The sequence below is a fragment of the Diadema setosum genome, chromosome 15, assembly GCF_964275005.1.
Source record: "Diadema setosum chromosome 15, eeDiaSeto1, whole genome shotgun sequence".
Taxonomy (NCBI): domain Eukaryota; kingdom Metazoa; phylum Echinodermata; class Echinoidea; order Diadematoida; family Diadematidae; genus Diadema; species Diadema setosum.
Genome location: NC_092699.1, coordinates 17,244,361 through 17,532,718, shown reverse-complemented (window position 1 = coordinate 17,532,718; position 288,358 = coordinate 17,244,361). Strand labels below are relative to the sequence as shown.

General features: G+C 37.7%; 7 protein-coding genes across 7 annotated transcripts in view; all 7 read right to left on the bottom strand.

Moving 5' to 3' along the window:
* Positions 1-5,379, bottom strand: part of LOC140238569 (ileal sodium/bile acid cotransporter-like) — a 6,467-nt gene extending 1,088 nt beyond the window's left edge. The window contains exons 1-4 of the mRNA XM_072318470.1: positions 5,056-5,379; positions 2,454-2,647; positions 1,311-1,515; positions 135-490 (exon numbers count right to left, since the gene is read on the bottom strand). Coding sequence (XP_072174571.1) covers positions 135-490; positions 1,311-1,515; positions 2,454-2,647; positions 5,056-5,379 — 1,079 coding nt within the window. The remainder of the gene's footprint in view (positions 1-134; positions 491-1,310; positions 1,516-2,453; positions 2,648-5,055) is intronic.
* A 22,123-nt stretch (positions 5,380-27,502) lies between these two features.
* On the bottom strand, positions 27,503-38,216 carry LOC140239250 (ileal sodium/bile acid cotransporter-like). The gene is made up of 4 exons (XM_072319127.1): positions 38,040-38,216; positions 37,015-37,208; positions 35,683-35,887; positions 27,503-28,015 (listed from the first exon to the last, which is right to left on the bottom strand). Exons 1-4 carry the CDS (start codon positions 38,214-38,216, stop codon positions 27,590-27,592), a joined length of 1,002 nt encoding a protein of 333 aa, XP_072175228.1. The 3' UTR covers positions 27,503-27,589.
* Positions 38,217-57,415: 19,199 nt separating this feature from the next.
* Positions 57,416-200,922, bottom strand: LOC140238794 (histone-lysine N-methyltransferase MECOM-like). The gene is made up of 6 exons (XM_072318691.1): positions 200,766-200,922; positions 157,937-158,499; positions 71,060-71,194; positions 63,398-63,500; positions 61,585-61,713; positions 57,416-60,249 (listed from the first exon to the last, which is right to left on the bottom strand). The coding sequence occupies exons 1-6, from the start codon at positions 200,920-200,922 to the stop codon at positions 57,416-57,418; spliced, it is 3,921 nt and encodes a 1,306-aa protein (XP_072174792.1).
* A 33,466-nt stretch (positions 200,923-234,388) lies between these two features.
* LOC140238568 (polyunsaturated fatty acid 5-lipoxygenase-like) lies at positions 234,389-249,649 on the bottom strand. The gene is made up of 11 exons (XM_072318469.1): positions 249,155-249,649; positions 245,147-245,275; positions 242,185-242,282; positions 241,371-241,503; positions 240,782-240,877; positions 239,530-239,744; positions 239,016-239,275; positions 238,033-238,133; positions 237,146-237,319; positions 235,747-235,910; positions 234,389-234,503 (listed from the first exon to the last, which is right to left on the bottom strand). The coding sequence occupies exons 1-11, from the start codon at positions 249,647-249,649 to the stop codon at positions 234,389-234,391; spliced, it is 1,980 nt and encodes a 659-aa protein (XP_072174570.1).
* Positions 249,650-256,242: 6,593 nt separating this feature from the next.
* LOC140238999 (methyltransferase-like protein 27) lies at positions 256,243-262,368 on the bottom strand. Its single transcript, XM_072318895.1, has 5 exons — positions 262,244-262,368; positions 260,479-260,601; positions 257,746-257,884; positions 256,969-257,061; positions 256,243-256,437 (listed from the first exon to the last, which is right to left on the bottom strand). The coding sequence occupies exons 1-5, from the start codon at positions 262,349-262,351 to the stop codon at positions 256,247-256,249; spliced, it is 654 nt and encodes a 217-aa protein (XP_072174996.1). The 5' UTR covers positions 262,352-262,368; the 3' UTR covers positions 256,243-256,246.
* Positions 262,369-271,372: 9,004 nt separating this feature from the next.
* LOC140239137 (methyltransferase-like protein 27) lies at positions 271,373-274,559 on the bottom strand. Its single transcript, XM_072319022.1, has 4 exons — positions 274,357-274,559; positions 272,505-272,643; positions 272,021-272,113; positions 271,373-271,574 (listed from the first exon to the last, which is right to left on the bottom strand). Exons 1-4 carry the CDS (start codon positions 274,483-274,485, stop codon positions 271,378-271,380), a joined length of 558 nt encoding a protein of 185 aa, XP_072175123.1. The 5' UTR covers positions 274,486-274,559; the 3' UTR covers positions 271,373-271,377.
* Positions 274,560-279,260: 4,701 nt separating this feature from the next.
* LOC140239018 (methyltransferase-like protein 27) lies at positions 279,261-284,067 on the bottom strand. The gene is made up of 5 exons (XM_072318916.1): positions 283,905-284,067; positions 282,331-282,453; positions 281,797-281,935; positions 280,483-280,575; positions 279,261-279,953 (listed from the first exon to the last, which is right to left on the bottom strand). Exons 1-5 carry the CDS (start codon positions 284,010-284,012, stop codon positions 279,763-279,765), a joined length of 654 nt encoding a protein of 217 aa, XP_072175017.1. The 5' UTR covers positions 284,013-284,067; the 3' UTR covers positions 279,261-279,762.
* Between the last annotated feature and the right edge of the window lie 4,291 nt (positions 284,068-288,358).

The following is a 288,358-nucleotide window of genomic DNA, read 5'->3' as shown; positions in this document are numbered from 1 at the left end:
AGGGTTAGGATTACGTTCAGGATGAGGATTAGGGTTTGGGTCAGGGAAAGGGTCTGGGATAATTGCCCAGATGGCAATTGCCCTAGACCCAAATACATTATATGCGAGACAACTAAAGGGAAATTCAGTCTTACCTGTACACCCTAAAGGCCACTGTCCAGCTAGTGAAGAAGATGATACTGAAGGGACCGAATATCATAGGGTAGATGATCATGCGGAGGAACAGCGGGAAGTTGTCCTCGTAGGAAAAGGCAATCAGGGCCAGGGCGAGCCCGACGTGCTGGGCGCCCGTCTCGAAGGCGATGGTGCGGCTCTGCTTGTGCGGTTGCTTGCACATGCGCGCGATTCCGTAGCCGAGACCCCAGCCGATCCAGAGGTGGGCGAAGGCGGCGAGGTAGAGCTTGGGTGACGACGACCAGATGCGGGGGTTGATGTAGCTGATGATGAAGATGCTAACGATGATACCGAGCATGCCGATCAGGCCAAATGGCTGAGATGACGAGATAAGAAAACGAAAGAAAATAGTATACTGTATGCCGTGCAAATTTAAGGCTTTGTTCCTACAGAGACAAAAACAAACAAACAAACAAACAAACAAAAGGAGGCAGGATAGTGAAACAACAACGTCACAAAGGCAATACTAGAGAGCTATAGATCTGCAACGCGAACGCTATGACGACGCAGCCTCCCGAGTTGTAAAATGGAAACGGCTGCCTAAAGCATGTGTAGAACACCGTTCTGGTCTGATATAACGTCGCCTTAGGAGATCTGAAGCTCATTAATGTTAGAAACGTATACGTACTAGTGAAATTTCATGAAGAGAACTACATGTATAAAAAAAACAATAACTAAAATGACCAAAAGGAAAAACCAAAGGAGTAGAAGGAAAGAGGAAGCAGCAGTCCTAGTTGTGCTAGAAGATGCTAACGTGACCCCCTCCCCCCCCCCCCAAAAAAAAGAGTAGGAAATAAGAAGTAGAAAGAGAAGATGGGGAAGACGAAAGGAAGAAGAAAAGGATGAAGCAAGGAAGTGCGGTAAGAGGAGTGAGGTGGTGTTTGCAGTGGTGTGAGTGGCAGTCGTGGTAGAAAGAAGAAGATGGAGAAAGCCAAAGAAGAGGGGAAGAAAACCATCAAGAGAGGAAACAGAATTAATGGGAGAAGAACAGAATAATAATGATAAAAGTAATGATAATGATAATACGAAGAAGAAGAAGATGATGATGATGATGATGATGATGAAGAAATAGGAGGAGACATGAAGAGAGGCATGTCAAAGGTCACGGGATCAGCCAGCCCTTATCTTCGCCCTACCTTGCCGATGAGCGTGGCCCATTTCTTCGACTTCCATCTCACCAGCATCCCGATGGCGACGGGACCAATGATGCAAATGAGGGCGACGATGATGTCCGTGTACGGAACTACGGCAGCCCCGTCCGTCCAGCGTCGACTGTAGATGAAGAGGTTGAGCGGCATCGAGACCATCGCAAAGAGCGTCGAGATCGTCGTCATGATTACACTACGTGAAAAACAATGAAAATTGATTGAATTATTTATCGTATTAACGGAGTTCTACAGTTTAGAGGTTAACTGGAAGTGTGATGCAAAGCCATAAGTTTGAAGCATGCTGTTCTCATAATATTACAAAACAACAGCAACTAACAGTACCACCATTTGAATTCAATGTTACTTGAAAATTAACCAAAATTACAAGAAATATTTAAACAAAATAAAATGCGCTCTTATCGAATATTTCAAATTATTTGCCAATTTCTATTAAGTGGCTTTGTAATTGTACATACCTGGCCGAGAAACCTAAGAATATAGAATCTTATATTGGGATATTTATGATGTAAAACTGTAACTGTTGAGACAGGAAATGTACATAGGTACATTATTGTCCGAACTTGACTCGTGAGCATCAAAAATCAGTTCTTGTCAACTGGCTGTAAGACTGTTCTGGCAATATCATTATTATGATCTGCGGGAAAATAATTTAACCTACTATTATACTAATAAAAGAAATAGATCCGTGTTGATGCTGAGTCTTCTAGTAGTGAAGCTTAAAGTACCATTTGCAAACATTGGGATTATTCAAAAAGCACAACGAGCAAAGAGCGCTGGACAAACCAAAAATGTCCACGGTTTCACATGTCTCACTTTAATTGTATATATGGGACTGGATTGCTCATGTGTTATTTCACGCACAAGTACTTCATAAAATTTAGTGATAGATGATTTCGAATCCCTTGTGGTACGAGAGGGGTCATGAGATCGAGTCCTACCAGGTACCATGTCTCTAGACGAAACAAAATGTTTACCGAACATGTCAACGCACCATCTTTGTTAATACAGCTGCTGCTGCCTGGTTTGAGCAACCTGCAGTGACCTGAGTAAGTGGACCCACATCATTTAAATCCACTATTTGACTTTCGCTACAACTAGCCACCAACGCACCTGAGGCAGATATCGCCATCCGTCCAGAAGGTGTAAATGTTGGACGTCGTCCCACCGGGGCACGAGGCCGTGATCAGGTTGCCGATGGCGTACGGCATCTCCATGTCGAGTATCAGGGCCATGATGAAGCCGATCAGAGGCATGAGCACGACTTGGCACAGGAGACCGACCCCGATGCCGATAGGTCGCCTCATCTGAACGGAGAGGAAGAGGTGTAAAGGTGGAGTATGACACTGATGTCGACAATACAACAACATCACGGACAGGTTCCCAACTATGGTAACTGGTGACTGACTGGTAATACATTTTACACGCCTTTGAGGCATATTCCATTTTCTACCAAACGGTTATCGGAAACCCCTACAAGATGATTCCAAAACAATGAAGGTAGGTACAGTGTGCTCTATAAATCGCCTGCTGAGACCGAAGATCCCGGGAGTCCGGAACTTCGTCAACTTTGATTTTTATATTAGACTTGGTAGATTGTCTTGTTAAGTGGTCGTCATCGCAAATTTGTGTCATTATTTTTGAGCGTCATCATTACTAGCGTAATTGTCGAAATCAATTCATTATCATCGTTATCTATTCTATTGTCATTACCATCATCGTCATCGCATAACATTCTCGTTGCTATTGTTATTTTGTCATCATTACTGTTATCATTGTGATTATCATCATCAACATCATAAGCGTCTCATCATTATTGCCAGCACCATGCTAAAATAATTTATATCATATTTTTGTACCGTATAATTGCAATACAAATAATTTCCGTTCTAGCCAGTTAAATTGAGCTATAAATGGAAAAAAAGGGGAACTGAGGGGAAAGAAGCAGGAAAAGAGATAGGCGAGAATACAATTATCGGCAGTTATGCAGAGTCAAGACTAATTATATTGGTATTGGTATATCAAAATCTAACCAGTGATAGCAGATATGGTTTGAGTGCTAGAATCAGTCCGGCGTATGAGAAGTGTGAGGGCCCAAAGAGGTTCTTTGTAAGGGGCCCGACCGGGGGCGTGCACGAGGATTCTCTGATCGCGTGTAGAGAAAATGTGCCTGTGTTCCTATGTGGTTTACCACTTGTCATTAAAAGTGCAATCAACTGTGATGTCTTCTAGGTGTTGGTGCTTTGGGGCTATATTTAGCAAAATTTTCTCAACATCAGGGTCCCCGTGACCTTGTAAGCCCCTATAAGATGTTTGGGCTGTAAGTTTTTAGCATTATCATGAAACCTTGTCGCACGATTAAATCTGCGAAGATATCAAGGCAAGTCTGCTGTTGTTGGAAGACGTGACTTGATGAAGCATGTAATGGTAATTTCTATATTAATGCACGAAAACAAGAAGAAGAATGAAGATTAAAACGGGGAGGCGATTAAAAAGGAGATGAAGAGAAATTGTATCATAAGTTACTTACTAGTATCGGACAATTAAGCTATTGAATTCGCCTGTACGGTACTTTCTAGCTAGTGAGATAGTTTGAGTTTATTAATTTGCTTTGCTTATTGTTTGTTGGTCAGTCTATTTGTGATATCATTTGCAGGCAAGCAAGTCGAACTTTAAAGGCCCTCCGTGAGGCTTCTACACGTCATCTAAAGAACGTAAAACCCCATAGAAGATAATGACTTCAAGAACTACCACAAGCTGCATGTATAGAATCTAATACATTTACTCTGTGGTTCACCAGCATCGCATCCATTAACCTCTCAAAGTCTAGATTAATCATTGTTACTATCTTGATGTCCTTCGTGGCCTAAAATTGTTCAGCGTTGTGCTCGTGGTTTCCTTTTGTGTGTGTGTGTGTGTGTGTGTGTGTGTTAGTATTCCTTCCTCAGCCATCGACTATCCTAGATGACCTAGCATTACTGTAGTTGGTGCGCACCTGGTGGTAATTCTACGTGCCATTAAAGTGAGTGACAGTCAGTATGTCCTAGTAAGTATTATGTGCCATTCCCACGAGGACGGAAGTGATTTATCCGAAACAAGGTTGTACGTGTGCTTCCCAGAAAGAATAGATGAATCTCCCTCATATATATGAAGAGTTTGTTTGCAAAAACCGATAAGTCCATTTTTGAAGATTTTGAAGTACGGTCTCTGTCATAAAGTACAAAATAATACCTTGTAAATGATATATTGGTCACTACATATAAAGGTACATTTTTGAAGTTATGGTCAAAAGAAGCAACAATTTTCTTATTATTCTCTTTATTTTTCTTGACCTTTAATCGCAAATATCTCCATTTAGCAAATATGGACTTATCGGTTTTTGCGAACAAACTCTTCATATATATATATATATATATAATATATTCCCCCCTCTGGTTACCTCTGGTTACACTGAAATCTTTGAATTTTAAATTTAGGTGGCTCGAAAAAAAAAAAAACCAACTAATAATAAATATTCCCATTAAAGTTTGGCTGCCAGATCGGGTCACAAAAAGATAGTCTTCTTGGAATTTTGGTGGTCCGACATTAATTTCTAGTGGACCCGGGCCACCAGGCCACCGCTAATATCGAGCTTTGCATACTTTATTATAGTAATACATATAGAAATGGTCCTGGCTTAATGGATGAAATATCATTACTAGTTCATTGTACTCACGATGACTTTAAAGTCCTTCAGTTCAATGGCCGCCCCCATGGCCACCATGGTTAGCCCCAGCGTGATACCAAGGATGCACTTGTTAGCCAGTTTCAGCTCCTCGATGTTTCTGTGCCCTCCTCCTCCTCCTCCTCCGTGATCAGAGTCGTTCCTCCCTGCTGCGTCGCCATGGTGATCTTCGTCGTGACTGTGGGTGTGGCAGTTGCTGGGATCCGCTCCGGCCCCGGCCGCGTCCGTTGCCATCTGTTTCGTGGCCATCATCAAGGTAGTGGCGGCCAGCTCTGTAGCCGCAGCTACCGCGGTTGCTAACGTCGCGTTCGGCATTGTCCTCTCGGTTGGTCCGTGAACGTCAGATTTTGATCACCTGATTTGCCTGGTGCTACAAGGAGATATTTACAAAGAAAATTCTTAGATAGTTCTAGATTCTGTCTAGATTCGATTCTCATTTTAAAACTGTTCAACATCATTCGATAAAATATATTTTGTAAGATAGCACAATATTCCATGACTACCAGAATGAAACCTTGTCGCATGAGACATAATTATCGTACACCCCTTGGAAGAAACCGATTGAATTTGAGTCATCTACATTTTATCAAATTTGAATACAAAGTGAATTATTTCTAATGGCAACCAACCATTGAGTGTTTGAAGACCAGGAAAAAAGGGGGAGACATTGGAATGATGTATCTCAACGTTCAATCTACATGAACAGCAAGAATAGAAGGTTTGTGTTCCACCCTGGTGCATGACAAGAGGTTATTTTAGGTAAATCATAATCATCACACGAGGTTACATTTGAAGATCAAAACTTCACCGCACAAAAGAGAGATTACACAAACAAGAAAACAAAGCAAAAAAAAAAAAAGAGACACAGGCTTCCTATCTTCAGGTATAGCAAACAATTCAATTCAATTGAAAAAGATTTGGCATTTCTCCAAGGGCATTATACTTAAGTTCATTAAAATATCGGAAATAAATTGTCAGAAATAATGTATTTCTCATGATCTTCCCCTCCCTCCCCCCATCAGCTACATAATGGTTTGAAAGAAAAGCAAAATTGAAATTGAAAATAGAATAAATGACGTCATAAAGGTAAATAGAATGTTGCGTATGATTTATATTTCAGGATCTCCCCTTCCCCCAATCAGCTACGTGATGGTTTGAAATAAAAGCAAAATTGCAATTGAAAATAAAATAAATGACGTCATAAAGGTAAATTGAATGTTGCGTATGAATCTATCTGATTCACAAGCATATAAATCGAATCCAATCCGCTCTCCTGTCTCTTTTTCCTTAAGCCCTTCGTCTCCAAGATAGGATACCTATTTAAACTAGGTTTTACCAAAAAAAAAAAAACAAGCAAACAAACAAACAAACAAACATTTCCCGCTTTTGATCCTTAAAGGGGATGGCTAGTAACTGATCAGTGGGAATGCTGGGGAATGATTGTTCCAATTCTTGTGGGATTCATTTAAGAGTACATTATATATCTATTGTTGTGTGAAAATTATTTGCTTCAGAACGGTCTCATATTCAAGTAATGTGCAGTTTTATGCCCCGTCACTGTACAGGCATGCTTACCTGGAAACATTAAACTGCACATTACCTGACTATGAGACCATTCTGAAGCAAACAATTTTCACACAACAATAGATGTATAATGTACTCTTAAATGAATCCCACAAGGATTGGAACAATCATCCCCCAGCATTCCCACTGATTCCCACTCATCAGTTACTTGCCATCCCCTTTAATAGTTCAAAAACTATATATCAAATAAAAATGCCATTGAATAGTGTTGAAGAGTGTACAATTTAGTTGGAGGTGTTTTGAATATGAAAGCCTATACCAGTTTCATGAAATCCATGATTGATTTCAAAGTTAGGTTCCAGATTTTGGTCAAATTTGAACCCTCTGTACAAAACTTTTGAACTTTACACAGGAACTAATGATGTGTGAGTGTGTACTTACAATGGCAGTGAACAATGGACCTGGATACCACCTTTTCAGAGCTCTGCTCCAAGGCACATGAGTGCTTTATTAATTATTTATGATGAATTGCCCTGGGCACTGCCAGTCTGAATTCATGGCAAAGGGTGAAATAAAATGCATGCACACGAAAAAAGCAAGCACATGCTTCCATGTGCTTGCATACACTGCATTTCAGAATGAAAAAAGACGGCTTTGATGGTGGAATTCCTCATAAATAAATAACAGAGCATTCCCTCCTGGCCATTGTCTGGATGTTAACCACACACTCCATGTACACACACCAATTGACCCCTGTCGTGCCTGTGCAAAGTTAAGTTTTGTACAGAGGGTTGAAAATAGAGCAAAATCTAAAACCTATATAACTGAAAAATTAATGCTGAATTTAATGAAACCAAATTATGATTTCATTTTAAAATTGCTTCTGTGTGAACAAAATTGTACACTATTCATCTATTGCTCGTGTCAATGCCAGTGTTATCTGATGTATAGTTTTTGAACTATTAAGGATCAAAAGTGGGAAATGTTTTTTTTTTTTGTAACACGTAATATGTACGTTGTATACAGTCTGAATACATAGCCAAACCGATTCCAGTAACTTGTTGGTTAATCTCTTTCCCCACAAAAATCACATCCTCTCACTGTTAAACGGATGCGAGTTAAACGATACAATCAATCACGTTTTCAGCTATAAATCTGCGTGACAGGGAGTTAGGTTGACCGTACTAATTCTTCCCGGGGACCTTCGCTGCTGATGTTGTTTTAACAACCTTATTTTTTTTTTTCATTGTCTATAAAGACCATGCAAATGAAATCAACTGTTAAGGCTATCTGATTATCGCCACAGAAGGAAGTTCATGTCAGATCCTAAACATATCATACTGACGAAAGGACCCTTGGATGTTGCGCTGATGTACATTAACCCTTTATCTGCCGATGAGTCAAGTATGCACAAATTTCATGTAATTATGCACAAACTTAAGTTAAGAGGAAGTTAATTAATGTGTCACGCAGATGGTTCATGGGGTACGGAAACTGATTTCTCACCGAACGGGTACAACTTTTCCATTGTTTCCTTTGTTTTCGTTATTTTTTTCCACCCAAATTAAGCCCTATATGATCACAAGCGGTGTCTATGATTCAGAGGGTTTGTGGAAAGATAAAGCGACACGCTCCATCAATAGACACTAAACGAATCCCTTTCAATCTCGAAAAAAAAGCAGAGGCCTCACCCTTGATAACATGAATCAACACGAGATTTCTTAAAGGTAGACGAACTCCTCTACATGATTCGATACAAGTTCAAAGTACTTTCGTTGAAATCATTAATCATTTCAAGCCGCCAACCCCTGGTCACTGTGAAAAGAAGGATCAAGCCTTTTCTTTGCTTACTTCACGTAACATATTTTGTAAGACGGACTTTTTTTTTATCATCTACAGATAATAGATAATCAAACTTTAAGTTGATTTCCCCAAGTCCGTTGCAAACGTTGCGAGAAACCTAAAAAGGCGCAAACCTAAAAAATCTAATTGTGCAGTTTCACGCTATATGGGCTTTAGACACTGATCGTGTCAATTAATTAATGTACGTAGAATCTATATACGGAAGTAATAAGGAATAATTGTGCGGTCAGCGCAACCTGGCAGCAATCAAATTCTTAGGTCACTTCCCCCAGACAATTATTGCTAGATGGAATGTCCCTTAATGATCTCGCGTGTGGGAGTTTGTCATCGTCCTACGTTTACTTTGTCGACTGTTGCGTGTTTGGTCACAGATTGCTATGACAGTTTATTAGTATAACGGCAAGAGGAACTAAAAAGAAAGAAAAAAAAAGCTGTGAAGATATTACAGTATTTCATCGAATTCCTCGTTCCCCGCGTGACCGGAAAGTTTCCGTGACGTGAGTACGTGTGCATAACTTTCACTCTTCATGCTGTTGATAAAACGAGTTTCCATGACTGTGGCGCCTCTGACCCATTTTACCAGAACAGGGCCCTGTTTCATAAAGAGTTGCGATTGATCTTACGCTAGATTTATTGAGTGTAACTCGTTGAATCGAGCGCAAGTTCAATATTGAGCCTAAGTCCCGTTTCATAAAGACACTTACGGTTGATTTCAAGAAAAACTGTCAGTAGATTGAGCGTACGTTGCTTGCGATCAATCTCAAAGCTGTTTATGAAACATAATTTTCTCCAAGCATGCATTCACCATACGCATGCGCGCATGGGACACCGTAGATGACGGATTTCACTGACAGGTCGGATCGTTCTATTAAAAGACAATCTCAATTGAGAATTCCCCGGCTGATCAAAGGTACCTTGTCGGCTACGAAACATAAGCGGTCATCATCGGTGTAGAATTAATTAAAAAAATAAAGATTCAGGGCGCCCCGCCGTATCGAAAACATGTTGATATCACACGCAGAGGCTTGAATTTCAGATTGGCACATACCAGCAGCCGTTCTAGTTGCCTAAAGAGTGGATGTATTATTATAGAAAAGAAAAGAAAAGAAAAGCACGGTGGTATATAGATCCGGATTCTGCAAGTACGCTGAAACTGAAGTCGCTGAATATAAACCATTTTAGCATGCTAAAAAGTATTGATTACAGTTGTTTACCCATTTTTATTTTTTTGGTGAAGACCAGGTCAATCCAGTCTATTATTATTATTATTGTTATTTGTGTTATTGTTGTTATTGTTATTATTATTATTATTATTATTATTATTATTATTATTATTATCATTATTATTATTGCTCATACTTTCATACTGTCCCTATGCCATACTATATGAAACAAAATTTAATCTGTGTCTGCGTAGTCTCTTCCCACCCCCCTGATCTTTCCCACAATTTTCGAAAGGTATTTCAACAGAAGTTGTGTCCTACGTCCAAAGAAACAAGTAGTCAGAATGACGGAAGTATGTAGATTGGTTCTTATTTTCAAACAGAGTTACACCAGAAATATAAGCTTGTGTTCCCCTGTCAAATTTCGATTGCAGTGGCTCCATAAAATTTTTCTGGAGCCTTTTTGTTTTTGTTTTTGTTTTTGTTTTTGTTTTTGTTTATCTTGTTAGCCGATTAAACCCGGAATTGGCACGAGAAACGGCACGGGAGCCTTTTTTGTGCTTGTCAGCGGATTAAACCCGGAACCCCTCTATGAAATTCCTGGATCCGCCCCTGTCAATGTTATTTCATGAACCCGTTGCAGGAGTTAACTACCATGGACAATGAGACACAATGGTCAAGACGAACGCGTCGCAGGTTAATACGTTTTGACGGCTCGATCGGATCTGTAAGGATCGTTTCTGTCAAGTTAAATCTGGACAGTAATACAGCTGCTAAATTTTGCAATGCTCTCCTCAGTTCTAGCATGTCTGTAGGCAATTATGGAATATAAAACAAAAGGAGACCGCGGAAGAGCTCATCATGAATAGACGTTTAACGGTGATGTAAAAATTTATCACGGTCGTCTGGCTAGCTGGCAAAGATATAAACTATAATCTTTCGTTGTAATTCAGGAGGTGCATATTCGTCGTTAGACGGAACAAGTTGAATTTCAAAGCCAAATTACTTGTATTTGCATTTGTATTTGTATTCATTTATTCGTCACTCATGGGATGGATAAACCTTTTCTAATCCTTAGCAAATTGCAGTTTATCGAAAGTGATCCAACCAAAGTAGAACAAAAACAAAAACAAAGCACAAACATGCAGTAGGGCGTAGAAAACACAAAATCAAATAATACATTTGTTTAGCAGATTAAATCGTATTTCTAAAAATTATTATTTTATGCAACTATTGACGTAAAAGACTGAGCTCAAATTAACTGAGATTGTTACATGTAACTATATAAAGATAATGTTAACTACATCAGTCACTGTGGCGATGACAAAAACACCAATGAAGACAGTTGGGCTGAATGCATAAAACAAGCAATTGCTTGTAAGCAATTGCTTCAAGCAAAAGCACAAGCTCGTCTAGCAAAAGGTCTAGCTCAAGCAATTGCTTAAATCCATATGCATAACCTTTTGCTTGCGCCCATACCTTTTGCTTGTCCTGCACAAGCAATTGCTGGCGTTTTTAACAAAAGGGACGTCACGTCTGTGCGAACACAAGAACAAAGGCAAATGTGACAGCATGTACAAGTATATTTGAAAGGGCATGTGTGTGCGGAAACATTTCCTGACATAGCAGAAGAGCTAGGAAATGACAGTCATAATGCACACACAGACGCACACACACATCTATACACACACACGTACTGGCTGATTCCCATCACTGCTTATAGTAGCCCGGATCTACCAGATCTCACCTGGAGAGAGGTCTCCTTGCTCTCCACCAAAGTCAGACATCCTACCTGTTTTTCATCACATTTTGCGTGCTAACCACTGGACATTCTCGTTGTTGAAACGAAAAAGTTTCTTACACTGCTAAAGAGTAATTTCTTGTAGATTTATACCACTACTGCACAAGTGTGGTCTTTGTTTTATGAATGTGAAAATGATACTTAAAAAGGAACGTCCCAGTTAAGCAAAAGCTCAAGCTCATTTTACAGATCTTGGAAAATCATAAGCAATTGCTTGCAAGAACAAGCAAAAGGTATGTTTTATGCATACGTTTTTAAGCAATTGTTTGGTTTCTAAGCAATTGCTTGCGGCCAGCAAGCAATTGATTGTGGCTTGCCAGCAAAAGCCTCTGTCATTGCTTGTCTTTATGCATACGGATTCAAGTGAAAGGCTTGCACAAGCAATTACTAGCGTTTATGCATCCGGCCCAATATAGATGCAGTAATGATACCTTCAAGTGAGTAATCCTAACACAAACATCTTACGTAGAGGCTATTAGGCAACAACAAAATTATCATTGCATGTTTTCTGGGCTCACCGAGGCATTCGGCTCATGGCTTTGCTCTTTGGCAAAGTTTAGAAGAACTTCGCTCTTATACCAAAAGGTTCCGCAGAAAGTTCGTCCTCTCATACCTTGGAAAAATATTGAATGATAATCGCTCCAAGCTTCATGGGATACTCTGTTTAGCATCTTATAGTTTGGAATAAAGAGTGGTACCCATGTTCGTTCATCTTACATCACGCAGAACAATCATCACACCTTTGAAAAAAAAAAACAGGAGAAGGAAGAAATAAAACTTCGACTAATTAATCACGGAAATTCATGCTATTGCAAGTATACACTATTTAGCAAGTTAAAAGAAAATCTTAAACTACTCACTTCAACTGCAAAACACACTGTCCACTCTTTTCTGAAACAAATCCTTGAAAGATATTCAGCCAGATCGAAACGAAGTCATCCAGACACTCCGGGAGGCTAATTACGAGTGCGCTGAATGAGAAGAACTTCACCTCTACGAAAAGTTTGCCGAGGGGTTGTGTGTCATTAGCATAACTCTCCAAGGTCAGCCGCGCGGTTTGTACCCACAACCCGACCAAACTGCGCACAATGGAACTAAACTTGAACCCACTGCGCATGACTAGATTGGTAAATGGGCGGGTGGGCTGATTAAAGAAAACGACATTCTACATGTGGAAATATCCAAAAACAAAACGAAGACAATTCCTACTTGCTGCTGACAGAACTCTGCGTTGTAGCCACGGTTTCTACGTCTTGGAGTAAGGCACTCATGTAGTAAGATTGTATGGCACGTGTAGTTATTACTGTTCTTTGGGAGAAAAATTGTGGAAAACTAGCTTGCTCTCTTTTATCTAAGCCACACCCACCACAAACATTTCGACAATGTTCCACCGTAAATTGCAAGGATACATACAGTTCCAGACTTAATAGCAGTATGAAAAGTGCGTGTGGAACTGATACCTTCTCTATACCTCATTTGATTAAAAGCGTCTTGCCGTCGTTAAAATAGATGCGGTAAAAATAATTATGATCTATTGTCTTCGTTTAACACGGCGATCATATCGGAAATTTGAATATTGCTTGAGACGCAACGATCCAACGTTTGTTCAGCAGCCTTACATTGTTTTCAAAATAAAGACAACGAAATATGACGGTTTCTTGGATAAGAGAAAAAGACCCCTTTCCAAGCCTTTAATTCCTCCACAAAGTGAGCTTGTAGAGGACTCTGTGAAAGTAGAGTATGGACCCAATAACTTGAGTAATAGGTTAACCGCGTTCAAGATCATTGATATTTCGTACTATTTATAGGGTAACGAGCTGTCAAGTTCGTGTATTTCTATCCAATAAATGCGTGGAGTGATGTCAGATGTGTTCTTCTCGATTCTAAGACCCCAGAAGTCGAGAAGACTTCAGTCTAGAATATTGCATATTCTCATGTAATACCGTTGTACTCACTTTTGAGGTGCCATTGTGTATTATACTTCACATCCTTGCTGTAAACTAACTGCTTCGCTGCAGAGAGCAGACTTTTCACCATGGATAAATAAACACAAACAAACAAACAAATAAATAAACAAACAAACAAATAAAGAAAGAAAGAAACAAACGAACAAAAAACAAAAGAAAAACAACAACAAGAGCTCACCTTTACGGGGCCAAAAAGGTGAGGATTTTTTTTCATCTTCTCGGTAGCCCTTACGAGCTTCCGCACGCGTCACGCCATACTGTGGTTTCCCAGTCATTTTCTGCTCACTGTATTATGAATGATGTGGACACCAATTCGACTCATCAATGTCATTTCCTGCCCGACTTCTACGATATTCTGTGAGTTGACTCATGGACAGGCTTTTCTCTCATGTGTGTCGCATTTATACTCACCTTCTTCGTCCTTCCTTCACTCTGTGTATCCTTTCATCTCTTTATCTACCAATCTGACTACCGATCTATCTACAGTTATGTTTCTCCACCACCTATAAAACCGCATAGGCCTACATAATGACTTAATGTCTATCATTTCTTCCTTCTCCTGTGGGTACATCCGGGGTTTTTTTTAAATTCTATTATGCATTGTAATAAATCTATTATTTAGTTGCGGAAGCCAATCCACACATCTGTGTATCTTTTCATATCTCCATCTGTCCGTTTTCATTCAGTCAAGATGTTTTCATCTACAAATGTAATTATTCATAAGTTAACACATACATCCACTGCAATAAACATACAAACAAACAAACAAACAAACAAACAATTAAAGCACCACCGACATACACACATTTGACCAAGGAGTTACCAGTTATAGCTTCCTGTATCGCATGCACTTTGCGGTGTATAAGCAATTCTCGTGGAACTTATAAAAGCGCCATAAATGATCAACCGCTCCGGTAATGCCCAACCCCCTGATAACCACTCGGACAACAGTGATTTTGATCCCATTAGTATAACTATCCGAGGTATCCCCCCCCCCCCCCTTCTCTCGGGCTAATATGCGTTGGCACAATTATTCTACCGCAGAAATTGCGACCTGTGCATGGTTTTCGTATATGGCCAGTACAGGAAAAGGGCCGAAGGGATATAATAACTATGTATAGTTTTGACTCCCTCAGGATTTACTATTATTATTTTTTTTTTGTGGGGGGGGGGGGTTATAATGATAATCCTAGATGGGCAGAATACTAATTCATGACGACGTGGTTTGTTGGTTTCAATTGCAGATATTTCATCAATCTTTTTCAGAGTTGCAAGACCCTCAGTGTCTTGAATGTATAAGGCATCTAAGACAAGTTACTTTGATACAGTGAAACACATGTCTTCTCTCTCTGTGTGTTGTGGCTTGACATGAGTGTTCATGCAATAAATAATGACAACACGCCTAGTTCGGGAGCACAGTGTTTCAGTCGATTGATGAATCACATCTTTAGCAACTTGAACATTGTTGCCTGAAATTATATTTTCTGTACTTCAAAATGATAGCTGTTTATAACGATGATGTACTGTCTATTCATTCATTTTGTTTTCAGTGATCCATGTATTACAAGCCTTGCTCTTTAGTAGACCACTCTGTTTCCATAACTACTATTTTGTTATCCTTCAAAACATGCATAGGTGTTGCGTTATGTATTTCTTTTTTCCTTGGTTGAAATAAATCAAGCAATGTGATTGCTTTACGCATGTTTTATATTATGTTTTGTTTCACTCCTTGTTGGATGGAAAATATAAACTGAACTGAAATGAATTGAACTAAAAAATGATTGATTGCATTGAATTGAATTGAATTGAATTGAATTGAATTGAATTGAATTGAATTGAATTGAATTGAATTGAATTGAATTGGGTTGAATTGGGTTGAATTGAATTGAATTGAATTGAATTGAATTGAATTGAATTGAATTGAATTGAATTGAATTAGTCTCCTGACAGACATCATTGTCATAAATTACTAATATACAGAAATGAAAAAAGACCATCTAACACAATGAAGCATATCTTCTTGACCACACGAAAGCTTTTCTTCTTTGAGCTATCGAAATCTTTGGTGTATTGGAATCCGAAAAGCGACTTAAAACAAACAATTCTCCAGCATATGGACCTAAGTGCAAAATCAGACGGCTTGAAAAAGAGGGGCATGCACTGTCTCGCAAATGCCCGAAACATTAAGGATTGAGTTGCTTCTAGAAACAAGAGCAATGATGAACGAAAAATGCTAAAGAAATCATGATCTTTCAATCATAATAAAGCAAATTAACCAGCATCAGATTGAGCAAAAGTGGCACTATTCATGATGTATTCTACTATTCTCTTCGTTCAGGCAAATTACAGACGACAGACCATGCAAGATCATGATTTTTCTTTCTGAACAAGAAAGTCCTAACCATGCTAATCTCTTCCATCCTTTGATTAAGTCATAAATTGAAAAAAAAGCACACATTTCAGAGATTTTAATGCTCCATCTTTTCATGTGATTCTTATCATTCAAGCTATTTCATAAAGTAGAATACAAACCTCTCTATTTGAGCCCGGTTTGGGGCAACAGAATGTGCAAAACACAAAGGAATAAAAAAGAAAAGGAATAGGTGGGACGATACAGTTGTAAATGTTGAATTCCTTGTAGTTATTAAGTTGAGGCAAAATTTAAAAAATGGTGTGCCAGTATTAATACTATTCAGAGGTTATGCATAGTGTACATGAAGAAGGAGAAGCAGAAGAAGAATAACAAGATGATAGAGATGGAAGAGGAGAGGAAATATCAGAAGAAAAAAAAGAAAAAGAAGAAGAAGAAGAAAGAGGAAAAGAAGATGAAGAGGGGGAAGAGGAGGAGTCAAGGTTCAATTATTTGTTGCCATGGTTGCCGAAGACCTTCCCTTTTTCTGTGGCCTGGGAAGACCACGAATCTAGCTGACATCATGAGCACTCATCACTGCCAGCAAACGCCGGGCATGAAACCGCGGATTAGAAGCATCGCGGGTGAGTCAGTGAATCTACTGGAGGCATAATACCCTGGGGAACTTGAATTTTTCCTGACCATCTACATGTGTTCGGACAGTAAAAGACGTCTCTAGAGAAATAAGCATCAGACAAAGAGAGACTTGACCATGTCCCCGTCTCCTGATAAGCCGAGTGGACAACAATGCAGACGAGTGTATAGTCACGCATGTCCGAATGCTACACAGAAAGGACAGGAGGTACAGGTATGGGCATGAAGCTAACTCTATGGTATAGAGACAAAACTCAGAACAGAGTGGGAAAAGAGGATTGATGGTATGGTATTTGCTGAGATGAAAATTCAGCTTTTAACTTTTTGCGAGATACTTAAAAACCACTTTATGAAATGTTAAAGGGCATACAATTTTGTGAGGAATTCTAAGTTTATTTGATGAAAATCCGTTTTGAAATGGCTGAGATATCCAAAAACAAAGTAAAACCAAGTGATCCCGGTAAAAGGTGGGTCCCATCTTTTATTAGAATAGCTTTGTTTTCGATATCTCAGCCATTTCAAAACCGATTTTCATCGAACAAACGTTGAATTCATCTTAGAATTACATGCTTTTTTATATACATAAGAGGTTTCTAATGACAAAAAAAAAAAAAAAACATTATCGAAAAGCACTGGAAACCTGAAGCCCCATCTAAACCGAAACTATACCATCCCTTTAAAGGTGATATAAGGATACGGAGAAGATGAATAGGACAATAACTCGATACATAAGAAAGATGTAAGCACGAGGCAGACAGGACGGGAAGAACAAAAACTTTGGGGTAAATGGAAAGAAATATGATACAAGACGTGAAAAAAATGTGATGATACAGAAGAAAATCAATTTGTCAAAGAATATCATCTACAAACATTTCTCTTTCACAAAATGAAGACGTGTATGTTGTTTACTTCCGTGAGTATCTTTGTCTTTTTTATTTATTTCGTCCTGTTGCTTCCACTAGATTGCGACTCTCCGTAAACATTGATGTCAATACATGACGAACTTTAAAAAAACAATAATTACTCAAAGTGAGTAACGTGATAAATGTTGAATAAACCTGTAACCCTTTCGATTTAAATGGAATGATTACTTTGAGTTATTAGAGACATTAAAACAGGAGATAAAGTGCGGGAATTAGCAGAAGAAAAAAAATGAAAATAACGCGAGAGAAAAATACGAAAGGTTTCCATCTATATGTCACAATTTCAGGGCTGGGAAGATTAACATACCAGCATTCCTGTCTAACCACATCTTAACCCCTAAAACTCTCATTTAAGAAGATCTATGACAAAGACAGGAACAACTACAGCGAAAGAGGGCAAAGTTCGTCATGAATGATGTAGACTCATCCTTACTCCCCTACTTACTCGCGTTTCCTGCCCGACGAATAACTGTCAGAACCAATATCTCATCCTGCCAATGATGCGTCGGAGCTCAGTTTCAGCCCTAGATAAGTTCTACAACTCTGGTTCCCCCAGGCGAACGGAAATGGTAAGGTGACCAATTTCACACTTAGTGGAAACATCAGTTTGTTTCGTCAGATAATCGTCTCAACTTCTCAAACGTCTGAAGAACCTTGTATGATCAAGGAAACAGTGCTTTTTGTTTTTTTCTGAGACCACCTTTTTTTTTTTTCCGAACGCCAATCTTTTTTCTAAAACTCTACCATCACAAACGACGAACCGTTGTGCGAAATATGTCGATGGCGTGTTTAAAAGATGGTCTTGAGATGGTTAACCAAAAAAAAAAAAAAAAAAAAATGGCGTCTTAATTAAATTGCAGGGTTAGGTCTGCAAGTTCAAGCATAGAAGAGTTACAAAGTTAACTTTGCTCAGTTATGACGTTCTTTGAGTACTACAGATGCAAAATTTTCCCCCTAAGTCTTGAGATAAAGAAATAAAAGTTCATCTGAATAAAAAGAATAAGTGATGATATTGAATCGGTGAGCTCGAGTTCTTTTGTGTGTTATAAGAGCTGTATTTATATTTTAATCATCTGCATGAAAATCATTGCAATTCTAGGAAAATGGCATAGAGCTATTTCGTGGTATCACAAAGAGTCAGCAGGTTGCGTAACTGGTAACTACGGGGTAAAAGACATTTACATGGAAACTTTATTAACTTTTGTGGTGTTTGGGTAATTGTAATCGAAAAATTTTCATGTTCAATCATTTTCTTTATTTTCAAGTAACTACATTTTCGATTCGCTAGAGTTGCCTTGAACGCCAAATAGGACAGAAAAAATTCAAAAATATTAGAAACATTTCAAAAGACACAGCACAGTGGACTTCCGTTATAACGAAGTCCTCATGGCCCGCAGTTTTCTTTCGTTATATGGAAATTTCATTATAACCTAACAAATAAACAATAAAGATACATAGAGTGGACAATGTTGTGGCCTGAATTTTGACTTCGCTGTAACCGGAATTTTGTTATAACCGTGTTCGTTATAACGGGAGTGCACTGTACAAGAAGAAGCAGAAGACAAAGAAGAAAAAGAAGAAGATGATGAAGAAGAAGAAGAAAAAGAAGAAGAAGAAGAAGAAGAAAGAAAGAAAGAAAGAAAGAAGAAGAAAGAACCCCTGTAATTACTCGACTATTATGATGTGACTCTCCGTTTCTCTTTTCGTACTCTTTCGTTTGGTTCGTCTATAACACATGTTTGCAATTCAATCAATGTCAGTTCCATTCTTAAAAATAAAAAGTTGGCACTGAGGGCGAAAATTGACTGTTCCGTTCTCAGGAACCCTCGAAATAGCAGTGGATTATATGCATCATTCAAGCACACGTTGCTTCTCCGGCCAATAACATGGTTTGCAACTAAAATCAAAATTTCAACTAAAACTGCATCGTCAACGTCTCTGCCCACGGCTGAATAGCCGTCATCCTTGAACCCGGTGACTCAACCATTTAATCATCATCATTACTGCTACTATGATTATAACTATCATTGTTATTTTTCTGAGTGACTCCAGACTACATCAAGGCCTGGAACAGCGTGATTGATGCATAGACTCAAACAAACTTTCGTTAATTTATGCGCAGAAAGTAGATAGTAAGCATTGTGCCATGAGCTACGGAAAACCGGTTTTCGCTACCTGCATGCCTTTTCATCGATTTCATTACTTCAGGCAGGACGCCATCGAAACATCAAGTCTGACGGATTCCTGCAAGTTATCGGAAATTATCGCAATGGCCCTGACCTATGGAATGCCACCTGTTGATGCTATACTCGACGGTTCCTGAAGGCGGTATCGGGATGATCATTGCTATCTGTTGGATTGGGTAGCAACTGCCACAGCGATGGTTTAAATACCACATCAGGTGTCATCTGCTGTGTCTGTACAGGTGACATCCAGAACCAAAACCGGGAAAAATCAAGGGGTTCACTTCCTACCCCCTTTCTTTTTCCTCCTTTTACCACCCATTTCCATACTGTTGACTAATGTAAGTGTCCTTCAGAACCTTGAAGTATTTCCCCCTTCTATTTCGTCTTCTGTTTTCGTCTCTGACATTGTCTGAAAGGTGTAGGCCGAACATAGATTTGGAAATACGGCTGGTAGGTATACATCATGACGTTCAATAATAATTTCTCTTATAGTGGCTGGTAGAGATAGTGTTTAGAAGCAACATTTTCTTGTTGCTATTAACTTTGAATAAGGGGAGAAGGAAGAGAGATGTGGAAAGAGACATTGAGAGTCGAAGAAAGAAACACTCAAAGAAGGTTCATTATAAAACTAAAATGGAAACTCTATAGAGACCTTCCCATATAGCTTTATTTCTGTTCAAGTCCGTTCGGGCATGATGCTGGCGAATTGAAAATCAGTGTGCAATTAAAGTACGGATATTTGAGAAGCATATGACTCAAAAGCTACCATAAATCTTCGAAGTCGGAAGAAGAAGAAAAAACAGCTGTATGATAGTGAGAAAGACCAGGGAGGTGGGAAGAGACCTGTCATTTCGCGGTCGGTCGATACTATACGTGACATCTGGCTATACTGTGATGTCTCATTGGGCTGTTGTAGTGTGTTCCATTGGCCGTGACTTTTACGACATTGCCAGTCGACTTGACCTTACGTGACCGGAATTTGTCAATTTGTGAATCATGCACTTCCAAATGTGAAATGCAAATGAATAGATGAATCAAAACAGCATTGGAGTCTGGTGGACACCATTAAATGAAGCCGAAAATATGGCATTGTACAACCGCCGACAGAGGCAGCGTAATTTTGAGTCGTATATGTACGAAGGCATGAAAAAAGTCTTGGGCCCATATCGGCCCCTGAAATCAACCATATAGGAAAAATCATCGCCGATCGTGAAGAGCAAATGGAGGGGTGGCATGAACATTGCAAAGAGCTATATTGGAGGGAGACCATTGTTACAGACTCAGTGGTGGAAAAACACGAGCCCCTTGTCAGCCATGGAAGATCTCGATGACCAATTCATCATCTATTATGAAGGAGCTCGGCAAGCTCCAGGAAAAGATGGCATCCCCTTTGCTCCTCCTCGTCATCAAAGCAGGTAGGGAGGAATGAGCTGTACCTCAGGACATGCGTGATGCCAATATCACTACGCTCTACAAGACCAAAGGCGATTACAGCAACTGCTTGGCCACATTCCTGTAAGCAAGATGGCCGGATCAATATCCAAAGACATCTAATTTGTATTGCGAGCTTGCCAGTGGCTCCATACAAACGGAAAGGCCCCAAACCCGAGGAGAGATGTGTGTTAAGTGGTTCCTCAAGGCGGGTGGCATTGCACCAGGGGGGCTTTGAAGCCGTAGCAACAGACCTCAGTGCCTCAGCTTGTAACTTGCCGTCAAGTCACTCATTAAAAGACATCAGGGCAGAGGAGAGAGGAACAGTGGGAAGAAAGAAGGCACTGAGACTGAGGAGAGGAGGCTCAGCGCCGTCTTCACGTGCGGCAAATGGAACAATCAACCCGTTCCTCACTGGAACCTGGTGTACCAGGTTTCCAAGATGTAGACTGGAGTGCCTGCATTCGTTTCCTGAATTCATATCATTTTATGTTATGCTACCCAGAAAAATGGCTTTAATAGAAAGATTGGGGTTTCTTTGATCAATATCGGTTATCTTTCTGAATAAAAGCTGCGTGTATTCCAGTATTATTTGCCGTTCGAGGATCGGGCTCGACAGTCAAAGCAGACGCTGCAGTTCCACAACAGATCAGGGAGGTGCAAATACCCCTTGAAATTTTGGTTTTCCTGTGAGATTAATGTTTTTAACCAGTGTCACATTCGCCTTTGTCATAATTGATAATAGCAACAGCAGTACTATATCCAGCTCGATCTATATTAACCTGATCATTCCCATCCACATAATTCCATCCTCAATCAACAACAACAACAACAACAACAACAACAACAACAACAACAACAACAACAACAACAAAAACAACAACAACAACAAAGACAAACAATCAACACACAATAAAGAAATTGCGATTAGAAACTTGCATAGTATCGCAAATAAAATTGTTGCTGTATTCTTCTTTTTTTTTTTCTCTCTCTCTCTCCGTATATCAGCTTCGAAATCTAACAATGGAAAGCGTCATCACTTCGATTTTATCTATTTTTCTCACACATCCAACGGTAACCACCTTCCCTGTCCCGGTGAATTGCATTAACAGACTCTAAATCTCTGCATAACCTTAGACCACGAAGAAATGAAATGCATGCCTGTTTATCTGACATACCTGTATACAAATCGGTAATGATTATCTTAGGAATTTCAAACCTTTATCCGATTTTCCTCGAAACTTTACCGATGTGCCCGACTAATACTGCTACATTTACTCCATTCACATTATACATTTGGGGAAACTTTCGATTTGATGTCTTAATAGGTACATGGGATCTCTTCTTTGACACTTTCCTATGTATTATATATTCCTATGTATTTTATATTCTATATTCCTATATATTATCGGTTCCAGACTGAATTTGGTCCACGAGGCCGAAGAACATGTACTTCAAGCAGAAGAAACAAAACATAACAACAACAACAACAACAACAACAACAACAACAACAACAACAACAACAACGCAAAAATCATACAACGGATTGGCTTAATCACACTGGCGTGTTCGTAACAGTGGCGTGACTTTGAACTCGGTTGACACAGAGTTTGCTTATTCATCGAACGCTTGTTCCTGCGTATCGGGAGGAGAAAAAAAAAATCTCGTGGGGGGAAACAGAAACGCAAGTGATAACAGCAACAACGGCAATTAGTATGATTACTGAGCGGTTTGTTAAAGAGCGGAGCAGCTGGCTTTGATAGACAGGAGATGAATGGAAGACAAGAACATTGTCACGTGACCGCTTTGTGTAAAACAAAAACTACTTGACAACTTTTTTTTTTTAATATAAAAGTTTATGAGCGAAGATATTGTGGTATTGTGGTCTTTGTGTTAAAATACTTATCTGGGCACGACGTCAATTCGTTAAAGAGGAATTCCGGACCAGTCAGAAATTAGTCTGAAAACAAGGAGTACAAATTCAGAAGCACAACAGTGGAAATATGATCAAAATTGAATCAAGGTAAAGGAAGTTATGAAATTGTGAAGTTTCGCTAATTTTCACAAAATATAAGTCAGCATAAATATACAAATTAGTGAGTTGATGATGTCATCTCCTCACAACTTGTCATATAGTTTGTACACAAAAACTGGAAATTTCCAGCTTTTTGTTCGAATCCAATTATGTGTCAGTCTCAAATCTGAATACCTTTGACTTATCATTATTTTCAAGGTAGTCATCCAGGAATATAACATGTAACTGTAAGAGAACAGTATTGCAGAAGATAGCGAGACTTTGTATCTAACTTCCCTAATTTTTATTCGGTTTTGGGCAGACTTTATTCTTTCCTATCAAATTAACTCATAACTTGCCTGACATTCAGTTTTGAAATATCCAGTCTATTTTATATGAAAGTAACCTTGTACGAGACGTTAAGTCTGTGAGAGTGGATAACAAAGAGATTGTAAAATACGTCCTGTATCAGATAAGACATTGTATCTCTGAAAACAAGGACCAGGCTGATGTGTGCATCCCTACGCTGAGATGGAATTAAAGGAGAGATATTTTATTCATAGCCAAATTTGACTTTCATAATGTAGACAGATTGTGTTCATCACAGGAAATGGAAACAACACGTACACGCATGCGTGCACGTATTAAATTACGACTGCACCAATTACTCCACCGTTAACGTCTGTCCATTATGAGTATACATGTATTTTTATTACAGAAAACTTGACACAGTATAGATACGGCTAAAGATATGGGTAGACCCACCTCAGGACTTTTCAAAAAGCTTTCAAGATACAGGGTATGTACTATAGTATCTGGACTGAAGATGCGGAGGTTCATTGTATACATTCATCCAACGGTATTTTTATAACTCATCACGTGATCTCAGTCGAGATGGCTGCACACAATGGAAGTGACGTCAGAACCAATGATTGCATTTATCACAGGAGAAAAAACACCAGCAATCATGAATACATTTGTCATTGTTCATTAGAAGAGGAAACTGCCAAATAGGAATGAATGTACTCCTCACACGGCATTTGACCAACATTTGCACACATTTACACCCAGACGTATCCACACATTAACTTAATATGCAACTCTCTCCTGGTTTAAACCATTTTCTCAAAATCTCCCCCTCTCCCTATCTTAATTTGAATTTCTCCCACCCTAGCTGTGTGTCTCCAGATTTAGATTTATTTCATCATCTATTTCATGTTCATTATTTCATTATTATCTATTTCAAGTTTGCGCAATCAAAGTCTCCAGTTTGCTAGGGGTTCTAGGAGGGAGAGTCTTTTACCTCAAGAGGATAAGAAGATGTTGGAGTTGGAGTCTGTGAAGGAATTAATGCAAACATTCGTCAGAGGACATTGACTGAAGATGTATCAACAGATATGGGATGTATTTGCAAAGGAATTGTCTTTTTTTTAAGTAGAAGAAAATGCACCGCTTTATCCTGTCTGAAATGGACACAAAATGTATTTGTCTTAATTGTTCTGTCCGCCTTCATTCTTCTTTTTTTTCCTTTTCTTTTTCTTCTTCCACTTTCTTTTCTTTTTTTCTCTTTTTTTTTGGGGGGGGGGGGTGGGGAGAAGGTGAATGTTAATGACTAGACGATGCCTTTCATAGCTGTCCATAGCACCTGCTATCATAATGGGTACGTGTCACGCGACAGCATGCGGTATTGATCACATGTCATCGTCGTTCAGTTGATTGTTCATGATTGTTCCCTTGACACCCCCGGATGAAAGTGTTCCACGGAGCTGCGCTTGGTATGCCTTCTCCCTTCGCTTTGTGTACGCATAGTAGGTCATTACTCATTGCCGAGTCATTACTATGACGACAAATTTGAGAACACACGAAAACAAAGCACTTCATTATTAGATTTTATTCGACTGGATATTGAAGTATTTTACATTAATTTTATGTCCTCACTATCTTTCCGTCTCTTATTATTCCCTTTCTTTATTTCAATAAGTCTATGTCTTTATTATGATAAAAGGACTATCTCTTTATTCGTTTTATTCGTCACAAGTGACAAAACATTATAATTGATATCAAAGCATAATCAGCAGGGGTGAATATTTATCTGTAATTGTAATGTCTGCTATTTCTATGTTGAACTCCGTCTGAGAAGTCTGACAATATACATATATACTGTATTATATATATATATATATATATATATATATATATATATATATATACGTATACATACATGTATATATAAAATTATTAAAACCCTGAGAAATTATTAGTTCTGAGCAAATTTCTTACAAGTGAAGGATGGAGTGATGGTGATGTGGGTGTTAACTTTTTACTCTTATTTGTCCTCTATAAATTGACATTAATCCCAGTTTCAACTCATTTGCATAACAATAGAAATGTTGAGATATAACACCCAGTCACCATCACTCCATCCTTTACTTGTAAGAAATCTGCTCAAAACTAAAAATTCCCCAGGGGTATGAATAATTTTGTTGTTAACTGTATATATATATATCCCATGAAAATAAATGCATACTTCTTTCACACACGTCTGTACACCCGATGTAGTTCACCTGCTCCTGTCACCAAATTTTATCTTGTAGCTGATACCACACTGCATCGCTGCATGGGTCTTCTTTACTTGCAGTTTGCCAAGTCATTACATAACTTTATAACAAAACCAATCAAAGATAATTGAAATAGTACTATCAGAGCTTTAAAATACAATGCATTGAATCATCTTATCCATAATGTCTGGTCGGCAAACATCATCTGTTGTTTTGTTTTGAGCTTTTTGATGGAAAATCTCTTTCTGATTATCAAACAAAGACTTACAGTCTATTCTAACTGTCATATCGTTGACTTAAGGACATCACCCTCTATTAATAACTTCATTTGGCAACTCTGCACTGCTGAAAATAAATTGTGGTTCCAATACAGAATATTTGTCAAACGAGTATCGAATTATAACATTTTCGACACAATCGAAATACCCTCTAGCGAATCACTAGTGGAAGAAATCTCAGCAAGCCTTCTCCAAAATACATCAGAAAGTAAAAATCTTCAACAGAAATAAAAGTAAAAGAAAGATGATCCTTGAAGAAGAAGAAGAAGAAGAAGGAGGAGGAGGAGGAGGAGGAGGAGGGGAGAAAGAGGAGGATGAGGAAGAGGAGATGAAGAAGAAGAAGAAGTAGAGAAGGAGGAGGAGGAGGAGGAGGATAATGAATACGGATACAAATATGTATATAACCATGTTTTGATACATAGATATTACGCTATATATAATGTGATAACAAATATCATCATACGATCTACATTACAGTTATGAAACCTGTTACTCGACCGGGTTCATGACCGTTGATGGCAGCATTCAAGAATCACTGGGCAGTACCATTGATCTCTCTCCAGCATGTAAAAAAAAAGAGAGACTTGACCCGATCCTCGCCGACAGCCACTTCAGAAGCACAGCATGCACAACTGGCACTTAGACAATGAAAATGTTAAGCTGTTTCCAAGACAGTAGTCATTTCTGTCTCTTGGAGTACATTGAATACATCATGAACCGAGCGTAATACCTAAACGTGTAGTTTGGAGTTTCGCTTATCAAATTGAACATTTAAGATACGCTTTGCAGCATCTGAGAGTTTGGGACAAGAATGTAACATCGTCGTGGCAACCCTGACCTGGTCCGTGCACCGCCAAGACTGCTCCCCTCGAACACAAGCGACGATTAATCAGCCTTTCCGCCTCCTTCCAAGTTCAAATTCAAATTTTGTCACTTCGAGATAGACAGTTTCACCATGTTTTAAAATTTATAAGAGCGTTTTTTTTTTCTTTTTTTTTTAACCAGCAAAGAGAAGCAAACGCTTCCCACTGGAGAAGTTAGAATGCATTCCATTTCTTTTAGGAGATGGGACCAAATTGAATATTGTTATCTATTCTTTCATTTTTTTTTTTCGATCGTTGCCACACAAACTTACAGCGAAGCTTATCGAAAGCGTACCAGAGGTTGTGACGGGAGGCGTTTGCAAAAGTTAGTTCATGTTCAAAATTTGAATACACTATAATAGGAAAACGTCACTAATGTCGCTGTGTGGATATCAGCAGTGATGTTTAGGCCAAGGTTTTGACAGTGTTTAAGATCATTATTGTATTAGAAATGTAAGGACAAAAATAACTCCGGCAAAAAAACATTTACGATTCTTTCGGAACACGTAAACGGAGACTGTGTCTTAAAGGGGAAAGTCGAAACACATATGCACGTACATTACTGAATCTATTCGCACAGAACCCAAGCACAATCACACTTTGAGACACACAAGGTTTTACACCTTTTAGGCCAAAGGTACGATAATGCAAAGTTTCATAAAATAGATTGATCTTAAGATTATTGGACGTCTTCCGTCACAAAAACAATTGCCCAATATTACATTATGTTACATTCTTTGTCACCATGTACACGATCAATGGCAAGTAATCATCACTGGGCTAACAGTTGTGTGTTGTTGTTGTTTTTTCGTCTTTGCTGAAATTCAGCTCAATCATCCTCTCTACATTACATGACCCGGAAATATTCATGTGGTATACAAAGAGGAAGATGCAAAAAGCTAAAGAAAGAAACCAGAAGTAGCGCAACGGTCCTTTCCAATGTACTTTATCTACACGGCTTCCTCGTCGGATGCAATTTTCTCATCCTTCTCCTCCTTTTCGTTGTCATGGGGATGACAGCACACGTACAGTTTGTAGATGGCCGTAATGCCGAATCCCATGAAGATACTGAGCGGACCGAACAGGGCGGGAAAGGTCAACATGCGGATGAAAAGGGGCGTGCCCTGGAAGGCAAAGGAGATGATGGCGTAGCAGAGTCCGACGTTCTGGACGCCGGTCTCGAAGCCGACAGTGCGGCACTGCGAGTGGCTCTGGCGGCAGAGGAGGGTGAGGAGGTAGCCGGCAGCGAAGCCGCACCACGAGAGGGCCATGGCGCCGATCCAGATGGTCCAGTGGGAGCTGTAGAGGCGCGGGTTCATCACGCTGATGATTGCGATGCTGCAGACAATGCCGATGAACCCGACAAGACTGCACGGCTGTCGGGAATCAGAGCAGTAGGAGGAGTACAGTAAAATAACTAGTTTTGATTTTGATTCGATTTTATTCTATTGTTCCACATCTCAAACACAAACAACATGATACAATCGATTGGACATAAGACTAGACGTAGCGTCGTAATTAAAAAGGAGACAGTAGAAGACAATTTTATGAACATGAAAATGATGTGGGGGACCTACTAAAAAGCAGAGCTTTTGATGTATAGGTCCCTTAATGAAAATGTTAGTCTTGCTACACAAGTCTTAGTAAACAAAGTCTTGTTAATTGTGATGAAAGCTGACGTCGTGTTAACTGACTTACCATTCATCAAGTGGCCAAAAACTCCTTTCATTGTACATACTTGTCCTTTCTTTCCTTCTATAGCTGAATATCCTGACCTACAATTTCCTTCGGTCTGTTTGTTTTATTCATTTGCCATAAGTGTCCCTTTGAAGGGCATATATTATGCTCCTTAATGACAAAAGCTATGACACGGTACAAAAAAAAAAGAAAAAAAGAAGATATCAGCTGTTCTTGGATTCTGCTTTAAAGACACCCAGTCGCGAGGATACATGGACATATTTCAGCCGCGGGCGGCAGCACGTAAACTCGCTTCCGAAGTTGCTACGAAGCGAAATGTGTGTGTGCGCAAGACATCCCTAAAGCAATGTATCGCGCTATAGTATCTCGTTTGCTCGCTTGATTGATCTGAGCGCGGGGAGTACGTTTTGTGTAATGTGAATTGAATGTATGGTACGGTACTGTGTGATGCAATGTTCGCATGAGCTATAGTAGCTAGCTGCCTATACTTGTACGACTACAATGTACGCCTTCTCTTCATCGCACCGTCGATCGTCGTCAGTCGTTAACTACACTGTAATCGTCAGATCAGATTATATATAGGTAGGGTGGCCATCATGGACGATGACACATCGTCATGGGTAGCGGATATTACCGCCGAGTTGTCCATTCTGAACGCGGACGATTGGGTCGGAGACCCTGTGTCTTGTGTAGCCCTACTACATATCGACCACCCTTATTGAAACCGACCGCGTATAATTCGCGCACTGAACACTTAGTACGCACTTCTCTGCGCGCAAAGCACATAAAAATGGATTGGCTTTGAATGTAGATGAGGATGGTGTGGGAAAACGCGATAATTCATTGTTCATTAATGGTTTTAATCAAGGACAAAATTTCGAATGAATATTTTCACCGCAATAGCACAATAGCACAATGTAACGTCTATGGAAGTTTCTAAAAGGCTTCTAAAAAGCTTCGTACAACACGGTGTTCAATACAACTCGGTTTGCGTGCATTGTCAATGCAAAAACAGCGGTCGATCCTATTAACGCGATATACCGCGGGGAGCTGAAACGAGGCCACGCAAGTTCGTCGGCGATATTTTTGCACTGAAACTTCGAATCGAAAACGGAACAACGGCATTTGATAGAGCTGGATTTTCTCAATCACGTAGGTCAAGTTTTTTTTACGTGAATTTCAGTGTTACATATTCTTATCAAGCAGATAAACATTAGGCGGTCGATTAGAAGTAGGTCCAACCATACTTGCCCTGGCGTGTGTAAATTCAGGACGGGGACCGGAAGCGACTGTGCCCGTGCAGGGCCAACGGCCACAGTTGCACTGCACAGTGTAACTGTGGCCGTGATAACTATACACAGCCCAGTCGCTGTACATGGTACGTCGAGTTTCCGCATAGCGTAACAGTGTCTGGTCGGGCTATGGCCGTGATAGAAGGGACCGTGCACCAACCGACATACCTTCAAGTCGAAGTAGGGCCTAAACTAGAATCTATTAGATCTATCATCTTTGAACCTTTAGTTCCCCTGTTTAAACGTTAGAGTTCTACCAGATCTATTGGGTTAGACTACATGTATGATGGAGCTTGCGATAGATCTATTCATTTTTTTTTAATTTATTTGCAAATCCTAAATCATATTCTTGGGGAATTTGCATAACATGATTGATATGAAAAACTTCTCATTTAATGGGACTAATGACATTAAACTGACCCAGCAAATGTCATTTCAATTACGGCATTATCATAATTTGACATAAATGAGAACGCGGAATTATACATAGAAAAATAGGCCTACTTGTCGATCAAACGCAAATGCCCTAAAGTTACTGATACTAGATTAGAAAAAGTCATTCCACTTCAATCGCTGATTCATGTGTAGACTTCTACTTACACATCATCTGGATCTGGATTCCTTGAAGTTGTTGACTTGGCCAGCTGGGGTTGCTTGATTGGCGTAAGCCGTGGCAACACAATTCCACCGTGCATGTCGTAACACGAATTTGCACATTCTAAATAAAAATTCCTGCAAAACTGTTCATGCAACTCCAGCAAGTGGAAAGCAAAATTTTCATCGGCACGCTGACGCTGAAGCCTCCCCCTCTGGTCTCTTACTTGTCCTCCAGCTAAGAACACGTCTCTCTGCGTTCTCCATGCACTCGTCGATAGCGTCAAACAAGTAGATACGTTGCCTCGAGTTGGACGGCTGTTTGATCTCCATTGTGAGGTTTCATTACTAAACCAAAGCCAAGGCTAAGCCGAAACAGTACAGCACTTTTTATTGCAAACAGTACTCGCATACCACACACAATATTGATACTGACATACCGGTACCGACGACTTTCTATCAACTTTGTTATGTTACGATCCGGCCCAACGTACTGTAAGCTGTACGTATAACACATGCAGCTGACGCAGCAGACAACATTGCACGATGAGATCATAACAACCTGCCATATGGCCATATGCATTGCAACTTGCTATACATGAAGCTTAGAGTTTTAATATTTCCTCATCAAAGCATATTTATAAATACCAAATATTAAACAACGTAATATATGAATAATTTATGATATCGTTATATAATATTTTCAGACATTTTTAAATATTATTGCCTAGATTGCTGAAATTGGCACCATAGTGCATATAAACAGAGACTGGAGCCAGATACGTACGTACGTACACCCTACAGCTCTCACTACTTGTTGTGTCGCGGACCGGGAGAGATTTTCATGCGCATGGCTGCTGTGCGGTTTTGTGCATGCACCCATTCGGCCCCATTCGGTAGGTATTCGGGCGTCCATGTTGAAATTACAGTGGACAGCTCGCGCGGCGCTCGTGCCCCATCAGGTTTTCGCTGGTGCGCTGCGTAGCGTCGTGTTCGGTATTCGGTACGTACGGGGGTACAATAACGGGAGGAGCAGCTTGTCGTGCTTTTCTACTGAGCTGCGAATCGCCTGCGACGACCGGCTGCCTTTAATACATATTTTGCTTGGTGTTTGTTTGTTTATCTGTTTGTTTTTTTTTTTTTTTTTTTTTTCAATTAAAAAACTTCCTTTATTCTGCATATGCGTCCTTCCTTTTTCAACGAACTTTCTGTATCGGTCCCATTAGTTTGCAATATGACGGCATTGAGAATGAAATGAAACAACATGAGAGGGCATTTTGGAATGATATGTAGTTTTAAGAGCCAGGAATAATAAGGCAAAATATTCAAAAGTTTAGCACAGAATGTACATGAAATATGGCGTCAGGAGCATGATTTCGATGGTGTCATTTAGCATCGTGTCATAAACTAGTTCTGAGTTAGCTTATGTGTACAATGGTACAAATTACCTTTTTTCCTCAGGTGGTAGGGAACTTCACCCGTTTTCAAAGCGGCAAAATGCATAAGCTTGCCCAACGTATAGCAGTTTATGGAGTTCATTAATCATGTTTAAACAAAGAGATCAGATGACTAGAATGGTCCGTCAATTAACACTTGGGGAGCACTCTTGGTATTATTTTGCATTGAATGTATATTAGCATACTCTTTCTATTGCCAAATACCAGGTTTGTCGTTAGGTGGATGTGCTGGCACGTAAACCATTTATAAGGATACCAGGAGTAATCATTATAATATCACAGTTGTGATATAATGCCCAGTTGGTACAAATAGCCTTCAATCTGCTCATGCGCAAAGTGGAACTCCGAACTGGTTTATTGTTGGACCCTAAGGCTGCGTTCACATAGAAGTATTCGGTATTCGGTATTTGGTATTCGCTATTCGCTATTCGGTATTCGGGCACCGAATACACCGCCACCCGCACCGTCAACTCACCATCCCATGCAGTGAGGATTTCTTCCTCCTACATCCCAGCAAATCTTATTAACAATTTCTAAACTGCATCAGAATGTCAGTCTACATGCTTATTTTTGCTAAAGGGCAAATCCAGACCAAAAGTGTCATTATTTCATAAACGAGAGACGGTATACGCTGCAAGAAAATCGAAGAAGCTCGATTCCCACTTTGCTATACTTTTCGCAGCTATTCGTACTTTCGAATAGTGCCCTCTTATGTGAACCGGTGTGAGGAAATCCTATCGTTCAATTCAAGCTATTCGCGTGCCCTCTAAAAACGAGCCCGAATATCCGAATAGTATACTTCTATGTGAACGCAGCCTAACTGTAGGCCTACCATCCGTATGGATCTCGTATGGCTGAACCTTGCATCTATATTATTTATGTGTCCGTTACTTCTTCGTCTTCATTCATTTAATCATTTGTATATTCATTCTATCCACCAATACATTCATTTATATCGAGACATGTCTGGCAATCGCCTATAAGTTCTAAACTTTGTTGCTGGTATCAAAATGTATACGCTTTTCAGATTCATGTACTCGTCCTTGTGTGTATCATTATGATTATACATGTTCATGTCAAGCTATGTCAGCAGTATCATTTTCCATTTCAAACTAGGAATTATAACCATAGCTAAGGCATAGTCAAAGTTCGACATCAACCCAGTGTTTTGTACGTTCATTCATTTCACTCCACGTATCTGCATCTACACACGGCCTTTGCAAGGGAATGCAGAATGATGATTTTATGTTGTATTATTGAAGACACAAGAAATGCTCCGTAAATCGACGATCAGTTAGATCCTTTTAGAATCTACGTTTTATTTTCAATTAAAAGTGAATGGGGGTGTGGTTGCAGGGATGGTGACGCCAAACTTACAACGTCTTGAAGTAACCTACATTGTATGGTGATTCCTTTTCTCTCTCTTTTTTTTTTTACCGTTTTGATTAAAAAGGTCACTAAAACGTTATCTCGCAAATTTTGATTTCGGTTTATTGTTCATTACCAAAGATCACGCGATGGTTGGGAGAGACTATAGCAAGACAACAAAATGACAGAAGGAAAGACAGGAAGGAAAAAATAAAGAGCGGGAAAATGTGCTGGTATTAACTCTTGCTGGTACAGTGAAGACACGCTTTCGACATATCGACAATCAACGATGTCGAGAGTGGTGGCAATATCAAGCGTACAGGCTGCATCTTCTATAGTGTGCATGTGCTTCGCATGATGATCAGCGTTATTGACTTTAAGAATAAGAATTATGAATACACCAGTATCACAGCAACGCTCGTTATAGTTCTCATGACAGTGCTAAATACCGGACCCGAACCAGTTTTACGAAAAAATGGTAACAGTCACGACAGTGACGCCCGATGATTATTATACGCAGACGACCAAGAATAAACTCAAGTTATGCCTCAGCATGAGTGATACTTCAGTAAACGGTGAAGGAAAATGAAACAAAGGAGAAAATACGAAGAGAAGAAGGGAAGAAACAATGAGTAACAACAACAACAACAACAACAATAGCAAGAAGGAAGATTACAATGAACACACAATATTTCATCATTTGAAGCCTTCATTCTAAAGCGGCATAATGAAGATATGCATTTCCTTCACGTTGTCACCATAATATGACGCTTTTCCCCAAAATATTTGTCTGCCGTCCTTTTGTTTCTACAAAGAATGAACGGTCTATTATTTACGCCAGGGATTATAGCCAGCTGCATAGAAGGCGTGGTTCACAAAAGGGACAGCTATTACGAATAGATGAATTCTTGCATGTTTCGTCATTTTTGACATTGACATAATGTACTGAAAGCCTATACCTTTGGAACCTATATCCTACAAGCGTTGCTTTTTAGTAGGTTCCTCATATTACATGTCACTCATATTATGTTCTTATACATTTGTGCAATTTTGTTTCAAATTGACTGTTGTGTTAAACACTTATCTTTCTGAAATCAAATGGAATATAAAACTTGTGTCAAATATGGAATATGGAATATGAATAGAAAAAAAAGATGATGTTATTTTTCGCGATCGGAATATGGCTTTGTGAGTACAGGTAGACCTACTTTATCGTGACTGTAACGTGAAAACATGAACACGAACAAATAATTGCACATTAACTAACTAAACAGTAAACATAACAAGCATGCACAACCATGCGCGCATTGTTATCATACGGGACTTTGCCCATAACGACGTGTAATTCAATTTAATTCACTTAAACTCAATTCAAAGTTTCTTTCATTTTCGGTAACAGAGAATAAGGTTTCCTAAACAAAACAAAGCAAACTGAGAAGAGTATACAATAGTTGTGGAACAATATACTGCCCTACTTTGGCAAAAGGAAGCAAGCGACATACCATCCGAATTTGAGTTATTGATGTTTTCATAATTCTCATAATGAGCTCTTCTTCCAGGCCAAATTTCATGCAGAAACACTCATCCTAAGAGATATGTTAGATAAGACATCATGATAGTCCATTGACGTCAGTGTAAATGAGAGACATATTTTGCTCTTTTACGAGAAATGTCACTTTTGTCACTTGCTTCCTTTTGCCAAAGTATTGCAGTATAGTAATTATACATTGTCATGAAAACTGAAATGATGGAAATGAAATAACAATACGCAAACTGTGAGAAATGAAGTAATATGCAGTGTCTGCTCAAAATACTTCACACACATGACAAAAGAGAAAGTTGGTTAAGCGTGTCGAAATCTACCCGTTTTTGTGTCGAACTCGCCCGTTGTGTCGCCAGACCCACTTATTTTCACACCGACCGTAATGTTTATAGACGACCGGTGCTCACTTCAAGTCATTTCTGCTCAATTTGAGACGATTTAAACCAAGACACAAGTACACACACGCACACACGCACACATACACAAATCATAATAAAAAATATCATAATGTTGATAAAGTTTGAAAAAATAAAAAATGCGCAAATTCTGTGGCTTAGAAAATTTCGTAGGAGTGTGTCCATGGAAAACAGCCACGCCACTAGCATTCTTCTCCCCCCCCCCCTCTCTCTCTCCTTCTCTCCCATCTACTCATTATTTATTTATTAAGTTTTATTTATTCTATACCGCAGGGTAGGCCTCGGTTCAGGTTTGTAAAACTGCTTTCCAAAGGCGCCCTGCAGTAATAACAAACATCATTCTACTTGAAAATTCCAACTACAATATGTAACTTTATTCACTACAAACATCGAGAGTGGATTGATGACAAATATGTATAAGAAGTAAATACAGATTATACGTGTATATATATATATATATATATATATATATATATATATATATACCATAGCACTGTTACAAATCGGTTGAATCGTAGATCTTTACACCCTTCCCTTTCCACTTCTAACTCTTCTCTTCTTCGCTTTTTTTTTTTTTTTGGTGTCATTATAAGAGTATTAGTTGCCAGCATGGACAGCACATGCTCTATTCGGAGCACAGTAGTAATCATGACAAAATCTCCGCGTCATCTTTACCTTGATGATGACCATGGCCCAGCGCTCCTTCAGTCGTCGAAGAACCATTCCGATGCCGACGGGGATGACGATCAGCACGAGGGAGATGAAGATGTCGAGGTAAGGGATGGGTGTTCCAGCGTCCGTCCACCGGCGAGAGTAGATGAGCAGGTTAAGCGGCATCATCCCAATGGCGAGAAGAGTGGACAGCGTTGTCATGGTAATACTAAAGGTAGTAAAATGTAGAATTAACAAGAACGGAGATTTGTGGTGCGTTGAATTCCTAGATACAATTTTGCCTTGAAATTGACGTCTATTCAAGTGTAAGTACAGACTGTACGCAATGTTGTTGTTTTTTTTTTCAAGTTATAGCAATGATTAACGTGATACTGTATGATAACAACGGTAAAAACACATTACTTATGCAGTGTATATTAAACATGCCACTTTCAAGTATAATCAAGGTTATGTATGAATAGAAATCATAACATACAGTGCATATGCGTCCCTTCAAACATATACGCTGATCACTGCCTACAATCTGAGAATTTATGCTGAATAGCATGAGTATTAAAAAGAAAATGTTTGCATATATAGTTTGTAGGCAATTTCACAGCCGAGGTGGTCTTAATTTTGTGTTTAATATTCAAATACATAATGCGATGTAGGAGGGTTTTGGTGGAAAGTTATGGGAACTTGGATATGGATGCATAAAATTCAGGTTTTAGATTTTCCGGGGCGGTCAAACACTTCGAAAGTTTTGCAATAAGATTCAGATGTCAACATCATTTCCATTTGACTTTACTTCGACTTAATTGAGCATCAAAATTAAAAGCAGTATTCGTAGGTACATTGCTATGTTGAGGACACGATGCAACAATGTAAGGAAACTTTCCTTAATTATTTTTCTTAGAAATATGGCAAAGTGGCTTGCTTGCTCGTTACTATATAGATCTTAGGAAAATTGTTTCGGAATCTTGAATATATAGGTAAACGACCTTATTGAATCAAATCAAAGCAAATAAAACTTCACTGAAAATGTGTTTGTATGAGCTAACCCTTTGATTAGGGGAGTCGTATCGATCTGGAATGATTTGTTGATCCTTTCCACCTGGAACTGGATTGACTTGAATTGTTCCAGCCTTCGATTTAGAACTGGATTTATCCGACCTGATTTCAACTGAATTATTTTACCCTCCAGCCGACCCGTGGAATAAAATCAAACTAAATCTATTTTACTTGATTTTTTATTCTCCTCCTTGATGGAACTGAGTTGAAGTGAAATAATTGAATCAAATTGGTGTCTAACTCTTGCTTGCTAATTGTTAAACTCTTCAATTTTAGCCGCCTGACCTGAGGCACACGTCTCCGTTCGTCCAGAAGGTGTAGAGGTTGGACAGACTGCCCCCAGGGCTACAGGCTAGGATGAGACAGCCCAGAGCGATCGGGGCATCGAGGTTAGTTACCCTGGCGTAGCCGTAGGCGATGAGGGGTAGGATGACAAACTGTGAGACGAACCCGACAACTACCCCGACGGGACGGCGGAGCTAGGCCAAAGGGTTATCGATGAAGTATAAGTCTCAGTCACACATCTATCATACCTTATTTTAAGTTCTAACGAGAAATTGAATACGTTAACTGAATTATTGTACATGGAAAGCCATTCTTCAATATTTGTAAATACATTTCAAATATCAGCAGTATACTATTATGAATGGTGCTCTCTTTTTCAATGAATCTGTTTGAAATGGACGGGACTGCAGTGATTGTAAAATAGCAAAGCCACATGTTGGTCATTTTATGTTCTATATTTTATGTTCTATAGCTTTTTACCTCTTATTTATTCACCCTCCCTTTTTTTTTTTCTTTTTAATCCTGGTTGTTGTGTATACCAGTAGTTCAAATGCATCATATTCATAATCTTTCTGTACAATCATTGTGATCACTCTGCAAAAAGGTAATGAATTTATTAAAAAAAAGATATATATCGATTAAATTGTCCCGTACCTGACAATGAAAAATCTGTAGATTTCGTACAACACTTCTCGCTAATTCAGCTTCAATTCTAATGTTCTTTGGCTTTACTTTCTTATGTGTAAATTACGGATTGTCTCTTTTGTTGTTAAAAAAAAAAATCTATACCAATTTATCTGTCTGAAAATAACCAGTTAATGTTTGCTATTTTAGAACTATATCTGAAGTATTTAGATAAATGAGTTAGGCCCTTAATTTGTAAATTTTGGCGGCGTAAAGCATCAAGTGCTTTTTTATCAAACAAGAAATAATTGGAAGGAAAATGAATAATAATAAAAAAAAAACAACCCGCAGGATGTGAGCGAGAAGAAGATCAGTACATATCTTAAAGTTCATAAACCTACCACAATCTTAAAGTCTTTCAGCACGACCGACGCTCCCATTGCAATCAGCACGATGAAGAAGGTGATGCCTAGAACGACCTGGTTGGCCAGCTTCAGTCGCTGTACATACGCCGATGGTTTCGGCGGGCCTCTGGCCGCCTGTGTGGTGGCGTTCATGAAGTCCGTCACCATATCCATGTATGGCGAAGGTTCGTATTCCGTAGTTTCCATTGTGTATTGCCTCTTGCCTCCCCTCCCTATAGAAATGAAATTCAGAGGATGTTATTTATGCCGTGATGCCGGCCTTTATATTGTTTCAAAATCATCCCTGTACATAGAAATATGACTTCCACTTTCGATTTGACAAGTGTCTTTCACTTTCTTTCTTTCCTTTTTTTTTTTTTTTTTTTTGGGGGGGGGGGTGTTACCATTCATGATAAAGGTGTTGTACTTTGCCCCGATAGGTTTAGAAATATACGAAATTGCGACACTCGATATCTGACATAATATAAGTAGCGTACATTATAGAACACTCTTTCTGTATAAGAAAAACAGACGGTACTTTTTTAATTTTATGAGGGGACAGTCCTACAGATACGAGCAATCAGAATATCAAGGTGTCTATGTATTTTCTTTGCATCTCTGATGCTAAAATTTGAAGAGTCTCTATACTTGCGTTGCAAATACTATCGTTGCAATGAGCGATTACGAATGACGTAAGAGAGTGGTATATGTATAAATCGATAGATCAATCAATCAATCAAAAATCAATCAACCAATCAATCAATCGATCAATCGTTCAATCAATCATCCAATCAATAATTACTTACTTACTTGCTTACTTACTTACTTACTTACTTAATTAAGTAATTAATCAATCAATCAGTCAATAGATATCTATATTATTCCTTAATCGTCCAAATGTTTCACAGACTATTAAACCACGTCATGTCCTGACGAAATCCTATACAATGTAGAAAAACGCTGGGAAACCCAAGCTGGTCGCTCTACCGAGAAGCTAAACCGTTAACCAGAATAGTCGATACGCCAACCACAAGCGGGAATGACCCACAATTCAACCAAACAAGCATCCACTAATGATTATAATGAAAATAATACGAGTAAGAATTTAAAAAAGAATACATAATGACAACAGAAGTTAGGAAAGAGAAACGGAAGGAATAATCAAATGAAGGAATAATAATGACGAGAAGAGTAGTTACAACCAGAGCAAATGAAAGAAGAGTCATCAAGGAAAGGTAGAACATGAATCACAACAGTCAGAATTGTACAAAGAAAAGAATACATTTACATCAACATTTTATATGTTTTTGTACGTATAAAACCCTTATTTTTCAGGGTCGATAACATGGAAAAAATCGAGTAGATCAGTCTTTGATTGGATGAACAATTGAGATGTGGTAATAAATAGAAAATCAACACTCTGAACAGACATATGGATAGATAAAATAAACAAATGGTAATCAATTAAGAATAGAATGATGATTTGAAAAGAATAGAGAGGTAATCTTCTGAATAAATATATAAACAAAATTATGATAAATAGATGTGAGGATTCGATCTTCACATGTTGATGTAACTTACGCCGACGGGAAAAGCAAGAAGGCTTGAGAAGCAAGTGCGCGTATCAGACTGAGCAGTCGCCGTTACTTAAATTATTCAATCGAGCTTGCAAATGAAGAGTTGCATAGAAGAACTCGGCGCCGGCCAGCCAGAGAGAGAGAGGGACATCGAGTGCAGCGAAACAACACTGATGGCACAGCTCATCAGCGAGGAAATTCGTTAGGATGTAATATGCTTCCGATTGCCACTGAATTTGACCGAGACCTGGCAGTATACGAAAAACCGGTAAAATCGTGAACCAGCTACATGGAAGAGCCCCCCAATCCCGGTGGTGGGTATAGAGAAATAATGTCTGTTTCTCAGCACTCTGTAATTATACCTACCCTTATTTTGACCCTGAGTAGATCATTAAAACAGTCTCTCTAATGCGTTCCCTGTATGCCGCTACTTTCATTTTAAACCCGCATAATATCGGGCAGTTTTTTCGTGCAGCAAGCACGCATAACCTTCATGGCTCTCAGAATAACCCCTATAGATACCATAAATCGAGACATTCCTAAATCTGACTTATATAAGGGTACGGTTTCACTTGCATTATAGATATTTCGATTAAAGTAGTACAGTAAAAGCGTGAAAGTGTCATCGGAGCAGGCAACTCCTTTTGCTTTCTTTCTTTCTTTCTTTCTTTTTGTTTTTAAAGGATATCAGACATGCCTTCCTTCTTCAATCATTGGTCAGATCTGGTCATGTGACTTTGCTTTGATCGCAACCCATGCAGATGAACGATGATACTTCCATAGATATTTTTATATTTCCATAGATATTTTTACACGATATCAAATTTTACATGCTTAAATTACTATCTGCCTTGTATGTGTTTTAGTAGGCTTAACTTGTAACATCATGACGGGCAATGCTGGATGCGACAAAACAGTATCGATGAGATACCATGACATTAAAACCATTTAGGGCATGGTGCAAACGAAAATCAGGCCTGAATTATTAAGTGTTCTCATTTGCTACGAGTGCCTAACAGGATTTTAACAGCTTGGGACTAGGTAATACGTTATTATTATTTTTTTTTTTAAATATTGTTCCTCTAACTAAAAATGTGTCATGCAAGGTTGTTGTTTCTGCTGTTGTTATCGATATCGATTGTAGGCTATTAATTTGAAGGTCAGGGAAACTGCTAACATAATAAATTTTGTGGTATGCTGTTAACAATTATACGACCATGAACGTCTGAACCTTTTAATTGTCTACGAGTGTACAATCATGAGTCAGCTCCGTTGTTTTTCCTGCCTGTATTTATCTCTCTCTTTCTGTGTGTGTGTGTGTGTGTGTGTGTGTGTGTGTGTGTGTGTGTGTGTGTGTGTGTGTGTATCAAAGAGTATACGCGCGCTCTTCTTCTTCTCGATGTATACGAATGTAACGACTTTTCCTGTAACGTGCCTTCAAGCACTTGAACTCTGTTCAATGCAGACTGCTATGTAATATCATGACGTGCATGTTGTATTAACTAAAGTAATAGCAGATGTAATAAATTGTATCATTAAAAAATATATATCATCACAAAAATATATATTTTTCGGATGTTATACTCCCTTGAAATACATTATACGATATCGTAAACACATCATCATGTGACTCTGTATCATATTACGAACAATGAATTTTATATGATAATATAGTACATTACGTTTTTATTCGTTTCTGGCTGCATGGGTCAATGTTTTAATGGGACCAAGAAAAGGGGTAATTTGGAAAACAAAAAACATATTACTTTCTTGAGAAAATCGCGTGAATATCTGCAGCTGAGTAGAATGCATTCATAAATCTTCCTTCTGCGTGTGTGTGTAAGTATGATTACTGCTAGCAACAACCGGCATGCAACACAATCGAAACGGCACTGGATTAGTCCGCCTTGAAATGGCAAAGGTGCGCCATCCACACAGGCAAAATGTAGGGTCCAGGCCGTATGATTCTAACGATAGACCGGCATCATACTACACAACTACGTGTAGTACAATGTATCTCACCACATGATTTGTGCAGTCAGATATCGCGTTTATTCATGTACATCAACACATTCAAAAGATGGTGACTCTTCTTTGTGGAAAAATGATTTGTGAATGAAAGCACGAAAAGTGAAGCAAGTACAACATAAGAAGGTCCTATGCGATTTAAAAATTCGGTTTCTGGGTCGTCGTCATCAATTATAAGAATGAGTTGATACAAACTATACACAGTAGCAGAGAATAAAAGTCTTACGTGTGATATAATGAGCAAAACATAAAGAAAAGAAAATGAAGCGACATATAAAGCAATCAGGAAAACTATACAGCTTAAAAACGGCTTGTTGCGCCTGTACGTGGCCCCGCAGGAAATAAATTAATTTATGCAAGGGAGAGAGAGAGAGAAAAAAAAAAAGGAAGAAGAGTTAATAATCATGTACTTATTTCGTTCAATAAAGATGAAATTAAAGGAAGGTATGTATGTATGTATGCATTACCTGCATTGTCCACTATTAAAAGCAGCATCTGATTATATGCAGTTGAAGTGTTTTAAGAGCTCTGAACAAAGACGTTGCCCGTTAACGACTTTGAAGCCAGTTTAGGACAAGTAACACATTTACACATTATTATTACATGCATAAGACCAGAGTTACTCGCTATAACAGGTCACAATTACATGTGTTCACAACAGCTGTACTGGAGTATTTTCCTACTGGACAAGTTATATTTTAACCATTGCGATGTAATGCCCCTCGGCCTGTATGTTTATAGTTTATGTACAAGATGCTCAAGTAACGTTTCATTAGAATTTTTGAAAGTATTAAGAAAGTTGTGGAATTTCAAAGATTTGCAAAAGATTTGCAAAAGAATGATAACAACTAAAAAATCATGTCAGGTTATCAAAACAGTGTGACAACTTTCTGTTAAGAATATACATTTGATTTGAGTAAATCTCAAAAAAAGTATTATGTAGTGAGCATTTCTGGTGAAGGTCAAAGGAAGTTTGTTAGCTTATGACTGCACAATTTCTTCCTCTAGTTTGCTCATACAGATTTGTTTTGTACCCACAAGCGAACATTCAAAACTCTTTATATACACAATACTTGCTTTGATCTCACGTTTAATGAGACTTCCGCCGTTCTGTTCCAAGAAGAATGAAACAAAACCTCGCACTCTGATATATGATGACAGATCATAAGACAGTTATGAAATTCTGCATTCTGACATTTTATTTTTCTTGGCGAAACTTTAACAATGGTTCCAATCGCGTAGGGAGAGGCATGATAGGCTACACCTCTCACACAGGTATACGATGTATCTAAGCATATCAAGAAATTAAAAAGAAATAAATCATTTTAGCTTCTATGATCTCCAAAAAATTATGGTTATCAACATTTCAAAATCGTTGCTACTCAAAGGATATGTCTTTACCTTTTAAATTCATGTCAAAAACAGCACTTCCTGAAATAAGTTTTGTTACAATTTTTGTTACAACTTGTGATAAAAACAAATTGAACTGAAATGAAAAAAAAAAAAGGTTTGTGTGTAAGCTCGTCTTGAGATGACATGAACTACAATCTTCTCCTCGTAATCATGTAGAACAAATGATATGATTATTTATAAATGATTATAAATCTCCATAACACTATCATAATTATTTAGTCTGATGTTGAAGAAAACTTCACTGTTCTATTCATTTGATCGTATTCTACTCGTCAAACATGGAGTGGAGTTTTGTTTTAACCCCCCTTTAAGCAAGATTGGTATGAGGGGGAGGGGAGGGGTTCACTTTTGACCCATAAGGCTTTGAAGACTGGAAGGAAGGCTAGTGAGACACGTGATATTCAGCCATCATTGGAAGCGTGAGTGACACTCCACAGGTACGGAGAGCGTGTTACCTGATCAGACGAAGGGACACAAGTTTTGGGTTTTTTTTTTGCCTTGTTTTGTTTCTTTATATGAACTATATCGATAGATTAATCTCACTTGTGGATGAACTGACTCGGGTCTAAATTAATAAAATCCTTCCGCTCCGGGGGGGGGGGGTATTTCACATTTAATTCTTTCACAACCTCACTGGATTCTAAACTCGGTCATTTTATTTCGAGATGTTGAGTGGCTTTTTAGTACCTCCTCGTTCTGAGCTTGTTCTTCCCTTCCTTAAACATTCAAGCCCCCCCCCCCCACTCCCCCCAAAAAACAAACAAAGCAAAACAAAAACAAAAACAAAACAAAACAAAGCAAAAAAAAAACCGGGGCGAGGGGGGAGGAAAGGTTTTATTTTGTCGCTTTATTCGAGATAGCAATCACCAGGCCAGTCGTTCACCTGTAGAATTTTGGCTACATCCTCGCAATCTCGACAGCACGATTCGAAATAAATTCGTCACGGGCGTCTCGTGTTCCTCCTGTCGTTTCCGCGGTCGGATTCTGCTGAGAGCTGTGACGTCACATCCGGCAGTTTCTAGGTTTCCTGGGAAGGATGATGAAGACAAGCTCAATAAGTCCACAATAGACATTAAGAATGCAAGCAACAACAACAACAACAGCAAATCTTCCTAATATTGCTCCTAATCAACAATCAGGTGAGATGTCTGATTAAAAGAGGAAGATTTCAAATACACATTCAATTCAAATTCATATCAAATCGTATTTCCAAAAATAACAAATTCTTTCCAATCCTAGAATTACAACAAATTAACTTCATAAGAAATAGCAATATCATGAACATACATTTAAAGCGGAAAAGAGATATAGATGTAGAGACATAGGCCACAATTGGAATACAAAAGAAAAAAAAAACATGAAGAATGTAAGTTCACAGAATATCACACGCACACACACACACACACACACACACACACACAAACAAACACAAGTACACAAACTATCGAGGAAAAAGAAGAGGAAGAGGAGGAGGAAGAAGAAAACAGAAGAATATGATAGTATACTTACATAGTATTTACGCTTCAGTGTCAGTTTCATTATTAGCTTCAGATTGCTTTTTTTGTCCACTTGTACAAATTAAAAAAAAAAGTAATAGATGGAAGACAATTTTAGTATGATGTGTCAAAACAGTGATAATTAAACTTACTCGTAACATGGTACATGAAAAATAATAACATATATATATATATATATATATATATATATATATATATACATACATATATATATATTTATATACATATATATATATACATATATATAATATATATATATATATATATATATATATATATATATATATATATATATATGTTGATAAGGTAGTCCACGTGTTGGTAAGATAAAAAGATAAGTAACAAAGCTGCAACAAAGTTCATGCTGTATTCACCAACGGTTTATTTCTTCACACATTTCTTTGTGTGAAGAAATAAACCGTTGGTGAATACAGCATGAACTTTGTTGCAGCTTTGTTACTTATCTTTATATCTATATATGTATATATATATATATATATATATATATATATATATATATATATATATATACATATATATAATAGGCCTACGTGAATTATAATTATTATTTGCATATTTTGTGGCGCCAATGGAGGAGACGGTAATCAATAAGCAGTGTGCTTGACTGGAATGATGTACTTTTCAGTCCTTTCTAATGGATATATCCAGGAAGGTGAGACTAACAAATTTCTCTCACCTCCCTGATATATCCAAAAGAAAGGAAATACGTCAGCTTGAAAGCTGTATGAGAGATATTAAGAAATGATATTCAACGAGGAAGTTGAATTTGGTTAAATCTGATGTTATGAATATTAAAGTCTAGTTTTAAGGGTGAGTACCCGATATAGGTGTACTAAGTATATGCTCCGATATACCAGATATAGTTGTAGCCTGCTATACAGTTCTAATTCTTTTTTAGCTCTTTAGAGAAGACGATAATTGTTATTATTTTTTTAAAGTCGGAAACTTTATGTTTCTATAAGATGTTTTTCTTCTTTTAAGATGTTATGTTAAAGATGTTGTCTATAAGAGTGGTTACATATGAAGAGTTTGTTTGCAAAAACCGATAAGTCCATATTCGCCAAATGGAGATATTTGCGATTAAAGGTCAAGAAAAATAAAGAGAATAATAAGAAAATTTTTGCTTTTTTTGACCATAACATCAAAAATGTACCGTTGCATGCAGTGACCAATATATCATTTAAAAGGTATTATTTTGTACTTTATGACAGAGACCGTACTTCAAAATCTTCAAAAATGGACTTATCGGTTTTTGCAAACAAACTCTTCATATATATATATATGTATATATATATATATATATATATATATATATATATATATATATATACTAGTATAATAATGATATTTATATATGTATGTGTGTGTGTGCGTGTGTGTGCGTGTGCATTATGTGTATTAATTTGATGAAATCCCAAACATTAAGTTTTGCTTACTCGAGACCCTCCATGCACTGTAAAATGATTTCCTTTGTATTTCTCTGCATTTTGTCACAATGATCTACAATTCTTTCATGCAGCAAATTGGCCGTGATGAAGGGTGAATTAGTTACGTACGTTTTATCGAGTAATTTGTTGAATTGTACCATGCAGAGACGATAGAATAAATGCAATGAAAATATTCACATGCATACATTTTTTTTTTATAGGCAAACAAGGGAAAAATTTGTTCTTGTTATTACAAATAACATACTTTTATTCAAACGTTTTGGTGTTTGGAGCTACGTATGGTCACTAATTTACAAATCACAACATACAAACTCCAACTATAAATGATATAGGGTTCGTAAAATGTTCATACGTATTTCCCAACTTGCTTGACCTCTACTGGTTACCAGTTTGGTCCCAGATACTTATGCCGATGTGCGAGTGTCTAAACAAGTTATCATATGTCATTAGTCTCCTTTCAACGACTAATTTACCATCATCCAACAAATGGGAACCTTATGTGCAATCAATTAAACAAATTTGTCGGCTCAAGTGCGTGTTATTTTTGAAACTCGTAGAGAGGGAACGAATATATATTTTAAAAAAATGCAATCTGTGGAATTCCCATATCATGAGCCCTCAGGAACGTGGTGATCAGACCAGGTTAAAGTCAATGTCAAAGACTTATCTGTTTGTATGTGCTTAAGAAATTGCTTAATCATTTCCTGCTGTGCATGGAATTCATTCAGGACATTTTATTTTTTTCATGATTTCAGGTTCATGGGCAACACGAAGAGAGACTGTACGCTGAAATACACAGAGACAAATTACCATCACTATCATTGTAATCATCGTCATTAACACATTAACTGAAATGCCACCTTGTGTTCAAGATGATTTGAATAAAATTAAATAGAATTAGAAAAGCAGTTATTGAGTTACAGATTCTCACGTGTTCTGTTTTTAACAATGATATAAGTCATATTCACATTAGGGTTGTTTAAGGATAAGAATCCTTCATTGCTCATTTTGTGATAAAAGTATTTTTATTTATTTATTTATCTATTTATTTATTTATTGATTGATTGATTTATTTATTTATTTATTTATTTATTTGTTCATTCACTTATATATTTTTACAAGCCAATATTCAGAAACGTTAATCCATAACCCATCGTCTCATCAAATTTTGCTTGGAAACGTAAAATTTAACGTCAATTTTGAGGTTAAACTTAAAGGGAAGGTAAACCCAAAGAGCAATGTGGATTGAGTGAAAGCAGCAACATTAGTAGAACACATCAGTGAAAGTTTGAGAAAAATCGGACAATCGATGCAAAAGTTATGAATTTTTAAAGTTTTGGTGTTGGAACCGCTGGATGAGGAGACTACTAGAGGATATGACGTATGAGTGGACAATAATACAAAGAAAATATAAAGGATATTCAACAAAAATTCACTTTTCTAGAATTATGAAAGAGCAGTGGATCAACTGCTTTCAGAAAGCAGGGGGAATAATTGCTACCCTTAACATATGTCAATATCAAGTTGATGGAATTTGTAATTTTCATGAAAAATGGATTTTTGTAGTATTTTCTTTATATTTTCTTGATATTGTAGTCCACTCATACGTCATAACCTCTAGTAGTCTCCTCATCCAGCGGTTCCAACACCAAAACTTTAAAAAGTCATAACTTTTGCATCGATTGTCCGATTTTCTTCAAACTTTCACTGATGTGTTCTACTAATGTTGCTGCTTTCACTCAATCCACATTGTTCTTGGGGTTTATCTTCCCTTTAAATTTTGATAGTCCAAGACTGTAATATTTCAAGTCTGATTTCAATCTAACTTCCATGATTTTGTTTGTTAAATTTTACTCTGTTTACGAAGGTTAAAGTAATCATTGAACATTACCATTTTACTTTAATTCTGCAGTTTTATACCGTGTCTACACGGTGAACTACATTTCAGGTAAACTCCCTGTCACTGCGGTCTGCCATCCGGCGTACAGCGTTTCCCTACTCGACGTGTCTTACAGCAACAAGAATTTCCGCTTTGTATTTTGTTGACTGTGTTTATCGTATAGTGACTTTCACTTTTGATTGGATGAACGGTTAAATGGAACGAGGTGGAACCCAGAGTGTTATGGAGACTTGTATTATGGGATTATAATACAGGAAATTATTTTCCCTAAAACAATGCCCAACACTATATTGTGTTCAAATGATTTATTTTAGGATTATAATCTATGATGGGCCGATATATAACTTATTCATGCATACCTCAAAATTGATCATCGAAACATGAAGGGAAGAAAAATCTTGTTTTCAGTATATTTGTGAATACCTGAGCCATCCACTATGAACAATTCCAATTCCGTCCTCATAACTGATCTAGCAGTAGTATGTAGGTACTCGGTGGAATTACCGGTATATATACATAATTATACTTTGCTCCGCCGCAAACTTTACAGAAAATTGCGCGATATAAATCACAAGTACCATAAAGATAGTGAGAGAGAAGGTGTTCAGCTTAAAATAATGTATTTGAGAAAAGTAAAACTGCACTGGGTTACCTTCCGTTGCTTTTGGAATGGAAGGCGGAATTAGATCTACATTGAAAATGAAGAACCAACTTGAGGCATCTGTAAAGGGGGTCGAAAATTCTTATTTTATGCTTCCAACTTTGGATTGAGATCGGAATTCGGAAATGCCGTATTTCTGTCAGGAAACACAGAGGGCACCTCAAATTAGACAACTCAGGGGTCAAGTGAAATGTCCTGAGGTAATTTCATATGTTTTTGTCTGTATCTTGCTCATGTACAACGATTAATCATATCCAAATGTCGTCAGCAACTATGGTTATGGCTGTATTGTAAACGAGTTGTGATGACCACTAATGTTATTTGCCGCCCTCTCTCGTAAAAGACCATACATTGCTGCAGCGTTTTATCATGACACCACTTTTTATCTCTTATACTCCGTCTCCTACGAACCCCGGGGACGTCTACAAAGATTCCTATCCTTTCCTCAATTCCACCTTTTTTTGGCTGAATTTTATCTTTTAATCACCATTACGAGGCATTTTTACAGCATTGCATTCGTTCGACAATTGAAAATTGCCTTGTCTGAATTCGATGTTAAAGAGACAAAAATAATGATAGCTGAGAAATCTGCGGGACAACTGTGTGCCTGCTTGACAAAGCTGCAGACATGATATAGATAGCTTGTTATATGGCGGAAGGAACAGAAAAAAAAAAGAAGCTTTTAGTGATTTAAGAAATTAAGATATGATTGTATCTCTTTAAGGGTTGAAGCAAACTGCCAATCTTGTGTAAATACATTTCTTTATAATGCATCTTTAACGTTCAATTCATTTCAAGTTTATTTGATTTTTTCGGCCAAGAACATACACGTATTATAAACATCACCTTTTTGGCAACAGAAAAAAAAAAAACCCAAAAGAAAACAAACGTTGTCTTGTATATAAAGATTTGAATGGAAAACAGATTAACGCTATTTATTAATTATTTTTGAAAGACCACCATTAAATAGAGAAATATTTAATCTTTTCAATGATACTGCACTAACCTTGTTACGCAACAATAAGATAACATTAAGATTACCATATGTTTATTTTTCCTTGTTTTTCAGCAGCTTTTTTTTTTATATCAAATTGACAAAAATGGATACAGTGTATATGTTTTTGCATTTGAACATTAAATTTTCATATACATTTACTGGAATAATACATTTTCAAAACAATAAGGAGAAATTTAGGATGTCTTGCCTGTTGATGATAGACAATAATTCGACTCAATCATAGAGGCTAAGAATGGATGGTCGGTGATAAAATCTCTGCTTTCCAGTGCTCCGTCTTCTATCCATTTATTAAAAATGAAAAATAAGATATCGAGGCGAGGAGGGTCGACTTGAAGACTGAAAAGCTGAAGAGTAGTGTTTTTTTTTTAATGTCTTTTAATGTTGTTTCAGTCACAATCTTATTTGAAGTGAAATGTGTTGCATAATTATTGTATTGTATATTACGTAATTGACTGCTTATACATGTATTAAAAAAAGATTGTAAACAAAAATCAATGTTAAGATTTTACTATCATTGGTCCAATGTCTAAACATTAGCCTTCCGCTAAGAGGTTGTCAATTATATAAAATCTTGAAACCACACACACACACACACACACATTTTTTTTTTGTTTTATGATTACTCTTTAATTGAATTTCATTCGATATTAGGTCAATGTTAACAATTACATTAATATGAACAAAAACAAGCAGCTGTATTCTTTTTTGTGAACATACAGTACAATATGATTATTGTACACACACACACACACACACACACACACACACACACACACACACACACACACACACACACACATATATATATATATATATATATATATATATATATATATATATATATATATATATATATATGTATGTATTCCACTTTCTTATTTTTAATAGTAAACCATCTTCTGTGGGTTTACATCATAATCGAAGTCAGTGGACGCCATTTCTGCCCTATCTTTAAACTTTCTCCTGCAAATTCAAAACATATTGCGGTCTTATCCGCCCCCTCCAGGGAGAGATCGCAAGGTACTGTAACTACAGGGACAGGGAAGAAAAAGGGGGAAAAGGAAAGCGCCCGCTCCCTTAACAAACAAACAAACAAACAAACAAACAAACAAACAAACGGGGAGTTTCTTTTGTGTTTATATGTTTATGTGTACTACGTAAAACACAGAAGACACACACACACAAACACACACACACACACACACACACACACTTTTTTTTAATGTATTCAATACTCAATTCATTACCGTTCAAGCAATGCAAAGTATACTGCTGCATGCGCGAGTGGAATCTCCCGTGTAATAACGATCGGAGAGATATGAAATAAACCAACATAATTTGGACGCAAGGTACAAAATAACACACACACACACAGACAGACAGACACACAGACACACACAACCAACCACACACACACACACGCCCAAGAAGGAATGCAAAATGCATGACACAGGATAATACGAGGAAAAGGGAGAGTCACAGTCTGAGAGAAAAGGTGAGAGAGATAGATAAATAGACAGAAGAGGACAAAGAGTTAAAGGGCTGGGGAAGTTTTGGTTCAGATGGGGAATTCATAATTTTACTTTTTGCAAAAATTAGAAATCTGAGGTGTGAATTATCTTCATTTGTCTCCCTCTAACAAATGAAATTTGCTCGCAAAGCATAAGAAGACAGGCCGAGTCTCGTGATTCCTTTTTCCCACATGTTTGTTAAATTACAGATCAGCAGTTGCGATCTTACATTTCGTTTGTTAGAGGGAGACAAATTGAAGAAAATTCACACCTCAACCGTTCAACCCTCGACTTAAATATTCCCTTGCTTTAATAAGAGACCTCTTATGAATATGAAAGAGCATTCAATTCAGTTTATTTGATGAAAATCGGTTTTGAAATGGCTGATATAAAAAAAAAACCCATATAAACAAAGCAAAACAAAGTGGTCCTAATAAAATGGGACCCACCTTTTATTGGGACCTCTTTGATTTTGGATATCTAAGCCATTTCAAAACCATTTTTCATCAAATAAAGTTCAAATCCCTCTAAGAATATTGTATGATCTTTAATGTTTCATGTAAATGATTTTTAATTATCTCGCAGAAAAGTTAAAACCTGAATCCCCAGCTCAACCACAACTATATCATCCCTTTAAAAACATGAGAGGAGATAGAAAGAGAGAAAGAGAGGGAATGTGAAAGATAATGCGTTACAAAGAGAATGAGAGTGACAAAGAATATAAGAAAATATTCCGCGCGAGAGGTGTCAGCGGAATAAAATAGAAAGTGACATGTGACACATACAAACATCTCTAAAATCGCTCTCATCGTTTGATCACGCTCACATAACAACACGAGAGAGAAATTTCTTTACGGAACTTTGAAAGGCGAAAAGAAATTCGTGTGTCGCCCGGGAAAAGAATGGCAAAATCCTCGTGAGGACTGAATCTGTGTGGAAGGCGAAAGAAAAGCATCGTGAAATAAGATTGGGGAAGCGTGGCGAGGAAATCGGGAAAGAATAGCCGGAGAGACACATAGGATGAAAGAGAAAAGGAGCCAGAGATGGCTCGCGCCAGCGATTACAATAATAATATTAATAACTATGGGCAGAATAATGATAGAACGTGTTAGTAGAGACGGCGGAGTGATAAACGCGCCATTCAAATGACGCTCACGATTTACCGCCTGCCGACATTCAAACTTACGCACGCATCACACTTCACGGCGAAATCTGCGATTGTTCACTTTTAACGACACATGAAAAATATCACTGACGGCTCGGCAATTTATAAAGAAAAAAAAAAAAGACTGAAGAAAAAAAATCATGAAAGCATCAGCCTACAATATTCGTAAAGTTAGGTATACACTGTAGTCATTTCCCAGGTGATATTTACGTGGTTTCCTTCCTCATTCATATCAAATTTTCATTGCTCATAATATACTCATAGTAAACACAGTGAGGACAATTTTTCTTCTTTCTACCATCAGACTTTTAATCGAATGATTGTCAGAACGATCTCTTTCACAATACATAAGATCGTGTTTGGAGCAGGATCGTGGCATGACAACTGGACATCATAGGACATAACACAATCAGGCAGACAACATTATGATAAATGTAACTTTCAATACGACGACCGCACTTGGCAGCAAGAAATTCGTGCTTGATTACGATACACATGCTAACATACGTGTGATGATAGTGTGGATCTATTCGTATATACTACGGATGCTAGTTCATCAGCCATTCATCTTGTGATGAAAACGTCACCACTTCTCTTTGTTATTGTTCTCTCTTCCCATCTCATATCGGAGACAACTAAGCAGTGTAATGTCACATGTGTCATCCCACATGAATGGAGCATTTTCGTGGCATACTTTTTTTTTTGGGGGGGGGGGGGATGGGTCTATTTGTCCAAACTACTGACAAAATAGCTGTACGCGGAGAAGGGTGGATAGTGTGCGAAGGTATCAACCACATTCCAGATTTCATCTTCTTAGGGTAACGTACAATTCGTATTTCAACACCTCGTCAGAGACGGGCTTGAAGTTCCAGAACCAAAAATTTAAGTGCATGTGAAAAAAAACCCAATGACAACTACATTCACTGAGTTGTTGATGTTAAAATACAACAACAAACAAACCACAAAACAAAAACAAAAACCCTTTGAAATATGCATCTATATGTTTTTACCGTCAACTTTGGTCACAATGAATCAATGGCAAACAGACTGCCTGGAATAATGGTAATGTCAAAATGACAAAACCAAATAAAATGTTTCCTTGTATTTTTTTTTTAAACAAGCATTGTATTTTCTAGTATTTTCATGAATATATAATGATTTAGCTTGTGGCTTGGATGTTGTTATTCACCCGGGATGTGGTATGGATTCCCATCTCCATGATTCCACACTATTGACATTCAGTTTCTCACTGATTAATGACGAAATCTCTTTTCAAAATTTCCATCCAACAATGTCATACCTGTTATGAAGATTAAGCTGTTGCCATTTTATAAATTGAAGTTCCTTCAACCATGCCAACTGTTTTGTACAGTTACCTAGTCTCACATGCGATGGCAAACAGGGGAAAATAAGTTTGTGATTTGATGACGTAAAGTATTCATACTGGTTACGAATGTCTCGACTTTCTCTTAAAACTTTGAACTACGGCAAAATGTACACAAATATATACACAAAGGCATCAAGAAATAAATTTGTACATCTATATTAAAATCGATAAGGAAAGGCAACATTTTACACTGATGAAATAATCTTCTATATCTCAATATATTCTCCAGGTAGCCGAGTTGATGAAGTACATCCTAATAGACATCATTTTTTTTTTTTTAATTTTTGGAATGCTGTAACAGAATACTATGATGCATAAAACTGACCGACCCAGCCACCTCGCAATGCTGTCAAAGAAGAACCTGACTTAGCCTCAATAGTGCCAAACTAAATCGAGCAAACCTGTTCTTTCACTCACATTTCCCAATGAGCACAGAGTTGTCACCAAATCAAGGTGCATTATGCATCTAAAGATCAGAAGACATGCCTCGCCCCTTCAATTACTCTTCCTTCTCATTGGTCACATGGATAACTTAACTTTGCATTGGGCGGCAGTTGGTCATACAGGGAGGGGGCAAGAGCTATTTACATAAACGACTGAAAATAAAACTGGGAGGTAATTATTCATAAAATGAAAAGAAATGCATATAAATACTGTCCTACAAATATTTGTTAATCCTAGAATATGAATACTACTTCACATGATATACACATCTATAACATACAAAATACTGACCGTACATTCTACAAGAATGGGGAAAATAAAGGTGATGGAACAAAATTTTTTACATGACTTGTTCTCTCTTGGCATTATGATCTGACAAACCTACATAAAATCTTTGGATACTTTTGTCCACAATTCCACTAAAATTGGAAAATTGTATAAAAGCGTTGATAGTCTTATTTTTCCCCTCAAAGATGCCGTAGAAGGGTTATGGTGATTGTCACATAAAAACTGTATTCATAAATCTCTGAATTGATATTGTCAACAATGGCAAAATTCCACAGAATAATAAAAAACACAGGAAGAACACAAATCTCTCCGATTGCAAACAAAACTCTGGGACACAAACCTCATTCAAAGTGAGCTACAACTTCTCTTACTTATCAAAGCAGGCCTACATAGGTTTGGCAATGGCAAGGACGTTGGAAAATTTATCAGTATCAATGAGGAGATAACTTTTGCCATCAAGCACATGAGATACAATACATGGTGCTAAAGGAGAACAGATTTCTTTTTCTCTTCTACAACTATAATGACGCAACTACACAATCTGCTAAAGCAAGGCAAAGTAAATGCTATCTATCAATACCCTAGAAATCTGGAATGTTAAAGCAATCTAAAAACCTTGAGTTGTCCAATAGTAAGAACACAATAAGAGTATTTCAAGTCATTTAGTTTCGTCTGAATTTGTACAAAGCACATCATGTAGAAACCTTGTTTTAAGCAAAGCACAAAAGTTGGTTTTCTCTTTTTTTATACATTTTCTCTAATGTGTTTCTAAAATTGCTAAATGTCTACTAGATATGTACAGACTTTTATGGCAAAAACAGTAAGAGCAACCACGAAAATGACGAAGCACAAAAAAATGACATGTCACCGACAAGGCTTATGAAAATGAAAAATAAATATGAGCAAATGCGACATAAAAATATCATTATCATCAGTAACGGTACATTAAATAAGTATATTCTCGCACAAAACAATCTTCCTCAACTTATATTACACATTATCTTGAATATACAGTTTTTTTCTTTCTTTACTGTGGAATAGTTAGCATGTGACCCTTTTTAAAAGTCGGCATCCCTCAATATGTCCTATACATGCCACACTTTGGAAATAAGTTAAATTTTGTTACCTCGATCAAGAGCATGAAACACAAAGTCTCAGTATCATGATGAACTGAATACAAGAGGAAAGCCTTATCTATTTCTATGTATTCCCCCAAATCAGGGATAGGATACATACAATATGATTCATGCATCCATGGAATTCACAAACAATTTAATTTTGTCCAATAAATGTAAGCATGAATTCATTATGAATACAACTATACTCCTGTCTTCCTAAGAGGTTATTTCATTTGATATCACAATTCAGATGTCATCTGAGCAAATATATATTTCCACACAGGGTAACAAATTCCACTGTTTCAAATATCTCCACAACTACAATTTCGTTAGATGGTAAATGGATACCATGGAAACAGCAACATGCTTTTGCAAAATAAAAACATCCTGTGGTAGTGTTCCAACTGTGTATGCAAAAGAACAATCCCCAATTACATTAGGCAATTCACCCTAATGTGCTTCTGTCACTTTCAAGGAAAATGTCCCATCACTCTCCTTCAGTGATCCCACAATGACAAGAATGGCAAGAAGTAGAACGACAGGCTTCAAAACCACTCTCTACGACGCCTCCAAAGACAACCACACCCATAAAGTTAAAGTTGGGCATCCCAAGAAAATAACACGTACATCTCCTCTTTACACTTTTATCTGTGTTTAGAATTCACATTCTTGTCCATTGGCATATAATGAATAGATCTGCTGCTATTTTCAAATTACAAGGCACTTTTTGAGCTAATCTACACAAGAGCACTTCTGAATACAACATTTCTCATTACTTTAATTCTCCAGCTTGTACCAGTTGTCAAAAACATTCAGCAACAGTGACAAAACCTTGAAAATGTCTGAATTCTTCAACCATGGCTGACCAAGGAAACAAAATGTAGTGAATACACATTGAAAGTTATTTAAAACAAGTATGCTCACATCAGGTGGGTATTTGGACAAATTTCTGAATTTGGCACTAAGTTCATTTCAGTCATTTATAATAATAATCTCATTTGAATACACCGTATTTAATCTGGCCCAAACATGCTGGCCATGTAAATGTCCACTTAATAAATAGTAAAAAGACAAATACATACATACGATTTATCATCACAAACATTGTTAAAATATTATGCTACACATATTATTTATATATTACACATAATATTGAAGGAAATCTATCTTTTCTCGATTAATGATTGATGATTGACAGATTGTGTCAAATATCTAAGCCAAGATAATCTTTTTCAATCTGGTAAATCTTTCTTTTAAAGATTGTCACTTGCAACATTAGTACAGGGTGATCAGTTTCAAATATACAAATATTTCCTTTTCCGATCCGGTATTTCATGAGCTTGTTCAGCCTACCAGGGTTATCTCATGTTGAGTATTGCTTTTGAAATTTCAGTGTTTCATTCAGCCCAAAATGGAAAGAAAATATTTCACATATTTTGAACATGTTTCCCCTGAATATCAACAATAAGAAAGTAAAATGATGCCAATGATAATGAACAGACACAATCACCACCAGTCTTTGTGATGTGACTGATCCATTTACTGGCAGTAGATAGAAAAAAGTGAATGAAAACATTCCACATATCACATCTGTGGTGATTAAAAAATATACTGAAACAACATATGAGCAAAGGATTGAAGAAAATATGAAGAATGAAGTACCCCTAAACTCAAAACTAAATAAAAAGAAAAATGTGTTCACCTTTTCAGTCTTGTAATAGATATTCTACTTATCTAATATGTGACTGTCCCCACATGAATTGCATGACTAATGTCTTAAAGAGTTAATCCCTATATGCTCAGAATAAGAAAGAGTAAAATATCGCAGTGTTATGGCATGCAGATATGGATTGGCTTTGTGACGTAGCTGTCCCGCCTCAAACAACTGTAGTTGTGTGCTGTGTTGTTCTCATCAGAGGCTGACCTTTTGATAACACACTCTTGTTGTGGTCTTCCTCGGAGAGTGTCATCATGATGGAGTATGCCTGGAGTTTTGGGTGACGTCCGTTGAGTCGGGTGTGGTCGACATCCCCAGTGTCCTCGTCCCCTCCCAAGCTGTCGGGATGGGCGGTGGAAGAGGCATCGTCATCCTTGTCATCCTCTTCCTGGTACTCCGAGACAGACATGGCATCCTCCGAATGCATGTCACCCTCAGAGTCCGGGGTGTCCAGGAGGCTGCCAGCATCCTGGTAGTGGTCCATCTCCATGATGGACTTTGGCACCTCGGTCAGTTTCTCTGTCTCTACCTCCATGAGGTTGGCCTCCTTGGAGAGAGGGAGCTTCAGCTTGAAATTCATCCCCCCTGCCAGAGCCTCCTCCATTCGGGCCCCATCATCACGGTTGGCATCCTTATCCATCTCGTTGGCCATTTCCTCTTTCTCCCCATCCTCCTTCATCCTATCAATGGACATTCGCTCTTCCTCCCTCAGAAGCAGATCCCTCCTGGCTTGCATCTCTGCACCTCCGATAAAGTTCTTTATCTCTGCAAAGTATGCCTCATCTTTTTCGCTGAGGTCATCAGACCAATCATCCATCTTCTTCAGTGGCAATGGTTTTTCAACTCCATTGACTTTCTCTGGAGTCTCTGCATCCCCGGAGTAGTCTTCGTTCTCATGCTTCTTCAGGTGGCGGTCGAGGTTGGTTTGCTGTCCAAAACAGCGGTCACACAGTGGGCACTTAAAGGGCTTCTCCTTGTTGTGGATGTTGCGCACGTGGCGCTGCAGATTGGATGATATACTGAAGGACCTGTCACAGTACTTGCAGGAGTAAGGCTGCTCCCCTGTGTGTGTTCTCAGATGCCTGGTGAGGTTGGCAGACCGAGGGAAGAGCTTCCCACAAAACTTGCACGTGTAGCGGTCCTTGCTGCGAATCACCATCTTGTCGGAAGGACTCGAGCCAGAATACATCATAGTGCTGTTAAGGGCGTAGGCCTGTTGGCCGGGAAGGCCACGGAACTTCATCAGACTTTTGTTGGCAGCATAGAAATCCATTTTGGGTAGAGGTGGAAAGTGAGGTAGAGGGACTGGAACAGGTATCTTATCTCCATTCTCCATACGCTGGTACTTGTCTGCAGGAGGACCACTTCCGGGATGTACCCTGTACATGGGATCCATCGTCACAGGTATCCCTCCTGGATAGGAAAAGGCCATGCTGACTGGAATCTCTCCTGTCTTGCCAAGCAAGGTGGTAGGTATGCCAAAGATGTGTGGTCTCTTTGTTTGTATGTCTTCTTTGCTGATGGGATCACTTGCTTTCTTGGGTCTAGGCAGACTCAGGTCTAGGGGTTGATCATCTCCTTTTCTTCGTTCTTCCCTTTCTTGCAGTTTCTGTGACACATCAAAGGGGTTTTCCACTTTCTTCACAGGACTTTCAACACCTTTGAATGTTGGCGGTGAATGACTACTGCCAAGTCTTACCAGTGGATCAATCTTGAGCAGTCCATACCCAGCTGAATTGCTGCTGAAATATCTGTCTGCAATGGAGGCAATGGCTTTGATGGGTTCATTGCTTCCATTCCGAACACTGTGCATCCCATGGGGTCTGGGAGACACTCTTCCACTCCTTCTAAAGGTGTCTTCATCTGGTTTCTCTTTCTTTATGTGATCTGAAAACTTCCTCGCTTTGCTAACTTCCATGTCAGCTTCGCTTTCAACATCGCTGTATGAGCTGCAGTCAAGTTCACTTCCACTTGGTGTGCTGACAGATGCCTCACTCCCTTCACTGTCTTCCCTCTCAACCTTGATGCGCCTGGATGATTCTTTGCCTTCTGCACCACTACCAACTCCAAGGGTATAGTGCTTAAGCCATTCTTCTGTTGATATTGCCTTGCCATTCTTGTTGGACCCATCTGTAGATGATGAAAGAGCTGCAGGGTTCAGATTACCAGCTAAAAGGGAGGGGTGAGCTGCCAGTGGTGGGTACCCCAAGGGGTAGGGACCTCTGATGACACCGTTGGAATTTCCAGAACCAGGTAGGAGGTTGTTCTGCATCATGGCCTGTTGAGACAACTGTAGGTTGGCATTCCACATCTGGGCCAGTCCAGCTTGATAGAGAGAGCTACTAGCAGGCATACCAAGGAGAGGTGCATTACCCCGTAGCAGCACTCCAGAATTGGGTACATTGTGGGGGGCATTGACTGGGGTGTTGAGCTGGCTGTTGAATACTTGGGCATTATGGCAGAATCGGCGGTGTTTGTTCAGGGAAGTCACTGTCGAGAACGTCTGACCACATGTTGCACATTTGAGCTGTGTCCTGCAGTTGGCGTGCATGCGCTTGTGCCGGCACAGGTTGGAGAATTGCGTGTAGGACTTGAGGCAGACTTCGCATGTGAATGGCTTGATGCTGCTGTGGATATGGGTGTGTTGCTTCAGGCCACTCGACGTTGCGAAGGTCTTCCCACACTCGGGGCAGGGGTGACTGCGGGCACCTTCGTGCTGCGAGCGAATATGGCGATGGAGGTTGCTGGGGTCCGAGAAGCACTTGCCGCAGTTCTCGCAGGGGTACATTCTGTCGCCATAGTGCAGTGTCTGGTGCTTGATCAGGTCGGACTTCCAGTGGAAAGTACGACTGCACTCATTACAGCTGAACTCCTCGCTCTTGCTGTACTCACTGCCAATATCTTTGTTTTGTCCATCAGACTCCGAAGCCCCTGGATTACTTTGAGTATCGTCACTTCCAGCCTTGTTGTCCATGATGGGATTTGCACCTTGAACTGTGAAGGAAGAAGAATGTCATACAGAACATTGGAGCAATTTCATCAGCTAAAAGTTTGTGTTTTAGTTTGGAAAGACAATTACCAAATCCTTCCATTACAAATATCGTAAGATCCTCTGATATGCATGGCATGAATAAAGGGAGGCAAAGGGAGCTCTTAATTTCTAACCAGCATTTAACTCATATTTAAGCAGAGCAAACATTTGTTTGATTTTTTGTCTGCGAGGCATGTATGCAGGGCAAGGAAATGAGAAGGTGCAGCACGTGTCCTGGGTCTACAAGAAAATATGGACATGCTCACAATATCCTTCCCACTGCTCGGCCTTTCTTTGTTTTACGGAAAACGCGCCGTCAAGATTTTCTGCTGCAAACGTGATAAACTGGGGGGCTTGGTCCGCTGTGTCAACACATTGTGTAAGCCTTGACACCTCCTCTCAGTCAAGGAGCTCATATCTGTTTGCTCTGAGGAGTGTGTTTGTTCTAGAAATACAATATTTGGAATGGTAGGCAGATGATTCGCGTTCTGTGCAGACAGGGAACAGGAAATGCAGATCGGTCGTTGGGACCCAGGGAGAACCTTCTAAAATAGGCATGATTGTCATCACTTTATTCATCCATATTCACGTATGAAATCATGAATGGACTAAGACTTGGTGACAATGAAGCAGAAAGATATACTTGTAAAAATATCCACAGACACGGGTCAGCATTGCTATTACTGTTTTACAATGTTGGAAGCCATTTTTAAGAAGATATGACACTTAATATGGACTTGTTAACTTTATAACTTCAGTGCATATTTCAAGAAAAGATCTTAACCCGTTGAGGATGAGTCCCAAGTATACTCGGGCAAGTGTCTAGGGTAAATGCATGTTGTAGTAAAATCAGCCCATCCTCAATGTGTTAAAGGGACTGTACAGTACTGGTTGAGGTGGGGATTCATGTTTTGAACATTCCTAAGTGAGAAAATGAGAAACCTCTTGTGAAATATTAAAGAGCATGTAATTTTAAGAAGGATTCAACATTTATTTGATGAAAATTGGTTTTCAAATGGCTGAGATATTCAAAAAAGTGATAATAATAAAAAACGACAGGCCACACCTTTTATTAGGATCTCTTTGTTTCACATTGTTTTTGGATATCTCAGCCATTCCAAAACCGATTTTCATCAAATAAACTTTTGATACCCCTTAGAACATCTCATAGAGCGGTTTCTGAATATCTTTCAAAACGTTAAATGTTAAATCCTCACCTCGACCAGAACTGTATACACCCTTTAATGGTTCAATCACAGCAGAACTGGTCTGAAACGTAGGTCAGAACTTGGACTCACCTTTGAACTCTTGGTTGAGCGTGGAGAAAATGGCATTGACGTTGTTGCAAGCATACTTCTGGTGTCTTCTGAGGGCAACTTTGGACCGGAACGAATTGTGACATTCTTCACAATCGTACTGCTTTTCTTCTGGACATTGAGAAAAACAAGCAATAAATTGTAATGATGCCAAAAGGCCTGTATCTTCTACACATTTGAACCTGTAGGAACAAACCTGTTAATTGCTCAATTATATGCTTCAACTGTTAAACTTTCACCAGGTATTGCAGTATAGCTCTTGTTTCAATAAGAAATGCAACACGTGAACAGCTACTTTAAAGCAAGATATTTTTGTGGCATGAAATTTTCTCGAAGTGGAGCCAATGGCCTTTTTAGCAGCATGAAATTTTTGCGAATTGCCCCTGGCATTCAATAAATATAGTGTGGACAAGAACTGTCACATGCATTTGAATTTTGTGAATCTTAGCTCTTGCAACGTTCGTGAAATTAAAATGTGCTTGAACATTTCTGTTTTTTAAGTATATGGTATGTAAAAATTCATATAAATATGAGACAACTGTAATACCTCCTTCATTCAAGGTGATTAGGTTGTCTCACCAGCCACGTGAGAAAGCCCTTTGAACTTTGGATAAAGTCCCCCCCCCCCCTTTTAGGGTAACAAAAAAATCACAGATCAAAACTTTATGCTTGAACATTAAAGCCCATGTCTGCTTATGATAATATTATGATATGTGCTCAAGAGCAAAGTACTCATGGCTAGTCAAACAAATTTAAAAACAGTATCAACATATCCACTGCTTATCATTTAAGTGTTTGTAACAAATATAGCACAGCTTCCACTGACAGAAATTCTCTCTACCCAAACTATTTCATTTCTGTTGTTTTCCTATGTCTCTATTTGAGTTCCTTCAAATGATGCAACAAATCAATCATAAAACCCAGCCAATTGATATAATTCCTAGTACAGTATAATGTCATGTCATTGCATTTTCTACAATATAATTTCATAGTAGCTGCTCACTGCAACTGGATTTTCTAGAGTATAATTTCATAACACAAATAATAAAAAGCAAAACAAAACATGAAACATACCTTCTGTACAAACAAGAAAAAAACCCACAATTATTTTTAAACCCTCCCCCAATCACTGAGAAACACACACACCCTCATTCACTTTCTATACCAAAACACACACTTCTACCTAACACTCCCCAGCCTCACCGATAAAGCTTTGATGTTTGTTTTCCAAACTATTCTACAGTAACTGTTTTTTGTTTTATTTTTGTTTGTTTCTTTTTGCTTTGGTTTGGCTTTCTATTTCTGTATTCTTTATCTCCAAGTACAGTGACAAATCAATACAAATTGATACAAAGTATGCAAAAAAAAAAGAAAAAAAAGAGAGAGGTAAAACATACAAATCAATATAGGTACTGCCAATCTCATAACAACTCTGTCCCTGATATCACATATGAAAATAGGAACATTACAATGGATACTGTAATTGCAAGCAAGGGAGAAATCAACATTACAGACAGTCACCATAGGCAGATCCTTGACATGGATAAGGCCCTACATGTATCATATACATTTACATTACTATACAATTGAACCTACAAATATATGGTTACCAGTTTTACAATACATGTTGTCCTAAAGAAAAGTGACAGAATGGTTGAATGACAATTTCTTGCCTAGGTGGGTACATTTTTTTTTTTTTTTTTTGGCTGTGTGCTTAAAAAGAAATCACTGTAGAAATCACTGTATCAAATATCATTAACTACATAAGAGTGTATGTGTGTCTTTTAAGACTTACCAACAATCTGTATGGGGTTTCCATCTTGGTCCGGAAAGGCTGCATCCTTCAAAACCAGTAGCTCCTCCCCCGCCCCAATGTTATGGATGGCTTTGTAAAACACCTGGATAATACAGGTAACCAAGTGAAACAAATAGATATAAACTTACATATATTTGTTCATTCATTCATTCATTTGTTCATTCATTCATTATTCTTTTTTTTTCCTTTTCCAACAGAAAAATATGATACAAGTAGACAGATTTTTTTTTTTCAGAAAATAAGGGCATACATCAACATCAAATGAACAACGAGATATGAAACTCGTCAGACTGACGAGTTAGGTGATACGCTTGGGGTTATCAGATGTCGGTCATCTGTGATCGACAAAGAAAAGAATGTGATATAGGCACCTTGAAGTTATAATTGAGTTTGCATGCAAAACCGTTTCCCTAACCTCTCGGCCACGGGACATCCACGGAAATGGTAAGGCAAGAAAGAAATGTATAGATATTACAGGGAGAAAAGTCAATGCCCACTCAACCAACGTGGCCGCGTGAACATGTATTGCATTGCTAGACGGAAATGCGGCCTTGTAACTACTGATGTCGCTATGCCATTTCTGGCAACTTGGGAAAAATACGTGCCGTAAACATAAAACCTATAATCGGTTGGTTTTGATACCTTGCCTTTAATCACAATTTTCAGTGTGATGACGTCATCAAAGTACAAAACAATGATGTGGTCTTGAAAGACAATTGTTCAAAGTACAACACCTTCGTCGTCGTCATTACATATTATGATCAGTTTGACAAAGTCAGCCTGCAAAATTTTGCAGCAGTCGAAGCAATATGGTCTCCAACACAAAAAAGAGGGATATGGTGTGTGTGTGTGTCTGTGTGTGTGTATAGGTGCGTTTATACTAGTATACGAATGTGATTTCTACATGGACGAATATGTAATACAAAATTGAAGAAAAAAAGTAAAATAGCTAAGTATTTTGTTTCGTGATCTTGTGGGGTTCGAACCCGCACGTGTGCAACCTCACGTCTCTGAGACGTCGCCTTTAACCACTCGGCCATACGTCTCGACGAGAAAAAAAGAGGAACGTAAACTTATGTATGTGAAAGATGAATCAGGAATCGTTTTGTCCACATTCCATTCTCATTTTCAGTTTTAAACTGCAAAATTGTCAAACTAATGAGGAGATTTCAAAGAATAACATGCATGATTACTGCAGCTTATTGTCTCAGTTACCACATACTTAAGTTACAGAGGAAATGGAGCAAAATCCGCTGAGATAAAGGTGCTTAAACGTTGTCAAGTCAATGCACATTAAAGATGGTTTGAAAAAAAAAATCACCTCCCATAGACATAACACGTAAACTTGTCTGATTTTGAGTCTTTACCTTTAATAACAATTTGAAGTATGATGGTAAGTCTTCTCGAACCAAGAGTGTGGAACGTAAGCTTCTTCGTGAAAGATGAATCATGACGATCACCCGTGACCGACACATCTTCAAAGGGATCAGTTATTAGAAGTGGAAGCCCTCGTGCCAAGCATATTGTCTCAGCAATTCCAAAGCAATGATACCCTTACATTTATGCATACCATAATTTCCCTCTGAAATCAATGGTAGGTATATTCATGTACAATTGCTTGCCTTGTCCATAAACTTTGCTTTACAAACTTTCAGTGAAACGTGTCATAACATAATTCTGTAACTCCATTAGCAGGGATTGACTTCATAAAGAAAGATATATCAAATTGAACGCTTAGCGCGTATAACTAAGGGGGATTTTAGCCTGATGCTCTGTTCTTCACTGCTCAGATACCAACAACACTCATTACCTACGGCTACGTGTAGAGAAACAGCCATGACGAAAATAAGTTATTCCTTTTCTTTGGCAGATAGACACACAACCCCTTTAAACCACACTATAATTGACATGGAGGGACATGAAAAAGTTCATTACTACTACTAAACAGTGATGCCTTCTACTCATGTGGCACAAGATACCTCTATAGCAACATAAAACCTGTCTACAACTCCGTTATTGCGTCAAACAATAACATCCTGGAATTTCAAAGAGATGAGCGAGACGCCATACACCTGGCCTAGAATTAATTCATTCAGTTGCCATTCCTGCTCCAGTTGAGTTATGCAAATTATTTTCCGACCTGTCTTGTGACAATATAACAGCAACAAACGTAGAGAAAAGGAAAGGGAAAAGGAAAGGTGGCAAGCGGGGCACTGTACCAAGGGCAATTTTAACAATACGTATGATAAATGAAGCAAATCCAACCTCCAGCCTCCGACAAAAAAAAAAAAGGAACTTGAGCGACTGTGTGTCGTGGGGTAGTATAATTGATAAGATAATACGATAAATGACATCGATCGGAATAAAGCTGAACTGCCAAAAGAAACACAAAGAAAGAGAGAGAAAAAAAAATGATAGCGTCCTGCGGGTCTCGAACATCTCGTCCTAAGGTAGTGCATAATGACCATGCAGCGCGCTAAGTGACTATAAAGCCACACGGCTGTACCGAAGATTGGATGTGAAATTTATCTTTAATCTTTATATATATATATATATATATATATATATAATATATATATATTTATCTTAAATATTTATACCATATACAACATGAAAAGTTCATTACTACTACTAAACAGTGATGCTTTCCATTCATGTGGCACAAGATACCTCTATAGCAACATATAACCTGTCTACAACTCCGTTATTGGGTCAAACAATAACAACCTGGAATTTCAAAGAGATGAGCGAGACGCCATACACCTGGACTAGAGTTAATCAATTCAGCTCCCATTCCTGCAAGTTATTTAAACGTACATGTTCCTACCTATCCTGTTACAGTATAACAATAACCAATGAAGAGAAAAGGAAAGAGCAAACGAAAGGTGGCAAGCGGGATACTGTAACAAGGGGCAATTTACAACATTAAGTGTGACAAAATTAATGAAGCAAACCCAATCTCCAAACTCCAATACAAAACAAGGGAAATAGAGCAGCCGTGTTCACGGGTTACGTACACTTGATAAAATAATACAATAAATGACATCGGAGTAAAGCTGAACTGCCGAAAAAAAAAGAGAAAAAAAGAAAGAATGGATAAAAGTCCTGCGGGAGTCGAACCTCTCGCCTTCCGGTATGGCGTTATGAACAACCAGCGCGCTAACCGATTATGCCACATGGCTGTCCTGAAGATCGAGTGCGAAACTTAAATCTAAATACTATCGTGACAGTGTTGACTTGTGATGGCGCTATTCAACTTCCCACAAGTGGCAGCGTGGATTCGATCAATATACAGTTGCAAAGAAAAATTGGGAACCGTTCCGTACAGATTGCATTCTCATTTTCAGTTTTAAATTGCAAAATTGTCAACCTGATGAGGAGATTTGAAAACATAAAATGCATGATTACTAAAGCTTATTGTCTCAGCTACAACATATTTATGTTTCAGAGGAAATGGAGTAAAATCAGATGAGGTAAAGGTGCTTAAACGTTGTCAAGTCAATGCATGGTTTAAAAAAAAATCACCTCCCATAGACATAACACGTAAACTTGTCTGATTTTGAGCCTTTACCTTTAATCACAATTTCTAGTATGATGACGTGATCATATTTCAAAACCATCACATGGACTTGAAAGGCAAATGTTCAAAGTGCAACATATCTGAATTTGGGGTAATATTGAGCTTAAACAACAGAGATACGAGCAAATGAATGTCAGAAACAGTACCTCAAAAAAATCAATTCCACTTTTTTGATTTAAAATGACGATATGATGACGTCATCGTGTTTTCCTGGCAATACTGATACTTGGAATGTTATTTACAATTCATATACTTTTGTAATATGAAATAGAAATATAGGGTCAACGGACGATTTAAAGAGCTATGGTGAAATAAACAAAGACATGTTTTTTCACTATATTTGCAGAAAGACGCGCACGCGGAATTTCAACTTTGACGCCAGTGCATTCCTTTGTTATAGGTCGAAATCGATCAGAAATCAATGGATATTATTACTCAAAGTATCAGGAATCCAAATCAGTCAAAAAAATTGCATTTTCATGTTGCTTACGGGCTCTGCGCGCGAAATTGCGCGGACGGACGCGCACGCGAGAAAATGTTTGAAACGCTTAAAATTGTCTGAAACTTCGAGATTTCCCATTGGGAAGTCGTTTTGAGCCTTTTAAAATTTTGACGCGCGCTTACGCGCGCGTAATGATGACCTGTGTAACTAGCGTTAAAAAGTAAGATAGAGCGTGACCTGAACTTCATGTCCACCGAAAATGATACAGAAATGACATCTAGTTATGAAGTTATGGTCGATCATGTGACAAGGTCCGAAAATCACAAAATGGCGCCTAGATGACGTCATAGATATGTTACTGTCATGAAAACCTTATTGTGGCTAGATTTTGTCATGAGACATGTTGACTGAAAATGTCATGTTATTTCGTAATGTCATTCTTGAGATATTGACGACACAAAATTGTCCAGAAAGAAAGAAGAATAAAAAAAAATAAAGAGAGATTTTGACAATCACAACAGGTGATACGCTGATAGCGTATCACCTAATAACCAAAATTTATAAAGTTTGCAGATCATTTTGAGTATATGAAAATGCTGGAAATCAGGAGCAATGCTAAAAAGACAGTGCCTGTATGGTGCATTCCCCCAAACATGATACAAATTACATGATATACTATCATAAAAAGCGGAATCACAAAATTACATTGACTAAGAATAAAACGCTTACAAGCTCTAAACTAACACTCTCGACAAATCCCAACACTACATATTATACATACGTAATATATATATTCAAACAAAATTACAAAATTACCATATGCCTCAGATTATTGATCAGCATTGTCAGATACTTGGGAATGGGATAGATATTCACAATTGCTACAAAACCACTTGACTTGTCAATTCTAATCTATTATTATGCAGGGGTCAGACTGAACATAACGATATACTCCTTTTAACCTTATAGCTAATATTCAACTGCCTTGCAGAAACTGCACAGTTTCCAATGTGACTATTGCTGAGAATCCTACCGAAATGTTCGCTGATGAATATAAAAGTTGTTTCAAGTTTGTCAATTGAAAGGCTCTCACATATTTGAGTGCGGACATGTGTAATCAATACATTTGGATAGGTAATTGTAAGACGAACATAAATTTCATATACAAATAGGGGGCCTATCTATCTAAGAAAAAGATATACAGTGCACTCCCGTTACAACGAACACGGTTATAACGAAATTTCGTTATAACGAAGTAAATCTTCTGGTCCCAAAATTATCACCATTAAAGTCTATGGTACAAAATTTGCTTATAACGAACACGGTTATAGCGAAATTTCCGTTATAACGAAGTCTTTTCCGAGCACCACAGACAAAGAAAAACAAAAGAAATGTGCTCCGTTATAACGAAATGCGAATTGCTTTCGAAAATACTGTACGTAGCAGAACAAGCATTTACAGCGTCTCTGCATGGGTGAACGCTTCACACCACTGTGTGTTTGCTCCTTGTGTCACACACAGTTTCTGAGGGGAACTTGCGTTTATTATTGTCATACAGTTATCCTATCACATTTCCACATAGCTTTGCAGTGTATGATGAGTATTCAGCAAACATAATATACGTGGTTCCTTGTTTTCGTTATATATTGTATTTGTTCGGTTATAACGAAATTTCGTTATAACGAAAGAAAACTGCTGGTCCTGAGCATTTCGTTATAACGGGAGTGCACTGTATACCAAAAATATGAATGTCAACACAGTGAAATTATAATTCAGGATGTATAAAAAAACAACGACAACATACATACATATAATGTAGAATAGAGAGAGATTTTTTTTTTTTTTGCCAAAGATAAAGAGAAACATCTTGTAGAAATACAACAAGTCGCAAAAATATATCAGTCCTTATGATATCTTGTTATTCTATTATTTCCCCTTTAATCTATGCTCCATATCACACTATGTATCTATTTGCCTAAGTATTTCACACACACACAAAAAAAAAAAATTCTGGAATAAGGATAAGATACACCATTGGAATTGTAAATTCTACCCAAGACTTATAATTTTGGATGAGTAATATTGTATTCATCACTCTCCAATTCTACTTTTTTTTTTTTTGCTGCCATGCATTAGAGGAAGTCTTCTCATCCATTTCTTGCATGCTTGATTTTTATGAGCATTAAATTGATTTGATTAGAGAAGACACGAGAAGAATGGGCTTCATGTGATGAGCCTTATAGATGCCTCGTAATACTGGCTGCATACACAGCAATCAAGTGCTCACTTTGCACAATCCATTATTTCTTCTGAGGGGTTTGAACAATGAAGAATCTATTCTATTCTCAAAATGAATTATCTCCAGGGGGGAAGAGAGAGAATGGCAAATCCATTTATTGGTATCAACCATCCGCCGAGCAATAAAATGCATTTCAGGCACAAATCAAATTTTTGACTCGCACAAGTCAAACGTCACGATTACGACACTACTCATTCTTGTGATGTCTGAAAGAGAGAGCTTGTAATATCATTAGATGGTATCATTGGATTTATAGCTTTTATGGTCTTTGCGACACACAGCTGTTGTATTGAAGGGCACTGTTGCACTGTAATAGGACAGAGTTTTATTTTCCTCCCCCCCCCCCCACAACTGAATTGATCGCAGAGAAGTAGATGAACCTACAGTTGGACGTTGCAACCAAATCCTCCGTAACAGCAGTCGATTTATCAAAACCTTCACACATTGATTTTGCTTCCTTCAAAATGCCTTCAAAGTGACCTGCAAACTAGCATTGTACTATCCACTTGCAATTCATATACATCAACAGGTTATCACATCTTGAATTTGTGCATCAAATTTTCATTAGTTGTGGTACTTTCACATCAAACACCTGCACATGGATTCTTTAATTTTTTTCCTCAGAAAGAATCACAAACGTATATTAAAACTACTCCTACACAGAACATAGCTTTTTAAAGGTAGGGGATACCTTTTACAGACCTCCCAAAATGCAGCAAAACATTAAATATGAACCTCAGGGGACTTGTTTAGGCCACTGCTGAGAAATTTGGAAGTCAACAGTTATCTACAATTTGAATAATGCACAAAACTCAATTACTCAAAAGTTCTGTGTGTCAGCCACACTTAAGCCTTTTTGTTGCAGTCTTCTGTATTTTTTTTTTTTATCTATAAACACAAATCTAAAAGTATAAGAGCTGATGTAATTTTTATAGAGTGTGTGGCAAGAATGGGATTCCCTACCTTTAAAGTGAGACTATTGAAATTTTTTTCGCTCACAAAGGAATGAAATAAACAGCATCTAGATACACAAAAATAGATATAACTGTAGGCCTAATAAATGTACAAATGAAAGAAAAAACAAATGATACATTGTATATGAATGCCTTCAAATAAAAAGATCATACTTTCATGTGTATGCGTGTGTGTGTGTGTGTGTGTGAGTGTGTGTGTGTGTGTGTATTCATATACAAAGAGTGTGAAGACTAATGAATTAACCCATTGAGGATGGGCTGACTTTGCTAAAACACACATTTCCCATAGACCCCTGCCTGAGCATACTTGGGACTCGTCCTCAACGGGTTAATTAAGAGAACTCACCTTGCCATCAACTTGAACTGGCACCATGTTCTGGTTCTCCAGCTTGGGGGCGCTGCGCACGTACTTCATCCAGTTTCCTGACCCCGGCTCACTGGCATCGATCCAGCACTTGACCTTCCCAAACTCATCAACAATCTGAAAGCAAACAGAAGAGAACAAGAAGGAAAAACATAAGTCCTTAGTATAATCAACAGTAAACTTCTATTATCAGGACAACCTGGCTTTAAACTAGACAGCAGCCACCTGAAAAAAAAAAACAATACAAAACAAAAACAAAACAAAAGCAAAACAATACCTATAAGACAAGTCAGAATAACAACGCAGAAGTATACTATGGCAATGGTTGTTGCCATGATTGAAATACTTTTAATGTGCATTTATTTGCTTGTATAAAATTCTCTTTGATCAGATGAGAAGAAAATTGGTATATCTATAATCAATGCAGAAGATTCTTCATTGACTTGTCAGAAATAAGTGTCATAAAAGGGTTTGATGGGAGAAAATATGCAGCATCAAAAAAGGAGTCAGCTGCCTCATGAATATCTCAAGTCGGCAAAGTCGGCACAGCACATAGCTGGAGAAATTATGACATTCAGCCACAAATTATTCCCCAAATTGGCAGCCAGTGACCAAACGACGACAAAGAGGTATGACAAAACAGAAACGGCTCCTTAGAATCTGTGTTAATATTTGTGTTATCTCATTGAGCAAAAATATTTGCGCTAAATATTTTCTTGGTCTGGGAACACATCCTCCCACCTTTCTCCCTCCTGTCCCCTGATCAGACCAGATAAGCCCTAGGTCTCCCCCTGACTGGCGATAACTTCCTCCCCTGGGTCCCCTGTTCGACATGCCCCACCCTCCCTCGGGTCTCGTAAGATGCTTTCCTGTCATAGCAGTCCCATGGGTGAACTTGATGGTGGGGCATGGGGGGGGGGGGAGGGGGAAGAAGTGAGGGGGCTATCATTACCCTTCAACAGACCTCACTTAAGTTTTAAATCGATCAAAGAAGAGATCACGGCACCAATAAGTTTTCTTTAATCATTAAACAAGTTCCCCCCACTCTGACTTCTCATACTGAAACAAAGCAACAAAACACAAAGAAATAATCCTAATATCAATAGCTCTCAATTTCAGGTATGGTTATCTTCCCCCCCCCCCCCCCCCCCCGCCCTCTCTCTCTCTCTCTCTCTACCAAAAAGCTCATGCTTGTAACCTTGAATAATTCAATTAATATTTCTACTTGTTTTACCAATACATGCATTATACACTGAAGTATGACATGACTAAGCTATGGTGGTTTAATCTCATAAAAGATGTAACATTTGGTAACAGTTACAGATCATACATAGCTTGCGTGCATTGCTCCATATCGGTGTACTTGTTAACATTTACAATTGTTATCTTTGTCAACCCCTACATAAAAGCATACACAAAGACATGTTTTTCTCATCCCTACATTGTTAACAATTTAGTGAAACACAATCTTCCAATATTATGACACTGACACATGATACTAGAGTTGCATTACAAGCAATTTCCTTCTCTTTTTGAATATTAATCAGAGAGAAAACCTCCCCCGGTGTAACATCGTGAGGCAAATCTTACGGTGTTTGATCTTGCAATAACTCTTTTGTATGCCTACAGAATAGCATGATGCATGTAGCAGCACCGAAAAAAAAGAAAAAGAGAGAGAAAGAAAAAATATTGGTAAAACACGTGAAACATGTGAAAGGACTGCCCCAATTAAATGGCTCTGTTTCACCCGATGCTGCTCTTGCCCGTATCACATCCCGCTACGTCAGTTTATTACATTTAATCGTGAGAACATGGGGCAGGATCGCTGTCAAGTGATATCAGTAATTGTCACGGTACTTTGCGAGTGGGGGGAGGAAAAAAAAAAAGCGCGCGAGGAAATATCTGCAGGGAATTAAGCCCAGTTTGCACACTTGGCGTATAAAGTGTCGCTCTGTGTGTTCAAGGCGTGAAGCACTCTTCTCAATTTGAGTCTATGGGCACGTCTGCTTTTGTTGCTTAAACACACCAACTCTTCCATAAGCAAACTCAGTGATAGTTTACCAATTGCATCTCTCCCCTCACCCCCACGCCACCAGGTAAGTTTTTTTTTCTCTCCCCCCACATGGCACAAGCCAAAAGAAAAACAAAAGACATCCCAAAAAAAGGTAAAAAGGCTAACATACATTCAGTAATGTCAATTCTGAAATTGAGCATTATTAAACTTCTTCTCCTGACGTGAAGAGCTGAGATGAACAACATTGCTTCCATACCAACTTAGACATTTCTCTGATTATACATTCATTTAAGAATAATGTCGTACATGCATTTGAAATAGGATCATTTGCATCTTGCTTGATGCCTCGACACACGTAAAATAGTGTGAGTTTTGTGATTTTTTTAAAAAACATGAACATGATTGACACTTTGATAATCAAATAATGATCAAATCAAATAATAATACCTCTTTTAATCACATACAATAAGAAATAATCTTATCAACCTATATAGTTACATTCTCATTCTCTTTTTGAAAGTGTGTGTGTGCATATGTGCCAAAACATTTTTGTTTCACTGGTGTTCCGGAGCCTTTTTATTCTGTTCTACATAGCATATCTAGGAAAGAATTTTCATTAATAAAGAATTCAGAATTCCACATCATATTTTGGACATACTAACCAAAGTAAAATTTCAGATATACTTTCTCATACTGTCATACTACCATGATTTACTATGAGAATGGATAACACAACAGGAAAGGTAAGAAATGGCAAGTAATCAACTTGTAGGACCATCCAAGTTAACATTCTTGACTATTGTATTTCTCTTTCTGAGAATAAGATATCATGATAGTTTTTAGCCATGATCAAATGCCTGCTAGCTGGATTGTCAATATTTGTGTGATAAGCGTGAGTTCGGGTGTCATCAGCAACATCTGCCGTCCAATTCACCCAAGTCAAGATGGTGCAATATTCTGCGGCGGCGACAATCGTGCGCCACGGTGGCGAGCGTTTACTTAGAGCGCTCGCGACAGCCCATTAGTTGCTCGATGCCAGGACCGTTGCAGCAGGGGAAGAGAGAGAGGGAGAAGAGTGGGGGAAGGGAGACAGCCCCTTCGTGGCCAGTTTGCCCCTAGCAGATGCCCTCCATTGGAGCAGCGTCAAGTGTAGAGCAAATACCCACAGAAAGAGGAGGGGGGGGGGGGAGAAAAAAGAGAGAGAGGGGCAGAGACAGAGAAAGGGACGATTATAAAATTGCAAATACACTTGGCCCAGTAACATTTTTATTGCTCATCACAGCTGCACAATACGTATTGAGCTCTCCGCTTCTCTCATAACACGGCGAGGGGAGACAGGGAGAAAAAAATGCTAAAACACACACACACACACTCGCTTAACAAAATGTTCACAGAAAAATTAAAGCAAACAAATGGTCCAAAGAGAGATGGTACAGGCTTGGCATTTGTGGAGAGAAGAGAGATGAGGAATGAGAGGGGCTAGGAAAGGAAAATGCAGAACGAAGAGTAAATTTCTAAAGGTTAAGAAAACATTTATTCAAAAGATATGACAATGATCCTGTTATCACAATATCCACAAGTTTTGTTCACGGAAAATTGGCAAACGTCTCTTTCGCAGATTATCAACAGATCAAGAAATCGCCAGAGCCGCGCACTTGAAATGTGTATGCATATTTGAACTAAAAAATGCAACATGGCAAGAGCATTAAAAAAAAAATGAATGGACCAAGCTGGAATTTCTGATAGACACAAATGACATACCATTGATGCGACGCAAGAAGAAGCTCTTTGGAAGAAGTCACCACGTATGCCGAGATGTTACTTCAAGATTCTCTGAACATCAGACGATGATGTAGTCATTAATAGGGGGAACAGCCTTATTCAATCAAGCAAACACTAGCTAATAACCTTTTTTCAAACCTCTAGTGAGTCTGCTGGAAGAACAAAAAAAAAAATTCACACACCTCAACTGAGCCACAATGCGAATGACCCCGAGCGAGTGGAACCTAACACCGAAATGAAATCATATTTTTCACACAGACTGATATGCACACGCCTCAAGTCCAGAACCATAGTAAAACTGCCCCCCAAAAATCTCCTGTCTGTAATTATAATTACTTCCTGCTCTGCCTTCCCTTGCTGTGGACGAAAAAAAAAATTGCTCTAGCCTGCCATACTTTTTTTCACCCTTTTCTTTGGCTGCTGCTTTGGCCGTGTCCAGCTGATCACCGGTGACCTGGCTCTCTCTCTCTCCCTCTCTCTCTCTCTATCCCCCTCATTCTTTCTTTATTTCTCCATCTTTCTCTCTATTTCCCAAAGCTTTTCTCTGTCACTTCTTTTTTTTTTTTCAGCTCTTTCTCTGCGGACCAACCACCAATCACTCTGACTGGCCGAGCAGCCAATGAAACGCCAGCGTGTGACCACAAAAATGCCTTCCATGCACACTGGGTCCATTCTCTGTACAATCAGATGTAACAAAAAGCACAAAAAAGTTCCAAGTAACAAGCTATCATATGTTTGTGATTACCTCTGCAGACCAGACCTCATGTAAATCATCACTGTTAGTATCACCATATGATATTTCCATGCTACTTTATACCTCATTCCCCATGTTTCACACTGTGGAATGATAAAATAACATTTTGAGTTCCTGTGATTGAACTATGTCAGACTCTTACCATGACCTAGCTAACTGGCTTTTATAGATTCTAAAACAAAAATGTCTCCCCCCATTCACTGATTGTCATTGTTTACTATCTATCACACACTGGTCAAAAACATTCTTTTCTGATCAGGACTTTTCTTGGTCTTAGTCCAAGGCTTCTCATTGTTAATTTTCAAAAAAGTGATGACGGTCCAAAACCAGCAATGGAAGGTTTGAATCCAAGACACCATCAACATATCACAACATCACAATCGGGTAATCAACATCTTTTGTCAGATATCTGAGGTTTACACCTATTAAATATATTTCATACAGAAGGGAAGAAAATGGTGAAAAAATTTGAATTGATAGTAAGAGCTATTAGAAAAAGAAAAGGTTGATGCCATCACTTGATGTCATAAGTGGCTGATGTGATTGATTCGCTGTACCAAGATATCCTGAAAAGTTAAACTGTTCAAAAGATAGCGAGCCTCATTATACTGCAATATTACAGCCCACGTTGAATAGTCAGGACAAGAAGATAATTATAAGTTTTTCATTTTGATGTAATTCACTTCCATGGCCTCACAAGGATGGATCGATTAAACTAGATAAAAAAAGGGAATAAAAGAATAAAAAGAGGTGTATTAAATGGTGTATCTGGGGCACTGGTTATTGACGACACAAAAGGAGTATATCAGTTTCCTAGAGCGTTAGAACGAGTTCACTCTGGCAGCAGTTTTCTCTTTTGTGCTTTCTCCTTATTTTTTCTTCATTGCCTTTGGTGGTCTCTGTCAAAGGATTAGCACCTGCATTGTCAGTGAAGATTAGGGCTAATTTACCCATCTTTTGATGAGTGTGGAAAAGGTGGGGGGAAGAAGGGTGAGGGAAGGTCAAAACAGCGGCATAAGTTCAACTCGGGTTAAATATTGACCAAAATCGCTGCACTTTCCTCAGAATCATCACACTGAGAGTCTTTTGTGTGTCAGTAGTTTGATTAATCTGTTTAAGATAGGAGATGTAGTTTACTCCCATTATCAAATCATCTTACAGTATAGTCAGTCATATGCAATGATGCCACAAACTAGTCATTTAACACGTTCAGTTACACTTTGAAAAAGACCACGCGCATTTCACGCAGAAACCACAGAGCACTTGATGATTACTGAGCAGGCATAATAGAGAAAAGAGTGCATCAGGCAAGCAAACACAGTGTAATATCATTCAAATATAGTTGGTTTAGATATGAGCCTCTATCACACTCACAAAGGAGAACAATTCTATTTGGCCAAAATAGAGACATATTTATATCAACTCATGATCAGATGATATAATATCATACTTTTGCTCATTGTTTTCAATTAAGGTTTAACTGAGTGCCTTCAGTATTCATCACATATGTCTAGTATATTTGAAGTGTATATTCCTATATATTCCTAGTGCAAATAATGACATTTTAAGGAAAATTCATCTCCAATCTTACTCTTTATGATTTTTTTTTTTTTTAATTCTACCTGATTCTACTGAATTTGTCACTGGTCAGTTTGTTTGATGTTCTTTCATGACAAGCAATGTAAACATGGATTGGAGTTTCTTATTTAACTCATTAAGGATGAGCTGCTTTTGCTATAACAGGCATTTCCCATTGACACCTGCCCAAGTATACTTCGGACTAGTCTTCAATGGGTTAATTTTCATTTCAGGAGACATAAAAAGCAAGGTGGTGATTTGTTTCACCAAGAGAAAGACAAAATGATAGAAAGAGGAAAAATAAAAGCCTTTTATTGAGAGCTTGCACTTAATCTACTCATCTAATGTCTGGATTCAGGTGTGTAATATGGTAAAGTGAGGAGTCGTTTTGCACGAGTGCAAAATTCTTTGCTGAAAACCTAATCTAGTATATTTGAATTGAGACATATTTGGTGATACTGATATGGATCTCAAAAACCACAACCATATATAAAGATATCTTATCAAGATATATATTCATGAGACAGAGAAATATATATCATAAATACACAAGAAAGAACAGTAACAAGGATATACATGATTATTCATCTCCTTATTTTTTTTTTTCTCTCTCTCTCTTTCATACACATACATACACACAATTTTCCTTGCCTCTTTCCTGATGGTTTCAAGAGAGGTTTGTGGTGGAATTTGAAGGAAAGTAAGGGGTTCCTGAAACAAAAGGCGTACAACCGTGAGGTTGCAAGATTTTGGTATCCCAAGGGTCGTAGGAGCATAGAAAGAACATCCCCCTCTCTTGCCTCAGAACTCCTACCTCTTTCCTTCTCTCTTAATCTCAGTCCCCTTGCACACTGAAAATTTAATGGATGATTTGATTGCCTTAGAATACCTAATCTCTAAATCACTGCTATGTTACTTTTCTTCCTGCATTTCATTTCTATTTTCCACAACCTCTCTTATTTTTATCAAAATCCTACTATATATGCACTGTCGTTATACAATATAGTGGTGTGTCATCGCATTACCTGTATAAAGTCAGGGATCATAACTAAGAAGAAAATGCATGTAAAGCTGGCTTTGGCAATAGAATCTATACAGTTTTGTAACTTTTGATTTAGGTGTTTTTTTTTTAAATATATTTTCTGCAACAAAGTAGGCCAATTATATATCGACTTAAAGCTCAGCATATGGAAAATGCACATTTGCCGAAAACCAAAATATCATTTTCCCAACATTACTTGGTTTAGTGGTGACACATCACATATATATCATAAACACATGTGCACGATTACTAACAAATCTAATCATGAAATCAATGAGATCAAAAGAGAAAACCATCACTGCATTCTGAATCTTTCTGCAGACATCCAACTAAGTTACTTTTCTAACAAACAAACGAAAAAATGACGGCATGCAGTGATTTGTTTGACTGTTTGTCATGCCTCTATTGCATATTGTATCTCCGTAATTTACAATTTTCTACTTGGCACCAATACAAATCTATATAATGTTACGGGCTTATCAGGTGTTGTCAATTCTATTCCTAGATCTTTCCTGCAACCCGCAGAAAGAACAAGGGAGCCGCCGTTTGAGAGATCCGCGGTAAAAAGCAATTAATTCCAATGCTGTGAACGCTTCCGGGAACAAATAAGAGCTAAAACGCTTCATCAAACAGAAAAGGAAACAAAGCATATGAGGCGATACTCAAGTGGTGTCACATAAATCAAACACCACCATGAGCCGCTGGTTAAATAGTTTCTTTTCATAATTTAAAGGTTAGATGTTAAGTGGGTATATCTCCTCAGCCCCTGATTCATTTAATCCAAATTTGCACAGCCAATATCAACAGAGTGAAGAAGATATTTTTCTAGGTTAGGTATGTCTGTGTCTACAATCACTGCCAGGATATGATAAATCATCGCAATGCAAGCCATGAACAATCAATACAGACAATGTTTGTCGGAAAAAAAAAATCAGACAAAAATTAATAAACATTCCTCAAATTGGAGTCAAGATTCTGTGGGTTGGTTAAATAATAGGACTCCTCAAGATCAAAAGCAATTTTGGTCCATCAACACACAGTTGTTTGAAGAAGTCCTAACTTCAGAGTCATAGTAAATATTAAGCACAGATTATTCACAGATATGCCCTTGGATGAGGTTTAATTCCCTTTTTTGAGGATACAAATTGTACAAACAGAAAAATTCTGTTTACAGAAGCTAGCATTATAGTTGACATCACGGGTATACAAGTACAAGTTACTGAACACACAAGGATGTATCAAACCATCTGCCGAAGATTTTCAAATTCGAAAAATATTTGCCCTCCCCTAAATTCCAATCTCCCATGGACTTAAGATGTGCATAGATCAACTGGAAGATTACACATCATACACTGCAGATGCATCATAGCCAGTATCTGAGCAAACTCAAAATAAATGTACTTTTAAATTGGTGTCTGTCATCTTAGGTCAAGCTAGTGCTTTAGTTACTATTTTTTTTTTTTTTTTTTTTGGGGGGGGGAGGTTCTTATCCAACTATCTCTGTCATGAAAAAAGAAAGAAACAGATACTACAATCTATTATGCAATTACAGGGCCTACCTTGTACACAGAGTAACTTTCTCTGCTAATCTCCAAATTGATATTGTGCCTCATATCTTCATTAGAAATTAGCACTTACATTAAACTCCTCATTCCAATTTAGCAACCTGCACAAGGAATAACATTTTTTTTTGTCCGAAGAAATATCAAACTGGTGTGTTTATTACCAATTAATATTAACTAATTTATAATTATAATATATAATTATAATATATCTGTACAAGAACAAATGGATGTTGGGTAACACCTGTGAGAAAAAAAGCACATTGCTAATCCAGCAATTTGCTGCCCACTGTAGATACTAAAATGAACACTTCTTTTGAAAGACAGCAAAATAAAGAGAACAACAAGTACACCATAGACATTTGTAGAACATTTAACACACACACATACACACAGACAGACAGACAGACAGACAGACAGAAGGACTTATCACATCTGCAAATTAGGACTTTCATTAAAAGTGATGGATGACAAGAAAAAAAAAATCTTAACAAGAGAATTACTACTTTCCCTGTTACAATGCAATATTTTCAAACAAGAAGAGCCTGTCGTTTTAATTCTTATGCTACACATGTCTTCACACAGCGCCCAGCTGCTCCTGAATTAGTAAGTCATAAAGTTTTGTTTTATTTTCTTCTTTTCTGCAAAAAAAAAAAAAATAAAAAATCCATAATCATAATCAGAGTTTCATCTGTCAAAACTTTACTGAATTTTTCTACTTACTGTTGCAGGAAATGCCAAAAAGGAAGACGCATGATCGTGATACATGCCGTATGACAAGCTGTTTAGCAAGTTCAGAATGACTTCGGCTCCACCATCAAACTTTGAGCTCCGCTTCACGATGAAGAGGCAGTGCATCTACTGCCACAGATGTCTGACCTATTCCTAAGTAGAGTATACATGCAAATTTGAATTTCTACTTCCGCACGGATGTGGGAGGGATTCTCGTGCAGAGGAAGAAATGAGCAGAAGCAAAAAAAAGAAATAAGGGCACCACTGAGTATCGATGACACCCCACATGCATTCTGCTTGATGTGAATCACTGAAACAATTAGTGCATCCAGTCGCGTAACTCTCACTTTACACCCAGCGCCAATTGATTTTTTGTTTCATGTTTGACTGGCTGGATTCGCTCTCGTTTTTTACTCCATCATCCATGGATGATTTTAGGTGTGAGATTGGGATGGTTCCCAACACGGGAGCGTTATTTTTAATTACAAAAAGACAAGCTTACTAGACCTTTTCTCCCTTCCCGCTTGGTGCTCCTTGTGCAACAGCTGACGCCAACTTGTAGCTAACGAGCTTTTTCCCCTCTAGTTTTGTGCTCTTACAGACATACAAGTGTTTTAAAATGGTGGTGAGCACACAGCTTTTGTCACAAACTGGAATATAGGAGTAAAGAGCCAGAGGTTTGACACAAAAACAGAGTACTCTGTGGATGATTGTTTTTTAAAGGTACAGTTTACCTTTGGGAACAGTGATTTTAAAAATTTTCAAATTATCACACTTGATGCATATATGTAAGTCAGCTGTATCACAAAACATCCTATCATATAAAAATTTTGCAATAAAACCTAAAATATAGGGAGATATCCCTGTGTTTTTCATTAAACCATAACTGTAGACGGTTTAGTCTAGAAACAATTTTATTATAACTATTGATCACATTTCGTATATTTAACAAGACTTAACATTGATTATACTGCTTCAAATTTTTACATTGGTTGTTTCTTTCCCTACTGCACATTTAAGAACTATTTTGAAGCAGCAAAGCTGGGTTTTTGTTTCATCTGCAAAAGGTAAATTATGCCTTTAATGTATCAAAAAGACACCACGTAACTACACATATTGACCTACAAATTTGCCCATGTTAAGCATCTTATAATTCTCAGTGAATGAGCTGGAAAATTGGTGTGCACTTTCTTTTAGTGAGCAAAGTTGTTGGCTATCTGCATTACTGGACTGCAAATATTCTTACATCAGTATAAAAAAAAAAAAGAAAGGAAAAGAAATGAGTTCCTTGACAGACAGCTGCACTGGTTAATAGAATAAAAAGACTTTACACAACTCAAGATCTTGCATTCAGGTGCTTGGAGGTAGCATAATATACGTATGTATATTACTTTTCACTGCTTGATTTCAGAGACATGACGGTGGTATTCAAGTATTTGGAATTGGAATTCTATTTTGAAAATGAAACATGATACAGAAAATTAAGCAGTTATCAATCCACATCCTACAAACCTTTGACAATTATCCAGCATGTTTGTTTTTGTATTGTATTGTATTGTATTGTATTGTATTGTATTGTATTGTATCGTTATATTTCAGCCATTACTGTTTCCTGTTGTCTATAATAAATGTATTGTTATTCCTATAGTCCTCTGAATTTAGTTCTATTCTAAGGTACATTTTGACATGTTTTATTCAAAACCGTGATTTTAAACTGCATTGTAAAAGAAATCTCCCATTTCAAGCCCCAGGCTTTTGCATGATTTCCTCCTTTGACTAACACATCTCTGTCAATATTTTGAATGTGATTTTATGAAACGAATAGAATTAAATTGAATTGAATTGAAAATTGCTATGAACATAGTTCCTGGTTGAGATGTCCCCCCCCCCAAAAAAAAAAAAAAAATAAAAATAAAAAATAAAAAATAGACATCTCTGTCAGATCAAGGAGAGATATGATAGGTCGGATGTACAGAAAAAAGAGAGAGGAACACAAAAATCCTGAGAGGCATACTGGCAGACAGACAGACAGACAGACAGAGAGATACACTCCCATGCTAATGATAGCACGGGAGGAGACACAGACATTGATCTGTGACCACCCCACCCCTCCCCGCCACCGCTCCGCGCCATCTGTGTACCTCGACTAAGTGCCGGTGACATGTGCGGGGCAAAACGGCTCTTTTACCGCCCCCCGATCAATAGGGCAGTCATATCGACGACGATGATGATGGAATCGGTTTTGCCGCCTCTGGGTGATAGCACTTGTCGCGAGTGGTGTTGATGGGTTGTGATACCCCGGATCAATCGAAGCCACTCTGGGTTCACAAGCTCACAGGCTTTGCACGTACTCTACACATCCAGTGAACTTGAGGAGTGGGGGGAAATTGGAGGGGAAATTGGAGGGGATAGCAAAATGGATTAATGATAGTGGAGTGCTTATCTTTTTTAACGAGGGGGGTGGGATGACATTTTCATCTCAGATAAGCATAGCTACGGGAAGATAGACAGATGAAGAGTCCAATGAGCTCATCAAAAAAACAGTTGTTCTATCTGAAACTGTATTAAAGTAAATATCATTTTTCTGACTTATCACAACCTATTGATCTTAACTCAATGAATTTCTTAAGGATTACTTAGAAAGCTCAGTTTATTACACTTTGACATAATGACCTCTTTAATGAATTTACTTACGTCTTCGATTTCTTTAAAAAAAAAAGAATCATGCCATAAATTTTATGTATATCTCCTGAAAATTGGATAAGTATGGACAAGTATAAGGAGAAAAGCCCTAAGAAATGGATGATAAAACTATGATAGAATTATGGCAAATTTTCATCACAATTCTGACACAGCTGTAGAGGTAATTAAAACCTTCTCAAGAAAACAAAAGTAAAATGTGAATTTAGAAACAAAATAAAATAACCAGAAATTCTGTCTGTTCATCCACCTCTTTCTCTCCCCTCCTATCTTCATCCGTCAAAGGGGCTTATTGCAGACTTTGACATATTTGGATTTATGAAAAAGAAAAAAAAAATCAGAGCTCAGTATAACGTTGACCTGTCTTCTATCAAAGAAAAGATATATTTTCCCACTAGCAATCTGAAAACAATCAAATATTAGCCATCAAACATGCATGTAGACAGGTTTTCATTCTTTCAGTTTACTGGACACGTAAGTGGAAAGTAAAAGATATGATATATTTTTTCCCTCCAGAAGAGGATGGTGATATCGCATCGTGACGTTTGCTTTTTTCTCTTTATTTTTTCCGTGTTTGATAGAATTGTTTATGCAACTGCACTTCAGACTCATAGAATATTCTGGAAAATCCACAGATAATGCAACAACACACATTCAACGAATTTTTTAAAAATGCCTCGGTCATTCTCTTTTTTCATTTTACCATGGGGAAAATAATAACACATCTCAGTCACAAGGATGAATAGTACCACGCAGAACCACAAATTGTACAACCCAGCTTCCCTCTTCTCCGATGTGGTCTTACTGAATCTCAAAAGTCAAACGGAGAGAGGATTTCTAAATTAATAATACAAAAAATTGGAGGGTGTTTTTTCTTTTAAGATCAGCAGCTTTCAACCTACTTTTGTATCACTCTGGACTTATTTCCAGTTTTGTAGCGCAGGCAGCCACTTGAAGGCAAAATCGGAGTAACACAGTGCATGCTTTCGGGCAAACACTAGCCTGTGAATGAATGGCATGATGTATTATTCACAGATTTAAAGATGTCTGGAAAAATGATCTACCAGATTGTGGTCAGCTTGCCACCGCTTCATCTTTTCTCTCTCAGCATCTCAAGGAGGATTTCTTTCTTTCCTCTTTTTTTATCTCTCACTCTTTCTCTTTTCTCTCTTTTTTTTTTCCGTTCTCGTCTTCCATTCATTGGGTTGCCTGTCCTTTTTCAGGAGATAGATCTATGAAAACGGTACACGCATGAAATATGTATCGCCGGGTTTCCAATCGGATCAATACGTATTAACCAAGGCGTCATAATGGGAACGAACAAAGGGAAGCAGTGCCAGGGAAGGAGAATTATAGCACTGACAAACAGTGCGTCGACACTTGTACTTTTTTCTTTTCTAATTAAGCGAAAAGTGCAGTGAGAATCATATCAATTTTTATGTCCATGTGTTCCTCACTTACATATCCCATCATGCGCTTCTGGTTTATATTCACTTGTTGTTGGTTGTTTGTTTTTTTTTTTGTTTTTTTGCTGCAGTTTTATTTTGTTGCATTGCACTCCGAAAGAATGTGCAAATATCAATTAAAGGGCTCGGATACGGACACAAAAAGATACATAAAGTTTACAATCATTGATTCAGTGGACTGACTTTCATGCTGAATATCACTGATATTTCAGTCTAATTCCAGATGCTTTGAAAGAGATCACAAGATTATAATCCGTGACACAGTGTATGACACTATCATTTGTGATAATGAATCAGCACAAGCACAGAAATGTAGCATATATTTTGCACAACTTTCTCAATTTCTGTCAGAAATATATGTATGATACAAGCAACTGTTAGTAATTGGTGGTGTGGCTAATACAAAAACAACTGATTGTTTGTTGGTTTCTAAAGGTCTTTTAGATGAAAGAAAACCCCAGAACACAACGGACTACCTTGAAATAATTTATGATGTAATTCAATGCAATTCAATGTTAACATCAATGAATTTCAAAAATCTCAAAGAAAGTTAAACATTTCTACTCCTAACTCTCCACATCATTAATTTCCATGATAATAACTAACTTGATCAGGTATTTTTAGATCACTTCAACTGCTACAGTGCTATGTAACAACATGGGCTGACCTACCTTAAACACAATTTTCATCAGTCATCAATTAGAGATGCTACTGAGGTTTTTTTTTTTTTTTTCATTCCTGAAAGGACTGAACATGAGACTAGTCAGTCATCGAACCATCACATATTTACACTATCTGTCTGCAACGTCTGCTTTTCTCATGCTTATTTCTTTGATGTACATTGATGACATTACTCATTCAATAACCTACGAGGGGGGAGAAAATGACCCATAAAACTGATGCACTTGATGCCTGTGCAAACAGCTTTCTGACAATATTCACTCCACAGCAACTCAGGCAGTGGTCTCTCAAAAGAGACGCCATGATGCCATCTGCGACATCAGAAATTACTTCATTATCTTATGAGATTCCTCCTTTCATGTAAATGTCTCTGCATCTTTCTCCCCTATCCTCCATGTACCATAATATTCCTGTCTCTCTGTGCATTTCTAGAAACATGTCTTTCACAGCTATATCATATCTTCCGGTATATCTTTCTCTCTCTTTCTATTGTTATCATACAAAGTATATGATAACAAAACAAACTCCAACTACAGACATGACTCAATGAAGACACAAAATGTGACAAATCTGATAAGCAACCAAAAAAAAAAGACAATTACAAAGGTACTCCCTTTTTTGTGTGATTACCGAGTGACTTACTTAACTAACTAACTAACTAAGAATGAGAGAAATATAGCATATCATTCGACGTCAGTTCATGTTACTGGGGTCTTGGGTAAGAGACTATCTTGAACGTCATTGTCCCAAAGGATGTGATGAGCATGTCATCATATTACAGAACAAATGGAGGGAGTCAGCAATCATCGATCGGTCAAACAAGAGCCTGATGACAACATTTGTGGTTTTTTTTTTTTTTAATATGGCACTAAAATTTCGGTGTGGGGGGATGAGGGAGTTGATAATTGTTGAAATGGAAAGAGTAATTGCAGCAATGGAGAGGAAGGGTGAACAGAAGGAAATAAAAACTTTGGGACAGTCAATGGTCTTTGATAATGGAAGCAGTGATGACGGTCATGCTCTTATAGAAGTGATGCACTGGTAAGTGATTGCATATGAAGCGGTTGCCATGGCAACAAGATAGATGCCGGGTTGATAATGTAATGTAGTTGATGGAGATTAAACAAACTTTCTGGCGGAGAGGCACCTGGCATAAATGCAGCGCTGTCAGTAACAACGGCTTAAACAATGGGGCATGGGGACTAGAGGGAGGAATATTTGAGTGATTATGAAATTATGACTCTTGAGAAGAAAGCATGAGTCCATGGAGATAATCAACAATCACCTGAAAGAGAGCCACGTTGATAAAGTGTTTTTCTTTGCCATGACAAGAAAAGTGATTATCAAGATGGTAACATTCAAAATCTTAATACTATTGATAGTTATTCCTTATCACTGAAGAAAAAAAAATCATCACATTTATCAATAACTGTGGAATCCTTTTAGTTTATATCATAATATTCATTCTAGCAATCAGAAATTATCTTTTTCATTTGTCATCCATATAAGAGTCAGGCATAATATTCATATTTTAGAAGGTAGAAGTACAATATGCACTCTTCAGAAGCAAAAAAGCATGCAAAACCACAGGAAGAAAAAAAAAAAATCTTACCAAGGCTCTCTCACCTACCTCATAGAAAGCAAGATATTACTTCCATAACAGTGTATTTCATATAATTAGAACAGGATCTGCAAATACATTTTCACAGTCAACGTTTATTTAGCCCTATTTTACCTCAAAAAGGGTTTGCGATGGGAGACTTGGGCAATGCCCCAGTACCTAACTTTGGCAAGGAAAGAAAAAAATGCACATGCACCCCTCCTTCGACATCCAGCCAAAATGAAGTGTGCCATAAATGGGCAAACACACATATACACACAAAAAAGGAGGAAAAAGACCAGTTACGAACACAAAGGGGCATTTTTGTGGCTATAGTGTTTGCAAACTAATTTCCCCCATCCACTCTGTACCCCTCCAATACACACACCTACATTTTCATTCTAACCAGTAGTTACAAAGGCAAAATATTCCTTTATGTGACTGAGAACTCATCTAGAACTAATTGGCTTGCAAAAAGCTTTCTCAGATTTTTTTTTTCAAAGTTGTTATTCTTTCAATTCATTTCCTCTATATGTTTAGACAAGAAATATAATCCTCTTTATGCCATCCATTTATGTTTCTGCTTCTTGCGGCTGTTTCAAACCAAATCTAAACAGGAAGTGGGGAGATACAGGAGAAAAGAGAAAGAAAGAAAAAAAAAGATACTTTAGCCACACTTGCATGGATGGCAACAATTGAGTAATTTGTCCCTTTCATTGTAACATCTGCTGTGACTTGTATCAAAGCATGATATTTGTAAGCAGCCATATGCGGTGAGGTGTTAATTGCGCATGAGATGGGAGTATTCTGTGAAACAGTAGCTTGAAGTCTCTCTCTACCACTGGCTATTACACTGTGCAAAGATTTCCATAGTATTTGGAAACACTGGTTTTGAGAGGGTTGAGAGGGTTAAGAGAGTAAGGGGATCTACTGTCCCTACACCTGCATCAAATGCTCAAGTTCTTCTTTTAAAGGGGATGGAAAGCCTCATCCAAGGGAGAAATTATTCTAACTTCCACGTGTTTCCAGCGATACCAGTGTTGACTGCCACAAGATGGGACAGGATTTCAACTCAACAGCACATCCTATCTGACCATCTTCTAAAAAGTTCTCAAGACAACAATTCTGATTGCTGTAAACAAAGCTGGGATGGTGGTAGTGAGTTGGTGTGGAAAGGGAGAGGGCAACAGGCCGAGAAGGTCTACTGGTCCCTATCCCCAAAGATGCTTGATGCCCCCCCCCCCCATCTCTGTTGCCATGGCGATCTCTCCAGAGACCACGCCTTGCCATTGTTATATGTTAACAATTGGCGAGGGAAGAGTGAAAATATTGCCAAGGATATTGGACAAAAGTGCATATGCACTTCTCAGGGAACTGACAGTGGCTTTATTTGAGGTCTAGTGGGCCGTAAGTAATGGGATTCCTTTTCGGCTCGCATCAAGTTCTCATCTTACATCAGAGGGAAAGCATCATCTGGGGGAAGAAAATATTATGTGATGGTAAAAAAGAAAAGATGAAGGAGAAGAAAAAAAGATTGGAGGAAAATAGAAAGCAACTCCTTTTGATAACAGGAGAAAAATATCAGAGGTGGACAGCTGAAAAGAAACTTGGGGTGAATGACGCTCCGCAACAAAAAAGATTCGCAATCCTGCACGCAAAGGGATGTTTGGATTAGATGCTGATGTTGAATAGCCCGAGTGTCGGATGAATACGTTTCATCTATCCATTATGTCGCGAAAATTCCTTGTACGAGGCGTGAATGACCCGACGACAAAGGCAAGAGGGTCTCTTTAATTATAAATAAATTTGGCTCAATGGCCATGTAAAACATTGCCCAGAGCTACAATTATCCGCGCATTCACTGCAGGAGTACCATCGTTCTTTTAATTCACACTTCTTGAGAAAAGAGATGAAAGCAGTCAGGCACAACTGACAAGCCCATAAAAAACATATGGATAGTTTGCAAGGCGATACCCTGCCTCGAGATAATCGATAGACAAGCTTCATATGTGGAGGTTATTAATTTGTGGATGAGACAATATTTGATGGGAGTAAATGGGAAGACGGGTGGGCAACTACACTGTTGGGCAGCTTACGGCAGAAGTGTTCACATGTGCCATTATTTCAAGCACAGTAACACAGAGCATTGATATTCTGTTTCTGTCACTTTTGAGGTAGGCACCACTCTAGAAGAGCTACACGAACCTCATTCTAGGGTTTCTGTGAGTTTTTTTCTTTTTCATGGGGCATCTCAGTAAGCAAGCTAGGCACCTAGGCAGATTCGGATAAACAAAAATGTATTACTGTGACAAGTTAGAATGAACTTGGTGCATCAAGAATGACTATTTTTGCGCTAGGCGGATCAGCTAAGCGTTCTATTGGCTGCTGCAAGTCCTGACACACCACTGAAAAAGGCTTTCCAATATCTCTTGACACGTCGCATAAAAGCTCTACTCACCGTGCATGATGACATATCAATAGCCATTCTGACGGTGCGTTCGTCTGTGCTGCGAAAAAATCGCTACCGAAAGAGAGAGGGGGGAAGCGCAGGGAGAAAGTCAAAAGGAAAGAAGGAGAGAAAAGCGCGGGTGCGCCAGGCACTGGCTCTGAGGAACAGACAAATGGGATTCCACCGAGGATGATAAGGGAGAGAGGGGGAGACAGCGGGAGAGGAAAAGTACGCATTACCTTGCTCATGAAAGGAGTTTGTCGGTTGAAACGTGTGGGCTGCGACAAAAGGTTGCACACAGCGAGCTCCCTCCTGTACGCTGGACCCCTGAGGGGAGGAACAAGCCTACAGCCTAGACCAGACCTCATGCAATATTTTCCCTTGCCTTTTCATCTCTTTCTTCAAGTCATTAAGAAAAAGGAGGGAGACGCAACAAAACATCCAAGAGTTTTAGAGTAGCGAATGACAGGCTGTCACCTTGCTTGCCCACCGAGGCATACACTAAACCGAGATGGCGAATCTCATGAGCACGTCTTCAGCGGCCATGATCATGTAAAAAAGGCCTTAACCCCGCACCAAAATGCTCCTTTAAAGCCAGCACGGACAAAAAAAAATGAAAAAAATCACTCTTTCTTCTTCAAATCAAATTTTGCCAGCTTGCATCTCTCTTTCCATCTGAAGTAAACAGAATGGAATGAAATGCATGAATACACATCTGAGATTCATTGTTTAAGTGTCACGGTGAAACCCGCTAAGAAGGAGACACCCGCTTCAGTCGTATCGAGATGTATGAAGACTTGCCTAAATAAGATGAGTGGTCTGTCTAATATGATTTGAAAACAAAATCACAGATCAACATTATTTTACTTCCAGTTCACTTGAAAATGTAATGGAATTCAGAATTAAATTGGATTTACCCATCTCCAAGGTTAAGCTCACATCAGCCAGCAGGGTTATACATCCATGAACAATCACAGAGGAGGTGTGGACTCCTTTTGAACTGTGGCTATACATTATATACATCTTTGGAGTTATTGTTTGATTTTTTTTTTTTTTAACACACGGAGAGTCCTATGGACTTTCTGAGCAACAATGAATAACTGTGGAATATATGCATCATCCTGTAACTCAACCGAACGTAATTATACTTTCTCATACCTTTCAGTTTGAACAAATAATTAACTATTTCTGCATTTCTGTAGAGCATATCTATGCAGAATTGAGCTCTGGTTTTGTTTTTTCAGATGTATTAGCCCCCTGCAAAGCACAGAGACATTGCACAATGTTAACTTTCAGACCTTTCTGATAAGAGAATACATAAAGCATAGCTGACTCATAATGTGCGGGCTTACATGTAAAACATTACAACATAATTGCCAGACCAGACCTATCTAATGTGAAAAGGGTGTAGTTCACCTGTTACACAAAAACACCACGCTCAGATCGCAGAAATATTGTATCATCAACTCTGGAAAACCTGCAAGATGTTTCAGTGCAAAAATTATCTTAATGACACTAATGTGTTTACCCAGGAAGATACAGAGTCACACGCGAGAAGTTCCCGATGATCCGACTTCGCACCATGTTATCTGATAACCATCACAGAACCGTGTATGCCATTAATCTTCCTCCCCTCCGCCAACACTTTGACGACAGATAAGGAAGAATGTACAACTCATTGTCGATGAATTCTCCTGATTAAGAGTCTCATTAAGGAGTGCATTCGGGGTAACAGGTGCGAGAAATGAGCTGAATTCATTCAGCAGGACGTGACAACAAACACGGAGTAGCCTTCTGCTTTCAAGGGCTGAATACATTGCATGAATCATATCTCCTCGAGCAACAATGGCAGATGATTTTATATGAAAACTCTCATTCGACATCTTCAGAGTGAGAATATGAACTTTACTAGTATTTGTTCATCGCTTCATTCATTCCTAGTTTCTATTGCAAAGTGTGCATTATTCTCCTGATATATATTTTGAATTATATTTCATGATTTTTATTTTAGTAAAATGCTCAATAACATGAATCGACCGATAAATACTTTGTATTATGCACTACTTTTTGTTGATGGAAATAAATTGAATCGAGTATGTGGGCTTACACTTTAAAAATAAGCTATTGTAACACAACTGCCAAACCTACAAATGTATGTATCTAATGCCAGAAGGGTGTGGTTCACCTGTTACACAAAAATACCCCAGGCTGAAAACAACGTGCGAATCATATCTTCTACAGCAACAAAGGCAGACAATTTTTCATTAAAACTCTCACTCATTAACTTCAGAGTGAGAATTTAAGTCTAACCAATATTGGCTAAAACTGATACAAATTAATTAAGCACTCTTGTGATGTATAATGTCAATAAATGAGTCAGTCATAGTTTAACGCTGCTTTCAGTTGAGCAGCAGAAGGACATAACTACCGAATCCTTTGCCAATTGCCACTACCTGCTAAACTCTTAACCCAAGGTAATTACTGCCCGAGTTTGAAATCTCATACAAATTAATGATACAAATTTCAAAGACTTTCCCTTCTAACATCTTTAATACATAAAATAATAATTTTAGAACTTGTACCTATCTGATAAATCTAATTCATGACCAAAATCTTTCAAAAAAATGTACTATATCCTGCTTTTCTAACACCAAAGTAAAGCACATTGGGGAATTCTAGTGTCTCATACTTCAATCATTTTTAAGGCAATTGGCACTGCAATGAACAGGATCTAATTTTTTTCTCACTATTTGGAAATGATAGTGCATAATATCAACCACACCAAAATTGTGATTGCTAGCACAGTTTTTTTTAAAATTAGAATCATACTTTCAAATTCAAATGTTAAATTTCTGAGATTACCTCTTTGCTTTGGAACCTCATTAAACTTCCACCAACATGTTGGTAGCTCGCATGAGTGCTTCCCAAACCAAGACCAATATTACATGTCTAGGTCTTGTTCTTCTTTCTTCTTTTTTTTTTTTTTGGGGGGGGGGGGGGTGAGATGGTCTAAGATGAAGGAGGAACTCTATTGAATCTCCATCATGGTGGGACTCTTTCTCACATGCCCATGAGGTAAAAGTTTGAGGAGAGCGGCAGATCCACAACCCCCATTTCCTCACCCAAATTGACAGATTCTTTAGGGTCCACCTTTGTTATTTTCCCTTCGCTGCTTCTCAAAGGCTCCTTACTATTTGTCCTCCTCTCTTTTGAAAAAAAAAAGAAGAAAAAAAAAAAGACACAAAATTCTACTACTCCTTTAAACTCCACAACAGTTCTGTTCCATTAACAATTACCTGATGTTTGGGGATTGCAGAGCGTTGAGGCTTAATCCCGTTCTACGGGACTCTGAAGAGGTGCCAGACAGTCTCTCCATTTTTTTGGAGGGGATGGATTAGTGAGACCGCATCTCTCAAAAAGTACTGATAGATGCCGGGTTCATTGGCACACATCACCTGACGTGATTGAAAATGAAGTGCAAAGGAAATGACAAAGAGAAAGTTTTCTCTCCTCTCTCCTCATTTTTTTTTTTCTTCCCCTCCTCTTTCTGTTTGGAGGGATCAAAAGAGCATGGCTTGTTTGCAAGATGTTTTCATTCCTTGCATCTGGTAGTCCTTCGACGACCGACCAAACAGTAGCCAATTTTGTGGCAGCGGATTGGATTACTGAGGCCGAGGGGATGAGTTCTTCAGTTCCCTGAGGATTGTATTTCAAACTTGTCTTCTTCCCTTGATGGTTCAATTCATCACCCCTTCGATCGTCTTCTGATGGGACATTTATCGCAGAACAACACACCCCCAAAAATATATCAAAAGGGCCACGCTCAAATTCCTAGCTCCTTCACGATTCCAGACGACCAAGACGAAGGTTGGAAAAAAAGGAGGAACAGTGAGAGATGGAGAAAAAAAATAAGAGGTGCAAAAAAATAAATCAAGTCTATAGAATCATCAGGCTGAACTGAATGACGATTTCTTTGGAACTTTTCCCTCTGGCAATGTGGAAATCACCTTTGGAAAAATCCTTGGAGACAGGCAGGTGAAATCAGACCCCCCTATCACCAGCGAACCTCGATTCCCCTCGCTAGTTTGCGAGAGGCGTGGCCATCTTCTCCCAGAATGCAGACCTTGTCCAAGCAACTGTCATACGAGGTACAGGACACCATTACTACTTGCTAGATACTTTCAGGTACTCACTATAAACTGGACAACCAATGCCAAGATCACTGCAGAGCTCTACTCCTGGTTCCACATTCGCCTGGACTTCCATCCAGATGCTGGAAAACTTCGGGGGAAGCCTGTGCATCAAGACTACAGATGAAGTGCGCATGTCAAACGCTTCAGTGCCATCCCGCTACCATCAAAATTATTTTAGCCAAGGTGCGTCTTATCACGGGCATACACTGTGGCTTACTCGTCTCTCAAGTCGTCCCATCCGTATCATTTCTCCCCCCTCTCTCACTCTTTGCCTCTGCTTGGTTATTAAATGTTCTGAACTTCACTGAGCATTTATCTGAGCCACGTGACTACGGGGATGATGTAAAACTGCCTTCAGCAGGAGGGACATCTGATTGACAAGGTGTCGAAACAATATCTAAACCTGGGGGGAAAAATATGACAGAACAAACTAGAAGGGAGCAAAAGAAAGGTGGCTTAATGGAATGTCTTCTGACAATCTTTGCCCCCCCCCCCCCCACATGACAAGAAATCCAATTCATATCCTTACACCTTGTCTTGCTGGAAGAGCTGAAGATCCAATGCATGTACATGTAGCAATCCAACAACAGAGTCTCTATGCTGCATCACGGAATCTGACTAATTTTATACAAAATCAACCATGCACACACCAATATGAGTTATTGCACAGCAGAAAAAGAGAGATAGAGAGAGATAAAGAGAGAGAAGAGAGACAAACAGAGAGAGAAAGAGAGAAGGGAGGAGGGAGGAGGAGGAGGAGGAGAAGAAGAGATCATTTCCATTCACGCGTATCATTCTGGCATACTGCAGTGCATGCGTTTCCTTTTCTCCCAGGCAGATAGAAGCCAATAACTGTTTAAAGAACATATATCTACGAATCACCGGCTTAACCAGGTGAAAATTATGGCTACTCAAGACAGCAGTGAGCAGAAAAAAAAAATCCATGCAACAAAAAAAAAAAAAAACCCAGCTGTTAATTTATTCATGATGTTTTGCACTTGAATATGGCAGGCGGCTGGTCGACAACTTCACGTCATCTCTGGAGAGGCGCTCTTTGTGGTTTTTTCGGCACAGCCAACCAAAATATGATGACTTTGTCACTTGCTACTCCACGATGTCATGTGACAGCTATCTCTCTTTTTGTGATCCAAGTTTTTCATGCATCTCATGTCATTTTCAAACATTTCTGCTTGGTTTCTTTCTTTTTTCATTTTGTTTGGTTGTCTAACAGTACTCCATCATCAACTTGCCATATAAGACTAAAACTAAGATCTGCAAAAGAGAGAGAAACATGACAAACAACTTCGCTTGATTTCACAAGATGTCACAAAAATACCACTTGATTACACTGACAATACCACCATCACAGATTCCGTGGCACAGCCGTGTGCACGCTTTTTTTTTTTTTGACAGGGGTTCTGTCACAAATCTGTCACAAAGCGGTTTCCATAAACTTTGATATTTGATAATGGAAAGTACAAGTGTTATTTAAAAACTAACTCATGAAGTATATCTAGGACCTTCATGCATGTTCAAACTTCAAACTTTAGAAAATTACATGTATTTCTATCTTTGTGTTTTTAATAGTTCCTGAAAACCCCTACTTTTTCTGTCTAAATGTGGCATTTTGTTTTCCATCCGTAAGTTATATGAAAATGTGCATGAAAATCATACTGAAAAAAAAAATGAAATGATTAATATCCATGCAACAGCAAGATATCTCAACTAAGAAAAAGCCAGGAAGGAATTTTGGGTGTATCTGTCACCTAGATTGGATAAAAACAGTGATATATTTAACTTGACTGATATCAAATGCCATTTTTACATTAGATTCACTGGACTCAATAAGACATGCAATAAGAGAACTGGAACATCAAAACTTGTATCAGAGGATGTCTTCAAGTTCTCAGCCATTTCCGTTGGGATGATGTTTGACAGATATTGTAACGGGGAAGACATCCGTGGAATCATAAACAACGCATTGCTGCGGGCACTTCCCAACGAGAGTCGGCATTCAAAAATTCCGCCCATCATCAATAGAGGGGGTGGGGGTGTGCCTCACGTAAGGTGGCTTGAGATTGGTTCCAGTAACCAGTGCATGTCTTCATCCTTTCTTGTCATCTAATATCTTTTTGGAAAGTTTTTTTTTTTCCATTGCCTTGATGTTGATACCTCATTGAATCTCATCTTACACAGCTTATGATAACTGGAGATTCAAAAAGTCATTCCAAGCTTCTCCAGGTATAAAACTTAACAGTGGTGGTATGTACATGTAAATGCACATAAATAGATATGCATATAACTATGTAAACAGTAAAATGTACCAAAATTATTATGTATAAATGTCATAAAATTACACATTATGAAATACATACATTACAAAAGATGATCAGAAAAAGTGGCAGAAAAATAGAATCTCTTAAAAAACAAGTCAACAAATCAGAATTATAGTTGCAGGGACTATCTTGGAAGTTCATTATTTCTAAAGATCAGAAAATTCTACGGGCCCTCTATGACTATTCTGGAATTAGTACCTCATGATTATATGCAAATTAATATATTCATATCCACATGTAGTAGATAGAAAGACAGATCAACTGGAAATATAGCCAATGACATGGATATATAACTTTAAAGTGATGTTCCATTTACGACAGATGTGTTTTGTGCACCATATCACAGTAACGTGACCTTCATTCAGAATTCTCTTTGTCAATTATTCGATGCCACATTACACATGGACAGAAAAATGAACATTCTATCCATAATCATTTTCATATTTCATTAATCTGTTGATTTGTTTCTGTCATTGCTATTTGAATTTAAAAAAAATACACTAAAAAAGTCTCTCCTTGGAATAAGTTCACTCTTTCTGAAGTGCAGAACCTCTTCAGAGCTGTCATCAAAGCTGACATATTTATTCTGTTAAACACTCTTCACTATTCATTACTTTTCTTCTCTCCTTTTTTTAGCCTCACACACCATTCAAGATTGACAATATGAAGTACTGATTATATAGTGGAGGTCATACCAAGAGATATAACACATGTTAGGAGTTGAAGGGGTTTGGTTGTTGTTGGATTTTTTTTTTCTAACAACTCCTCGGCAATGATGTCTTAATACTCAACAGACATCTCAAACAAAGAAATCATGCATGACAACACCAAGAGTTAAAGCAGGAGGAGGGAAAAGGGTAGGGAAAAAAATGGAAGAAAAGAAGTGCTAAAATGGGCAAGATGTCATATCCTGACTTCATTCAAGCACATCGCCATCCAGAGACTTTTTACGTGACAATTGCTTTCGCTGATACACTTGAGGTCTCCCCCGTTTATGAATTAAACAAACACGTCTGTCGTGGTGTGTGAAGACCCACTGACAGACGAGAGAGGAGACTGCCACTCTTGCGCATCGACCCGACAGGTTTTCTTCTAGCTGCATGGCTCCAGTCTCACTCGATGTCAGGTATAATGGCAATATCATCCCTCATCGTCGCCGTAGCGACACTTTCACCGAATCAAACACACATAGATACTTGATTAGACCGTAAGGATTAATCGTGGAAAGCAAGAAAGAAAACAAGAAGGAAACTACGTTCAAGGAGAGGGCATCGGGAGTCAGCGGCTGAAGACGGATAGAAGTTAGATGAGAGCCAAGAAGTACTATCAAATGACACCATTCTCTTCCCAACAATAGACAAGCACAATGGCTTTTTCATGAAAATCCCAACAGATGGGTTATTGCTTCTTAAAGCGATGGGCAAATGGGGGCGAATAGTATAGCTTGCCTTTTGTGCCAAAAGTGTCTGTCAAGTGGGGTAATGAAGATAATTGAGAAAGCAGTGCTTGCTCAGTGAGGACCACACTCACACTAGAAAAAAAAAGCATTAAAAAAACATACTGCGTCAAATAGAAATCAGCTAAATAACATTTGCTCGGCCTAAAAAGCAAACAGTAAATACACTATGATAAAGACAACGATACATGGTAGTCGGCACCAAAGAAAAAAAATATGAAAGGGGACCTGAGGGTTATGCCATGTTAAGTTTTTCCCTCTGATTGTTGCTTCACAAAAACAGTTTTTCCTTCATCACTGTCTGTTTTCCCCATTCTGCTCTCTATTACTTCTTCGGTTACTGACACTTCTAGAGTATTACCCTATCTTTTCTCTTTTTTTTTTTTGCCACCGTGGACACTGTCATATCATTATATTTGTTACCTTCTAGAAATGGCCTATATGTGACTCAACAGGTTGGAGTGGAGTCAGATATTTCTCCCAGGAAAAGTGTACAAACCATGAAAAATTATTTATCTGCTTCATACAACAACACTCCAGAGATGAAGAGAGACAAATAAAGACAAAAAGCAACAACTATGGAATGAAATTCTAAACAAGCCCTCTAGTCTCTATTGGCAAATAAAATCCTCTTTATTTATTTCAAACCCTTTGGAATTTTTATCACGCCTACAAATTCGATAATATCCAAAAAAAGCATTTTGTTGCATGGTGACTGAACAAACTCATCTGACAAAATAGCCACAATAACAACCTGTTACCTAGCAAAATCTTTTGAGACAGTGCGTATCCTCGACATCAGAGCATCAGATGACGTCAGAGAGGTATCATCGCGGCAGGGCCACCGTCAGCCAAGCAGGAGGTCACATGACCTACATTTCATTCACTGAGTGTCACATGCACCTCATCTGTCAGAGAGATTGCGTGGCCGCCGAGGAACGAGTGGGAGGAGGAGGAGGAAGAGAAGAAGGAGGAGGGGATGGAGGAGGAGGACAGTGGAGGAAGAGAAGGTGGAGGGGATGGAGAGGGAGGAGGAGGAGGAGGAGGAGTTCAGAGATGGGGAGAATTATGGAGCTGGAGAAAATAACACATGCAGGACCTTTTGCCTTGACTTTGGCGGTTCATTGACATTCCCGCCTCGCACATCCACATGCGGGAGAGTTTCTAACTGATGTTCTTGTACCTGGCAAGATGTTCTTGTATCTCTCAAGATGTTCTTGCAAGATGTTCTTGTACCTCACATCCTGAGTCATCCCATATAAAAGGGGTTCTCAGCAGTACATGATAATATGCTAATGGTGTTTCTTCTCTGTGCATAAATGTTCCTAGTTACCATGGCTACCACATCTCTTTCTCTGTTGTATGACCTTTTCTACTTCCAAATTTTTGCTCTGCCTTTCACATAAACTAAATTTTGGTAATTATTTTTGTGCCATTCTCTCCCCCTTGCTCTCTCCCTTTCCCTCCCTGGCTGTCTCTCTTTCTTTCTCTTTCTTTGGACAACTTTCTTATGGAGTTAAGGAGCATGGGAATTGCCAAAAGAAATTTTTAGTTTGAATTGAAATGAGTTGAATAGTATTGAATTGGATTGATTTGAATTGAATTGAATTGAATTGAATTGAATTGAATTGAACTGAATTGAATTGAATTGAAATGAACTGGAGTGAACTAAATTGAACTAAAGTTAAATGAATTGGATTGAAATGAATTGAATTGAATTGAAATGAATTGGACTGAATTGAATTGAAATGAACTGAATTGAATACAATAAAATTGAATTGAAATGAATTTGACTGAATTGAAATTAATTGGACTGAATTGAATAGAATTGGTTTGCATTGAAATGAATTGAATTGAAATGAATTGGACTGAATTGAATTGAACTGAATTGAATAGAATTGAACTGATTGGATTGAAATACTTCATTTCTACTTCATTGGTGGGATAAAACTTTTTGTGTTCATATTTTTTTATTTCTACTGTTTCTGTGTTCAGAGTTTCAAGACAGCAGGTTCCCCAAAACCAAACATGTCTTTCAGAGTAAAGAAATCATTTTCTCTCTAAAGTCGCCATGGAAGTGCGATCATATATCACAGGAATGACTAAGCTGCCTGTACTAATATTCAAAGTCAGAGTTACGCAAGTTTTCACATGATTGTACAGTTTACCCAAGGAGACGGTGAGCAGGCTTGCTCCTTTAACCTGTTGAAGACTAGTCCCCAATTTACTCGGGCAGATGTCTATAGATGGGAAATATGTGTTACAGCAAAATCAGCCTGTCCTTAACGAGAAACAATGCACACACTCCTAAGATGTTTGACTTCAATACAGTTCTACACAAATTTTTATAAAGTCAACCATATTGTTATTGATCATTGACAATTGATAAATTATGATAATAGCCAATTAGATATACACTTTGTGATCATTTGTGTGTGTGTGTGTGTGATTTCAATATACCATACATGTTAGTCAGCAGACTGAGTGTATATAGCTCTATCTCAAGAGTACCAGCTAATTCGTTCTAGAATTTTCCTCTCACACTAATGAAAACAGAAAAATTGCCTCAGTATCCCTTGGGGAGGAAGCATTAAATATGAATAATTTGTTGTACATATCTAAGAATATTGATCAAAAAGCTTACTTCAAGGTTTGCTTGGTTTATGCAGTTTCACAAGAGAATATTGCCTGAAAAGAAATTGTGCATAGTATGGAAGTACCATCATATCAACCCCATGTCATTTGTACTCTGTTTCCTTTATTCATACACATACACACACACACACACACACACACACAAAGGATTACTTAATACTGTTTTCCCTCTAAATTACTAGCCTTGCAAGTTCTCTGCATCAACGCTCAACTCCAAAATTCTGAACTTCTCTGCTAAACTGAGAAATTAGTGACAGCTTGGCCAAATAACAAAAACAGCACTATAACATTACGATGACAGTTTTTTAGTGTACCTGTATTGAAGAAACAAAAAAAATCAGCTAAGCAGTGAATATTTTCAATAAATTTACAGACATTGAAATAGTAATCAATTTTTTAAAGCACTTCTCCAGGGATTAGGAATCTCAAGCAAAGTAGAGTGCTACCATGCACTGACCCATCCCTCTGGTTTCAAACAGGAATCTATGATTAACGGCTGGACAATGAGCGTGAGATGCTGCGAGGGGATGAAGAAGCTAAAAATAATCATGTTTCTTTCAATTCCTGGACAGTCTGCGCCGAATCGCAGTCCCCAGCAACTCTGCTGATGGGGCAGGGGAAGCTCCATGGGCTCAGATTATCTTCAGACCGAGTTTCTCAAATGTCGCTTACCGGGTTTCCAACAAGAAATGGAAATGCGTACTACTTCAGGGTGACAGAGCCGCAGAAAAAGCTTATCATTTGGGGACAAGTCTCAACCCCGGCCGGGCTCTGGGAATATCATCGTTTGCACCTTTCCTTCTAATCGCAGGTGAAGCAATATTCCTGACAAGTGTCAAAAGAATTAGACCTGCTATTCTCAACTTTATTTCGGAACAAACAAAATAATAACATCGTCACTTCCTCGCAAAATGGAAACTATGACTTAGTGGTTTTATCGAGCAGACATTCCAAGGAAGTCTTGAAGGGTGGGGGGGGGGGGGGAGTGGGGGAAGAGCCAGGTAAGTGTAGATGGTTTTCATGTCGCATTATTTTGATGGAAATTGCATAGGATATTTTCTCTTAAATAGGACTGAACGATCAGCTGATACTGGAAACATGGGGGTCTGGGACTAAGGGGTGCACGGGTGCATGTAGTAGGCATAATATGATTAGGAATAAGGGGGTCCCGAGGGGTGCGGGTCAGTGAGGGAGAAAGACATTTTGGTATAAACATAAGAGGAGACGGCAAAAGTGGTGGCAAGCGGAAATGGAAGAGGAAAACACCTTTTGGGACATGACATGATGCTGCATTTTGTCAGCAACAGAGAGTAAGAGAAAGCGTCTGTATAATGTTGCAGGTAGAATAATTCTTTGTGTTCCAGTCTTTTCTGTCAGTCTCCCAAATACAGAATTGTAGTCGTCACATGAATATTCACTGGAGGAAATAATGGAAATTTTCTTTCTTTTTTTTAGTACAACAGATATGGGTCATTCTTTTGAAGCTTTCATTGATAAAAGAGGGAGATAAAAGAGTGGCTGTCTGGTTAACTGTACCTGGTGATTAGCTGCTATGATATATGTCTCAATAGTTATGTTCACACATAATTTCCAAATCTGTAAAGATTATTGCAACTGATTGACAAATTGCCCTACATCAACGTAAATATTAGTGTAAAGATTAGTTCAATGTAAAGATTAGTTCGAAATTATAAGCTTTCATGATTAGCTCAAAGTTAGCCCTATACCATGAAGATGCATTCAACAGTTATCAATCTGAAAGATTAGTTTATGTGCAGATCTACGTGTACTGTGGCATGTTGCATGAAAGGATTACAATGCATGAGTTTCTCTTCGCATACCGTTCATTCACACTGCTCAGGGCAATCAATCGTAAAGTGGGATCAATTTTTGCATCATGATATGGATAAAAAAAAATCTTATCTTTTTTTGTGTGTGTGTCCACACACACACACATCTTAAGTTTTTTGCATCGCAATGCAAAACTCAAGTTTCAAACAGCATGGGATTCTGATGTGTGTGTGTGAACAGCTCTTGGGACTGGTCAATGTTATGTCTGTGTGCACAATGCCATCTTTCTGGGGAAATAAAATGAGAGACAAAGTGTTTCCTGACAGATTTGATGGATGGTGGCAGAAAAGCGCCTCTCATCTTCAAGTTTTCTTTTCTCATTTCCACACGAGTGTCAGTCTTTTCAGACAGCATCTTCCTCTCTCGGTGGACTTCTTAATAGAATTACAGTAACACAGATTTTTCTTTTCATGTTTTTTTTCTCCTTCTTCTTCTTCTTCTTCTTCTCATCATTGCACCGAGTTTCATTTGGCCGGGACAAATTCCTTTCTGGTGACAATGGGATTGCGGAATCCGGTGCTGGTTTTTCGTAGAAGGCGTAATCAAGTTACCTTTTGTGTAGGGGATATCAGATGACACGAGATTATCAATCAACTTCCATTAGGGTGACAAACAACCCAGCCGCCATCGTTGTCGTGTTTGACAGCCTGATCAGAGCTCAGGTGTGAATTGGGTGCCATCAAAGGGCCATTTGTAGCAGCCAAGGGCTGCACAGTTCAATTCACCACTGGTTGCCAGCATTGTCGCATCCAATGCTCGCGAGTGTCTTGCTGGCGTACCACGCGGTGATCTCTTCCTTTCTTCAACCTCTTCAAATGTAATAACAGAGGGTTCTTGCGAGTCAATTGCATTACTGCACATCAGGTCAGGATCTAACTAAGAGCAAATTTATACATTCAACATTTCCTGCAAGGCCTACATGGAATTGTACCATGACAGGCATATAGCTGAAGAGCCATGCAACTAATGAGAACCAGAAGGTCATAACTCCAACATTTTTATATTTTTTTATTTTTTTATTTTTTTTATTTTTTTTATTTTTTTTTGGGGGGGGGGGTATTGGCAGACAATTAAGATTACAGGAGAGGACCATATCGTTCTCAATGTAACTTTATTCTCTGCTCAATGAATAAATAAAAAAAAAATACTGGGCATACCTACTACTATAATTGATTGAGGACATGCTGACATGCTGATTTTGTATTAACACACATTTAACATCAACAACTGATTGAGTATACTCAGGACTTGTCTAACAACAGGTTTAACATTAATTCAATAACCACAAAGACATTTACTAGATAGACTCGAGGTAATTTCCTTTTTTCTCATACTGGTGGTAAATAAGCATTTGTTAGATGATAGCATGTATTTTCTTTAAAGTCTTTTGGATATATAAAATGATATCAGAAGAAATAATAAAAGAAGAAATCTCCCACAGAAATCAGTGAATGGACCTATGAGCAGGATAGCCATATATTAATTCATTGATTAACCTGTGGAAGATGAGTCCCGAGTATACTAGGGCAGGTGTCTATGGGAAATGTGTGTTATAGCAAAATCAGGCCATCCTCAACGGGTGAATATGCATATTGTTACTCCGCATGGAACAGTGAATTGCACGAATATTCGTTTATATTGTTGTTTGCACCCATTAGACCTGGCAAACATAGTGGGACCTCAGAAGATCACTAACACTCCCCCCCCCCCAACAAACAAACAAACAAACAAACAATCAAGCAATCGAATCATCCCTTTCTAAATAAGATATTTATGAATACTTGAAAAATACACAACAAAACCATACCAACTGTATCAAAATACAATATAAAAATAACAGAGCAGAGCATATAAGAGGTGAAGAATATCAACATTTCAGGATGTGACTCTCTATGATGAAAAGTAGGCCTACTGTAAAAGTGGAAATTTTCACACAACTATGCCCTCAGTCACATTCAATAGATTTAATGTGTTTCTAATTCTGCAGAATCAAAGAGATAAAATATTCTTACAAAAAATATTTGCACACTTTTGTGCTTGCTTCGTGTCACATGAAATGTGCAAAAATTTTCATATTGCAAAAAAAAAAATCCACTTTTAGAGTCATAGTCGAAGACTTCTACAAAGGTGTGTAAAAGACTCCCTATGAGAAGTGAAAATTTAAGTCCATCACTTCTACAATTCTTTTTAATACATATGAAGACACAACATTACTACTACTCACATAAACAAACAAAATACGTAAAATAGAAGTACTGTGGCTTGCAAATGACAGCTTAATTTCAGACATTTAAAAGAAGCCAAAAAAAAAAAAACCCTACTTGTTTGACTGACAATAAAAAAAGAAAAAAATTACTCACTTGAAAGTAAAACTCAACAGTTTCCTTTTTGATTGTCTGTTCCTCCATTATTGTCTTTTGTCTCCTGGCTTCTGGACAAGTTACCAATCTTTCTTTCTTTCTTTCTTTTTTCCAACAGAGACACTTGAGCCCACAAGATTCACAGGAAAAAAAAAAAAGCACCTCTCTTCCTCCACAGTCGAGTCACCTTCTGCGAGAGAAACTTGTGCCCTGAACATTTTAAAATCAAGTATGAATTTCAATTCCCATCCAGGGGTTTGAACAGATCTCTGGTGCAGTGAGGAACAAGATAAGACATCAGCATTATATGAACTTTGCCCACTATTAAGTTAAAAGAGCATGCACAGACAAGAGAACTTTGCAGACTGCCTGTGAAAAGCCCAGGTTTAGCCCAGCTGACAATCTGCATTTCTTAATTTGATCATTTCAAAAAGTCTGCTTCCTACAAATTCCCAACGATCTGCTTTTTTTTTCTGAATCAACCCCTTCCTCTTCATCGACCCACCACCAACCCACTCCCACCCCACCCCCAATAAAAAGACACCTAGTAGAAAAGAGTTCAATGCTTTATCATGTAGAATACAAAAGTCTCAGCTCTTTATCCCTTGGGATTAATAAATCATGGCTTGGTTTGAAAACGGAAAACAGAAGAAAGCTTCTCAATTTTGTTTTCTGATGATCCCTTGTGACAGCTGAGAGACAAGAATGACCAAGTGAAATGCAGGCACAGACAAAAAGGGAAATAAATATAAATAGGGAAAGACACAGTAATAGATAGATAGACAGAGAGAGAAAGAGAAGGAGATAAAATATAGGACAGTTGAGGGGGAGGATGAGCAAGGACATTGGAAACTGGACTTCCAATGGGCCACCTTGGCTGGTCCTTGAGCTTGACCGGTGGCCAGAATGGACCTAAACCCCATCAGAGTAGCACGCCAGTGCATCACTTAGAGCCTATCCTCACCCAGCGACAGTGTCGGGGAAATTACATCAAATTAGGTGATTTCCCAATTACTTCCTGTAAGCGGTATCCAGCCCCCTCGGCCTGACAGTTAAAGCAGAACCCTCCGATCCCTACAAACAAAAAAAAACCCTCCGCTTCCAACAATCAAAAGACCCACTGATACAGAAGAACAATGCAATACACATAAGACAACGAAATACCATGACCGATTTCCCTGTAATTGACTTCAATTTTTCTCTTTTTTCCCTCTATCTCTTATTGATGAATGGAAAATAGAAAGAGTGGGTTGCGTCACGTCTGGAAAACGAAAGCCTCTATCTCTGCTTCAGCTGCTTTCTTGCCTACATATTCTTGAAAGATTCTGATAATATTTAATCAGGTTATTACCACCCACGGAACTCCCTTGAGACCAAAAATAAAGTGCTTTCTCATCGTGGCCCGACAACTTCAACTTGTATCTTCCTGACCAGGGTTCGCGCAAACCCCCCAAAAAAGAAGAAAAAATATCTTCCATACAAAGAAATACTGCAAGACTTATTTCTCTCTCCGAATGGGCATCCCAGACAAGCAACCTTCCGCTTTGTCTCATGCTCGAGTCTATTCAGGAGGGTTTGTATGAAGAGAAGAAAAGCCGCCAAGAAGTTTTGTAATTGAAGCCACCTTAGTGATAAGAGAGGCACGCTTCCTTGAAACAATTTGCATCACCTTTCCTGCAATTATCACACAGACTGATCAGGAGGCGATAATGCACTCGCGGCACTTGCTCCTGCGCGTCCCCTTGGACTTCAGTACTTGAAAGAATGACTATTCAGAAACTGTTTTTTGATGGACATCCTATTTCAAGGAAACACAAATGCAGGGGCAGTAATCAGGGAGCAAGTTTTATGTGATGTGCAGCTAAATCATTTGCTGACACATACCCACCTACACATTTTTTTTCTCTTCTTTTTTTTTTTTTTTTTTTTTTTTTGCCCAGAGTAAACCTTGATACAATCAATTTGACACAATTGTGTGATGGGCCAGGAAGTATTTTTAATTTGCATAGCACAAAAAATTGTTTCTAACTTTTTTTTCTAATCATTTTTTTTTTTTTTTTTTGAGTTACTTGCCATGGTAGTAGGACAAGCAACAGACCGGAGATTCAGCAAATTGTGATATCTGACTGCAAGAAGGTAGTAACTTCTGCTGCATGAGAACGTTGTAAGTGCTGTATGATAATTTGTGCAAATGCGAATTACTCTCGGCACAGATACTGACATAAATGTAAATATTTACCTACACCAAAAATACCTCGTGCATTGCTATGATATTTATGGAACAAAAGTTAAAAAGACCTCAAGAAGTACCAGTTTTCCCCTCTGTTTGAATGGACTTATTTAACCAATGCATGTGCCACAGGAATTTTGCTATAAAACAAAGAACAGAATGAGAAGTCTTTTTTTTTTTTCAATGACTACCAATGGTATAAGCATATTGCTCTCACAATGCACTCAAACACAACCAACTAAAATCCCCAAAAGTATGTCTTTCACAGCTGTACAAACTTACAATGAGAGAATGTAAGGTATTTCCCAGATTCTCCAATCTGGCTCAAGAATATACGACTGCTTTCACATGCACCAAAAGTACATAATTTGAATCATGATTCTAATGATGCATCACTACAATTATGATTCAGATCACACATTTTGGCCGTGTGTATGCAAACTTGAATTGCCCAGGGTGATCTGAATCGTAATTCCAGTAGTGACTCAAATCACGATGCTCCAGAATTATGGAATGAAACGGTCATGTGTGCGAGTTGACATCCAATTTGTGTTTTTGGGGTGAAGCTTACGGTAACCTTTCAACCATGTCCACAGAAAAATCTCCTTAAATGCTCACGCTGAAGTTCAAACCTATGCTACTTACTGGTCACGAGTAATTATGGGAACTCTGAAAAAATCCACACGTCCCCTCCTTGCTCTGAAATTCAAAAGCAGAGAATCCTCAAAGCCTTCCCTGGTCGTGTGTATGGATGATAATTTGAATTGTAATTGTAATCGTAACTGAAATCCAGCACTGCAATTACATTTCTCGACCAGTGTGAAATCGGCCCAAGATAGACTGCATTTACATGCACCAAAGTAAAAACTTCCGTCCATTATCAACACCTACTCCCCATGTCATGATTTACCTCCAATCATATTTTTCTCACGTCATTAAAAAAAAAAAAGTTCTGTAGGGTCAGTCACCTTTTTTTACACATTTGACAGATGACAGAAGCGGTTTAAAAAAAAAAGACCCAAGATGGGGAAGTGTGTGTCTGTTTGTGTGTGTCTTTTTGTGTGTGAGTGAGAGAGAGAGACAGGGAAGGAGAGAACAAATACATGTATTATCATTTGGAAAAGAAATAATAATTCTTTTTCCCTTCTGGATTGCAGTAGATTTGCTATACACTAGAACTCTAATGTAGCAAACAGACAAGTGTGAACTCTGCAATGAATATGCTATACAGCTTCAGGGTCAAAGAAAGCATCAATTATCATTAAACAAACATTTTAGGTTATAAATCTTACTACAGAGATATTGATAGTCCAATACACTTAAAGTGCAATGTTCTGTGTACAAGAAGTAAATGTAAGTTTTTGAAAATGAAAGAAGGGGGGGGGGGAAAGAAATGTTTGCAAAAATATGAGATAAAGCATGGTAAAAAGGAATTATACCTGAATGGAAAAAGAATTATTCATGCAAATACAATTTTTGGTTGATTCATTTCATTGTTGAAATTCCTGAGTACACTTTCTGGTTCATTTATTTTATCATGGAAACTTCTTTACAAAGCATAAAAATATAGCTTTGTTGCTGTTCAAGGATTAGTGGGTTTATGGAATCAGTGATGGTTTTCATGAGAATTCTGGTGTTCAAAGCTTTCCTGCATACTACAATTCTTTTGTTGTTGTGGAAATATCAAAATATCAACAATTTCATTTTTCTGCAGCATCAATTTGCAACACACAAAGATCTAAATGAGATGATTCTTTTTGGAGATGGCTGAGATTTCCAAAAACAAAGTAAAATAAAGGGATCCTAATAAAAGGTGGGTCCCACCTTATATTACCATTAGGATCACTCTGTTTTAGATATCTCAGCCATTTCAAGACCAATTTTCATCGTATAAACTTTGAATTCCTCTTAGAATCACATGCTCTTTTATATCTCATAAGAGGCTTCACATTATCTCAGAAACAAAAGAGAAAAAAAGTTGGAAACCTGAAGCCCCATCTCAACCAAAACCATACCATCCCTTTAACCCGTTGAGGACGAGTCCCGAGTATACTCGGGCAGGTGTCTATGGGAAATGCGTGTTGTAGCAAAATCAAACCGTCCTCAACGGGTTAAGTGTTAAAGGACAAGTTCACCTTCATTAAGATATTAGTAGAACACATTTGAGGAAAATCGGACAATCCGTTCAAAAGTTATGAATTTTTGAAGTTTTTGTGCAGTCACCGCTGGATGAGAAGACTACTGCAGTGTATGATGTCACATGCGTACAACAATATAAGGAAAATATAAAGAGAATTTCACAAAATTTCATCTTTTGAAAAAAGTACACATTCCCTTGACTCATTACTGACATATGTTATTGGTAATATTATTTCCATTGCCTTCAGAAAGAGGCAGGCCAAGTGCTCTTTTCTTATGCAAAAAAAAGTGAAAATATGTTGAATTTCCTTTACATTTTCTTTATACTGTTGTACTCATATGACATCACAAGCCTTAGTAGTCTCCTCATCCAGCGGTTCCAACACAAGAATTTAAAAAATCCATAACTTTTGCATCGATTGTCCAATTTTCCTCAAACTTTCACTGATGTGTTCTACTAATATTGCTGCGTTCTCTCAATCCTTAAGTTTATGACGGTGAACTTGTCCTTTAATGCTTCACACCCCTTGGTATAATGCTGGAATGGCCCAACAGCAGGTGGCCATAGTATACCTTTAACTCATCCCCCCTAGAAACATGTACATCATCGGTGGGGAAGACGAAATCAGATGTTCGGCAAGGTATGCCATGTCACGGTCACAGGACCTGGTGGTTCTGAGGAGCCGCGAGGAGATTACCACAGTTCAATCTTGCGAGCCGACAAAACTATTAAAGGCGTGAAACCATATACATATGCACATACCCATACATTATATTGACAACTCTATATCAGAACTCTTGTCTTCAGCATGCTAAAAGATTTCAATTTCAATTTCCTTTTCATTTTCATATTTCTTATGAAAATGATACAGAAAAAAAAGTACAATTATTCAACACCAAGAATTACAAAATACAAATTAGGTGACAGTTCAGCTGAATGTACAACAGTCTGTCTCGATATAAAACACAAAGGTCTGTTTATAGTACTGCTGGGCTATGTTCAAAGTACGAGAAATATGAATGGGGTCTACGTAAAAGCAAGATGCCAGCAGGGTGGACAATTTGAAAAGAAAATATATATGTACTCCACAAGATCACATGAATTCAATGCCAGTATAGATAGAATTTTAATTCAGTACTTGTATCTCAACACTTATTTTTCTTCCCCTAAAACCTTGTCCATCACATTTGCTTGAAGTAATATCAATTTCTGATTGACTTGGTCTTACTTGTTCTGTTTGTTGCTTTGAAAAAAAGGAGAAAGAAACAAGTATATGGACTTTATCCTACAGAGGTTTGATGCTTCTTTAACTGAAGCTAACAATGAAAACTTTTCCCATTCTCATTATGCAATATTGCACTAATATGTTCAAATCTTCAAACAAAACTAGACGATATATCATATCCTTTTTGCGGAAAAGCAACAAGTAGTGACCCTGCCCATTTAAATGCTCTGTGGAAATAGTAGACCGGCTAACCTTCTTTTGCTTTATCTGTGCTATCAAATATCCAAGTCATGGCATTTCTGCTTTCATATTTTAAACAATCTAGCAACAACCTATTAAAATTGATGCTCAATTACTAACAAGTCCCTGCGGTAAATCATAGCTTTAAGCGGGAGAGGAAACTAATACAGACTGTAAATGAGAAGCAAATGAAAAAAAATAATAATAAAAAATTGGAGGGATGACAGGAGGATGGAATAAGAGCGAGCGCACAAGTATGCCCTCCCCGGTACTATCTTATCTCGGCTAAACCGGAGGAGAGCTTTTCTGCAAATGGTTGCGAGATTAAGGCAGACGGTATTCTTTGGGGAGTTGTAGTGGGGGTAAACTGGCGAGGCTTTGCTGGGGTAGATAAGGGATGGTTAAAAATACCAGGTAGTGACAGTTGTTTTGGGGGGATCTTCCTGAGCTCGCATCCTGCCCCGCTATACTTGACCTGTTCTGAGATTCTGTGACCCCTACCGGCTAGCGCGCGCGGCCAGCAATCTCCCCCCACCTGCTTGGGGCAGAGAGGGAGGAGAGGAGAAGCTGGAAAAGCTTGTGCTAGTCTTGAGACAAACAGACAAACAGACACAGTGGAAAGGAAAGAGCAAGGAGAGTTATGAAGGAGAAGGATGAAAGAGAGGGAGGAGGAGGCAACACATGGAGAGGGGAGAGAGAGAGAGAGTGATGGAGAGAGAAATGAAAAGGTTGTGAGATACAGATTTTAATGTCACCATGGCCATGGGGAGGGCATTGAACAAACAGGTACGATTCCTTTTCATGAAAAGTTCAGAGACTGATCAATGAGTGTCCTCACACATTTCTAATGCATTGACAGCCACATTTTTTGGTACAAATGGGTAAGAAAATGATTTCCAGACTGTAAAATTTGTCTGATTTACCTCGACAATAAAGTGCTAGCTCCAAAGGTAGAAGATGGTGCACATTATAAAGACTACAGCACACAGTGCAAAGAGTGTAGGCTCATGAGATATATTGACATATGAAGAAAAAGTGGTGGGATGGATGCTCTGAGATTTAAAAAAAAATACCCATATGAGAGAGAAATTATTACTAATTCAGGAAATTATGGAAAAAGAAAATAGATGAAATTCTATAGTATTATTGACAGGAGAGAGAGAGAGAAGGAGGAATATGAAAGGGAGAGGAGAGAACAAGGATGATGGTGCCAAGTATCTCCTAGGTCCTCATCCCCTTATCCCCCCTCCACCTTTGGCACCCCCATCTGTCTGCATATGCCCCCCTGTAGTCCCTATGATGTTACCCGCCATGCACCCCCTGACCAGCTAAATCACCATCTAGGGACCCACAATTGGGGATAAAGGATGCTACCAGCAGGTTGAGAGGGGCAATCCACAGGCAAGGCCTTCCTCATGTATGACAAGTCCACATTCTCTGTGAAAGAACTCGGCATTCCAACTGGTAATAAGTGGTATCTAGGCATTTAGCCGACTCTTTCTGCTCCCATGAAAATTAATGACCTGATGCAGAGCGGATCAAAATGTAAGTGTGAAATTCAACCAGTGAATCCCCTCTATTCCTTCTCTGCAATGAAACAGATAGTTGCATTCACACAGACAAAATAATGGGATAAAGATCAAGATCAAAATATTGAGATAATTTGTGTCTGTTCAGATGGACAGAATTATCCTGCTAATTGCCAATCGCAATGATTTGTCGACCGAACTGCACATGCCCATTATCTACTGAAATGGTGACGTTTACCCTTGTGTTCGTGTGCTGTCAGGATATGTGTTCTGAACAACATGACAAAAACTCTTGCTCACACACTTATCGCAGCGTGAATTGTCACAGATAAAATTGTTAGGTTTATAAATGGATGGACACATGCACTGATGAATTGATAGAAGATGCATTCATCCTTCTATAAATAGTACACGTAGGATACATACGTCAGATGTTTGATAAAATGAGTACCTGTAATCTGAGGGATGGACACTTGATCTATCCCTCTTAGCATCCATCTGTCCTGCCCTTCATCTCATTGCCATGGCAACAGTGATATATGGTCAACTCTCACTGCCCCTTAGATCACCTCCATGACAGTAGCAAGGACAATGTGAGGCTTTGCCTTGGATTTTCTTTCAAACTGCTCACTAAACAAAAATGTCTCTGGAATGTCCACCAGACATTTTTACTTTTTGATTTCCTTTTTTTCAACATCTTGTGCTTTACTCTGATAAAGAGATGAGGCTCAACTCCCTGATTTGAAGACATCAATCAGAGTGTCCATGAACATTACAACATACAGATCAAGTAGTGGAGAAATACAGCATCTGTCAACTGCAGTACAGCACTATCAACCAATATATTGGAGAACAATTTTCATTCATAAGGACAAAAAAAAAAAAAAAAAAAAAACCTAACAGACTTCAGCAATTTTTTTTTTTTTTTTTTTTTTTAACAGTCAGCAGATCTTTAATGTTAAACACGGAGCTATCATGGTCTAAATATTCCATTATTTATCGTTCCCATAATGGCACACTTATAAATGTGGGGGGGGGGGTTGAATCACTAAGATACTCCACCAAAACTTTGCCAAAAAAAAGACAACAACAACTTGGAAGACAGAATCTAAAAGCATCCTATGGACTCATAAACCAGAATACTTAGGGCCAGTTCAAAGTTGCTGTTCACATTTATAACATTGAGGCAGGGACTGTCATGATTGATAGTTTAGTGGACAGAATTGGGGGCAGCCATGGGGGCTATTAAGAGAAGAAAAGGGTCAGTAAAAAGGGTGACAACCACAGCTGGTATAGAGGTAGAATGAGCATAAAAAATCTGGTTTATGTTAACTCGGCTCTGTCTCCTCTTGTTAGTGAAATGTGTTAAGAAAGTGGAACTACATCTCTTCAGATCAAAGGAATGACAAAATCAGTTGCAAGCCCAAGCAACTGGGAATTTTAAAGATGGCAATAACATCTTAGTTTAGATGCACTCAATTTTGATGTATGTTATCGCCTAGTGGAATTGTACAGTTAGTTGTTGGTATGAAGGCATGCATTCACTTATGTATGAATAATTTATTGTATGAGTATATTTGTATGATATATGCATACAATATGGGAATAAATGATGACTGTATAATCCTATATGTATGTGCTGCTTTGAAGGATTGTATGTGTGTATGTAAGGTCTGTATCTATAGGCCGATCTATACTATGTTCATGTTTGGGCTGTATGCTATTCATTCAAAGTATGTTTAGGCCTACTTATTCACACATTGATGTGCTAGACTCAGTGTAGTATATGATATGTTGCAAACAGATATTGGAAGTGTGTGCAATGTGTTGGCAGCAGGGAAGGAATTACATGGTATCGTGATGTACTCAGAGCAAACGGGAATTCTGGCCTAATTACTGTTGGGAGTCTCCCAAAGAGTTAGCCAAAATATGCATCATAAACAAGGTCATCCCATATTATCTGTCCCTCACATGTAACTCCTAATTCTGTTAAGAGGGGTTGCAACTTCATCAAGTGCCACAAGGGAGTATGAATATCAGGCATCAATATTTAGCCCTTGATGATATATCACACCTAAATTTCTTAACTCCTCTTTTTCCCCCTCCAAACCCCCAGTCCTGTTCCACTTTTTCTCTCTCTCATATTTCCATTGACGGCAGCTGGGGAGAAAATGCACTGATTGGATGGAAATATTCAAGAGAAATCAATTTACAGCCTGGCTAAGTTGGTTATTGGCTCTGGAAGTTTTGAGGTTGGAGCCAAATTGAGAGGAATGAGAGCAGAGAAGGCTCTGTGATATCAGACGTCTTAATTCATGTCATGAATCAGGTTCAACTCCAGGCTGTGGGTTATTTTCTAAACATGTCTTAAGGCACTTGTCTCATGAACAAAAATAAAAAGTTGGTATACAAGAAGGGAAAGTTTAGTAATACTTACGTCACAGAAGAAAATAAACCATACTGCATCAATTAAACAAGCAGGAGGGTGCATTTAACCCGTTGAGAATGAGTCCCGAGTATACTTGGCAGGTGTCTATGGGAAATGCGTGTTGTAGCAAAATCAAACCATCCATAGTGGAAAATATGATGTGTAAAAATATTTACCTTTTTATTTTCACGCTGGTTTCTAGTGGCTAGAAATGCATGAAATTTCCACACCACCACAAAATTCCACTTTTACAGTAAATGCAATTTCAAAACATTGATTTAAAACACACAAAAAGGAGCACTTACGATTGGCGATTCTCTCTAATCACATCTACGTTTGGCAATTCAGTATAATCACATTTACTGGGGAAGTATGAATGCAAAACCATGTACGCTCAATGGCATACTACAACAGGAGCTTATACCCGTAGTTTTTCAACAATGCCCACTGCATGTTTGCAAAATCAGCTCTTTCTCGAGCTTGAAAAAAAAAATAATAAATTGAGCATAAACAGTACCCTCATGAACGGCAACTTTTTAAATTCAATTCAAATAAAATTTTATTTCTGATAACACATTTGTTATCAATACAGATGCAAAGAAAACTGATCTTGGATCAGCATTTCAAAATGCTGATTCTGCCTTTGCAAATAAAGCATAAACGCACCCTAGTCAGGTTGCTAGTAATAGTATAGACCTGCAGGCTGTACATTGAAATGTGTTGCATTGTTCTACTTGTTTCTCCTTTTGAACTGTATTACATTCTCATAGTGCAGGTTTGCTTGTTTTGCTCCATTCTCATCCAGTTATATCTACAGGCAGCTGCAAAGGTGTGCAAACTTGACTTCTATTGACTTGATGCGTCTCTCACAAGGGAGCAATGAATGATGTTTTAAACGAAGTAAAGATGTAACACAATACTCTGTAGGCTTCCAGTCTCCCCATCCACTGGGTCTGACGGGAAGATGTTTTTGTTTTTGTTTTACTTTTGATGGAGCTCTGCCCAGTGCCTTAGTGGGCAATTTGCTCCAGAAAAAAAAAAAAAAAAAAACTTAGGTAAACTATGCTTCTAAAAATATTGTATTTATGAACTCACTATTATCTATATTTAAATAGTACTGTTCGAAAACCAAGTGGCTTTCGGGAAAATAAAGTGGATAGGTTTTAACGTAAAGAGATGTCACCTGCCTACTCCTGTACCAATAGAAAGAAGTTGAGCACATCACATTTAAACTAGTTGGAAAGAGTTCTATTTGTATGTCAGTGAGTGGTAAGCAAGGTATTCTCAAAAGTGCTCTCAATATATGACTCTTTTCACTATATTACCATTATGAGCTACCTAACACATGGAATTAACCCTAAAGAAAAAACCTGCCAAGTTTATTAAATTTTCCTCTCCGATGTTAAAAGAAAAAAAAAAATCCATTTCAGGAACCAAGAACCGATAAATGAGGTTAGTGTCATTGAATCATGACTGCTACTTATGGTAACAACACCAGGTAGAACAGTTACAGTGACCATTTTACCCTTATGACAGGTGGCTAGAATAGAAAAGTTTCTGTGTACAAAATCTGTAATGGAACAACTCTCTGCATGACCACTGTTTGAAAGGCTGCAACTAACAGGTGGGCCCCAAACAGGTGGAACAGTGAGGGGTTTCACACTTACAAAAAATATATATTTATGAGCATGTTAAGAAACATATTTCATACCAGTAGAGTTATACATCAAAGTCTGAAACCAAACTGGAATCATGGTTTTCCAAAAACATAATTTCTGTAATCATATATGGATGATTGGATGATTATACTTTTGTGTTGTTGTTTTTTTGTCCAGTCTTTGGGTATGCATTTGACCTCTGGAACACGACTGAGGAGAAGCATATGTTTGCCCTCGAATTCACTTCTGCTTAGGCAGATGGATGTAGGCTTACAATATATGCCAAGTGTTAGCATAAGAGGATATTACTTCTTTTGAAAGCATGAGACACCTTTGGGACAGATTGGTCGCTGTATTTTATAAACTGCAATCAATACTTGTATCATACTTTTTACAATCACTGAAAATCAGCTTGGTCTACTAAGTGAAAACCTGTGGGAATAGAACTTTAGATTTTGTACAATGCCCTCAGATCATAAATATAATAGGAATAGACAAACTGATCTCTGATTGATATCACAAATACTACCTGTTCTAAATATCTGGTGATGAACATGAAATTAAGTGAACTGAAATATTTACAAGAAGACCCTGTTTGATACCTTAAAAACATGCTGAATTTAACATGTTGAAAAAATATATATGAAATTGTTTCATGCAAGTTTTTATTTGGTGATTATTCTACAATTTATTGTAAGACTGAAAATCATATCAAAGTTAGGAATATTATAGAAATTGCTAACTACTTGTAGGGTATAGAACTTTAGATTTCAACAGTCTCTAGGCTGGATGCTAGACTATAAAGAAAGATGTGCTTGTTTCATCACGGCACACTGCTACATGTACGTACAGTCCGATAGCAAACATACATCTCCTTGCTGCTGTCCAGTTGTCGTGTCGGAATGAAATAGCTCTCACTGACTGACATTTCCACCTCCATGCAGGCAATCAGGACCGACCAAGAAGGTAACTCCTTGGTACAACCCTCTGGGATATTTATGCTCACTAATTCACCCTCTGCGGATCTTTCTTCTGCCTCCCTCATCTCCCGTCACACGAAGAGGAAGTATTTTCTTGCATTTCAGGAAGTAGGCTAGGCCAGAATATGAAAACTCTTTTTGCCCCATCAATGCACAGGCTTGTATTCTCTCCTCATCCCCATTTTTTTTTTTAATCTTTCTAACTCTCTTACTCCCCTCCCCCTTCTTATCCTCCTTTTCTTTTAAATCCTGAAGTAATCATTCTTTCTTAAAAATGATGCATTTCTGATTCTTGTTTTGTTTTAGATGACTCATTTGTACAGGAATAAATGGAATGGAATGGTACACCATACTTTACCTCCTCTATTCATGAACTATTTTGATATCTTATTTCACAACAAAATATCATAAAATTAAATGTCTCATTTCTCTATTACTCCATCTCTATAATTTCCTTTTCTTCCTTTTTTCTGTTGTCTCTTTTTCTCCTTCCAATTCCTAATGCTCCTCTGCTCCTTTCAACAGATGGGCTTGTACATCTCTCCCTCCAGAACTGCTTATTCTTGCCCCCTCTCACTTGCCAGTTTCCCTCCTCCTCCTCCTCCCCCCCCCCCCCCCTTAAAAAAAGGTATTGCAATCAGCATCTCAGCTTCAGGTGTAGGAGTTTGTTGGATGAGTGAGCTAGACAGCTCACAGGAAACGCAGCCCCTGTCGATAAGTTGTACTTCAACAGCCCGAGTAAATAGTTGTCAGCTATCATGAACATCCTGAGACACAGGTAGACTGAATACAGGTCGAGTGGCTGAGGCACGTGCGCCACAAATTACCTGCTCCTCCCCCTCCCCCTCCCCCAAAATAAATTGCCTTCCACTCTCGCTAAACTCATAATGTGAAATACTGTCTTGGGCATTTAGAAGTATACTCAGACAAGATAAAAGAAAGCAACAGTGATTTTGCTTGCGAGTGCATATCGCAAACAAAGTACTGATCTTTGAGTACAAATTTTTGAAATACATGTTCAATACGACACAACTTTGACATCATGCTGCTGTACATTTGCCATACAAGAAAGTGTTTGATAGGAGAAATAAAAAATTGTCATTTTGCATGCTGCCTAGCGAGGAAGTTCTAAACAAGGTCATGGTAACAACATGCTAACAATAAAAAATGATGCTGTTTCAAATATTACACACAGAAATTGACACAAAAGAATGTGCTAACCATCAAAATCATTCATATTTCACACGTATCTGCTGCTGATAATATGTCACTGTTTTCATTCAAAACATTTTTCATCTTCCAGGTAAATACTCCTGGAAAGGGGGGGGGGGGAGGAGATGAAATCTGAATCCAGACAGCTATTCAAGGCAGTCTTCCAGATATTGCTTCCGTTTTCAAGGACCCATCTCTGCCATCCCTAATACTTGACAGATGCCTCCCATCTTTTTTAGCAGAGACAAAAACAATTTTTACTCCTTCCTCTTCCCTTCTATTTCTCTTTTTTTCCTCCTCTTTCTCTCTTTTCTCCCCCTTTACACTTCATCTTTCTTTCTCAATCTCTGTAGTTCTGTCTCGTATTCTCCTAAAGTGACAGCCTTCCTCTTAGCCCATCCTGCCACGACCCAGGAGGTGATAGGATCATCTCCACTAAACCAGTCAAGAATGTCTTGTTTTGAAGCCAGCCTTGGATATTCCACATTCATGCAAAATCTCCACATGCAACAGCAATGGAATCAAAGGAGTAAATTGGATATGAACAGGACAGATGAGATCACTACCATTAAATTTTTTTCCTTGAAATTCCTTATGCTTTCCTTCACATAAAGTTCAATGCCAGTTTTGCTTATGTAAAAGAATGTAATATTGTTCTAGGAAATATTAACCAATTCTTTTTCTGTTTCTGTTAAGATCCTACAAAATGAAATCAGTGAAATAATGCAAAAGGTGTGTTATAAACAATTTCAGTTACACTCTCTACATAGAATGGTTCACCTACCTTGTGATGAGTGATCGTGAATTGAACCTTCTCAATTCTGTAAGTTATATGACAACCAGTCTAATTGACTTATTTACTTGCTGAATTAATGTACATCCTAGACAGTATGACACATTTATCATCTATCCTCAGACTATAGCACAACAATTAAATACCATGTCTTTCATCCACTGTTGAATTGCATACCATATTACAGATATGTACAGGATGCTGAAAATAGCAACAGCAAGCCATGACATTACGACAACAGCATGAGTGTGAACTCCCCGTGCACCCCACCCCCTCCCAAACATGTCCCTGATGTCTTCAGAGGATCCTTGGGCAGGGACATCACCTGTCTCTGGTAGAGTGGTGATAGCATCTCACCAGGGACATCCCCTACAGGTAGTCTAGTCATTCAGACCTTATTATCCATTGACTCAACACTGACTGACCACCTGTGGAATGCATACACACGGTTACAGACATTTTTTTTCCAATGTTTGATTTGGTTCATCAACACCAGATTGATTTCCTTTGGAACATTTAATAATCAACCTCCACATGATCTGCGACATGTCTTCATCTTTCATAAGTTGATGCATTTTGAAAGAAAATGTCTGCTTGGTTTTGAAAGGGCATGCATTGCTATTTCTGAGAAAGGATGAAAAAGAGGACGAGGTTGCACAAACACATAGTGTCTACTTCAGAAGTTACTTTCAAAAGATGAATAGAAAGATTTTGTTTTTGTCTTCAGTTTAATAAAATGATAAGTTGACACTTCTGGACAATTTATGTGAATGCAGCATCAATACAATTTAAATTACCAATATTAAATAAAGAAAAAGGTAATGTAATTAAGTTTCATTTACAAAGTCAACCCAAGAAATAGAATGTGTCATATTATTCATTAGGCCTATATTCTTGATCACATAAAATTAGTGTCTTAATGAACAGTGATTTTCTATTTCCTTTCATATTACCTGTACAACTTTTTTTTTCTATTAATGATGACTATACATTATATAGATGATGACTGGTGGGGGAGGGAACATACCGAATGTTCCACCCAAAGGCTAGAGGCTATAAGTCCCTCGACTTCATCTCGGGACTTATAACCTCCCTCAATAGCATTTCAAACCCTGAGGGTGGAACGTTTGGCACATGTTCCCGACAACAAAAGTCATCATCTGTTATATCATATGGGTTAGTCAAATACTGTACGTAAAATACGTCAACGTCAACCACCAGCACAACGCACTCGATCGCTCGCTCGCGCAGCAGAGAGCCAAATTCACTGTGCGCGCGCGCGGTCCTAGGCCTTCTGTCATTTGTTACGTGAAAATGTTTTCCCATGGGAGAACATTACAAGAATGTTCGCCCATGGGCGAACATAACGAATGTACCTCCATCACATGACTGTGTTTAGCCAATCACTAATCGGTATTTGAACAACCCATTCAATATAAGTTTATGTACTCTGCATTCTTTGTCAAGAGCATCTTTGAACATCCAGAAAAATGTCTAGGCCTGTAATTCTTGCAGGCAACCAATAAATATGAGAGAGAATGCTTTTTCAAATATGGTTCTGAAGGAAAGGGATAAGTGAACTCAGCAAACTGCAGTAGACTTACACGATACTGGCACAGGTGCTACATCCAGTCTCCCATATACCAAGGTTTAAGAGCAATCGTCAAAAGTTTGACAAGAATCCATGTTTGTTTTCTACCAACCATAAATCACTTACTGGTGTCCTTGCATAAATCTTAGGTTCTATACCTCTCTCATAAAGTGGCCCTATTGTTGCAAGCATTGTCCTCTCCAGCCCCATTCACACATACCAGAAATTAATGGTTTTTGCAAATCGATAAGAAATTATAAGTAATCAGGAACACACTGGGAAACTGGATGAGGTGACAATGTTACCTCACACATCTGGCCTCCTCTGCTTTTTCATGTTTTTAAGAAACCTCACTTTATTATTTGTTTTATTTCACACTTTCCATGACAGTCAACAGGAATATGAAGTTATTATCTTTTTGCTGGATTTCTAGACATTGGAGAAAAGTAATGATAGTAATCACGTACCAATACATAGGCCTACATACTTTGATTGTAATATACGACCACTATCACTGACCACTATCTGTAAGAAAAGTGGGTCTGTATTTTAAGGCTAGCACACAGAAGACAGTCCAGCGGAAGAGGAATAACAGATTCATCAACATGATTTGATTCATAAATCATGCCCCACTTCAAACAGCCACCTGACCTTATAAGTGATTTTTCGTTGAAGAAAAATCCAAACTTAACAATCCTCCTTGGTAGGCCCATCTAAATTTTCATCAAATTTCATTACAGAATGACAGGCTTACAGTATAGAATAGGACATTTTTTTCCCTATGAAGTGTCCTCTATCTTTGAGTATGTATGATTTCCAGCATACAGACTGTGGACTCCAACTGAATATCGTTATGATGATTGGAATCAGAGTCCAATAGAAAACCACTGTGATGACCCATGAGCTGACTACAGGTGCATCGCTACCAAATGTGTTGTCTTTTCCCATTAGAACAGAGTGCATATAACTCAAAAACCTCTCACCTTTAAAATAAATTATCTATTTGTCTTTTCCTGCAATAAAAATCATTGCAATTTTCATCTCAGTTCTGTGTTTGAGAGATGATTGATAGGTTCTCTCCCCTCCATTACTTCATGTACTGACAACAAAATGCTTCCCATTTGTAAACATGCTTGTGTGTGTGATTAATAATATCTAGCTATTAAAATATCTTTTCCAAGTGCACCTTTATATAAAATTATATCTTCTTGGACAATTCATTTGAAAAATCAATTCTTTAAAAAAATTCAAACAACAAGAAAATGGATTATAATGCTTGCTTTTATTTGGTTCAGTCTTCCAAATGCAGGCCCACATGAGTACCCATCTAAAACTCCAATTTTCTTCACTCTTGCTATAATTTTAAGTTGTGTAGGCAAATATCATCTTTCATTTGTTTGATTTTTTTTTCCCAATGAAATAAAGTTCTTTGGTTTTAAACGTTTGCTTGAATTAATCTTGTTGCTTTATGGTATATCCACACGCCTTACTTCACAAGTCTGGTTCAGTTCTTGTTTTGTTTTGTTTTCTCTGACATTTACATGTATGTTATATAAATTTCTGTGCGATGTTTACATTGATCGTGGGAAAAAAAAAAAGATAAGGAAATATATCCATCATCCCAGCTGATTTCCAACATGACCATAATCTGACTGACCTTTAAAATATGACTTGCTTTACACTGGATTAAAAGAAATGCTTTCACTGTGGAGTGGACATCTTTCTGATCTCTATGCTGTCCATTACACTCGGCGCGATGGACTGTCTTCGCCGACTTTCGAAGGGAAAGTTTTGTCCTCACGACTACATTCTTCCTGCTAATGCTTTCTGGAGCACTTGTCAGAACTCACTCTTTTCTGAATGTCGCTCTGCTGCAGTACCCTGTAAAGAACTTGTCAGGCGATTTCAATCTCGGCGCAGAAATAATATTTTGCCGCTCTCCCTGTGTGGAAGGAACAAAAGTCGCATTATCAACTCTGCCCAATGATGCAAGCAAGAAATATCCCCATTTATCTTTCACAGCTTGAACACTGAAGAGAGAGAAGGAACACATCTTGGTATTAGGCATGGCGAATAAAAAAAAAAATGATGAAGATATAGAAAGAGCAAGATATGACAAAAGTGCATTAACGCATAATATACACAGGCATACTGGGGGAAATTCCATCAAAAATGTGACGATGAAGAAAAAAGCCCAGAGGAAGAAATAAAACAGAGCATATTATTGCGAGACATATAATAGATATGTCGAGATGCATGCAGTGAGGCTTATTGTCTGTTATTACCACTACCATCAAATCAGATGAACCGTGTCATAATTATGATATAACGCTCTCCATGATTGTCACTGCCATGGCTGTTGTGGATGTTGTTACTTTTTTTCTTGCCAATGATCATAACCAATGCCACCTGTGAGAATTCGGAAACAAACACACTGGCATAATTTGATCTAGTGAAAGAGCTCTATTAAGTGTTACTAACGAAATAAACAATAAGAAGGAGAAGGGGGGGGGAAGGAGGGGGAGGAGATTGGAGAAGAAGTCTATTCAGTGCGATATTATTCCCTCTCAATGTTTATTCCATCCCAAGATACTGCAACTTGTACCAGTCACAATGTCTCTCTAATTGATAAGTCATGAATATATCCACACTGAGGATTACATCAAATATGGTGATATTCCTCCCTGTATCCCTTGCACGCTATGTCCTCTCAGTCAGAAAAAAAAAAAAAACAGCTCTCTTCCTACACAATCAACCCTGCATAATCCAGCTGTTATTAATTATACTGACAAATCCTCTCCTGGAATTTACTCACAATAGTGCATGGGAGTAACACTAACATAACTTGTGAGATAAAAATCTCAAATTTTGCATCGCTATCTAAATCTCAAGATTTTTATCTGTGTGGACATAAAAATCCCACTAAATAGCACGATCTGCATCGCAATCTAGATTTCAAGAAATCTTGCGATTATTTTGGAATTATCTCAATGCTTTCAGAAACAGCTCAAACTGCGCAACGCAGTGTGTGTGTGTGTGTGTGTGTGTGTGTGTGTGTGTGTGTGTGTGTGAACACTGGAGCAAAAAATCTGTACCCTCTTGTTTGTTCTCCCATGTTTATAAACTTTGGTAGAGTAGAAGTCCTGTATAAAGGAACACTCATGTTATGGTAAGTAGTAGAATTGAAAACAATGAAAATTTCTCACTTTGTGCATGGAGTTGTGGGTGGCTTTTTTAATTTCTTGGAAGGAGATGACCAGGCAGAGTTTTATTTGCAATAATTTTTCTTTCATATTTACACTTATGTACATGTGCTTTGTATATCTATAGTATATTCCTCTGAGGAAATAAAAACACAAAAATATATCCAAATGTGTATTCATAACAACATAATGAGTTTTCAGACATCCTCTGAAATTCAAAAGATGAATTCCTTCGGGTGCTAATTTTTCATTTGTGACCATGGTAGCCAAACTGTGGCAAAGATCACAGACATCGACAAAAGGGAGTCACTGGCATTTCTCTTTTCAAATCTGAAACGCAATCCCTTATCAAATTTCTCGCACGAGTGGAACTGTAAGCATTTAGACAGGGCAACCCAGCCAAATTGGACAGCTGACCACAGGAAATTAAAATCATCTAACGGTTGTCACAAGAAATTTTGCATTCAGACTGCCGGTGTCTTGTATCTGTTAACGGCCTGTCAAACACGCAAACACAAAAAGTAGCGGTTTGCCGGGCCGACCCGCTAGAACCTCTTAACTCAAAATCACACGACTTTAGGAAAGACGCGAGGAAACCATCAAAAACTTCCAGCTAGGAAGGTGCTACAGTGACGGCAAACCGTCTGCGGTGTCAAGTTTCGTGCAATAAACTCGGGGATTGTCTCCAAAAACTGTGCATTAATCCGTCTTGCCCCGATTTGGACTGTTCTGTGCCCTACAACCATGTATGGATTAAAGCCACCCCTAACAGGAAGTGGTGAACAGACAGATTGTCTCCCTCCCCTCGCACCTCGGCACTAAGAAAATTTAACTCCAACCTCGGTCAACGAATTAAATTCTCTCTATTCCTCCTCCTCTCTCCCTTTTTAAAGAAACTGACCTTTGTGAAAATGTTCGTTCGCATGAAGGCAGGAGGCTGTAGCTACCTCATGCATCTCTTGTTTTGTGTGTGTCTGACAATGCCTTAGAGGTCAGTGTTTCATGTCCACAATAATTTCAGCTTCCTTCCCACATTCCCCTTGTTTCTTTTTCAATACTTGTTCATCTTCTTCAACTGCTACTCTGCCATGATCTTTCGTTCTCTTCTTCTTGTGCCTCTCAATAATGATGCTAAACCATTTGGAGCATGATTGTTGCCTCCAATCTCAAATCACAAAGAACAGATTTATCTGAACACATTTATAAGAAATGATCTCATATGATATATGGGAGGAATGTGTTTGCTTCTACATTCACTGCAGTATTCTCAATAAAATATAATCGATCAAATCATTGCATCAAACACAACAGTACGACTTGGGCTAAACATAACAAAGCCCAGATGTTACTTCCATATTCCGCGTAAGAGACCAACTATCGTGTGCCACTCATCTTGACACAGTGGCTGGATTACCTTAACTGACAAAAACTGAAGTTCTCTCGAAAACAAAAACTCAAAAAATGTCACAGAACTGACACATACATACTTGCAAATTTCATGACAACAGGGCTTACTCCGAGAGTCCCTCTCCAGCGATGATCTAAGTGACTCTTCCACTCTTTTAGGAATGCCAAAACAGGAGCGAGGGGGAAAAGAGGAACCCTCCTCGGTGGTAACAGACACCAACAGACATAACCAAAGGAGAATGGGAGATTTATGGTCAATTATTGCACAGGGAGTGATGATATTTTGCCCCCTACAGCTTCCTGCAGAGAGGAAAAAATGGGGTGACGGAGTGACACAAACATATTTTTATGACATATCTCTCTCTGATCATCTATGGAGAAGTTGGGGGGGGGGGGGATGGGTTGGCTACTGTGAGATGTCCTGATGTTTGGAAATCCATTCGCCGGCTTGCAAATGGATTCTGAAAGCACAACATTCCTGAATTTTTGATGGTACATTTGGGGTGTAAAAAAAAAGTTTGAATTAATGATAATATGTGAAACATAGCATCGTGAGGCAGTCACATCCACACCATCTGACAACAAGATTCAGCTTGGGTAGTAAGCAATCAAAACACTACAACTGGATTACTCAACACTACTAGTTTTGCAACTAGTTTTGCAATATATCAGCCAATAGATCTATTACAAAATCATTAATAATCATTTAATGCCACATACACGATTACAGCTAATATATGGATGAATGGATTACTAGTTTTGAGTATTTGGCTTACATTGATTATCATATATTTTGTTGATATTTGGTATAAAAAAGAAGTTTCTATTGATGTAGGACTTTTCCTGATGTAATGAATATCAAATGCTTGACTTTGTTTATGAACATTGATTTATAATAAAAATCAAGCATTTTTCAATGAACACTGAGGTTATAAGGAGAAATGTATGATGCATCAATTTGTCTCAAAGAATCTATGACATTAAAAATGATATTAAAAATGACATGTCTTTTTTACTTTTCAAACTGGTTTATAACATTACCAAATTTGCTCCCTTGGTTGTTTTATAATGAAAAGGCAACTGTTCTGCTTAATAGCTTCATGATTATTGTTATGGAAATATTACAGCAGTGTTCTTCATGTATGATTTCATTACTTTAAATAATTTTATTACAGAAAATGGTATCTAATATACAGGCAAACTGCACAACATGTCTGAATTTAAGACTAGTTTAAACTCTGCCATAGTACCACTGAACTGTCAGCAAATAGCAAGCAAGGGTTCGAGAGCACTAGTCTGCAAAAATAGACCCTAGTTACACAGGAATAAATGGCAGGTCAGTAAAGGAGTTGTGAAGACAATAGAAAATGAATTTCTCACAATATCATGGAATTATGTGGGTTGTTTACATTTAGTAAGCTCTTTTGACTGATTGAACATTAGTGATTCCAATTAGATAATATAGACAATTTGTGTTTGGATGACCAAGTATTCAGACAAGGACAGGGACAAAATAGAACTTTAGTTTTGACACACTAACTCTAGGAAACTAGAACACATGCAACAAAAGAAGACATGCTATAATATCTTTTGGTACTAACTTGCTTTGGTAATACCTTCCCTTTGCATAAATCTGCAGAATGCAATCTGCCTATATTAACTTTTGAATGCACTGTTTACACTTTTCCATATTAAAAATCTAAGCTGCATGGAACTCTGATTTGATTTGATTTATTGGTTCCTGCATTAATATAACTCTAATAGCGTATACAAGTTAAAGCTATTGAAAAGAAGAGCTGTGGTATCACAATGGTGATTACATGCTTCACAGCAGTCAAAACCTCTGAGTGACTGCATGAACACTACTCAATTTTTCCACAGATAGCAGTGTTAGAATGCTTTATTTAGGTATAAATGAACAAGCACAGTGATTTCTTTTCACAGATAATTTCAGAGAGGGAGCATACTTTTTGTATGTTAGGGTGCGTTTCCATCTGTTTGAATATCAGGATACTCTGTCAACTGAGATCAGCAATCTTTGAACTGAGCAATCACGATGGTGGCTTCCCTAGAAGAAACAATACCACTTTTCATTCTGTCACTTGCTTACCCCTCATTTCCTGCATCAGGTATATATTTTCTTCTTTTCTAACCTTAGCTGACCATTCTTTCTCTCTGTATTTCCCTATTTATTTGAAATAAAAAGAAGAATCTTGGAAGAGGGCAAGGCCTCTGATCAAATGGCTCACTTACAAGAGGAGAGTGATCATCCAACCCAAAACCAATTTGAGATGTGCAACCGAGCCACATTCAAACGGCAAGATCCCCCCTTCCTCCTCCCAGTACCGTGAAACAGAATCACCACGGCAACAGCATCCACCCAAAACGTGAGATGCTCCGTACTCGAAACAGCTGATCAGCGATGCCCGGTGCAGACGCGGGGCAATTCACCATCGACAGTGTTCGACGAGAGCTCCCACTCCGCTTATTTGAACATCCAACTGATTACAGGGTCGGGTTTCACCTCCTCGCCCGAGGCCAATTTCACGGATTCAACCACCTCCTTGTCAATTAAAGCAGGCACGTACTTGACAGGCACTGTCTCCATTACGCTCAACGCATGACATCTTACGCTTCCAAGCAGGTAAGGACTTTTGAACTCGATCGCGACGAATCATGTCAGGGAGACGTCGTGTTAAGGGCTTTAAACAAGCCATGAGAAGTGGTGGCAGAAAGATGATACTTGTGCATGCAGCTTCGGCAGGCGAATTGACAGTTTACCCCATATTCTTCTCCTCACATGAAGACGGGTACCAGTGCATTCACTTTGCCCAAACCTCGCATCAACTTGTCAGGAGTAACATCTTCAAAGAATAAGACTACTTTTCCTTGAAAAAAAACCCTCAAAACAAACAATAAAACACAGAGGGATAAGACATGTTCTCAAAAGTATAATTGACTTACACCTTCTAAAATACCTTCCCAGAATCTTCTATGTCATTCACATGCATGAATTCCACAACACATAATTATTAAACAATAGGCCCACTCACTCATAGCGACCAACCATTACGCATGTTTCTTCATTCAATGTTAGAATAAAGAGTAATTATATGGTGCATTTTATGAGCGGATTCTTTCCGATCTGGATACACAAATTACCTGTGATTTATTTTATTTTTTTTTGTATACATTCGTGTTTTTGTGTGTGTTTGTATGCAAATGTGTGAATTTGATAGAAATTCTTGTGTCAATCAAGCTGAACGATAGGTCATATCAAAGTATCCACAGTGTGCAGACTGATTAAGAAATTCCAATTTGCAAAGCTTTATTATGTGTACTATTAAAAGCAAGCTCCATCCCTTTGCAATCGGCATAAGATACTTGGATTGATGATGCAGAAAAAGTAGCACTGACTTGGACACTCTATGAAGGTATTCTGAGATTAATTTTGCAGTTGGATGATAACATGGAAAGGGGATGATTCCCTTTTTGAAAAAGGAAAAAATAAAGCTATTAGACAATAACAAAAAAGTTTAGAGTTATTCGTATTGTGTCACATAATGTGAAAGATTATCTCATCAAGCAAACCACCTGACGCTAGATTACTAATTCCTCTGCAACTCAACCCTAAACTTCAATTTTGAATCATGTGATGCTTCAAAACATTTCTCAAACATGTCAATTGATTACATTCCTGGAAATCAAAGCTATCATCTCAGCTTAGCGGCTCAAAAATATTTATCAAACTGCTTTTTCATGTCACGAAATAATTTCAGTGCTGCGGCTCTGAATGAGTAATTCCTCAAACACCCCCCTGCGCTTTCTATCCCATCATCTTTGAAGAAGTTGATCCACTTTCTTGCGAGCAGCTGTTTTTGGACAGAGATAAATTGTGCATCGTGTAGATGCGACAAGTGAAAGAGTGAGTGAATCCAGCGGCAAACAAATGAAGAAAGATGCATCTATCTCCAACTGCCTTTTTTTTCCCTTCTTTCTTTCTACCGGACCTGGGGGTGGTGAGGAGGTGGGGGGGGGGGGGGGGGGGGAGAAGGGGAGGAGAGAAGGGGGAGCGGAGGGGGAAGGAGGAGAAAATTAGGACACGACATCAACAGGTGGGAAGACATGAGAGTACCTCCCGTAGACTCTGTGTTGATCCCACAAGATTTGCTTTGTACCACCAAATATTCTTCCGTCTATCTCTGCATCTCCTTCTCTGTATTGCTCTCCATTTGTCTACGTATGAATGTAAAATACAGAGCCGAGAACTACAAAATGAATACATTCAGATTTGCAGGAGAGACAAATCTCCAGTGACCACATGATTGTAACTACTAGAATTCAATGCTTGGAATAACATCCTTTGATATTTCCATCTTTGCAAATCAAAAACAGTATGATATTAAAGGTTTTCATAAATCATGTGAATTACCCCTATTATAACTGTTATGCATTTAAGGTTTAAAATAAGTAATAATGTTGTAGGTCTGTGGTTCAAGCCTTGAGTAGTTTCTCCAAATCCTTTAGTGTGTGGTTACACAAGACACTGATTTTGCTTGATCTCCCCCGATCCATAAGCAAAATATCCAAATGTCAACATTTTTTTTCTAACTCTTCTTTGCCTCAACACTTCACAGGGTTGAAGCACAGCCACCTGGTGTCTTCATTGTTGAATGATCACATAAAGACAGCAAGATCACTCATCAGGAGGAGGTGTTTGAATATTACATCACTCTCCAAGACAGATTTCTAACATTTCAAATGAACAAATCTCTGCTAGCTATGGCATATCCTCAGAGAGGCCTACGGTTACACCTATTTTCATTTGACAGGAAATGCTATCTTATATCCAAGTTGGCTGTGATAAATAAAGAAAAAATACCAAAATGGACTACTTGAAATAATAGATAAAAGATAGTAGTTATGGAATGTAAATCTTTCACACCTTTATATGAAATGGTTTTATAATTCCATGCCTTTCTTAGCTCAATGTCACGTCATCATATTACAAGTCTCCCATTGACCGACCAGGATAAAAGATTGAATTATATCTTTTACATTTAAGTATAGTAAAGTTTTAATAACTTTGAAAAGATGATTTTCAAGTTACGGGAAGGCATGGTAGTTGCTTATTCATCCGTCAAGAACTTATCTAAAAATTCTTTTTACAATCCTAAAGTAAAGTTTTGAGAAGAGAAAACATTGGCTTATCTTATTTGCAAATGTTGGTGACAACATGTGCTTCTATATAATGAAAACGAATGAAAAAATCATAATTTCTATAAGTTTCCTACCTTTTGCCTTTAGAACTCGTAACAATTAAAATATTCCATTTGATTTATTCCACTCTATTTATGATTATAAATTTGAAATTGATTGCACTTCATTATCATGTCAAGCCACTCCAGAACAAATGTTCGAGAGAGAACACTTTGGGAGACCTCTGCCGCAGAACGATTTTTCAACAAAGTGGTAAAATCCCTTCCAAATTTGTCATTTTGATCACTAAATTTGTCAATTTGCATGGAGTACACTTTTCACATACTTCTCTCCTCTATCACCCCTTCCCACTCTTTCTCTGTCATGCATTTCAATGGGGTCAAGTTCTTTAAAGTGGCATATTACAACCTAATAAACATTCACAAATGATTTAGCTACATTTTATTGATGCATTTGATCGAAGTGGGAGACACAGTATTTATGAAATTGATGCCAATTGAAGCAACAGGCTCTTACTTGCCATTTGTAAGGATGAGTTCTGAATAGTCATGAATAGTCAAAACCACCAAATTCATTTCTGTGAGTTGCCTCAAGCAATGTGACTAATACTCATGCCTGCATGCCCACACAAAGGCAAAGAACGCAATTCAGGAATATACTCCACAACCGCACAATTAAGTGTATGTCAAATCATTTAAGCCAGGCCACAGAAAATTTAGAACGTTTTCTCCAAATTTTAACTCCCAAGATGCGTGCCCTGTAGCTGTACGCATGTTGAGGAGACTCATTATAGCAGTGGTATCTTCTACAAACGTGAATGAAATCTGAGTAAAAGTGTAATTGAATGCAAATCCAAAACTCAAAATCACATGGTATTGTGATATGACCTAAGTGAGATTTTCCTTCTGCATCCTGTCCAACCCCCCCCCCCTCTTTGTACCAAGGATATCATTCTCTCTCTCTTATTAACATTGACATTCTATCTTACCACTTCCAAGTTAAAATGCAGTCATTAAGGTCACTTTTCTACTTTTCTAACCTTCTATTCTTTTCGAGGGGAGTTCAAACAAATGAATTTTTCCTCATTTTGACACCCTTCATCACCACCACCACCACCCTTTCCGCGATGGGTTTTAATTTCTCCTGCTCCGATGGTTTTAAACAGAATTTTGATGGGCCATCTCTGGTCGGAGGGGTGAACAAAAGATGTTGTGGGCACAGTGGGAGAAAGAGAGAGAGAGACAGGGAAAGCAGCTGCTTGAGAAAAGCATGAATACCTCCTAGCTACCAAGAAACCATCCCATCTGCCTTTGTGCTCTATAGACACCTCTGTTTTTATAGGGTGAAAGAGTGGAGAGGGAGGAGGGGAGGGGATAAGGAAAAAAAATGCCATACCTTACCAGATTTTCTTCATTCAATATTCTCCCCCTTTTGGGCAGGGAAAGGTTCATTTTCTTCATAGGCAAAGATGTCAAATCATCCTGACATGTGTTAAGTAACTTTGATTTTGGGATGGGGTGGATCAGAAGAGAGAGAGAAAAAAAAAAGAGTGAAAGCAGTCGACAAGAGAAGCAGATGAAACTTTTGGTGACGGGTAGCGGTTGGTCCGACTGATGTAAGAATTACATGGTAGTTAATCCATGGACAAAGGGGAGCAGGGGGGAAAAAGTGGACTTGACAATGGAAGACTCCAACATGGAGCGACCGTAGGCTGGGGGTGCTCCTCCATTCCTCTTTCCCTTTCTGCTCTCCCCCCCCCCCCCTCTCTCTCTCTCCTCCGCTCTCCATCTCTCCCTCCTCCTACTTTGGGATGCTAGCAGGCCCCCCTCATCTTTTGTGGAAGGAGGAGAAGATTGATCGCTGCTTGGAGACGCTGCAGCATTTTCTCATGATCTCTAAGTTTGTCTTGCCTGGAGGAGTTTCAGAATTCTGTTCCTTCTTCTTTTCTCCTCTCGTCCTTTCAGGATTTCATTTTTTTTCCCCCCGCCAATTCTTCTCACACACACAAACAACCTTCTTCCCCCTAGCTCCTCTTTGGGTTATGTCCGACTCCTGTGAATACATAAAGTCTCCTCATCCCAACAGAACTTCTTTCTCCTATTCCACGATCTATCAGAGCAACTTTTTTCCCCCCACTTCTTCTTCTTCTTTTGGCGTGAGGTGAAAAGAGGATGTTGGTGATGCAAATCTCAGCGAGAGAGCTCCAAAAGAAAATATGATTGAAAGGGTCTTTGATGGAAACGGCCATTGAGATTCGACAATGAGAAAGCGTCAATGTGTTGCACTTTGTATTGTGGAGAAGTTAACGGGAGAAGAAAACAGCAAACTGAATAGGATATTACAGACAAATGTGCTTACAAAGGCTTTGCAATAGAGGTCTCTACAGGATAGGTGAAAAGAGCTGAGAAATCAGACCACAGACCGGCGGATGGCTCATGGGGTTTAGGTAAGTTTTTCCCAACAACAAAAAAGGGGTCCCTCTCCCCCCTCTCTTATCTTCCCTGCTCTTTTTTTTTTCTTTTCTCCCTTGTCATTGATTCAATGTTAGTCCGTCCCAGTTTATAGCATATTTAATATATTGTGCCACGGCTATAAAGAGATGAATGCTGTACAATAACCCAATAAATCCAGGTGCGGAGAACAACCTAGTAATAGATGGGTGGATAATTGATATGATAGCTGCACAATGTATTTCTCTTCACAAATGATACTGATGATGCCCATGGCAAATCCACAAAAATCAATTTGATAAATTTGCCATCACTTTTGAATATTTTGCACAAGTAAGAATTATCTTATCAATCTCTGTACCCCCCCCCCCCCCCCCTTCCTTGCACCTTCACAAAATGGGGCAGAAAGCAACATTTGGTGTTGATTGCCTATCTAGAAACATAAACACTGTCATGTACAAAGAACAAAACTAAGGTTACTTGAGGGTATCTACACGTCACATCTGAGGATAACCCTTAGCCATTTGGGGGGAAAAAGTTGAACAATAGGAATTTCTTGCCATCTATCCCAGTTTGCACTTCGCATTCTGTATCAAACTTCACACTCTAAAAAACTGTTTAGCTGCAACTTATTTTGACTTTTCTCTTTCTGCTTTCTTCTGATAGCAATCAGGATTATAGATGTCTGCAAATTTTGCATCAATGCTCGTGGAAATATTCAATCTCCTTTTCAAACACTTCAGACCAATATCTGGGACAGAAACTTTGTGAGAAAATTGATTTCTATCATTGACGACTTGACAGCGGGATGTGTTTGTGTTCTCTGTCACAAAGAGATTGGATGAATTGCAGATTTAGTGCCATACAATATAGGCCGTGGCAGAAAACAGTCATTTATCATGCTATCCTATCACAACAAATCTGCAGGAAGTTTTAGCTTGCAAGGTATCTTGGGAAGTGGGCCACACAGACAAAAGGGAGTATGTAGAGCAAAATGATTTTTAACACCTTTTCTAGAAAATCCATTGCTACATTGTGATTCATGAATATATTTCCTATTTCTCTACTTCTGCTCTTCAGATACCTAGATTACCCTAAAAGATCAAGTTATCAACAAAATAATAATGATAAAAATTATGATAAACTACTTCTTGCTGACTGAAATTGCGTTTAAATTAGCAAACTAAATAAGAATAAAAGCGTAACTAGCCCCAAACAACACCCTCAACAAACTGCAACATTAAGTCCCTATCATGCAGAAAAGAAGAAGAAGAGAGAAACGAAAAAAAAAAAAAAATCTGATAACATGAAGTGAAAGTGGACAAGGTCTAGGTGTTAAAATGAGTCAATGGAAGAACTTTTTTTTTCAGCAGAGGTCCTAAAACAAGCATTTGCTTGATATCATCTGAGCAGACTGATGCAACAATTCACCCTTCTATCACAATCACATACAGGGAAAATTAGTCAACAACTATATTAGAGCTGAGGTAACAATCAGTTTAAAGGAATGATTTAGTTTTGGTTGAGATGGGGCCCCAGGTTTGAACTTTTTGCAAGATAATTAGAAACCACTCATATGAAATATTACAGGGCATACAGTTCTACGAGGAATTAAAAGTTAACTCAGTGAAAATCGGTTTTGAAAAGGCTGAGATATCCACAAACAAAGTAAAACAAAGAAGTCCTAATAAAAGGTGGGTCCCACCTTTATTAGGACCACTTTCTCCTTCTTCTTCTTCTTCTTCTTTTTCTTCTTCTTCATTTCCTTCTTCAACTGCCCAAAGTCACGAGCTCAGACTGACATTACAAGAGGCGTTTAAGAACATTACCAGCCCTAACTGCATGCCACAATGGCGATATGGTAAAGAGATTTAGCACAGTTAGCACAGGCCTAAATGGTGCAAAATACATCCCCACTTATGAATGAAATTGTAATAGAACTGTAATGGAACGGAATTGCATAAAAAATTACATGAATTTGCATAGAAACCCCTGTTAACAAAAATGCCATGCTGGGATTAAATAGGTCTAAGTTCTTGTGCACTTCAAAATAACGACATTTGGATTGGTAAACATATCATGCAACTTTCCATCTTTGGTTAACATTAACAGTGTATATTTCCCAGGTAATGTATATCGTCGCTGGGGTGACAAAACCTCGTATCTCAAAATTGTCAAATGTTCAGGAGAGCGAAAAAACATGGCGGCCAAAGCACTATAGTGAATGGGAAAGCCTTCTCTTTGACATGTCATGGTGGCTTCATTTTTGGAGTAAGACAGTTAGGATTTGGCCAAGACATCACTTGACCCATTATTTGACCATTAAGCTAAAAAAAAAAAAAATTGACATTTTTGAGATATGAGGTCTTGTCACCCCAGCGACGATATGTTTTTCACCAAATGCATTCAGATGAGGACATGAAGTGAGAAGAAGATGCATTGGGCAAATCTATACAAAATAGTATGCAATGATATTAAAGTAAATGAATTTCTGACTGTTTGAAATTCAAAGTTTCAGAGAGAAGTCCACTGTGTCCATATTAATAGTGATTGCCATTACGAGAAGGCGTTTGACAGATAGACTGGGAATAATATGCACGAGAGGACTAATTCATTCACAGATCGATCACCACACAAAACATTCCCATCATGCCCTCTGATATGACATGACGTGATAAGACATGACATGAAATGGCATGACACAACATGACACAACATGACCCAACATTACTGTACTTTAGAGATGGGCTAATGGGTACAACACTTTCTCCACCAAGAAGAGTTGAAGAGTTTGTTCGCAAAAACCGATAAGTCCATATTTACCAAATGGAGATATTTGCGATTAAAGGTCAAGAAAAATAAAGAGAATAATAAGAAATATTTTGCTTCTTTTGACCACAACTTCAGAAATGTACCTTTATATGTAGTGACCAATATATCATTTAAAAGGTATTATTTTGTACTTTATGACAGAGACCGTACTTCAAAATCTTCAAATATGGACTTATCGCTTTTTGCAAACAAACTCTTCAGTTGTTTTTTTCACAATATCATCTCCTTCTGTCATTAACTACTGTTGCTAACCCTCTGGCAATTAGCAAAAATTATGTACTGCTATCATATTTCTCTAGATTAGCTAGACCAAAGCAAAATGCACCACAGTAATACTATTGACGCACATATATAGGCAATATGGGGACACATTCCTTAAATTACACTGAAACAGCTTGGATGATCCCCCCATGGGAAGAAAACATTTTTACCATGGAGAGACCATCTTCACCATCCGTGATCACATCAACAATGAACATGCATGATTATACAAGGACATTCTCCAGCACATAAGACTACCACAGTATTGATATATCACACAGGATAAGCATTCATATCTGCTCTCTGGGGTCACTGACTTCTACTGCTGGTTAGCCCCTTTGGGCAGAGATACATGCACTTGTAGGTACTCTTGCTCTACAGCCATTAATATATTGTTCTCTCCTCTTCCCATCTCCTTTCTTAGTCCCCCCCCCCCCTCCTCCCCCCTCTCCCCCATATCTTCCCTTCCTTCCCTCTCTTCTTCTCCTCTCTTTCAAATCTCTCTCTTGTCTTCACTGTCATTTTCTTTTCTTTTTCTGTCTGGCCTTTTTGATTTTTTTTTTTTCTTTCTTTTCAATTAATGTACCATCTGTGAAGCGTGATGTATATATATATATATATATCGTTTAAAATTTAGGTTTACATCTTGTACTGGAATCTGCAATATATTGAAATACTGCTCATGACCTACCATTATATCATTTAGACCATTTAGACTATGCAAATGCACTTCTATTACTCTGCAGAGCTGATGAAAAGAGTGCAAATATATCTGTAAATTTGCTTGGTATGGAAGTCTAGACTGATGTCTCCAGAATTGCACACAAACATGAAGTTTCGGCAGGGCAACGAAGATCAGTCATGTTTTCAGGTTGAATCGTAACAAATTGATACCTTCACGGTATGGGCAACTGATCTCCAGATATCATCCAATACCAAATAAAGTTTTTTTTTCCTCTTATGCAAATTAAACTTAGACTCGTCCAAGAAATATTCAAAGGTAAGGGTGAAACAGATGTTTCTGAAAACAACTAATAACAATAGTAACCAAGATCTGAAAGAATAATCTACAGGAAAAAAAGAAAAACCTCCCTAAATATGTTGTCCATTATACCCATATCCTTGATCATAACTTCCAGAATGCACACTTCTACAAAATTTTGACATACTTTCTGCCTTAACATCACTCATCCACTAATTTCCATATGTTCACAGGGATTTAGATTTAAAGAATCAATCAATCAAATCAGAGACCTTTCACTTGCAAAATGCATTGTAGTTTCAAACACTACACAGTAATAAAAAGAAAGTTATGTACAGGTATTTGCAAATGAATCTCACAAAGAAAAATAATAAAATAACAAAATATAATATAATTCTTTCTTTCCTGCATCACCTTTTCGTAATCATCTTCAGACATTTACTATTTAAACCTCCTTAGGGAGCGCAGGGTAACCTAGGCACCAGGCACACTGGTCCTCCTACAACAATGTGATTAGTAGACCATTTATATACAAGAAGCTAGAGAGTAAACCTCATCTATCAAATACTATTCTCTCGACAAAAAGAGGAGCTTGTTCCGGTGAGGATGCTCAACTGGTTAGAGAAGAGCTGGAAAGTGATTCCGGTTACAATGGGGGCTACCTAATTGAAGCTATGGAGGACTGATGCGAGGATTTGAGAGAGGGGTGCATTCCAACTTCGACAAATTTAATCAGTGGATTGCGTTTCACTTGCTTCGGGGGGTCTGGGTGATGCACGGAGGAGAAGTAACTCTGAGAGTATGTCAGGGAGTTATTTTATAAATCATTTTAACATTTCTCCCCTCTGAAAAGAATTCATGTCTAATGCCCTTGTTTAACAGTTGTACAAAAAAAAAAATAAAGGATCGTGAAATACTAGCACTTGAAATACATATATTGAATTACCTGGTGGGAGACAGCAAATGAATGGCAATTTGGCGGTGATGGAAGAGTGAGCAAATTGAGATGCCACGTTACGCTAACCCCTGCGAATGTGATTGGATGGGAGCAAGTCATTGACCCTACCGGATTTCATGCCAACCCGAGTGGTGGTACGTGGGCAAAAGAAGGGGGACGCCGGCGGACACCAGACAGGGGTGATGCAGCATGGAGCTCTTTTTGGGGGGAAGATAACGGAAGCAAGACAAACAACGACCTCATCACCGGCACCTCTGCAGAATCACTCACTCTTCCAGCCATTGTTGTTTGGGACGGACTGAAAATCATTTAATGCGGCCAAAAATGCATGCTCCTCTCAACTACACGTAGCCCTCCGCAGCTTTTGACCTGACGGCTTCATCAGTGAAGTCCATGTTTTTGGTTTATTTGCTTTTTTTACTCCTTCTTTTTCTGTTACACCAATGTCTCCCTTCCAGAGACAGGAGGTCAATGACCTTGCTGAACACGCTAGACAGAATCTCACTCTGGTGTAGGGAAGACCCACCAATGGCTGGAAGCACTTAATTGCTGACACAACAGATAAGCACATGGGCTGGGAGATAAATGGAAGAATGTAACTGTAACTAGCAAAACGGAGTAATTTCCAGTAAAGAGAAGAATTAAAAAGCAGGATGGCCAAATACTCGGGCAAGAAGATGCAATAGAATGAATACATTAATATTTGGCGCATGTCTAATTTTTCATTGTTTGAGGGATTTTAAGTTAAGATTTGAGGCTGACAAGAAGATGACTGCAGACAGGAGGCAGTTAAAAATCAAACAGAAAATGCGTAATATCATGTTGGTTAATCAGACAAAAAGGGGAGTGCGCTGAGCTGCTCCTAACTTAGATTTGCATGTCGTGGGATAAAAAGACAGCAGGATACTGTGTACGCCATATATTTCGCGAGTCTAAATTTTCATGAATCGTTCCTGTACTGAACGGAGAAATGTACATGCATACGTCACATCCACATCGGGATCAGAGTCAATATTTTCGCGTGTCTTTGATTTCGTGAACAGCACCTGACTCACGAAATTCGTGAAAATAAAAACCTCACGAAATATTCGGCGTATACAGTAGTTGCATTGCCAGAGCACGATTTGGTTTTTATTGGCACAAAAAAAAAAAGAGACAGGAAAGATGAGATCTAGAAGAGCAGTGTCTACAGACAGGAAGGCAAAATTTACTGCTCACAAAATCTGATGAAATAGTCAAAGATTTTATGGACTAATATAAATCTGGGAAAGTAATACGAGCCCAGGAGAGTCCCAGCAAAGGCAGGGCCGTGTAGAAGAGACAGGGACACAGGAGTGACAGACCAAGATCTTCAGGGGGTCATTGGCCCCAAAAGCACTATTTAACAGCCGCCCAGAGTTATCATCAGATCTATGCAAACACATCCCCACAAAAGTGTTTGACCTGAGTCTGAGGACAAACACCCACCACACTCAGAAATAAAACATCCACCTCACCCTCTCAACAAAGACAGAGGGGGAGGACGGAAAGAAAAAAAGGAGTCACAAAGAAGCCCAATACAATCCACTGATTCTACGCAAAGAACCCCTCCCTCCCCTCCCCCCCCCCCCTTCTCTCCATTTCTTTTTCTCTCTTCTTCTTCTGTTCTTTAATTGGAACCATCTTAAACGTTTCTAACCCTGGGACAGGTCCAAGAGGGGTCAATTAGCACCTCCTTATTATCTTCAGGGATGGGGTGGTTTTCCTCCACTGGTGGGATGCCCCCATAAAAACCTCTACAGTCGCCACGGTCGCCATAGGGCCAACCCGCTGGGTGTCTGGTAGAGGCAGGGTCTCTGGCGTCTTCCCGAAATTGAGAAACTTTCAAAAGTTTTATTACGATATTTTTTGTATCCTCCCTGAAATGACATATATCTCCAAGTGCCCCCTTCCCCCCCCCCCCTCCTCCGCTACATCATACTCATCAGCCAAGTTAACAAAGTTGTTGATATCAAGAAACTTGGAATGTACATTAAAATACATCCTCTGGTGTAAGGATCAAATATCACAAAATGGCAGTTGAAATCTTCAGTCCTGTCCTGTCATTCAAGATTGACATGTGATAAAAAAAAAAAATGTATATAAACATCCTCTAATCGTGAATATTCATAATGATAATAATAATAGTAATAATATCTTCCTTACAAAGAGCATAATTATAAACATTTCTATGCATGGTAAATTCATCATACAATACATCACTATCAAATAGACAAGAAAATTGATAATGACATAATGAGAGAGAATTAATTATACATCACAAAAAAATAAACTTGGAAAGTACAAATGTAGGCCTTTGGTGGAGATTTGCATAAAATAGGCCTATGCAAAAACAGATACTGATCTGACGTTGCTTGAATTTTCTATGAATTTGGACAATTTGAGTTTCATAAAGAAAAAAAAGTGGAACGCACTGATAATGACCAAATTATGCCTGGAAACACCACAAAGACAAATTATGCATCATGCAGACTAATTGCATTAGTTGTGGCCACCAAGAACTTTGAGAAAGATTGAAAGACGGCCATCAGCAGGGAGGAAAATGTTGGGTGTAACGAATGATTTCCTGTGGAATTCTGTCATTTAACCCGTTGAGGACAGTTTGATTTTGCTACAACACGCATTTCCCATAGACACCTGCCCGAGTATACTCGGGACTCGTCCTCAACGGGTTAAGATTAGGATGAGAACTGATGTCTGGAAACACCTTTTTTGTTTGTTTTTGTTTTTGTTTTTTGTTTTTTTGTTTTAGTAGGAGCAAATTCACCTGTGGTATGAGGAAGCTCTGACATTGCTTTTTGTTTTCTTTTAATTCATGATTTCATTTATTTTTAAGATTCATACAAACAGCATAACAATTTACATTTAATAAATACAATAATGGATTAGACAATTTATTTCAGTAACTTGGAGTGTAGGGATAGTACAGTATTGGTGAAGATGAGAATTGGGCTTTTAACTTTTTGCGAGATACCAAGAAAACACTTATGATATAGTACAGAGCAAACCATTTTAAGAGGAATTCAAAGTTTATTTGATGAAAATCGGGTTTGGAATGACTGAAACATCCAAAAACAAAGTAAAACAAAGCGATCGTAATAAAGTGTGGGTCCCACACTTTATTAGAATCGCTCTTTTTTGGATATCTCAGCCATTTCAAAACCAATTTTCATCAAATAAACGTTGAATTCCTCATAGAATTGCATGCTCTTTCATATTTCAGAAGAGGTTTCTCATTATCTCACAAAAAGAATGTGAGAAACCTGAAATTAGGTGTCAACCAAAACTGTACGATCCCTTTAAGACAAACTGAAAGATTCCAAAGTTGTATGATATCACCTGAAGACATACCAGTGGTAAGCTTAGCACTTACGTTATCTCACATTTAGGTCTACATCTGCTATTAACCCATTGAGGATGAACTGATTTTGCTACAACACGCATTTCCCGTGACACCTGCCCAGGTATTTTCGGGAATCGTCCTCAACGAGTTGAAATAAACAAACAAACAACCACTTTAGCCCACATATAGGCTTTGGTATTCTCAGTGGGATCTCAATCATACCAGGGAGGTGGAAGAGAGATCTTCCACCTCCCTGATCATACACTACTCATCTACACTCCTTCTGTGTGTATAGCGTGTGTTACCCTTATACATGGCGTACAAAACTCCTGAAAAAGAAAAGAAGTTAATTAAGAAGGATTAAACAATCTGTTAAATCCCCATTGTATCATAATAGCTTTCAAGTAGGACTTTACCATTGTTCTGCCTGAACTGGTTTGTTTAATTGACATCTCAGCCAAGGTTAGGAGGGGAGGGATTTAACAAATGTCAATAAGATAGCATGTCCAAGTATACCTATGTGGTATAGATAGAGGGACTGTTTCTAGTCACACACAATACACTGAGAAGAATTCAGCATGCTGTGTTTATTATGTTTCACGTAGTATACTAACATGAAATTTGAATAAAACATCAACTGCAAATATATCAAAGGCCATAATGAGTTCTTTTACCTACAGTTGTAGTTTAGACCAGTACTTATACAGTGTGCAGTTGTATGTCACATTAAATAAAGTCCCATAACATAAAGAACTTATTGGTACTACTGTATAACATGAAATTTTCTCATCCATTTTAATTTCTCAAATTTTGTGAGAGCCAAGATTCAAAAAATTTAAATGCACTCAGAAGTTCGTGTCTACACAAAATGCATTGAATGCCAGTAGCAATTCCCCAAAATTTCATGCTGCAAATAACTCTGGTTCAACAGTAATATTATTATACCGGTACCACTTACTTCGCATCAGAATTATCATAATAATTACTACTTTAGCCACATACATCATGTATTTTGAATTATCTCTGTTCATGTCTACGTATCTAAACGGACTGATAGAACAAAAAGACTGAAAGACCCAAAAATCTAGTCCAAAAATTTTCTATATATCACAAATAAGCTGTCAAGAGGACACAGCTTTTACCAATCTTCTTAAGTCCAAATTCGTGATGACATGATGGTTTTGTCAGATGAGATCCCCAAATCAGTCTTGTTCCAATTCTTGCACAAACCATTTTTTCCCTCCTTTCTATATTTCTTCTCATATACATCTTGACCGCAAGGACCGGACACTGGGGGTTTTGATGTTCGGATTCTATTTCTGGTCAAGACTGCCCATCACCTTGACCCAGACTGACTTGAGTACTCAACAATTCTGATAAGGAAATCTATTTTGTTTTCCCTGGGACGAACAGACAAAGTGTTTCTAAACCAGCAATGGGCAGCAGGGCTTGATCAAACATTTCAAGAAGGGGATTAGCGGAGGTATTTTGGTAGGGGGCACTGCCCTCGTAAACTTTTTTATATCATCTTAATACAGGGAAGAGATGGATTTGGGGAGAAGGGTCTCCCCCCCCCCCCCTTCCCCACATTCATTAAAAAAAAGAGGAACAACAGAGAAATGGGATGAGATGCCATATGGAAAAAACAAGTTCATTATTAAAATAATGTAAAAACAAAATGCATGGACTGAGGGCAACAAAGATAAGAAAAAATACAAATGCACCTTGCATGTTGAATCTTGTGCACAATGCAACATATTTTTCAGCAATTGGTGTGTGTGTGTGCATGTGTGTGTGTGAGAGAGAGAGAGAGAGAGAGAGAGGCAGACAAACAGACAGACAGACAGAGATCTCAAGGGAGAGAGAGAGCGAGAGGCTGACAAAAAGGGACAGGTGAGAAGAAAGGGATGGAAAAAAGGCCAAAGAGTACTAGGGCAAAATGGACAAGCTAAGATTCCTGGCTAATTAACCCACATTCAAACATTGAATGATGTCCTTATCACAGTTTTCCTATGATCTTGATTAATTCAATTTACCCAATGCCTGTGAAAGCCCTGTGAGTTCTGGTAAAAATGATTACAAAAGAGTTTTGGGGAATTTTCAAAATCTCACTTGGAACCAGCTAAAATCTTCAGAAACCCTGAGACCATTCATACAATGGGAAGCAAAAAAATACAAATCACCAATTAATCAAATTTAAGCTCATGTTATTCTGGCAGTCACGGTTAAATTCTGAAGAGCCTAGAATGGAAAAAAAAAAAGCTGAATCAAAAAGAACTTTGCAAGGAGATGGAGAAGGGATACATTTTCCTTATTTCTCAGATGTAACAATACTGGTGGAAGTACAGATAGTGCAGGCATGGCAGCAGACTATGAAATAGATTAGGAATAGACAGTACCAGGCTGTACTGTCCATCGCAGTCGCATCAGATTCAAGCAAAGAAAATGTGGGACAAAGCTAAAAAATGCTGCCCTCAACAAATGCTGAAAGTTGAATACAAAGTCTCCATGGCAGTGCTGGCCAAGACATTAAAACAGCATTTACAAATCAACGATGGTGGAACGGAGACTTCCATTTGAAGGCATGTTCACACAATACTTTATCATTGATGATATCTACCAATGGTGGTTGGAGAAATTGTTCCTCTAACAATAAGATATGCTTCTTCATCTATTGCTTATCACCGATGACGAGGCTCGTGGGTTTTCAACGATGGACAATGGATGATGATATAAGTCAGAAGTCTGAGGGCATGGCTTGTGATGAGCTTGATTTCATGTTATTGTCAAGGAAAAGCTTAGGCCTAATTTCTTTTCTTGAGACAGACAGTGGGGTAAATACTTTGAGTATAACCAAAGACAAAGCCAATGGGATATTTGTTGTATCTGTAATAACAGAGATGACAACAATGTTTCACGTGCACATATAGGTCCGACATAATACCAGCATCTCTGAGCAATAGTTCAGTGTTCATTTGCCAAGAGTCGGATCCAACACTATAACAGGGACCACAACTGCATTTATAAGGGCTACACATTATGAAGGGGGAATCCTTGACATAATGCATTATTCATCACCAAACAATGAAAAATGATGTTTTTAGTTACTGTAAAACCACAATTTTTTCATGTTCATGAAACTTTTGTGTGTTTCACGAGGAGCACAGATTCACAGAAGTAAGATGCTCACAGAAGTTTTTGTCTGACACAATTCACTGAATGCCAGTGGCAAATTCATGAAAGTTTCATGCTAAAAAAAAAGAGGAAAAAAAAGGCTGTCAGTTCTGATTCCCAAAGTTTCATGCTACAAATTCTTCTGGTTTTACAGTGTACATTTAAACTTGAGTTAAGTTCAAACACAGTGAAGTACAAGAGTGTTCACATGGACCGTAATTTCAAACTTAACCCACTTGTGGCATCCCAATCTACAAAGTTAGCTACCGTTACAGCAAGTTAACTTGAATTTCAGGCAGATCAGTAGTGCAAACCTCACTGTGGATTTCTCTTTGGCATCTGTCCATGGACATGATGCACTTCAAACAAATCCCTTGGGATGACTGATGCATATTTCAGACTTATTGTCATCATTCCTGATGGTGGAAAGAACATCTAACCCATTAGGAGAAAAAGTACTGCATGAATCCAGCAGTAACAAATACAGAGAGATCAAACATCTACGACTGCTTACATGGTTTGCCTATTATTTAACATGAGACTGATGATTTTTAACAGTTGAACATATGCATCTTGGTAACATGAATGTGATCTATGATGAAGAATGCCTTTGTAGTGTTGAACAAAGACTAATCAAAACTGAAATGTCTCAAACATAGGGGAAAAAATGACTTACATTGAAACATAATAATAATATCAATTCTAAACTGCAGTTATAGCTCCCAGGTTACCATCTCCATAACAAATAGATAAAGATAAAGAATTCACAAAAGCCTCTTTTCCTTTAGTTTTATCATACCTTTGTGTGATAATATTTGATGATGCAAGGTCTTGTTACACTTGATTTGTGGTTTATTTCAGTACTGCTTGCTAGTTGTGATTATCCATTATCACGTTAGTTCAGCAACACTAATTGTAACACCCATAAGTAAAGTTGGTAAAGAGAGTCAACCAACTATGCCGATATATACCAGAAAAAGACCAAGTCAAACATGAAATTGTTTATAAGTCTAAAGAGAGGAAATTCATTGGACAGAGAAGAGAGAGATATAAAAAAAAAAAAAAAATCATACATGTTTTGTTTTTGTTTTTTTGGTATGCCTTGACCCCTAGAATAACAATGGTGAGATTCAATCCCCAAAAGGCACCTAGTGCATCTAGAAAGAATAAAAGACAGGTTTATGTTTGCAGAGGTTCCTATTCTTTATCACAATTGGGCAATCACAATAAAGGTTTGTATTAAGTGTAGTCTGTTGCACAGCCAAATTGAAGGTACTTTTACAGAACCATCTGTAACACAGACACAGTAAACTAACAGGACACTGCAGTGCGACCTGAACAGACAACATCCGTGAAAACTCAACAAATCTGTAGTCCAAAATGAGAGCTGATCAGTAAAAGTTACACTGGTGAATCAAAACACCATACACTACTGAATTTGTGTCAATGAATTCAGGCTTGAGCTGCAAAGCAAGAAAAAAAAAAGTTAAAAGAGACAAAGGAAATATCAGGCGGGTCTGACCTTTAAGACTATTATTCTAAGTCCTTCTGACACTGGAGCTGCTGACCTCATAATGATGACATGTCCAGATAAGTCAATGACCTTGACCTAAGGCAGCAGACGCAAAGCTATGCAGAGAGGTGCTGAGTAGCCTCTTGCCCCATTCGAATAGCCCCACCCTGATAGTCCCAATCATTTTTTCTTCAACCCTTATCATATTGCATTTCCATTCCTATGCACCATCACTTCACTGACCCGCCCTAAGAATCATTCTGTTTTTCATCCCGTTCAACCGCAGGGGGAAGTCCCCACAGAATGGTCCCAGAAATTCCTATGCCATGATGCACTGTCTATCTGTCAGGATGTGATTAGGCTCACCTGAAACTGACAAATGTTTCTCATTCCATAGAGATGCTATGCAACTTCAGTTAGGAAATTGATCTTTTCTCCTTTTTTTTTTTTCATGGGGGGCAGGAGATACAATATTTAAGAATATTCCTGAATTATAAGTGTCATGTGAAGAGTTACTAAAAAGAGGTTTCTTATTTTCTCACAAAACTGTTGGAAATCTGAAGCCCCATTTCAATCAAAAGTATACCATCCCAACACTTTGTGTACTGCGAGGGCTGATTAGCACAAAAAAACTCCATGGTGATATACTGTATAAGCTGTTGTTTTCGCGAGGGTTTAATTTTCGCGAATTTTGCGAATCACAGTTGGATCGCGAATTGAACAACACGCGAAAATGTCCTTATGCTCTCGGGTAATAGTGCATTTACGTTAGCGTCGGCGTCAGTTCGCGAAATCTACATCTTGCGAAAGTGTCTATGACCTCCTCATTCGCGAAAATATCCGTACGCGAAAATAATAGCGCATACAGTACACACTGTCTACAGTTCCTGGCACGGAAAGTTTTGCATGCTTTGAGTGCTGATTGGCACAAAAACCCCATAGTGCTGCATACACTTTTTCAAAGTTCCTAACATAGAAAGGGTTAATCAAAGTCAATCTACATCTCCATCATCACATTCTTTGGAAATATTTATGGGAATCACTTAGGTTTCCTTAAAAGCTTGCTGCAAACAATGCATCCCTCCCCCTCCAGATTTTAGAGCAAATCCAGACAAGTCAAAAGATAGAAGGTGAAGAAAGAGTAAGATGCTGTTAGCACAACAGTGAAAATTTGATCAAAATTGGATAAAAATTAAGGATCTTGTGAAATTTTTAAATTTTACTGAAATGTGAAAAACAATTCTTGATTTGTTGATATGAACATGCAATTGAGTGAGGTGATGATGTCATCACCTCACAATTTTTCATGCACTGTATACAAAAATCTGATGAAAATTATCTTTGTGTTTTGTTTTGTTTTGTTTTTAGCCATGTAGGTGCAAAACATAATGTCAATTCTTTCTAAGTAAGTTCAAAATAATGATCAATAAGATACATACAGGCTTTCAGACAGGGCATAATTGCATTTGGAAAAAAAAAATACATTTCAAATACCACAAGATTTGAAATTTCACCATCAATATGAATACACCTAGAGACAATAGGTTACCATGATATCTTAAGAATTCATGCCAGCATGTATAAAATAATGTGACATCTTTGACCATATGAACAGCTAGTAACAAACAGTGAACTCACTTCTCTTCAAGGAGAAAAAAAAATACCAATGTTAAAAGTTATTAAAATTGCATGACTCCTTACACAGAAATGTTACTGTCACTCCATGTTACTCCTTTGTAGAGGTAGGAATAACATCAAACTTTATGCCTTTAACAATTTATCTGTCAAAATTGAGCCGGTGACATCTCCAAAGTTTGTGGAAATTGGCACATCTCTAGTTCACAATCTAGCCAGGGAGGAAAGGACCGGACGAAACGGAAAGTGCACACAAGTACACCTGTATACCAGTGGGATGTTAATCAGGGTTGAAAACTAGACATTTTTTTTTTCTCTTTCTCTTCATCTAATTCTCTCCCCCTCCACCTTTTCAAAATTCAGAGAGACAATTTTCTACTTTTTTTTTCTTCCGTCCAAAACCAGAGTGGATATATGAATGTGACTCCAATTTCCATTAGCAGTGCATCAATCATTCCATCGTCTCAGAGGATTTTGATTAAGAAAGGCTGACTAGTGCCTAATTTTCTGTGTCACATATCTGGTTACTGGTTCCATCATACCTGGTGCCAACTGAAATTTGGATCAAACCCTGCGTACCTAACACTCTTCTCTAGCCGTCACTCCTGGGGCTCTCAAGAAAGAACTAAGCCTAATTTTACAGCAAAAAGAAGAAAAAACATATCAGACATGAGTGTGATGTTTTTTAACCATGAGTTATTTTTCATCAGCGTGTTTTTGTTGCATTGGACGTGGCACAGAAATTGTGCAAAGATCAATGCCACTGCAGCTCCAGACGAACTGTTCAAAGCCGACTGGTTTGATCAATTTGGCCAATTCAAAGAGAAATAGCATGGAACGATCTCCCAAATGAATAAGAGATGTTCATACACGTCTCAATGAACAAGTTCAATGAAATTGGGACAATTCTGGGTCTTGAAAAGCCAGGTTAGAGCTGCAACTGTGGACGTGACATTTATTGCAAAGTGTAGAATGGACTCTTAATTACCTACCACTGCAGAAGAAAAAAATAAAATGCAATATATCACATTGTCACAATTCACAAAAATTTTGCATCCTTCGATTGCTCCTCTTCAGAAATGAATGACTGGATGTCTCTTCAAAGATACGGACTGGAAGAAAAAAAAAATTGAGAAAGATCTTCAATTACATCTCAAGCAATGTAAACGATGACGATATTATTGGCAGAGCAATCCAAGCCAGGAAGCTCGGCTCTCGCAACGCAGCTTTTTCGCCCCCCAGTCCCTTTTCTCGCTGAGGCCAAGAGCGTCCACACATTAATGCAAACATCCTAAGCCAATAAGCACTCGGTTTAATTCAGGCATGCAGCCATGCAGGCACTTGTAATCGGTGATCACACCAGCATTGAAACGACAACGATGCTGCAAGCTGGAGACAATTTTTTTCCCCTCACTATCTCCTCGCGGAGTCCCACTTAATAAGAGAGAGAGGAGAAAACTGACCGAATATACAAAGAACGTCAAAATTACACGCAGCCCCGAGTCAAGCTAGTGGTTCCCTTCTTCTCATTTCACGGCAATCAATCGATAGGGTGTGCAAGTTTAAGGGGAAATTAACTAAAATTGGTGACTTGCTTAGAATGAAGCACATGAAATCATAGCAATAGATAAATGCAAAACTTTGAGCGAAATTCTACAGGTAATAATAAAGTTACAAAGCCTTGAATATCAGTCTGTCGTCTGGCATAGTGTCATAAGTAGAGCAAAAGGTAGCTGTCTATGAACACTAATATTGGCAATAACAGCATCTTCATAAACAGGTTTAGAAACATGCTCTGAAGGTGTTTTTTTAATTGAGTTTTGCTCAGTTCTGAGCTTGCATGTGCAATCTAACAGTTTGACCACCAAACATATTTGACCACCAAACATATTCAAAGAGATGAAGTTATATCTGACCTTGAATGCAATTCTGTCATCCAACATGCATATATCTGCACATTTCCTGCATGTAAGCGCAAATGACATTTGCACACCTGATTGACAGGCAATGGACTTTGTGACACAGATGTTGTTGGCAACATAATTTGTGGTGAGGAGGAGGCTCATTTTAGTGTCTGAACACTCCTTAAAGGACAAGTTCACCTTCATTAGCATAAGGATTGAGAGAATGTAGCAATATTAGTAGTTCTACACATTATTGAAAGTTTGAGGAAAATTGGACAATCCATTCAAAAGTTATGAATTTTTGAAGTTTTTGTGCAGTCACCGCTGGATGAGAAGACTACTGCAGTGTATGATGTCACATGCGTACAACAATATAAGGAAAATATAAAGAGAATTTCACAAAATTTCATCTTTTGACAAAAGTACACACTCCCTTGACTCGTTACTGACATATGTTATGGGTAATATTATTCCCATTGCCTTTAGAAAGAGGAAAGTCAAGTGCTCTTTTATTATGCATAAAAAGTGAAAATTTGTTGAATTTTCTTTACATTTTCTTTACACTGTTGTAAAGAAAATATGACATCACGAGCTTTAGTAGTCTCCTCATCCAGCGGTTCCAACACAAAAATTTTAAAAATCCATAACTTTTACATCGATTGTCCAATTTTCCTCAAACTTTCACTGATGTGTTCTACTAATATTGCTGCATTCTCTCAATCCTTATGTTCATGAAGGTGAACTTGTCCTTTAATTCTAAACCTGTTTTTTAGATGCATTTTTTAAATACAATCATAAACGAGTTCCTTTGTGAGTGTGAAATGCCCCTGTCTCAAAGAAATATGGTAACCTTTGAGGAGAAATCTTTCAACCTCCCCTCCCCCCTCCCCCACAAAATTATCCTCAAATTTGAATAAAGGAATTACCTTCCTTTATCAGTAGGCATAAAGAGCAATTATCACATCCCTCATATATATGAAACAAAAAAATATCTGTCAAATATCAGCATAAAGTCTCATATGCAACACCTCCCTTTTTCAAATTTATAATCATCTCTTGATGCAAGTAATGTATGCCCAATCACGTCTTTATAAAGTCTACAAACTGTTTGATTTGATGAGAAAGAAAACTGTTGCCAGCGGCCTCTGTGGAATTGATTGAAATGACATTCTCCCATATTGTGGGGAGAATTAACTCTTATTTGACCCTGTCATATTTTCTGTTTCTTTTGCCTGGGATACTTAGCTAGTAGTTTGCAGCAGTTTGAAACAGTTTGACTCCGTGAAGACAAGAGGAAGTTTACATTACTGGAAGGAAAGTTGGTACAGCTCGCGACAGCACCAGCACTCTCCGCGAGATTATTTTCTTCCTTGTCTTATTATTTTCTGCAAAGTGCACACACATGCACACATTTTGATAGACTTTCCCCAATGGAGTCTAGCCCAAGGAAAAGGAGCAGACACAACACAAAAACATTGCCCGCGGTGAGGAAACAGCTGGATGTTGAGGCTAGCCTGTTTAGGCAAGATGGCTACCAACCACTTCCCACACAGACGCAGGTAGACATAGCCGAGTGTGCAGAGAGCCACCAGAGGGTAATAACTGTCACAAAGAGAAAGTCATCTACTCCCCACATTTTTATGTCAAGCCTAATCGCTTCAAATATGAATTAATTTTTAGGTGCCAACTTTTACCAAAAGGAGTTTTTGCCATTTCATATATTGAATCGATATATCACAGGCATCAATTTTTTTTTCTCACATTCATTTAACCCTTCTTCGTCCACCTGACTTTCTGTCTCTGACTGGTAAGTTAATCACGATCGTTTCCCATAACATCTCAAATTAAGTTCTACCACCAATCTACTCTTCTATCTATTCATTCTTTATGTTACACTCCTTTCCCATTTTCCTGAAGTCTTAAAGGGATGATACAGTTTTAGTTGAAATGGGGATTAAGGTTTTAACTTTTTGTGAGATAATCAGAAACCACTTATGAAATATGGTAGAGCATACTTCTCTGAGAGGAATTAAAAGGTTTATTTGATGAAATCAATTTTGAAATGGCTGAGATATTCTTGTAGGCCTGCAAAGCAAAACCATGTGGTCCTAATAAAAGGTGGGTCCAACCTTTCATTAGGACCACTTTGTTTTACTTTGTTTTTGGATATCTCAGCCATTTTAAAACCAATTTCCATCAAATATTATGTGTAATTCCTCTTAGAATTGTATGCTCTTCAATATTTCATGTAAGTGGTTTTTAATCATTTTGCAAAAGAGTCAAAACCTGAATCCCAACCTCAACCAAAACTGCACTATCCCTTTAACCCTTCTCTGTGTATCACACACACACACACACACTCTCTCTCTATCTCCCATTTTTTTCTCTCTCTGCCCTTTACAATAACCTTTCTATAACTCTCAAACCCCTGTATCATCATATACCATCAATATTGTGTCATGCCCAGGGGGTGGAATGCATTTATGAACATCATTTCCAACCAGTCCAACTTTCAAGCTATGGCATCATTTCCCATCCTTGCTTTGATGATAGGAAGAGAGAGATGATGGTAAGGTCACTCAATTTTTTTTTTCAGAAAATTCCTTTCTAAGCTATTTTCAAGTTTTGAAAACACCCTCTCCATTCTATCAGTTGAATCTCATCAAATTCTGACCATTTTAACAAAACCAAAACACAACAAATCATGCGACTGCACCAATTCAGAGTATGGACAACATAATGGAACTTATAAGCAGACTGATAAACATAATCATCATGGCAAATAAGACATACAAATTTATACATTTCATAAGCACCACCTACAATTATGCACTGATTGAATGGGGGTAAAATTAATGATTTAAGAAGTCTTTGTAAGATCTGATGAAATGTGGCCTTCCAAAAACCCCATAGCCACACTGATCCTCTGCCTATCATCTAAGTCATTGTAATCATGTTGATGATATAATGACTGCATATATTTTTCTCTAATTCATTTCATTTCAACTCATTATTTTCAAAAGCAGCTATTTCAGCAATTGTGCTATTAGCAAGTCACAGGTTGCATCTTGTTACAAAAATAGAAAGATCTCCATGAGAACAAATATCTGTCATTACTCAAAACAACTTTATATCAAGTCAAGATATTGCAATATCATATGTCTATAGCAACTTAGCTTGCACACAGATTGTGAGGACTCTCTTCTTGTATTTGTTGAAGTAGAATGTGTTAACGTTCAACTGAGAAAGAGTCGAGTCCTTTTAAAAGTTGCATAAACATACTTGTACAAAAAGGCTGCATTGTACAGACGTAGTTACATGAGAATCTATAGAGATGATGAACATAATGAAAACGTCATGTAAAATGCAAGATTTTTAATATTGATAAATCTATAAAAAAAAGCAACATGACGAATACACCGGGTAAGGTATGATGAATGCGGAGAGTACTATCACTAGAAATTTTCTCCCTCTCTTTCTCCTCTCTCCCTCTCCCTCTCTCTCTCCTAACACCCCACCCTGGCTCCTATTCTGTTTTTCCCCTCGCACAATTTCAATTCGATATTTTTGAATTGACAGACAAGATTGCCAATTAGAGGATGAACCTAGATCAAGGCCGTAGCACCCCAAGCCGAGATTTGATCGACACATAACACGCCTTAACAATAACACGGCGAGCTATTCCCCACAGAAGGGAGACGGGACTGCCTGAAGGGAGGTGAAGATGTTCCTTCGAAGAGCGGAAGAGCGAGGGAGATGGACAGAGCACTGATCAGTGAAGGAAAGAAGATGGAGAGAGAGAGAGAGAGAGCAGGAATGCGAGAAAAAAGATCGAGAATGACAGAGAAGAAAAGAAGGTATATGAAGAGTTTGTTTGCAAAAACCGATAAGTCCATATTTGCCAAGTGGAGATATTTGCGATTAAAGGTCTAGAAAAATAAAGAGAATAATAAAAAAGTTTTTGCTTCTTTTGACCATAACTTCAAAAATATACCTTTATATGTAGTGACCAATATATCATTTAAAAGATATTATTTTGTACTTTATGACAGCGATCATACTTCAAAATCTTCAAAAATGGACTTATCGGTTTTTGCAAACAAACCCTTCATATATTCAAACACTTCCTTCATCATAGAAATGACACAGAGATGAAGAAAAGTGATAGAGCAAAAGTGATAAAACATAAGATGAAGATGGTGTGCAGTAGGACATGAACAACAGAAATCAGGATTCAATTAAATGAAAGGAAGTTTTCTTCCAAATATTGTAATATTACCCGAGAGATGAATAAAGGAAAAGACACAGATGCAATGAGGAATTGGAAAAAGTACAGGAAAATCAGAAGATATGGGAAGACATGAAGGGAAACATAAAGAAAATAGTGAGAAAGAGTGCCGTATGTTACAAAGAAGATGGTGAGAGCAAAAAGGAGGTAGAGAGTGTGAGAGAGAGGTGTTCAAACTTGTGTTGTGCTTGAGGGGAAAGAGAGGAGAAGATCAGAAGAGATGAATATTTTGTCGCAGATTCCAATTCCAATATTCGCCTCCCTTGGAGAAATGCAATCCGACAGCAATCTGGATCCGGCATTCAAGTGCTGGTGCATTCCTTTCTATCACTACGATTCCCCCGACACTTGTTACAATGCGCTCTCTTCTGATTTGCTCGCGACTGGCCTAGTCAGGAGATGAAAGTAACACCAGGAGAAAGAAAAAATTCCTCCCAAACAATTTGTCATGGTTTCAAAACACTCTTCATATCTCTCTCATTCCTGTTTCCTAACATTTTGTCGTTAGTTTTTTTCTCTCTCCCTAGCAATTTTCTTGTGCTTTTCCCCCTTACAACAAAATTGTTTCTTTTGCTTAAACATTCTTGCCAATTTCCGAGTAAGCAGATCTGAGCATAACACTCAGATGACATCAAGACGAATATTTTGTCTGCAGGCGATCCATTTTGTGTAAGAGTACAAGTAACAGGAATCACTCCCTCAAAACTAGGAGGCACACGTTTTTTGCTTCAAGAGAAAATTAGTTTCAATAAGAACAAGTATCTGAGCCTCCACAGAAAAATAACTGCATGTGTCATATTACATTTCTTTTATGCAGTTTTTTTTCTGTTCTGACAACCCTTCAAAGTTATACAAACTTTGTTCACATAACAAGAGTGTCACGGTGACATCTATATACTTTCTTCTTCCTTCTTTTTTTTTTTTCTTTTTGGATAAAAGTTCAGAATTCGTAGTGGGTTGGAGAGGTGAAAGTACTCCAATCATGCAGGACATTGAAATCAATTGAGTTATTTAGTTTCTCCATCTCAATTATTCAACCCTTACAAGGTTTTTCTTCTTCTTTTTTTATATTCTTAAGGCTGTTATTGCAGCACTTCATCATTACCTTTACGGAATTTTCTATTATCTTGTCATCAGTTTAAAGAATTTTATTCCATATGAGAATAAAAAAAGTGCAATAGCAAATGCCTTCAATAAGCTGGAAGTAAATTATTGATCTTGTTGACTTTGTAACTTCTAGTGCTGTGTCTGAAATGAAAACTGATATGTTATTCTGTATTGTTGGATAAAAAAAAAAACATTGGCAGCTGAGAATGTCTGAAAGGCTGCACAATTTCCCATGCACTCTCAAAAATCCAGTATAGAGTTGGGAAGCAAAAATTCAGTGAATGCAACAGCAAACTAAGAATTGCTCCGTATAATTGTAAAATCAAATTTCTTTTGGGTATACAACTTTGTGCATTAGCCAAAAATCAACATGTCCCCAGAATAGCTAAAATTAAATTATTTCTATAGGACAACATATTAGCAGAATTGCTCCTATGATGAAAAATAGGAAATATTCTGATGCATTTAATAGATTTCTAGAACTGGGGGTTCAAGAGATATTTGCATTCACCATCCTTTGACATAAACTACATGATATCCACTTAAAGACAACTGTGAAACAGAAGAAAAGTTGAATGTTACGGGAATGGTTTCACCTTACAGATTCTAATCCGTGCATAGCAAGCCGTCATCCAAAGGCCATCTGACAAAGGAACAAACTGCACATTAGTGGCTTTACAAAGAACATTTATACAGCCCATAATCAAGCCAAAGATATTGTGGTTGTGCTGATCAGGCTCAGACTCACTAGTACCTTCTGCCCTGACTCCATATCTTATTCATCCTCTCTTTTTTTAGGAATGAAAAAAGTACATGCATATTTACACACCTGCAGTCTAAAAACCACCAGCAAATTTTTGCTTCAGCTACAAATGCCTTCTCAATATTTTGTCCTATGATTAAGAGCCCATATTTGAGTTAGGATCACAAATCATATGAACCCCTCCCCCTTCCTGCCCTATAAAAAGAGAAAGACTGTTCAAACAAAGGACTTTCGGAAGAGTGAATTGGCTGGATATCTGGGCAGCAGACCACGACTGGGGGGTGAAATTATCGACCTACCGTTAAATTGGTAGAAACATCCCCAAACAATCAAACAATAATTGTTGGTATTATTTTCTATTTTTGTGAGAGATGCCACGACTCATTTCGGTTCACACCCGGCACAGGATATCAACTCAATTTGCGATATTTCAGCTTTTTTTTTTAACCACATTTATCTGTCATCTCATCAGTGGCTCGTAGAGCACATCTGGACATCTCGTTTGTGGAGCACTCCTGCGCACAAAACAACCATTTGAAACCGGGATCGAGAATGAGCACAAATGACAGGACATCAGTCAAATGGTTGATGATTTGAGGGTTTTGTGAGAGAAACGATGCAGAATATTATCCAACGAGTAAGAGGTGATGAAAAGTGTATATGCATGTATGTGTGTGTGTGTGTCTGTACATGCCTATTTGGGTCTGTTGGGGAATACAAATTATCAAAAATTATTGCTTTCCCATGAGGATAGTACTTGAACTTAGAATATGAAGGCCTACCTGTATACATATTTCTATTAACATATATTTGTTGTACCCTGTATATGAGCACTTGGTCCCGACTGTCCATGATCAAGCTGAGTTCGATTCACTTTTAACCCACTGAAGACAAGCTGACTTGGCTATACATTTCCCATCAACAGCTGCCCAAGTGTAATCAGCAGTAGTCTTCAATGGGTTAATTTGTTTTTCCCCACTGTAGTCATCTTTGTATGAGTCGGTAGAATTCAGTTCAGTGCAGGTGCGCCCTTCAGACAAGATTGACTTCTGGTCAGATTGAAGAGAATCATCAAGTCCATTCGGGAAGAACTGGAGCGTTGCAGCGCAAGGTTACATAAAACAATCGTGTTTACGTCTGTTTGCCACCATCCCTGCCACATGTGGCATTAAAAGTGTGAGAATCCTGATGCACTTTGTTCAGTAATTACGTGGGATGTAGTGCATCGGACACGCTCTGGTTGCTTTGACTGGTAGATGACACTACATGACAAATGAGGATGACTTGTTTAATGGACACTTGGCTCTCTCTTTCTTTTTTCCTATTCATCTTTTCAAATCTATGCAAACTATCTTTCTCTCTCATCTCTCTTCTATCTCTCTGTAGACATAGATAGATATGTACATATTATCTGCTCACTCATTCACTCATCTATTATTTTATTCATTTACTCATTTAATTATTCATTTGTTCGTTCGTTCATTCATTCATTCATTCATTCATTCATTCATTCATTCATTCATTCATTCATTCATCCATCCATTCGTATCTCTATATCGTCGCCGGTCACACGAACCGACAAATCCCTCAGGTTTGCGTAAGAATGACAATTCGAGAAAATCGCGTTTGAAGTTAACCCATTTTTGACTTATGGTTGCTACACTTTCATGTCTATAATTTCCAATTATTTTTGTAGTACATCAGACTTCAATTCTTGCTCTAACTTGTGAAGTTTTTATCGAATTGTATTGTTAACAAATAAGCGGGAAATCGTCAAAGAGCTGCATGCATGTATTTTCGGTCTGCAAAGAACGTTGTCATTTTCCATGTGTGTCCATATGTACATGTACATTGAGCGTTGTCATTGTCAACACATGTATTACATCGTACGCGCACTGAACTGTTGAATCTCAAAAATTACAAGCAAGTCAATGCGCACTGATTCATCGGTTCGGTGACCGCGCGTACTAGTATGCGCGGTCACCGAACTGTCGAATCGCCTGATTGTTTAAACACACGCGTCTATGGGGAAAACAAATAATTTTCACAAATGGAATTACATACTTCTACAAAAGTGATAACTATGTAAAAATTACACCGAATTACACACTGAGAATTTCAGAATATGTAGTATGGAATATCTACTATCGAAATGATTGAAAATCTCAAAATCGAAAATTTGACCCAAAATCGAGTGATTCGTCGGTTCGTGTGACCGGTGACGATATGTCTGTCCCTCCCTAACTCCCTTCTTGTATAAATAAGAAGGTAGTCTACAGGTATGTCTGCAAAATACACCATCTTCATCAGTTAAGAGTAGAATGGCAATATGTGTGATCACTGTGAGGAGATGTAAGGGATGGGTGTCACTGAAATCACAGCATCAACTAATAATGACATAATTGATGGTAAGAAGGGTTTGAAATTTAAATATTTCTTCTTTTTTTTTCAATCAACACGATGTGAAAAATTAAGTTTTTACAAAATTTGTTCCTGATTGGCAATACTATTTTTCTGGAGCATTGAAGGGGTTTATAACCTACCTCCCAGGCATACTGCGTGTCTTTTACAGAGGACCGCTCAACTCCAGTGAAGGGTCCAAACTTTCGGCCCTGCGGGATGTCCACAAGGGAGAAGACACCAAGGCCCGCCTCTTGGATGCAGCTCTCTTGCAGCTCAAACTCCGGCGGCAGGATGACATCTTCTGGTATGTAGACCGGTGGATGGGCGTGGCCAGGCGACGTCCTCGGTCGCTCCCGCATCACCTGCTGTCGTGTCTCCGTGATCATGTGTCGGTGGTTTTCGCTCATCAGGACTTGGCTGCTCTCTCGCACGGCGGGCAGGTTCTCCCCCAACATCGACGCCTGCTGCTGCTGCTTCTCGTGGATACGCGAGAGGTGGTGGCCGAGGGGGAGGAGAGGAGGGGACTGGTGCTGGAGGGGGACTGGGAGAAGAGGCAGTGGGCGGGTGGTGTCTGGTTGTCGGGCGTGGTTGGGATGATGCTCTTTGGGTGGAGCCGGTGATGGGGGAGAAGACGATGATGACGATGCACCACTGTCAGACTCATAAGCTCCATCTTCCTCTGTATGACTCATTGGGTCAGTATCTGAATGAACATCAAGAGAAAAATAGATAAATAATGTACTTCCACGCACTACTCAGTGATAATGTGAAAAAAAAAAATCTATCTAGATTTACATTAACATTTCAATTCCACCAAATTCTGATTAACAATATAAGATAACTTAAGAAGTATGGCATCTGATTCTATCTTTACATTGATTCTAAGTCATCACTCAGGTAACACTAAAACACTACATGTTGTAACTGATGATAAAAAACAAAAGTGTATGAGAATTTTGGGCTTTATTCATCAATCCCCACCTTACTTTACTAGCATCCGTTCTTAGCTGAGCAAGATTTCTCCAACTGAAGACATTAGACTTGCCATTTCTATGAATACTACCATAAGCAAGTGACAATTTAAAGTGATTTCATGACAATCCAAAATCTACATTCCACATCTATGATGACTTACAGTCTGTTAACATTCCTGCTAACATACACCACCAACAAGAATTTGCACAAAAATGTTGTGAATCTATTATCATATACAGTGCATAACTGTTTAGAGTAATGGCTGCATGCAGGCATAAAAATCACTTAGAGCACAAGGTTCTTGCCACCGATGGAACACACAGAGCTGTGAAAAGTGTGGACCCAATTAAATGAGCTTCATTCACAAATCAAGACACATAGTGGAAATGAATTCTGACAGCCACAAGTCAAGATCGCGCTGGTTTTTGGGCGGGGTCACTGGCCTCAAAGTTGGGGCCATTGACCTCCGATGGCATCATTGTGGTCTTCATCCTTGGTGCCTGTTGTGACCTCTTTCTTTGTCTGTCTTGCATCCATGAATGCTGGAGCACAAAATCACTAGAACAAATCCCTGTCAAAATCTGAAACTATTTTTATATGTAAAAGTAAATGTACCAGCCATGACAGGTTTATACCAAGTATATCACTTTATGAATGGGTCAGCTTTTTTATTTTGATACCAAATAAAGAACCAATTTCTTTTGATATCTGGCATCATGTTTTATTTTTTTTTTCATTGCTGTCTCATTTATGGAAACATAATTTATGTCATGATGGAGATATGTGACCTTTATGGTAAAATGTACTAATAAAGTATATCTTTTTCTGACATCTCAAATGAAGTTCCCATGGCAAATATAATAAAATGTATTTTCAAATTGGTCCTTTGCATTCCAACTAGAAAAATAAAACACAAGTCTTAAACTTTCAGAGCAAAACATAAGGTGTACACTTAATGCACCAGTAAGTCAATCATTAATCATCCACATAAAATAAAATCTCACAGGATTTTTCCATTTGAAATTAATTGAAATCAAAATCTATTTGGTGAAATTGGTAATGCAGATACTCGAAAATTGTTGCCACCATACATCAGGTGATTTTACTCTCTCCATGACTTTTTTACATTCCATTTCTTCTTTTACCATGGATTGCATATTTTATATGAATCAACTGACTGAGGGAAAAATCCCTTTCCGGCAGAACAATGGAGACTGCATAATGATGGTAGGTTTAAATGACATGTGACACATATCAAAACTTATCCATCAACAGAGTCCCAGTCTTTTCATTGTCATCTAGGCTAATCAAATCACTCAACTCATCAATTAAAAGTTAAATCAAATTATCTCATCAATCCATGAAAGCAATTTTGTCTCTTTTTCTGAATTATGAAAAATGGCGAATTACACTGCCATCTATCTCTGCATTAGTCTATGAGCCATAGACCTTTCCAAGAACTTTGGTGGTTGTTTTTTTTTCCCCTTCAAGTCGGAGCATTAAAGGAAGTATCAAAACAGAGGCATATAATTACAATTTGCAGTTGATGTATGACTAAAGCATCTATGCATATATCATCAACAAATGTATTGCACCTCACTCCTACATTACACTGGAAACAGATGCTGTGACAGTTCTGTAGGTGCATATGTTATGATTATCCTACAATGTGAAACATTGATTGACTGAAGACAAGGGAAAGCACTTGAACATTTGCAAAAACATAAATGAAAGCAATTTTGTCCCTTTTTTCTTATTTGTCAAATCATAAACAAAATTATGAATTAAACTACCATCCACCTCTACCTAATCTAAGATTAATCTAAGCTAATCTAATTATATATTTTCATGTTATCATTCTGTTTTACCACAGTATTGACAAAGTTTGAAAAAAAAAACCTGAACAATCCACGGATGAATTAATGCAGCACTACATAAGACCTAAATCATCCATAACTTGTAATATTTTAATCAACACACTCACTAAGCAATTTAGCTTCTTTTATTTTCGTAATTGTAGAAAACTCTAATATCTCTGAAGTAAAAGAGTAGATAATCAATATTACATTTCAAATCTTGCCAATCAATCCTTTCATGCACTAGATAATTTTCTGATGATTTTACCAAAATGAAACCCTAGCATACATTGTGACATTCCTAGCTTATTTTTTTGTCAAAGTAATTTCTTCATTAAAAAAAAAAAAAAAAAAACATATGGAAACTGAATTTTAGACTTCTACATTTGCATGATCTTTTTACTTTCTACATAATTACATAGAAAACCCAAAAATAAAACAGCTTTGGATAATAAATACTCAATTACACTACAGTGGAGACTATAAAATGACACTGGCCTTCAATATGTCAAATAAAAAGTCTGATGAAGAAGACTACAAAGGGAAATCAAGTTTTATTCCAACACCAACCTCAATACTTCATAGTTCATCCAGCTATTTCAAACCAGTTACTTATCAGTCATCCCTATTGTCACAGTCTCTTGGTCTCACACCTTTATGGCTCATTCACATTTGACACAAAAAGCGAACTTGACATCATGGTCTCAACATTATTCTCAGATCCACGTTGTACTGTTTAAAATGTGTGCCTAGTCAAAGGTTAAACAATAGCGATTTAAGCTCATTTGTGACTGCCCAGCTTAAAACCCACAAAAAAGTCACAGATTAGGATTCTCTGTCATGGACAAAAATATGTCATCTGGGATGATTTGTCTCATTTCTTATCATTCCATACCCTATCGATGTATATTTCCTCCTCCCCCTTTCTCCTTCCCATTCCTTTTCTTACTCCTTCTCTCCCCTCCTCCTTTTACCTCTCTCATTCTGTACCTATTTTTCATCATCATCTCTCTCTCTCTTCCTCCTTTTGTTTTTTTACCTAGGTGGGGTGTCGTAATCTCGGATCCACAGGGTCAGATTTGATACTTTCTTCTCTTTTATGCCTCAAGAGTGGACATCATTACCAATGGAAGCAGATACCCCTGCCAATTATAAATTTTTGTTGTTGATGTACAAAACGAAATCCCATTTCCTTTTTCAATCCACTAATTCAAACCCCAACCCCACTTTTTTATTTCAGTCGTCCTCTTCCAGCCCAACCACCAACCGGCCCCTCCTCCCCTCCCCCCCCCCCCCACCCCCTCTTCTCCCATACCAGATCCAAGAGCTACAGATGTGAACTTGTTGACAAGTTGAATGCCATCAATTAAGTAATAGAGCACCTGTTGGGAGGCAAGCATCTGAAGAAGTCTCAACATCATCCGGAAATGAGAGGTCAGGTTGTTTACAGCCAGGGGGGGCAATGGGATGGTTGCTGTCTGATGCTGAATGACCTCAAATCATACCAGTGCATGAAAATGATCAGTTTCATTAAAATTCTTTATTATAAATCTTAAAAAGATAAATGAAAAGAAATATGGCTAACAAATAACATGGTAGGATCTTATCCCCCCCCCCCATCATATAGGCCTACAGGCCTACATACATACATGCATATAATTATAAACACATGTATGAAATGTGAATGAAAATTTAGTAAGAGATATGATTTCTATAAGTACCTGACTTATCACAACAGTTTAAAATTCATACATATATTTTTGCATTTGTGTTCCTTTCTTGATAGACTCAAGTCCCGCAAACATTAGGCAACATTTCAATATAGCAAACACTGTCAATTGTTGCTTTTTTTTTTTACAATTCCATGTTTATCTCATAAGTTGTACAAGCAGCAATGTTATTGAGATCTGATAACTCAATTCTTCATGTTAACCTATTCTGAAGATTTAGAAAACTATTCTGCTTAAACAGCAATATGACGAGATAGAAAGGAAAAAAAAAAGTATCTTCGTACTGTTGTTTTTCTTGCCCCAGTCTGACCAACATAGTCTCGTAGGATTACAATGGGAGTCTTCAACAAATTGAAAACACATCAAAAATGAGAGTCTGATGGATGAAAAAAAAAAAAGATATCTGGATGCAAGAAGACGTGTTGTGAACTCCTGCGTTCCCCCAGTTCTGCCCTCCCACTTCCAGACGCGCCCTGGCAGACGCCTCTGCTGAGAACAGAGGCAAGACGTCATCGTTCCATCATGTCAGTTTCTCTATGATCCCCTCCCCACCACCATCACCACCACCACCACCACCATCACCATCCTCCCTCCATCCTCCCCCTCCCCCTTTTGCCCCCCCCCTCTCTATCTTGTTCTATTACTCACTTTCTTTCTTTTCTCATCCTCTCTTACCAGAATACAGGACCAAGATTGAGCGTGTCCTGCTGGGAGTAAATTATAGCCATCAGCAGAACCACACCTCCTCCCCCACCCCCAAAAAGAAGATCTCTCCTTAGCAACAGGCTCCTCATCCACAGGCATCTGGCCCCCAATGCGATGTCGAGGAGGTTCACATGTGTTCAACAGATAGCATTTCCGTCAGAAGCCTCCTTCCTGCCTCCGTCCCGCCTCCCTGCGTGGCTTTTACCGAGAAAATCTCTGGCTGCTCCTTCTTAATTACCTTTCAGTGAATTTTCTCCCGATCCTTCCAATCATCAATCAGTATTTCATTATCACTCGTTTTCTCCCCCCCCCCCCCCCTCTCTCTCTACTGCTCCTCCTGTATCGTTCAGTCAAGTTTTCCCTATCTCAGCTCCTTGCTATTTAACCGTCATATCCATCCCCACCCCCATTCACTAATTTCTTCTGTCTTTGCTTCATTCTCTCTCGATATTTCTCTTACCAAGCAAGGCTGGATACTAACTTTTTCTTTTTATCTATCCCCAGAAAGTGGCTGCCCAGCATCTATTTCTGGTGGCCCATGCCACCGGGCCACCAGGCTACCACTACTGTCCAGTCCTGCTTACTTTCCATGGTCTGCCTGTTAATAAATAATGAATTAAGAAACAATACCTTTCATTTTTGTTCAACCAACTTGTGCAGTACACAGATCTCAACTTATATCTGCCATTTTATTAGACATCTCACCAGATGATTTTCACAATGTATCAAATTCTTTATCAACAGAGGTTCATACCCCCACAACAACCCTACTACCAACAATTCTGTGGATTGCCAGAGACTGCCGAAACATAGCATGTTCACAGCAAGTCAATAATCCATTCAGACAAAAGAACCACGGCAGAGCATAACACGTGAGCATAAAACTTCGTGAAGACTGCAGTTAGAATATATACCGCCCTCACATTGTTTCTCTGTGCTTACAAGCATGATCTAAAAAATTAGAAAGATTCTCAAATTTCTTTGTCTTCGAGCTCAACAGGTTCCTGTACAGAGAGAGAGAGAGTGCGCACAAGAAAGGGGGGGGGGGGAGGGGTAGAGAATTCCTTCATGAACTGTGAACCCCGGACATGACAAAACATGATCCCTGAGCATACAGAGCCGATAAGGGGATTCAGACCACGCTTCCTGGTACTTCAAAACTCAAACCAGACAAATCTCATCCAGTGATTGCTGTCATCAGTCCAACAGCTGATAGGAACCCATCTCAGTAAACAGCCCGTCTTCTCTCCCTCTCCCTCTACCACCACAACGGGAGAGGGATGGCAGGGGGTAGAGACCGGTCCAGGGGAAGGGAGTCGCCTGCCCTATCTGGTATCCGGTTTCTTGTCTTGTGGGGAGGATGAGGCCCAAAGATTAATCCTTTCTGAACCTACCCCCCCCCCCTCCACCTCATTTTCTTCCCTCTACATACAGTACATTGTCAGAATGCACTATCATACAACATCTGAATATCCAGACATTGGACAGACTACAATAACATCTCTGCAGCAAAGATCAAATGAAAAATATAACTCCTCAAATTATTTTTAATATCAACAATAGAGACAATGATGCATTCTTCAGACCTGATACAGAGACATAGATACCAATTTGCAGGAAAATTATAACTCATAATGGCTCCCTCTATCTACACAAGTACAAATAGACACATTGAGCTTGTCTTAGACAATGGATATCAGCACAAAGTGCAGCCAGATATGATGAAAAATTCTCCTCCACAAAATAAATATGAAATATGACACATCAGCTTGCATTGGCTGAAGCTGAAGATTAACATTATTACAGATATTGAATATTACGATGGCAATTGTGATTAGTGATCACAGTGACAATGATGACAGTGGTGATAATGATATAGAACTGGAGGGGATTATTCATACACTGGTAACTGTAATGATGCTTATGTTGGTGATGATGATAATGACAGTGCTGCTGCTGCTGATATTGATGAAGATTGTTGATTAGTGATGTTTATGGTGGTAGTTATAGTGACAACGATGATGATGATGATGATGACAATGATGACGATGATGATGATAATGACAATAATTAATATCCTGCTTAACAAACTGAGGACAAGACTTGAGATTATCTCACTCTTAATTCAACTTTTGCAGGATAAAATCACACTGAAGTGAAAACATTTTCTTACAAGATGGAAAGCAGTGGTAACACATATTTGCCCTTGGTTCCCCCAGATCTCCTCCCTTCACCATCAAACAAATGGAACCTCTCATCACTCCCCCAGCTGAGGATGGAACACGTCTCCTTTGCCCAGTAGGAGGGGGTCACTCTGGCGCCTCTTACAAGCTGTACAGGTGCGACGACCTGGCGGACAGGAAGCCCAGCATCCGCTCAAGCCCAGGCAAGATTGAGCTGTAGGCATCACCTGGAGGCATGAACTTTCCTCTATTACTATTCCCAACCCCAGTGCAGGAAGTTTTGATTGATAGATTTCCTTCTGTGCATGAAACAGTATCAAGTTCACTGGTAAAGCATGGCCATGTTGTTCCACACATGACACCAGGGAACAAAGTGAGTGGTTTTTCTTTTGGACAGTCACAACAGAGGTGGTGGTAGTGGTAGTGGTGTTAGTTGCTGCTTTTGGTAGTGGTGGTGGTTCATGGGGAGATGAAGAAGTTAAATTCTTTTGCCAAACGAAACGTGATAAACATGAATTTCAATCATTCTAATGATGTCATTAATTGTAGATATACAGCTTGTATATAGTAGCAGTTCTGAGCCTTTCAACAGAAAGGAAGTTATGCAGTAAGCCTATGTTACGTGAAACATCACAAATGAATGTGATCACTCATGATGTATCATGCAATAGGACCTTGATGAATTTTTTATACAGTGATGACATCCCAATACTTGATGCCTTGTCACATGTCTGGAATACTGTGACATCAAAGTTTGGGATGTTTTAGCTGTCTGTTCACACTGCAATGGAAAATTATAACATTATGGCACTTCAGAGAAATTGTTTTATGCCACCATAATGCAGAAGTATGAATTCCTCAGCAGTTTGGTACACACATTTCAATTCAATTCAATTCAATCATAGTTTATTTCCAATCAACGAAAATCCAAAAAAGAAAAAAAACATAGTACAAAGTATACATGTGATGAAATATTGTTCAAACGTTTGCAAAAGATTCATGAAATATATAATTATACGAGACAAGTTATAGAACAACATATAACATGTACAATATTTAGGAAAACACTGTATAAATACTTCGTGGGAGAGCGGAAAATGAATTCGATTATGGAAAATAGTGATCCACTAAAAAGCATAGCTTGTCGGACGTGGATCGCTAGACAAATAATGAGTAAATTATATACTATTCTATAACAATATACATGTAATTATTTTGAGATACACCGGTTGGGAAAAAAATATAGAATACCAATGCTAGTGCCCGGACATAACGAGGGCTATAAATGTAACAAAGAGTATGGACAGCTCATTCAAAGAGTATTCTAATTGATTGAATGGAAGTTTGCAACAGTGGGGAGTCATACTGTAAATCTTGATGGCAAACTTGACATCAAGTCAGGAAAATCATACCTCAGTGTGTCACACTTTATTGATGATTTTTGTTTCTGTTCTGTGTGAATTTTCACAGAGTTGCATGTGAACAGTCCTTGGACGAAACTTGTGCCATTTGTTCTTCCTATTCAGTCCACTATTTTTGTTCATGAATACTGATTAATCATTAACATATTCATGAATCTCATATAGCATCGAACTGCATGCCTTCAATTCAGTGTAACAAAAAAGTAATAAATGGATCTATTTGCAACACTTGCTGTTAGATCCTTGTAAATGATAGCAGCATATCATTTTTGTGTGTCTATCAATTATTACCGCATATTTTGATAAAACACTGCCCGTGAATCCATACAAAATAGCACAATCTATATGAAAAAAAAAAAAGAGATAAGACAGGTGCTAGGTATCCAAATACTGTGGTGGCAACAGAAAATTTCTCTGGGGGGATAAAAATAAGTCAAAAGTTCATTCTATAGGAGAGTTAATCATTTACAAACAATCAACATAAAAGTGAGAATTTACACGAGACACCACCCTGATATCCTACAAATATGAACTTGTGATCATAACTCTCCTTTTTTCCAATTCAACAGACAGTTGGAATACACATGTGCTGAAGATCAGATGATAGTGCAAAGTGTTCTTTGTTTGTTAAATCTGCTAAGCACTGCAGAAAAGTGTTAAACATTAATCTACAATAAAGTCATTGTCTGAGCAATTTCCTACTCTCATTCCTTTCTTTTCTATTCTTTTCTTGATTTATTCTAGCCCTGGGAATTTCAAATGGGAACAGGACAGTGATATTCCATTATACGCGAGAATAGTTGAAACAACAGAATTAGCCAATGTGGATGCATGATTTTGTCGTAACCCATTTAGGACGGGCTGATTTTGCTACAACACGCATTTCCAATAGACACCTGCCCAGGTGTATACTCAGGACTCGTCCTCAATGGGTTAACTGGTACACCAAGATCTCAATCACACCAAGCAATTAATCAACTTAACTAAATTCAGGTACATTTTCATCTCATTTCCCAATATTTGTAAAAAAAAAAAAAAATTATCATGTCAGGAATCTAGGCCAACACAGATATGCAATAATATGTTTGTTGTTTTGTTGTTGTTTTTTTGACAGGATAAATATTTTGCACATAGACCCTATGCTTTTTCTTGAAGAATGTTCAGTGCAAAGACTTAGTACCATTCACTTTATTTTCTTAGCACAATGTGCTGCTGGCAAATAAAAAACAGGTGATTACAAGGCATTAACATCATTAAGAATTCCCCCTTGGCTAATTCAGCTCTTTGTTGCCTTTATCAATAACCTTTTTTTCTTCCTTTTTTCCTTTGCCAAAAGCCTTCAACACTCGGAAAAACTCTAAAGATGGGGAATTCAAGTCAACAAACGCTTTTGTCCTGAGAATCCACACAAAACAATAAAAACAGCTTACTCTGAAAGGGGAGCATTTGATTCAACAAGGATCAATCTAATGAGATAATTGGTCTGGGGCTGAGAGGTCCTTCTGTAAATCTGGGTAAGAATCAATTACTTTGTTGGTCCCCTATTCATGGAGATGAGAATAGGAGATTGACCCCTTTTGATAGGGAGCAAGTGCTGGTAGTGTCCCAGCCGTTGATGGGCACAATGTTCAACCTCATTCAAGCACAATATATCTTCTCTAGTCCCTCCTTTGATTCTCCACCTCCTCTCCTCCACAAAGTAGAAGGTTGGGGATTAGTCACATACTGGTAGGGTGGCTGGGACAGGATTACCTCACTGCTCAACGGTGTCCTCATTAGGGTCAAAAAATCTCCCCACCTGACCACAGAGAGGGGTGACAAGTCATCTGGCAATAGACTCCAGAAAACAGAAACCACAGAAGTGAGCAGGGTTTGTAAAGTGCACCTCTAGGTCAGTAAGATGGCGGTTCTGAGGGGCACTACTCTCCAATGAAATGCTTCATTACCACCAGCGACCTGTTGGTATACAATGTCTATGCCATAGCTCGACACTAGCCTTTTTCTTGAGTGACCTGTGCACGCCACTAGAATCTGAAATTTTGGTGGCCTGGAAAGGAAATGTAGTGGCCCAAAATGAACAGAAACAAAACAATCCATTTCAAATCATTAGGTACCAATATAAAATTGGGCAAAAAAAGATAGCCTTTTTGGAAATTTGGTGGCCTGACATCAATCTGTCATGGCCCGGGGCCATCGGGCCACTGCTTATGTCGACCATGCATATCAGAATGGCGGTCTTTAATGGGTTAATCCACTGAAGAACAGTCTCTAGAATGTCTATACTCAGACAGGTGTCTATGGGAAATATATCTCTCAAATTAAATGTTTCATTACCAACAGCAACCTATTGGTGTTCAAATATCTGTGCCATTTTGGAATTGTGATCTTGAAAAGGTTAGCCCATCGAAGACCAGTCCTGAGTATACTCTGGTAGGCATCCATGGAAAACAAGTGTTATAGCATATCAGCTTGTTTAAATTGGTAAAAAGGATAGTATAGCTTTGGTTGAAATGGGGGAATTCAATTAATTTGATGAATATCGGTTCTGAAATGGCTGGGATATCTAAAAACATGGTAAAAATTGGTCCTAATAAAAGTCCCAACTTTTCTTAGGCCTATTTCTTTTTTTTTTTTTTTCTTCTTTTTTTTTTTGAAATCTCAGCCATTTCAGAACCAGTTTTCATCAAATGAAGTTTGAATTTCTATTAAATTACACATTCTTTAATATTTTCTAGGATTTTTTTCATTTTCTCACAAAAAGTTGGGAATCTGAAGCCCCATCTCAACTAAAACTGTACCGTTCTTCTAAAACCCATTGAGGACAGGCTGCTTCTGCTACAACACACATTTCCCATAGACACCTGCCCGAGTATACTCAGGACTCATCCTCAACGGGTTAACATACCAGCCCCATCTGCTTCTACCACCAAGACGAGGTATCACGTTATGGTGTGTAGACCCTACCACCTTGACCACAATGAGACATCATAAAGAAAGACACTTCACTCAGGCAATCTACGTGGAGCACTTTGTGGGTGCAGTATGTATCATAGCCTGACAAATTGTGTCATTCTTTACGAGACAATTATGGAACAAATTTTATTCAAGGCCTATCTTTATCTGTGTAAATCAGCTTAAAATGTTGAAGAAAAAGAGATCAAATTATGGCATAAATACTTAAACATCCTTTCAAGTACGAATTAATTTAAAGGTCTGTATTGCTAACTTTTCTTAGAGGAAATGATTCACTATTTACTTCTCTGCCTTTCCTACCACAACTTAAAGTTAATGACAAGCTCTTTTTCTTCATGCTACCTTGAGTCATATGACTAGAATCCTCAGATTGGTCCATCTAGAACTTAGGCATTTTCAGATCAAAGCATTATCACAGAATCACATCTACAACATGCCCTATCAAAAAACTGAAGTGAAATGCATTCTTGACAACGCTCTCAATAAAATGTAGAACCTATAATGAACATGATTTGTCCATCTCAACTTCAGCAAACATTCATTGTCCGTTTCATTGAACCGTAGACGTGTCTCTTCATTTCTTTCTTCTCTGCAAATATATATTTTTTCTATTTCACACAAGCACGCAGCAAGATACAGATGTCTACTTTCATTGCAGCTCATTCATGAAACCTGGCAATGCAAAAATGAAATATTCACTTTACTGTGTGATTTACATTTTATCAGCCAGTTGATAAAGTATATAAAATGGAATCAATCAAATTATAGCCCTTGTATTCATATGGAGGACACCTGTACCTGATTGGACATTTGCTATGTACCTGCCATGTCCAAATCCCTTAATGACAGTGGTCAACATCAACAACAACAACAACAACAACAACACATGCTGCATTTCCAAAACTTTGTTTTCCCAAACAAATTTTGATGATCATAAACTTTCTCAGCCCAAACCAAAGGCTTGGTATCCTGCATGGATAGCTCATGCAACTACTCCTAAATATAGAAACTTGAGGTCTGGGTGACCATGAATTTGACTCAAAACCAAATTTTCTAGCCCAGGATTCCCCACAAGAATGTTATTTTAGGACACTGACTCATCACTTGCTTGGCTATATACAAAGAATATCTGCATTTCTTTTTGTATCATGACACTATGTGACATCACTGACTGATACCTGCATACAATTGAAGAGTTTGTTCGCAAAAACCGATAAGTCCATTTTTGAAGATTTTGAAGTACGGTCTCTGTCATAGAGTACAAAATAATACCTTTTAAATGATATATTGGTCACTACATATAAAGGTACAGTTTTGAAGTAATGGTCAGAAGAAGCAAAAATTTTCTTATTATCCTCTTTATTTTTCTTGACTTTATTCCGAAATATCTCCATTTGGCAAATATGGACTTCTCGGTTTTTGCAAACAAACTCTTCAATTCTAAACTTGATGACAATAACTAAAAAATAATAATAATAATCATTTTGCTGAAAATGCTGACAGTGGTTTCTCATATTGGTTCACAGTGATTTTCAGGAGATGTGATAAGCAAACATGCAAACTGCTAAGCACCATCATTTTAGTGGTTTGTCTACAGGAAAATTTTTTGGGTATCTATTGTAGTATATTGTGGTCAATGTCCATTGAATAGTCCCATATGTTCACATCTGAGAACGACATTTCAGAATGCAAGGTCCTTTGCAACTTTTCTGCATTTATGTATACCTTCCACTGATCACTTTAGCAAACTAGTGCTTTACAGAGATAGATGTCTAGAGAATAATGCATCATTCTCAGTGATTCTTTGGATTGTTGTGGTTTTTTTTTTCACACTTGATAAAACCATGCCAAAGGTCTGGGTTAGTATAGAATCCCATACCATTCAACAACATCAGCCAGTAAACTTCTCAAACTGTCACATCTTCCTTCATCATACAGTGAATGAACAGAAAATTTTAACCCATTGAGGACGAGTCCCGAGTATACCCGGGCAGGTGTCTATGGGAATTATGTGTTGTAGCAAAATCAAACCGTCCTCAACGGGTTAACATTATTAACTTCTTTCTCCAATTAACACAACTCAAAACATGGAATGGGTTTAAATTCCCACAAATTTGGTGAACTACTGACTGGACAGCAAAATTTTTCCAGTGCGGACAATTTTAACTGGCATACCCCTTTGTCAATATAACTTTATATGTCATAATTCTATGGCAGCAAAGTTCTTTCTATCACACTATATCCAAAAAAAAACTGTATTTCAACTCATCACATATTTCAATCAACTTACCTGATAGACAGTGAGAGAGAGAGTAAGGGAAACAGAGGGAATTTTTCCCCCAAAAGTGCAAGATACCCCACTGTTATGAAGCCATGGGACTGAGGGGAAGTCTGACCACATCCAGACAACATAATTTTCTTCGCGATGAGCTGACATGGGTGGACGCTGTAGCATGTGCATGACACATGTTTGTACTAGGCTCGTCAATTCTCTTGTCACAGAATGGTGAGACATTTTTGATGGGTGACAACTATTGCAAACAATATTATTTTTTATGGCCCAGTCAATATAAATGGTCTCTGACACATACTCATTGGAGATGTTCATATATAATTGTGTAAAATAAAGGATGCAATTTTTGTTTTCTTGTTTTAATTATTTTTATGGCCAAGTCAATATATATGGGCTCTGACACATACTCATCTGAGATGTTCATACATAATTGTGTAAAAGACAGAAATATACATTTTGTTTTTCTTTTGTGTCCTTTCTTGAGAGGGGTGGCTGTAGAATGACAAACCAAAGATTTGGGGTTCCATGTACTTTTCAATCTTTGCATCTAGAGCAATGATAATACACTATCAACATCGGCAAAGGGGAGAAGATATAGATATTGTTTAGAATTAATTTTTTTTCCCTCACTGTTGTTCAAGAGAGAGAGCAAAGCCATTCTCAGAACAATCCATGGAAGTATTCTATCTACCGTGATATCATCCTTGTGATAGAAATTGAATCAGAGATGTCTCCCTTTCTATTACAAACACCAAACCGTCTCTTTCATGCACCATCGTCACAGTGGATGATCACGCACAATCAGAAGCAATATTCGTTTCAGACTCTGGCAAGCATGAAATTTCGCAGATTGGAATCACCAAATAACGAAAAGGAGAGAAAAAAAAAATGGGAAAAAGAGTGGAGGAAAAAGCCGACCAAACAGTCAAAACCACAATGGGCTGAAAGAGGAAATAGCAACAATAGTTTTGATGCTTTTGTGAGAATATTTCAGAAGGGGTAACTGTCACAATGAGAAAGATCCCCACTTCAATCCACACAGAATCCCAATTGAACGCGACACCTCATGATTATTAGAGAGATATGGTTACTATTGTTCACCAACAGTTAATATCTTTCCTCCACCCCTGAAGCTACAGAGTGAGGTGATTTATGATTAAGACAGGCCGTATTCAATGGCGTGCACAGACTCTGCAGCAGAGGAAACGTCAAAAGCATGATTTCAAAGCAGAAGATATTATCAACTGCGAATTTGTTTTCGTCAGTCCAAACTTAGCAAGATCACATGCATGGAGTATTCAGATTCCACAGACTTTCAGCAAAGACAATCTAAGGAAAGTTTCAAACACTGCTACTAAGCCACCTCAAATATACATCCTTGTATTTCACCAGTTGAAAATTCTCGTTTGTGAGGATACATTTCAAATTTTCTTCTTACTCTATTCAGTTTCTATTAGATAATATCCCCCTGAAACAATGTTAACCATGTGTTCTGAAGACAGACATTCACTTTAGGAACTACTTCTTCTCCTTCTTCTCCTTCTCCTTCTTCTCCTTTTCCTCCTCCTCCTCCTCCTTCTTTTTCTTCTTTTATGATATTTTCAAATTTTTTTTTTTGCATTAGTGCAATGCGCCTTGAGCACTTAATCATAATTGAAAATGGCACTACAGAAATTATGTATTGTTATTATTAACCATACTCAGATCACTGCTAATTCACAGAGGCTTGTGCATAAGCCTGAATATTTCACAAAGCAGACAGAATTATCAGTAATTATGTTAATAGACCTATCTTGACATTAAAGTACATAACAGTTCAGATGGGTCATTATGAGCAGTTGAAAACACCTCTGGTTCTTTCTATGGGGGTGACCACCAACTTACCCATGGAGTACAGCTTCTATGCAGCTCTTCAGACTGGAGGTTATGACTGATATGAGTTACCTCAAACTTCCCTCTACATTCAAATAGCACCTACTGACTCAACAAGCAAGTCTTGGACTTACAGTTAGCTGCCCAGCAAATTAGCCCCAAACTGGGACCACCCTTCATCACCAATTTACCGGTGATGTCACGCACCGTCTTGCGAGAGAGAGAGGAGAGAACGACGAATCACCGCATCATCTCGGCAACGAGAAAACTGTAGAGTAGTTCTCATGCTATATCTTTTTTGAGTGAGTTGGCCAAAGTTTCTTCTCTCTATTCTTACTTTCTTTCTTTTTTTCTCTCAAATCTCAGGCAAATTAGCTTGTGCTAGACACTATTAGTTACATGCTGGGTTGGTTCGGTAGCGAATCCCGATCCTTTACACCAACTACCCGCTCCTTAGACACCCTTCAAGATCTCCCAGTGGAATTCGGCCTTCTCCCACTGTCACCTATTAGATCGGACCACTAAACAGCAACATTTAAAAATCCTCTTCTTCTTCATATCCCATTTTGTATCACGCCGGCATCTGATCAAGTGGCACTGCCCAATCTAATCACTTCTTGAACTGTTTATAATTTACCCAATTTTCGTCGCCACTTGATGTTCTTTCACGATGCCCCCGTTCCCCTTAAGGAGAGGTTGTTTATTTAACGTGTTTGGAATTCCACATCGGGCACATCCCTGCGATTCCTGAATTATCACTGATTGGTGGTGATTAGGAACATTTAGTATCTCTACGTGAATCTTGATCGTGTCTCAACACTCCTTGAACGTGACTTCTTCGGGAGAAGTGTGCATTGGCTGGAAGCTTGATATATCACCACAATAAAACAAATACAAAATATAGGAACCTACCCTTAAACCTAAACTCTGAAGTTTTGTGTCCCATGCTTAAACATTTTTCGAGTTAAATCAAGTATCCAAAAAAATATGTTATACAGTTGTACTTTTGCAACCGGACTCTCACCCACAGATCTTTATTATTATTATCAACATCAATTACCAAACTGCTATGAATTGCTAAAAGTTTTTGACTAACATGACCCCCCCCCCAAAAAAAAAAAAAAAAAAAATGAATTGAACCCTAAACTTGCCATATGCCATTCCAATATTTGATATTCTCTGATAAAACTTTGATGAAAACCAAGTTCCTCATAACAACAACTGGTTAGAACTTTGAGGTAAACTGTCTACAGGGTGTATGACAAGAGGGGACTCGCCACGACTCAATGTTTGTGCGCTATCTGTATGATCTCTTCTTCAGATTGTAAAGTTCAAGTGTAAAATATTCACACCATGAGCGCTCCACACATGTCCTAATCTATGAAAAAAAAATGTAAAAGATTTAAACCAAAAGATAATCTTAAAACTTAAGCCCCTATTCTGGTATCAGATGATATCCTCAGATGTAACTTTGGTGTAAAATTAGGAGCAAATAACGAATTGTGACTTGAAGTAGGTGTAATTTCATACCCTTGTTGGGGAAAGAAATGGAAAAGGACCAGGGTTAGAGTGATATTCAACTTCCAGCCTGTTAGGTTGACTTTAAAAAGATGGAGAGTGAAATCATATGCACAAATCAATCAAGGTTTTTTGAAAAAGAATGAACAGAATAAGGAAAGCAAGATAAAAGCATGTTTCATTTTCCCCTGTTCAGAAATATGGGTCGTAATGAGTGTAAAATTGACGATGCAATATCAGGGCAGCACAAGTCTTCCACTTGTTTATAAATATTTGCTTACAAATCTTCATGCAATCTTAGAGCTTGAAATGGATAAAATTGCTATGGAATTGTAACAAGTTAGCAACAATGACTTTGCAAAGAGGAAGAGGGTTTTGTGGCTAAATGATAAACATAAAGTTTACAGCACACATGATTCAGTGAAGTGTGAGGCAATGATATAATAAGGCCTTGCCCAATTGCAGGGAATAAGTTTTGAGCTCGAATTGAAGAGTTTGTTCACAAAAACCGATAAGTCCATATTTGCAAAATGGAGATATTTGCGATTAAAGGTCAAGAAAAATAAAGAGAATAATAAGAAAATTTTTGCTTCTTTTGACCATAACTTCAAACATGTACCTTTATATGTAGTGACCAATATATCATTTAAAAGGTATTATTTTGTACTTTATGACAGAGACCGTACTTCAAAATCTTCAAAAATGGACTTATCGGTTTTTGTGAACAAACTCTTCAATTGCAGTTCCACCTGGGCTCGGTTGCGTAAAAGTTGAGATCAAACGAAAGTTAGAAAATCAAACACAGGTCTCTGAATACTCAATTCTGATTGGCTGATGCCTGTCTTATGTTTGATTTCATCTTTTTATGCAACAGGGCCCTGATAAAAATATTTTAGATGGTATCCCAAATACTTTTATGGAAGAAAACTGCTACACAAAAGATTGTACAGCAGTGATATATTTAAAGAAATAAATGCATAGCAAATTGTGATGAGATATCAGGAAAATTATTCCCTGCATTGCACACAATAAGATTTTGACCATCATAACATGTTTAACTTCAGTGAAACTCTTATTATTTCGGGTAGCTAACTTTAATCTTCATATCAAAGTCCACTAGAAGACAAAGTGGAGTTTCATTTCAAGGGTGATTATCAAAGTATAGCACTTGGGGTGCCACTTACTATTCAGCATTCTATGATCTATTCCCTCTTCTAGCAGCAGGTATTCCATTACAGAAAATAATGTCCACTTCTGACCCCATCAACCTGCTGTCATGCCCGACAGGAGCTCTCCACGGCAGTACATTTATTTCGTTACAACCCTTCTCCTTCTATATCCCTTATTCTTCTCCTTCTCTCTCACTCTCTTGTCCTGCTTTGTTCGCCTCTGATCTATTCTTAAGCCTCAATTTTATGATATCTAGGCAAATTTGCATCTTTTAAAAAAATGTACTTGTTGCATTTGAAGCTAAGGAAACAATGAGTTTCAAAGCAAAAACAAATAAATGCCATTTTCTGAGTTCTTTCAAGAAATGCCATAAACAAAACAAAGAAAAATAATCTTTTCAATGATACTGTGCTCAGTACTGACTCTTTCTGAAAATATTAAAATATTTGTGAATTTCAATCATTTTCCTTGTTGTCATCAGCTTTGATCTCAAATATCTCAAGTCGATAAAAATGGATATGATTTTGCATTTAAACTCTTAAAATGATAATATAATTATAATGTGGACTTATCAACCTTGATATCATCGTACTACTCAGTTCAACTTTTTTTATGGAAATCAAATTATGAAACATGCTAAGAAGCATTAGAAGAGTATTTGTCAAACCTGTGCTTCTTGTAAGAGGTACATACATGTACACAGCATTTGGTTCATTTCATATCGTTTGACACTGTTTCTCAATGCAAAAGATTTATGTTCACTGTAACGCACGATACTGGTCTATTTAAAAGTTCTCAAACTTTTTTTCTTATAATTATCGAAAAGTGAAACAAACATGATGGACTGTCCCTATAGAGACTTACAAAGAGTTATATTATCTTTTTTTCACTAATCTGATAAAACAAATAAGCTAATAAGGCAGCATCATAGCTTTAGACATCAAAAATAAAGACATATTTCTACACAGAAAACAAGTCCATATACAGATATGCCTACAAGAATGGAAAAATAACTATTTGTAATATTCAAAATTTGATGTGACATTATTAGTAGTACCATTTAGCAAGAGAAAAAGAATTGTCACACACAAACAAACAAAAATAGACAGGCAGGTGTAACAATTATAAACAAGTAGAGTTTACATTGATGGGTGCAAGAAGGAGGTAAGAAACACCAAGTTACATCATGCCTATTTAGATGGATAAACATTGATTACAGACAGCCTGTCAAACTACCGCAACAGAAGAGAGAAATACACAGAGGGACTGATATTCAAAAAGTTTCGAGACAGATGTTATGATGACCCCACTATAAGACAGAAAGTACACTTTTCTTGGAGTGTTGTGTTTTTATCAAAACAAACATATTTCTAACAAATAACGGTAGAACATCACCACAGGCATCCTGTGTGTCGACAAATATGACCTTGAAAGTTGTATAGACATCAGGAATGGAGGACTACAGTTCTTTGGGTACATAAAATACATTTAATTCATGAATTGTGTCTTTCTCAATTCGAGGGAAAAACTGAAATGAATTGAATGGGTGCAGAGCAGCATGCATTGTATTTCTGCTCACTAGCTTTGCACAAAAGTTCATACCACGCACAAAGTTTTAACAGATACTCAGGATTTTCCATCATAGTGAGTCTTGAGAGTTTGTTCTATTCATGATGGCGATAGAATATGATTCTAATCATCCAATGACCTTGTGTCTATGAACTGTCTAAACAGGCGTGTGCTTTAATCTCCGCTTATTCTCACACCCTCACACCAAGCGAGGGCTCCCTAATGTGATTGCATGCTTGGCGGGGTACGGACAGAGGATTCCCCTCTGCTACATCAATAGAATTATCATCTCCCAAATGCAGGCATGGGGAGAAAGGGAGGGCTAGGAAACAAAAACACAAGATTTCAATGGTAAATTAGCCCGCTCCACAAGATCCATACTCATCCACAACAAGCGGGCCTGAGCATCAGAGAAAACATAGGGCAGCATGTGTCGTCTATTGAGGGGTTCCGGAGAGGGTGCCAGTACGTGATTTCCATTGATTCGTGTGGGTTTTTTCAGGGGAACGGTCCAAGAACAGAAGCTGTTTCTTGCATGTTTGAACCCATTAAAAGATGGCCTGCATTTGAAAGGGCTCCCTCGTCCAGACGCTCCCAGAGAACACCCCTGCATGGTAGCTTGCTTGACACCTTGTTAAAATGGTAAAGTGCACCTCACCTAATACTTATCTTGCTCGGCTTTGTCTTGGGCAATGCCATTCCCCCTGATACCAGACAAGGTTAGGCCATTGTGGCCAATCGACAAAGAATTTACAGCCCTATTGTTCAGCTGGTGTACTCTTCTGCACATTAGGAGCAATAGTCGCCGTGACTTCGTACCCGCAACCAAGGACGAAGGCCACTTCATCTGCCGATGGTGGAGGACTCTCTCATAATGACTACACACGGAGACAGAGAAAAGCACCGCTGTCCACTGTCCCTATCCGCATGGGAAACTATCCTCTCTCCAAGTGAAGTTCAGAAACTCCCTTTTTATCCACTACTGGTAAAAATATCAAAGCTACTTTATGAGAAATTTGCTTATTCAATGTGGAAAGGAAAAGGAATTTTATAATAATTGATTTAAAGACTTGTCTGCAAGTGCAGTCATGAATAGTCATATCAATTTTAATGATTCATATATATCCCTATACACCTCATCTATGTGTGGGTGGGGGTATAAAAAGCATCTCCTTAGACATTTTTTTTTTTCAGCAAGTATGACAACAACAAACACTCTTTCAACTAAACTTTTTTTTTACAGAAGAGTCAATCCAACAGAGATATATTTCAGAGTATATTTTCATGGACTTAGGGAGAAAATTCTATAAAAGTTACATTCAATAGATTAGAGATGAACTAAAATCTATGATAACACTGATGAAGGGCAATTTGTCAATCAGTTGCAACACTGATGGCAATGTATGAATTTGTTGAATGGACATTTGGAAAATAATGACAATGTTAAATACAAGAAGTCAGAAAAAAAAAAGATTATCCACAATTATATTTCAAGAGAAGCACTTCCTGCTTAAGAAAATGATTGGAAAAAAAAAAGCCAGGTTCAGTTTTTTTTAACCCACACATAAGTAACAAGTAATGTCTTATATGTGAAACAATAAAAACATGGTTAGTGGTAAAAATTTTCTTGCTCGTAATACTCTTGCTCAGATACCTAAAGCATGACTTTCAGGGTACACCATCAATATCTGTGTCATAATCTATCAATCAACACAACTTCTGGACAGTTTTTTTTTCATCTCTTTTTTCTTTTCTGATGTAGAAGATAATGTATTGTCATTACTACATCAACACAGTCAGTCATTGGTAAACTTTCAATCATTAATTTGGTTTAGAAACAGATGCACCAACCATGCTAAAGAACTTCATACTGTTTTGTTTTGCTTTTCTGAGTTGGGAACAATTCATCTTACACCCATGGAATGTCAGAATGGAGGGACTAATTAGTAAAAAACTTCTGGCAGCCACATCTAACACGCAAAGGTCACCCCCCCCCCCCCCAAAAAAAAAAAAAAAAAAAATTACAGAAAAGAGGGATATGATAACTTCATAGTCAACGCAGACACATCGGGAGGGATCAAATTCATGCAAATTGATAGAGTTATGTCTTCAGATGAGGTTCATTCATCATTTAATCCTCTCCATCCATGGCCCATGACTGAGCGATGTTTACGCATCATTGTTTGCCAAGAGACAGCTGACACTTGATGGGCAAATAGAGCCACAAAAGGCCAGCAACCAAATTGGTAGGATCTCCAGTAGATTGGGGGGGGGGGGGGGGTCAGTTAGAGGATGGGGGGGGGGATGCTTTGCTGCTGGATTCATCAGGGCATACAAAGCAAGACAAATTCACACCGCTACCAAATCAACTAATTTGACCTCAGTGCAAAATGGCGCTAGAGAACCTGATCATATTTAAAAATGAACATTAGAATACAAACATTCGGAGGTGGTGGACATAATTGGTTATTGGATGCTGTAATGGAAGTGAGGGGAAATTACCAGTTTAGAACTAATCATGAGCAATTAGAGGTAGTTGAAAGATAAGAACATTAATAATTTAACACATCTTTTTCTTTCCACATGAAGTATTATCACATGTCAGACCCTAAATCTATAAAGAACAGTTACTATCACTGTCATCAACTATATCAGGTAGGCTTGCATATCATCTAAAGGTACTTCATGCTAATGTGAAGACAATTCATCATTTATGATTTGCATTTGTGACATGTGATGCTATAATCATGACTAAGGTAACATCTCTCCCCGAAAATATCCATTAAACAATGGTGAATTCATCATCCTTATCAAACCTTCACCACAATTATAATAATCAAGTTTTGTATACAAATTAATCATGATAAAATCTTGAAGTCCTTATACAATGCAATTAAATACAACAATGAATAAAATGTAGAATTGATATTGACTGCACATATAAAATTTTGACCAAAAACAATAATACCATTCTGCATGAAAGAAAAACATGATACATTTCAACCCGTCTATATGGTTCTCTCGAATGAGAACTTGCCTATGTGGCCTTGCTGCTGTAATATTGTCAAAATCTACTTATATCTGTGACTTCATTCTCATACGAATTCCTCTGCCAGAGTTCAGAGTCAAACCTAACTCGGCTTGAGCAAACACGAACAGCGATGTCACTTGGGTTAAGAATAATGAAAAAAAGATGATTAAGCATATGAACCTACACTTGAATTGATCACTATCAAGTGTTTGCATTTGGGTGTATAAACATGCCACATGACGTTGTTTGTCTGGCATCTTAGCATCCTCCTCTATCTACAGTCTTTCCATCCCTCTGCATTCAGTAATGGTGCTCATCCTAATATTTTTGTCTCCTTTCCTTTTTTTTTCTTCTTCTCCTTCCATCAGCCAAAAGTATTGATTTTTCTCTGGGATTCCAAAGTAACAGCTGCACACATTCCACAATACCTATCTAATTCCAGAGGAGACACCACTGTGTACTCTCCCTTTCATCAAAAATTAACTTCTCAGTCAGATGAGCGCAAAAGGGGCATTAATTGCACAGACTTCACACAATGTTCAAGATCTTAATTACTTGACATTGTGATTATACTACATGTAAGCCATTTTTTGACTAGTGCAATGGATTCTAACATCGGAAGGTTTTACATTATGCATTCTTGTGTGTGAACAAATTATGCTTTTTTGTACATGTGTGATTAAAAGATTCAATTATTTATCATAGAATTATCCATCTAATGAAAAAGCATTGAAGTACAGAAGTACACGTACATGTATACATGCAGTATGTGAGTAGGGTGAAGTCAGTTACAGCTTGTGTGATTCAGAATGGATAATAGGATTTTATAGAGGCAATATAACTGCTGATTATATCTCTGATTATGATAAAGATAATTATTAGAATGTTGATAATAACATAATAACACAACAAATTCCAATATCTTTGATACTATTACTAGTACTTTTAAAAATAAACACAATTATGATTATTACTTTATTTTTATCATCGATGCTATTGTCTTCCAATGACTATTCCTGTTCCTCATCATAAGGAAATATATGTGTATATCATTTTTTTTTTTTTTTTTTTTGGTTGGATTATGGCTTCTCTTCTTCAAGATACTGCACATCAACTTCCCTCAAAAGACCCCATCTGCCACAATACGGTTCTAGATGATCTAACTATATGTGCTGGTACTATCTCCCTAAAATCTAGTCAAATCGTAATGTCATAAATGTCTATAGATTTGCTGAAAATTAAATGGGAGTGGTCATATGAATGTCAAAACTCCAGGATGTGCAGATATTAAATGCAAACTTCAGTGATGGATTAGTATCAACAGAGTAATGATGCACAGAGCCTTGACACTATACTCATTTTAGATGAATAGGTACAAATTCTGGTCTGCCCATCGGTAAATTATAAATATGGGTGCGGATGTGCACAGATACTATTATTGACACAAAAAGATTTACAACACTCTGGTTTTCTAGCAATGACAAAAGAAAACTTTTGCAAATATGCATAGCAATGAATCATCCAGCAGTTTTCAGAAAATAAGGGTGGAAACTTTATATTGGTTTGTTTTTAAATGTCACCTCATTTCCTTATCAGTTCTGATGTGTGAACAATTAACTGTTAAGTAAACAATGAGAACACACAGAGAAGAAATATTAGCTTATCCTGTTGTCACACACTAGATCAACATTGAGCTATCATAATGCATTATAGGGGCCAGGAGGATTTTTAAACATACCTTCCAGTACATCAGGTGATTAAAACCTTGTGTGGATACCACCCCAAAACATGATCCATTCAGTATGAAGATTGAAGAATGCATAATGTATTCAAACTGTCAATCAAAACGTATGAATTATCATGACAACTATACCTCCATGATGTATACCAATTTGACATTTAAAATAATAATGGTAAACATGTACCGAAAAAGCAGAGTCTGTAAACCCAAGCTTCCACACGGGATGTACCATGTCTTCCTGAATTGTGACTATACATTTCTTCACACATACTCATTATATTGCTACTACTCTACCATAATTCACATACACACACACATGAAGAGGTTGCTTTAAAAATGGAACCACAGCAGTTCTGTGACAGCTGTTTGAAATCAATACTTGAATAATCAAAACTGTTCAAAAATGTGTGAAACATTTATGTGCTTATTTTCTTTTCTTTTTTTTCATTATCAAACCTCAGTGTCACTTTCACATTTCGTTAAAGGACAAGTTCACTTTCATTAACATAAGAATTAAGAGAATGCAGCAATATTAGTAGAACACATCAGTGAAAGTTTGAGGAAAATTGGACAATCGATGCAAAAGTTATGAATTTTTAAAACTTTTGTGTTGGAACCGCTGGATGAGGAGACTACTAAGGCTCGTGATGTCATATGAGTACAATTGTACAACAGTATAAAGAAAACGTAAAGAAAATTCAACAAATTTTCACTTTTTTCGCATAATAAAAGAGCACTTGACTTGCCTCTTTCTAAAGGCAATGGGAATAATATTACCCATAACATATGTCAGTAACGAGTCAAGGGAATGTGTACTTTTTTCAAAAGATGAAATTTTGTGAAATTCTCTTTATATTTTCCGTATATTGTTGTACGCATGTGACATCATACACTGCAGTAGCCTTCTCATCCAGCGGTGACTGCACAAAAACTTCAAAAAGTCATAACTTTTGAACGGATTGTCCGATTTTCCTCAAACTTTCAATGATATGTTCTACTAATATTGCTACATTCTCTCAATCCTTATGTTTATGAAGGTGAACTTGTCCTTTAAAGAGTGCATTGCCACAAGAAAGGGAGTTCTGGAAAAAGCAATAGCTAAATTGTCTGGGGCAAGTAAATCTGCTGTTGGAGGGCTTATCATTTAAAAACAGAAATTATTCAAAGTTTCCAGTCTAAGGTGAGCCTGCAAGCGAGTTTTAAAAATGTGCATGTACTATGTAACACACCATTACAGTTATACTCAATAAATCCTCATAAGTGAGGCATTAAATCTTAAAGCTTAGAGTAGTATCGTGTTCCTAAAATAGCAAATGGTAATTATGTTACTCTGAAACTGATGGCATATATGATCTTTAGCTAGTACAATGGAAGATTGCCAAAAAAAAATTGTTTGAACGTGAACAAGAGATAGTCATATTGGCTCAAGAGCCACCCCCACCCATTTTGCTGCTGTATTAGAGATATGAATAATATTCTCTACACACACAGTAAGCAAATTTCCTCATTTCACTTTTATTTGTTCTTGAACAACATGACATAAACTCTTGCAGTGGCTATAAAACCTATCAGTGTCATGTGTGACGTGCGTCATGATACTGAATATAATGTTTCATCTGTGCCAAGGAAAAGGTAAATAAATGCTAACTCTAGCGTCTACATTCAATCACCTGTTCCTTCATCTAGAATATCCCACAATGCACCACTCACATGATAATATTTTTTTTTTTTCACAAAATACATGAGCACTGCCTGGCCCCGAGAGTGGTACCCCATTTTCTTTTTCTTGTCATGTCAAACAATTCATTAGGATCTACCCATCATTTATTCTGATGGAAAACACCTAGAGCGGTGCTTCATATTTCCTCTTCAAAGCCAAACAAGCCAATATTTACCGACTGATAAAGGCTGTGCCACAGCAGAGCGACAGTCACGATCTTGACAACGTAAAGTCATCCCCTCTCTCTTCTCTTCCCTTCCTTTCATTTCGCAGCTTTACCCTCGTCTCCGTCTTTGACCCCGAGTGAATGATGAGATTACAAATATCAGATAAATACAAACAATTTGATTGATTAGGCAGATAACAGGCATGATATTAACTTATCAGTCTAGATTTTCTCGAGTGGGGGAGAACAGTCGAACCTGAACATCATCCCCAATATCCCGGCAGCGATGATTGGCGTCAACCGTGGACTAATTTAACACTGCGTAAGCTGAAAGGAATGGCACAGGATCTGTTCTTGAGATGATAATCATGTTCCTTCTCTCTCTTTTTATCTCCCTCTCCACTTCTCTTGGAAGATGACTGTTCTTCATATTTTCCACACATTATTTTTTCTCTCTCTCTCCTTTTTAGGGGTGGTATTCTCATTCATGGTGAAGAAGAAGTTGGGTCATACAATTACCAGCAAATCAGCTCAATATTTGCACTCTGGTAATGAATTTGCTCAGTGCGGTGATAGGCACAAGGCCTGGAGGGTAGGGAGAGACATTGTAACCCAATCTGGGCAGCTAAATCTACCATGCCAAGAATTAACCCTTCCAATTCAGGTCAAGTGCATTTCCATTTCTTTATGGTTTCAGCTGCTAAAGAAAGTACAAGAGCTATTGTATGTATGACATATCACCTGCAATGATATTACAGAACATTAGTTTCGAAAATATTTGGAAACATAATTATCAGGGGTAAAAAAGATTATATTTAGAAAAAAGATTATATTTAGTGCTTGAATAGGGAATCATTAGTGTTAATAATATTCCACCATTTTCTAGAATGAATAATTATCGTGCTTTTAATGCTTTTACAACTATTCCACAGTCATTTTGTGTATCATTGGATAGCTCATAAACCTGGATGCTCAACATTGTGTCAACACAGATGGGCATATGTGGGACTGAAACTAGACAATGTCATTTCCTCGATTCACACATCACAATATCGCCAATGTTTACTATCTCAAACTCTGCAAATTAGGGATAAATTTGAGTTCATCAATTTTATGACACAAACCAAACATGAGTATTTCCTCTCTCATATATCACAAAGACAGGTCCTGTTGCATAAAATTCTATGCGCAATCAAACATCACTGATACCAAGCATAAAGCTCATACATAACAAATGATCAATCATAAGTCATGGGATGCTATGAAAGCTGTGATGGAAAATAGATTATGTTTGACAATGGCCACCAAAAAAAAAAAGGATAGAGAAATTATATGCATGGATCAGCCTGGTACAATAAAAACACTAGCGGTTTCTTACCTTACCTTAGCTTAAAAAGGGTTGGAAGCCAAAATGCTGCATCACAATGTATACAGCTGGGTATGTTGTCAAATTAACAATAAGAAGAGCTGATTGAATATGAAGTGGAACTCAAACTTGTGTTCAAGCTGATTTTGATCAATACAGAAAACTAAAATATGAAAGAATATAAAAGCTTTATTAAACTCAAACATAGAATAAGAGAGATGATTATTTACTTGCAAGTTACACCTGTTTTGCAAAACAATATTTTGTTGCTCACAAACACATAACCAAGTGCTATGTCATTAGCATCAGTAAAGTTCCCCATTAAGCTGCTCACAGCTTGAAAAAAATCCTTCACACTGATTTAGTGTAGAGTTGTAATAACTCGGAACTGATATATTTTTATAGCGATATATGACTTGGCTTTCTAAATCATCAACTGAAGATATATTTCATTTTTTCATAAGAGAATTGTAAAATTATGACATCCTCAGCATTTATAATCTGTATGCAGTTGAAACTGAAAGGACTTATTTGTAGGGGGGAAAAATATATGCACCTCATCAAACACAGAAACAACTTTATTCTTGGTTTGATTTCTATCATTCTGTTTGTCTGAATCACATATATGTTAAAATCATGTGTTGGCATATCATTTTAGACACACAAAACTGGTCTGTGTAAGCATCACCTTTTGTACTCACACTTACCATCATCTATCATGTCACCTTGTTCATAACAACAGCGAAATTTAAATTAATGAATGATATTATGAGTAAATATATGGGCCTACTGCTTCCTTATAAACTGTTTTAAATACTTTTTATAAACTGTTTTTTATACATTTCTGTGTTTTTTTAAGTATCAAATTTACATAAGTCTGTAAATCGAAAATTGCCACTAGAGTTCCAGCAATCAGGTGATATATAACATAATATTTTTCACAGCAACATTTGAGCATTACTTAGGCCAACATGGAACCATACATTGAATCCTATGTCACAAGTAGGTTCATTCCCCTTAACCCGTTGAAGACGGTTTGATTTTGCTACAACACGCATTTCCCATAGACACTTGCCCGAGTATACTCGGGACTCGTCCTCAATGGGTTAACTCATACATCAGCAACAGGAAGCTATATGTGGTTAACACTATTATGTTTGATGTTCACTTCTCATATCAATTATAATACTTTGTCAGAGTAATGAAGTTTAATTTTGATTTGCAAATATTTGCACTTATGTTTGTTTTTCTGCATCTAATGTTTTGACTTGGCCTGGTGAAGTAGAGGAAATGTTGACAGTTACAAATATGAATTTGAAGAGTCCTAGATTGAAACTCATTAAACCCTTTGATATAATGAAACTTTACAGTTTAACGTGGCATCAAGACTCCTCTCAAAGATGTCTGTAAAAGATATTTGAAAAAAAAAATATATGTTCAGTTATATACTGAGACAAAACATAGAGGCATTATCAATCATCAAAAAAAAAAGAGTAATTTTTCTGCACTTTCAACATTTCTTCAATCTGACTAGAAATTGAGAATGCTGCATACTGTCCTGTGATGTTTTGAGCTGGTTTCGTCAGAATTTATATCTGATTGAAGGTAAGAAATCCCACAATGATCACGACTCAAATTGGTATTTTGTTTGCCAAATACCAGAGGAGATATCTCCAGTATGTCAATACCAGGATCTTGACAAAGCAAAACACTGTTTGAGCATTCTTTACAGTTTGTCTGCACAAGCTAAATGAGTAGATTATGATCAACCCATATCAGCACCGCAACATGAATCATTCTTACAGTACATGTTTTGATTAGATAGCACATACTTTGATCTCTTTTCATCCTACACTGGAAAATCATACTTTGGATTTTTTTTTTTCTTTAAGAAAGGCATTGACTGTCTTTATCTGTTTCAAACTGGGTATGCTGGTCTTAAAGGTCCTACTTACCTTTGGCAACAGTGATTTAAATTTTTTTCAAGATATGACAGTTAATGCGAATGTGTAGGTCTGTTGTACCACAAAACCATTACCGGTATATCACACAAAATTTTCGTGATAAAGCTGAAAATATAAGGAGATATCTGTATTTTTTTCAATAAACTGTAACTGTAGATGGTTTAGTCTGGCAGCATTTTTATTATAACTATTGTTCACATTTTATATATTTAACAATACTTAACATCGATTTCACCAATTCAAATTTTTACAGTGGTTGTTTCTATCCCTAAATCACATTTTAGAACTATTTCAAAGCACTCATGCTGGGTTTTTGTTTCATCCGGAAATGGTAAATTATGCCTTTAAGTAAATGGTGTAGTTATGTATTGCATTTTTATATTCATTAAAAACTATAGCAACACTTCTCAGAAGAGGATAGAACAGTTGTGTTTTTAAGTACTATATGCCCATAGGAACAGGATTAGAAAAAGAATAAGGTACATATGTAACTTCAAATAAGTTAAGATACACAAAGGAGCAAATGATATCATGGGATGCACACTGAAGTGAATATGGAGTTGCACAACACATCTTTTGTCCCACCTCAGTGTTTGTTTGGAAGAAAGATCACAGGAGCAAGGAAGAACAAATAAATGCTGTTCATCTGCCTAAAGGTAAAGACATACTATGTCACTATGCAATGCATTATATAGCTCCTATATCATGGATAAGATTGATAATACTGGTTTAGATGACAACATTCAAGTCATTAAAGAAATGAAATATGTTATTTCAAAGATAGATGTCAAATTCAAAAGAACATATTTATCACTCATATTACTTGAACTATTCCATCTGTAGATGGCACTACAAACTCAACCATATCTTATACAAAATGTGCCAAATGCAACAGAACAGTCCATATAGAGATATTAGTGACAACATGTTTTAACATCATTCCTCTAGAGCAACACATGCACCATGTGTACCAATCAGGAAGGACCAAAGTGAAAGAAACAAGTGAAGGGTTTGTTTGCAAAAAACAATAAGTCCATTTTTGAAGATTTTGAAGTACGATCTCTGTCATAAAGTACAAAATAATACCTTTTAAATTATATATTGGTCACTACATATAAAGGTATATTTTTGAAGTTATGGTCAAAAGAAGCAAAAATTTTCTTACTATTCTCTTTATTTTTCTTGACCTTTAATCGCAAATATCTCCATTTGGCAAATATGGACTTATCGGTTTTTGCAAACAAACTCTTCAAGTGTCTGACATTGTCCACACAAAATAAAATGTGATATGTCCATATATTCCCGGTGGAAAAGTATGCCACACCAATGGCTTACAAATCAAAACAATGCCAAATCAACCAGCATCTAACAATAGATGCATTATCTGGGTCCTGGCATCAATCATTTGAGATGCATCATCAAAGAACAGGCTCTCTTGCAAAGACAAAGCCCCCCTTTTAATTATGCATCCAGCTTTAGTTTCATCACAAGAGGGCAGCAAACAAGATCAGGTTGCAGACCACTTATGCAATAGAGGAGAACTTCAGCTACCTTGCAAGAAACCCTACTAAATATCTCAGTAACTTTCTGCAGTACCTTACCAGTTCGGTGCACTAGATCAACCACTAAGTATACTAAACACAGCTACAGAAATACAGAACAAACAACTTCACAAGATATCCTTTCAGAAGAAGCAATAGGTTAATCAAACAGACCTTTACAATGTCGTCTCAGTATATGGATGAATGATTGTAATGCTTTTCCTTCATCAGTCACACACATTTCTAACCAAATATGCAAAACACATGTTTGAATGACTTTTCTAGACAAAACCAAATTACTCCGAACATCAGATAGGTTACTACAAGAGAGCAACTAATAATGATTTGCTCTCTGTATGCAATTATGTTGAGAGAACAACAGGATTTACCACTTTGTTTAGTGTTAAACTACATGTATGTAGAAGATGAAGAAAGACATTTCAATGCAGGTTTACTTCTTATTGAAGGTGTTGTCATATCATCAAAAAAAATGTAATGTGATGTGATGTTATTAGGTACTTGGCGACAGAGCTTAAATGATTAGTGTGTAAGATATTACATGCGACTGGGATTTGTCATTCAAAGTTTTATGTACCAAAAATCTTTAGCAAAACACATGTGAGCCTTTTTTAAACTCCATCACAGATCAAAATTTTTTTTTCATTAAGTTCCTGTCTCATCTCCTTGTTTCTAGGATACCATCACATAACAGGGGAAAGAATCAAAGAAGTGTTTGCACCAAATGCCAATCTAAACTCTTTTCTTTCATGTCTTTACTTTCACTTTACTGTTGGTTTGTCTCTTAGTGGCTATTTAAGATGAACCAAGAAAGAATGTGGGTGTCACCAGCTCTATCTCTCTCTCTCTTCTGCCTCCCATCACTAACCCTTCTTCTTCTACCAGCACCTCTTCTTCTACCTGTTTCAATTCCTCTCTGCCTCATTCTAGGGTGAGACTCCTCCCCCATCCCCCCCCCCCAAAAAAAAAAAAAAATCATTAAGCCATCATCTTCCACATTCCTTGTGAATAATACCCAAAGGTACTCTTGTGGCTAAAATGTCTGCTTACAGACATACACTCTTGTCATGACTTGGTGACTCTGCATCTTCCACAGATCAAACACTCCAGTAAAGAAGAAAAAAGTTAAGAGGAGAAAACGCCTTCATTTCAGTATTGGTGAGGAAGCGGCTAGGAGTAAACACATCCACTTCTGAAGTCAAAGTGCCGAAGAAACAGTGCAGATAGTGTCTATTGTGCTCTAGAACAAACAACTGTCTTGTCTGTTTTCACTGGGTCCAATTCTGGACCCCTGTTAGGCAGCCCACAAGGGGACTGAATCCAGAAGGACTACTTTACTTTCTTAACATACACCACCACCCTAAATCGAAGACAGGAAGAGACAAAATGGATAGGTGGTTTAAGCCTAGTGTTTATATTTGCCTAAACTATTAAGTGGGAGGAATCTGTGCATTGAAAAGAGGTTGCTATCTTCGATCCTTTGTGCTGACATCCACATGAATGAGAAAGACAACAGCTAAGGAGGAAATCTTTGGCTACCTTGGGTTTAGGGCAATGAAACAGATTATTTGAAGGGAGGAAGATCAAATCTGGCAACAGATTATATACACTGGCTCTCTGGGGCACTGCCCGGCAAGTAATTTATTGAAAGTCAGAGTAAATTTGTATGAAGATTTTAAGCAAAAGCTTATCAGTTTTAGCTCTATGAAAGAATAGGAATGAGCTGTGACCAGAAAGAACAGATAGATGGTACCCACTGTACATACTTCCTGTATGGTGTGTGTAATGTTCCGAAGAGAGAAAAAAGGTGTGCCGGGCCTTTAGTTCACAGGTAATTTCTTTGCTGGAGTGCAAAGGCAAATACCAATGACTGGTAGAATTATTCATGAATAGATTGAGATGGAACACTTGGTTGCCTTTTCAGTTCAGGCTTTGTCCCTTTTTGATAGCCACATTATGACATCAAAAGGTGGGAGATAGCCGCGAGATAGTGCAGCAGCACCAGAAAAACAGGAAGATGCCATTGTGCACCGCATCAAAGATTTTCAAAGCGAGATTAATTTGTCTATTTTACTTTTTCATGCCGCGATTGTGAGGCTGGGTTATACCACGGCCACAAAATGGAGCTCTGTATCGTAGAATGTGATGATTCATATATGAATGCCGAACAATCGTCCCCCCATCCTTCACTCGCTGAAAACACAGCTGATCGGGTTCTTTCTCTTTCTTTCCTTCCTATGCAAAGGAGGGGCAGAAGATGAAGAGCACAAGATAAACTAGTTCTTGTGCTAAGTGCCTAAACTTTACTCAATGCCGATTTCCCCTCTCCCCAGCCACCTTAGTTTTCCCTTGATGCTTCTTTTCTCCAACAAAAAATCTTGCTCATTTTTTTTTCTCTCTCTTTCCCTTCCCCTCTTCTTCCTTCCTCGGCTTTCTCGCCAGGGGCATCGGAGGCCACGGCCCAGCAACAGTCGTTAAACACCAGCCAATGCCCACTTAATCAGCCAGCTCAGCATGGAGAGTGCCTTACATATGAAACGGAATACAGAAGAGCATACAGTATGTAGAAATGACTGCCTTTATATTTTTTTTTCCTGTCATGCCATATAAAAAAAAAAGAAGAGAGGAGAGGAAAGCTCCCCTCTGAACTGCCTACTATTTTTCAAGTACAGTTGCTCAGTTCAACTCACCTCAACTGCAGCAGAAATAGTTATGTGCAGGTTGATCACCATGTAATCTATGTGCGACGGCATCTCCACAAAACTTTAATAACAATGCCTCTTTATTGGTTCAGAAACAGGAAATAGTTATACTCATTAAAACAACATAATGGATTGACATGCATAGTACTGAGTTGGTAGACTTCCATTGATTACAGGGGTTCATCCCCCATCCCCACCCCTATAAAGTGAAAATTGAAATCTGAAAAACAAGGTAACATCCCTCATCTGCTACATTTTCAGTATATACAAAGATCTTATGATTCTATCCCTTCAAATCAGACCTAACCATGATAAAATCATACAAGAGGTGTTCAGAGATTTTCTTTAAAACCAGTGACACAGTCAAAGTATGCTGTCTCTTCAAAGAATTTGTTTTAATATAGGAGGTATTTTTAATGAAAGCATTTCATCGAACTAATGAAAATGTGATCAATATCAGAAAAATGTCAATGCCGGGACCATCTCAATTTCAAAAGGTAGTCTAACATACACTGTCCACGGGTAGACTGGAAGAGTAATACATACCTGTAGCAACTAGTAGTAGTATAGAAGTACTCAGTTCATTTGAAAAAAAAAAAATCCTTTTGAAAGACTGCTGCAGAAACCTAATTTCTAATCATTCTGATGTGAGTGATGATATAATGAAGTATCAAGAATACCTTTTACTGACAGGCTTGTGTAAGTTAACTCTTTGGGTGCCATGTTCGCACACCCAACTCAGATGACGGCTTGCCAACTTCGCATATTTTGCTCAAACACACAACAACAAGCAAGCAAAGCGATCGATAAATCGCAAGATGCCATGTTTACTTTGAGAGTGTCATGAGCAATTTCATTCCTCACATTTATGTACATCATAGAAAAGCCTACAAATTTTCTTTACAACTTTGCTATACTGCATTTCTATGTCTTTAAAAAGTTACATGGCTTTAAAAAAAAAACCAGAATTTTCCCAGAGCAATCCTGCTTTGCAGTCTCAGAATAATGATGCACACAGGGTGCATGCCGTGGTACACAAAGAATTAATTTGCAACATTCTGGTTTATCCAATGCAATGTTACCTTTTTGACATTATTCAACATGAGGTAGATTTCTCAACTTATATGATGATGCTGCTCTAGTAGCAAAGGTTTTTTTTTTTTTTTTAAATACATAAATCTTTGCATGTTTTCTCTGTGGCAGCATCCCACATAATGATGACCTGTGTCAGACTGGGACTCTGGGGATTAAATAACAAGCACTGTGTAATCTTTGTGTCTCTATTCATCAAGACTTAGAAAAACAGCAAGTTTTCTTTGTGCCATGGGTGTGAGGTACTCAGCGGAGGTTAAGTTAAGAAGTCAGCTGCTTGCAACGGTTGGAGGGTGCTGCTGGCAGCCAAGTGGTGGGGAAGCTCTGGTAGGGGCATCTCTCAGGAAAGAGACAAAACAGAGACAGGTGATTCGCTGGGTATTTAGGCCTGCTAACTAGGTCTCCAGTCTTTTGTCCTAATCTCTGACTGGTCCCTGTGTGTCATGTTTTCTCAGCAAACACGGGAGAAGCTCGTTCGTTGACAGTTTGAAGTACTAAATGTCGGCAGGCTCCCCCTTTCCTTGCCATGGTTCTTCCCCCAAATCCCCCAGTGCTTCTCAGGCTATTGGCGCAGGCGCATCGGCCCATACTCTCGGGCAGTGCGACAGGCAGTGTGTTGCTGCGTGTGCCTGCCGCTTCCCCACATGTCAACATCACAAGTTATTCATAGCTTGAATTTTTCACATACAAACCCTGTCCACCCGGAATTGTTGAAAAAGAATAACTGCTCGTTTCTGGCCACTTCACAGACCCAGTTTTCTTGCCAAAAAAAAAGTGCTATTGTGCAATTCCACTTGTACTTTTAATGCAAGCTGCACTTGTTCTAAATATACAAGTGTAAAAATCTGTCATTTGCTTGTACAGCATGATGTTGTGTACTGCCAGTAAAACTGTAAAGAGAGTTGTCGAGTAGGCCTACTTGATAGAAATTAATGGCTGTGCAAAGTCCACAACCAGGATGTTTTATTGCTATTGTTTGTTTGTTTATTTTTCTGTAAAAAAAGTGGCATTACTCACATTTATTTATCATTGAAATGGAACATTATGCTTCCTTGTAAGAAACTATATATCCAGAAGCACTTAACAGAGTTTCAGTTTTGGCTAAAGATATAAAAGAATGTGTCATAATAACTAGCCGAAGCAAAGCCAAATTTTTAAAATCTAATTGTTTAATGACTTCTAAACACGTGGCACTATTCTACGTCATATCAGGGAGGTGGAACTTCCACCTCCCTAATCATATAGTGGCCATCAACATTACTGAGCACATTTATTCACAGGTGATCTCTCAAGTACCTTCTTTGAGACTGTGAAACAGTCTTCAGTTACACTGTTATCATGGACATTTTGGATGCAAGGCAACATATTCATTAGGCCCTATAAGCGATCCTACTTTGATACGTTCATAAAGTGCTGTCAGATTTTTGCTGCATAATAGAAATGAAGAGTTTGTTTGCAAAAACCGATAAGTCCATATTTGTCAAATGGAGATATTTGCGATCAAAGGTCAAGAAAAATAAAGAGAATAATAAGAAATTTTTTGCTTCTTTTGACCATAACTTTAAAAATGTACCTTTATATACATGTAGTAACCAATATATCATTTAAAAGGTATTATTTTGTACTTTATGACAGAGACCGTACTTCAAAATCTTCAAAAATGGACTTATCGGTTTTTGCAAACAAACTCTTCAAATTTATCATCTACAATTGACTACAGAGAAGAAATAATACATCATACATTTGAAATTTCTGCTTGTGGTTTTTGTTTTCTAAGATGAAAGAAACTCTTATTTTCATGACATATCATATGACTCACATCTTTACACATGCATACAAATATCTGCAAAAATTATGCTGCTTAGTCATTGTGAAAGTAATATATCTGACACAGCAACAGAAAGTAAACTTCCTCGAAATTAATTATACGAGAAACAATACTTCAAATAAATACTCAACCTGAATTTCAGTTAGGGGTTTCACATACTTCCTTCTGGAGGTTGTTTTGGCCCTTATTCCAATAACTCCACTATAAACTACATGTACATCCTATCATATAAGCATAATATCAGAAACAATTTATTTTTTTTTTGGGGGGGGGAGGAGGTAATGATTGGAATGGAAACACCATTTTCTCTGTAGATGTTACAAGGAAAAGTCAATTCCTTCCATTACATTACAAGCAAAGTAATGCTTCAACTTACAAATGCCTTATACACCATCCACATCTGTTTCGAAGACAGAGGAGTATACCTCCTTGGGAAGATGGACTTTGATTTACTTACTTGTGTAAAGATCCTTGCACTTTCCAATATGATAAATTTCCCAGAAAAAGAGAGACAAATTCCAATGGAAAATAGCAAAAAAAAAAGGGCACTTCTCTCCCGATAATCTGTTCTTGACCTCTGACCCTTCGCGGAGATGAACAGTTGGCAGATGATCTCATTTTGCACCCGGGGTTCATTACATGTCGTGTCAAATGCCAGTCGGTGAGGGACCTCCGTAGTGACAATAACTGTCATCTCACAGGTGTCTGAATCTTGCACCCCCCTCCCAAACTACCATCCCCAATCTTTTCAAGAAGAAGACACTTGAAAACATAAAAACTGATGGGTAGAGGGGAGGGAGCCTGCTGTCATATTTCCAAAGATACCAGGAACTCTCACAGGGGCTTTTCAACTTTGTTGTTCAGCAGTTCTGATCTGGAATGCAGTGGTCATTCTTTTAGGGAATCGTAACAAACAACATAATAATGCCACATCAGTTCTTGTATGTTGCATATGAATGTGCATTTGCATAATGTAAAACATGATATATTTGCAGCATGAAATTTTCATGAATTGGAGCCGACAGCCTTTTTCGTGGCATGAAATTTTTGCGAATTGCCACTGGCATTCAATGCATATAGTGTAGACAAGAACTTTAGCGTGCATTTTAATTTCGCGAATCTTGGCGCTCGCAAAATTAAAATGCACGCGAACATTCCTCGTTTTACAGTATATGGTCTTTGCTCATTCTTGATGGAAGTTTCAGAAGAAAAAAAAATATGGTAGGTGTCTACAAATGTATGCATTAATGTGTGCACAGTGTGCATGTGTTGAGGTTTGCTTTTCCGCAAAGTGCTTTTTAGCAACATGCTTTTTAGCAATGTGCTTTTTCTGCGATGTGCTTTCTAGCAATAAGTTCTATTTTTTTTAGCAATGTACTCTTTAATAAAGGGACATGCATCAATCCAAGACACATGGCGTTGATGACCTACCAATGTCATTCAAGGCATACTTTGGGTATGCCTCACCATCAGCACAGTAAATATTGCAGATGATATATCTCTCCTAATCACTCAACAAAAAGAGATAAATTGCTCAGATACAAACAGTTGACATTTTGGACGCAAGTGCGGATGTGAGGTGAGTACATCCATCGGTGGAAGAGATTTATATGTGCCACTAGTCTATTCCTATATCTCACCAGGCATGGCATATATTCAACACAAACATATAGAAATGCAGTAATATAGGCCCTATCTCTTTTTTTATCTTGTTCTCTTCCTCTCTTACCCTTCCCATTCTCTGTGATTATTTTATGTAGCATAAAATATAGGCTTACGTATTTGCATATCTTGCAATATATACTTCTCATTCATTTAAATATAAGCATATCCACAAATCTCTCTTCTCTGGACTTTCTATACAGCAGAGTGCTAATTAATGCAATGCTGTCCCATGTGGGTCTTTGTTTGGGCTTTTTTTCTGGATGGACTAAGCACTTAAATATATGGTAATAAAGTAATCACCATCATTTCAACATGTATTTCTTGGAGAGAAAAAAAAATAATGGATGCATTCCAATTGTCTATTCAACTCAATATCACAATACCTGTATGTGTGTGTGACAGCAGCACAATTTGCCAATAACGTACATAATCCTAGTGAATACCTACCTCTTTTGAAATCAAATTGTCCATAACTACTTTTTGCAACATGACTGGTTATTCATCTAGGCATTTTATGAGCTCTAATGTAGAGGCTTTTCTTTTCTACTTCTTCTTTTCTTATAGACTTCAGTATGGGATAGAGATAAATGTCATTATGAGCTCCCTCATGGAGGCATTTTATTAGCCAAAAGGCAAAAATAATAATAATTTTTTTGATCTGGTTATATCACTGTTTGAATTGATATCAGTACTAGCTGGGGCAAGTTATTTTCAATATTGTCCCATGGGTTTTTTTTTTTATAAACAACAACAACATGACCATGTGCAATTAAGATATAAGCCTACTGTCCAAAGCTGTTTTTTTCTCTGCTAAAAAAGAGGAGAAATCTTTGTCATGCATTATGCTAGTAAGATATCTATTTATCACGTCAATTACAGATGCTCTACGTGCGCATCTTGAAATACTACACCTCACACAGAGGCACGACTTTGCACATAATATCTCAAATAATTTACTTCTTCCCTGACAATACATGGCATTTTTTTTTGTTTGTCATCCAATATTCCTTCCACAATACCAATGTCTATTGACACAGGTAAGCTTCCATGCTGTCTATAAGGTAAGGGGGGGGGGGGGGGTGATCACGCCGTGTCTCCCTACCAGTGTTCAAATATCAGAAACAAGTAGTACCCCTGTTTGAATCGTGGCTATATTTGATCATGACCATGATGGAATTCCACCAACACCCAACACAGAATAGTCACTGATGAATACAAATTCCAGAAATTGCAATGCCTACATTTTGTTTCGAATCATATAAATTTCATGGAATCCCTTTGATAGGGGCAAGTAAATAAAGTGTTTGGAGAAGATTAAACATTTAGACAGCTGCCTTGATATGCCTTGCTAAGGATACAAATGAATGTTTATTCAACATTTGTTTCATTCCACTTTAACAGCCTCACAGTAGTTGGTTCAATGGCCAATTTAACTTATAAGTTTAAAATGATGATTGCAGCTATTAGTTCTGCCAGTGAATACAAAGAAAAATACAAAATATAGCGCATACAAAATATGCTGTATATCCTAGAGTCCTTATCAAAATATTACTCAGGTTCTTCACTCAGGTATTTACCTTGTGGAAAAAGAGACTACAAATAATGCTCAACTGCGGTTGCATTAGCATCTATCAATTTTGATTACATTATATGCCATTTCTCCTAAATGGTTATGTGCTCAAATGCTTTTTGTATATTCTTGATTTTCTTGATGAGCTAAATTAAGCAAACAACTTCAAAACAAGGAAGAAATCTCCCATACAAAGAGTGCTGTGTAGTATGATTAGTACACATAAATGTTTTGAACAGGGACGATGTGTCATAAATTCCATGGTCAATCAAATTCAATTATCTCACTTTTCAGTCTACACACACCAAACAGGTATTACATCCTTCGATGTGACTGTGAAAAGATAAAAAGAAAATAAACTTTCAATGGTTTATCTTCCCCAATCCCCTTGAAGTATGCCTGTTTAATACCATAGCTTTAAATCTGAACTGCATCAGCTAAAATTCTTTTTGCCTTGGACATCAGTCCCTGCTCTGGTTGCACAATAATGGTCTGGAATGGCCACTGAATGACCAGACACTCAGGGTCATCTACCAAACTTAGGGTTTTTCTCTCTCTAGAGAAAGAGAATTTTTAAAAATAACAGAATACAAAAAAGGAATAGATTTTTAAAAATGAATAAAAGAAATCAAGCTGAAATGAAACAATACCAGAAAAATTTACTGTTAAATAGTGTAGCAAACCTATAAATACCATCACCACATCTAAATCCTTGAACAAAAGGGATGTCTATATTATTTCATCAGTAGGTAATCAGAGTAACTGAGACTATTTCAATATGCAGATTTGGTGAAGATACTATGCAAAGTCTACTGATACTTGATTTCAACAAATGACACAATATACTAAAGAAACATGAGCTAAAATGTATAAAGATAGTTTATGGTAATTCAGCCACGTTTGTCCTTTGACAAACTTTCTGAACCGAGACTCATGATAACCCCTTCTATGAGAAATGATAGCTATAGAGAATGACTAATAAAATCCACAAAATGCAAAACTGAGAATATCCTAATTAATTACAATAACAATCCTTTTTTTTTATTTCATGTGATCTGATGTAAAATTATTTAAAGGTTGAATGCAATATCTAATAACTGCAATTAATGTCATACATCAAACTAATAATGCCTATGGCACTACACAAAATGGCCAGTGGAGTGGTGACCCCTTTCAGCTGTGTTCCACAGTGCCATAAGACTTTTATCACAGGCTGGTGAGTAGGAGGCAGAGATAAGGATGTACTCAAGTCATGTAACTCTACTAGGTGAGAGCATGATGGAAAATCTCTCAATAGCTCTCAAAATTGAAAAAAAAAATGGCCTTATCATTATGGTAAAAATCTTGCCAATCCTTTTTGGACTTTGTTTTAACAGCACTATTTCATTTATGTATATTAATCAGAATAGGCATATTGATATTTCCCACTGTAATACATCTTTTGTTATCAACATTCATCACCCTTACCATAGAGGTAAAGAAATATAACTCAGAACATGATATATAATTTCAAACTACGGAGAACACAACAGCATCTCTGTGTACTAAAGTATTCTTCAAGTTTTGATAAGCAGTGGCTTCAATTCATTTTAACCCTGTAAAAAAATATTTTTAAAAAAGCATTTTGAGCCTTAAGATTTTCAAAAGAATAAAATGAAAACCAGATAATTGAAGATAAAGAAATATATCAGGACCTCTATACTTCACTTATCTAACTCAGCCCATGATTTCAGGACATTTGTAGCATCATTGCAAAGAAGAAAGTCACTTATTTCCATGTCCTAATCCTCAGAACTGCCAGTGTTCAAACGTGATAGTGCAACACTTGTCTTGGTTCACATTCAAGACCCGTGTAACAACAGTACTACACTACCATGAGTTTTCGAAGTGATAAAACGTCATCTCATACAGTGGAACTGGCGCGCAGTACCGGTGCTTGGTTAAACAAGCACGGGGGAGCAACGGCCTGGATATGATGGCTCAATGACCTTGGAGCGAGAAATCCTCGCTGACAAAACATTTCTACATTCTTGCGGATCACTGACACAGATTTGGGGCAACAAAAACAAACTTCATGCACAAATAAAGGTAAGATATTAGAGAATACTCCTAGGACTACTGTAAACTCCAGTTGTGCTTAAAAGAAAACAAAGTTTCGTGTCTACACTTCAGATGCGTCACATAACGCACCACCAACGAGCGGTGATCCAGACGCTCGAAACATTATCACCCTTCACCAGCGGGCTACGGATTAGAGGGGAGTAGGGTATCATACACCCGCTTCACAAACTTCTTCTCACCTGTGTTTGTTAATTTCCTCGCTTTAGCTTTGGATCGCATGATCACTCTCGGATCCCTGACTGTGTCCGAACCACATGAGTCAAAACGTCCAGCCGCCGACAATTTTTCCTCCGCGTTCTGTGGTCCCGAAGATTCCCAACCTTTGGTCCCGTTCATCCAGGCCCTTCCTAAGTTTTCACAGCTTTCCAGGAACACCGATAACACACGGTTTTTCCTTCGCGGATCGAACCGTATACAAATCAAGTCAACGTGAATGACTGGCAGCAGACAGCCGACACCTCGTGCGCTCCAAGCTTTGAATCGATCGTAAACTTTATTGCCAAGAAGGCAAATTTGCATAAACCACCTGTACGCTTGCGCAGTCTGCGGAGTTTCTTCGCCAATCAAATCCAGAGGCGGGGTTAAACTGTTTCTCCGCACACCGAGGCTCCTCGTCGTGGTATACTAATCTTCAGTTTTGGCGTCGAATATCAGCTTTTTCCCCCGATCTTGGACAATCATCTTCATCTTTAGTCGCCCATTTTAATGGTCGTATGACTTGAACTTTCCACTTGGTCTCTTGCACTACCGTAACAAAGCCCCCAGACACCCCGGGGTTGGCGAATTATTGGTCATTTATGGATGGCGTGAAAATGCGTTTGGGGCCCCCCAATCAGCAGTCACAAAAGTGGCTCAATGGGTTTTTACAGAGCATCGAATTGGATCCATGGGCTCCTTCTAGACGTGTTTTGTCTACGAGGAGAGCTACTTTGTAGCGACGAGAAATGAGGAAGTCTTGCTTTTTTCACGCTTCATGACTACACCTACCCTAAATTTTTCATGACGTTCATTTTTGGGTTTTATTTTCTGTTGTTGGTGCGACGCCTTACCCCTGTTAGTATTTAGTTTCACCTATCTGTAATAAAGTCAGATATGAAGAGCCCGTGCCAAAAAGTCAGCAATAATCATGTGTAAACCAGTTTATTCTCTCTTCGTTTTACTTCATGCCAAGACATGCTCATGTCGGCAATATTTAGATTTAGCATGTTTCTCGTGATGAATTTCAGTTCAGAGTACATAGTTGCGATAATTGCAGAAAGTAGTGCTACAAGAAAACAAATACTCATCGCGATAATCACTGAAAGATAGTTCTATGCAAAAATGAATACTCAAAGATCACTCCATGATTTTATGATGAACAATGGTTAATATGTTAACACTTGGAATAATGATTATATTTGTGGTGATGACAAGAGTACAGTATCACGACACAAATCCATCCACAATAATGCCAGTAACGTTTCATTGTTATCATTATTGATATCATCAACAATTTACATTAATTTGAAATAGTATAGTATGAACTCTATAAGGAGCAGTGATAAAAATAGTAGAATCAACATTAGTGTTTTTCATCACCATCACTGCCATTACTTTGAATATAATTATCATTACTATATTATTGTTGTCACTATTACTAAATATCTCTATGATTAATTTTTACATCAAGGCAGTCGTATACAAGGAGTCGGGCATTCAGGTTCGAGCTAGCAACCTTACGATTGTTTACACAAATGTTTTGCAGAAACATGACCTAAAAATATCCATACACTAATTCACAAGTATGATTTCTCTCCATGTCCTCTTACATTAGTTGGGTTTTTTTTTTATAGATATATATAGATATAGTGAAACAAATAGAATCGTGGAATGATTTCATCAATATCTCATACTGATGAAGGAAGTATTGTCTGTCTGCCTGTATGTCTCTCTTTCTCTTTTTTTTTTTTTTTTGCTGTTCTTTCTTTTTTTTTATAAATTCCACATTTTACACCCGCGACTTGTTCTTTGATTCCCGCCAGTTTCGCAGAGCATGGAAAGATATGAAAAGTTATATGAAATTCTACTTACCTATATATACAGTATGTATGTGTATATGTATATGTATATATATATATATGAAGAGTTTGTTTGCAAATCCGATAAGTCCATATTTGCCAAATGGAGATATTTGCTATCAAAGGTCGAGAAAAATAAAGAGAATAATAAGAAAATTTTTGCTTCTTTTGACCATAACTTCAAAAATATACCTTCATAATAGTGATATATATATATATATATATATATATATATATATATATATATATATATATAGTGTGATGGTGCTGATATTCCTACCGCGCGCCTCTGTCATCTTAAGTGAAATCATAGTTGAGACAATGTAGATAACAGAAGATGTCGCATGAAACCGGCAGTGTTGTGAAGCTTCACGGTCGAAAGCTTCACAACACTGCCGGTTTCATGCGACATCTTCTGTTATCTACATTGTCTCAACTATATATATATATATATATATATATATATATATATATATATATATATATATATATTTATATATATATATATACATATATATGTGTGTGTGTTGGTGTGTGTGTGTGTATATATATATATATATATATATATATATATATATGTATGTATGTATGTATGTATGCATGTCTTTGCATACGTGTTGGCAACATAATATCATATACCTACGAGACCTGTAATTTCTATCTCCTGTTCAGCTGGAAAACTGAATAAATTGAGTTGGTTTAATTCTTTGTTAAATGATCGATGTTATTGCTGTCGTCATTCTGGAGAACAAATGGGTGGGGTGTCACACAAATCTTTCTGTTCTGATATGCCTTTCTTTCATGCTGTCCTTGGAAGACAATGTATATATAAAAGAGGTCCTTGGAAGACAATGTATATAATGTTACAAAAGAGGTCAAAGAACAAAGGAAAGCAAGAGAATATGAATCAGAGGGGTGAAGGTTGAGATGTGAATTTTCTTTAATTTAATCTACATGTGACTTTGATTTTTTTTTTGGACCAACTGAAAGAGAACTGAATAACTGTATGTATATTTTGTAGATGTATTGATTTGTGTTGTAATATCTTTTAAAGTTACTTGTATCAATGCATGCATATACGTGTACGATCTTTGAAAGGGCGGGGAAAAAGATGACAAAGAGTTTTCTTTGGGGAGTAAACTGGTCTCATGTCCTCGACATCACAGTTGATAAGCGTTTGGATTCTGCCCAATGTTTGCCTCCATTTTAATGGAGCCCCCTTTGAAAAGGAAGATAAATCAATAAATAACAAATGAAGAACAAAGTTAGTAACAAACGTAAGAAAAGGTTGACGAATACACGCACAGCGGAACCCACGCTGGTCCCGGAATTCACCTGCAATTACAAAGACAATTATCTGCAGTTAGCAGCGCCATTTGACACGAGTTAAGCCGTGTCAAATGCACTTCGCTCAAATTGAATAATGCAATAAGCTGTTGACTTCTGTACCTCGCAGTAGCATTGTAGTGACATTCTTCAAACGTGTCACGGTGAAGGTTAGTCGAGTTGCTCCACGGAAATGGAGAGAAGAATTTTTCTTTCAACAAAAAAGAAAAAAAAAGAAAAGGGAAAGAAAAGAGACTGAAAGAACTTCTATCTTCATGATACAAAGTCGGAGTTACAGGCGGGCGCAATTTCGGGTAATTAATTGGTAGACCTCAGCAAAGCGCGAGAGGGAGAGCGAGGGAGAGAAAGAAGGACAGAATAAAGTTCACGCACCATTCATGTATAGGAAAATTGATGCATTACTGAAGACATCACATCTGTTTATTGCACAGTCACAATCGAATGATATAAGGGTGACACAACGACGTAAATACGCTATATACTTGCACCCTGTAGAGCTGAAAATATAGCCCCAACCTCTCCACTTTTCCCCGTTAAAGATGATAACAAAGTCGGAGGGCATCTTGGTACGGTATTTATATGAAGAGTTTATTGTTCAGGCACGTCATAAGTCACTCATTGCATCCGAAAAACATTTCAGTTTAGTCAAGATTCCAGGCTTTTTGGACTTATCCATTAGTCACGATTTATCAGAACTTCGTATACCTGCCATAGAAAAGGTATAGAGTGATGTTTAGTAGTGTACCAATCGATTTCCCCTTAATTTGATCTATAGATGTCATTTAACAGAACAGTACTACACTACATTGTTAAACTTCAAATGATAAATCTGCCTTTTGGTGTAACGATGATGTAATAGAATAATCAATGAATCTATTTGTAAATATAATGAATACCTGTATATAATTTATAATAATAATAGTGGCTATACTTGTATAGCGCACAGGTCCATCTATTAGTGCTCATGGCGCTTCAAAAATGAAAAGATAGATAATGCTTATTCATGTTCAAACATGACAACAAAAAAGAAAAATGCAAAAACAAACATATACCAAAATGTAATCACCGATAGATTTTATGGGCGTCCGTTAGTAGTTTCTTCATTTCATTTCATTTCATTTCCAACAACACAAAACATTTACATACACTCTCCCTTAGAAGTAAACGCAGGTGAGCTCTACTTGAGCTTTCGCATATCAACACGATTTGACATTGTGATATTATTTGCTTGGTGATATCTTTATATCGCAATTAATAGTCTTAAACATCTTAGACCTCTTATCGACGCTGTACAAAATGACTGCCACTGTATATAGAAATGTAGTTTCTTGCTTTGTTTTCGATGTTTAACATATCATAATATATATATATATATATATATATATATATATATATATATATATATATATTTCAATTTCAATTCAAAGTTTATTTCATTTTCCGACAAAACATAAGTTACACTTCTTTTGACAACAGAGAATAAGGTAAACAGAACATTATGTATTGAAAAGAATGTACAACAATTGAGGACCTTATAGTAATTATACATTGTTGTAGAAAAGAAACAGGAGTGATCGAAATGAAGTACATGTATAACTTTGCTTAAAGTGTGAAAAATGGAGAGACACTAAAAAGACAGAGCTTGTAGAATGTGGGCCCCTCTGGAAAAATAATATCAATGGGAAGATTAATTGAAGCATCATAAATACAAAAGAAAAAAAAAGAAAAAAGAAGAGGAAGAAGTCTGGAAGCCCACTGAGAATTAGATTCACAGATAAATTCATTTACCTTCGCAGACGCAAACAAACATAGAAAAAGACTAGACAACGAAACAACTACTGAAGAAAAGGCTGTACGGGACAAAACTGAATGGACAAGACTAACAAACAGAAGACAAAATAGCAAACGAGACAGCGATCTTCGACAGAAGCATGTCAAGAGAAACAGATGATAGTTGGGGAGAAAAGAAGTGATATTGTAACGCCTGAAAGGAGAAAAGCAAGGAAATGAAGGGACGTATGAACAGGAGCAAGACAGAAATTCAAGTCTTTGACGCTTTGGGCGATAGCGTATATATAATAGAGAGAGAGAAAAAAAAGAAGAAGAAGAAGAAGAAGGGGCGAAGAGGGAAAGTTTGTGGGCCCCACTTTTTATTAGGACCTCTTTATGTTTGGATATCCCAACCATTTCAAAACCGATTTTCATCAAATAAACTTTTAATTCTTTTTAGAATACTGTGCTCTTCAATATATCATTTAAGTGGTTTCTAATTAATTTGAAAGTTGAGACCTGAACCCGCATCTCAATCAAAACTATATCATCTCTTTAAGTCGAAAAAAAAAACATGGAAAGACAAACACAAGCACACACATACACACACACACACACACACACAAACAGGTAAGGTGACATTCACTGATCTTGCTAATAATTTCACAGTTTTTTTAATAGTTCGACAGCTCTCGTAAACTTACCGAGAAAAAAAAAATCCGATCATCGATCATGTTGTAACGTATTTATCATATACGTACCGTAAGTCCCCCAAAATTACATTGGGACCCTTCACAGGGATAACTTTAAATATGGTGAATCAATCCAAATACAGTTTCAGGGTATGAAACTATATAACTTATTACCCACAACTTACAGAAGGATCCTATCCGATTTGGAGAAATGAGGGTTTTTGTGGAGCATGTCAGGAATCCCTTCCCTCCAAGTTCTGCCCATTGTGTTTCCAAGAGAATCAGACCCATGCTTTACAACGATCCACATTTCTCTGTGTCCACTTAATCAAATTGAATAGGGTTTTCTAAGGAATATAGCTAATATAGCTAAGATGTTATATTTCAAGACTCTGAAATAGGATTCAGACAGTTAAATCATGTTGGAAATTATCAATGTGAAAATCCGATTCTATTTTTTTTTTCGGGACATACTGTATATGAAGAGTTTGTTTGCAAAAACCGATAAGTCCATATATGCCAAATGGAGATATTTGCGATTAAAGGTCAAGAAAAATAAAGAGAATAATAAGAAAATTTTTGCTTCTTTTGACCATAACTTCAAAAATATACCTTTATATGTAGTGACCAATTTATCATTTAAAAGGTATTATTTTGTACATTATGACAGAAATCGTACTTCAAAATCTTCAAAAATGGACTTATCGGTTTTTGCAAACAAACCCTTCATATGTATATCGTCTACACTAACCCTATAGGTGGCACTTGTGTATGGGCAGTGACGCCTTTCGGCAAGCCAAACAAAATTCAGCCGAAGTCTGTACAAAAAGGGGAAAAAGACACAGGGTTATTTTACACCTCGTTCTTGATTTCATACTTCATTCTATGTTTGAATTTATTTGTTTTTCTTAGATTCTGGGAATCACGCAATAAATACAAGCAGTGATTATATGTAGCTTCCTCATATTTCCCATGTATTCATTTTCATATTTGTTTGCATTCGACAATTTGCACATTTAGTTCTTGATGTGTTTATAATTTATTGTAAAATGTGGAATGTGAAACAATAAGGAACAAAAACAAATAAACCTCAAACATCATTTACACCAACTGGAGGAAAACAAAAATCTGATCCAAGGGTTTGATTTTCACTTTGAAGTCGCTCTGGTGGTTACATGAGTATACGATATATTGAATGTACATACACACACACACACACACACAAACACCCACACACTGGGGGTTTTCCAATATTTTTATTAAGTTACATTCAATTAATTACTCCCCACATATCTCTTACTATCCGACATAGCAGCAATAAATGTTCATTAAGTTTGTATTTCTTGATTACAAAAAGAACACAAACTATCTGCTACAAAACCAAATTCTAAAAGTTGACCTTTAATGTAAATCACTCCGTATAATAACTTAAATTCAAATTTTCTGCGTTTACTTGGAAGCGCTGTGGACCTTGGTTTAAAGGTAGGGGATACCTTTTACAGACCTCCCAAAATGCAGCAAAACATTAAATATGAACCTCAGGGGACTTGTTTAGGCCACTGCTGAGAAATTTGGAAGTCAACAGTTATCTACAATTTGAATAATGCACAAAACTCAACTACTCAGTTAGTTCTGTGTGTCAGCCACACTTAAGCCTTTTTGTTGCAGTCTTCTGTATTTTTTTTAAATCTATAAACACAAATCTTAAAGTATAAGAGCTGATGTAATAACATATAGAGTGTGTGGCAAGAATGTATATAGAAATGTTTGTAAGTTTTGATGAACTTTCTTCACAAAATATACATGATGGACATACATGTAGTGCATGGGTCTGCAAAGGTAGCCTAGTAATGTACTGGAATTTACGGTGAGCCCCGAAAAAAAATTCAATTCAAAATCTAACGGTCAATAAAAATGTACTAAATGTTACCTTCCACTTTCAATACTTTATGGGAGTTTCTAAAATGATACTCTCTTCAACATACCACTGTATTTATACAACTCTTCATTTAAGGCATGCAAATGGATTCCCTACCTTTAACAAATATTTTTCTCCTTTTTTTTCAGTATATACTCAAAATTAATATGACCATATTTTATCTTTAAAGCCGCTAGGCTTTCCGCAAATTATTGATAAAGAAATCATAACATTTCCGCGAATTTTATATCTCTTAATTGTAGTTTGTGTTCTGAAATCTTCATTCTTTAAAATCAAACGTCACCACACTATAAGCTGAAATCTGGCTGTCATCCTCTCATTCTTGAAATAATTTGGTAATAATTTTATATCATAATGAATGTCAATGATTGTTAACAAATGAATACTGTTCATACCTAGATTTAAAAAAAAAAATATCGAACCGGCTTATCATGACCTTTCTCCAATTATTATGGTCAATTCTGTACATTATTCTTTTTCATATAAATGTTGATTGAAAAAAACAAACTTCTCTTTCAAACATAATATATTTCTTTTATCAAAAATAAACGGTTTTTTAAATTCCCCGTCCATTATATTCCTACACCCACTAATCTCTTACCACACTTTCAAAATAACCGTATGAAATTGCGGAATTTTCAAATGCAATCCCATTAATAATTACAAAGGAATATAGATCGACCTCCTACTGACCTACAACAATAATCAAAATACAGCATATTCTTATTTCTATATAATAACGTTTCAACCAAACTATCCGTTGCCGGCGCCTGAACAAGTATATATATATATATATATATATATATATATATATATATATATGCAATTTGTCATGTCAACCCTATTATAATCTTGACATATCATATTTCTTTTAATTCTATCTTTCCCAATACATAAAAATTCAAACACATTTTTTTTTTCAACCTCTATCATTAAGACCCAATGTAAAACCACGGTTAAAAGCAAGCTTTTTACCGTGGTTACGTGGTTAAATGAATAAACTCAACTCAACTCAAGTCAACCCAATTTGAAACTGCTGTATTAGGAGAAACATAATTCAACTTTGATAAAGCGTAAGTTTCATAAGGTGAACTTTGCCTGTAAGAGTCAAATCCCTTTGCTTCCACCACCCTAATCTTTTTTATGTTGCTCAATGTCTCCTCATAACTCATTTCCTCCCTTATCTTAAGATCCAAAGAAAAATAAATTCCTAAAATCTTTACCTCTCGTACTAACTTCCAAAATGAAAATGTTTCTGGTTTATCCTATTCCTTTCCCATTCAGACAAAGTATATTTTCTCTTTATTTATTCAGAGACCACTTATTTTGTAAAAACTCATCAAAAATATATTGTAACCTTTTCATCTTTAACAAAAAAACGTTAGGCCTAGATCATCTGCATAAAGAACTCGTTTCGCTTCATGTTTCCAAAATGTAAAACCTTTTAACACAATCATCTTCTCCCACTATACACATGCTAAAATTTTTATGGCCAATAAAAATGAATACGCACACATACACACACACACACACACACACACACACCGTAGTGTCGAAATGACGTCGAAGTGAAAGTGTAGACGTCATCCTTCATTTATGACGTAAGCACTTGTGCCTTTGCTACTTTCCCCTCGTGTGGGCTTTGCTATCTCCCACTGATTACACTCAGTCCTACTCATTCAATCGATACATGAACTTCTAAAACATCGCGGAAACTACTTTCAAACTGTCAAAACAAAGATTACTTTTCCGACGAATACCCGAGAGGTGTCAACGAAGGAAGTCTGTTGAGTTAATGATGCGCGTTTTGTGATATTTGCAGTTCGTTCTCGTTTTCTACTCTTAGTATTGCTTGGGGGAAAGAAAAATCCATGAGTTTGATTACACTGAGCTTGCCATTGCGGTAAATCAACCAGCCAATGGATATATAACTGCCATTGGTTAAAGTTTGGTCGGCAAGTCCATGTTAATTTCTACATGATTTGTGACAGAGTTGACCTAGTCATAAGGTGATGTTTAACAATTCGCTCAAGAAGCTCAGAGCAGGGGGATTTTGACCCCAAAGGAAAGGGATTTTGTCATGACTATAGGAGGTCATGTATCTTGGTTCGTGGTTCTCCTAAATACACGCGCGCTAACTTGCGCAACGGGAGACGTGCTCCCGCGCGATCAGCGTCGCAGTCCAGTGCGCGCGAGAAAGCGATTTTCTTCAACTTCTTCGTCGTTATTATGCGCCCGCACGTGCTCGGTCATAACATGGGTGACGCCGCCTGTCTGTATGCGCAAAGTATTACCACGTTTTTCCGCTAGCGCCATCAAGTTCACGGGAGGAGGAAGGCCGCGGTGACATTCTCTGTTCTGCTTTTTTTCTTTCTTCCCTATTTCTCTTGAGTTTCATCGAAATGAATCTTCAAATGCTGTTTTCCTAATCTTCTAGACCGTCAACGTTTGGCAGAAAAAGAAAAATGTGTTTGTGATGTGTTTTGAGGTTGTATTTTCATATACCTTGTTTCATTCGACGAGTAAGTTTCAGACATAAGACTTGGGTAATAGGCGAATCTTTGGCTACGTGAAGAATCGACAGAATTGTCACGTTTATCCCTTTGTTGTGAAGAAGCTGATCTCGCTCTCGGAGACACTTTGGCGGCAGTCTATATATTTAAGGGGTTTTGTTCCAAACTCCCTTCCCCTCCCCCCCCCCCCCCCTCACCGCCATGGTGCCGTGTAATATTTTGTCGTTAGCAGCATCGCTTGTAAACAACAAAAAAAAGTTTCTTCCTATGCGTCAGAGACATAAATGATTATGAGCAACCACAGACATGCCGATGTAGACTTGAATCACTACCATTGTTTGACTCTCGAACCGAATCTCCTCTAAACTCATAAAGCGCGTAAGAAAAAGCACAGCCATTCGCAGTTCCTATTGAACTTCCGTTCAGATAGGCTTTACCCGTCCGGGGAAGACAAATTTTTTTTTCCATCTCAATTCTCGGGACCAGGGATTAGTCCCGCCCGGCGGGAATGCGATATCATCCCCGAAATCAGCTCCTCGTCATGCAAGGTAAATGGGTTCGAGAAAAAGGTTGGTGCTTGTCATCTTGTTTACAGCAATACTGACTCCGTTTTTCCACCCCTGATCAAGGCCTGAAGGTTACGACCTTGTTTAAACATATCCTCCCCAATAATATCATCATGGGAAAAAAAATGTTGATAAAGGGAAAAAAAACTATGAAGAACGTATCATTATGACAGTGTGTGATATGTCTGCGATAAAAACGATAAAGAAACGAAAATGCAACAATCTACATTCAGCATACATGCATCTCTCCCCCATTCCTTTAAATTTCTTCCTAAAATATGAATTGAATTGAAAAAAAAAGTGTGGAACTTTAAAGCAAAACTACATGCGGAATGTTCAGTTCAATTCATGCCTGAAACAGTTGTCAACATTTTTGTCATGTCAATCGTCATTACACTCATAAACAGTTACAAAAAAAAAAGGTTTCTGTATCTATTGAAATAGACCTGTTATGATTAAAGTAATTATTGTTATTATCATTATTATCATTATTTTCATCAATATCAGTACCATCACCATTACAATAACGACTATAATGAATATCCCAAACAAGCCGATAGAGTTATACATTGTCGGTATAGCAAGGGATATTATTATCATTCCCGCGATCTATTTAAAATTTCCTATTATTCATGTGTTCATATAGCAATTGAAAGGGATATTATTATCTTTCCCGTGATTTATTCATAATTCATTTTATTTTATTTATTCATTTATTCATTTAATACTTCTTATGACGTCACGAAACCGTTCACATCAATGAACATGGATACATAAGTAATAGGCAATAGTCACCTATACCCGACGCTCGGGTGGAAGGTCATACTAGTATCTTCCCTCCCAGGGAGAAAGCACGGCTGACCTTTCCTATGATACTGCACGCGGAGGCAAATCTTTTCAATGATACCACCCTCCCCTGTCATCCACCCCATCCTCTACCCCACCTCTGCCCCGTCCCCCTCCTAACGTAATCCCGACACCCTCTTTCGGACGCGGGGTGAAAGCATCTTTACCTGCCCTTGCAGCAGACACGACACGCCAATTTCCCGTCTTCGGGGTAAGGTTTCGCGCGACCCCGTACGGCCCGGGCCTCCTCTCCGCTCGGAATGCCCTCCCGCGTCACAAAACAGCGAAAGAAGATCGCCCCGTCGCATTATCCCCCCTCGAAATCGCTCCTGGCGGGACGCAGGAATTTTGCCGCCAAGATTATCTCCGCAATCACCTGGTAGCGATTGGAGCGAGGTGATATCGGGTGCATCTGTTTATCACTTGGTGTCTTCGGTCTGCGACATCTACGAGGTGACAGTTTGTTTCTTCCCCCCATTCCACATTCGACGTTTTCCCGGAGGGTCACCGTCGCATCTTGAAAAATTTTTCTGCCAAGCCGTTGTCGTGTCCAACGCCGCAACGCGTTGTCAGATTGGGTTAAATAGGGTCACTCAAGGAAATGAACAAAATGTCACTCCCGGTCTCGGAACTTCCCTACTCCCCCCCCCCCCCCCTTTTTTTTCCGTATGAAAGATGAAAGAAGAGGAAAACCTAAAAGAAGTTGATCAAAACAACCTCTTTTTTTTTTTCGTCTATATGGGGAAAAAGGATAAGAAATTGACATTTCGATGGAAATTAATTTACATATACTAAACGTCAAGTTATGTTGTGTTTAAATGTTATCAGTCAATAAGCCAAAACAAACAAACAAACAAACAAACAAACAAACAAAAAACCAGTAGATAAACACAGTAGGTTTTTGCAGTGGGATGAAGAGACATAATTATTGTATTGCATAATGTGTTTGTATATTTTTCATACGATAAAACATTTCATAATAAAGATATGCAAGTATATATACAAATACAAAAATTCCGAAAAACACAAAACAGCAACTATATGTCACAGAAAAAATACAAATAATTGAAATACTTTCAGAGAAATCATGATAAGGGGACAAATACAAAAGAGGGTGTAGAATACTATGAACAAAATTAACCAAACAAAAATGATGAGGTAGCAGTGCTATACAGGAAAATATAACTGGTCGCCCGTAACACATAGCCCTGTTTATAGGTTGAGAGATACAGATTGGACAACCAAGCGCTGATGATATAGGTATCATTACACTTCAAGTTTTATTAGTTTACCTTTTCCACCAGATTGAGGTAAGTGCATATACAAATCTCAATCTCAAAGGAACAGCTTACTATACATGTTTTCTTATTTAAGCATCATGCACCTCTGTTCCTGTCATGTACAATTCCCCAACCCTATCTGGTATTCACCTTCATCTGTATAAAGTCATTGTAAACACTGAGTTCTAAATTCGTGGTTACACTTACTACTTTGTTAGATTTATCTCTGATTGGACTCGTTCATTTATTGAGTTCAGGTGCTCGACTGCAAGTAATGATTGTTGAAGCAGATGATCATCAAAACGCTTCCAAGTTTTTCTTTGGATTGTGAGCTGCTCGTTTTTGCTTGATTATGCACCGTCCAGTATACTACACCAAACATCAATTTTCACTAAACTTTATGCTTGATATTCATTCAATCATTCATTTTTCTATCTCCAACAAAACATGTAAAGACGATTATTTTTTTTTTTTACAAAAGATGTAAGTGCATATTTCGACATCACAAAATATGATATTTGAGCACAGTTCCTTCTGTTCATTAGCTCAGTGAAACTAGAGGACTATTAAAAAGGCTAACGAAGTGTGATCATTAGCGCTCTTGTTTGTGAAAGATAGGCCATTATGAATATTAAAGGGATGGTATAGTATAGGAGATTCAGATTTTTTTTTCTATTTCAAGATGATTATGAACCCTTTATATGAAACATTAAAGAGCATACAATATATTATTCTAAGAAGAATTGACAGTCTATTTGATGAAAATTGTTTTTTAAATGACTGAGATATTCAAAAAAAAAAAAAAAGTGGTCCTGAAAGGTGGATCCCACCTTTTATAAGGCCCTCCAGGTTTTTGGATATCTCAGCCATTTGAAAACCAGTTTTCATCAAATGAACTTTGAAATCCTCTTAGAATTGTATTCTCTTTCATACTTCATAAGAGGTTCCCCATTATCTCACATAAAAAAAGAAGTGAACGAAACCTGAGGCCTCATTTCAACCAAAACTAAACCATCCCTTTAACCTGTTCATTCCTGTCCTGTATCAGAGAATAATAGTTTTAAAGGGGATGGCTAGTAACTGATCAGTGGGAATCAGTGGGAATGCTGGAGGATGATTGTTCCAATCCTTGTGGGATTCATTTAAGAGTACATTATATATCTATTGTTGTGTGAAAATTATTTGCTTCAGAATGGTCTCATATTCAAGTAATGTGCAGTTTAATGTTTCCAGGTTAGCGTGCCTGGTCAGTGACGGGGCATTAATCTGCACATTACTTGAATATGAGACCGTTCTGAAGCAAATAATTTTCACACAACAGTAGTTATATAATGTACTCTTAAATGAACCCCACAAGGATTGGAACAATCATCCCTCAGCATTCCCACTGATTCCCACTGATCAGTTACTATAGCCATCCCCTTTAATGGAGAGGGAAAGAGGAGGAACACAGTGAAGGAAATTTATCGTCGTTTGTGTTACGTAGGAAATAATGTTCTCATCTCCACAAGTTTCTTCTCCCAGGTTTGGTTCGCTTAGTTGATGAGGTGTTTTTATGATTCTGAAATTTGTATGACACAAAACCTGTTCGTATACAAAATGGCTCTGCAAATTTCCACGCTGTAAGCGAAAAGTATGAAAATTCAGCCAATACTCTGTCATAAACATAGACTATAAACATAGACTACTTTGCAATCCAATTCTGTTTCTTCGCATTCAATTGCGATATCTATATTTCCTCCTCGTCCTCCTCCTCCTCCTCCTCCTAACTTGCTTGTCTTGCTCTTCATCCCCTTCACCTGTTTCTGTTGTTCGTTTGATTGAATGCTTCATTCATTATATCTTTCTTTCACTCTGTCTACCTCCTTCTTCCTTGGCATAAGTTTCCACCTTCCCATCACTGCTGATACCACTTCCACTACTACTTCTACAATTGTATTATTTTCTTCTTCTTCTTCCTCGCAGCCTTCGTCGTTTTTGTGTGGCCACATTCTTCTCTCCCGCTAATTCTTCTTTCACTTTACCCATCCTCTCAGCTATGGATTCAATTTAGAACAGTTTTCTCCCCCTCCGAAGAGACAAATATCCCCCGCAGCGGGGCTTGGATGAAAAAGGAAGAGAGAGAGGCAAAGGACATCCATGGGTAGAGGAGGACATAGATACCACCGATGATATGTCGCGGACCAGAAGCGAGAAGATACCAGAACGACCCACACGAAGGTAGCCAGCTAGTCCGAGGACGAGATGGATTTCAGATCAGATTCAATGGATCCACCGCGATGGGTAGCAATACCCTCTCATCTCCACTTACACGCTCAAGGTTTCACCGACCGTGCGAAGGGGGATACGCCATGGTGCAGAGACAGAAAGACAAAACAAAGCGATGTGTTCTTCCGTAGCTCCCTCTCTCTCTCTCCTTCCCTCTTCCTCTTCACGCACCGCTCCCCTTTTGTTTTTCAGAGGCGACGGACGCTTGCGTTGCCATGACAACCAGACGCCGAGACGAGATTCCAAGGAGAGTGGGATACAGGCTCTAATAAGAACGAGATATCTATTTGGCATTGCCGCCTGTATTTGGTTGCGCATTTCTAAACATTTGTGTATCCCTGTGATAGATCAAAGGGACCCTCTTTGGCGTATCGCCTATCTAGCGGAAGAAAAATAAAGTGATCTATTGAGCAGAATGTCAGTGTATGATTACCCCTATATTGATTGAATCTGCTTTCGGGGCTATTAATGGATACCTATCATTGACGAGATAGGAAGAATGTGAAATAAATCTTATTTTCTTCTTCGTCTCATTCTTCTTCTTCTTCTTCTTCTTCTTCTTCTTCTTCTTCTTCTTCTTCTTCTTCTCCCTGTAATCCCTTCGCTCTTTCTTTATACTTTCTTTACAGTATGATAATATCATTCTACTCTTATCACTTCGAAATTGTTATTTCCATGTTATTTGAGATTTCAGACTTCCATGAAATCTGTCACGTTGCTTGTTTCGTATGTCTTAAAAACTAAACTGAATCTGAATCTAAAATGCGGGTGAACATGAGGTGTTTGAATCACTCAATTTAGAAATTATGCTTGCAAGTCAAACGATTACGGACTTGATGTTTTCTTCTCTATTGTAGCAAGGTGAATCTCGATCTAAATTAAAGGACAAGTTCACCTTCATAGACATGTGGGTTGAGTGAATGCAGCAACAATAGTAGAACACATCAGTGAGAGTTTGAGGAAAATCGGACAATCCATTCAAAAGTTATGAATTTTTGAAGTTTCTGCTCAGTCATGGCTGGATGAGAAGACTACTATAGCTTGTGATGTCATATGAGTACAACTATATAAAGAAAATTCCCCCTTCTACTTCTTCCTCTCATATCTCTTCCCCCACCTTTTCACAACAGCGCCCACGACGTCAACCGCGCCTTCCACACACGACCACACCCATCGCTGGTTCCAGAAGACGCCCTCACCGACACAATTCATCCACACCACCGGCTCCCACCCCATCTACTAACCCGGACTCCAATCTCCAGCCACGACCTACCAACAGCCAAGTTCGCCCTCACAGATGTACTCCGCCATCAACACACTCCAAGAACAATAGAACGCATCAACGACCGCAACACTCCACCAACAGCCGACGCTCAGCCCGCCTGCGAGCCCGCCTCGACCGACCTCTTCCATCTAGGTCCGCATTCTCCATACATAGCCCGCCTCTTCTCCGATCACGCCTCACTTCTGACGAAGGACAGTCAACCTGCCCGAAACGTCAAGTTCCTCGGTTCTCCTAGTTATTCTTATAACTAGACTTCTTGCTCTACTTTTACCAGCGCCTTTACTCATTGTTTCATTTCTCTTTCCTCTCTCTCTCTCTCTCTTACACTTTTGTCTCTTTCTACACTACTTATCTTTTCTTTTCTGTTCTCTTCTTTTTTCTTCTTTTTCTTTTTATTTCTTCCTTCCATACAACCCAACGGTCCTTTTCAGGACCACTAGTTTTAATTTACACATTTCTTTACAGGTTATTTCTCTTGCCTTCTCTCCTCAGGTCTACACTTTAACTTTATTTTAATTTCTTATTTTTGCATTTCTCCCACAGGAACCTTTTCAGGATTTAACTGTCATCGATTTCGTCTCCAATTTTTTTCTTCTTCTCCTCCGCAGCATTTAATTCTAGGATCCACACTAGCTGTTCGCCGACTTCGTTCTCCTCTTGGTTTCATGAATCTTCACTGCTCTCCCCTATCTCCATGATTCTCCAGCATTCAACTCCTTCCTCTTCCTCTTCCCCTCTATTTCATCTTTCCTCTTCTAACGATGTCCGAACATCTTACTTGATTCTCACACTATTCTTCCTTACCACTCTCTGTGTTCCTTTCTCTACTGTCTCCACTAGTGCAACTTCAACTTCTAGCCCATTACTGTCTCCCACTCTTCACTTTTTGCCCTCCTCACAACCCCCATATGTCGCTTCCCTCTTCGTTTCTCCTCTTTCTAGGCTCTTCTGCCAAACAACGATCCGGTTAAGGACTACATACACATGGTGTCACCGCAAATCTTTCTTCCTAATTAACTTCACCATGCAAACCTTCAAACAACATATATAAAGAAAGTTTAAAGAAAATTCAAGATATTCTCACTTTTCTCAAATAATAAAAGAACACTCGACTTCTCTCTTTCAGAAGTCAGGGGGAATGATATTACCTCTAACATAAGTCAGTAACAAGTCGAGGAAATGTGCACTTTATTCAAAAAGTCAAGTTTTGTGAAATTCTCTTTTTATTTTCCTTGTATCCTTGTACGCATGTGACATCATACACTGTAGTAGTCTTCTCCTCCAGAAGTGATTGCACAGAAGTTTTAAAAATTCATAACTTTTGAACGGATTGTCGGATTTTCCCCAAACTTTCACTGATGTGTTCTATAACATTGTTGCCTTCACTCAATCCACATGTATATGAAGGTGAACTTGTCCTTTAACGCAAATTTACGGAAAAGTGGTAGCAAAATTTTCGGTGATTTCCACAATGGTAGTTATCGATGCTCGAGAGTTTTGATGATTGCGTCGAAGAAATATCATTTCATTCACAGGCATTCTAAGGGCGCGATTCATTTCATCTCCCTTTACGCACTGCCTGATGTCAATCATAATATTGATAATATAGGAAGTATATATATCATAATTTAACTACGGATAACGCATATGTGTTTTTTTTTTTAGATTCATAAGATTTCATAAGAAATGATAAAGATTAAGAAATAATGAAGGTACTAATCATTACCATCATCATCATCATCATCATCATCCACTGTCTTTGATATTGCTATTATTTATTATTGTCATCATTATCATAAGAATTATTATCAATATTGTCATGAGTATCAGTATTATTGTAAGTGTACTATTACTACTACTATTCTCTCAATTGACATAGAAAGATGTATCCTCGTGAAGAAAATATTTATTACTCCTATCACTGCTGCCCTCATCTACACCTCAGAGTAGCCGTTCTTATTCATTTTTTTTTCTCTCTCCTACGCCTCCCCTTGAACATCTTTCGCATCGTATGCATCGCATATACCACTTAGTCACGAGGTGACACGGCGGGAAATGAGCGCGAATTATCGGGGCAGCGCTGGCAGGAAAAGTCAGCCGGCTGCTCCGCCTTCGCCGCTAATTAGCCAAGAACTCGCGTCTCACTCATAGTCACCCATCGCGCCTTGATACGAGACAAATGACTGTGGCATCTTGAATCGCCTGCATCGAGCCAGATATTTCCGATACTCCTCCATTTTCTCTGCCTCATGAAGGAGGAAAATTTAAAGAAAAAAAATGCTTTTAAAAAAAAGACTTGCGCGCAATTTTTCTCAGGAAATTTTGCTCAATTTCATTGAGTAATGTAACCTCGGTAATGAGGATTTCATCTTTCGGGTTTTCTCTCTTTTTTTTTCAGAAAATGCTGATAGACGAGATAGAATGGTGAAATAATTTGTGATAATGCAGGTCATATACGACAACTGTGATTTCGGATGTGCTTTTAAAATGTTTAAGAGAAAGAGGCAACTTGGCATTGGCATTTGCTTCTTTTGATTATTTTGATTATGACTTCAAATTTTCAAGACACTTTGCTAATTTTGTAAAGGAGAAGATTTTATCTTCACAATCTACAAAGACTTATGCTATCGACTGCGAAAAAGAATGGTTCTATCATTTGGCATTATTTGCCCATTGCTCACGGCAAAAAAAAAAAAAAAAAGTTCTTACATTGAAGAACACAACAAGATGTTCTGCCAATGATTCGGTCAACATAACGAAATATTCCACCATCATGTGATCATGTTCATCAGATTGCTGACTCGCATTTGACGAACCGGCATAACATAATCTACTGTGTGATAGACACGTTAGGTACATTTCTTCGAAAAAAAAAAAAAAAAACACAGCAAAACAAAACAAAATAAAACAAAAACAAAGGATCTTGTTTCTATGTCGGTGTTTTGATATCTGTAAAGCTAGCTTTCAAGACTAGCAGACGAGGAACAGAAAAAAATAAACGAAAAGCAAAAATTAATCATACTGATCGATTAAAAGATATCACTTCCTGCTCAGCAGGTGAGAAAGATGCGGCGACTGTTTCCAGTAGCAACACACCTACATTTCAATTCTCGCTACCTCTGCAGCTACGTGCGTATGTAGGTTCGGTTCATTTATTGATATAGTGTGACATCATAATTCAAATTATCGTTCGCCATGTCGGGTGAAATGCTGAGGCAAGCAAAGGAGCTGCCCTCCGTTTTGCTCTCGTTAAAGGGATAGTATAGTTTTGGTTGAGATGGTGATTCAGATTCTAACTGTTTGAGCGATAATTAGAAACCACTTATGAAATATTAAAGGGCATTCAATTCTCCAAGGAATTCAAAGTTTATTTGATGAAAATCGGTTTAAAAATTGCTGACATGATATCAAAAAAAAATTAAAACAAAGTGGTCTGATGAAAGGTAGGTCTCACCTTTCATTATGATCTTTTATTGTTTGTGGATATCTCGGCCATTTCAAAACCAATACATTTTATCAAATAAACTTTGAATTCCTCTTAGAATTGCATGCCCTTTAATATTTCGTAAGTGGTTTGTAATTATTGCTCAAAAGGGTTGGAAACCTTACGCCTCCTCTCAACCAAAACGATATCATCCCTTTAAGACTCCTCTGTTTCAAAATTATATGACAAAATTATATGACTATAATGCATAGGAAAATTTGGCTTTTAGCTGTGAAAGGTCTAAAACTATTCGACTGCGCTGTTGTCATTATTATACGTCCGCCGTCGAAAAAATCCTGTCCCTCGTTTGCAGTACGTGCCTGTAGGCAATGGATCGCACATTAGAGTAATATTATGATCTCTGATTGACACCTAGTTCTGAAACAAAGGGCAACAAGAGGCATCAGTTACAAAGTTTGTTTAGGGGAGAGCGTTCATCCGTGATCATATAATCCCAGACCCTCCGAAGGTTTTACATCATTTTCCTCCTTGGATCTTGGATGATTAAATGGTCTTCGTAAATTCATATTGTAGACCAAGTGCAGATATTCGAATTCATCTCGGGAGTTTACAGTGGTTTTATTGCAATTGTCGTTGATGGCGTTGTAGTTTGAGCTGTCTTTGTTCTCTTTTTATCTTTCTTTAAATCTCACTTCATTTCGAATTTCTTCATGATTACGCAAAGTCCAGTATAAGAACAAGTAAGATAATAATTTGATATACAAAGTCTTCACCGCGGGCGTTGATGTGCAATATCCGAGGATTCTCCACCCCCCCCCCCTCCACACACACACACACACACACACACACACACACACACACTCTGGGGGGGGGGGGTAGTGGTTTTGGTCATGCTAGTATTTAGTATATTGCTGTTTTCGTTTTAGATGGCCATTGTCTGTGGTATCCTTAACAGTTACCCTCCTCTACAATCAGCAGTGAATTATTTCGGACAACTAAGGTTCATTACGAAGAAGAAGAACAAAAAGGAAGAAGATGACTCAGCAAGTCAAGTGAGCAAAAACCAGATTCACGGTCAGAGTTTGACATTGAAACGAAAACAAATTGTCAACTTTCATATGCATTTTAATTGGAAAATTAAAATATCTTTTTGTTCTCAAGGTGATTGCTGGAATAGCCTAATGAAACGCATAATAATGATAAAATACAAGCGACCTGTTAATCTCTCACACCTAACAATGGCTAAAAGAGTCACTTTAGCTTGACTGGGGAGGGGAAGTCATGAACCAAAGACGTTATTTAAAGACAAGGGAGAAGGGGAAGAAAGTGTGTGTGAAAGAGAAAGTGATATCAACAGAGTAATTTGAAGAAGGAGGAGGAAAAGGAGACATAGACAGATGAAGAAGATAGGAGAAAGATTAAAAAAAGTCATGATAGTGATGGTTTGTGATGATGACGACAACCATGATAATCTATCCATCGTCATCATGTTTTATGATGATAATGATGATAATGATGATGATTACGAAAACGAGGATGATCATGAGGACGATGATGATGAGATAATGAGATGATGATGATGATGAGATGATGAGATGATGAGATGATGAGATGATGATGATGATGATGATGATGATGATGATGGTGATGATGATGAGATGATGATGATGATGATGGTGGTGATGATGGTGATGAGATGATGACGATGATGATGTTGATGATGAGATGATGATGATGATGATGATGATGATGATGATGATGATGATGATGATGATGTGATGAGATGATGACGATGATGATGTTGATGATGAGATGATGATGATGATGATGATGACGGTGGTGGTGGTGATGGTGGTGGTGATGATGATGGTGATGATGGTGGTGGTGATGGTGGTGGTGATGGTGGTTGTGATGGTGGTGATGATGATGACATGATGATGATGATGATGACGATGATGATTATGATGATGATGATGATGATGATGATGATGATGATGATGACGACGATGATGATAAAGATGATAAGTTCTGGTTGTTGGTATATGTTTACATATTACCTTCATACATATATTTGTGCATGCATCTCAGACGTGCAATCATTGAATAGTTACGCACAAGGTGAGAAGGGGTATCGCTTTGCAGCTCAACTGTCAGTTAGTTTCCATGGCAATTCTTCGCTTAATGCCGTCATTCCACACGCACGGATTCGTGTTGGTTCCTTTATTGTGTGGTGGGAAGTTGTTTTAATTCATCCTCAACGTATTGTCAAGCTCAATTTCTCATAGTGGAAAGTGAGAGGTGTATGTAACAAAACAATCGTGCGAGTTGTTCACATGAGTCCATGTTTTCTCCAATCATTAGCTGCCGTGGCTCTTCAAGGAAGCGGCACCATCCGATACGGCAGGCAAGGCTGCGCCCTTCGCTCCGCTCATATAACTTTTTCCTTCTGAGCGCCATCAGGCTGTAAACAGAAGCATCTCCACAAATTCGCGCAAATTAGCCAAAAACCATCGCATTGTCAATTTAATTAGCATGACAACAAACAACAGCTCACGCTTACAAAAACAAAAGTAATAACCGTGTAGAATGAGATTTCCCACAGCGTGTCCTCTGTGCTTCTTCTTTCTTTAACCCCGCCGAAAATCCTCCAAGTAAATTGACCGCAGGTATTGCTCGTATCCCCCTGTCCGTGACCGTTGAGTGTCGGATCGGGTGAGTCTGATGAACATTTCCATGACTGTCTCTTCGCCAAACGCACACTGAACGTAAAGTGCGTAATAAATAGTAAATACACTGTAATAGTTATCAATTGGTGTAGCATCAACCTTGAAATAACCATATCGATCTGTTTCTGTAGGGTTTCTGAAGTATAGCAGTAATATTATGTCTATGTTTTGTTTGTACAGCGCTATAGAGTGAAAAATAAAACTTTCTTAATAATACTAATATCATATTATTATCAAATCATTTCGTTATGTCATGTAATGTTGTTTTTACTATTGGATTTGATTTGATTTGATATGATCTCTGCATTCCTCGTCATACAAGATTATATCACAATGTCAATGAACAAAGTTATTTAGCAATGTTTTAAATTAACTGTGAAAATACTTGGAAACAGGTAAATCAGTGACTTAAAATTAATGTACAACATTATTTGTTCTTGACAATACAAAATGAGAACGAGCAGGTATCATTTTATGCACATTAAAAATTCAAGATTTTACGCATGTCATGCTATATAGATAATGTTATGTTATTTTATTGCTTGAATAGTATTATAGTGCCAAACCTTATATATCAACACGAAGTTGAAATTAGTTTGTAGGGCCTGTATTTTATCGTCTTGCACTGTAAAGCACTATAAATGTGTGAGGCATTTCGATTTTGGAATGCATATACGAATGAAGAATGAATTTGAATAATGAATAGATATCACATAATGATAATAACGGATGGATAGATCGATGAAGAGAGAGAGAGAGAGAGAGAGAGATGTCATATCTTTCTAACTGTAGATTTATTCTTATTGTTATCATCATTATTATTATCTATTCATTCATTCATTTATTTATTTATTTACTTACTTACTTACTTACTTACTTATTTATTCATTTCATTTATTCATTTATTTGGCTATACAATAACTATTGCAAAATAACACACATACATATGAGGGGTATGCACGTATAAAATTTGAGGGAGTAACACATGGGCCAGGGCTCACAAAAGTAAAAATTCTTTACTATTACCCGGGGGCATAATCATATGAGCCTTCGTGTGTCACTCCATATCACATAATTCCAAAGATGTTTATGATATCAAATTTGTTTCATCATAATTATCAATAAAACAAACAGTAAGAAATCGTTCAAATACATCAATCGTGTCATGATAAGTACTATCAACACGATTTGCAAGTGAATACATAACGAAAATAATTAGTGATGATGTAACCACACTCAACATTTATCACACATCTTCATGTATGTGTGAGATATAAATGCACGATAAAACGAGAATGCTCCAGAGTCCATCTGGAGACAGCTCTCCTCTTCGAAATTTTGCTTTTCAGAAATTTTAATGATGTCATCATTCTCACGAACCGACTAGAACCGCTCGCGAATTGTACATGACATGTGGAAATCTAATTCGGATAGGGGTGGATACGCCAGGTTACTGTCAATCAATGTAGGGTGTCAACAACATGAAAACACGACCGCTACTACACAGCCGCCACTACGTATTCTGAGCCAGATACGCATCGCGATGAAATAGTTGTGGAGATGGCAGTAAGACTTCAGCAAGAAAGGTAGACTACACAACCTTTTAGACACACAGTGGAACAATTACGTGAAACCCCTCTTCATATCTACCCCAAGATGATTTAATAAGACAACAGATCAAAACATATTATATCAAACAAAATATGAGATACTATAAGAATGCAATGAAAATGTAAGTTTCCGATGTTTTCATGAAACCATGGTAACGGATGCAACCATATTATATCAAAAATATGCAAATTAACTAATGCTATTGCTGATGTCATCCCCCTCACAACTTTCTAGCTACAGCCGTTCGTAGGTTTATCGCGATCACTGATCTCGTGAACATGGTGAGAGTTATGACAGAATCTGGACTAATTTCTCGCTGGTTTGTGCAACCAAATTATTGACCACAACATTTATATTTGTCGATATTTTATAACTGCAACCCTCTCCCTGTGTAATTTAGGCAATATCGGACAGGTAGCAATGATGTGATTATTTCAAAGTGCAATATACAATTTTTTTGAACTCCCTTCTATTTTTTTCTTGTCCCTTTGTCCGCAGTCTGCACAGTGTTTCTTCAGTATTAATCTTATTCTTATTTTCTTCTGCTTCTCTTTCCTCATTTTATATGTCTATGTAATCTGTAACTGTCATTAAGTACTCTGAATGTAACTCTGAATCTGTATTTGTATATTCTTATGTATTCAACTCTACAAAGGGGATCACTCGTCTCAAGCCTTTGGCTTTCTTTGTGAACTCCCCGGCACATTTTACACTGTATATATTTCTATTTTTATGATTATCAATAACAGTGAATTGAATTGAAATTAATCTTCATCATTGTAAATGTATAATTACATGTATCTCATGTCGTCCTTCTATTCATCTTCCCTCTTGTCTTTCTACTTTTTCTTTTCTTTCTTTCTTTCTCTTCTTTCTTTCTCTTAATTGCTTCAACAGCTTCTTGTTCTGTAATTATTCCTTTATCACTCCTACTCCATCTCCACCCTGGAATATAATTGATTTAACATGCATGATTATGTTATTTTTTGTGAGTGTGTAAAATGTGCAACTCAAACATTTAGTCTGCTCAGCAATGAAGTCTAGTTATACACGCATCTTGCCTTTTTAATCTCCTCTCTTTTGCCTGTGCTTTCTCCTCTTTTCCCTATATTCGACTTCTTTTTGTTTCTTTATCTTCTTCTTTCTTCTTCTTCTCCTCCTCCTCCTTCTTCCATTCCCCTTTTGTTTCATATTCTTTCCCCTTATCAACTCTTTTTTACTGTCTTTTTATTTCACTCCATACCTTTATGCATAAGCTTCTTCCGCACTGTGATTTTCCTAACCTACAGCAAATAGCTCTCTTTATAACAGCCTTAGCACAGACTTTTTTCCGATCTCTGTTTGTCCCAAACCAACACACAAACGCGTACCAAATAGCTGCATCATGAATATGACAAAGTTGTGCACATCAGTTTGTTAGGCGGCTATAATGAGGAGTCCGCGAATATTAATATCAGTTACTTATCACCCCAGAGCAGGGGCATGACGACCCTAAGATTTTTGTTTCGTTTTATTCCGTGGAATCATTTGCCGCCAAAATCAGGAGCTCTCCAGAGGCCTGTGCGCAGACGGTGTTTGGGCGGGAAGTGGGGGGGGGGTGGGGCAAGCAAGGCCGCATGCACTATTTGTGACTTTAGAAAAGGGAGGCGGGGCAGAAACATATATGATGTTTTTTGTAGGAGAATCTTGGTAATAGCGGTTTCTGATAGTTAATGTAACAACCGTCATGATAAAAATGTACATGTGAAGAGTTTGTTTGCAAAAACCGATAAGTCCATATTTGCCAAATGGATATATTTGTGATTAAAGGTCAAGAAAAATAAAGAGAATAAAAAGAAATTTTTTGCTTCTTTTGACCATAACTTCAAAAATGTACCTTTATATGTAGTGACCAATATATCATTTAAAAGGTATTATTTTGTACTTTATGACAGAGATCTTACTTCAAAATCTTCAAAAATGGACTTATCGGTTTTTGCAAACAAACTCTTCATGTATAGATTTTAGATCGACAGAGTTGTGTTGCATCCATGCTCACGACCAGAGGGGCTGTGTTATCTCTCCATACCAACGCGAAGTCCAGTCCTGACACGAGATGGCAGCAGACAGTATTTCTGGTCACGCTCTTTAGTTGGCCTTCCGCCAGACACTACCTCGTCTGCAGCAACTCTTGCTGCTATGCTATTAGCGAAAATCTGTAATTGGAGATGATATGGTATTTCTATTTGGCATAAATGCCACTCCATGGAACCTGCAATAAATCATCAATATTGTTTGATCAACATGTTCATGTTTCATTCGGTTACTCAGAAAGGAGTAGGTCCTATGGTGTTTTATACGAGTTTCGAAAGCTTACGAGCGTATCATGTGAATGTCATTATACGTAGACAAACTAGTTTGCATTCGATAAGATAGATAAGAAAAATGAACGTATAGTGAAATATACATAGTGTACATTACTTTATTCAAATATTTTAATTGATTTATTTATCTATTTGCTTAAACATTCGCATTATATTGCCCATGCTTTATACCTATCCTTCTTTCCGTCACTCCAATTCCATCAGGGAGTATCGACAGTAATTGCAACCTTCGGAGCGTGTTCTCCAAGGAAAGGGTGTGAGACCGTCACCCATCGCTACGCGATGATCGTGGCTTCGTGACATAATGAAATCACTTTGCGAATTTCCCGTAATCATGTTAGGATTACAAGCCCTGTCACGTTGCGGGAATTCTCATTTTCAGGTGTTTATGTCATTTTTTTTTCTTCTTAATTCTTGTTCTATATCGCGACTTGCAGCTCAATTTTATTCACTTTTTCTTAATTTTCATATCATCAGCGAGGTAAGAAGTTAAAGTGAAGAATGAACAAAATAGAAGGTATTTTCCAAAGTCTATGACAAAGAAGAGAAACACGCTCAGCGCGCTAAAATGAACGAACAAAGGCCTTTTACTATAGAGTCTTTTACTTCTTGCGATAGTAACGAATTCAACGATACGCAGTGAAGTGGTGGAAACAGTATTAGTTTATAATACGTACTAACTGCAGATCTAGAAGTAAAAGCAGTAACGGTTAGTTGCAGTAAAGTGGCAGTAAAGGGTTTAAGTGGTAATGGTTTTGAGGGGAATGCATATTACAAGCTCTGCTTTTTAGCTTCCCGTCCGTTTTCAACATTTTCAACATCATTTTGTAAATATCATGCATCTACGCTTCATAATCCCTTGTGTTTATGTTATAATTATTTTGATATATTATGTACAATAGTATACTGCATGCTTTTTTGGGGTGATATGTTTTGTACACTTATGTTCTTTGTTGAGAACGAAAATGAATAAATAAAATGAAAAATGAAACGGTAAAAGTGATTGCAACAGAAGCAGTTACTGTGACCTTGATTGATGTTTTTATATTATTCTTTGTGTGTGTATGTGTGTGTGTGTGTGTTTGCGCATGTGTTTATGTGTGTGTTTTGGATGTACATAGTGTATCCCCAGTGACACCATCAAGATATGGTTTCTAATAAACTTAGCTAACTTTCTTCCCTTATTAACGATTTTTTTTTTTTTTCGTTCAAGTGCTATCAGTTAAAATGCTAGGTGGATTGGCCCAGTAAAAAGTGAGCGGATGTTATTCGTACATTTTTTCTTTTTTGAGTGAATCAAATCTTCAATAACTCAGGGAGAACTTAGATCCGCTCACTACCCATCTTTTTGTTTTATGATGAAGATTATTGTAAGTTTTTGATTTTTTCAGTGAGGACATTCCGTCAAGACATCCTCCCCAACTCCAAGAAAGTTGGAGTCTTGTAATACATTATGTTGATCACACGTTACGTGTTGGTTGCTTGTCCATCCGAATTAAATCCCGCATAATCACGTTCAAAATAAACTCAATCAGCTTCATGGTGGCGAAAGTTATTTTAGAATACCTCGTCCCAGCGTTAATCAGCAAAAGAAGACCATCCGGATTTTAAAGGTAAAAACGTCGTTTGCAAAATGTGTCTGAGTAGAGAACAGAAAAAAAACCGTTACTTATTCAAGCTTCAAATCAGCATATATCCCAACGTTCAATCAATGGTCCTCGCTTAACATAAACCTTACAAAAGGCGACTTTTGAAAGTGTGATTGAAAAATGAAATCGAATGCGTAACCGAAAAAGAGAAAGAGAGAGAGAAAAAAAGAGAAGAGACTCAAGACAGACGAAAGGAAAATAAGGAAAGTGTTCGAATTATCAAAGAAAACGTTATCTGGAGTCAACAGTCATTATTTTTTACTTCAAACTAGTTTTAAAATCGCCATGACATATATGTGTTTGCAATTTGGGTATCTTTGCAGTTTTCACATCTGATTACTGTCCTTTACTTCAAAGGTCCTGTTTACCTTTGGGAGCAGTGATTTAAAAAAATGTTCAAGATTATCACAATTGATGCATATGTGTAGGTCTGTTGTATCACAAAACATTCTACCATACAAAATTTGTGCAATAAAGCCTAAAATATAAGGAGATATCAGTATTTTTCTCATCTAACCATAACTGTAGACAGTTTAATCTGGAAACATTTTTATTATAACCATTGTTCGCATTTTGTGTATTTAACAATACTTAACATTGATTTTACGGATTCAAATTTTTACAGTGGTTGTTTCTATCCCTAACTCAGATTTTAGAACTATTTTAAAGCACTAATGCGGGGTTCTTTTTTTCTTCTGCAAAAGGTAAAGTATGCCTTTAAAGATACTACGGAGTAACTGCTTTTAGGTGCATTTCACAGAGTGAAACCATGATTCAAGTATCTTGATATAATTGATAATTTGTTTGAAGCTTAACGATCCCAACTACCCACACACGCGCAATCAGAGATTATTAAACTCTTCTCACATATTTAGTTATTGGTGAGGACCGAATTTGATTTGATAATGACCCCATTGCCATAGGAGTTTCTAAACTGGTGTTTGATAATATTTGAACGAAACTATAAACACGCTTGCTGTTTACAATGATCAGATATGTGTTTTCTTTTGCTTGCTTTTGTTTCACCTTGTGTTGCTTAGTTTGTTTCGTATAGATTCGATTTTTTGGTGGTTTGGTTTGGTTTGGTTTGGTTTGGTTTGGTTTGGTTTGGTTTGTTTTTGTTTTTGTTTTTGGTTTTGGTTTGACTTGGTTTGGATTGGAGTAGTTTGATTTGGTTTGGATTGTATTAGTTTGGTTTGGTTTGGTTTGGTTTGGTTTGGTCTGGTTTGGATTGGTTTAGTTTGGTTTGGTTTGGTTTGGTTTGGTTTGGTTTGGTTCGGTTTGGTCTGGATTGGATTGGATTTGGTTTGGTTTGTCCCTCTTTCATTGGCCAGCTTGTGGCACGGATGTTCTCATATCTGCCTGGCGCAGTTTGTCACGAATTTCCATCCACCTACGTTGGGGGTGGCCCTTTAAAGCTCTCCTATACTTCGAAATAATTGTTTAATGACACGACGTCTTAATCCAAACTTTGCAGCTCCCCCGGTCTCTCGATACAGTCTCCCGTAGACATCTTAATAACTCTTGGGAATAGACTGACTTTGACAGCCAAGTGATATCGACACATCAGAGCGCAGCTCGGCTAGTTAGAAACTTTGAGCCCCTCCCATACCCCCCGCTCCTACAAAGATCCCCCATCACCCCTGTCTTCTTTAAACCAGTGCATGTATACTTATAACGCATGTTTTTGTCATGTCCAGTTTAAAGGACAAGTTCACCTTCAAGTAAACATAAGGAGTGACAGAATGTAGCAATATTAGTAGAACACATCATTGAAAGTTTGAGGAAAATCGGACAATCCGTTCAAAAGTTATGATTTTTGAAGTTTTCTGCAGTCGCCGCTGGACGAGAAGACTACCGCAGTGTATGATGTCACATGCGTACAACAATATAAGGAAAATATAAAGAGAATTTCACAAAATTTCATCTTCTGAAAAAAGTACACATTCCCTTGACTCGTAGTAGACAAATGTTATGGGTAATATTATTCCCCCTGCCTTTGGAAAGAGGCAAGTCAAGTGCTCTTTTATTATGTGAAAATAGTGAAAAAATTTTTAATTTTCTTTACATTTTCTTTATACTTGTACTCATATGACATCACAAGCTGTAGTAGTCTCCTCATCCAGCGGTTCCAACACAAACATTTTAAAAATTCATAACTTTTGCATCGATTGTCCAATTTTCCTCAAACTTTCACTGATGTGTTCTTTACTAATATTGCTGCATTCTCTCAATCCGTATGTTTATGAAGGTGAACTTGTCCTTTAAGACCGGTCTAACGTCTTGTCATTTTACAGTAATCGTACATTTTTTCTTCAGCCCCCATCCCACCTGTACCTCGTTGTTTATATTTCTTTCTTTATTGATTTGTTTGTTACTTGTTGTGTGTTCTTTATGTTCACCTTTATGGAGGAATACAAAACTCAGAGTTAATATTTCGAAACACACACGTACACATAAAAACTTATCGTCGAAGACTCGAAGATAATCATTTTATTAATGATAATAATGATAATGACGATTTTGATGACGACAATTGCCATTACAAGACGAGGGTAACAGTGACTATCATGTTGACCAACCTGATGACATGGAAAATAACGGTATGATATTAGAAACAGTATTGGTGACTGTAATCTATAAACGCTTAACATGCTAAATACTGAATGCTAAACGCAAACATACACGCACGATTAAGAAACAAGTGTTGATTTAGGATATCGTTCTATCTATATTTGATAACCAAATTAGAGCGAAGCAAACACAGCAATTCAAATATAGAGTTTATGATAGTGCCGAATCACCAAGTTTAGCGAGTGAACACGTTTCCTTATAGTATTTTTTTTTCTCATCAAAGCGTTCATTCTGTTTCATCAATACAGAAAACTGGAATATTTATTTTTCTTCTTTGTATAACCAACGTGATGTTCGAATATACTTCGCCTCTATAATCATTACATCTGATGGCGATATTGACACTCGATTTACATATGACGTAGCATTTCCTTTTTTTATGAAGTAAAATGTATTAATTCTTTCCAGAAAAAAAAAGATATTGAAACTATTGTTATCGATATCATAGCATTGACGATCGATCAATTCGATCGAAGGTTTCGACTTTATAGCTGTTGCATGGCGAAATCAGTGCATTCCTATGAATGACATTTCTGCATGAACAGTACAATCAATCCATACATGCTAGTCTAATCTGTGACACATAAAATCAACTATAAGCTGCCTCAGTACTCATAAGATGGTGAATTATCCTCGACTAAAGCATATGAATTGTGCTATCAATATGAAATAAAACATACATAAAGCACTTAGAATAACGTACTTACTTGCACTTGCATTCAAATCTTCCAACGTATTCTTTGTATTCAAGTTTCATGATGGTCAATTTTTGACAATGTGAAATTCAGTGTGGATTTAAGAAACTGCAATATTCATAACTACAGTGTATTCAAGACTACATAACGGATGAAAAGGTGGGACGTAATTCTATTTGTTTATTCAGTGAAAACAGACAAATCCGGTGTATATATAAGTAACAAGACTGGGAAAAGTGTATCACACTATGTCGAAATTTAAAACACATGAAAATGAAAATAACTGGAAAAAGATATACAAGATGTTCCTCATACAATATGTTTACTTAATTGGATACTCGAAGATGATGACTCGTCCTACCCTTAGAATCGTTTTGTAGCAATATTCCATTCCAATCAATTCAATCCAATTCAATTCAATTCAATTCAAATGAAATTTTGTTTCCAATAACACATGTTTATCATCAATACAGATAAAAAAAAAACAACTATAACATATGCAAACTCCTGCTTATTACCGCGTGCTATACAAAAAAAAAAAAATAAGAATGACATTTTCTATTCTTATTCTACGAGCACATCTAGTCACTTAACAGCGCTAAGGGCTTACGACACTACGAGAAAAAAAAAATTGTATCCCGTCGCTGCCCGTGCTTACAAGAAAAAAAAAACAATGTTGAAGCGAGGAAAAAGGAAGGTAAACAAGAAGAACAATAACAGCAGCAACGAAGGAGAAGGGGAAAATGAGACGAAGACGATGATGAAGACAGGAAGAGGAAGACGTGTACGATAACGACGACAGCCACGAAAAAGCCTGAAGAAAAATCAAGGAACAAGAAGGTACGACTCATTCCTGTCATGTCCCCAGCTGTTTTCACGTCTTGATTAATCCACACAAATTCCCAATTCTTCCACATCGTATATAATATGCTATATACACAAAAACTCAATCATAAGATTGCACTTATAATAAATAGACTACAAATTTACAACGACTGCTGATTGCGGAGTTGCTTCGAGGTAAATCGGTACTCTGATAACCAGACTTTAAGATAGGGATATATAGGGCCTATATATGGGAGTACTGATTGTGTGCATTGTACAATATTTTTACTGACTATATCGCAATCTATTTCAATAATATACGTTTTGTATACCCCTCACCTCCACATTATTATCTCTTTGTCTCACACGTCCGCACTATATACCTGCCCTCAACCCATTACCTCTGAGAGATTTTAACATCTTCATAGACGTCGTGTATGTTCCAACAGGCAATGGTCTAACTTTTTACAGCCACACCCAAAATAAAGTCCCCAAATACGAGCTTTTGGGTATCTTTTTAGATGATAATAATTATGGACCAGAGTATGGTTAATCGGAGCTGTCTGCAATGTTGTAGTTTCACTGCATTAAAAGCCAGTCCGGGGTTCCTCTCGACCCCTCAGTGGGTTGAGGGGTTGCACATGAGCAGAAAAGCAAACAAACAAACAAACAAACAAACGGTCATTTGTAGCAACAGGGCATGTTGGTTTTAAATTCACTGAGATGAGCATCTGTGATGTAATGATTGTTCAAGCCATCCTTATAAATACTGCTTGTCAGAACATCCACCTGTCAGCAAAAGTGGTATTTGGCAATATCAACAGAAAAATTAATGATCCGTTAGTACATTCAACGCAAATAATGAAATGAATACTTTCCAAAGAGTAAATTGATAGACCATTCTGGTCACCTGGTTCATAAAGTTAATCCTTTGTTAATTAAACATTTTGAAGATGATTGATAAATTTCTTAATTGTTATGTCAGGAAAGCTTACGCACTTAGTTTAAGGTCGCATTGAAGTGCCTAACCAACTGAGGAAAAAATAAGAAAGAGCATTTGTACCAATATGCACTTAAGGTCATGAGTTCTAACTCCGAACTGGCTTCTACACACCGGCTGTTTTGAAGTGGGACCCTCCATTTTCATTCCCATCATTTAATTTGTTCTATAATGCATATGAATGTATTTTAAAAAAAAAAAAACTACTACGTTTTCTTTATTTTGTTACTCATTTTCACTTTAACAGGCGTTTCGTGGATTTCCGCGTCATTCATCGGTTTGCCGCCCTCTCTAGATATTGATAGAGTTAGGCACTTCCCGCGGATGGATGAATTCGTTTCTCTCCTCTCTGGAGTCATTGCGTTCATCGATCACTTGCCCGATCGCCTGCAAATCGGCTCGGAACCTGGATTAACAAACGTGAACACGGTAAACAATTAGGAGAAAACTCTCGTAACGTAGGGATGAAAATAATGTTCATGTTTGTCATATTTATGCGAGTACAGCATCAATTATCTGTATGGAATGATCTGCCCCTACCCATACAGGAGTGCAGCTCAACATAGTCATTCCCTATATCCTGAAATCATATTTGTTGGCTGTGTTAACCCTAAAATACCATTATGTGTGCTATCACCAATTTCACGGCATCATACATTAATAGATGTATATGTATGTATATATATATATATATATATATATATATATATACATTCCTTGCTTGTTATAGTTACATTATTTTAGACCCCACATACTTATTTATCATTGTACGAGATGTATTATCATGTCAAGTTTTCGACTCAAGTCTTTTATGATGTAAATAATTGTAAATGATATTATGTTAGCTCATGTTTCATGTATTTACAAACTACAATTAATTTGTAGAGCTACTCATTGTACTGTATACTTAATACCTTTTAAGAAGCTTTGTATAAGATAGGTTTTGGACTCGATTAGCATTCATGCTATTTTCTCCTACCTTTTATCCTGTATTCATGCATGTGTCTTTTGAGGTGTATTATGCTATGTACATAATTATGTGAATATAGATAATAAACTTCAACTTCAAACTTCAACTTCAACTGGATCATACAGGATATGACATATAATTTCTTTATTTACATTATGGGAGCTTTGCCAATAATTTACATTGTTGGAGCTTTGCCATCTCCTCTTCCAGTCTTCTATTATTGTCATGAATATGCACATGTATGCAAATTAATGCATTTATGATTTGTTCCAAGAAACCCAAGAAAATGGAAAGTTTTTGAGGAAAAATGAGATTGCACACGGAGCCCTCGAGGAATAAAAGTCAGTTCTTGTCGTTTCCATCAACGTTTGATGGTGATCTGGCTTTATCATTGCTCAGTGTCACAGAAAATGACTTATGTGTTATTGAGGGCCACCATCTCCTCTTCGAGGTTGTAATAATATGTACCTAAAATGATAATTACAACTATAACCATATTGACGATGGTGATCATGTGAGTACATGCCACCACTTGATGGGAGAAAAAGCTCTGGATTTCCCTCAACAGAGGGGATCTGGCTTTACACACCATGCATGGGCTAACCCGACATGGAGAAATCACATTATCTTGGAAACCACAGATTGAAAGTTAACAATGCCAAAGAAGATTTAAGCTCACCGCTGAATCGCAGTCTGGGCCTCTGGATCAAACATGTAGCAAGTTTCGAAGTCTCCAAGTGACTTCGTGGCCCTGGTGCTGAGAATCTTGGTCACCGTCATCACCTCGAGGGTTTCCTGCTTGTCTGGGAGTTGGTCAATGAGGTCGTCTGCCGTAAGGGGCGTCTTAGGGAATCCAGGCAGTTAAAAGATTGCAGGGGATTGTAGGGGAGGGAATGGTAGAAGGAAATTCGAGGTTACATCATACAGGTGGGTGCAATCGTTTTGAGATTAGGTTTTTGAAACATAATATTATCATGTAGGCCCTACCATTATCTAAACAGTTAATCTATCAACAATATAGGAGAATACACAGACAGATGAGCAATATTGCTAGACAGATGTAGTCCTCGACATATCACCCATAGGCCTACAGAGCGTATAAATTCTACAGTAGTTTCATACAGTAGTTATGGCTCGGTCACAAATACCATTAAGAACTGCTACGAACGCCGTACGAACGATTTTTAGAAAATTTCATAAGATCTTCTTAAGAAGGCCATACGAAACCAGCGTTCGTAGACCGTTCGTAGACCGTTCGTAAGTTCGTAGCCTGGTCGAGGGTCTTGTCCAAGATTTTTTTTATTTTATTTTATTTTTTTTTAACTTCGTACGAAACCCTCTCTTCGTAAGGCGGCCGTACGAACTCCAAAATTCGTACGAACAGTGACATTCGTATGAACCTTTGTGACCGTAGCTTCCACTGGTCGATGGTCTTGTCCAAGATTTTTTTTTAACTTCGTATAAAACCCTCTCTTCGCAAAGGCGGCCGTACGAACTCCAGAATTCGTACGAACAGTGACCGTAGCTTTAGTTTCTCTAGTGGGGCGCTGTGGCACAGTGGATAAGACTCCTGACTTTCAATCGGAGGATCTGAATGTGAATCCTGTTCAGTGATTACATCCTTGGATAAGATGTTTTTACCCGTACCATGTCCCTCTCGACCCAGGGTACCTGGCACCAAAAGGGTAAAAAATAATCAGGGCCCTCTGGTAGAACAGTGTCAACTCTGAAATGGCTACCCTGGATAATGAAGATCGTATTATTATCATTACCCTGTATTATTGATATCCTCATTATTATTACTATTACTATTGCTATTATCAATATCATTATTACCCTGAATTATTATCATCATCATTATCATTATTGCTTTTATCAATATTATTTTCCAAATTCATGAAATTCTTTCGTCGAGATGTTTTCATTGCAACTGATTCACAAATTATTTTCATTATTATTATTATTATTATTATCTTTATCATTATTATCAGTATTATTATTTTTGTCATTATCAATATCATCACCGTCGTCATCGTCGTCGTCGCCGTCATTATCATAATTTTCTCCTGTATGCCTACCTTGTCCCGAGGCGGTTCTCCGTGAAGCCATGCCGGGTAATTCGGGGGAAAGGCGTACTGGTCGTACTGGCCGAAGTTTGCCGCCGCGTGGCCGACGCTACAAATGAAGATGAAGTTTGTGAGCGTGTCGGTGACTTCGAAGGTCGTCTTGAAGTGGCCGTCATTTGGCAAACCCTGCGTCAAGAAAGAGATAAATCACTAAAGAAAGAGGTAAATCATTGATTGATTGAGTGAGTGAGTGAGTGATTGTTTGGTTGAGTGATTGATTGATTGAGTGAGTGAGTGATTAATTGATTGATTGATTGAGTGAATGAATGATTAATTGATTAATTGATTAATTAATTAATTAATTAATTAATTGGGTGAGTGAGTGAGTGATTAATTGATTAATTGATTAATTGATTGATTGAGTGAGTGAGTGATTGTCGGATTGATTGATTGACAGAGAGATAGAAAGCTCTAAGAGATAGAGATAAAGCATAGATTGAGAGAGAAAGGGAAAGGGAGGGAGGAGAGGGAAATACACCTTAAGATTGATGCAGTATTAGTCAAGATGAAAAAAAGAAATGTATAAACAATGTCATAATTTTACGTTTTCTTAATCCTCCTTCCCTTCTCTGACTTTCTTCTTTGGTTTCATTATTTTTCTTCATTATTATAACTTTTTGTCCTCTTCATCTTCGTCCTCTTTTTTTTTTTTCTACTCTTCTTCTCCCTCTCGCCCTTATTTTCTTCTTCCTCTTCTTCGCTTTGTATCTTTATATTTTTATCTTCAATAATCTAGGTGCCAATAATGGATATAATTGGAGAATGCTATGCCCTACTACTTTTCCCCATCATTTGGAGCCCGTGGCAATTGATTCAGATTGTGTGGTTCAATTAAATACCTTCATCCCGACGACCGCTTCGTTTTCGTTAACGGGATTCCCGCCAAGAAATCGACCCCACTCTTGTAGTTCGTGGTCCTCCTCTATTTTCTCGGGGCTGTCTGTGAGGAAAGTAGACCAGGGTTCCGTTTTATTAAAAGATATAATGGATTGTAAATTTCCTTACCACTCAGATGATAGAAATCAACCATATAATCAATTATAACTCTTCATAAAACAGGGCCCTGTACGTCTATGGACATTATGCATAACCCTCTGCGACTTGTAACTTATATGTAACTGCTGCTTGCTAACATTAAATTAATAGCGTAAAACAAGGTATCAATGAAAAGCTTTGAGATAGTATCTGTCTCACTATAATATACTGTATAAAAATTTAGTCTAATGTCTACACGTAACATTTTCATGTGCAACACAGTTTTCAACAATTTCCAGTAGCAATCAGTGCACACACGTAAGAGGTTAAATCTGAATTTTTAGCATTCACGATATCTCTTGATATTTAATAAATTTGTCTACTCAAAATGGCAAAATAACACATGCCTTTTAGCGCAGAGATTTTTAAGAGTGATTACATCGCTTTGCTTCTGTCTGAGCATGCTAAGTGGAATTCAAAAAATTCGTCATCAATTGAAGAGAAGCACCCTGATAAGAAATTTAGATTTTAGATTGCTTTATAGCAAAAAAAAAAATATATATATATATATATATATATCAAACAAACCAAACAACCCCAAAAACAGCATGTCTTTGAAATTGTGAACAAAGTCAAAAGACGAAAAATATAACTTCTGTAAAATATCCACGAGTCCACATCGAAGCTTGTTGTGCGACATAATCAAACAGTATAGTCTCCATTTGCACTATATTACGAGGATATTGGGCTCCAAAGCGCACCCCTCCCCCCCCCCCCCCCGTAGGAATGTAGATGGATAGTATTTACGTAATTATTATGACAACATGTTCATGTGACACCGTCTCACCGTAAACATAATCAATGACACGCTTCACGTAATCGAAAATGGCGCCACGCATGAGCAACGCGTCGTCGCGATAGTGGTAATTTGGAAGTACTTCCGGGTCAGCCACTCCCCTCTCTTCGAGGTCACCGAGGAGGGAGCCCTGCACGTCGAGTCTCCAAGTGGCCCACGTTCGCTTGATGATTTCAAACAGTCCGATTCTCCCTATCACCATGGCTCTGTCTACCCAGCCACCCTCGTTTATCAAGCTTTCCACTGCGAATCTTGGAAGGAAAAAAATCAGAAAACAGCTTGTTCGTGTTGTTGTTTTTTTTTTCCCCGTAGCGTTCCGATAGTTACGGAGGCAAACATCTGATAAACATAATCAACGACAGAAACGTACATAGTAGTCAAACACACAGAACCAAACGGGAGGGAGAGGTATACGTACATAATATGCCCACAAAGAAACACACATGAATATAGAACAAAAGATATATAACTAGAAAGCCTGAGAATTCATTTCTTGAAAACCCACTTGTTGATGGCGATCAGATACAGGAAGTGCGGGGCGAAGAGGCGGTAAACCGGAAGGGACGGAGAGAGGCATCGCTTGGTTGCCACGACAACGGATTCTCCGACCAGATGAGTGAATCCGAGATGGTTTGCCGACTCGTGCACCGAAGCATCGGCATTGTTGAAGTAGCACTTTGCAAGTAGCCACGTGTACTCGGGGTCGGATGGATAGAATACCTGTGGAAATGTACAGGGCTCACACCTGTAAATAAAATGGAATGTCCCAGACCCCTTCACAAAATCGTACCAAAGATACCAAAATAAATGAAGAAAAAGATTATTAAAAATCAATAATGCAGTTTGGCAAAAAACAAAAACGAAAAAAAAAAACACAAAACAAAACAAAACTGAATAGCTTCAGATATTGAGTATGAATTCCTCTACAAACTGCATTTTGGTGGAAAGATGAAAGCTTTTGTTATGGAATTTGAAGGGAACTATATTTCATTGGGTGCATGTACATAAAATAGTTGATTTTTTTTTTTGAGTGAAAAGAACTCGTAGTCTGGCTTTGCAGACCCTTGGACAGAGTTTGAGCTGAAGAACCCGCCTTGGAAATTTGATGGATGAAAGGGTATATCTCACTTATCCAGGTAAGTGAAGATAAAACACCTCATTTCTCCCAGCTATTTTACAGAATTTTTTGAATTTTGAATTTTAACACACGTCTCTATGGGGAATTATTCACCCGTGTGAGCCCTACACAGAGTAAGCGCGAAAGAGGGTGACATTCTATAGTGTGCGTGAAACGGGATGCGCTTTCTTTTTTCCGTAACCACAGCAAAAGCCTCGATTTTCTTGAAGTACCGTACGCATAGTTCTGCGCCGTATTTTATTGTTTGTGTGTGTGTTCACACAGAGATGCTGTGTGTTGTGCGTTACATGTGTGCCAACATCCAACCCCCAACCCCAACCCCAACCCCCAACCCCCAACCCCCAACTCCCAACCCCAAGCCCCAACCCCCAGCCCCAAACCCGCAACCCCAACCTCCAACCCCAATCAATGTACCTCCTCCGTGGAGCTATTTCCTTGGTAGAACTGATGATAGTATACAAGAAACACGTCTAGATTTACACAACTGTATCCGAATTACAAGATCAAAATTGGGAAATCAACTCCGCGGTCTGCTTAAAAAAACAACAACAACAAACAAACAATCCAGTATACACAGTGCCTTGTCCGTCTTGGACATTTTAAAGGCATGATCACTCACCGGATTATCCGGGGCTGGATCCGGAAAGAGCTGAATGGCTACGGGTAGGAGGTTTTTGTCCGTGTTGACGAAGAAGAGAGCCATCGGCGCGCAGATCTACAAGAATGGATGTTAATCGGATACAAGGGACAATCCGAAAATCAGTTTGTTCTCAGCGTCTCAATCACATCAATGTCTACAATTATGTGATGAAACTTTACCAGCGATAAGTACTGCTTATTCTACACTTTTATTTTCGTTCTACGGCGATATTACGATCGTCGCAGCTATCATAGGGTTTGAAAACATATGTCACATTCTACTAGAATTGATTTGCAGAACTATACAGCTTTAGTATTAGGTTATTTTATCGTAGCTAACTGTCAGATTTTGTTTTTCATTTTCTCCTCTTCTTTACGTCTTTTACAGATAAAAATGAAGAGAGAGGGGGGATTATAACCATTGAAATTGTGATTGAAATGTGCATCGTAGGATCAGCATATTTCTGAACACGGGTGTCAACATCATGGTTGTTGAGGGGTTCTCCCCTCCAAAGCCAGCACAGTACTGTATCTCATTAATTAGCCTCGACAACAATGCTGATTCTAACCGATCTGTTGCCAGTGCAGGGCAGGTCTCTGAGGAATCCGTAGTCGACGATGAAGAGACGCTTCTTCGATGTCGCCTCGACGATGGTCATGCCTTCGAGAAGTGGCCGTAGATCGCTCTCCGTCACGGCGAAACTGCAATGCGAAATTATCAGATGGCGATTCAATGATTATACAACTACGTTATACTGACTGTCGTAAATTCAAAAGTGCTTGGTATGAGGTAAAACTACCTGTAAATACAGAGTTTCTGTACTTAAATTATGTACTTCCATTATCGTACGTCAACAATAGATCCTCTTTGTCAAAGACGTGTGACTGGAAATGGTCTACATGAATCCATTTCTCAACCATTTCGAAGTTAACATTGACTACCTGTTACAGACAGAGACTTGTGCATAGACTTTTAAATGTCCGTTGAAGAAAAAAAAAAAAAAAGGAAATGTCAGTATCACTTTGCCCTCTATAGTATTTACGGAAGCTTCCCAAAGAATATCATCCATCTCTCAGCAGTGGTTCTGAACATTATGTTAGGTGATGTTCCTAATTCTGAAGGTTCGTTGATCCGAAAATGAAATAAGCTTCGTTCGTTATTCCGAGGTCCATTATTCCGAAAGATAAGGTATTCCTTTGTGTTCTTTCCAGCAGGGATTGTTGTTGCGACTGACGTCTCTGTGTTGTATAACTATGCGAAAATTATCATCTTCCTATCTGTGTGTTTGATTTTGTTCTGTTTATAACGCGGAGTTGAATTGCTCTTCAAAAAGCAAAATTCATAGAAAACAAAATATTAACAAAACAAGTTGCCAAAAATACTTGTCCGGAATCTTGGTACAAAGTCGGATCTGGGTGGGATTGACGCCTTTGAGACGCTGGTATCCAAATTCCTTGTCCGATCTCCAGTTATGCATGCCCTGCAACAAAGGAAGAAACACGGGATTCGACGTCTTCTGCATAGAATCAATTCACGGGCCAAATGCCTCCAGCTCCCACTCACGCCAGTTCGTAGTTCCACTGTGCGCATGAGCAGAAAAGGGGTCATTAATTTTGTTGTACTAACACCAGGCATGCTTGATTTTGAATTCATTAAATAAGCATTCTTGATGTGTTGTATTTTGTTCATTAAATTGTTCATTAAAGCCTAGTATTTGCTAATGTCAATAGAACAATGTTTGTTTATGCATTCAGTGCAAAACAATGAAATGTATGCTCTCCCAGCTTGTTCAAGAAGTGTGATTTGACAAATCATTCTGGTCACCACTGATCTAAGGCTCGGTCCCACTGGCCGATGGACACAAAACGTATGCAGAAAGGACACAGCGGACGAGCAAAATTTCGGGGGTGGCGCCATCCGCTTTCATCCGCTCCAGAAATTGGCGAACATTTGCGAAAACAGAACGGAAAAGAACGGACGTGGGTAGTATGTAGCGGGGATGTTAAACGGATGTTCATCGGAAGCCTAGCGGATAAAAGCGGATGGAAGTGGATGACAGCTCCGAAGGGGTTACCGGGGATAATTGCGAAGCGGATGCATAGCGGAAAGAGCGGATGCAGGGCGGATGAAGCGGATGCATCACGTACGCGTAACGGAAACAAACGCTTTGTCCGTTTTAAATACTTTATGTACGAGATGCATACGCTTACATCCTTTCTATTTCCGTGCTACTAACAATGTACAGACGTTCCATGTACCTTATCTTTCCTCCCTTTTTCCGTTTTCTGCTGCAGCAGTTGTGAGTTGCGAGGATGCCCAGAGGATGCAAAGAGGATACAGCGGACGTTTAAGGGATGATAACGGACATACAACGTTTGTTGCTCGTATTTATCGCGGATTTACATCGTACACGGCGGAAAGTTCATCCGTTCTAAAAGTTTTAAGCAGCTAAGGCCCGGTCCCACTGCACTTACGGATGCAAAGAGGATGTAAAGCGTACAAAAAATCTTGCCATCCGTTGGAAAACGCTACGAATCCGCTGTGTACCCATCGCATACGTGTTTCATCCGCTCTATCCATCGAGCATCCGTCCACTGTGATTTCATCTGCGCAAAAAGTTTTAAGCTGCTTAAAACTTTAAAGGCCCGGTCCCACTGCACTTACGGATGCAAAGAGGATGTAAAGCGTACAAAAAATCTTGCCATCCGTTGGAAAACGCTACGAATCCGCTGTGTACCCATCGCATACGTGTTTCATCCGCTCTATCCATCGAGCATCCGTCCACTGTGATTTCATCCGCGCAAAAAGTTTTAAGCTGCTTAAAACTTTTAGAACGGATGAACTTTCCGCTGTGTACGATGTAAATCCGCGACATACGAGCAACAAACGTTGTATGTCCGTGCGGCATCCCTTAAACGTCCGCTGCATCCTCTCTGCATCCTCGCAACTCACATCCGCTGCAGCTAAAAACGGAAAGAGGGAGGAAAGATATGGTACGTGGAACGTCTTTACATCGTTAATAGCACGTTAATAGAAAGGATGTAAGCGTATGCATCTCGTATATAAAAGCATTTCGAAAGCATCCCCTCTGCATCCGCTCTGCATCCGCTCTGCATCCACTCTGCATCCGCTTTTTCTGCTATGCGTCCGTTTCGCAATTATCTCCGGTAACCCCTTCGGAGCTGTCATCCCCTTCCATCCGCTTTCATCCGCTAGGCTTCCGATGAACATCCGTTTAACATCCCCGCTACATACTACCCACGTCCGTTCTATTTCCGTTCTGTTACCGCCAATTTTCGCCAATTTTGTCAATTTCTGGAGCGGATGAAAGCGGATGAAGCCATCCCCGAAATTTTGCTCGTCCGCTGTGTCCTTTCTGCATACGCTTTGTGTCCGTCGGCCAGTGGGACCGGGCCTTTAAAACTTTTTGCGCGGATGAAATCACCATGGACGGATGCTCGGTGGATAGAGCGTATGAAACACGTATGCGATGAGTACACAGCGGATGCATAGCGTTTTCCAACGGATGGCAAGATCTTTTTTACGTTTTACATCCTCTTTGCATCCGTAAGTGCAGTGGGACCGGGCCTTAAGATCAAGTTGATTTTTCATTAATCCGTATATGTTGTATTGTTACATCAGGAAAGCTTATGCTTTATGTCGCTTTGAAAAATGAGTCAAGTACCTATATAAACAATCTGAGGAAAGAGAACGATTATCTGTACATGTGCACACGAGCTAATTACGAACTGACTCATAGAGTTACGGAAACACCGTGGATAAGGTTATATATGGATCAGGTTTAAGACTAAAGGGTCCTGGATTTGAACCAAGAGTCCTGTGTGCGTTCACCTTTGTAAAAGCCTGTTTGCCCACTATGTCCCTCTTGAAACAGGTATATAATTATCAATACCATTATTTTTAGTGGGGTTTTGGAACGTGACTGTTATCATTGCCGGGTATTATAACTAGATGAGGGAAAAAAAATCTTACTTTTTTGATTTTGGTTGAGATATTTGCGATTTAAAGCTAATAAAAACGAGGAATTATGAAGAAAATATGGGATATTTGTATCCTAACTTACAAGGATATTCCTTGTTATGTTACATGTAACGTATCACTGGAAAGGTTTTATTTTGCTTTATACTATCTGATTATTGACTGAATACTTTAAAATCTTGAAAATAGTGCTTAACCAGTTTAGCTATCGAGCTCTTCAAATTCAAAGTCATTTTACCATCCAAACCATCCATATTGTTTCATCTGCTGCTGTTACAAATTGATCTTGTCTTATTGCTTCACGAGCCCCTGTATAAGCACGATTCTACTGGTCAACGCACTCACCGTGGGAACGGGTAGGAGAGGCGGACGGTAGATGCTCTTGACATCTTCTAGAGACGTGAAACAATCCGTGGTGATATCAATCAGATTAGTCGCCACTTTGAGCTTCACGACATTACTCGCGAAGTTCAGCTGTCGAGAAAATGGGGGAAACAAAAAAGTATAACGTGAGAGACGAGGTTTTACCCCCCCCCCCCCTTCCTTACATCCCTCCTTGGCGGTTGCGTCACACTGTCCCGAAATTGATGGCCATACGAATGTGGAATTTTAAATTTTGTGCGAAGCTGACCCCGAACTTGGTCAAAAGCCAATCAATGGCCGAAGCAAATACGATGTCTACAGAAGGGCGCGCTATGCCACCCGAACTACTCACGAAGACCACATAAAGACGCGAGTCTTTATCAAGAGCTTTAACTGAAGGAAACACGATGACAACACGAAGTTGCCTGCCGGTGCCTGAGAAGCTCTAACGGCGGTGGATCGCATAGTTTTGGTTGAGACTTAACTTCAGGTTTGTAACATTTTTACGTGAGATCATGAGAAATTTCTTATAAGATATGAAAGAGCACGTAATTCCAAGAGGGATTCAACATTTATTTGATAAAAATTGCTTTTGTAATAGCTGAGATATCTAATACAGTGGTTTCTTGGTATCTCGAAAATAAAGTTGAAAGCCCTAATCCTCATCTCTACCAATGCTCTCAAGAATGACCCGATGTCTATATGATCAGAGGCATTCCCTTTATCGCATGTCCAAGCATGTGTGCTCGGTGTTGCTTGGTTTTCTGTTTGTTCATTTCCATCTGAGAAATTAAAATGGCTGGATAGCCGATATTCAACTACGTTAAACTGGTCTTCCATGGGGTCCAGTTGGATGTGAGGTGGGACCACTTCACCTGGTTAAACACCCTGCTCTTTGCAATGAATTAATGAAGCGGGATCTTTTACTTGTATGAGTTGTTACTCTCTCATACAAGGGACCTCCATTTTATGTCCTATCCCAGGGACAGAGTGTTTTGCCTCTTGCTGGAGGGGACAGTATGATAACACACAACATTGCTCAGTCCAGACTCGGGTTCGAACCCGGGCCCTTAGGATTGTGAGGCAGACGCGCTACCGGTGTGACGCCTGCATATTGACGTGACTGAATGGCCCGGACTAACGTGTTAAAAAAAGGTGTCCGAACCTCAATGACCAAAAATTTGCACACACTCTCTTTAATAAACCTCATTCCTGATGAGGAATTCTATTCCATTGTGGTGATTTGCCAGAATGGATTTATTCAGTGGTCATACATTCAAATATGTGCTGGAAGTGGACATTGCTGTGGTGACGTTTCCATCATTCAACTGTGTTAAAAATTGATGGACCGTGTTGTGACTGACTATTTCGCCTACCACTCTTTTCCCCTCTTCATGAATGTTGAACAACAACAACAACAAAAAAAAAATATATATATATATATATATTTACTGCCACAAAGAAGGACTAGAGCAACCGACATGTTCAAGGTAACGAATAAGAAAAACAGTAACGTCTGTGAACACTGATTTGTCAATAATTCTAATTAAAGTGGGCCCACGAGCTCGACACTGGGTAAAAACGACCTACGAATTCGACATCACATCACGGGGCTTTATGTGTCGGTCTCGTGGGCCTCGTTTGCATAGTGTCGAATTCGTGGGCCTTTATTTGCTTAATGTCGAACTCGTGGGTCTTGACTGCCTAGTGGCGGACTCCTGGGCCCTATTTGCTAAGTGTCGAACTCATGGGCTGTATGACTCGTGGGCTGTGTGACTAATGGGCTGCATGAACTGTGGGCTGTATGATTCGTGGGTGTCGAACTCGTGACGTGCACCCGGTTGAGCTTAATTAGGCCTACGTCGTGCCACCATATTATATTAGAATGACAGTAGCTTTACTTGGCCCAGGTACTATAATACTTAGTAATACTGGAAGTGCACTGCTTTATCTGTTTTTGTTGCTGTGAGCTGTGATCATCAGTACTACCGCAGGTTATTGCTAATTCTGAGCATTACTAGCATAATTGTTATGACAAAGATCGTTACGGCATTTATACTTGCCAGAACAAGCAGCTTCAGCAATTAGCAGTGTGAATAACAATACCGTCATGAATGATAGATAATGCGGAAAACCTGATTTCAACACAATTTCTCCACACATGACTTGTTTAGCAATAGCAAAAGAAAGAAAGAAAGATTATTCTTAGACTGTTTTTGAACATGTGAACGTACCTTGTGGTGGGTGGAGAACGTGTCATCAGAAGGCAGTTCTTTACACTAGAATTGATGATGGCGCCAAAGAAAAAGACGAAAATTTGTGAGTACATTCTCGATAAAGCGAAACGTTTGTGATAATCATTTTCTTGACCTCTATGGGACATCCAAAATTAATGTCATCTATAAACCCCCTTACATTGAAACGATGTGTCTTAACAACAAGGAATGAGGATAATCATCTTTATTGTATCAAACAAAACTGCATGCTCAGAATTTGCAAGCGATTAGTCGTAACCCTTTAGAATTGATAGGAATAAATTCAATGTATTTGAAAGATTATAAATGATCAAAGAAACAAAAAGACGAAAAAGGGTCGTGTTCCATTTTCGTCCTCTTTGGTTGTCGGTCACTTAAATGTATATAAATTATTACAGTATACTTATGTTTTCCGTATTGTACATCCGGTAGATTTCAATTTCAATTTTCAATTTCAATTTATTTTCATATTTCTCGATGAAAAAATACATCAAATATAACAAAATTAAATGAAGTACATGATATCAAGCTGGAGACATACATAAAATATTGCAAATATATAAAACATATAGTGGTCGATCTATGAGGTTTGGAATCTGTGAAAAAATGCTAAAGAAATATGAAGGAACCTACTTAAAAGCGAGCTTGTTGAGCGTAGGTCCCAATTAAAATCGAGTTAAAGATTAAGATGGGGAGCACGGGTACAACAATGACCGAGACATAGAGAAAAAAAGTACAATTATACAGTTATATAGCAAATTCTTCTCAAATGCAGATTTGGGGTCGGATAAGCCACATGCTGTAGGCGGATGAACCATTGTCGTTCTGGCAATAATAACAATATGACTCAATATATAATAACAATGATACGGTTTAGAAAGTATTAGAAATCTATACATTGCGTGTATTAAGGAAGGAACACGTGCACCTGCAAATCCCCCCCCCAAAAAAAAAAAGACACTCAACAACCAGTTACAGGGCAGAGAAAATTGAAATACCAGCTGTTACCTCGCCCAACTGTCTTTTGAAAGAAGGAAGAATATAGGTCATAAACACAGTGACAGAATTTGAGGGCACAAACAGCTGGTTTAACATGGTTTAACATGTAACTGGTTACATCAAACGACAGAGATTGCCCGAGCGAGGCGCAAGCTCAACACAGTAAAAGAAAAGCAAAGTATATATGCACGTAGAAAACCCAGCAAGATAAAGAAACGTTTGAAACCAAACAATAAAGGACATACAAATTTAATACCTCGTAAGGAACGCAAAATCAAAAGTTTCAACTAACATTTAAAACAACTCGATAAAGGGATTTTTTTTTTTTTGATTCGCTAACTAGAGAAAAAAAAAATAGGGAATGTGTATTTGGATGGGTTTTTTTTTTTTCGCTAATAAAGTTCTTAGGAGGGGTAAATGAAACTCATCGGACTGCATGACAGGATACTTATGAAATGAATGATGAAATGTTGAATTGGTCACGTGATCAAGAGGGCCCTCGGGAACATAATCCTTAATTGTCTGGTTTTGCTCAAAGGTTTATCTGATCTGTCCTATGCATTCAAAATTTGCGGTCAAAATTCCCGTCGCCTTAAAGTGCACAGATTTCCTTATGAATTCATGCAATAAAAACATATCCATGCTATTAGACATTATCGTTTCACATTTAAAAATGAAAGAAACAGTGTGGATTTATTCCAGAGGAAAGCGAGGAGAGGGAAAAAGGCCGACTTACAAGCAGCATCGATGTTTGTTTGTGTCTCACGGTTTGGTAGATCATCCGCTTTTGCCGAAGTTCCTTGGTTCTCTGATCTTTCATCGAGTCATGCTGCGGCAGGACCATGTCGTACTCACGTAGAGTCAGCCGCGTAGTCGACGACACCCACCTGTGAACGGGAAACACGTGCTCTCTCCTCGTTTGGAGGCAGTGCACCCTGACGAACTCGCAGTACCATTCGTCGTCGAAGAGCTGACCGTCGCGCCAGATTTCGATGAACTCCGGCTCACGGAAGTCCTTGTCTTCGATGTCGACGTCGAATTCGTCCGCGTGCCCGCGCTCGAAATCGTTGCGCATGGGGTTGTTCAACGTGATGTCGCGTGTCCTGTGACCGATCTTGTCGTGGAAGGCGATGTAAACGTCAGAGTTGGTTCCCACGCCAAGCCGGTCGCCAGTTTTCACGACGACCAGGTAGTGGATTCCGTTCTGGCGACTAAAAAGTGCAGCGCCCATGGTCTTAGCGGCAGACAACCGTCATCGAACCCGATTATGAGGGTCTTGGGGCCAAGTGTTCGGGCTATTTTAGAGGTAAACGATATCCAGTCTTATCAGATGGTGTAATGATGATTGATACTTCCTACTGTGTTGAATTGTCTTACTGCTGAGATCATTATAATGTTTTTCGATCTCGACACTTACGCAGCTGCTATGGCACAATTCAACCTATGGAAAAACTGCATAGGCCTCTACTAGTTGTCGGTGCTGTTGCAAGGGTGAGTATGTGCAACGCGTGTATGCATGCGTGATTCATGATATATAGGTAGGTATTAATAATTATGTGGGAACATAGTGGGCTAAGTGGGACGAGTTAAGGGTTAGATACTGGGCACAGGTGGACAGGGGGGTTTTTTGTCGGTTTGCTTTTTTACATACAGTAATGGATACCGAAAGGTTATGTCTTCACTTTGTTTGACTATACGTTATACTCTGCTCACGATAATTTAATATCAAATTCATGTGAAATATGTTTTCAGTTATTCTTTTTTTCATAGTAATGAGTTGATTTGTATGTATATAGGAAAAAAATGACTGTTTTGTTCAATATTTTAACACATTAAAATTGTGTACATTTTCATTGCATTATATGGAATCAGAAAAAAAAAAGATTATTGAAAAAAAAAAGAGTACGCGTGTGTGTTTGGAGAGTGGCGGTTTCATTAGGAGTGGGATCAGCATCATTGGGCTAGATGTTGAAGTGTTTTGCGCTAAAGCTGTCACGTTCAGACTACACATGGTATATCAAGATACAATGCACTGACATTATACTATTATGCTACTTTGCTTGTATACTACTATGTTGTCAGCAGCCAATTTTTGTGTTTGATTGTTTGTTTGCCAGATTGTATACAATAAGGCCAATTAGTATGACCTTCTGCATAGGGCTATGCTACCACGTTCCTTCCCATATGAGCAAGATATTTAAGGGATATGCATGCACCTCTACACGCTCCTTCAGTTTCATATGTTGTTTATTTGTCGGTAAAATTTGCCTTGTTTCTTGCGAGACTCTGATGTCTGCGTATACTACACCAGTCTTATACTGGGTTTCTATTTAGGCAATAGGATAATGTACGATTTGAAACGACCAGAGGGGTGGAATGTGTGGAAGATAGGCCTAATATTGAATATGAATACATGATTATGAATGAATGAAAAAAAAAAATGGAAAGTATATCAGTTGTCGATTATTTCATTTGGTCATACATGTTTTTGTTTTGTTTTGTTTTGTTTTGTTTTGTTTTGTGTGTGTGTTTTTGTTTTTGTTTGTTTGTTTTTGTTTGTTTGTTTTTGTTTTGTTTTTGTTTGTTTGTTTGTTTTTGTTTGTTTGTTTTGTTTGTTTGTTTGTTTGTTTGTTTGTGGGTTGTTTTTTTTTTTTTTGGGGGGGGGGGGGTCTCCCAATCACAGCTTCTGCTAAATTAAAGCTCCCGTTTTCCTACCTAACTATGGGAACTTAGCTTGGCAATGATGGTGATAATATACTGGCATGTTGTACAAAGATTATACCGGATGGTGATGTGAAATGATCTGAAACAAAAACAAACGAATATATTGGTGGTTTTTTTTTCAAAACCTGTGAAGTATTTGATTAAACACCAACCTGACTGTTTTCGCGTAAAAAAAGATGACCTGTTGGTTTGCTATAATTTTACCAATATCAAAAGACTCACTGTGGACATGCATGAGTATATAAATATCATATAAATGTATGTATATACTATGTATGTATATATTTGCGTCCTTGTCAACTGTGTTGTTGTAATGGACCGGGTCCATTGTATTTCTTTCCTTGTACTTACCTGCCTGTGGGTAGGTAGTAAGCTAGGAATGTTTATTACATGCTTTGATTTGTGAAGGAATAATGTGTTATATCTATATATCTATATGTATATGTATATGCATATGTATATATATATGTATATATATATATACATATATATATATACATATATATATACATATTTATATATATATGTATATATATATATATATGATAACGTTATTGACGATATAAACATATATCCATAGCAGTGTACATAAAATATATCACCTTTTGGAGACAAACGACGGTTATCATGCAAGTACTAAAAAGAGGTAGATTTTACCGTAGGACATGCTTTGCTGAATCCTTGTGTTCTCCCCTCCAGCTCGTTTTTGCAAAGATATCACGAGTCGTGACTTGCCATACCAAAGACAATAGAGAAAATCAAAGTAGATCGATGTGAAATCCTGACACGAAAGAATCCATTGTCTCGATGTTGACTATGTCAAGGACTTCTGCCAAGGATGTATACACTTCATTTCAATAGCCTGACTTCGAAATTGTTTTATGGAAAAATCCCCTATAGCCTTGACTTTCAACCTATATGTGCCTACAATCGGAATAGAGACATGATAATTGTTTCTATTATTAGTTTTACATTATAATGTATTTCTATTATCAGCACGTACTGCGAGATAGTCGTTGTGCGTGACTGATAATGCCTCATCATGCAAATATTTGCCAAGGGAAAGAACGACAGGGTGTATAGAAGAAAATAGGGAAATATTACAATGAAGAAAATCAATCGTGTCCTCCTCATAAATACAGACGAGAATAAAGATGTCACTGCGGCAACCGACACACTCTCTTACACACATTACATACAACATACATAATTATACATATGTGTGTATCTATGTATGTATACTGGATATACGAAGACTTTAAAGGTACTGTTTACCATTGGGAACAGTGATTAAAAGAAAATATTCGAGTTACATGTGTCACATTTGATGCATACGATGTGTATAGGTCAGTTGTATCACAAAACATCCTAACATATAGAAATGTCGCAATAAAACCTAGAATATCAGGAGATATCACTATTTCAAGCCATAACTGCAGACGGTTTATGCTAGAAACAATGTTATTTTAACTATTGATCACCTTTTGAATATCAATTTTAACAACACTCAACAATGGTTATACTGATTAACATTTTTACATTGGTTGTTTCAATTATTAACTCACATGGTAGAACTATTTTGAACCTTCATGCACTAAAGATGGGTTTCTGTTTCATCTGCAAATGGTTAATGTAATGCCGTTAAAGGCAAAAAAAAAAGGAGAGATATATTCATTTTTATCAACTTGAGATATTTGAGATAAAAGAGAAATATTGAAATATGTGTGATGATTTCAATTATCAACCGTATCACACATCTGAGTAGGTCAACTTTGTTCTTTATTGCCCAAGTTTAGACTGTCATCTTTATCGATCGGTCAATAGTTTTGTTATTGCCCGCTCAGAAAAGCCAATGAGATTTTGCGTGTAAAATAGCTGTATGGCAGGTTGTTCAGTGATACTATGTATGTATTCGATCCTGAGCCAAGGAAAAACAATTAAGTTTATGACTCGGGCATTTTCCGCAAAGATATATGTAGTGTTTAACCCCCGACCCTCACAAACACACACATACATACATACATTTTTTTTTTGTAATATTCTTTTATTTGAGTTTCATTCAATGTGAAATCCCTATTAACAATAAAATCAATACGTCCATCAAAAAAAAAAAAAAGAAAGCAGCTGTATTCTTCTTTCTTGTGCTGCTAAATCATTTTTCAAACATACAGTACAATATATTTGATTCTTTTTACCAAATCATACCCTGTTTTTATAAAAGAAATGACATAAAAATCTGCATAATTCTCAAAAAAAAAAAAGCTATTTTGATCAGCCTAATCAAGCCAATCCGAAAGTGCCTTATCACTCACACACCGACTAAGAGATGTGTGCTACTCAATCACTTTTTCACTTAACTTCCTTCTTTTTTTTTTCTTTTTTTTTTTTTTGGCAGAGCACACACTATATACATAAATATATCAGATAAAGTATAACTCTTAAAAGGGAAAGAAACCTTGATCAACTTGATCAGATTGCTCAATATCCACTTCATTATATAAATTCTCTTACACTCTCTTGAGAATACAGCAGTTCCTAAAACATATTTAAAAAAAGCATTCTTTACTTAACCGAACAAAACTCATCATTTTTTTCTATCTAACCTATCAACCACCCCTCCCCCCCCCCCCCGTACAGCACAAAATAACCATATGTGTGTAGTGATCATCAAAACAAATCATATTCCTGCCTGACCCCTTAACCATTATTCTACCATTGCCTAACTACATCTACCTAACCCTAACCATCCCCACCTATTTCCCCGCTAACCATTACTCTACTCTAACCTAACTACATCTACCTATGACCCTAACCATCCCCACCTATTTCCCCACTAACATACCCCCCCCCCGTAGCCTTCCCTCAACACACACACACACACCCATATATGCACTAGACATCAACCAAAACAACAACAACATACCCACCAGTGCGCACTCACAAACACCAACATTTGCACGCCAAGTCACACTGCATATTTGAGGTATCTAGGTTACCTGTTTCTTTGACAGTTAAACACACACCAAATTAAAACCGAAGCTAACTAAACATTTTACATGGGGAAAAAAGTGACCACCATAATGCTGATACATATACCGATTCCTAAACATTAAAAACGGCTAAAACCTAAACTGACCATACATCTGACTCTATGAAAGTTTCAACTGCTCCCATTTTTTCAAATGAAAACCGAGCTTACCTGCTTTAACCGCAACGTTCTTTTCCTCCTCTATAAAATCCAAAACAAATTTCTTTATCTTTTCCCTCTTGGGTAACTTATTTTGTTCTCTTGACCGAAATATTACAATTTTCATCAAAATTATCAAGGCATTCACGCATTTGATTCTATTTGAACTACCTCGTAAACCTAAAAAGATATCTCTCCATTCTAATTCTTCTAACTCAACTAAATCATAAAACTCAATAAGAAACTGCCATATCGGCTTTACTTTCACACAATCAAAAAATATATGTGAATAAGTTTCCCTTTCCAATTGACAAAAAGAACAAAGATTATCATTCACAAAACCAAACTTAAACAAATGTTCCCTTGTATATATCACCCCGTGTAACAACTTAAACTGAAATTCCCTATGTTTACTAAGTAAAGTCGTGCTTCTAGGTCTAAGAAATAAATTTCTAATTTCCTTATCACTGCAATCATACTTCACTTCACCATATCCTATTTCCAGAGTATACAATTCTTGTAAAGCTGTAACAAAATACTCATACACTATTTTTGACTTAATATTTTGAAATTCTAATATCTTACCAAAAATCTTCACCTGTATATCATAATTTAATACATCAATTTGCTGAAACCTTACACTCCCTGTGGACTCTTTCCACTTTTCTGGAAAAACATTATAAATATCATTTATCTTAAATATACCATTTCCCATAATACCTAAATTTCGAAAATACCCAACGGGTTTAATAAAACCTCCTTGTAAAATATGATGTACATTATAAACACCCTTTTCATATAAATCACAATCAAAAATACTCTTCCCTTTTATACATACTTTTCTATTATTAAATATAACTGGATTCATCACTTCATCTTCAAAATTCCTACATTTATCCATTTCCTGCCATACCTTAACCATTTCTAAATAAAAAGGTGGAACTGGATTTGTCAATGTCAATGTCAATGTCAATGTCAATACATACATACACACACACACACACACACACACACAGAGCAACGTTCATACAAATCATCTGACTCTTTGACAAATACATTGTACACTCTTTTCATTTCTCATGAATTTAATTTCCGTTCTTGAAAGGAGACAGGCAAGAACAATAATCAAGTCAAGATTGAAGGGGGGGGGGGTGTTGAATGTCTTTGTTGTTTTTCATTTATCCTGCATACCATGCATCGAGGTAGATAGAATATCATAGATTTGTTAAGATTTACATTGAATACATGTGCATGAAGTACGTAACCTGATCACATCATTTTTCTTCTTTAAAGTGAAAATGAGAGAAATAATTATTGATTTGCGCATTCATCATTGCACTTGTGAAATGTATGGTAAAGCTTCCAATATGCCAGCATGGCATCATTACTGTCACAATGAACACCTGTTTCAAGTTCACAATGTAGCATGTTTTTCTGCAAGATATATATTGATCAGCACATACCAAAAAAAGAAAAAATCTTCGTTAGTAACAATGGAAGCTCGCTGTATAGTTAGTCAGTCAGTCTTCATTACACTTTTTTTTTTTCAAAACTTCCGCTGTTCTGTTCCTCTAATTTGTTTCCATTAACACACGCTACTTCTCAGGGTGGATTTCCTCTTTAACAACATCATCTAGAAAATGATTGGAGAGGTGTGAGACAATAACAGCGTAACTTTCTTAATCTGCACAATCACAACTGCAACCAATATTACTCCTCTGAATTTTATTTCATCCCCATACTAATTATTCTTCCACATTAATGAAACTCGCTGTCCACCTTGCTTGATTTGACTCTACCAGGTAACGGTCAACGTGACAATGGAATGTACTTTATTAATCATAAAAATGTTCCCTGAGCGTTTTCTGGTCACTGTCACCAAGAAGCTAAAACTAAAAGTTACTGTGATCGATGGCACTACACTACCCTGTATATAAGGGTTATCCCGACCACGTGATCGTCTCCATCTTTCTCGTACAACGACTCTTCGTGCCGCACTTTCTCAATAAGTCCGTCTTCAACGAGCTTAGCGAGCCCTGGCTTCAGTTTCATGTCACCCGTCTCCCCATCAAAGATGTACTTCCGGGTCGTGATGACGATAAACCCACCTGCATTGGTAATGCGTCGGAAAACAGAAGTGGAAATTGCAAAATTTCATTAATTACCGTTTTCTTTGAAAGTAGATTCCTCACAGAAACATAGGTTTGTAACACATAGTAGTATGCAGTTGAATCTCATGTAGTTTCTTCAACATTTATCATGGACAGATTTTCGGGAAAAACAAAAACAAACAACTTTCGAGGTATCAAACAAAACAGACAGAATACATCAAGAATACGGTCAACTGCTTATGTTCAACTGCTCATCGAGAAAGACTACGCATTATGAACGGTTGTGAAAATATTTGACATAATCAGGTTGAAATAACATGAAATCAAAGCCAAACTCTACCTGAAATGAGACGCTTTGTTTCTTGAACTGTTAGTTTGTATGTTTTATGTGAAACTGACATTTCACCATGTGATGGCGCTCCGCATACTGCACAATATGCATTATTAAGGAAGGCAGTACACATGGATCGAAGTAATGTATTTGTATGGGACAGACCAACAGTCGTGACGAAACAATCATTATTTTACCTGACTTGACGAGTCGTATCATTTCTGGAAGACACTTTTCATTAAGATGTGTTGGAAGAAAAGAGCCGCTGCTCATCGCTACATCAAAGTAACCTGTCCAGTCCATGAAAAGGCGAAATAATATACATTTAGACGAAATACAAAAAGTTGTAGTGGTAAATAAAGTATGATGATAATATCTGTGTATGCAACTAAAGAGTATTTTCTATACAACGAAAATCACTCTGTGTAAAATGAGCTAACGTCACAAAAAGCAAAACAAAATCCAAATCTCCAGTGGGGTGTTGTTTGAAATAGCTTAAACCAAGCAATACAGTCATGACTGTATCGATTCAGCCTTCTTTTAAAATGCACAGGGTATAGTCTGGTTAAGAGAGGGCCTGCCTTATAACACAGCCCTATGACATCAAAATACATTGTACAGTGATATATTGACAATTAACAATACATAAAGTACTAAAAGCAATGAAAACATTGAAACGTGAAGTATTGCAGCAACCATAAACAAAACACAATTAAAACTTGAACATGTTATAAGGATCAAACCAATGGGTAAGAAAACAATCGGGGTAAAAGCATTGCACATTTAAACTAGATTCTAAGATAAAAGTAAGTATGATAAGCAAAATAGAGAGAGCACAGAGAGAGCAAATAATATTGAAACAAACATACAACTATACACCAATCACACACCAAACACGAAACAATAACATCATTTCTCACTTCTCATTTCAAGCTAAAGTCATACGTTCTATCCAGATTATCAAGATCACTCACCATCTGTAAAATTTAGAGAGTTAAGAGGACCAAAGTTTGCTTCTGTTAGGTGACAGTATGTTCCCTTCTTTCGTAGGACATCAAGGAGTCCACCTGATAGATCTACACCATACAGATTCCTGTAGCCTGCCTTGTGCAGCTGTGACCACGGAGAGAAAGCGCATGGGGATCTGTAAACATTGTTCATCAAACTGAACACAAAATACCTGCAACTGTATAAGTGTTTTCAAGAGTGTATATACAAATGTTATTTAACCTTTTCTATAACCTAGAGTAATTTTGGATAGTAAATACAACGATATGGGGTTTTCCGTGCCAGTAATCAAACAAAATTTGAAGACCTACTTGTTTTGAAATCCCTATGTCATGTATGTATGCACGGGACTTCTTATACTATCACTGCCTGGTAATTTGCATTTACAATGTATTCTTGTAACTCCTATGGCGACTAAGGATGACATGTCATAACGCTTTGTATTCAGTGGAAAAGGCGCTATAAAAGTATCAACTATCATCATCATTATTAATCGGCACTCCAAGCACACAGAGAATTAATCCATTAGCCTTTAAAAAATAATATTGACTCTCCACACATTTTTTACAACAGTCTCTTTGCTAGATATCGGTATCGTGTCAGATGATTACGAGCAGAAATGTGCATACATTTATTCAGTGTCCAAATCAGAGAGGTCACCTTGACCTTACACATGAAGCATTATAGCTTGGGACCTCCCCCCCCCCCCCCCCGTAAAGACTTCTTTCCAAAGCTCCAAGTGCAACAGAATAAGGTTTTCGTGAGTTTAAAGAATATTCAAATGAATAAAAATAACCTTAATGGGGTACCCTCGACGGCTTTGAAAAATTGACAAAATATTCCACTAAAAGTGCGTATTAGATCCTTATATTTTGTTTTGAAAATGTAATAGCTCCCTCGCGTAGGAGGCGGTTTCCCTAATATAAAGAAAAAAAAAAACCGAAACATATTCTAACTATTTTTAGCATAGTTATAGAGCACTCGACTTACCCTCTTTCAGAAAACAGTGGGGATGATATTACCCTTGACACATGTTGGTAACAAGTTGGGGGAATTTGTACCTTTCATGGAAAACGAAAATGTGTTGAATGTTCTCTATATTTCTTGATATCGTTCTCCATGATATGACGTCACAAACTGTAGTAGTCTTCTCATCCAGTGATGACTGCACCACAAACTTAAAATATGCATAAACTTTTGATCGGACCGCCCGATTTTCCTCATATTTTCAATGATGTATTCTACTAATATTGCTGCCTTCACCTAATTCGCATTTATACTCGAGTATCATACCCCTTTAAACGATAGTGAACAATTCAATGAAGAGATGTTTTTGAAGACTTAAGCTGAATTATGCTGCAGTTGGGTATTTCCTAATTTGTAATGGTAGGTTACTGTTACTCCAAAGTTTGATGGATGCGCAGGCAAAATGCTCGGTCTCCTAATTTTTGATCTGCTTTGGGGTTTCAGGGAGAAGAGTGCAACTTTTTAGAACAGCGCAGGATATGAGTGCGTCTGCGAAATTAAGTAGTAATAGTTCTGTAATACATGTGTAAGCATAGGGGCTTGACCAATAAGTGTCTTAGTTATTACAATTAGAAAGATCTTACATGATATTTCTTGGCGCAGTGGAAGCCAGTGCAAATCTCTCCAAGAGGAGTGATCCTTAAGAATCTAGATCTACTGCAGATCAGCGAGCAAAGATGTTTTTGACACACAGCTGTAAGTTCTGTAGCCTTCTTACCTTTTGCACGATCTTAAGAAAACTGTAATCGTTCAATTGTTGTTAACTTTTATCCAATATGTTTGAGTCCACTCTATGTAATAAGGGCTATACGGAGTGGCCTATCCCATGATGCGTTATTTAGAAATTCACCGATGTGGACAGCTGCACAGTCACAAGGAGACGATTCTATCAGGGAGGTGTTACAGAGATGGAGTGGCAACTCTTCGTAATTCATGCAAATGCATGTTTGGGTTCAAGGCGTTACAATGGGATGTCTAGCATTCCATTACGCTTTGAAGTCGTGCTCGGCGCCGCTCGGGTTTGCAAGACGAAGTTAGGAGACGAAGAACGCATTTCACCTTTCGTTGAATTACAAGTTCTATTTCAACGTAAAATTTTAAATGAAATAGAAATGTCTACTCGAATTGATTTAGAATAGTTTAGGAAAGAATTCAATATTATAAACATGTATTTCTAGTTTCTTCGTAATGCGCAAATCAAAATGAAATGAAAATTAGGCCCTCTTAAAAACCTAATATTTTTCTATAATGCGCATATTTGTCCATGTTAGTTTTTTAATCTTTTAATCTGGGATATTTTGATCTTTCAAATACAGTACTCCGCTAAAGCGTATTCCAGCGTGCTTTTAAACTATTTGCTGTTAAAATTGTTAGTTTTACACTGCATTTTGGTTCGCTGCTCCAATTCAAGTTACACAAATTCATTGTTGCCATCACATTGAAAGAGAGAGCGAATTGCAGTAGGGGCAAGTATTTCTAGATGTGAGAGCGCTAGTCCCGATTATTGATGCTCTCTTTTGTCAAAGCACATGGGTAACACCTGTAGTTGAACGCATAACTTCTCGGCGGCGCCGCACATGACTTCAAAGGAGAGCAGTAGTTGTCTCTCCTTCTCTAGCACCTCCGTGATTCTATACTATCCATGAGCTTTACAATGGGATATATTTTCGCACCCCTTCTCCCACAAGTCCGGTGCCACAGCCCACGTCGAGTATCCGTGCATCCTGGTTGGGTTCCAATTTGGCTACGACATCTGCCGTGAAGATGGGTGCTACGTAGTCCAGGGAGAGTACAAGCTGCATATTAATAAGTGTGTGAGGAATATGAAATATGTTTTAGATTATCTAACAATCTTTCACTTGAAAAAAGAGCAAACAAGCCTCACTTTAGCAATATTATATGTCTGTGAAGTAAGTTAAACATCATTTTGAAACTGCATAATCTATGCAGATTACAGAATGGATTTGCACATTAAATTATCACAACTAAGAATTAGGAGGCAGGCTTTCGAGAAAAGAACTGGATATGTTTGTGTGTTTTTGCTGTTGCTTTTTATTTTAAACTAAACTTCCGATTTCTGAGCCAAATTAGCATGATTGATTCATTGAACTGCATACCAGTATACCATTGTATAAAGGTATTTAAACTAATGCTCGCATGATATGTTGAAATTCCTGATACATGTTATAGTATATGCGGGCTCTGATGCTAAGCGTATCTACATTGCATTTTATGAATTTCTTCATCCAAACACTTTCAGATCAGTGAGGCACATACGACACTTTTGAAGTTGAGCGCATAATTTGGAAAAATTGATCAACGAATTTTCTACAACCATTCAAATATACTAGAAAAACTAGAATTAAAGGACCTAATGCAAATTACATAAGTCCTTTAATTAACATCACATATGTGGTGAAACGAATCTAAATGAATTTCATAGATTTTGGGAAAAATAGTATTTTTCTTCAGATTACTTAGAAACGCCCACAAGAAAAAAAAAACCATTCTAAACCAAGATTCTGCCTGTTACCTCATCTGTCAATCATTGCCAAATAACTAAAAATTAACGAAAAGCATTGCAAAGAGCATGAAATTTTTCTTGCAGTTTCTTTTGTTAGTCATGTTAGTAACATTGAAACATGCAAGCTATGTTCAGTGAACTGTCAGTCAAGGGGAAGGTACATTCCAATGTCTTTTGTTAAACATATTAGTATTCTAGCGAGAGCAGTGATTGGCAGATGAGGTCACAGGCAGTATCTTGGTTTTGAAGGTTTTCAGTGGGCCTATCCAAGTAATTTGAAGAAAAATACAAGAAAAGAAAATGTAATGAAATATATTTATTGCTTTCATATATTCGTTTCACCACATACTAAGTGATATTGAGGGTATCATGAATCAACACAAGTCAACGTACATTTGCAATGCATAGGTCCTTTAACTCTTTTTGTGCCACCTTCGTGACTCAGTCGATGACATGCCAGTTCGCACATTCTGTTCAAACACACAAACCCGCCCAAACCGATCGATAACTAGCCAAATGCTACAGTACAATGGACGCGTTTCTCACGATTCCTTTTCTGTCACATGTAGCTTGCATTTTACATGGTGATTGACTATCAAGCGGTGTTCCCTACTGGATTTATGAGTATATTCTAAGTTTCCGTCACTGTTCTATGTGAAAAGTCATGAATCTACAATTATGTAGCTTCTGGCTATTAGAAAGAAAAACAGTCATAGATTTGTCATGCAGTTTACATCAAAATGCTTGGCATTTTCCTCTACAACTTCGCTCATTACATGCCCGGAGTAACAGAAATCTGTTAAAGTTACATAGATTTAAATAAAAAGAATGTTTTCTCAAAGCATGACTATGCTGCGGTATGAAAATAATGTGGTACACAGGATGTTTACACCATGGCACATGAAGATGATTACCTCATCAAAGTAACTGGCAAATTCATCATACACCTGTTTCACTTCGGCCTGATCCTTCATCGTGTGAAGCGCCCTCACTTTCCTCACTTTCCACTCCTCGTCATCCATGGTCAGTCTTTGATTCTTTTTTCTCTGTAAATTAATGAAGGGTCTCGACTCAGTGAGGTGTGCATGAGGAATGAAGGGAGACTGTTGCCTAATTCTGTTCACTGTTGAAAAGAAGAAATCTAATTTTCGCAGAACTTGATCTGCAGATTTACATCAGTTTTACATTAGACGTATAGGTTTTTGCGCTCATTTCGTAAGTTCGTCAGTCAAATTGATATTGCGATCATTCAATTTCAATGTTTTAGTTATTTGTCGTTCAAATTCATTTTCGTTCAGTTGAATGTGTATTCATGTCAATCAAATCTAAGATATTGTCATTCAAATTCGTAGAAAGTACTCCAACTTCGCGAAGCGGTCATTCAATTTCGCGAGAGACAAGGAGGTGATTGCGTAAAGCCGCTATTCCAGCATTCAAAAATTCGTTTCGGTGCAATCGTGGTAACACATCGAGCAATACGATAGTAATTTGGTCCTATAGCATAATTTTGGACATAATCATGTGTTTTTATCATATTTAATGTTCATGCTTTCGGCACTCATCGTGACAATGTCTTTAATGCGCTTTCATTAATTTTTTTTTGTTGCATAGGGACATTCTTTTATTGTTACCGCCTACATGAAATCGCTAGCGATCCAGCATTATTATTTTCCCTCACATTACAAGGAATGCTCAATTGCTTTCATTACTGAACACCAGTAGACCTATGTTGTGATACGTGTTTTCCTATGATATACATTACATATATGTCCTACGTCTTATTAGGAAAAGTACATAGGGCCTATTTCTTTTCTTTTTTCCTCTCGCTCTCTTTTTCTTTCTTTCTCTCTCTCTCTCTTTCTTTCTTTCATCCTGGAACGGGTACTAAGCACATCCAGGTAATTATTGATTACAATGTTGATTTAAGAGGAGTTAATCTCAGTAGAATTAGTGGTCTATTTCCTGAGGGTCGAGGCCTCCAGGGGGAGATAGGTCTGGTTATCATGTCTTTAGTTCTCTGGAGTCAACTGATACGCCCTCCACCCGATGTATGGAATGTGTTCTAAATTCTGTTATGGCTATGTCGGCTTCTTCCGCAGATGCACTGTCACTAACCCTTCACTGCTAAATTGAATGAACTTATATACTCCAAAGCTTGAATGCTCACGTGCGAATTAGAATGCTCGAAAAGATGCTCCCTCGCATTCTCACGAATTCAAATGCTTTCGATGGGCATTCTAATTTGGATTATCTAAATGCTCAATACATTGTTTGACAGAAGTGCGAAGTTGATAAGTGACTATTATCTTCATGGCGCTGTCGTTTTGTGCGAATTTGAATGACCCAATTATCAAATCCGACCTGGATACCATGGTATGTCGCGGAAATATTTGAATCTGTACCCTCGTGCACTGTAAAGCCGCTTTTATAATCTTTCCGATTGCTTCCAACAAATGGAACCGATATGGTATAATCTTCAAATACAATTGATTTATTATCTTACATAAGGTGAAGTCATGTAAAGTCGAGTAATTTTTATTTATATTTCATCGAATTTTGCCAAATTTTATTCTCGCATTCCAGAGTCTAAACCTGTACGTACCGCTCATGTTTTATTATAAGAAGGAAGAGCGAACAGTAAGTACCATCATAAAGACACATCTTCCTCAGAGGGTGGCTATATAGTCATGATGCAGAGACACATGAATCAATTGTCTTCCTATCTGTGGGGCAGCTCCAGTTTGGTACATAAGGGCCTACAGTATTTCAAATATTTCTATATGGTGGCATTAAATATGGGATCAAAGAGAAGAAAACTACATGTTACTCCATCAATTGAACGATTGGGTACAGATACGCCCCTTCTTGCCGCTAATTAAACAGGGCTATATATACAGTTCCAATTTGATTGCGATAATAACCAGCCCGGCACTGTTCTGAGAGTTGCTGTAAAGGAAAGAAAACACATGGGAGATTACTTCATGTAGGCCTATAAGCCTACTAGAATCGCGATATACACAGGATGATATTCTTGGTACATAGTACAAGTAATACATGTTGGTAAGTTCAAAGGAGGTACTAGGCGAGCCATAGTACCTCCTTAGCAAGACGAAAAAGGAGACGCGTGCAGACTTACCTAAAATAAAACGGCGACTCCGAGTAAATTGGTAAAACCACAAGGTCGAGGACTAGAGCATACTTCCCCGTGTCCAACGTTGTGCTTAGTCCAGATACTGGACGATTTTAATCGTCCGCATTCCCCACACTAATGGATTTCCACTCTTTATAATAATGCTCTTAGTTGTGTGACAGGGTATTTTAAGATAGAAAAGGGGGTTCGACAAGGGGATCCACTGTCACCCTATCTGTTTATTTTATGTATATAGAAGTGTTAGCGCATTCGATAAGAAAAGACAAGGAGATTTCAGGGTTATGTTTTGGAGGGAATGAAGTTAGACAAGTGCTTTATGCGGATGATATTACATTTTTAGTACAAGATTTTTTAATCAATCAAGAGGATTGAATTTATTTTTGATTGTTTTCAACGGGTCTCTGGACTTAAACTAAATAAAGATAAGATAAAAGTGTTAGAATTGGGAAGTAGTAAAGATAGTGTTAATGATTTTTCTTTTGGACAAATGGTGACGGAGTTAAAAATTTTAGAGGTATATTTCACTTTGGATCCAGAGGTGAAAGAAAAATTGAATTATAAAGAAATACTTAGTAAAATAAAGAAATTATTGATATGGTGGAAGCAACGAGATTTGACGTTAGTTGGTAAAATTCAGTTATTGAAGTCTTTTATTTATTCTAAGTTAATATATGTGGGGTCTCTTACTCCTTTGCCAGAATGGGTATATAATGAATTGGAAATTGTTGTTTGGGAATTTATTTGGCAAGGGAAACCAAAAATTAAAAAAACTGTGTTGGTATTAGATTATGAACACGGGGGAGTAAAATTCATGCATTTTCCATCATTGATAAACGCTCAACGAGTAATGTGGGTTAAAAGGTTATTTTATGGTATAGAAATGAAATGGAAATAATATTTTCAGTTTGTTACTAAACATATTGGAGGTAAATTTATATTTCGCTGTAATCATTTTATTTATCTTTTGAATTTGTCTATACCGGAATTTTACAGGGATCTGTTGAAAACATGAGTGAAAACAAGGGATTTCAGGGGTAATTATAATCAAATAAGGAAGGAAGTATTGTTTAATAAAAAAATGATTCGTATTGAGGGAAAATGCAGTTTTGATGAAGATTTGTTTTTGAAAAATTGCTTTAGATTGGAACATAATGGATAGGAATGGTAAATTATTTTCTGTTGAATATTTTTATAGTAAAGGATTTAATTATTTAAATATTTTGAGTATTCAGAAGATATATGAAGCGCTTCCAATTGGTTGGAAAAGGAACACAGAGGTAGAGAAGGATACAAGTGTTGATGAAATGATTTTTATAAGAAATGGGAAGGAAATTCCTTTGGAAAAGATTACCTCTAAAGACATATATGTTGAATTAGTGAAGAAAGTAAGTGATGATTCTTTGGTGATAGAAAAAATGAGAAATTTATATTTTTGTGATTTTTCTAATAAAGATATAAAGTGTATTTTTAGTAGGATAGGAAGTAGCACTTTGAGTTCTGTTTTGAGGGATTTTCAATATAGATTATTGCATGGAATAGTGTACACAAATCATCAATTATTTCAGTTTAAGTTCGTAAATGATAATTTATGTTCTTTTTGTCATAAAAAGGAAGAGACGTATAAACATATATTTTATACATGTGAATTTGCTAGGAAAGTTTGGGGAAAATGTAGTACTTTTGTTCAATATGTTGATTTGCAACAGTTGAGTTGGGAAGAGATCTTTTTTGGTATAGAGCTACCTGATAAAGGAAAAGCTCAGTTAGTTAACCATGTTATAATTTTGGTGAAGAAATTGCTTTTTTTAGGAAGGAAAAATAAGACACCCCCAACGGAATATTTCATTAAAAGGTCTATAGAGCAGGGTATGTTAGAAGAAGAAAAGTTAGCAGTTATACGTAATACGTTGCCAATACATTTACAAAAGTGGGACAACTGGAAAAAAAAATTTGAGAATTTGTTTTGCGTTTATTTAATAGAGTAGGGTCTGCTGCACATCCACCAGGAAATGCCTTTTCCACGCACTCGTATTGTAATATGTGTTAACATGTAAGTCAGGACACACAGGTTTCAGTTGCCTTTGAGGTTTTATTGTGATGGGGGTTTTGGAAGGGGGAGGGGGGATGGGGTTGGGGTAGTAAGAGGGAGAATGGACGGGGGTATAGAGTGGTCGGGGGGTGGGGGGTTGCGAGGGAGGGGGTTGTTTTTTTTTTGTTTTGTTTTTTTTTAAACAATAAACTTCAATCAATGGATATTGATATTTTAGGTTGGATTGAATGAAAGCTGAAAAGAAATTATTTTTGGTAGGTGATTTAGTTAATAGAATTAATAATGAAATGAAAGAATAAAAATGGTTAAGAGAATGAGGGATTAATAGTGTAAAACTAGAAAAGAAGTGATGTCTATATATGGATTGTGTATATGGATTGTGAAAAAAAAAATGTATCAGAGTGTAAAGTTTTGGTATAAATTTTGTATCTATTGATGTAAAGGATTATGAAATTGGTCCAGAGAATTTTGTAAGCATTTTTTCTGTATGTTATGTTTCCCATTGATGAAGAATAAAATATTCTTTAAAACAAAAAAACACTAACACACGCATACACAATCATGCACCCACACAATGCGCCCAACCGCTGATTGCGACACTCCACCAATTGGTACTCCCGAAAAACTGATGTGTATATAGGGGTGATTTTGTGTAATACCAAGGAGGTTTTATACATTGGAGTTCCAACTGGCTGTGATTGTTCAAACAGTTGCAGTCAGTCCGCAGCACCCGATAATTCGCTCGTATTTATTCAACTCGTATGCAAGCCCGCTCTAGGCTTGCATACGTAATAAGCTGCGTAAGGGGATTTTGTCCTTGGGCTTTCGGCAACAAAAATACACCTTATGTTCACAAATTTGGTATCAAATTCAAGGAAAATATGTAAACTATCGTTACATGTTACTCAAATTATTGTAAATGAAAAATATCATAGCGTAATTTGAGCTTGAAAAATGATGAAAAAAGTAATTCGTGCAGTACACGTTCAAGACGTCAAAAAAATACCAAATTCACCTTGCGTCTCAATGAAAATGCTTTATTTGGTAGTCCATCTCCTAATCTTTGTATCCATGTAAATATCTTGACAATTTGTTGCTTAATCCGGTCAGGAAACAGTAAAATATACATCGATGTCAGTGCTGATCAGCTTGAAACCGTGCAATCTCAAGAGTAAGCTCTCTCATTGGACAGCGCTTGCATTCAGCGCTTGCATTACGTCATTGCACTGCTACATAACGGTTTCATGCCACTTGCGGTTTCTCGGCACGCGTGTAGTTCAAGCGCTGAATGCATGCACTGTCCAATGAGAGAGCTCTTTCGCGCCACTGTACACTTTGTGTGAAGCATACTTCCGGCTTAGGAGTGAATTTTAAAAATTTCAAAACGGAAAAACTAGTATAAAACATGCTTGCGTCTCCTTGACTCCAATATATGATGAGCATCTATATAAGTTTCCTCTCTACGAAAAAGCCAGAATCAGAAACAACAGTTTCTTAATCCGGTCAGGAACCAAAAAAGAACTTTAGACGACAAAATCTCCCGTGAAAAGCAGGTAAAATTTACGCAAATTCAACTGATTATACAGTCATGATAAGATCCGATGTTATACGCAAATTTAGTATCAAAATAAAGATCAAAGTCTGGAGAACAATTTACCGTGACTTGTAGCCATGACGAATGTATGTACAAGTCGCTACACTGTGAAAACCATAGCCCTATCAAAGTCTCGCAAAATCTCGCTCGACGAGACACCTTTCGAACGCAAAGATCGTCAACGAGAGTGCTGAATAAATCTTGCCGGATCGGCTGATTAGCATACGTGCTGCGGACTGACTGGTTGTCAGATTTCTATTGATGCACAGATGCACAATTCCACAGGTGCACTTGTGCCTTTGATGATCGATGTAGTGGAGCGGCATAACCGAACAATTGTGCATTTTGTAATAAAAGCACCAAATTTCGTACACAGGTTGACAATCACGTTCAGATTAAATTTAGATATTGGGCCATCGTAAATAGCGCCATCAACGTCCATGACAGCCATTTTTCAAAATTTTTTGAGGATCTTTTTGTTGTAGCGGGTCACATATTGTTTGATTTTAAACATGATTTTCAATTTATGTACACATTTTTTAAAGTTTTCTTTCTGAAATTACCATTTTTGAAAACAAAATGATTATGACAATGGCAGCCATTTTGGAATATGGCGGCCATTGCCGTTGAGGGCAGTATTATAATAATCTAATACAAATATTTATTTCAAATATAATTTTCAAATTGTGTGCAAAATCTTGACTTTTCCTTTTGTGAAATCAGGAAATGGCTGCAATGGCCATTGAGGGCGCTATTTACAATAATGTAATACATAGGCGCAAGAATTTACTGACCTTTTTCTTCTGGAATTAGTAAATTCAGAGAAAAAGGTGGTATTCATGGCAGCCAATTTTAAACATGGCCGCCATTGGCGTTGAGGGGGCAACTTAATTGCGATGGCCCAACATCTAAATTTATTTTGAATTTTATTTCCCACTCGTTCGCAAAATCTTATTGATTTTCCCTTCTGAAATTTTAATTTTTTGCGAAAAATGGCATTTATGGTGACCATTTTGAAAAAAAAAAAAATGGCTGCCATGACTGTTAGGGGGCGCAATTTGCGATGGCCCAATATCTAAATTTATTTTAAATGTTATATCCCACTCGTTTGCAAAATCTTATTGATTTTCCCTTCTGATATTTGTAAATTTTTACGAAAAATGGCATTTATCTATGGCGGACATTTTGAAAAAATGGCTGCTATGGCCGTTGAGGGCGCTATTTACGATGGCCCGATATCTGAATTTATTTTGAATGTTATTTCCCACTCGTTTGCAAAATCTTACTGATTTTCCCTTCTGAATTTTTTCATTTTTTGCGAAAAATAGCATTTATGGCGGCCATTTTGAAAAATGGCTGCCATGGCCGTTGAGGGCGCTATTTACAATGGCCCAATATCTGAATTTTTTTCAAATGTAATTGTCAACATGTGTGTGAAATTTGGTGCTTTTATCATAAAATGCACAATTCCTCTAATTTTTCGAGCTATGCCGCTCCACTAAATATATTTGATTTGTATACTTATAATACCGCTGTTTGGGGATTTTATCATTTCAAAGATATGTTACCTCATAATATTTCATGTATGTTTTCAACTAATAATGAAATTCATAAATACAATACACGAAATTGCAATAGATTTCATATGTGGGTAGTAAAAACAAATCTGGTTTCAAACTCCGTACGTCACCAATTTCCGTTAATCTGGTATTCAATTCCTAGAGATATTTTTTCACGCAATAGCCTGTCCTCATTTAAGAAATTTTTGAAAATATACCTTCTAGCAAATCACACATAGTCAATCTATCATATCATTTGTCTTATGTTTTTGTTTTGTTTTGTTATGTTATGTTTTGTTGTGTTTGTTGGTTTTCTGTCCATGTCTACACTTTGTACCTTAAAAATCAATTATTTTGTGCATACTCGTAAGGGAACTTACTTCACAAGGCCTTTTTGGCTTTATTCAAGTTCTCCTTTTTCATTTTCACTGTTACATGTAAATGATTGATTATCCTTTTGTGTATTGTAAAATCCAATACTGTTGTATTGTTTTATCCGAAAATGAGATGAATAAACGAATTGACGAATTGACTATTTCACACTATATAACAAAAAAAAATCAAAGTCAAATTCAATACAAAGTCTTAAAATATCTTCTTCCGCCAGTGTCTTCCATCTATACCACAACACCCTATTAAACACAGACTAAATTACACAAAAGTTTGGAATCAAATTATTTGACTTTATTTACGATGTAATAATCATACATCATATGACCCTGGCATCCCATGAAATAAACTCTTGCTAAATTCACAAGCATAGTGGGTTTTGTTGGTATGTTGTAAAGGGGTCGTCTTCTCCGAGCTTCAATCGGTTACATTGTTTATAGACATCAATTTGAATCTAAAATGCCTTTTTTCATTATTGATATTTTTTTTCTCGTTGAAGGCCCCAACAAATTCATTTCTCTCCATGATAGGGTTTTATTGTTATTTAGATACAATGTATCACAAACTTAATTCATGAAATTAAAAAGAATAAAAGCAAATCTCATAATGGAGATAGTTTTTCTTTCATCAATGGAAAGAAAAACAGAAGAAGCCCCTCAATTGTTCGTATAATGAATTCGAGTTTTTAGATCGCAAGGGGACAATGGGACATGACAATGTGAGTGCACGTTGAGTGTACGTAGGCTGAAGGTACAGTCCGTATATGGACAAACTTTTTAACGTTATGTACACTTAATGAATCTGAATTAAACAATAGCAACAACAGCGATCCTGTGCCCAAAGACAAAAAACAAAAACAAAACAAAACAAAACAAACAAACAAAAACCACCTCACTATATATTTAGATATTCAAGAAGAGGTATATCTCATTTTGAGACCTATTGACTTTACAACGATAAAAGTTGTAGGTGTAGCTAAATCATCACTTGGTCGTATACAATGTACTACAACGTTGTAGCATTATTAACAAAATGATCGGAGAGATGTCACAGTCATCACAATCATCCTATGGAAAACGTGTCAAGAACTATATCTTATACCATCTCCATTTTTCCTCTTCCATTTTGGTGAAACTCTGTTCTGCTTGTTTGATTTGACTCTACTCAGTAAGGTTGAGGTTGAGTAGTGTGGAGTACATTTTATCCATCAGTAAAATTTTCCCGAGTGTTTTCTGGTTACTGTCACCAAGAAGCTAAAATCAGAGGTTTATTATACTGATGAGTACACCTTGTGTGATATGGCACTACAATACCTTGTATACAAGGGTTATGCCTATCTCGTGATTATCACGAGCAGGATCTTTCAAGTACAACGACTCTTCGTGCCGCACTTTCTCAATAAGTCCGTCCTCAACGAGCTTAGCGAGCCCTGGCTTCAGTTTCATGTCACCCATCTCCCCATCAAATATGGACTTCCGGGTCGTGATGATGATAAACCCACCTGCAATGGTAAAACATTAGCAATGAGAAAGACCAGCTCCTCAATATTAGAGCTAGGTGGTATAAGACTAAACTTTTGGGCACGGGAGATCGATTTTGAATTTAAGAAGGGTTTCATGGAAACTGAATATTTCAGGTATTTTGCTTACGATCTACATTGATGGAGAAAAGCAAATGGGGCAAACCTACTACAGGAAATAAGCTCAGACTGAAATATTCAACAGGGCTCAACGCTGACAGCGGGCTGGTGGTCCTGGGCCACTATTAAAAGAACATGTCGGTCCACCAAATAAAAAAAAAAATTAAATTAAAAAATTAAAATTGGTGGCCTGATCATGCCCGATCGGGTAGCTAAGTTAAGATTAGAAATTGATTGATATGTTTCCTTAATTCCGGACTGCCGGAATATCAAATACAAAGATATAATAATGGCAATCATTATTTTACCTGACTTGACGAGTCGTATAATTTCCGGAAGGCACTTCTCATTAAGATGTGTTGGAAGAAAAGAACCGCTGCTCATTGCTACATCAAAGTAACCTGTCCAGTCCATGAAAAGGCGTTACAGTGTGAACACGAAATGTCCTGATACATAACGTTAAGAAAGAGGCTTATATCTCCACATATAGGCCTACCTATAGGCAAGCGTGTTGGACACAACAAACAATACTTTAACTTAAAATATCTCCCTTCACAAAAACAAACAAACAAACACATGAGCGAAACAGACACAAAATCCAAGAGAGTACTAAAGAGCCCCCTTGGGAGGAGGGGGGGGGGGGTCTGATAGTGGGATGCAGTTAAACCCGTTCCAGACTGAATTCTAAAATCCCCATAAGGTTAATACACGGACCACCAGGTTCCCGTATATAGTACGGGTAAAATAAGCAGCATTTCACTTTGATTATCCAGTCAAGTTGGTATCACTTACCATCTGTGAAATTGAGAGAATTAAGAGGACCAAAGCTGGCTTCTGTTAGGTCACAGTATGTTCCCTTCTTTCGTAGGACATCAAGGCTTTCACTTGATAGATCTACACCATACAGATTTCTGTAGCCTGCCTTGTGCAGCTGTATATCAAAGGAGAGAAAATGACGATCTGTAAATATCGAGACAAATCGTGCACCATACTGGAAGAGAGACTGCAAATGTACGAGTGTTTGAGTGCACATTGTTAATTAATGCTAATTAATCTTAAAACAAAATATTATTGCAAGAAATAATCATAAGCTGCAAGTGCTTCGGAAAAAACGGTGTCTGTTCAGACACCTGTTTTCTTGATATAGATGATATGATGGTCTGAGTCACGATATTTCATTGCATATTTTTCAAAGTGCCTTGTTTAAAATATTATGATGTATCATGTGTTTAGATGAATATTGATGTAGAAAAATGAGTATCCCAGTAGGGCGGCGGAATTTAAAAAAAAAAAAAGCTCTTAAAACAATAATAGGGACTACCGATACTACATTTCACAATAGTGTCTTCGCGAGACATTGTGTCAATGATTGTAAACAGAATATAATGCGTATGTTTACTGCTCAAATCACGTGGTCATTCTCTCTTACCCGTGACGCAAAACTTAGATAAACAATAGTCATGATGATTTAAATATCTTAAAGTTGCAGCTCAAGCCAACGTTGCAGATCTACATTTTGGGATTGACTTCATATCATTTGTGACTTTTCATATAAAAAACATAACAGTCGCCCTACGATTAAGATGAGCTGCAAATGGACGGTCATACAGTAGTTGCACAACATAATCGATTCATCCATATTACTGTCAATTTCTTGAGTCACGGATGGTGGAAACGGTTGGATTGAACACTATGTCACAGGAAATCATTGTTTGGAGAAAAAAAAAAAGAATGGTGAGCCGGAGCATAGGAGGTTGTATGGCAAATGATATGATGAGTCTATGTTGTATGTATTAAAAGAGATGCTCAGTTGTTTATCAAACCGATTACAATTTGTATTCAAATTCATGAAATTCTTCCCTTCTTTCATTGCAACTGATTGACAAATTGCCCTACATCGACGTAAATAAGTACAGAATTGATCAGTGTTTTAGTAGTAGTCATGATAAAAGAAATCATGGGCGTACATACTCGAGCAAGAATCCAGCTCGAGTATGTACGTATTTGTATGTTATGGAAATGCAATATAAATCTGCACAAATGCCTATTACACGTGGCGTTCTACAGGAATCATTAAGATTTGGACACACTCTGCTCTTAAATCATATCAACGATTTGCCGTAATCCACAGATTATTTAATTTTCTATTATTTGAGGATGATTTGAGTATATTTCATTTTTCCGTCTGGAAATTTACAGGAGGTTGAAAATAATTTATTTGCTGCTTTGAAATGGTGTAATGCTTAAAAAAAAAAACAATTATAATGTTTAAAGCAAAAATGTAGTTTATAATCATTAACGTAGGCATGTGGAAGCAAATAAGAATATCATCATACAAACAGACAAGATAGAATGATAGAACAGGTACTTAATTCCTAGGAGATGACATAGACGACAACTTATCATGGCAAAACATTAAGTGTATTATGGTATGCTATTACAGCTTCATGAGAACAATGTAAATCTGTGCACTGCGTATTTTTTGTAAGCTTTCTCCTGCTGGCTCAATTATATCATTAACACTCAATCTAGGGGTGGTGTTTTCATTATATAAATCAGTGATATACCTATGTGGAGAGTTGCATGGTCAGGAAAAGGTAATTAAAACAACCAGTGTGCGTAAAAGTGGGATAAATTTTCATACCCCATCTCCCACAAGTCCGGTGCCACAGCCCACGTCGAGTATCCGTGCATCCTGGTTGGGTTCCATCTTGGCTACTACTTCCGCTGTGAAGGCAGGTCCTACATAGTCTGCAGAGAGTGCAACCTGCATAGGTGAGTTGTGATCCGCAACATAAAAATAAAAATGAAATTCAAATGAAATGTATTGTACTTCAAAATCATCGCACAGAATATTCCACTTTAAAGAAGAAATTCACTTCAATATTTTTTTTCAATTTTATTGGACAGAGAAAAAATGCCCAGCAGAACAGTGCAAAAATGATCAAAATCTGAAAAGATATAAGGCAGTTATGACAATGTTGAAATTTCAAAATTTTCGGAAAACACCTCTTGACCAGTCGTTACGGTAATGATTCAAATCAGCAAGTTCATGATGCCATGCTCTTACAATTTCTAATTCATTTCATACAGAAATGACAAAAATCACATACATGTATTTTAGCTGTATAAATATAAAACTTGCCTCAGAACCACCCAAAATAAAAGAGCAAATGTTAACTCTGATAATAATTTTGGTAAGGGAATATGCTTTTACCTTATTAGCTAATGATAACAATTGTTCTGAATTTCGTATATTACATTCATGAAAAATTGTGAGGGTATGAAATCATCAACTCGTTCATTTCAATATTTATAAGGACTGGTCGGTCAATAAAATTTATGCTTTCTGAAAAAATTGTGAAATTTCAAAATGTCTTCCTCATTTCCTATCCGATTTTTGTTATTTTTGAAACGTTCTGTAGGGATTTGTTCTCTTTCTATAGAATTTGGAATGGATTTCCTAATTAAATGTAGGAAAACGACTCACTTTTGGCAATCTCAATAGACCTATTTGTAACTCATTATCACATCTTTATCCCCAATAGGCCTACATTATTCATATTCTATATGCAGGTAACATCAACGTAGATTTAAAATTTTACTCTGGTTTTGGTGACAACAATAATGGTCTGTGTTTCATGGTGTATTTCTATTATTGGTTAAACTATTCTTAGGCTGTGGAAGACCAAAATTCTGATATTGTGAGTGAGCTATGCTTGCTTGTAAAACATACAAAGATGGCATAGACACAATTCTGATAAAACATTTGAACCATTTTTACAATAGGTATGTATAGTGCCTCATGTGATAGAGCTCAAGTTGTGAAGGTGATGCGCGGTGGACTTATCATACAGTACAAATCAAACGCTTTATATATGGTGAAATGCCTGGAAATTGTCGATAGGGCCTGCTTGGCAAAATCTATCGAAACTTGTGTACGCAAGCCCCGAAATCTCTGATCAAAGATTCAGAAGTAGGCCTACATAATATGGCATAATTTAAATAGTGTGCAGAACCTGGATAAAATGCACTAAAATCTTCCAACTTCCAACTCCAACTTCCAACTAAAATGTACCCGACATATCATTTGCAAAGAGCCAATATCCAGCTAGATTACCTCATCATAGTAACAGGCAGACTCATCGTAAAGCTGTTTCACCTCCGCCTGATCCTTCAGCGTATGTGGCGTGATTAATCTCTTCAATTTCCACTCATCAGTCATGGTCAGTCTTTGAGGCTTTTTGTTTTTCCCATGTAAGCCTATGTGCAAACTTATGAAGACTCTCGACTAGGTAAGACGTGCATGAGGTACAATAATTTATGTATGGTTGAGGGGTCTAGATATCGCGCACGAAAATTTGAAATGCTCTTATAATAGAAGTTATTCCATAATCGTACCTGAATTTCTCAATGAATATCACGAAAATGCAGAAAAATCACCTCCCAGAATCTCCTGATGATACGATGACGGAGTAGTGCGCTGTCGCCGTTTGTATGTCGGACTTTTTTTTATGCGTTCAATTTCTCGGGGTATGTAAAGATCGCGCAGCTGCCCTCTGTAGTTTCATGTGTGAAAGTGTCTGCCCCTCTGCGGCTGTAACGTGCTCCGGCTTTCGTAGAATATTTTTTCACTTGATATTAAATTTGTCCCTGTTATAAGCAACAGCAGTTTTACCTAACTTGCGTATATTGTTGTTATTATCATTATATGTATTATTATTATTATTATTATTATTATTATTATTATTATTATTATTATTATTATCATATGTGTTCTTCTTCTTATTATTATTATTGTTATTATTATTATCATTATTACTATTATCACCACCACCATCATCGATCATCATAATCATCATTATCATTTTCATTATTATTACTATCACTTCCACCACCATCATTTTATCATTCTTATTATCATTATTTTTATCATTGATATTTTCATAATCGTTAATGATTTTCATTTATAAAGTTTTCTTACAATATTTCTAATCACTTTAACCAATAATATACACGTAATATGAAATGGAAAAAAGTAAAATATGAACATATATTTTGTGTGTGTGTGTGTGCGTGTTTGTGTGTGTGCTTACCCATTCGTCACCCTCTCATTTTCGTCACCCATTTGTCACACTCTCATCTAATTTGTTTTCTTCAGTATCATATGGCCCTCCCCTGTCACAAATATATCACAAGTTAGCGCAAGAAATCACAAGCAAATTTGAATTGAAATCACACTTCAACTTCGATAGACTGAAATATTTATTCCTTTGTAATATCATAATCGTTGTGTTAAAATTTGACTTAAAACAACATTTATTAACAGTATTTCAGCGTAGCTGGCAGCATACATTGTTCGTGTGTATGATGACGTCACGTGGTAAACGATCGATCGAACAAATTACGAATTCTATCGACTACGAACGAGACAAGCGAGACGACACGTCTAGGCTACAACATCCTTAGAACAGATTTTAAGGGAAGGTAGGTTTGTACAAGGTAAAAAATTGGAAATTTAGTGGAAAATTTGTTGGAAATCAAAATTTCTTACCTGCTTCCTTCTCATGTTGGGCGGTAAGTCAGGTATGTTTATTCCATGGGCTTATCGGCAAATTTCGCGCTTAGTCCTACGCGTAATATCGCTTGCTATACGCAGTTACGCTATGCGCGATCATTAGGTCCCTGCGCGAGACCTAGTACCCTTACTATACATGAGCCAAGACTGCAGCTGCCCTCACAAACAGACAGGCAAAGTTACAATGCTTAGTGCGAACTTCATACTGTAGTTACTGGCTACTGGGTAAGGGAATTCGATCGTTAGTTTCACGTTTACGACGCTGCAAAATGTTTGTTTCGCGTGACTGAGAGTGCCTGACTATGCAAATAAAAAATTGTTTTGTACCAAGAGAAGGACTATAACGGGAAAGAGAGACGCACACAAGAGGTTTTTGATGAAACCATTGAATCAATGCAGCCAGGTACATTGTGCTCGTTCAAGTCAATGATAATGTTCTCACCAATGGAGCAGCAGACACACACAAACACACACACAATCACACAGCCACAGACACACACAGACACAGACGGACAGACAGACATACACACACATACACACACGAATCATACCTGTACTATTATTGACAAATTCAACGATTCTTGTCATACTAGATAGGTGCCATATTTTGAGAAATGGCAGTAAGTGCTGATCATCAATGTATTGGTGTCCACAAAGTTAAAAGCACAATTAGGTCTTTGAATTTACGCTAGAGCATTATGTTCAAAGGGCCACACAATTTTCCTGAAATTACTGCCAAATGTTGTATGCGGGGAAATACATGTACAGTGTAGCTGTTTGTTTGTTTATTTATTTGTTTGTTTATTTGTTTTTAGTGCATCTGTGATGGTCTGACCAGGGCCTCATTTCATAAAAAGTTGATATGATAGCAACTCTTGCTGGAATGACAATTGTCATGACAACGACAAGAATCCAGCTTCCTGATTGGCTGTTGCTACTGGAAGTTGCCATTCCAGCAAGAGTTGCTATCCTAACATCTTTTATGAAATGGGGTCCAGATTTGACCAGAAAATGTTATCAGAGAGAAATGAAAATGGGCCAACTGGATCCGTAAATTACTTGCGTGAATATGACCGTCGATGTTGGTGCTCGATTTAACATAATGGTTAATAGATAGCACCAGTACCAGCATCAAACTTAATATCACCCAATGTATTGAAGATTGAATTAAAAATTGCAAATGCAATGTAAAAATATAATGCCAGCAATACTGTGTATATTGTATAATGTTTTATTCTGTGTATATTATGTCAAATTACTGAAAATACGAAAATGTTGTCTTTGTTTTGTACATGGAAAGTGCCAAATTCTCTAAGTACGTTTTTTTTTTACCACAAAAACCTAAATACATTGTATCTACATGTATTTAAATCAAATTCAATAAAAGCTAATCAAATATCTACATCCATACGACAATGTGGGCATCTTCCATCTATATATCGCAATACCCCACTGAACAAATTCATTTCTACAGATAGCAAATTACACAAAAGACTGGAATTATATTCGTTGATTTTATTTTCTTTACATTTAATATAATACACTTGTGATAAGTATATCACACGACCCTGGTATCCCGTAGAATAAACTCTTGGCAATGTCACATGCACATAATAAGTGGGTTTTGTTGGTACACTGTAGAGGGGGTTTCGACCTCAAAGCTTCATTTGGTCACATTGTTTATGTACATCAATTTGAATCTAAAATGGCGTTTTACACAAGTAATATCTGCTCGCTGAAAGCCCATACCATTTAACTTCCCTCCATAACGATGGGACATTCTCGCTTCCTCTATGTCACACACTAAATTCGTGATATACATAATTTTTATGGTACATGGAAGAACATTTTTCTTTTATCACTGAGAAGAAAAAAAGTCCTCTGAATTGTTTGTGCCATGAATTTTAATTTTGATATCACAAGTCGAATTTGGATTCACCCATCGGGACAGCTGAGTGCACGTTGCCTGAAGGGAATACATTGTAAAGTGTATATGGACAAACTTTTAACGTCATGTACACTTGTAAAATCTGCTTTAACCAACAGCAAGAAGAAATAGCGATCCTGCGCAAAAATTCACTATATATTTAGGTTTTAAAGAAGAGGTATATCTCATAATATCACTTCGAGACCTAACGATTTTACAACGATAAATTTGGGGTCAGGGATGTTACGAGTAGCTGACTCATCACTCCTACAGCATTCTCATCAAAATCAGCGGAGGGATGTCACTTCATTCAGTCTGCATAATACAAATCTTCCTGTGGAAAACATGTCAACAACGAAATCTTATATCATCTTCATTTTTCTTCTTCCATTTTGTTGAAACTCTCACTGTTCTGCTTCTTTGATTTGAAGCTATACTCTGTAAGGACGACTCGAATTTCCTGAGTGTTTCAGCTCTGGTCACTGTCACCAAGAAACTTAAATAAAAGGTTTAATAACGATGAGTAAATATACCGAGATATGGCACTACACTACCCTGTATATTAGGGTTATGCCGACCACGTGATCATCACCATCTTTCTCGTACAACGACTCTTCGTGCCGCACTTTCTCAATAAGTCCGTCCTCAACGAGCTTAGCGAGCCCTGGCTTCAGTTTCATGTCACCCGTCTCCCCATCAAAGATGTACTTCCTGGTCGTGATAATGATAAACCCACCTGTAATGATAAAACATCAGCACTAAGACAGTCCATCATCACAATAGTAACCGTCTATACTTACAAGCACTACTTTTTATAGTTGGTTCTGTCATATTTCACACTCTCATTCGAAACGGACCTATGCCTTGGTTCCGTCATGTAGGCCCACTTAAAAATAGTCATGTGTTATCTAATCTGCTCTATTATCATCGCCTTTACTTTTGAAGCTTTACTTTTCTATATTTGCAATTGTAATCTGATGATTTCGATATTACTTTTCTCCAGTGATTTTACTGTATTTACTTTTGTTGTGAAATATGAGAAATAAGTTCAGTTCAATAACTGGATATTACAGGTAGGTAGTATAGTTTACGACTACACTTTGGGGTACAGGAGATGAATTTCAATTGTGATAAGGGTTGGGAAATTAATTTTCAGTCATGATAATTATACAGAATGATGTACATACAGCCATGAGTAAACCAACTGAGACAGACCAACAGACAAGGTGCTGAGACTGAGATACATAATAATGACAATCATTTACCTGACTTGACGAGTCGTATCATTTCTGGAAGGCACTTCTCATTAAGATGTGTTGGAAGAAAAGAGCCGCAGCTCATTGCTACATCAAAGTAACCTGCCCATAATATGATAAACAATGTTAACAGGAATTATAAAATAGCTAGCGGATTTCAAGCATGGTAATTGGTCAAAACGCGTCACGTAGCATTCAACTTTTTTTTCGCGCACTGCACGGGAGTGCAGATGTCGCGCAAAAAAAAAAAAAGTGATATACCACGCTCGTGAAGTTGCGTCGAGTTCGTGTATCATTCATCTAACGTAGTAAAGATGTACTGAATGCTTGCGATGCTACATGCATCCCATCGTATCGCAAGAATCAGTGTGAGGCGGCCTTTAGACTGCTGTTACCTGGCGTTATCGCGTTGCCGAAATTTGTCTATTAATAAATCATTCATTGCGTATTATGCTGTTTCTATTTTTTTATTTTTTATTTTTTTTATATTTTTATATATATATATATTTTTTATTTTCTTATTTATTTATTTATTTATTTTTTTTTTTTGGGGGGGGGGTATTCATCAAAAACCGCTATTTCATAAAAGAAATAGCGCACTTGTTCCGTTGTGCGACATTAAGTGCAGTGGACGCTCGGTTTCTTCAGATGGTGCGCACTGCGTACTCGCCTAGCAGCTCGTACGCAGAGGCGGCACCAATCTGAAGAAACCTCGCGTGGACTGCACTTACACTATCGCACTCCGTGCCGTGCGCTATTTCTATAATACGTGTATATTTTAGGCTTTATTGCAAAATTTTTATATGGTAGGATTTTTGTGATATACCTGACCTACACAAATGCATCAAATGTGATAACTCGAACATTTTTTTTAAATCACTGCTCCCAATGGTAAACAATACCGTTGAACTACATGGTTTAGACCTGGCTTTCCTACATGTAGGTTTCTAACTTTTCTAATGAGATAATGAGAAACCTCTCATGAAATATGAAAGAGCATGTAATTCCAAGAGGAATCCAACGTTTATTTGATAAAAATTGGTTGTGAAATGGCTGAGATATCAAAAACACAGCCATCCTAATAAAAGGTGGGTCCCATCTTTTATTAGGATTGCTTTGTTTTACTTTGTGTTTGTATATCTCAGCCATTTCCTAACCAATTTTCCTCTTGAAATCTTGAATTCCTCTTAGAAATGTATACTATAAACATTTAAGTAGAGGTATCGTAGTATCTTGCGAAAAGTTAACAGGCTCAATCCTCATCTCCACCAATATTTATTATACCATACCTTTAACTTCGATTATCGAGATTGGATCACGTACCATCTGTAAAATTGAGAGAATTAAGAGGACCAAAGCTGGCTTCTGTTAGGTCACAGTATGTTCCCTTCTTTCGGAGGACATCAAGGCTTTCACTTGATAGATCTACACCATACAGATTTCTGTAGCCTTCCTTGTGCAGCTGTATATCAAAGGAGAGAAAGTGAAGATCTGTAAATATTGAGGCAATTTTAGACATACAGTGTATATACTGTGCAAGTGTTCGAGTTCACATACGATAAAATTATTATTAGTTAATGCCTCACTTTTAAACAATTTGGACCTATTACGTTTCATATGAAAACGTAAAGCTATACACTCTGTAAAACTGTTTTTTTATTATTATTTTCTGCTGATCTTTAAAAAACTGTGATTGTTCCGCTTCCTCAATTTCGTTTTTTTTTTTAATCCACTCATTCTTGGTGCAGTGCTTCCATCAAATAAGTAGGAAATTTAATGATGCAGACAAGAGGTGCATGATCATGAGAAGATAATTAATATTTCCCATGTTAGTAAAACGGGGGTAAATTTTCATACCCCATCTCCCACAAGTCCTGTGCCACAGCCCACGTCGAGTATCCGTGCATCCCGGTTGGGTTCCATCTTGGCTACTACTTCCGCTGTGAAGGCAGGTCCCACATACTCCAGGGAAAGTACAAGCTGCACAGGCGAGTTGAGATCCACAACATGTGAAAAAATAAAAAATGAAATTCAAATGAAACGAAATGCATTGAAAATTAACGAACAGAATATTTCACTTCAAATGTAGGAAAATGACTCACTTTCTGGTATTCTATAAAATCTGTTACTAATCACATCTTTTGAATGAGTTCCCCTGATCTGCATAATTAATGCAGGTAACAGATACGCAGATTTATCACTTTACTTGGTTTTGGTGGCAGGCAACCGTAAAATTAATGGTCTATGTGTGAGGGTATATTCATGTCATTGCATGTTGTTAGACTGGAAGACAAAAATTGTAATTTTTGTGAGCTATACTTCCCTGTCAAACTCTTTGAAAATGATATCTCAAGCTATAGTATGAACACAATTTGGGTATTTCAAGCACTTTTACAATGGGTAGTGTTTCAAGGCATAATAGCGAAAATTGTTAGTGTGACGCGCACTGGATTAATCATTACAAAACTAACACTTTTTGGGTTATAGTGAAATGCCTGGAAATTATCGATGATTGGCAAAATCTATCGCAACTTGCAAATGTCCACGTGCAAGCACTGGATTCTCTGATAAGTGAGTCACACATTGCATACTTAAAAGTAAAATCAAATACAAATACATAACTTATAAATACATGTGAATTGAGTGAATGCAGAAATATCAGTAGGGCCTACACATCCATGAAAGTTCTAGGAAAATTAGACAATCCGTTCAATATATATGAATTTTTATAGTTTCGGTGATGCCATTGCTAGATGAGAAGATTATGCTATGCATGGGCAACAACATAAAGACAAAATATCAAGAGAATTCTACATTCTTATGAACAGTTCACATTCTCTTGACTATACTGATATTATGATAAGGGTAATATTATTCCCCCTGCTTTCTGAATTGTCATGAATATGCATTAAGTACAAAGTAGGTGTGGCCGGTTCGGCCCACGTTGGGGAAAACTTAAATGGATCAAGACTGGATTAATGGCGCTTGAGGCGAGGGAAGGATAAAGTTTTCTTGTTAGTTTAAGTCTGATATTATGGTGATGGTGAGTTGTTTGTTGTCAGAATGTGTGACATTTTATTTTGCCACCAGTATTCCCCTCCCTTCCGTAATAGAATGAGGTAAGTCAAGAGTGTTTTTTTTTTTTATTTGTTATGCAAGAAAATTGAAAATATATTGAACTTTCTTCATATAAGTTTCCATAATCATGTGACACTACGAACAGAAGCAGTCTACTCATCCAGCAACGGATTGTCTGATTTCCATCAATTTTCCCTGATGTGTTCTATTACTGTAACATTGCTGTTCATTCCCTTTCAAGTATTGCGCAGAACTTGAAAAAAATATATATATATGAAAACCTTTCACTACAAGTAAAATATTCATAACATTTCATTTTTTTTAAACCCATATCAAGCTATATAGTAGATTACCTCGTCATAGTAACTGGCAAATTCATCGTACACCTGTTTCACTTCGGCCTGATCCTTCATCGTGTGAAGCGCCCTCACTTTCCTCACTTTCCACTCTCCGTCATTCATGGTCAGTTTTTGATTCTTTTTCTCTGTAAATTCATGAAGGGTCTCGACTCAGTGAGATGTGCATGAGGAATGAAGCTAGACTGCTGACGATTCCTGTCGACAGGTAAAAAAGAAGACCAAGATTCACATTGCATATTTAATGAATAATGATAGTGAGATTTACAACATTTGTTTTACGACGTTAGTTTTTTCTTTTTTCTTTTTGAATGGCTGGTTTCATATTTCAAAATTGAAGCATTTCACAGCAAAATGTTCTTCTTGCTAAGTTTAAGCCTACTAGGCATCTACAGGAAATATTTATCCCACCACCATCATCTCGGAAAATAACGAAATGTACAATTAGTTTAAAAATGCTATTTCCGTGGCATGATGCAAACATGTTTTACCAATACCATACAGAGTTTAGCATGTACGAGAACTCAAAAAGAGCATTTGGTTGCTTTTAATATAAGATTGATTAAAAAAAAAAACGGAAAAGAAAGATCTCTGATAATATATGTGGTAACTTAGCTGCATAAAGCAAAATGAGATAATGAGCAATATAACTGAAATGCAGGGATGAAACATTGAAAAGCCTGAGAAAGAAAGGTACATCATGGCATGCCTTTTATTACAATGATAACTCAAGAGCTCAAATGGAAGAGTAAAATTAAAGGACAAGTTCACCTTCATAGACATGTGGGTTGAGTGAATGCAGCAATATTAGTAGAACATATGAATGAGAGTTTGAGGAAAATCGGACAATCCGTTCAAAAGTTATGAATTTTTGAAATTTCTACTCAGTCACGGCTGGATGAGAAGACTACTATAGCTTGTGATGTCATACAACTATATGAAGAAAGTATAAAGAAAATTCAAGATATTCTCACTTTTCTCACATAATAAAAGAACACTCGACTTCTCTCTTTCAGATGTCAGGGGAAATAATATTGCCCCAAACATAAGTCAGTAACATCATCATGTCGAAGAAATATGCACTTTATTCAAAAAGTCAAGTTTTGTGAAATTCTAGTTTTATTTTCCTTATATTGTTGTACGCATGTGACATATACACTGTAGTAATCTTCTCCTCCAGCAGTGATTGCACAGATACTTTAAAAATTCATAACTTTTGAACGGATTGTCGGATTTTCCCCAAACTTTCACTGATGTGTTCTACTAATATTATTGCCTTCACTCAATCCACATGTATATGAAGGTGAACTAGAGAACGCACAAGAAAAGGACTATAAATGAGAGAAAAAGCTACAATGGAAACCTGACTGAGGAGACCATAAGTATACCAACTAAAAGAAGTTGAGTGATTGAGGTAAAGGGAAGGAGAAGATACTCATGAGGTGAATGTGATGGTGAATGTGTGCCAGAGAGGGAGGGAGGGAGGGAGAGAAAAGAGACAGTTGGACTGGAACTGAGACTAGATCTACTGCCGTGTTGACGAAACCGCGGAATCGAACAATTCGGCAGTCCAAGACAACGGTATGATTGCAGTGCATACTGTACCGTATGCAAAGCAAAGCGGCAGCACGGAAGTGGTGAATAACGACTAACAATAGAGTAGTACGGCATGGTGTATACTGCACAGTTATCCCTCTGTAAAAAGGGATCACATGTGTTGTACCTCGACGCGACATGCGTAATGGTCAATACATATCGAGGCATCACACTATGCCTTCAGTAAACGACTAGACGTATGAAACTAAGTGGACTTTCTTTTACGTTTTACTCAGAAATTTGCAATCTACTGCTACGCTACCTTCCATGGCATGGTGGAATGAAATACATATCACTTCGGGGCTTTTCCTGACACCGTTTCCGATTGTTTGGGTATAGCATGGAGCTACTGTGTTTATATCTGCATGGTTAGGCCTTTAGTATTTACGTTAATAAACACAGGCACAACACACCGTCACCTGTACCTACGGCCGACTGTACAGGGGGTTACAGTTAAAAAAAAAAAAAAAAAAAAAAATCATTCTGATCACGATGAGTGAGTTCTAGTTCTGGCAGTCCACGTTTGGGGGATTCCCGGGTGTTACAGTATAAACACGGCCCAGAATTGGTGTTTAACGTGATGTGCATGTTTGTTAATACTCGTGACATAATCACGAGGATAAAACAAGGCAACAAATTTATGCCAGACTTACCCGATATACGGCATTCACTACAGGTAAAAGTGGTGGAAATACAAGTCAGTGGCTTGCTTCATACAATAGTGAAATGAGTCGTCTATTCGGTAGAGTAGACCATGGAGCTACGAGCTACTAGTAGCTCCATGAGTAGACACACTTCACTGACTGTACATGTATTCCGCTACACACCGCACCGCACGGTAGCATACATACGACGATGCCGTAATGATAATACCAGGGAGGTGCACGGTCCATAATTTTACATGTATACATGCGTATCCGTGTTTGAAGCTCCTTGGTATTATGACAGCATGTGGTATATTCTAGCCTGAGGGCATCGCACTCGATGGACCAGTGGCTTTATAGGGTGTTGCGACTTCAGAACCATAGTTTCGCTGTTTTTCCGCGGCAGAAAAGATTGCTACAGTATCTTTGCCTTGTTGTCCCTCGCACCGATCAAAACACATATCTGTTTTCCTAATAATAATAATAACAATAATCATAATCATAATAACAATAATAATAATGATAATAACAATAAATCATTAAACTTGTTGAGCACATAAACTATCTACTGCACTGTAAGAGCTCCTTGATGTTATTTTGCTGCACTCCCCTAAATATATATCAATCTACTCTGCTAATTTACTGAAGAGATTAAAGAAATACAAGAAACTAATAAAAAACTAAAATACAACAGTCTTAAGAATGTAGATAGGGAACGCACATAAATCAATATGTACGGGAGGAGCAATTTAAAAACAGTATAGGTCAATTAAAATTTGATTCAAGCCAGGCAGTTGACGTAAAACGAGTAATCCCCACGTTTAATACGCCCACATAGATATAGTTATCATTTCCATTCATCTTGCCGGTAATAGCAATATCAATACGCCATCGCCAAGAGGTCTATATATCTTTCCAACATTAAATTGGTTGAATTGAAGACTTTGTTGTTTTGCTCTTGCTTGTGTCTTTTGGTCTAATTTTGCTTTAGCCGTTTTGTTTTACGTCTTCCAATACCAGTCCTGTATGTGTACATTGATATCATTTCCTGCCTGCAGTATTCTCTTCCAGATTTAAACTTATCACTGTTATACATGTATCAGACATACTTTTCATATCAAAGTTGTTCACGTATCTACAATCTCATTATGTTCGCTGAAACGAAAGAACAGCAACAAAGATCTGAGCTTTAGGCTCTGAATAATTCTATTTTTATTTGCTATGATTGTTTCTCTTGTTAATCGTAAAGCGCTTAGAAACATTTTGGTCATAAGCTATATGAATATATATTCTTATATTATTAGTATTATCATAACTAGCCATAATGTTACACATTGTATAAGTTTGCTAGAAGTAAAATCGGACAAGCAGAATGGCAGAGGTTCCATTGCAATCCGAATTACAATAAAGCTATGGAATTACAAGATATAACAGGTTTTTATTATACAATTATATTAGTGGCAGCAATTTGCAAATTAGATGAATATTGATGCCATCGTCTTTATACAATAAGTCTCCCATTGACGTATTTGCACAAAACTTTTGTGACGGGGTGGGTGGAGAGATGTAGTTTCTAGTTCTTGAGCATACCTCAATTTTTAATGATATGTGAATATAATTTATATATATATATATATATATACACTCTAAAAACGCAAATGTTGGATCAACATTTAAAAGGGCCGAGGAGTGACAGCATTTTTGAAGTGTTGCATCCAGCTTTTAAGATAACATTTCAAATGTTGAATCTAGCAGGAAAACCAACACTTTGAAAATGTTGTCACTCCTCGGCCCTTTTAAATGCTAATTCAACATTTGTGTTTTTAGAGTATATATATATATATATATATATATATATATATATATATATATATGTATATATATATATATATATATATTTATATGTATATATATATATATATATATATATATATATATATATATATATATATATATATTTATATGCTGTATATATACAGTATTGCACCTTATCGCGTATAATGGTTGAGAACATTCGCTTATTCGGTGTTAAAAGTTACCGATAATCATAATAAATATTCTGTCATATGAATCATCTCCAAACAAGACTCTTTAGTAATACCCTATAGCCTCGCCCTCAAATACCCGGGGCAAGTGAAATGTTTATCACATGCCTTGAATAAGTAGGCCCATCTATATTTTTGTGTTAGTAGAATTTGGACAAAGTCTCTA

Excerpts from the sequence above, each read along its gene's own strand:
- LOC140239018 (XM_072318916.1), bottom strand. The coding sequence starts at position 284,012 with ATGAATGACGGAGAGTGGAAAGTGAGGAAAGTGAGGGCGCTTCACACG. Across the intron at positions 282,454-283,904 it reads TTGCCAGTTACTATGACGAG|CTTGTACTTTCCCTGGAGTA; the intron begins GTAATCTACTAT and ends TCGCCTGTGCAG. Across the intron at positions 281,936-282,330 it reads CAGGACTTGTGGGAGATGGG|CTGCACAAGGAAGGCTACAG; the intron begins GTATGAAAATTT and ends TTTGATATACAG.
- LOC140239250 (XM_072319127.1), bottom strand. The coding sequence starts at position 38,216 with ATGGATATGGTGACGGACTTCATGAACGCCACCACACAGGCGGCCAGA. Across the intron at positions 35,888-37,014 it reads AACGGAGACGTGTGCCTCAG|TATTACCATGACAACGCTGT; the intron begins GTCAGGCGGCTA and ends TACTACCTTTAG. Across the intron at positions 28,016-35,682 it reads GGGCCATGGTCATCATCAAG|CCGTGCAGTCTTGTCGGGTT; the intron begins GTAAAGATGACG and ends GATTCCCGACAG.
- LOC140238568 (XM_072318469.1), bottom strand. The coding sequence starts at position 249,649 with ATGGGCGCTGCACTTTTTAGTCGCCAGAACGGAATCCACTACCTGGTC. Across the intron at positions 239,745-240,781 it reads ATCCAGCCCCGGATAATCCG|GTATTCTATCCATCCGACCC; the intron begins GTGAGTGATCAT and ends ACATTTCCACAG. Across the intron at positions 239,276-239,529 it reads TATCTGATCGCCATCAACAA|ATTCGCAGTGGAAAGCTTGA; the intron begins GTGGGTTTTCAA and ends TTTCCTTCCAAG.
- LOC140239137 (XM_072319022.1), bottom strand. The coding sequence starts at position 274,485 with ATGCAGGTTGCACTCTCTGCAGACTATGTAGGACCTGCCTTCACAGCG. Across the intron at positions 272,644-274,356 it reads CCGGACTTGTGGGAGATGGG|CTGCACAAGGCAGGCTACAG; the intron begins GTATGAAAATTT and ends TTTGATATACAG. Across the intron at positions 271,575-272,020 it reads TATACGACTCGTCAAGTCAG|GTGGGTTTATCATCATCACG; the intron begins GTAAAATAATGA and ends TTACCATTGCAG.
- LOC140238999 (XM_072318895.1), bottom strand. The coding sequence starts at position 262,351 with ATGGATGACGAGGAGTGGAAAGTGAGGAAAGTGAGGGCGCTTCACACG. Across the intron at positions 257,885-260,478 it reads CCGGACTTGTGGGAGAAGGG|CTGCACAAGGCAGGCTACAG; the intron begins GTGCGAAAATAT and ends CCGTGGTCACAG. Across the intron at positions 256,438-256,968 it reads GATACGACTCGTCAAGTCAG|GTGGGTTTATCGTCATCACG; the intron begins GTAAAATAATGA and ends TTACCAATGCAG.
- LOC140238794 (XM_072318691.1), bottom strand. The coding sequence starts at position 200,922 with ATGAACGGGACCAAAGGTTGGGAATCTTCGGGACCACAGAACGCGGAG. Across the intron at positions 71,195-157,936 it reads ACACGCAGTATGCCTGGGAG|ATTGTTGATGAGTTTGGGAA; the intron begins GTAGGTTATAAA and ends GTTTGCTTTCAG. Across the intron at positions 60,250-61,584 it reads GCTCAACCAAGAGTTCAAAG|TTCAAGGTGCAAATCCCATC; the intron begins GTGAGTCCAAGT and ends CTTCCTTCACAG.